This window comes from Antedon mediterranea, chromosome 3, assembly GCF_964355755.1.
Source record: "Antedon mediterranea chromosome 3, ecAntMedi1.1, whole genome shotgun sequence".
NCBI lineage: Eukaryota > Metazoa > Echinodermata > Crinoidea > Comatulida > Antedonidae > Antedon > Antedon mediterranea.
In genome coordinates this window covers 3,820,051-4,038,042 of record NC_092672.1, presented here as the reverse complement: position 1 = coordinate 4,038,042, position 217,992 = coordinate 3,820,051, and the positions used below count along the sequence as shown (strand labels likewise).

General features: G+C 33.2%; 28 protein-coding genes, 1 long non-coding RNA gene and 1 pseudogene across 32 annotated transcripts; 14 read left to right on the top strand and 16 right to left on the bottom strand.

Moving 5' to 3' along the window:
* Positions 1–5,593: 5,593 nt before the first annotated feature.
* LOC140043585 (ribosomal protein S6 kinase-related protein-like) lies at positions 5,594–9,349 on the top strand. Its single transcript, XM_072088108.1, has 6 exons — positions 5,594–5,740; positions 6,284–6,314; positions 7,778–7,864; positions 8,236–8,435; positions 8,749–8,931; positions 9,296–9,349. The coding sequence occupies exons 1-6, from the start codon at positions 5,594–5,596 to the stop codon at positions 9,347–9,349; spliced, it is 702 nt and encodes a 233-aa protein (XP_071944209.1).
* A 6,694-nt stretch (positions 9,350–16,043) lies between these two features.
* LOC140043256 (complement C1q tumor necrosis factor-related protein 2-like) lies at positions 16,044–31,069 on the bottom strand. Its single transcript, XM_072087759.1, has 2 exons — positions 30,450–31,069; positions 16,044–16,097 (listed from the first exon to the last, which is right to left on the bottom strand). The coding sequence occupies exon 1, from the start codon at positions 31,067–31,069 to the stop codon at positions 30,485–30,487; it is 585 nt and encodes a 194-aa protein (XP_071943860.1). The 3' UTR covers positions 16,044–16,097; positions 30,450–30,484.
* LOC140044582 (complement C1q tumor necrosis factor-related protein 2-like) lies at positions 16,085–32,217 on the bottom strand (annotated as a pseudogene).
* Positions 20,021–20,847, bottom strand: LOC140043259 (uncharacterized). The gene has a single exon (XM_072087761.1). The coding sequence runs from the start codon at positions 20,804–20,806 to the stop codon at positions 20,021–20,023; it is 786 nt and encodes a 261-aa protein (XP_071943862.1). The 5' UTR covers positions 20,807–20,847.
* LOC140043257 (ribosomal protein S6 kinase-related protein-like) lies at positions 27,613–29,613 on the top strand. The gene is made up of 4 exons (XM_072087760.1): positions 27,613–27,663; positions 27,922–28,039; positions 28,840–29,039; positions 29,380–29,613. The coding sequence occupies exons 1-4, from the start codon at positions 27,613–27,615 to the stop codon at positions 29,611–29,613; spliced, it is 603 nt and encodes a 200-aa protein (XP_071943861.1).
* Positions 32,218–33,477: 1,260 nt separating the features above from the next.
* LOC140044581 (complement C1q tumor necrosis factor-related protein 2-like) lies at positions 33,478–43,980 on the bottom strand. 2 transcript variants are annotated; one of them, XM_072089152.1, is made up of 2 exons: positions 43,556–43,980; positions 33,478–34,315 (listed from the first exon to the last, which is right to left on the bottom strand). In XM_072089152.1, the coding sequence occupies exons 1-2, from the start codon at positions 43,965–43,967 to the stop codon at positions 33,876–33,878; spliced, it is 852 nt and encodes a 283-aa protein (XP_071945253.1). In that variant the 5' UTR covers positions 43,968–43,980; the 3' UTR covers positions 33,478–33,875. The 2 variants fall into 2 exon arrangements, with proteins under 2 accessions (XP_071945253.1, XP_071945254.1); XM_072089153.1 differs by lacking the exon at positions 43,556–43,980 and adding an exon at positions 35,464–35,518 and having other exon boundaries at positions 33,484–34,617.
* Positions 40,357–42,057, top strand: LOC140043255 (ribosomal protein S6 kinase-related protein-like). The gene is made up of 4 exons (XM_072087758.1): positions 40,357–40,512; positions 40,766–40,880; positions 41,254–41,453; positions 41,824–42,057. The coding sequence occupies exons 1-4, from the start codon at positions 40,366–40,368 to the stop codon at positions 42,055–42,057; spliced, it is 696 nt and encodes a 231-aa protein (XP_071943859.1). The 5' UTR covers positions 40,357–40,365.
* Positions 41,438–46,087, top strand: LOC140044583 (uncharacterized). The gene is made up of 3 exons (XR_011844471.1): positions 41,438–41,453; positions 41,824–42,039; positions 46,056–46,087. It is a non-coding gene; the product is annotated as an uncharacterized lncRNA (long non-coding RNA).
* Positions 46,088–50,297: 4,210 nt separating this feature from the next.
* Positions 50,298–54,406, top strand: LOC140043584 (ribosomal protein S6 kinase-related protein-like). Its single transcript, XM_072088107.1, has 4 exons — positions 50,298–50,348; positions 50,607–50,724; positions 53,657–53,856; positions 54,230–54,406. The coding sequence occupies exons 1-4, from the start codon at positions 50,298–50,300 to the stop codon at positions 54,404–54,406; spliced, it is 546 nt and encodes a 181-aa protein (XP_071944208.1).
* Positions 54,407–55,135: 729 nt separating this feature from the next.
* Positions 55,136–57,579, bottom strand: LOC140043392 (complement C1q tumor necrosis factor-related protein 2-like). Its single transcript, XM_072087893.1, has 2 exons — positions 57,515–57,579; positions 55,136–55,963 (listed from the first exon to the last, which is right to left on the bottom strand). Exons 1-2 carry the CDS (start codon positions 57,523–57,525, stop codon positions 55,282–55,284), a joined length of 693 nt encoding a protein of 230 aa, XP_071943994.1. The 5' UTR covers positions 57,526–57,579; the 3' UTR covers positions 55,136–55,281.
* A 2,957-nt stretch (positions 57,580–60,536) lies between these two features.
* LOC140043390 (uncharacterized) lies at positions 60,537–62,997 on the bottom strand. The gene is made up of 2 exons (XM_072087892.1): positions 62,783–62,997; positions 60,537–61,861 (listed from the first exon to the last, which is right to left on the bottom strand). Exons 1-2 carry the CDS (start codon positions 62,791–62,793, stop codon positions 61,018–61,020), a joined length of 855 nt encoding a protein of 284 aa, XP_071943993.1. The 5' UTR covers positions 62,794–62,997; the 3' UTR covers positions 60,537–61,017.
* A 1,086-nt stretch (positions 62,998–64,083) lies between these two features.
* Positions 64,084–69,962, bottom strand: LOC140043582 (uncharacterized). Its single transcript, XM_072088105.1, has 5 exons — positions 69,531–69,962; positions 67,877–68,687; positions 67,583–67,586; positions 66,192–66,315; positions 64,084–65,381 (listed from the first exon to the last, which is right to left on the bottom strand). Exons 1-5 carry the CDS (start codon positions 69,539–69,541, stop codon positions 64,592–64,594), a joined length of 1,740 nt encoding a protein of 579 aa, XP_071944206.1. The 5' UTR covers positions 69,542–69,962; the 3' UTR covers positions 64,084–64,591.
* Positions 69,963–77,187: 7,225 nt separating this feature from the next.
* LOC140043580 (ribosomal protein S6 kinase-related protein-like) lies at positions 77,188–79,022 on the top strand. The gene is made up of 4 exons (XM_072088102.1): positions 77,188–77,334; positions 77,827–77,944; positions 78,317–78,516; positions 78,972–79,022. The coding sequence occupies exons 1-4, from the start codon at positions 77,188–77,190 to the stop codon at positions 79,020–79,022; spliced, it is 516 nt and encodes a 171-aa protein (XP_071944203.1).
* A 669-nt stretch (positions 79,023–79,691) lies between these two features.
* Positions 79,692–80,460, bottom strand: LOC140043389 (uncharacterized). Its single transcript, XM_072087891.1, has one exon. The coding sequence runs from the start codon at positions 80,427–80,429 to the stop codon at positions 79,833–79,835; it is 597 nt and encodes a 198-aa protein (XP_071943992.1). The 5' UTR covers positions 80,430–80,460; the 3' UTR covers positions 79,692–79,832.
* Positions 80,461–82,588: 2,128 nt separating this feature from the next.
* LOC140043388 (uncharacterized) lies at positions 82,589–88,690 on the bottom strand. The gene is made up of 3 exons (XM_072087890.1): positions 88,583–88,690; positions 86,443–87,016; positions 82,589–82,994 (listed from the first exon to the last, which is right to left on the bottom strand). Exons 1-3 carry the CDS (start codon positions 88,591–88,593, stop codon positions 82,752–82,754), a joined length of 828 nt encoding a protein of 275 aa, XP_071943991.1. The 5' UTR covers positions 88,594–88,690; the 3' UTR covers positions 82,589–82,751.
* A 7,848-nt stretch (positions 88,691–96,538) lies between these two features.
* On the bottom strand, positions 96,539–101,884 carry LOC140043574 (uncharacterized). The gene is made up of 4 exons (XM_072088095.1): positions 101,547–101,884; positions 99,988–100,718; positions 98,266–98,335; positions 96,539–97,346 (listed from the first exon to the last, which is right to left on the bottom strand). The coding sequence occupies exons 1-4, from the start codon at positions 101,555–101,557 to the stop codon at positions 96,539–96,541; spliced, it is 1,620 nt and encodes a 539-aa protein (XP_071944196.1). The 5' UTR covers positions 101,558–101,884.
* Positions 101,885–107,488: 5,604 nt separating this feature from the next.
* Positions 107,489–108,877, bottom strand: LOC140043387 (cytochrome c oxidase subunit 6A2, mitochondrial-like). Its single transcript, XM_072087889.1, has 3 exons — positions 108,640–108,877; positions 108,177–108,331; positions 107,489–107,833 (listed from the first exon to the last, which is right to left on the bottom strand). The coding sequence occupies exons 1-3, from the start codon at positions 108,737–108,739 to the stop codon at positions 107,747–107,749; spliced, it is 342 nt and encodes a 113-aa protein (XP_071943990.1). The 5' UTR covers positions 108,740–108,877; the 3' UTR covers positions 107,489–107,746.
* Positions 108,878–109,615: 738 nt separating this feature from the next.
* Positions 109,616–128,416, top strand: LOC140044580 (centrosomal P4.1-associated protein-like). 2 transcript variants are annotated; one of them, XM_072089151.1, is made up of 17 exons: positions 109,616–109,641; positions 110,845–110,949; positions 116,877–117,080; positions 117,367–118,187; positions 118,960–119,220; positions 119,879–120,554; positions 120,693–120,877; positions 121,144–121,305; positions 121,473–121,576; positions 121,787–121,880; positions 123,061–123,231; positions 123,464–123,642; positions 124,827–125,067; positions 125,565–125,705; positions 126,268–126,341; positions 127,138–127,333; positions 127,729–128,416. In XM_072089151.1, exons 2-17 carry the CDS (start codon positions 110,859–110,861, stop codon positions 127,855–127,857), a joined length of 3,729 nt encoding a protein of 1,242 aa, XP_071945252.1. In that variant the 5' UTR covers positions 109,616–109,641; positions 110,845–110,858; the 3' UTR covers positions 127,858–128,416. The 2 variants fall into 2 exon arrangements, with proteins under 2 accessions (XP_071945252.1, XP_071945251.1); XM_072089150.1 differs by lacking the exon at positions 109,616–109,641 and adding an exon at positions 110,163–110,591.
* A 331-nt stretch (positions 128,417–128,747) lies between these two features.
* On the bottom strand, positions 128,748–133,020 carry LOC140043386 (uncharacterized). Its single transcript, XM_072087888.1, has 5 exons — positions 133,008–133,020; positions 130,472–132,619; positions 129,709–129,898; positions 129,404–129,497; positions 128,748–129,149 (listed from the first exon to the last, which is right to left on the bottom strand). The coding sequence occupies exons 2-5, from the start codon at positions 132,595–132,597 to the stop codon at positions 129,058–129,060; spliced, it is 2,502 nt and encodes an 833-aa protein (XP_071943989.1). The 5' UTR covers positions 132,598–132,619; positions 133,008–133,020; the 3' UTR covers positions 128,748–129,057.
* A 2,007-nt stretch (positions 133,021–135,027) lies between these two features.
* Positions 135,028–139,659, bottom strand: LOC140043385 (peroxisome assembly protein 12-like). Its single transcript, XM_072087887.1, has 10 exons — positions 139,572–139,659; positions 139,218–139,383; positions 138,585–138,693; positions 138,331–138,449; positions 136,745–136,900; positions 136,559–136,634; positions 136,163–136,244; positions 135,887–136,070; positions 135,481–135,569; positions 135,028–135,311 (listed from the first exon to the last, which is right to left on the bottom strand). The coding sequence occupies exons 2-10, from the start codon at positions 139,338–139,340 to the stop codon at positions 135,197–135,199; spliced, it is 1,053 nt and encodes a 350-aa protein (XP_071943988.1). The 5' UTR covers positions 139,341–139,383; positions 139,572–139,659; the 3' UTR covers positions 135,028–135,196.
* A 181-nt stretch (positions 139,660–139,840) lies between these two features.
* On the top strand, positions 139,841–152,543 carry LOC140044577 (integrator complex subunit 2-like). Its single transcript, XM_072089148.1, has 21 exons — positions 139,841–140,196; positions 140,501–140,633; positions 140,775–140,874; positions 141,092–141,205; positions 141,328–141,458; positions 142,009–142,182; positions 142,501–142,676; positions 143,114–143,239; positions 143,367–143,435; positions 143,741–143,855; positions 144,349–144,417; positions 144,519–144,653; positions 145,291–145,711; positions 146,062–146,325; positions 146,778–146,979; positions 147,486–147,602; positions 147,871–148,120; positions 148,433–148,543; positions 148,733–148,840; positions 150,437–150,542; positions 151,061–152,543. Exons 1-21 carry the CDS (start codon positions 139,919–139,921, stop codon positions 151,360–151,362), a joined length of 3,501 nt encoding a protein of 1,166 aa, XP_071945249.1. The 5' UTR covers positions 139,841–139,918; the 3' UTR covers positions 151,363–152,543.
* A 1,194-nt stretch (positions 152,544–153,737) lies between these two features.
* Positions 153,738–189,033, bottom strand: LOC140044578 (uncharacterized). Its single transcript, XM_072089149.1, has 17 exons — positions 188,836–189,033; positions 187,978–188,221; positions 187,146–187,268; positions 186,456–186,582; positions 163,450–163,623; positions 162,462–162,545; positions 161,302–161,427; positions 160,122–160,234; positions 159,781–159,957; positions 158,768–158,859; positions 158,176–158,392; positions 157,581–157,711; positions 157,245–157,351; positions 156,575–156,677; positions 155,567–155,712; positions 154,669–154,846; positions 153,738–154,396 (listed from the first exon to the last, which is right to left on the bottom strand). Exons 1-17 carry the CDS (start codon positions 189,016–189,018, stop codon positions 154,271–154,273), a joined length of 2,451 nt encoding a protein of 816 aa, XP_071945250.1. The 5' UTR covers positions 189,019–189,033; the 3' UTR covers positions 153,738–154,270.
* On the top strand, positions 164,534–166,915 carry LOC140043383 (complement C1q-like protein 2). Its single transcript, XM_072087884.1, has 2 exons — positions 164,534–164,657; positions 165,300–166,915. The coding sequence occupies exons 1-2, from the start codon at positions 164,647–164,649 to the stop codon at positions 166,042–166,044; spliced, it is 756 nt and encodes a 251-aa protein (XP_071943985.1). The 5' UTR covers positions 164,534–164,646; the 3' UTR covers positions 166,045–166,915.
* LOC140043254 (uncharacterized) lies at positions 167,867–171,460 on the top strand. Its single transcript, XM_072087757.1, has 2 exons — positions 167,867–168,624; positions 170,621–171,460. The coding sequence occupies exons 1-2, from the start codon at positions 167,867–167,869 to the stop codon at positions 171,369–171,371; spliced, it is 1,509 nt and encodes a 502-aa protein (XP_071943858.1). The 3' UTR covers positions 171,372–171,460.
* LOC140043382 (uncharacterized) lies at positions 172,816–174,819 on the top strand. The gene is made up of 2 exons (XM_072087883.1): positions 172,816–173,001; positions 173,422–174,819. Exons 1-2 carry the CDS (start codon positions 172,991–172,993, stop codon positions 174,281–174,283), a joined length of 873 nt encoding a protein of 290 aa, XP_071943984.1. The 5' UTR covers positions 172,816–172,990; the 3' UTR covers positions 174,284–174,819.
* LOC140043381 (uncharacterized) lies at positions 175,512–177,368 on the top strand. Its single transcript, XM_072087882.1, has 2 exons — positions 175,512–175,591; positions 176,227–177,368. Exons 1-2 carry the CDS (start codon positions 175,581–175,583, stop codon positions 177,059–177,061), a joined length of 846 nt encoding a protein of 281 aa, XP_071943983.1. The 5' UTR covers positions 175,512–175,580; the 3' UTR covers positions 177,062–177,368.
* Positions 179,714–180,488, top strand: LOC140043253 (complement C1q-like protein 2). Its single transcript, XM_072087756.1, has one exon. The coding sequence runs from the start codon at positions 179,714–179,716 to the stop codon at positions 180,449–180,451; it is 738 nt and encodes a 245-aa protein (XP_071943857.1). The 3' UTR covers positions 180,452–180,488.
* Positions 189,034–189,295: 262 nt separating the features above from the next.
* LOC140044576 (zinc finger HIT domain-containing protein 3-like) lies at positions 189,296–191,739 on the top strand. Its single transcript, XM_072089147.1, has 5 exons — positions 189,296–189,481; positions 189,642–189,673; positions 190,624–190,707; positions 191,107–191,181; positions 191,522–191,739. The coding sequence occupies exons 1-5, from the start codon at positions 189,399–189,401 to the stop codon at positions 191,737–191,739; spliced, it is 492 nt and encodes a 163-aa protein (XP_071945248.1). The 5' UTR covers positions 189,296–189,398.
* An 833-nt stretch (positions 191,740–192,572) lies between these two features.
* On the bottom strand, positions 192,573–195,355 carry LOC140044575 (uncharacterized). Of its 2 annotated transcripts, XR_011844470.1 has the most exons (5): positions 195,209–195,355; positions 194,014–194,199; positions 193,768–193,899; positions 192,797–193,128; positions 192,573–192,604 (listed from the first exon to the last, which is right to left on the bottom strand). XR_011844470.1 is itself a non-coding variant. In XM_072089146.1 (4 exons), exons 2-4 carry the CDS (start codon positions 194,184–194,186, stop codon positions 192,888–192,890), a joined length of 546 nt encoding a protein of 181 aa, XP_071945247.1. In that variant the 5' UTR covers positions 194,187–194,199; positions 195,209–195,355; the 3' UTR covers positions 192,603–192,887. The 2 variants fall into 2 exon arrangements, 1 of the variants encoding a protein (XP_071945247.1); XM_072089146.1 differs by having other exon boundaries at positions 192,603–193,128.
* A 141-nt stretch (positions 195,356–195,496) lies between these two features.
* LOC140044574 (endothelin receptor type B-like) lies at positions 195,497–202,209 on the bottom strand. The gene is made up of 3 exons (XM_072089145.1): positions 201,879–202,209; positions 200,812–201,100; positions 195,497–198,665 (listed from the first exon to the last, which is right to left on the bottom strand). The coding sequence occupies exons 2-3, from the start codon at positions 201,057–201,059 to the stop codon at positions 197,795–197,797; spliced, it is 1,119 nt and encodes a 372-aa protein (XP_071945246.1). The 5' UTR covers positions 201,060–201,100; positions 201,879–202,209; the 3' UTR covers positions 195,497–197,794.
* Between the last annotated feature and the right edge of the window lie 15,783 nt (positions 202,210–217,992).

Genomic DNA, 217,992 nt, shown 5'->3' with positions numbered 1-217,992 from the left:
TAGCACCGCTGTCTATAGTAATATGTACGGTATTATAGCCGTGAAAGGCTTCGAGATATGGCGACTGACGTACCTGTATTCGAAGAGCTGAGGATGAACCAGATGGTGGGTCGTTGGGATCCTCGACATGGGTGGAATCCTGTTCATAGCAGTAACTGTCGTCATCGTCGAAGATGTTTGCGGCCCGGGCACGTGCCATGTAGCGGCGGTCGCGTTCCGGAAGGAACTTGCACTCACTGAGAAAGTGGCGGTCTGGTCGTCCACCTTGTTTACAAAATGGGCAGCATTTATTTGGTTTGTTATTGTATGTCTGAGTATTGAATGTCTTAGGTGGGTAGCGGGAACGCGGTGGTTGAGAAGGAAGAGAAGCTGGTCTTTGAAACGGTAAAATCGCTGAACGCATGACTCTTGTGTCATCGGAAGTTTTGATTTCTTCTAATAGGGAAGTCATAGCTTGTGAAATTTCAGGCTTGATGGACGCCAGTGTACGTGAGCGAAGCTCTGTGCCATACCTCTGTTTGACGAGTTGGGGAAGTGAAGGGTGAACTAAGCGTAGCCATGTCAGTGTGAGTAGGTTTTCAAGTGAAGGGGTGAGTTCTTCGTCTTCCGTAATAGGTTGATTGTGGTGAGTTATAACACTGTCTGCTTGAAGAAGATTGTCATCAATGAAAGCTAGCAAACGTTGGTATAGATCCTCTGGGCGTTCATCTGGGCCCAGACTAATGTTAGCAAACTCTAAGAAATGAGCCCCACTAGATTGGAACCCGTAATGTAATCGTATGCATTGCCAGATGCAAGGTAGTGATGTGGATGATTTTACGATAGTGTTTCTTGAGATTACAGGGCAATAGTTAGCAATTTGACCTAACATTAGTTCCAACATGGTTACTTTCTGTTGTGCAGATAAAGCATTAGCTACGTTGTCTTCAAAACCATTGTCATCAGTGAACCCTCGGAGTGGGGAAGCTCTGGTTTTCTTGCCCCACGAGAAACCTTCCACCAGGAAATTGGCGAATTTAGTGTCTAATGTTAACGTGTACATGAGGTTTTGACGCCAATTCTCAAATGTGTTTATTGTTTCGTTTTTACCTAAGCACCATTGCTTGGGGGCACGATTGGATGCAGCCATTGTTGTGGTGTTTATACAAAGTGTACTGAATGAAACGTTATTCCTCTATTGACGAACGGAGAATTACAGCGACTGCAGTATGCGCCGGTCAGTTGCTCGCCTGTGGATGTGCGATAACGGCAGTATAAGTACTATAGTTATAGGGCTAGGCCTAGGTCTGCCTCCTGTGTAGACGGTAAGTCGATATTCTTGTGGGCAGTAAAATGTGTTGCGTAGGATTTTCGTCTCCCGACGCTGCCACCACGCCAACTTGGTAATAATATAGACAATACTCACACAGATAATACAACTGAATAACCGATACTTGAGGTATAACAATAATGTAACTTTATTAACAAAGCAAACAGTAAACATTCGTATGTAAAACAACAACAACGAGGGGGCTCATATGGAGCGCCGTACGTGACATAACAGCCAAACTGGCGCTATGTGAACATTTGGACTGACTCCAGAGAGACCAAAGGCAGGAGACTATTGAGCATGTTGGATTGACTAGTGCCCTTAGCCCTCCAAAAAGAGTGGGAGTCTGTTTAGTCCTCTACTAAACACCACACAACACTATTTGTAAATGATAATCTACAAAAAATGAATTTTTATGAGTTTAATGGTACAAATAATGGCATGAGGTGAACAACGAGGCGAAGTCCAGTTGATATATAACCTTTCATCATTCACCAAATATTCATTTACGAATATAAAGCATTCATTATTTGTTTTATATAACATCTAAATAGAATCCTGTCATTGGAATCAAATAAAAGGTAGGCTTAGGCTTACATTTGATTCACATTGACAGTACCATTTGGTGTTTTATAATATTATATTAAATGTTATATTTATATGGATTTTATAAACACACCTACTTTAGTGTTAATTATGTCAACAAACGACCAAACAAACTAGACGTTTTAACCTTGCTAGTACTAACAGGCCTACTAGCTAGGCTGAAAGGCAAAACTTCAACAGGCAACTGGAACTCATCTAGGCTAATTATGTTTTTTTCAACGATTTCACATCTTTTAGAGATGTTCCCATTAATTAATCAAAATCCTACAAACGATCTAAAGCTAATTTTAAATGGCTTTTTGATCTAAATTAGTACGTATATCTCTCCAGAAATTTACTTCCATCGCGAAAAACCAGTCATAACATTCAAATCGCCGCGAAAGTACAAAATAGGTGGCGCTGTTGTATTTCAAAAGCAATAGTATATTATATATTATATTATATTTTGTTTTAAAAACAAAATATTTTCCAAACGCAAACAAAATTTTTTCCGTAAACGATCGTTTAATAGTGCTTACTATTGCACGCCATGTGACCCACATTCGTCCAATCAAATGACAGGAATTTATTTAGGTGTTATATAACATGCATTATTGTCTAAGGTTAGGCACAAGTGATACTATTACAGTGCTGTATGGCGTGTGCTGTTTAATAGGACCCAGCCCCAGAGACTAAAAGCCTGGCGCCAATTGGAACCCTCCAAAGTGACTGAAGGCATGGAGCCAATTCAGTTGGTTTTTGCTTCAAAACTTACCTTGACCTTTAGACTATAAACCTGTTAAGGTTTGTGAGTCCCTCTTTGAACATCTTGGTTATATGGTTCAAACTTTAGGTTGTGGGTTTTCCAGTGTGTTTCAAGATGGGTTTTACAATTATTGATAGAGGATGCATTTACTATATGATATGGCAAACTATTCCAATCCAAACAGAAGTTTCAAACATTTTGTTAAATAAAAAAAAATGTCTCTGGTAAGATTTGAACCTATAAGGCAACATTTATACCATTAGATAACCAACCATACTGTATATAGATTTTCAATCCACACAGACCTTTAATACAAGCTACAAAAAAGATATGCAGAAAAACCCTTCCTTTTGGACATACCTATTAAAGATGTATTGTCCCCCTTAAAATTCTCAACAAGATTTTTGTTGAATATGCCATTTTAATGTCACATAATAGTTCCACTTTGACCAGAAATTGGATCGAAAAAAATGTATTTACCTGTAATTTAAAAGAAAAAGGAGAGCTTGAAATGGCTGCCAGCCAATGGGTTTTTGGTTGATTTTAACCATTTATTTTGTCAATTTATAAGTGAAAACATTTGGTGTTTTTACCGGTTTTTCTCTACGGAATTATTAAATCACATTCAAAGTCTGATTTAATTAATCTTCATTTTTCATGTTTTGGGGGACAATACATCTTTAACTTTATTAAAACTACAAAATAACATATTCAAAGTCTGATTTAATTAATCTTTATTTTTCATGTTTTGGAGGACAATACATCTTTAAGGGAACATTTGTTGGGGTCCTAAAGGTGTAGTAGGTGTACTGTAGTTGGCTTCAAACAACATAGTGAATTGGTGTTAGATTTATTGTACTATTAGTCAACATTATTTAATTGTAAAACTTTCCAAGTTTTGCTACGTGCAATCTGTTTTAATATTTATTTTTATCCAAAACAACATTCCTTTAATTTATATTTCAATTTCCATGTATAGTAAATATGTCAATGTATAAATGTACAATACCATAAAAGCTTTGTTTTCATAAATGTTTTTTTTATATATATATTATTATATTTATATTATTTATACGTTTCTTTTGTGCAAATCAGGTGCAAGAATTTACAGTAAATGTTCAAATAAAGTGCATTGGTTGATAAAACATTGCATACTATCATACTACAGGTATTAATACTTTGGAGAGAAATTCCCACAAGTCTCCGTCGTTAATTACCCTCCCTCGGACATTTCCTGGGGTCACCACTGGTTATAATAAAACCCTGTAAACTTATATTAAATAGACATTTTTAATTTGAGTAGATTTTTCAAATATTATTAAAATTATACCTAGAAACATATTGAGTACTGCTATAAAAAAAAAGGCGTGTACACAAACATATATTCCACATATGCTGACAGTTTACCTCATTTTCAACATTAATTTGTGCAATTGTACCATTTTTTCTAAAAAATATGCTCATCCAAATATGTCAACATCACAATTACCAACATTGTCAGAATTGTTTATACATTTTATATAAGTTGTTTTTTTATATGTAAATATTTTTGTTTTATATAACGGTTATACCTCCGCCATGAGGTTATATTTTTTGTTTTTTTCATGTATCTATTTAAAATTATTTGCTAAAAAGTATGTCCTATTTCAGTTTAGATTTGTCTAAATTTTTATTTGGTAAATGTTCATTAAGAAATATACAGTGTTAAAAAATTGATTAAAATGTCGAACATGAATGAATTTAGGTAAATGGTAGGCCTATATTGATTAGCAGGGGTGGATCCAGCGTTATAGATTAGGGTGGAGGGGGGCGCTAAATATTTCATAAATGATAAAACGATCCGTCAGGTTGCAGAATAATTTTATTTTTAAAAAAGATATGGCTGTTAAATTTTAGGGGAAGTGGGGATAAAGCCTGTTTAGCCCTGCCTAAATCTTCCCCTGATTGGTATATGTAAAATAATAGTTACTTAAGCAACAGATATTATTTTAACTTCTGTTCATACTTGTCAACCATAGACTGCTTGGTGGAGTAAAGACTTGTCTATACTATCAAACTTTTGACAAAGACATGTGATGTGCCCATATGGACATGATGATGTCATATCACTACCATATTTGAGCACATCACATATTTTTGTCACATAATGTTTGATAATGTAGACAGAGCTTTAAACAGTAATTGGTGAATGTAATATCAAATTGTTGTTTACTGTTTTTTTTTCTAATTTAACAGGAATGTGCTGACGTTCCTGTTCCACAATTCAATTAAGGCACCCTCATCTAAATAGTCTCTTTTTGTATCATGTTTTTTTAAACTGTAGATCCACAAAGCTACAAATAAAATAAATATTAAATATACTTTAGTTTTTTCTTATTTCTATATCTATATCATACATTCATATTAACATTTAGCTCTTGTTGGACAATTTGCCTTTTTGTAATGGAAACTTAATGGTTAATTCTTAATCAGTTACATACATTTCTCCAATGTTGATGCTGTTATGTGAGTTGCATACCTAGACAAACTGTTGTTGAATTCAGATATGTATTGATATCGATATCTATATATAATTTGGAAGCTGTGTGATGACAGATTAAGATATCAGGATTTAAGATGATGATGTATATATTTATGTTTAACATGTGTTTTATTTACACAAATAAAGATATAGTTATATATATGTGAGAGTTCCATCAGCTGAGTGATCAAGCGGTTTAAGGCAGAGGCGCTGCCAACCATAGCCATAAAATCGGCACATGTTCAAGGCACTCCACAGCCATAATCCTAGTGGTCTTCTCGGATAAGGACATACTACGGTAATAAATATTTTTTTTTTCAATAAATGCAAAAAAAATATTAGGGAAATCAATTTGAAAATACAAAAATATTCCAAATAATATAATTTATTTTGTTTGTTCTGATTTAAAGTAATGGATTATGCCACTCATGGAGATCTTCATAGTCTATGGTTGTTAGAGGGCGCTTTCAGTGAGATTGCGACGCGATTGTACATCGCAGAGATAGCGATGGCTTTGGCATTTTTACATAGGGCAGGAATTATATATAGAGATTTAAAGGTATGTATTCAAAAAAATGTAAAATGTAAAATATTATATATAATAATAGTTTTTATTATGAATATATATACATAATATGTTAAGAGTCAAATCGAGTTTGAACAATGTATTTTTACACTTTTTCAATCAATTTAGTGAGTATAGTTAGTATCAATACCATGAAAGCCCCAGTGGTCTAATGGTTAGGACAGCTGCATATCAAGCAGAAGGTCCGGGTTCGAGTCTCGGTTGGGGCGACTTTTTCTCATTCTCACAGATTTCCTCGTCTTATCGTTTCAAATTAATTGATTTAATTTCAGTATACCACCGGGCGGTTTAGAATTAATGTTCTTTGCCTGTTGTGTGTATATATGCATATTAATATATTATTATAAAAGAACTAATTATTAAACATCTTCTGCTATGATTATTTCTATTTTCGTAGCAGATGCAGATTGTTGAAAGTGATCATATTCAAATTCTGGATTCTGGAAGCAAATTACAGGCAGGGAGTTTAAATTGGCTTGGCTGAAAGATTTAAAAACACTCATTTTTTCTTTTCAGATGGAGAATATTTTACTTTATGAGGGCGGTCATATACTTACGAAAGCCCATTAATGCCATTTTAAGTATATGTTTTTCGAACGTAATCCGTTATAACGAATTAGTAATTCGTTTGAACGGATTAATAATCTGTTCAAACGAATTAGTAATCCGTTCAAACGAATTGCAACATATACAACAAGTGCCATTCAAAGTATATGTTGTAATTCGTTTGAACGGATTACTAATCCGTTCAAACAAATTACTAATTTGTTTAAACGGATTACTAATTTGTTCAAACGGATTACTAATCCGTTCAAACGAATTACTAATTTGTTTAAACGGATTACTAATTCGTTCAAATGAATTACTAATTTGTTTAAACGGATTAGTAATCCGTTCAAACGAATTACTAATTCGTTCAAACGAATTAGTAATCCGTTTAAACGAATTAGTAATTTGTTTAAACAAATTAATAATTTGTTTAAACGGATTATTAATCTGTTTGAACAAATTAGTAATTCGTTTGAACGAATTAGTAATCCGTTTAAACAAATTATTAATTTGTTTAAACAAATTAATAATTTGTTCAAACGGATTACTAATTCGTTAGAACGAATTAGTAATTCGTTTGAACAAATTAGTAATCCGTTTAAACAAATTACTAATCCGTTTGAACGGATTCCTAATTCGTTTTAACAGATTATTAATCTGTTTAAACAAATTAGTAATTCGTTTGAACAGATTAGTAATCCGTTCAAACGAATTACAACATATTCTTTAAATGGCACTTGTTGTATATGTTGCAATTGGTTTGAACGGATTACTAATTCGTTTGAACAGATTACTAATCCGTTCAAACGAATTACTAATTTGTTTAAACAGATTAATAATCTGTTCAAACGAATTAGGAATCCGTCCAAACGGATTAGTAATTTGTTTAAACGGATTACTAATCTGTTTAAACGAATTACTAATTCGTTTAAACGAATTAGTAATCCGTTTAAACAAATTATTAATTTGTTTAAACAAATTACTAATTTGTTTAAACAGATTATTAATTCGTTCAAACGAATTACTAATTCGTTCAAACAGATTAGTAATCCGTTTAAACAAATTATTAATTTGTTTAAACAAATTATTAATTTGTTTAAACGGATTACTAATTCGTTTGAACGAATTAGTAATCCGTTTAAACAAATTATTAATTCGTTTAAACAAATTAGTAATCCGTTTAAACAAATTAGTAATTCGTTTGAACGAATTAATAATTCGTTTGAACAAATTAGTAATCCGTTTAAACAAATTAGTAATTCGTTTGAACGGATTAGTAATCCGTTTAAACGAATTACAACATATACTTTAAATGGCACTTGTTGTATATGTTGCAATTCGTTTGAACGGATTACTAATTCGTTTGAACAGATTATTAATCCGTTCAAACGAATTACTAATTCGTTAGAACGGATTACGTTCGAAAAACATATACTTAAAATGGCATTAATGGGCTTTCGTATATACTTCTGTCCGATTTTGGACTTTCAAAATGGCTGAAGCAAGGTGGCAGAACGTCCAGTGTCTGTGGGACACTTATGTATATGGGTGGGTAATTGTATATCTATTATTATCTCTAATAAGGGTAAGTGAATCATTTTGCTATCTTTAAATAATATCATCCAAAATTGTTTATTGTTCAACAGGTAGACAGTTTTTTAGATTGATTAATAAAATGCTGAATTCGTAGTTAATACAGTATGTAGTTAATAGTTAATGTAAGCTAGAATAGGAGAGATGCACAGAACTTCCTTTTGTTGATTTCCGGCCCTACCGTCTTTTTAAAATCCTATATCGACCACCGCAATTAAACATGGTCACAAATCTAAATTCTGCTCTGTAATAGTCTCCAAATTTATACCATAGTTTTAATATTTTTTTTTAACAGGACAACTGAACATCTACCTTAATTTTTTCAGCGCCTGAAGTACTAAATATGGGTGACTATGATCATCGTGTTGACTGGTGGTCACTCGGCATTATAATGTTTTGCTTGATGACGGGTAAATATCCGTTAAGTGGTTCCACCAATCACATTGAGATGTATAATAAGGTTATAAATAAGGAATTCAAGTTACCTCCATTTGTTAGTTATCCAGCTCAGGACGTCATTCTTCAGGTAACAGTTGATTGATTTCTAAGTAATTAAATTTTTTAATTCTCATCTCATAATTAATGAACTAGGAATTACTGTAGTTATGCCATCTTTATTCAGTGCAACATTCTCTTTGAACATTCATTTTTGGACACTATTTTGGCAACACAACTAGATTGTCGCAGATTGATAGTTCCTTAATAATACCACGTTTTTATCTTTGTAATCAAACTATACGTTCTTTATTGCAGTATAAAACAGCCTGAACTTGGATAACCCAATAGTCTCTGGTAGTTTATCAGTTTTTCTTTATGATCACTTTTTTTTTTTCCTGTAGTTACTCTGTAAAGATCCATGTGCAAGACTAAGCTGCCTAGCAACATTAAAAAGAATGGAGTTTTTTGTCGGTATGTCTTTTGAAAAGGTTCTCTCTAAACAGACACCGCCAACTGTTTATTTGAAGAGGAAATTGCCAAAAACGTGTCAGGAGCTAATAGTCCAGATCCCTATGTCAAAAAAAGTGCCTTCGTGTGCAGATCATGGGGAAAGTGTAAACATTGTGTTTTATGAATAATTGAATCATGCTGGTTATAAAAACCCATGTTGTCAAATTTCTAAAATTCATCTTTGACCTCTGACCTCAATTTGAATGTTTTGACCCATTGAAAACAAAATGGTCATATCTTTGCAACGCTTATTTTAAATGAAATAATTAATGAAATATTAATATTCGTTCTAATGGAAAAGTTTGTCCAAAAATGGCCGGAAGTATGATTTTTGGCATTTTTTACCTTTGACCTACATATCATATAACTCCGTAACTAATAGTTGGACAAACTTTAAATAGGGCTCAAATTAATCTGAAGGTATATGTTTCTATTCAGTCTAATAAGAACTTTTACAAGAAAATGACCCAAAATCTTCTTATTGACCTTTGACCTGTACAGGTAGTACACATTCCTACAGTCTTAAAACTATTGGCCGTAAAAGGTTTTTTTTGGTGAAATTGTTCGAAAAATTTACATTCATATGTTGTATAATAACAACATTTTATAGAAATGTAAAATAATTTTATTTATGATCACCAACTTTGTAAGCATTTGTTATAATATTAAATTTGCTGATTTTAAGCACTTCACATGAATTTATCAGAATTATGTGTATTTAAATATAAAGTTTTATTTTTTTGACATAAAGAAAATTTAATTATCTATCAAATAAGACCATTTTCAAATTAATATGGCTAAAACTTAATTAGATACAGGCAAAAAGGTGTATTTTTTTACTTGTGTAAACAGCGCCCTCAATCTTCATTTTCCGCTCAAAATACCACATTTTTATGTGGTTTCATAAACTTAACAGGTTATAACTTTGTTTTACTGATTATTTACAGTAACCTACGAAAGCCCATTAATGCCATTTTAAGTATATGTTTTTCGAACGTAATCCGTTATAACGAATTAGTAATTCGTTTGAACGGATTAATAATTCGTTTGAACGGATTAATAATCTGTTAATTACTAATTTGTTTAAACGGATTACTAATTTGTTCAAACGGATTACTAATCCGTTCAAACGAATTACTAATTTGTTTAAACGGATTACTAATTCGTTCAAACGAATTACTAATTTGTTTAAACGGATTACTAATTCGTTCAAACGAATTACTAATTTGTTTAAACGGATTAGTAATCCGTTCAAACGAATTACTAATTCATTCAAACGAATTAGTAATCCGTTTAAACGAATTAATAATTTGTTTAAACAAATTAATAATTTGTTTAAACGGATTATTAATCTGTTTGAACAAATTAGTAATTCGTTTGAACGAATTAGTAATCCGTTTAAACAAATTATTAATTTGTTTAAACAAATTAATAATTTGTTCAAACGGATTACTAATTCGTTAGAACGAATTAGTAATTCGTTTGAACAAATTAGTAATCCGTTTAAACAAATTACTAATCCGTTTGAACGGATTCCTAATTCGTTTTAACAGATTATTAATCTGTTTAAACAAATTAGTAATTCGTTTGAACAGATTAGTAATCCGTTCAAACGAATTACAACATATTCTTTAAATGGCACTTGTTGTATATGTTGCAATTGGTTTGAACGGATTACTAATTCGTTTGAACAGATTACTAATCCGTTCAAACGAATTACTAATTCGTTCAAACAGATTAGTAATCCGTTTAAACAAATTATTAATTTGTTTAAACAAATTATTAATTTGTTTAAACGGATTACTAATTCGTTTGAACGAATTAGTAATCCGTTTAAACAAATTATTAATTCGTTTAAACAAATTAGTAATCCGTTTAAACAAATTAGTAATTCGTTTGAACGAATTAGTAATTCGTTTGAACAAATTAGTAATCCGTTTAAACAAATTAGTAATTCGTTTGAACGGATTAGTAATCCGTTTAAACGAATTACAACATATACTTTAAATGGCACTTGTTGTATATGTTGCAATTCGTTTGAACGGATTACTAATTCGTTTGAACAGATTATTAATCCGTTCAAACGAATTACTAATTCGTTATAACGGATTACGTTCGAAAAACATATACTTAAAATGGCATTAATGGGCTTTCGTAGTAACCTGTAATTTACATACCACTTTTATAACGTACTAGGTCAGTTTATGAAAAAAAATGAGAAAAATATTTCGATAGCTTGACATTTTTCCTGAGGTTATTACATGGTGCATGCTAAAAAAGATTTTGATTTTGTGCTAAAAATCCATCTTTTTGGTCCAGTACAAACAATCTTGTACAGCCATTCTTACACAAACAGCATATTTTATTGGAAAGATAATCATAATATCTATCCAATAAAATATGAATTGTGTGTATTAATATCTGCTAGATAGCTTTTATTAAACCAAAAAGATGAACTTTTAGCTCAAAATTATACGAAAGCCCATTAATGCCATTTTAAGTATATGTTTATCGAACGTAATCCGTTCTAACGAATTAGTACGAAAGCCCATTAATGCCATTTTAAGTATATGTTTTTCGAACGTAATCCGTTATAACGAATTAGTAATTCGTTTGAACGGATTAATAATCTGTTCAAACGAATTAGTAATCCGTTCAAACGAATTGCAACATATACAACAAGTGCCATTTAAAGTATATGTTGTAATTCGTTTGAACGGATTACTAATCCGTTCAAACAAATTACTAATTTGTTTAAACGGATTACTAATTTGTTCAAACGGATTACTAATCCGTTCAAACGAATTACTAATTTGTTTAAACGGATTACTAATTCGTTCAAACGAATTACTAATTTGTTTAAACGGATTAGTAATCCGTTCAAACGAATTACTAATTCGTTCAAACGAATTAGTAATCCGTTTAAACGAATTAATAATTTGTTTAATAATTTGTTTAAACGGATTATTAATCTGTTTGAACAAATTAGTAATTCGTTTGAACGAATTAGTAATCCGTTTAAACAAATTATTAATTTGTTTAAACAAATTAATAATTTGTTCAAACGGATTACTAATTCGTTAGAACGAATTAGTAATTCGTTTGAACAAATTAGTAATCCGTTTAAACAAATTACTAATCCGTTTGAACAGATTATTAATCTGTTTAAACAAATTAGTAATTCGTTTGAACAGATTAGTAATCCGTTCAAACGAATTACAACATAATTACGAAAGCCCATTAATGCCATTTTAAGTATATGTTTTTCGAACGTAATCCGTTCTAACGAATTAGTAATTCGTTTGAACGGATTAATAATCTGTTCAAACGAATTAGTAATCCGTTCAAACGAATTGCAACATATACAACAAGTGCCATTTAAAGTATATGTTGTAATTCGTTTAAACGGATTACTAATCCGTTCAAACGAATTACTAATTTGTTCAAACGGATTACTAATTTGTTCAAACGAATTACTAATTCGTTCAAACGAATTACTAATTTGTTTAAACGGATTACTAATTTGTTTAAACGAATTAATAATTTGTTTAAACGGATTACTAATTCGTTCAAACGAATTAGTAATCCGTTTAAACAAATTAATAATTTGTTTAAACAAATTAATAATTTGTTTAAACGGATTACTAATCTGTTTGAACGAATTAGTAATTCGTTTGAACGAATTAGTAATCTGTTTAAACAAATTAGTAATTTGTTTAAACAAATTATTAATTTGTTTAAACAAATTAATAATTTGTTTAAACGGATTACTAATTCGTTTAAACGAATTAGTAATTCGTTTAAACAGATTAGTAATCCGTTTAAACAAATTAGTAATCCGTTTGGACGGATTCCTAATTCGTTTGAACAGATTATTAATCTGTTTAAACAAATTAGTAATTCGTTTGAACGGATTAGTAATCTGTTCAAACGAATTAGTAATCTGTTCAAACCAATTGCAACATATACAACAAGTGCCATTTAAAGAATATGTTGTAATTCGTTTGAACGGATTACTAATCCGTTCAAACGAATTACTAATTTGTTTAAACAGATTAATAATCTGTTAAAACGAATTAGGAATCCGTTCAAACGGATTAGTAATTTGTTTAAACGGATTACTAATTTGTTCAAACGAATTACTAATTCGTTCTAACGAATTAGTAATCCGTTTGAACAAATTATTAATTTGTTTAAACAAATTAATAATTTGTTTAAACGGATTACTAGTTCGTTCAAACGAATTACTAATTTGTTCAAACAGATTAGTAATCCGTTTAAACAAATTATTAATTTGTTTAAACAAATTATTAATTCGTTTAAACGGATTACTAATTCGTTTGAACGAATTAGTAATTCGTTTGAACGGATTACTAATCCGTTTAAACAAATTAGTAATTCGTTTGAACGAATTAGTAATCCGTTTAAACAAATTAGTAATTTGTTTGAACGGATTAGTAATCCGTTTGAACAAATTAGTAATCCATTTAAACAAATTAGTAATTTGTTTGAACGGATTAGTAATCCGTTCAAACGAATTACAACATATACTTTAAATGGCACTTGTTGTATATGTTGCAATTCGTTTGAATGGATTACTAATTCGTTTGAACAGATTATTAATCCGTTCAAACGAATTACTAATTCGTTAGAACGGATTACGTTCGAAAAACATATACTTAAAATGGCATTAATGGGCTTTCGTACATATTCTTTAAATGGCACTTGTTGTATATGTTGCAATTGGTTTGAACGGATTACTAATTCGTTTGAACAGATTACTAATCCGTTCAAACGAATTACTAATTTGTTTAAACAGATTAAATCTGTTCAAACGAATTAGGAATCCGTCCAAACGGATTAGTAATTTGTTTAAACGGCTTACTAATCTGTTTAAACGAATTACTAATTCGTTTAAACGAATTAGTAATCCGTTTAAACAAATTATTAATTTGTTTAAACAAATTACTAATTCGTTGAAACGAATTACTAATTCGTTCAAACAGATTAGTAATCCGTTTAAACAACTTATATTAATTTGTTTAAACAAATTATTAATTTGTTTAAACGGATTACTAATTCCTTTTGAACGAATTAGTAATCCGTTTAAACAAATTATTAATTTGTTTAAACAAATTAGTAATCCGTTTAAACAAATTAGTAATTCGTTTGAACGAATTTAGTAATTCGTTTGAACAAATTAGTAATCCGTTTAAACAAATTAGTAATTCGTTTGAACGGATTAGTAATCCGTTTAAACGAATTACAACATGTACTTTAAATGGCACTTGTTGTATATGTTGCAATTCGTTTGAACGGATTACTAATTCGTTTGAACAGATTATTAATCCGTTCAAACGAATTACTAATTCGTTAGAACGGATTACGTTCGAAAAACATATACTTCAAATGGCATTAATGGGCTTTCGTATATTTTTGGGGAAAAAATGAAGATTGAGGACGCTGTTCACACAAGTAAAAATACACTTTTTTGCCTGTATCTAATTAAGTTTTAGCCATAATAATTTGAAAATAGTCTTATTTGATAGACAATTAAATTTTCTTTATATATAAAAAAAAAACAAACTTTATATTAAATACACATAATTCTGATAAATTCATGGGAAGTGCTTAAAATCAGCAAATATAACACATTTTAATATTATAACAAATGCTAGTGATGTTAATAAATTATAAAGTTAGTGATCATGAATAGAATTCTTTTACATTTCTATAAAATGTTGTTATTATACAACATATAAATGTAAATTGTTCAAACAATTTCACAAAAACAACCATTTTACGGCCCATAGTTTTTGAGATTATAGAAATATGTACTACCTGTACAGGTCAAAGGTCAATAACAAGATTTTGGGTCATTTTCTTGTAAAAGTTCTTATTAGACTGAATAGAAACATATACCTTCAGATTAATTTGAGCCCTATTTTAAGTTTGTCCAACTATTAGTTACGGAGTTATATGATATGTAGGTCAAAGGTCAAATATGCCAAAAATCATACTTCAGCCATTTTTGGACAAACTTTTCCATTAGAACGAATATTAATATGCATCTCCCAAATAATTTGACACTAAAATTATTTCATTTAATCCACGCGTTGCAAAGATATGATCATTTTGTTTTCAATGGGTCAAAACATTCAAATTGAGGTCAGAGGTCAAAGATAAATTTTAGAAATTTGACAACATGGGTTTTTATAACCAGCATGATTCAAATATTCATAAAACACAATGTTTACACTTTCCCCATGATCTGCACACGAAAATACATAGGGATCTGGACTATAACGCTGAATGGCGTCGGTAACGATGTCTGGAAACCACGCCCAATTTCTAGGGAATTGTCAGTAAGTATTCTAAAGTAGTGTAGTCTATTCCGAATGTACTATATTCCTATAATTGGTCATGGGATAATTTTTCTATCATTGTTTCATCTAAAACTCTGTCTACATTATCAAAGTTTGTGACAAAAAAAATTGATTTGCCCATATATGGATACGATGACCATATTTTGGCATATTACTACCATATTTTGTTAAAATAATGTGATAGTGTAGACAGAGTTTAAAAGTATGTTCAGTTCTGTATTTTATTCAAAAGTTATATATCAAGTTGTAACAAACTGGTTTTGGTGTCGTCATGAGCAATATTGCGATTCATATGAATTTTATAAGTAAAGTGTGCCAAGGAAAGAATTCAAAACTCAACCAAAAAAAAAAAAGAAGAGGCTTTGATTGAGTTACCCATACTGATATATTTCTAAGTATAATCTTTGTGCAGTACTACTACCAGCCATGGGTTAATAAATGTGTAAAACCTGTTTTTGCAGGTCAAATGTCAAACTACTGAGTGTTGACAGTCTTTCATTAATTAATTTAGAATTGTAGTGGATGAATTTGCTAAAACCTTCCTGATTTAGGACTGATTTGAGTGTGAATAGGCCAAAAGAAATTGAACCGCCTGCATAGTTCAACATAACATAGATTTACTCAAAATACTGAATATTAATATTTTATTTCTAACAATGTATTTAAACAATTTAGTTCCTCAAATGAAATAAATGTTATATCTATAATTTTTTAACTGGTAAAATTGACATCATTCATCTAAACTGTTGCATCTCAAGCAGAAATAATCAATAATTGCAAAAATAATATAATATTAAATTTAGCTTGTGTCATTTATATAGTTTGACTTCTAGATGCCTATTTGCAAATTAATTTAATAAACAAGTATTTGTTTATGTTTACTTTATGCTGCATAAATTAAGAAACCAGAGAATGAGCAGTATCTTCCAATGTCACTGTGGTAATAGTTAGAGGTTGAACCAGCTGGCTGAGTCCATACTTCATCACCTGATACTAGATCAAGAACCACCATTGTGCTTACAGAATTATACCCTGAAGCACTCATCCATGCAGACATTTGAATATTGCCATTTTTCATGATTCTTGTTACAATTTTACCACTACCACTTGATTTCATTGATGTCACCTGGAAAACATAAACACCTGGAATTGCACAGACAAACTTGCCTGTTTCTTTGTTGTAGTGATTTCCTACATCTGTAATTATTGTGTTATACTTCATTTGCTAGTGGCATGACGACCTGGGTCTGATGTAAAAACTACTGAAAAGGCAGATTTCTGCTGACTAGCTTGTTCACCCTTTTCTCCTTTTACACCATTTGCACCTGGTAGTCCAATGAGGCCTTGAGGTCCTTTTGGTCCTAATTTACCGGGAATCCCATCTAAGCCATTTCTTCCATTATCTCCATTCATTCCTTGTTCTCCTTTCATTCCTTGTTCTCCATTAATTCCTTCTTCTCCATTTATTCCTTGTTCTCCTTTCAGTCCTTGTGGCCCTGATACACCTGGATTACCATGATTTCCTGGAATGCCAGGAACCCCAGCTGTACAACAGCTATTACAAGCTTCAGAATTGGTTTGAGCTGCTGATTTTATGACATAGATTATACTAATCTGTATCACAATTGTTAACATCATATTTACTCTGAAATTCAATATAAAAACTGTATGTTAGCTTTTTTTACCTTCTAACTCATTTTATTAATTGCAATCTTATCTATACTATATTTATAAAAATGCTCTTTTTATAACATTTTTAAAATTAAATCAATTAATCATTGTCAAGCAGGGTTTCGTCAAAGTTTATTTTGCTGATCGTGATATCGTCATCGAGCCAGCATTAATAATATTCGTTTTTATATAGCGCCAAGTCAAGTCAAGTATCATTTATTGTCATTTGTTTTGAGAAAAAAACATAGAAATTCTGTTTGCTCTGTGTGCGGAGCACAATATCCAACGGACACAACACAAACTCAAAACAAAAACATTACAAAAACTGTCTACATGATGTTTAAGGCTCTAATAGCTCCTGGAAAGAAACTATTTGTAAATCGTGCCTTATTGGCCTTAATAGAATGAAGTCGCCGACCGCTGCGCATCAACTGGAACATACCGGATGAAATTCATCATCTTTGATAGCCACTGCCTTTTTCAGAAGACGATCCGAAAATATGTTCTCCAAAGGCAATTGTGCAGATCCATTTATACGTCTTGACTATTCTATTTAGGTCACGCTTTTCATTTTCAGTAGCGCTACCGAACCATACCGTTAAAGAATATGTTATGACACTCTATAACTGAGCTATAGAAGGACGACATTATTGCAGAGTTTATACCAAATGACGTAAGTCTATACCCATTTATACACCTGTGTGGAGAGAGGCAAATGTAAATAAAGTATCTTGCCTAAGGATCTAGCAATGTGGTGAGAGTTGGATCTCACGATCAGTAATCCAATGTCCAACACACTGCGCCACACGTCCTTTAAGCATTCTGTAAACCTTTTATTTCACAGCCTACATACGATTCTCCCAGGACCAAGAAGCGGCCTGGCTGTCCCAACCAGTCTGGTCCCAACAAGAAGTTTTGAATATGATATTATATAATAATTTGTTAACCAAAGAAGTTTGGTAGCTGAGTGGTTAGACACTTCACTATCATACAGAAAGACCCAAGTTAATTTCCCGATAAGAACAACTCAGCTGTAAATGAGTACCTGATTGAAAATGCTACGAAGGATAAGGCGACATGGAAAGGACCTGGCCAGCCTACCACGTAATGCTAAGGCTTATTACGTTGAGCTCCTAACAGCTCATTCCACTTTTTTTAGAATGGACTTCAGTTTGCCTTACAATAATTTCACATCGGTGACAAAATGTTAATGTATATAATAAAATAATCTCAAATAGGCTAATAGAACACAATGGTAAAAGAACATTTAAACAGAAATTGACTTGTATTAAATGATCTTCAGTTGTATTGCATTCCTAACTGGAGTACACCCATATTGTACCTTCTGTGTGTTTTAATATTGTTTTTCCTTCTCATTGCCAACATGTTCAAAGAAGGTTACAGAATTCTAACAAATCAGTACTACAGTAAAAGACAGTAATGTCAAAGTACAGAGTAGCAGTGAGAAAGTACAGTAGCACCAAATATCATCCTAAATATTATTAAAAGCTTAAATAACAATTTACTTACCAGAGATACATTGTTGTATTCTGGATGTCTTTTCTGTTGATCTGTAAACTGGATGTTTCCCTGTAATTTGCTGTTGTATGAATAAATCCAGTTTCAATTTTCACTCGACTTTTATAGATGAAATCTGTTCCTCACGTGTAAACAATATGTTGTCATTTTGCAATCGAAAACTCCCTAATTTGTCCATTTGCTGATATTATACAGGACATATCATGCGATTCCCACGACTTTTGAACTTGTTAAATGTTTTTTTTTAAACAAACAAGTACCTTTATTAGACCGGCTCTTTGTGTTACAATAACATTAGGAAAGGGAACTATTTAAACCGGATTACTAATCGAAACTTCAATATCCGATGACTTCCGCAGTTTTTGTGAAGTTCAATAAACTACCTCCCTCTCACATGTGAACATAGATAATCAATAATTCTTCCCATTAGGTAAAATAATAGGAAGATGCTGATTGGTCTATTTCTGAACGTCAATCAACTGGGTGCTTCATGTTTCTTAAAAAGTGTGTATGCGCATTCATGTCACAAGTTCTTACACGAAGAGCATATGTTGTAGTTATTTACTCCAGCCAAATATAAATATAATTTGTCCCATTACAGTACTATGTAAAACAAAATATGTAAATGTAGTCAAATATTTGTATAATTTGTCCAACATACAGTATAAATATGTAAAACAACATATGTAAATGTTATGTTTACATATTTGGTTTCTTACTGTAGTCAATATTATTATGATTTATCCTGTTTTTAAGCCTCTTCATATTTCATTGGTATATAATTCGTCTAAATATTTTGGAGGTGTTTTTATTTCTCTATTTCATTTCAAAATCCTCCCAAGTATTTTTACCATTTTGTCATGTTTTCTTTATGTTTAGTGCAATTTTGTAGTATTTCAAATATTTAATTGTTTTTATCAGAATTTATTGTTTCCTCTAACATTCAGTTCTGTTTTGTATTTTATGCAAAGTTATATGTCAAGTTGTAACAAACTGGTTTCCAGTGTCGTCATGAGCAATATTGTGATTCATATGAATTTTATAAAATAAAGTGTGCCAAGCAAAGAATTCAAAACTTTAAAAGAAGAAGAGGCTTTGATTTTTATCCAACTTTCTCACCTCACATAAACAATTATACCATATATAGTTCATAGTTCAACAAAATGATCCACTCAAAATACTGAATATTAATATTTTTGTTTCTAATATATATACTTGACATAAAAAATCACTAAACATTCTAAAAAAAAATGTAAACATTCACATAAAAAATGGTATTTATTTGACCAAAAGTTGTGAATAGGTAAATTGGCTGCTACCCAATGGGTTTTTGGTTGAATTTAACTATACTGTATATTTAGTAAAAGCATTATTTTTAAAATTTGTTCTTCTATTAAAACTGCAAAATAGCCTACAGCATTCAAAGTTTGTTATCTTCATTTTTCATGTTTTGGGGACAATACATTTTAATTAATAGTAATGTAGCTTGTGACATTTAGTTTGACTTCTAGATGCCTATTTGCAAATTAATTGTTTAAAACAATACAATTATTTGTATATTTTTACTTTATGCTGGATAAAGAAAGAAACCAGAGAATGAGCAGTATCTTGCACCGCTACTGCAGTAATAGTTATCGATTGAACTAACTGGCTGAATCCATACTTCATCACCTGATACTAGATTAAGAACCACCATTGTGCTTATAGAATTCAACCCATCAGCACTCATCCTTGTGGACATTTGAATATTCCTATTTTTCATGATTCTTGTTACAATTTGACGACCACCTTGTGATTTTGTTGATGTCACCTGGAATACATAAACACCTGGAATGGCACAGACAAACTTGCCTGTTTCTTTGTTGTAGTGATTTCCTACATCTGTAATTATTGTGTCATATTTTAATGGACCAATAGGACGACCTGGGTCTGATGTATAAACTGCTGTAAAGGCAGATTTCTGCTGACTAGCTTGTTCACCCTTTTCTCCTTTTACACCATTTGCACCTGGTAGTCCAATGAGGCCTTGAGGTCCAGTTGGTCCTAACTTTCCAGGAGTCCCATCTAAGCCATTGCTTCCATTATCTCCTTTCATTCCTTGTTCTCCATTCAATCCTTGTTCTCCTTTTATTCCTTGTTCTCCATTAATTCCTTGTTCTCCATTAATTCCTTGTTCTCCTTTCATTCCTTGTATTCCATTCATTCCTTGTGGCCCTATTGCACCTGGATTACCATGATTTCCTGGAATGCCAGGAACCCCAGCTGTACAACAGCTATTACAAGCTTCAGAATTGGTTTGAGCTGCTGATTTGATGACATAGATTATACTAATCTGTATCACAATTGTTAACATCAAATTAAATCTGAAATTCAATATAAAAACTGTAAGTTAACTTTTTCCCCTCTAAAAATTTTTAGTAATAATTGCACTCTTCCAATCTACCATATTTATAAAAATACCCCTTTCATTTAAAAAAAAGGTTGCAATCCATTAGTCAGAGTTTCGTCAAAGTATGTTTTGCACACTGATCATGATGTCATCATCAGCCAGCATTCTGCAACCCTTTTATTTCACAGCCTACATACGATTCTCAGGACCAAGAAGCGGTCTGGCTGTCCAGTTGTACAAGGAAAAAACAAAACTAAGCCAAACAAGATGTTTGAATATGATATAAGACCCAAGTTAATTTCCCAATAACAACAGGTCAGCTGTAAATGAGTACCTGATTGAAAATGTTAGGAAGCATAATACGGCATGGAAAGGAATTGGCCAGCCTATCACATAATGTCTTATTACATTGAGATCCTAACAGCTCATTTCACTGTGTTTAGAATGGACTCCAGTTTACCTTACAATAATCGGTGACAAAATGTTAATGTATAAAAAAAAATGATTTCAGATATGCTAAATAGAACATTAATGGTAAAAGAATATTTAAACAGAAATTGACTTGTATTAAATGATCTTCAGTTGTATTGCATTCCTAACTAGAGTATACCCATACTGTACCTTCTGTGTGTTTTAATATTGTTTTTTCCTTCCCACCGGCAACATATACAAGGAAGGTTACAGAATTCTAACAAATCAGTACTACAGTAAAAGACAGTAATGTCAAAGTACAGAGGAGCAGTGCTAAAGTACAGTAGCACCAAATATCATCCTAAATATTATTAAAAGCTTAAATAACAATTTACTTACCGGAGATACATTGTTGTATTCTGGATGTCTTTTCTGTTGATCTGTAAACTGGATGTTTCCCTGTCATCTGCTGTTGTATGAATAAATCCAGTTTCAATTTTCGCTCGACTTTTATAGATGAAATCTGTTCCTCACGTGTAATCAATATGTTGTGATTTTGCAATCGAACATTCCCTGATTGGTCCATTTGCTAATATTATACCACAATGTAAAGGACATATCATTCAATTCCCACGACTTTCGAACTTGTTAAATGTTTTTTTCCAAACAAACAAGTACATGTACATGTGGTTATCATTTATTAGACCGGCTCTTTGTGTTACAATAACATATATAGGAAGGGAACTATTCAAACCGGATTACTAATCGGAACTGCAATATCCGATGACTTCTGCAGTTTTTGTGAAGTACCTCCCTCTCACATGTGAACATAGATAATTAAGAATTCTTCCCATTAGGTAAAATAATAGGAAGATGCTGATTGGTCTATTTCTGAACGTCCATCAACTTGATGCTTCATGTTTCTTAAAAAGTGTGTATGCGCACACATGTCAGTTCTTACACTGAAGAGCATATGTTGTAGTATTTACTCCAGCCAAATATAAATATAATTTGTCCCATTACAGTAGTATGTAAAACAAAATATGATGTTATGTTTACATATTTCTTACTGTATTCAAATATTAATATAATTCGTCCCATTAATGTAAAACAAAATATGATGTGATGGTTACATATTTTGTTCCTTACTGTAGTCAAATATGAATATAATGTATCCTTTGTTTAAGGGTCTTCATGTAGATTATGTTGTAATAGTCAATATTAAGTTTTTATTTTTGATTTAGACATTTTAATTATTACATAATAATAATAATAATAATATTTTCTATTTTACAGTTTGATAACTTTGATTGGATTAGAGAAACTGACTTATAACAACAACACAGATTCGCCATGAAGTAAATCATCATTATCAGAATTCATTTGAAGATTGTTCTTCATGCTATGTGAACACTTGGACTGACTCCAGAGAGACCAAAGGCAGGAGCCTATTGAGCATGTTGGATTGACTAGTGCCCTTAGCCCTCCAAAAAGAGTGGCAGTCTGTTTAGTCCTCTACTAAACACCACACAACACTATTTGTAAATGATACAAAATATGAATTTTTATGAGTGTAATGGTACAAATAAAGGCATGAGGTGAATGATGAAAGCCTGGTTATATTTCAACAAGGCGAAGTCGAGTTGATATATAACCTTTCATCATTCACCAAATATTCATCACGAATATAAAGGATTCATTATTTGTTTTATATAACATCTAAATAGAATCCTGTCATTGGAATCAAATAAAAGGTAGGCTTAGGCTTACATTTGATTCACATTGACAGTAACATTTGGTGTTTTATAATATTATATTAAATGTTATATTTATATGGATTTTATAAACACACCTACTTTAGTGTTAATTATGTCAACAAACGACCAAACAACTAGATGTTTTAACCTTGCTAGTACTAACAGGCCTACTAGCTAGGCTGAAAGGCAAAACTTTGACAGGCAACTAGAACTCATCTAGGCTAATTATGTTTTTTCAACGATTTCATATCTTTTAGAGATATTCCCATTAGTTAATCAAAATCCTATAAACGATCTGAAGCTAATTTAAATGCCTTTTTGATCTAAATTAGTACATATATCTCTCCAGAAATGTACTTCCATCGCGAAAAACCAGTCATAACATTAAAATCGCCGCGAAAGTACAACATGGGTGGCGCTGTTGTATTTCAAACGCAATAGTATAAAACAAAATTTTTTTTTTTTCGTACACAAAAAAAGTACTGTTAAACGATCGTTTAATAGTGCGTACTATTGCACGCCATGTGATCCACAATCAAATGACAGGAATTTATTTAGATGTTATATGACTCTAGGATAGACTCCACTAACACACTACCTATAGAAGGGAATATTGAGAAGGTTAGGTTAAGTTATATTAGTAGCGACGTTGATTATTTAAGGGTCAATACTAACATGCATTATTGTCTAATGTTAGTGGTACTATTACAGTGCTGTGTGGTGTTTAATAGGACCAAGCCCCAGAGACTAAAAGCCTGGTGCCAATTGGATTGACTGGTGAACCCTCCAAAGTGACTGAAGGCTGGAGCCAATTCAGCTGGTTTTTGCTTAAAAAAGGACCTATTAAACGTGACTAAAAGCCTGAATAAATGTCATATAATTGTGGTATCTTTTCTACAAAGGCCTTGAAAATAACATTTAGTCAAATAATTGTACAGTAGAGAATGGCATGTATAGTAGGCCAATAAATACAGTGTAATAGGCCTATATAATCATTACTAGAAACCAAACTGCTCATTTTGGAATGAACTGTATATCAAACATAGCTCATATATCAACACAAGTTCCAAACATTTTGTTAAAAGCCAGGTGCGGGCAAAAAATTTCTATTGATCATACATTCCATTAATTATCGATCTATAGTTTCCCCTATGTTTCATAATTTTTGGGATTTTATTTGTGTTACACGAGTTTGTTGAAAATAAGCACTTTCTTATCAGTGGGGGATAGTTCAAATTACACAGTAAAATCTCTATTCGTTTGTACACACATTTTGTAAATAGAGAGGCATTTTAAAAAGCTATGAAAAATAAACGGTGGTAAAAAATGTTATCAGATGACTAAATATAGGTAATATAACTTGAATATTACATTTCTGATATTTTTATTCAACTTCAGATTTTTATTTTCATGCTATAGCAAAAAATTATCCACCGTATATCCACCATCTTTTTTCACCGTCTAGGGAGTCACCAGACATGTTATTACATTAGGTTAACTACCTAACTACTGAAAAAAAGTCTTCCTGGTTTTTATGGAAGAATTTTGCCAAATTTTGTATTTGACCATATTAAGTGAAATTCATGTTTTTTCGTCTCGATTTCTGTTACAAATATTTGATTTATGTACAATTAACCAAATATTAAATTTAAAATTCATGCCTGTACCTGAGCTTTAAATTAAAAAAATGTCTCTGGTAAGATTTGAACCTGCGACATTCATACCATTACATAACCAACTAAACTGTATAGATTTTCAATACACACAGACCTTTAATACAAGCTTGAATACGGCTTTACCACGTTAAAACACCGGTTCTCGTCAGAAGTTCTAAGTTAAGCCTTTAATACAAGCTAAAAAAAGATATACAGTACAGAAGAACCCCTCCTTTAGGACATCCCTATTAAAGATGTATTGTCCCCCTGAAAAAAATAATTCTCAAGATTTTTGTTGAATATGCCATTTTAATGTCACATAATAGTTCCACTTTGACCAAAAATTGGATCGAAAAAAAATTGATTTACCTGTAATTTAAAACGGCCAGCCAATTGGTTTTTGGTTGAATTTAACCATTTATTTTGTCATTTTATAAGTAAAACATTATTTTTTTCGTTTTTTTTTTCTACAGAAGTGATTTTTAACTTTATTAAAACTAAAAAATACCATATTCAAAGTCTAATTCAATTAATCTTCATTTTTCATGTTTTTGGGGACAATACATCTTTAACTTTATTAAAACTACAAAATAACATATTCAAAGTCTGATTTAATTAATCTTTATTTTTCATATTTTGGGGACAATACTTCTTTAAGGGAACATTTTTTGGGGTCCTGAAGGTGTAGTAGGTGTACTGTAGTTGGCTTCAAACAACATAGTAAATTGGTGTTAGATTTATGGTACTATTAGTCTACATTATTTAATTGTAAAACTTTCCAAGTTTTGCTACGTGCAATCTGTTTTAATATTTATTTTTAATCCAAAACATTCCTTTAATTTATATTTCAATTTCCATGTATAGTAAATATGTCAATGTATAAATGTACATACCATCAAATCTTTTGTTTTCATAAATGTTTTTTTTTATATATATTATTATATTTATATTATTTATATGTTTGTTTTGTGCAAATCAGGTGCAAGAATTTACAGTAAATGTTCAAATAAAGTGCATGTTGGTTGATAAAACATTTCATACTACTATCATACTACAAGTATTAATAATTTGGAGAGAAATTCCCACAAGTCTCCGACGTTAATTACCCTCCCTCGAACATTTCCTGGGGTCACCACTGGTTATAATAAAACCCTGTAAACATATATTAAATAGACATTTTTAATTTGAGTAGATTTTTCAAATATTATTAAAATTATACCTAGAAACATATTGAGTACTGCTATAAAAAAAAAGGCTTGTACACAAACATACCTGCATTCCACATATGCTGACAGTTTACCTCATTTTCAACATTAATTTGTGCAATTGTACCATTTTTGTCTAAACAAATATGCTCATCCAAATATGTCAGCATCACCAACATTGTCAGTTTATACGTTTTATATAAGTTGTTTTTTTATATGCAAATATTTGTGTTTTATGTAACAGTTATTACTTCCGCCAAGGAGTTTATATAATTTATTTTTTCATGTATCTATTATTAAATTATTTGCTAAAAAGCATGTCCTATTTCAGTTTAAAATAATTTAGATTTGTCTAAATTTTTATTTAGTAAATTTTCATTAAGAAATCCAATATTAAAAGAATTGATTGAAATGTCAAACATGAACGAATTTAGGTAAATGGTAGGCCTATATTGACTAGCAGGGGCGGATCAAGCATTATAGATTGGGGGGGGGGGGCGCTAAATATTTCATAAATAATAAAACGATCCGTCAAGTTGCAGAATAATAGTCATTATTTTATTTTTTAAAAAGATATGGCTGTTAAATTTTAGGGGGAGGGGGGGCTAAAGCCTGTTTAGCCCCACCTAAATCTTCCCCGCCTAAATCTTCCCTGATTAGTATACGTAAAATAATAGTTACTTAAGCAACAGATATTATTTTAACTTCTGTTCATGCTTGTCAACCCATAGAGATATTATAATATCTCTATGGTCAACCATAGAATGCTTGGTGGAGTAAAGCCTTATCTATACTATTACTATCAAACTTGTGACAAAGACATGTGATGTGCCCATATATGGACATGATGATGTCATATCACTACCCTATATTTGTGCAAATCACACATTTTTGTCAACTAATGTTTGATAGTGTAGACAACTTTAAACAGTAATTGGTGAATGCACTATCAAATGGTTGTTTATTGTTTTTTTTTTCTAATTTAACCAGGAATGTGCTGACGTTCCTGTTCCACAATTCAATTAATGCACCCTCATCTAATTAGTCTCTTTTTGTATCATGTTTTTTTTAAACTGTAAATCCACAAAGCTACAAATAAAATAAATATTAAATATACTTTAGTTTTTTCTTATTTCCATATCTATGTCATACATTCATATTAACATTTAGCTCTTGTTGGACAATTTGCCTTTTTGTAATGGAAACTTAATGGTTAATTCTTAATCAGTTACATACATTTCTCCAATGTTGATGCTGTATGTGAGCTGCATACCTAGATAAACTGTTGTTGAATTCAGATATGTATTGATATCGATATCTATATATAATTTGTAAGCTGTGTGATGACAGATTAAGATATCAGGATTTAAGATGATGATGTATATATTTATGTTTAACATGTGTTTTATTTACACAAATAAAGATATAGTTATATATATGTGAGAGTTCCATCAGCTGAGTGATCAAGCGATTTAAGGCAGAGGTGCTGCCAACCATAGCCATAAAATCGGCACATGTTCAAGGCACTCCACAGCCATAATCCTAGTGGTCTTCTCGGATAAGGACATACTAATCAATATTTTTTTTTTCAATAAATGCAAAAAAAATATTAGGGAAATCAATTTGAAAATACAAAAATATTTCAAATAATATAATTTATTTTGTTTGTTCTGATTTAAAGTAATGTATTATGCCACTCATGGAGATCGTATTCGTAAAGTTCTATTCGTATTCGTATAGCGATGGCTTTGGCATTTTTACATAGGGCAGGAATTATATATAGAGATTTAAAGGTATGTATTCGAAAAAAAGTAAAATATTATATAATAAGAATTTTTATTATTTATATATATATATATGCATATTAATATATAATAATAAAAGAACTTCTGCTATAATTATTTCTATTTTCATAGCAGATGCAGATTGTTCTGCTAGTTGAAAGTGGTCATATTCCAATTCTGGATTTTGGAAGTAAATTACAGTCAGAGAGTTTAAATTGGCTTGGCTGAAAGATTTAAAAGGCATTAAACATTAATTTTTCTTTTCAGATGGAGAATATTTTACTTGATGAGGGCGGTCATATATTTCTGTCCGATTTTGGACTTTCAAAATGGCTGAAGAAAGGTGGTAGAACGTCCAGTGTCTGTGGGACACTTATGTATATGGGTGGGTAATTGTATATCTATTATTATCTCTAATACGCGAGTCATTTTGCTATCTTTAAATAATATCATCCAAAATAGTTAATTTATTTCAATTTCAAACAAAGACAAGGAGAGGTAAATAAGAGAAAGGAATGCCATCATTGGGGTCATGATTAGAAGTAAAAAACTTGTCTCACCATTTCCCTAAGAGAGACAAAAAAAACATATATAAAAGGCTACCTTAATTAATGTTATATAAAATTATTGTTGGTACAGTGATAAATATTTATTTTTTAATTTACTTTTATAAGCTGGTAAAGAAACAGAATTTTTAATTGAAACATCAAGATTATTCCATATGAAGGGAACTGGAACAGAAGGATTTCTAAAATTATGTGAATGAGTTTTCTTAGTAGTATCTAACAATTTTAACATAGGCATAAGAAGCGTTTTCATAAAATACTGAAACATAAATATTGATAATTGAACTTTATTAATATCAAATAAATTAAAAATATTTAATCGTTTAAATAAAGTTTCAGATGGAAATCGGTAATTGTTCAACAGGTAGACAGTTTTTTTAAATTGATTAATAAAATGCTGAATTTGTAGTATGTAGTTTATAGTTATTGTAAGCTAGAATAGGAGATGCACAGAACTGCTTCCTTTTGTTGATTTTCGGCCCTACTACCTTTTTTAAAATCCTATATCAACCACCAATAACTAAACATGGTCACAAATCTAAATTCTGCTCTGTAATAGTCTCCAAATTTATACCATAGTTTTAACAGGACAACTAAACATCTACCTTAATTTTTTCAGCGCCTGAAGTACTAAATATGGGAGACTATGATCATTGTGTCGACTGGTGGTCACTCGGCATTATAATGTTTTGCTTGATGACGGGTAAATATCCGTTAAGCGGTTCCACCAATCACATTGAGATGTATAATAAGGTTATAAATAAGGAATTCAAGTTACCTCCATTTGTTAGTTATCCTGCTCAGGACGTCATTCTTCAGGTAACAGTTGATTCATTTTTAGTTAACTACTTTTTAATTAAATTTTTAAAATTCTCATCTCATAATCAATGAACTCGGAGCTACTATAATTTTATGCCGAAGCTACTATAGTTTTATGCCATATTATTGTGTGCACACAGATCCATTTCAACATTCTTTTTGAACATTCATTTTTTTGGCAACACAACTAATTTCTAGATCGTCGCAGATTGATAGCTCCCTAATAACACCACGTTTATATCTTTCTTTTTTGCAGTATACAACAGCCTGACCTTCGATGACCTCATAGTCTCTAGTAGTTTATGCATTTTTCTTTATGATCACTTTTTTTTTCCTGTAGTTACTCTGTAAAGATCCATGTGCAAGACTAAGCTGCTTAGCAACGTTAAAAAGAATGGAGTTTTTTGTTGGTATGTCTTTTGAAAAGGTTCTCTCTAAACAGACACCGCCAACTGTTTATTTGAAGAGGAAATTGCCAAAAACGTGTCAGGAGTTGACGCTGAATGGTGTCGGTAACGATGTCTGGAAACCACGCCCAATTTCTAGGGAATTGTCCGTAAGTATTCTAAAGTAGTGTAGTCTATTCCGAATGTACTATTCCTATAATTGGGCACGGAAAAATTTTTGTATCATTGTTTCATCTAAAACTCTGTCTACACTATCAAAGTTTATGTGACAACAAAATTTGATTTCTCAATATATGGATATGATGACCATCTTTTGGCATATTACTACCATATTTTGTTAAAATAGCTTCATAGTGTAGACAGAGTTTAAAAGTATGCTCAGTTCTTTTTTATATTTTATGTAAAGTTATATGTCAAGTTGTAACAAACTGGTTTCCAGTGTCATCATGAGCAATATTGCGATTCATATGAATTTTATAAAATAACGTGCCAAGGAAAGAATTCAAAACTTTAAAAAAAGAAGAGGCTTTGATTTTTAAACAAGGAACTTGCAGAGTTACCCATGCTGATAAATTTCTCTTAGCATAATCTTTGTAAGGTGTAGTACTACTACCAGCCATGGGTTAATAAATGTATAAAATCTGTTAAAAGTTGCCGGTCAAATGTCAAACAACTGAATGTTGACAGTCTTTCATTAATTAATTCAGAATTGTAGTGGATAAATTTACTAAAACCTTCCTAGTTCAGGACTTATTTGAGTGTGAATAAGCCGTAATAAAGTGTGTAAAGAAATGTAATTCTTTTGAACCGCCTGCATAGTTTAAACATAACATAAATTTACTCAAAATACTGAATATTAATATTTTTATTTCTAACATTTATTTAAACAATTTAGTTGCACAAATGAAATAAATGTTATATCTATAATATTTTAACTGGTAAAATTGATCTTAAAAAATTACTAACAAAAGCTTCTTTTGAATTAGCATCATTCATCTAAAGTGTTTAAAACAATACAATTATTTGTATATGTTTACTTTATGCTGCATAAAGTAAGAAACCAGAGAATGAGCAGTATCTGTTGATGTCACTGTAGTAATAGTTGTAGGCTGAACTATGTGGCTGAGTCCATACTTCATCACCTGATATCAGATCAAGAACCACCATTGTGCTTGCAGAATTATACCCAGCAGGATCCATCCTTGTGGACACTTGAAAACTCCCATTTTTCATGATTCTTGTTAGAATTTTACCACTACCACTTGATTTCATTGATGTCACCTGGAATACATAAACACCTGGAATTGCACAGACAAACTTTCCTGTTTCTTTGTTGTAGTCATTTCCAACATCTGTAATTATTGTGTCATACTTCATTGGGCTAAGGGCATGGCGACCTGGATTTGATGTAAAAACTACTGAAAAGGCAGATTTCTGCTGACTAGATTGTTCACCCTTTTCTCCCTTTACACCATTTGCACCTGGTAATCCAACAATACCTTGAGGTCCAGTTGGTCCTAACTTTCCAGGAGACCCATCTAAGCCATTCCTTCCATTATCTCCATTCATTCCTTGTCCTCCTTTCATTCCTTGTTCTCCTTTCATTCCTTGTTCTCCATTCATTCCTTGTTCTCCTTTTATTCCTTGTTCTCCATTCATTCCTTGTGGCCCTGCTGCACCTGGATTACCATGGTGTCCTGGAATTCCAGGAACCCCAGCTGTACAACAGCTGTTACAAGCTTCAGAATTGGTTTGAGCTGCTGATTTGATGACATAGATTATACTAATCTGTATCACAATTGTTAACATCATATTAAATCTGAAATTCAATATAAACACTGTATGTTATTATTAATTATACCCCTTTAATAACACATTTAGTAATAATCACACTCTTATCAACCAAACTTGTTTATATCAAAATGAAGCAAAAAATACCCCGTATTAAAATTTTGTAAAAAAAATGTTTAGAATCAATCATTGTCAAGCAGGGTTTTTTCAAAGTATGTTCATCAGCCAGCATTCTGTAATCCTTTTATTTCACAGCCTACATACGATTCTCCCTGGAGCAATAAGCTGTCCAGTTGTACAAGGAAACAACATAACTAGCCCAACAAGAAGTTTTAAATATGATATTTATAATAATTTGTTAGCCGAAGAAGTTTGGTAGCTGAGTGGTTGGACACTTGACTATCATACAGAAAGAACCAATTTAATTTCCCGATAAGAACAACTCATCTGTAAATGAGTACCTGATTGAAAATTCTAGGAAGTATGAGGTAGCGTGGAAAGGAACTGGCCATCCTACCACATAATGCTAAGGTTTATTACATTGAGCTCCTAATAGCTCATTTCACTTTGTTCAGAATGAACACAGGACTCCAGTTTACCTTACAATAATTTCACATCAAATGTTAATGTATATAATAAAATAATCTCAGATAAGCTTATAGAACACAATGGTAAAAGAATAACAGAAATTGATTTGTATTAAATGATCTTCAGTTGTATTTCATTCCTAACTGGAGTACACACGACCCATATTGTACCTTCTGTGTGTTTTAATATTGTTTTTCCTTCTCACTGCCAACATGTTCAAGGAAGGTTACAGAATTCTAACAAATCAGTACTACAGTAAAAGACAGTAATGTCAAAGTACAGAGTAGCAGTGCTAAAGTACAGTAGCACCAAATACCATCCTAAATATTAAAAGCTAAAATAAAAATGTACTTACCGGAGATACATTGTTGTTTTCTGAATGTCTTTTCTGTTGATCTGTAAACTGGATGTTTCCCTGTCATCTGCTGTTGTATGAATAAATTTAGTTTCAATTTTCACTCGACTTTTATAGATGAAATCTGTTCCTCACGTGTAAACAACATGTTGTGATTTTGCAATCGAAAACTCCCTAATTTGTCCATTTGCTGATATTATACTATAATGTAAAGGACATATCATGCGATTCCCACGACTTTTGAACTTGTTATATGTTTTTTTCTAAACAAACAAGTACCTGTGGTTACCATTTATTAGACTAATCGAAACTTAAATATCCGATGACTTCCGCAGTTTTTGTGAAATTCAATAAACTACCTCCATCTCACATGTGAACATAGATAATTACTAATTCTTCCCATTAGGTAAAATAATAGGAAGATGCTGATTGGTCTATTTCTGAACGTCAATCAACTTGATGCTTCATGTTTCTTAAAAAGTGTGTATGCGCACACATGTCAGTTCTTACACTGAAGAGCATACATTGTAATACTTACTCCAGCCAAATAAATATAATTTGTCCCATTACAGTATTAAAACAAAATATGTAAATGTAGTAAAATATTTATATAATTTTTCCCACATACAGTATTAATTATGTAAAACAGAATATGTAAATGTTATGTTTACATATTTCTTACTGTATTCTAATATTAATATAATTCATCCTATTACCGGTACATACAGAATGTAAAAAAAAATATGTAAATTTGACATTTACATATTTTGTTTCTTACTGTAGTCAATATTAATATGATTGATCCTGTTTTTAAGCCTCTTCATATTTCATTGGTATATAAGTTCGTCTAAATATTTTGGAGGTGTTTTATTTCTCTAGTTTTCATAGTTTTCAAAATCCTCTTCAGTATTTTTTACCATTTTGTCATGTTTTCTTTTATGTTTAGTGCATTTTTTGTAGTATGTCAAATATTTCATTCTTTTTATCAGAATTTATTGTTTCCCCTAACGTTCAGTTCCGTTTTGTATTTTATGCAAAAGTTATATATGTCGAGTTGTAACAAACTGGTTTCCAGTGTCGTTATGAGCAATATTGTGATTCATATGAATTTTATAAAATAAAGTGTGCCAAGCAAAGAATTCAAAACTTTAAAAAAAATGAAGAGGCTTTGATTTTTATCCAACTTTCTCACCTCACATAAACAATTATACCATATATAGGTCATAGTTCAACATAATGATCCACTCAAAATACGGAATATTAATATTTTTATTTGTAATATATATACTTACAAAAATTTAGTTTTGAATGAAATAAATGTTATATCTATAATTTTTTAACTGGTAAGTAAAATTGACATAAAAAATCACCAACCTTTCTAAAAGAAAATGTTAATGTAATAGTTATTTACTTTTTACCAAAAATGGGTGGGAATGGGTGGGGTGGGGTGGGGGAGGGGGGGTGTTGGGGTGGAAATAGGTGAATTTCCTGCCAGCCAATGGGTTTGTGGTTAAATTTAACTGTATATTTGGGTTTTTTTTATAAGTAAAAGCATTATTTTTAACATTTGTTCTTCTATGGAAGGGATTAACTGGAAAATAGCCTACAGTATTCAAAGTCTGATTTTTTACCCTTTTTTTTATGCCTATTTGCAAATTAATTGATTAAAGCCATACATGTATTTGTATGTTTACTTTATGCTGCATAAAGTAAGAAACCAGAAAATGAGCAGTATCTGTTGCTGTCACTTTGGTAATAGTTAGTGCCTGAATTATATGGCTCAGTCCAAACTTCATCACCTGATACCAGATCAAGAACCACCATTGTACTTGCAGAATTATACCCAGCAGCATCCATCCTTGTGGTCATTTGAATATTCCCATTTTTCTTGATTGCTGTTAGAATTTTTCCACCAGTTGATTTCATTGATGTCACCTGGAATACATAAACACCTGGAATTGTACAGACAAACTTTCCTGTTTCTTTGTTGTAGGGATTTCCTACATTTGAAATTATTGTGTTATACTTCATTGGGCTAGTGTCATGACGACCTGGGTTTGATGTAAAAACTACTGAAAAAGCAGATTTCTGCTGACTAGCTTGTTCACCCTTTTCTCCTTTTACACCATTTGCACCTGGTAATCCAATGAGGCCTTGAGGTCCAGTTGGTCCTAATTTACCAGGAATCCCATCTAAGCCATTGCTTCCATTATCTCCTTTCATTCCTTGTTCTCCATTCAATCCTTGTTCTCCTTTCATTCCTTGTATTCCATTCATTCCTTGTGGCCCTATTGCACCTGGATTACCATGATTTCCTGGAATTCCAGGAACCCCAGCTGTACAACAGCTATTACAAGCTTCAGAATTGGTTTGAGCTGCTGATTTGATGACATAGATTATACTAATCTGTATCACAATTGTTAACATCATATTAAATCTGAAATTCAATATAAAAACTGTAAGTAAACTTTTTCCCCTCTAAAAAATTTTAGTAATAATTGCACTCTTCCAATCTACCATATTTATAAAAATACCCCTTTCATTTAAAAAACAGGTTGCAATCCATTAGTCATTGTCTAGCAGAGTTTCGTCAAAGTATGTTTTGCACACTGATCATGATGTCATCATTAGCCAGCATTCTGCAACCCTTTTATTTCACAGCCTACATACGATTCTCAGGACCAAGAAGCAGCCTGGCTGTCCAGTTGTACAAGGAAAAAACAAAACTAAGCCAAACAAGATGTTTGAATATGATATAAGACCCAAGTTAATTTCCCAATAAGAACAGCTCAGCTGTAAATGAGTACCTGATTGAAAATGTTAGGAAGCATAATACGGCATGGAAAGGAATTGGCCAGCCTATCACATAATGTCTTATTACATTGAGATCCTAACAGCTCATTTCACTGTGTTTAGAATGGACTCCAGTTTACCTTACAATAATCGGTGACAAAATGTTAATGTATAAAAAAAAATGATTTCAGATATGCTAAATAGAACATTAATGGTAAAAGAATATTTAAACAGAAATTGACTTGTATTAAATGATCTTAAGTTGTATTGCATTCCTAACTAGAGTACACCCATATTGTACCTTCTGTGTGTTTTAATATTGTTTTTTCCTTCTCATTGCCAACATGTTCAAGGAAGGTTACAGAATTCTAACAAATCAGTACTACAGTAAAAGACAGTAATGTCAAAGTACAGAGTAGCAGTGCCAAAGTACAGTAGCACCAAATATCATCCTAAATATTATTAAAAGCTTAAATAACAATTTACTTACCGGAGATACATTGTTGTATTCTGGATGTCTTTTCTGTTGATCTGTAAACTGGATGTTTCCCTGTCATCTGCTGTTGTATGAATAAATCCAGTTTCAATTTTCACTCGACTTTTATAGATGAAATCTGTTCCTCACGTGTAATCAATATGTTGTGATTTTGCAATCGAAAATTCCCTAATTTTTCCATTTGCTGATATTTCCACCATAATAAAAATGACATATCATGCGATTCCCACGACTTTTGAACTTGTTAAATGTTTTTTTTCTAAACAAACAAGTACATGTGGTTATCATTTATTAGACCGGCTCTTTGTGTTACAATAACATTAGGAAAGGGAACTATTCAAACCGGATTACTAATCAAAACTTCAATATCCGATGACTTCCGCAGTTTTTGTGAAGTTACCTCCCTCTCACATGTGAACATAGATAATTACTAATTCTTCCCATCAGGTAAAATAATAGAAAGATGCTGATTGGTCTATTTCTGAACGTCAATCAACTTGATGCTTCATGTTTCTTAAAAAGTGTGTATGCGCACACATGTAAGTTCTTACACTGAAGAGCATACATTGTAATACTTACTCCAGCCAAATAAATATAATTTGTCCCATTACAGTAGTATTAAAACAAAATATGATGTTATGTTTACATATTTTGTTCCTTACTGTACTCAATATGAATATAATTTATCCTTTGTTTAAGGCTCTTATGTAGATTATATTGTAATAGTCAATATTAAGTTTTTATTTTTGATTTAGACATTTTAATTATTACATAATAATAATAATATTTTCTATTTTACAGTTTGATAACTTTGATTGGATTAGAGAAACTGACTTATAACAACAACACAGATTCGCCATGAAGTAAATCATCATTATCATTTGAAGATTGTTCTTCATGCTATGTGAACATTTGGACTGACTCCAGAGAGACCAAAGGCAGGAGCCTCATTGAGCATGTTGGATTGACTAGTGCCCTTAGCCCTCCAAAAAGAGTGGGAGTTTGTTTGGTCCTCTACTAAACACCACACAACACTATATGTAAATGATAATATACAAAAATGAATTTTTATGAGTTTAATGGTACAAATAATGGCATGAGGTGAACAACGAGGCGAAGTCCAGTTGATATATAACCTTTCATCATTCACCAAATATTATTCACGAATATAAAGCATTCATTATTTGTTTTATATAACATCTAAATAGAATCCTGTCATTGGAATCAAATAAAAGGTAGGCTTAGGCTTACATTTGATTCACATTGACAGTAACATTTGGTGTTTTATAATATTATATTAAATGTTATATTTATATGGATTTTATAAACACACCTACTGTAGTGTTAATTATGTCAACAAACGACCAAACAAACTAGACGTTTTAACCTTGCTAGTACTAACAGGCCTACTAGCTAGGCTGAAAGGCAAAACTTTGACAGGCAACTAGAACTCATCTAGGATAATTATGTTTTTTCAACGATTTCATATCTTTTAGAGATGTTCCCATTAGTTAATCAAAATCTTATAAACGATCTTAAGCTAATTTAAATGCCTATTTGATCTAAATTAGTACATATATCTCTCCAGAAATGTACTTCCATCGCGAAAAACCAGTCATAACATTCAAATCGCCGCGAAAGTACAACATAGGTGGCGCTGTTGTATTTCAAACGCAATAGTATAAAACAAATTTTTTTTTTCTCGTACACAAAAAAAGTACTGTTAAACGATCGTTTAATAGTGCGTACTATTGCACGCCATGTGATCCACAATCAAATGACAGGAATTTATTTAGGGGTTATATGACTCTAAGATAGACCCCACTAAGACACTACCTATAGAAGGGAATATTGACAAGGTTAGGTTAAGTTATATTTAGTAGCGACGTTGATTATTTAAGGGTCAATACTAACATGCATTATTGTCTAAAGTTAGTGGTACTATTACAGTGCTGTGTGGTGTTTAATAGGACCAAGCCCCAGAGACTAAAAGCCTGGTGCCAATTGGATTGACTGGTGAACCCTCCAAAGTGACTGAATGCCTGGAGCCAATTCAGCTGATTTTTGCTTCAAAAAGGACGTATTAAACGTGACTAAAAGCCTGAATAAATGTCATATAATTGTGGTATCTTTTCTACAAAGGCCTTGAAAATAACATTTAGTCATATAATTGTACAGTAGAGAATGGCATGTATAGTAGGCCAATAAATACAGTGTAATAGGCCTATATAATCATTACTAGAAACCAAACTGCTCATTTTGGAACATACTGTATATCAAACATAGCTCATATATCAACACAAGTTCCAAACATTTTGTTAAATAAAAAAAATGTCTCTGGTAAGATTTGAACCTATAAGGCAACATTTATACCATTAGATAACCAACCATACTGTATATAGATTTTCAATCCTCACAGACCTTTAATACAAGCTACAAAAAAGATATACAGAAAAACCCTCCCTTTTGGACATCCCTATTAAAGATGTATTGTCCCCCTTAAAATTCTCAACAAGATTTTTGTTGAATCTGCCATTTTAATGTCACATAATAGTTCCACTTTGACCAGAAATTGGATCGAAAAAAATGTATTTACCTGTAATTTAAAAGAAAAAGTGGTCAAAATGGCTGCCAGCCAATGGGTTTTTGATTGATTTTAACCATTTATTTTGTCAAGTGAAAACATTGGGTTTTTTTTCGGGTTTTTTCTACGGAATTATTAAATCACATATTCAAAGTCTGATTTAATTAATCTTTATTTTTCATGTTTTTGGGGACAATACTTCTTTAAGGGAACATTTTTTGGGGTCCTGAAGGTGTAGTAGGTGTACTGTAGTTGGCTTCAAACAACATAGTGAATTGGTGTTAGATTTATGGTACTATTAAGTCTACATTATTTAATTGTAAAACTTTCCAAGTTTTGCTACGTGCAATCTGTTTTAATATTTATTTTTAATCCAAAACATTCCTTTAATTTATATTTCAATTTCCATGTTTGGTAAATATGTCAATGTATAAATGTACAATACCATAAAACCTTTGTTTTCATAAATGTTTTTTTTATATATATTATTATATTTAAATAATTTATACGTTTCTTTTGTGCAAATCAGGTGCAAGAATTTACAGTAAATGTTCAAATAAAGTGCATTGGTTGATAACACATTGCATACTATCATACTACAGGTATTAATAATTTGGAGAGAAATTCCTACAAGTCTCCGTCGTTAATTACCCTCCCTCGAACATTTCCTGGGGTCACCACTGGTTATAATAAAACCCTGTAAACTTATATTAAATAGACATTTTTAATTTGAGTAGATTTTTCCAATATTATTAAAAGCACTGCTATAAAAAAAAAGGTGTGTACACAAACATATCTGCATTCCACATATGCTGACAGTTTACCTCATTTTCAACATTAATTTGTGCAATTGTACCATTTTTTCTAAAAAATATGCTCATCCAAATGTGTCAACATCACAATTACCAACATTGTCAGAATTGTTTATACATTTTATATAAGTTGTTTTTTTATATGTAAATATTTTTGTTTTATATAACGGTTATACCTCTGCCATGAGGTTATATTTTTTGTTTTTTTCATGTATCTATTTAAAATTATTTGCTAAAAAGTATGTCCTATTTCAGTTTAGATTTGTCTAAATTTTTATTTGGTAAATGTTCATTAAGAAATATAGTGTTAAAAAATTGATTAAAATGTCGAACATGAATGAATTTAGGTAAATGGTAGGCCTATATTGATTAGCAGGGGTGGATCCAGCGTTATAGATTAGGGTGGAGGGGGGCGCTAAATATTTCATAAATGATAAAACGATCCGTCAGGTTGCAGAATAATTTTATTTTTAAAAAAGATATGGCTGTTAAATTTTAGGGGAAGTGGGGATAAAGCCTGTTTAGCCCTGCCTAAATCTTCCCCTGATTAGTATATGTAAAATAATAGTTACTTAAGCAACAGATATTATTTTAACTTCTGTTCATACTTGTCAACCATAGAATGCTTGGTGGAGTAAAGCCTTATCTATACTATCAAACTTGTGACAAAGACATGTGATGTGCCCATATATGGACATGATGATGTCATATCACTACCATATTTGAGCACATCACACATTTTTGTCACAATAATGTTTGATAATGTAGACAGAGCTTTAAACAGTAATTGGTGAATGTAATATCAAATTGTTGTTTACTGTTTTTTTTTTCTAATTTAACAGGAATGTGCTGACGTTCCTGTTCAACAATTCAATTAAGGCACCCTCATCTAAATAGTCTCTTTTTGTATCATGTTTTTTTAAACTGTAGATCCACAAAGCTACAAATAAAATAAATATTAAATATACTTTAGTTTTTTCTTATTTCTATATCTATGTCATACATTCATATTAACATTTAGCTCTTGTTGGACAATTTGCCTTTTTGTAATGGAAACTTAATGGTTAATTCTTAATCAGTTACATACATTTCTCAAATGTTGATGCTGTTATGTGAGCTGCATACCTAGATAAACTGTTGTTGAATTCAGATATGTATTGATATCGATATCTATATATAATTTGTCAGCTGTGTGATGACAGATTAAGATATCAGGATTTAAGATGATGATGTATATATTTATTTTATTTTAACATGTGTTTTATTTACACAATGAAATAAAGATATAGTTATATATATGTGAGAGTTACATCAGCTGAGTTATCAAGCGGTTTAAGGCAGAGGCGCCACCAACCATAGCCATAAAATCGGCACTTGTTCAAGGCACTCCACAGCCATAATCCTTCTCGGATAAGGACATACTAATCAATATTTTTTTTTTCAATAAATGCAAAAAAATTCCAAATAATAAATTTATTTTGTTTGTTCTGATTTAAAGTAATGGATTATGCCACTCATGGAGATCTTCATAGTCTATGGTTGTTAGAGGGCGCTTTCAGTGTGATTGCGACACGATTTTACATTGCAGAGATAGCGATGGCTTTGGCATTTTTACATAGGGCAGGAATTATATATAGAGATTTAAAGGTATGTATTCGAAAAAATGTAAAATATTATATAATTAGAATTGTTATTATTTATATATATATATGCATATTAATATATAATAATAGAACATCTGCTATAATTATTTCTATTTTCATAGCAGATGCAGATTGTTCTGCTAGTTGAAAGTGGTCATATTCCAATTCTGGATTTTGGAAGTAAATTACAGGCAGGGAGTTTAAATTGGCTTGGCTGAAAGATTTAAAAAGCATTAAACACTAATTTTTCTTTTCAGATGGAGAATATTCTTGATGAGGGCGGTCATATACTTCTGTCCGATTTTGGATTTTCAAAATGGCTGAAGCAAGGTGGCAGAACGTCCAGTGTCTGTGGGACACTTATGTATATGGGTGGGTAATTGTATATCTATTATTATCTCTAATAAGGCTAAGTGAATCATTTTGCTATCTTTAAATAATATCATCCAAAATTGTTTGTTGTTCAACAGGTAGACAGTTTTTTAAATTGATTGATAAAATGCTGAATTCGTAGTTAATACAGTATGTAGTTAATAGTTAATGTAAGCTAGAATAGGAGAGAGGCACAGAACTTCCTTTTGTTGATTTCCGGCCCTACCACCTTTTTTAAAATCCTATATCGACCACCGCTAATTAAACATAGTCACAAATCTAAATTCTGCTCTGTAATAGTCTCCAAATTTATACCATCGTTTTAATGTTTTTTTTAAACAGGACAACTAAACATCTACCTTAATTTTTTCAGCGCCTGAAGTACTAAATATGGGTGACTATGATCATTGTGTTGACTGGTGGTCACTCGGCATTATAATGTTTTGCTTGATGACGGGTAAATATCCGTTAAGCGGTTCCACCAATCACATTGAGATGTATAATAAGGTTATAAATAAGGAATTCAAGTTACCTCCATTTGTTAGTTATCCTGCTCAGGACGTCATTCTTCAGGTAACAGTTGATTCATTTTTAGTTAACTACTTTTTAATTAAATTTTTTAAATTCTCATCTGACAATCAATGAACTCGGAGCTACTATACTTTTATGCCGAAGCCACTATAGTTTTATGCCATATTATTGTGTGCACACAGATCCATTTCAACATTCTTTTTGAACACTCATTTTTGGACACCGTTTTGGCAACACGTCAACTATTTTGTAGATCGTCGTAGATTGATAGTTCCCTAATAATGCCACGTTTTTATCTTTATAATCAAACTATACGTTCTTTTTTGCAGTATACAACAGCCTGACCTTGGATAACCCGATAGTCTCTGGTAGTTTATGCATTTTTCTTTATGATCACTTTTTTTTCCTGTAGTTACTCTGTAAAGATCCATGTGCAAGACTAAGCTGCCTAGCAACGTTAAAAAGAATGGAGTTTTTTGTCGGTATGTCTTTTGAAAAGGTTCTCTCTAAACAGACACCGCCAACTGTTTATTTGAAGAGGAAATTGCCAAAAACGTGTCAGGAGTTAACATTGAATGGTGTCGGTAACGATGTCTGGAAACCACGCCCAATTTCTAGGGAATTGTCCGTAAGTATTCTAAAATAGTGTAGTCTATTCCACATACTATTCCTATAATTGGGCACGGAATAATTTTTGTATCATTGTTTCATCTAAAACTCTGTCTACACTATCAAAGTTTATGTGACAACAAAATTTGATTTCTCAATATATGGATATGATGACCATATTTTGGCATATTACTACCATATTTTGGCATATTACTACCATCTTTTGGCATATTACTACCATATTTTGGCATATTACTACCATATTTTGGCATATTACTACCATATTTTGGCATATTACTACCATATTTTGGCATATTACTACCATATTTTGGCATATTACTACCATATTTTGGCATATTACTACCATATTTTGGCATATTACTACCATATTTTGTTAAAATAGCTTCATAGTGTAGACAGAGTTTAAAAGTATGCTCAGTTCTGTTTTATATTTTATGCAACGTTATTTGTCAAGTTGTAACAAACTGGTTTCGGTGTCGTCATGAGCAATATTGCGATTCATATGAATTTTATAAAATAAAGTGTGCCAAGGAAAGAATTCAAAACTTAACAAAAAAAAAGAAGAGGCTTTGATTTTTAAACAAGGAACTTGCAGAGTTACCCATGCTGATATATTTCTCTTAGCATAATCTTTGCAAAGTGCAGTACTACTACCAGCCATGGGTTAAATAAATAAATGTGTAAAATCTGTTTTAAAAGGTCAAATGTCGAAGAACTGAATGTTGACAGTCTTTAATTAATTAATTCAGAATTGTAGTGGATGAATTTACTAAAACCTTCCTGATTTGAGTGTGAATAGGCTGTAATAAAGTGTGTAAAAAAATGTAATCCTTTTGAACCGCCTGCATAGTTCAACATAACATAGATTTACTCAAAATACTGAATATTAATATTTTTATTTCTAACATGTATTTAAACAATTTAGTTCCTCTAATAAAATAAATGTTATATCTATAATTTTTTAACTGGTAAAATTAACCTTTAAAAATTACTAACAAAAGCTTCTTTTGAATTAGCATGATTCATCTAAAGTGTTTAAAACAATACAAGTATTTATTGTATATGTTTACTTTATGCTGCATAAAGTAAGAAACCAGAGAATGAGCAGTGTCTTAGGCTGCTACTGTGGTAATAGTTGTAGCTTGAACTACCTGGCTGAGTCCATACTTCATCACCTGATACCAAATCAAGAACCACCATTGTGCTTGCAGAATTATACCCATCAGCATCCATCTGTGCAGACACTTGAACACTCCTATTTTTCATGATTCTTGTTCTAATTTTACCACTACCACTTGATTTCATTGATGTCACCTGGAATACATAAACACCTGGAATTGCACAGACAAACTTTCCTGTTTCTTTGTTGTAGTCATTTCCAACATCTGTAATTATTGTGTCATACTTCATTGGGCTAAGGGCATGGCGACCTGGATTTGATGTAAAAACTACTGAAAAGGCAGATTTCTGCTGACTAGATTGTTCACCCTTTTCCCCCTTTACACCATTTGCACCTGGTAATCCAACAATACCTTGAGGTCCAGTTGGTCCTAACTTTCCAGGAGACCCATCTAAGCCATTCCTTCCATCATCTCCTTTTATTCCTTGTTCTCCATTCATTCCTTGTTCTCCATTCATTCCATTATCTCCTTTCAATCCTTGTTCTCCATTCATTCCTTGTTCTCCTTTCACTCCATTCATTCCTTGTTCTCCTTTCACTCCATTCATTCCTTGTTCTCCTTTTATTCCTTGTTCTCCATTCATTCCTTGTTCTCCTTTTATTCCTTGTTCTCCATTCATTCCTTGTTCTCCTTTCACTCCATTCATTCCTTGTTCTCCTTTTATTCCTTGTTCTCCATTCATTCCTTGTTCTCCTTTCAATCCTTGTTCTCCATTCATTCCTTGTTCTCCTTTCACTCCATTCATTCCTTGTTCTCCTTTTATTCCTTGTTCTCCATTCATTCCTTGTTCTCCATTCATTCCTTGTTCTCCATTCATTCCTTGTGGCCCTATTGCACCTGGATTACCATGGTGTCCTGGAATACCAGGAACCCCAGCTGTACAACAGCTGTTACAAGCTTCAGAATTGGTTTGAGCTGCTGATTTGATGACATAGATTATACTAATCTGTATCACAATTGTTAACATCATATTAAATCTAAAATTCAATATAAAAACTGTATGTTAACTTTTTCTCCTCTAACACATTTTAGTAATAATTGCATCATATCTACCATACTTATAAAAATACCCTTTTTATTAAATTTTTAAAAAAGGTTGCAATCAATTAGTCATTGTCAAGCAGGGTTTTGTCAAAGTATATTTTGCACACTGTCGTCGTCATCAGCCAGCATTCTGCAACCCATTTCACAGTCTACATACGATTCTCAGGACCAAGAAGTTTTAAATATGATATATAATAATTTGTTAGCCGAAGAAGTTTGGTAGCCGAGTGGTTGGACACTTGACTATCATACAGAAAGACCCAAGTTAATTTCCAGATAAAAACGGCTATCAGTCAACTCAGCTGTAAATGAGTACCTGATTGAAAATCCTAGGGAGGATAAGGCAGCGTGGAGAGGAATTGGCCAGCCTACCCCAAAATTCTGAGCCTTATTACATTGAACTCCTAACAGCTCATTCCACTTTGTTTAGAATGGACTCCAGTTTACCTTGCAATAATTTCACATCATTATCTGTGACAAAATGTTAATGTATATAATAAAATGATCTCAGATATAAAAGAATATTTAAACAGAAATTGACTTGTATTAAATGATCAAATTAATAGTTGTATTGCATTCCTAACTGGAGTACACACGACCTATACAGCTCATTCCACTTTGTTCAGAATGAACACAAGACTACAGTTTACCTAATACAATAATTTCACATCAAATCGACGTATTAAAATGATCTTCAGTTGTATTGCATTCCTAACTGGAGTACACCCATACTGTACCTTCTGTGTGTTTTAATATTGTTGTTTCCTTCCCACAGCCAACATGTTCAAGGAAGGTTACAGAATTCTAACAAATCTGTACTACAGTAAAAGACAGTAATGTCAAAGTACAGAGTAGCAGTGCTGAAGTACAGTAGCACCAAATATCATCCTAAATATTATTAAAAGCTTAAATAACAATTTACTTACCGGAGATACATTGTTGTTTTCTGAATGTCTTTTCTGTTGATCTGTAAACTGGATGTTTCCCTGTCATCTGCTGTTGTATGAATAAATCCAGTTTCAATTTTCACTTGACTTTTATAGATGAAATCTGTCCCTCACGTGTAACCAATATGTTGTCATTTTGCAATCGAAAATTCCATAATTTGTCCATTTGCTGATATTATACAGGACATATCATGCGATTCCCACGACGTTTAAACTTGTTAAATCTTTTTTTCTAAACAAACAAGTACCTTTATTAGACCGGCTCTTTGTGTTAAAATAACATTAGGAAAGGGAACTATTCAAACCGGATTACTAATCAAAACTTAAATATCCGATGACTTCCGCAGTTTTTGTTCAAGTTCAATAAACTACCTCCCTCTCACATGTGAACATAGATAATTAATAATTCTTCCCATTAGGTAAAATAATAGGAAGATTCCGATTGGTCTATTTCTGAACGTCAATCAACTTGATGCTTCTTGTTTCTTAAAAAGTGTGTATGCGCACACATATCAGTTATTACACTGAAGAGCATATATTGTAATACTTACTCCAGCCAAATATAAATATAATTTGTCCCATTACAGTCATGGAGGTATAAATACCTCCATGATTACAGTAGTATGTATGTTATGTTTACATATTTCTTACTGTATTCAAATATTAATATAATTCGTCCGATTAATGTAAAACAAAATATGATGTGATGGTTACATATTTTGTTCCTTTGTTTAAGGCTCTTCGTGTAGATTATGTTGTAATAGTCAATATTAAGTTTTTATTTTTGATTTAGACATTTCAATTATTACATAATAATAATAATCCTTTTTTCTATTTTACAGTTTGATAACTTTGATTGGATTAGAGAAACCGACTTATAACAACAACAAAGATTCGCCATGAAGTAAATCATTATTATCAGAATTCATTTGAAGATTGTTCTTCATGCTATGTGAACATTTGGACTGACTCCAGAGAGACCAAAGGCAGGGGCCTCATTGAGCATGTTGGATTGACTAGTGCCCTTAGCCCTCCAAAAAGAGTGGGAGTTTGTTTGGTCCTCTACTAAACACCACACAACACTATTTGTAAATGATAATATACAAAAATGAATTTTTATGAGTGTAATGGTACAAATAATGGCATGAGGTGAATGATGAAAGCCTGGTTATATTTCAACGAGGCGAAGTCGAGTTGATATATAACCTTTCATCATTCACCAAATATTCATTCACGAATATAAAGCATTCATTATTTGTTTTATATAACATCTAAATAGAATCCTGTCATTGGAATCAAATAAAAGGTAGGCTTAGGCTTACATTTGATTCACATTGACAGTAACATTTGGTGTTTTATAATATTATATTAAATGTTATATTTATATGGATTTTATAAACACACCTACTTTAGTGTTAATTATGTCAACAAACGACCAAACAAACTAGACGTTTTAACCTTGCTAGGCCTAATACTAACAGGCCTACTAGCTAGGCTGAAAGGCAAAACTTTGACAGGCAACTAGAACTCATCTAGGCTAATTATGTTTTTTCAACGATTTCATATCTTTTAGAGATGTTCCCATTAGTTAATCAAAATCCTATAAACGATCTGAAGCTATAAATTTAAATGCCTTTTTGATCTAAATTAGTACATATATCTCTCCAGAAATGTACTTCCATCGCGAAAAACCAGTCATAACATTAAAATCGCCGCGAAAGTACAACATAGGTGGCGCTGTTGTATTTCAAACGCAATAGTATAAAACAAAATTATTTTTTTTCGTACACAAAAAAAGTACTGTTAAACGATCGTTTAATAGTGCGTACTATTGCACGCCATTTGATCCACAATCAAATGACAGGAATTTATTTAGATGTTATATGACTCTAGGATAGACTCCACTAACACACTACCTATAGAAGGGAATATTGAGAAGGTTAGGTTAAGTTATATTTAGTAGCGACGTTGATTATTTAAGGGTCAGTACTAACATGCATTATTGTCTAATGTTAGTGGTACTATTACAGTGCTGTGTGGTGTTTAATAGGACCAAGCCCCAGAGACTAAAAGCCTGGTGCCGATTGGATTGACTGGTGAACTCTCCAAAGTGACTGAAGGCCTGGAGCCAATTCAGCTTGTTTTTGCTTAAAAAAGGACGTATTAAACGTGACTAAAAGCCTGAATAAATGTCATATAATTGTGGTATCTTTTCTACAAAGGCCTTGAAAATAACATTTAGTCATATAATTGTACAGTAGAGAATGGCATGTATAGTAGGCCAATAAATACAGTGTAATAGGCCTATATAATCATTACTAGAAACCAAACTGCTCATTTTGGAACATACTGTATATCAAACATAGCTCATATATCAACAGAAGTTTCAAACATTTTGTTAAATAAAAAAAAATGTCTCTGGTAAGATTTGAACCTGCGACCTATAAGGCAACATTTATACCATTAGATAACCAACCATACTGTATATAGATTTTCAATCCACACAGACCTTTAATACAAACTACAAAAAAGATATACAGAAAAACCCTTCCTTTTGGACATCCCTATTAAAGATGTATTGTCCCCCTGAAAATTCTCAACAAGATTTTTGTTGAATATTCCATTTTAATGTCACATAATAGTTCCACTTTGACCAGAAATTGGATCGAAAAAAATGTATTTACCTGTAATTTAAAATAAAAAGTGGTCAAAATAGCTGGCCGCCAATGGGTTTTTGATTGATTTTGACCATTTATTTTGTCAATTTATAAGTGAAAACATTGGGTTTTTTTTCGGGTTTTTTCTACGGAATTATTAAATCACATATTCAAAGTCTGATTTAATTAATCTTTATTTTTCATGTTTTGGGGGACAATACATCTTTAAGGGAACATTTTTTGGGGTCCTAAAGGTGTAGTAGGTGTATTGTAGTTGCTTCAAAACAACATAGTGAATTGGTGTTAGATTTATAGTACTGTTAGTCTACATTATTTAATTGTAAAACTTTCCAAGTTTTGCTACGTGCAATCTGTTTTAATATTTATTTTTATCCAAAACAACAATTTCCATGTATAGTAATATGTCAATGTATAAATGTACAATACCATAAAACCTTTGTTTTCATAAATGTTTTTTTTATATATATATTATTATATTTATATTATTTATACATTTCTTTTGTGCAAATCAGGTGCAAGAATTTACAGTAAATGTTAAAATAAAGTGCATTGGTTGATAACACATTGCATACTATCATACTACAGGTATTAATACTTTGGAGAGAAATTCCCACAAGTCTTCATAGTTAATTACCTTCCCTCGGACATTTCCTGGGGTCACCACTGCTTATAATAAAACCCTGTAAACTTATATTAAATAGACATTTTTAATTTGAGCATGATTTTTCAAATATTATTGAAATTATACCTAGAAACATAATAATAAGCTCTGCTATAAAAAAAAAAAGGCTTGTACTGTCAAACATATATATTCCTCTTATGCTGACAATTTACCTCATTTTCAACATTAATTTGTGCAATTGTACCATTTTTTTCTAAAAGATATGCTCATCCAAATATGTCAACATCACAATTACCAACATTGTCAGAATTGTTTATACATTTTATATAAGTTGTTTTTTTATATGTAAATATTTTTGTTTTATATAACGGTTATACCTCCGCCATGAGGTTATATTTTTTGTTTTTTTCATGTATCTATTTAAAATTATTTGCTAAAAAGTATGTCCTATTTCAGTTTAGATTTGTCTAAATTTTTATTTGGTAAATGTTCATTAAGAAATATACAGTGTTAAAAAATTGATTAAAATGTCGAACATGAATGAATTTAGGTAAATGGTAGGCCTATATTGATTGCTATTGGGCGCTAAATATTTCATAAATGATAAAATGATCCGTCAGGTTGCAGAATAATTTTATTTAAAAAAAAGATATGGCTGTTAAATTTTAGGGGAAGGGGGGCCTAAAGCCTGTTTAGCCCACCTAAATCTTCCCCGCCTAAATCTTCCCTGATTAGTATACGTAAAATAATAGTTACTTAAGCAACAGATATTATTTTAACTTCTGTTCATGCTTGTCAACCATAGAATGCTTGGTGGAGTAAAGCCTTGTCTATACTATCAAACTTGTGACAAAGACATGTGATGTGCCCATATATGGACATGATTATGTCATATCACTACCCTATATTTGTGCAAATCACACATTTTTGTCAAATAATGTTTGATAGTGTAGACAGAACTTGAAACAGTAATTGGTGAATGTACTATCAAATGGTTGTTTATTGTTTTTTTTTTCTAATTTAACCAGGAATGTGCTGACGTTCCTGTTCCACAATTCAATTAATGCACCCTCATCTAAATAGTCTCTTTTTGTATCATGTTTTTTTAAACTGTAAATCCACAAAGCTACAAATAAAATAAATATTAAATATACTTTAGTTTTTTCTTATTTCCATATCTATGTCATACATTCATATTAACATTTAGCTCTTGTTGGACAATTTGCCTTTTTGTAATGGAAACTTAATGGTTAATTCTTAATCAGTTACATACATTTCTCCAATGTTGATGCTGTTATGTGAGCTGCATACCTAGATAAACTGTTGTTGAATTCAGATATGTATTGATATCGATAGCTATATATAATTTGTAAGTTGTGTGATGACAGATTAAGATATCAGGATTTAAGATGATGATGTACATATTTATGGTTAACATGTGTTTTATTTACACAATGAAATAAAGATATAGTTATATATATGTGAGAGTTACATCAGCTGAGTATCAAGCGGTTTAAGGCAGAGGCGCTGCCAACCATAGCCATAAAATCAGCACATGTTCAAGGCACTCCACAGCCATAATCCTAGTGGTCTTCTCGGATAAGGACATACTAATCAATATTTTTTTTTTTTAATAAATGCAAAAAAAATATTAGGGAAATCAATTTGAAAATACAAAAATATTCCAAATAATATAATTTATTTTGTTTGTTCTGATTTAAAGTAATGGATTATGCCACTCATGGAGATCGTATTCGTAAAGTTCTATTCGTATTCGTATAGCGATGGCTTTGGCATTTTTACATAGGGCAGGAATTATATATAGAGATTTAAAGGTATGTATTCGAAAAAATGTAAAATATTATATAATAAGAATTTTTATTATTTATATATATATATATGCATATTAATATATAATAATAAAAGAACTTCTGCTATAATTATTTCTATTTTCATAGCAGATGCAGATTGTTCTGCTAGTTGAAAGTGGTCATATTCCAATTCTGGATTTTGGAAGTAAATTACAGGCAGGGAGTTTAAATTGGGTTGGCTGAAAGATTTAAAAAGCATTAAACACTAATTTTTCTTTTCAGATGGAGAATATTTTACTTGATGAGGGCGGTCATATACTTCTGTCCGATTTTGGATTTTCAAAATGGCTGAAGCAAGGAGGCAGGACGTCCAGTGTCTGTGGGACACTTATGTATATGGGTGGGTAATTGTATATCTATTATCTATATATAAATTTACGTAAGGGCAAAATTCGGTAAATCGCGCCTTACTTCTAGAATTTTCACTCGATGGTATGTAAAGTTGGTTCGTACTTTCGGTACTGATTTTAACCGCCTGATGTAACCCTGTTTACTAATTAAATTGAGTTAAATAATTAGTTATTGACGATTAAAACGAATTTAGGTTAAACGATTTGCCCCAAATAGGGGTGTTTTCCGATCGTGGTATACACTGTCTAATGGATGTCCATCTTGAAAAATACCCGCCAAAAAAATGCGAGGAGGCTTCGCATTTTTCTATCTCCTCCTACGATAATTGTTTTTAATAGCTGAAAACCGGTTGAACAGCTAGAGTACACCATCATAATGTTGAAGACAGGCCGATTTTCTTTAAAAAATACTATTTTGATAGATTTAATATACGATTATACAAATGTATTGATTTGCGATGAATGGAACATCCCAATCTCTCAGTCTGCCAGAGTTTGGTTTAACACAAGTACTGTAGGTAAATTTATGAGCCCTTGAACACATACGGTAGGTAAATATATGGGCCCTTTGAGAATAAACTTGCAATACTTTGACAATACTGTAAATACCTATTAACTATTTTTCATTTGAATCGAACATTTCTTACTGTGAATGTTCGTACTGTTAGATGTAATATAAAAATATATACAAATAAACTTTATTACTGAGACTGTGGATAGGCTCTACTGTTAGATATACAAATAAACTTTATACTGACAGTTCCTTCTCAACGTTTGTATTAATTAATAATTACCAAAAATATAAACGTCGTAGTGGTGTATCGTGACATGTACTTTAATATTTCAATCGATTATGACAGTGACAGTTTTAACAAAGTATTAAATCGCAAATGTTTTAGGCCTACTGTATTTAGAGGTATATTATTTATAGGCCTATAAAACATGAACAAAATATTTCGTTACTCAGTGGATAAAGAATATATTTAAAAATTGTTCCTCTTTGTACCTATCCGCTTTCCCATCCCTCAACCCTAATGTTACATAGCGAGGAGGCTTCGCATTTTCCTATCTCCTCCTACGATAATTGTTTTTAATAGCTGAAAACCGGTTGAACAGCTAGAGTACACCATCATAATGTTGAAGACAGGCCGATTTTCTTTAAAAAATACTATTTTGATAGATTGCTAGAGTACACCATCATAATGTTGAAGACAGGCCGATTTTCTTTAAAAAATACTATTTTGATAGATTTAATATACGATTATACAAATGTATTGATTTGCGATGAATGGAACATCCCAATCTCTCAGTCTGCCAGAGTTTGGTTTAACACAAGTACTGTAGGTAAATTTATGAGCCCTTGGTTTAACACATACGGTAGGTAAATATATGGGCCCTTTGAGAATAAACTTGCAATAGGTTCGGAAAATGTTAAAAACCAATTTCTATTATTTGAATCGGTAAACAGTTTCCATTTATTATACATTGATAATGAAACATGAAATATTCCTATTTATGTCCCTCGAGGTTCATTAAAATTTATATTTAGTAGTCCCACGGACTTCATCTTAGCCACTCCCCCGAGTGCTAAGGCCAAATTTATGATACCCTACTTTCTATGTAAGTTTAGTTACAGTTAGTTCTTGACGATAATACAACGAATTTAGGTTACACCCTTCGGCCGCGAAAACGTTTCTGTACAAATATGATACCGATTGGCTTTATTTCATTCAACAGCGACCATAATCTCGCCAATTACAGGATAGATAAACTATTTTATTATTGATGTGCTTATAAATTAAGACTCATGTAAACAGCTTGATTACATCATTTTACAGACAAACGAAACTTTTTTAAACCTACTGTTTCAATAACTGAGTATAATACTGTATACGTTTTCATAAGTAAGTGCATATACATTTTCGTGTTTTCATTGACGAGATTGTAATAGTAACTTCAGTAACTATTACAGTACTTATTTATTATACGACACAAGACAATTGTATCTGACAGGTACGTACATTATTCTAAAAAATAAGTCTAGATAGATCCCTTAGGCGTCATAAATCACAGGCCAACAAATCAGTACTCATGACAGAAATTCGACCCAGTTTGGTTCACACAAATGTTTACAGGAATTTCAACACCACAACCGATGATTTGCCCTAAATATTTAGGTAGACTACAGTTTAATTTTTCACTGAATAGGAGCTTGCATTTCCGATTTTCATTTCGCAGAATGTCTAGGTCTATTTATTTAGTTTGGTTCTTATAATATATAAATACAATCAACTTTATTACTGCGGTTCCATCACCACCACCACGTGTCGCCCAATTCCCGTACATACATTTCCATTTCTCCCTAATTTCTTTAATCCACATAAATTAATTGTCCTTTATGGAATCCAGTATTGGTTTTGTTGTCTCTATTTCTGAATACCCCAATTAGGGGGACACTTCCGTTTTTGTTTAGTGTCCCAAAAAAGTCCCCGTCCGTGGATTCTACTGTATTCGAGAACCATCTGTGAGCACCCCTAGATGGTACGCGAGCGAAGCGAGCGTGCCATCTAGTTATCTCTAATAAGGCTAAGTGAATCATTTTGCTATCTTTAAATAATATCATCCAAAATTGTTTGTTGTTCAACAGGTAGACAGTTTTTTAAATTGATTAATAAAATGCTGAATTCGTAGTTAATACAGTATGTAGTTAATAGTTAATGTAAGCTAGAATAGGAGATGCACAGAACTGCTTCCTTTTGTTGATTTCCAGCCCTACCATCTTTTTTAAAATCCTATATCGACCACCGCTAATTAAACATGGTCACAAATCTAAATTCTGCTCTGTAATAGTCTCCAAATTTATACCATAGTTTTAATGTTTTTTTTAACAGGACAACTAAACATCTACCTTAATTTTTTCAGCGCCTGAAGTACTAAATATGGGTGACTATGATCATCGTGTTGACTGGTGGTCACTCGGCATTATAATGTTTTGCTTGATGACGGGTAAATATCCGTTAAGCGGTTCCACCAATCACATTGAGATTTATAATAAGGTTAGAAATAAGGAATTCAAGTTACCTCCATTTGTTAGTTATCCAGCTCAGGACGTCATTCTTCAGGTAACAGTTGATTCATTTTTAGTTAACTACTTTTTAATTAAATTTGTAAAATTCTCATCTGACAATCAATGAACTCGGAGCTACTATAATTTTATGCCGAATTAGCTACTATAGTTTTATGCCATATTATTGTGTGCACACAGATCCATTTCAACATTCTTTTTGAACACTCATTTTTGGACACCGTTTTGGCAACACGTCAACTAATTTCTAGATCGTCGCAGATTGATAGTTCCCTAATAATACCACGTTTTTATCTTGATAATCAAACTATACGTTCTTTTTTGCAGTATACAACAGCCTGACCTTGAATAACCCGATAGTCTCTGGTAGTTTATGCATTTTTCTTTATGATCACTTTTTTTTCCTGTAGTTACTCTGTAAAGATCCATGTGCAAGACTAAGCTGCTTAGCAACGTTAAAAAGAATGGAGTTTTTTGTCGGTATGTCTTTTGAAAAGGTTCTCTCTAAACAGACACCGCCAACTGTTTATTTAAAGAGGAAATTGCCAAAAACGTGTCAGGAGTTTAACATTGAATGGTGTCAGTAACGATGTCTGGAAACCACGCCCAATTTCTAGGGAATTGTCCGTAAGTATTCTAAAGTAGTGTAGTCTATTCCACATACTATTCCTATAATTGGGCACGGAATAATTTTTGTATCATTGTTTCATCTAAAACTCTGTCTACACTATCAAAAGTTTATGTGACAACAACAATATATGGATATGATGACCATATTCTGGCATATTACTACCATATTACTATTACTATATTTGTTAAAATAGTTTGATAGTGTAGACCGAGTTTAAAAGTATGCTCAGTTTTTTTTTATATTTTATGTAAAGTTATATGTCAAGTTGTAACAAACTGGTTTCAGTGTCGTCATGAGCAATATTGCGATTCATATGAATTTTATAAAATAAAGTGTGCCAAGGAAAGAATTCAAAACTTTAAAAAAAGAAGAGGCTTTGATTTTTAAACAAGGAACTTGCAGAGTTACCCATGCTGATATATTTCTCTTAGCATAATCTTTGCAAAGTGCAGTACTACTACTACCAGCCATGGGTTAAATAAATAAATGTGTAAAATCTGTTTTAAAAGGTCAAATGTCAAAGAACTGAATGTTGACAGTCTTTAATTAATTAATTCAGAATTGTAGTGGATGAATTTACTAAAACCTTCCTGATTTGAGTGTGAATAGGCTGTAATAAAGTGTGTAAAAAAATGTAATCCTTTTGAACCGCCTGCATAGATTTACTCAAACTACTGAATATTAATATTTTTATTTCTAACATGTATTTAAACAATTTAGTTCCTCAAATGAAATAAATGTTATATCTATAATTTTTTAACTGGCTTCTTTTGAATTAGCATCATTCATCTAAAGTGTTTAAAACAATACAAGTATTTGTATATGCTTACTTTATGCTGCATAAAGTAAGAAACCAGAGAATGAGCAGTATCTTAGGCTGCTACTGTGGTAATAGTTATAGCTTGGACTACCTGGCTGAGTCCATACTTCATCACCTGATACTAAATCAAGAACCACCATTGTGCTTGCAGAATTATACCCATCAGCATCCATCTGTGCAGACATTTGAACATTCCCATTTTTCATGATTCTTGTTTTAAGTTTACCACTACCACTTGATTTCATTGATGTCACCTGGAATACATAAACACCTGGAATTGTACAGACAAACTTGCCTGTTTCTTTGTTGTAATGATTTCCAACATCTGTAATTATTGTGTCATACTTCATTGGGCTAGTGTCATGACGACCTGGGTTTGATGTAAAAAATACTGAAAAAGCAGATTTCTTCTGACTAGATTGTTCACCTTTTTCTCCTTTTACACCATTTGTACCTGGTAGTCCAATGAGGCCTTGTGGTCCTAATTTACCAGGAATCCCATCTAAGCCATTCCTTCCCTTCTCTCCATTCATTCCTTGTGGCCCTGACACACCTGGATTACCATGGTTTCCTGGAATACCAGGAACCACAACTGTACAACAGCTATTACAAGCTTCAGAATTGATTTGAGCTGCTGATTTTATGACATAGATTATACTAATCTGTATCACAATTGTTAACATCATATTTACTCTGAAATTCAATATAAAAACTGTATGTTAGCTTTTTTTACCTTCTAACTCATTTTAGTAATTGCAATCTTATCTATACTATATTTATAAAAATGCTCTTTTTATAACATTTTTAAAATTAAATCAATTAATCATTGTCAAGCAGGGTTTCGTCAAAGTTTATTTTGCTGATCGTGATATCGTCATCGAGCCAGCATTAATAATATTCGTTTTTATATAGCGCCAAGTCAAGTCAAGTATCATTTATTGTCATTTGTTTTGAGAAAAAAACATAGAAATTCTGTTTGCTCTGTGTGCGGAGCACAATATCCAACGGACACAACACAAACTCAAAACAAAAACATTACAAAAACTGTCTACATGATGTTTAAGGCTCTAATAGCTCCTGGAAAGAAACTATTTGTAAATCGTGCCTTATTGGCCTTAATAGAATGAAGTCGCCGACCGCTGCGCATCAACTGGAACATACCGGATGAAATTCATCATCTTTGATAGCCACTGCCTTTTTCAGAAGACGATCCGAAAATATGTTCTCCAAAGGCAATTGTGCAGATCCATTTATACGTCTTGACTATTCTATTTAGGTCACGCTTTTCATTTTCAGTAGCGCTACCGAACCATACCGTTAAAGAATATGTTATGACACTCTATAACTGAGCTATAGAAGGACGACATTATTGCAGAGTTTATACCAAATGACGTAAGTCTATACCCATTTATACACCTGTGTGGAGAGAGGCAAATGTAAATAAAGTATCTTGCCTAAGGATCTAGCAATGTGGTGAGAGTTGGATCTCACGATCAGTAATCCAATGTCCAACACACTGCGCCACACGTCCTTTAAGCATTCTGTAAACCTTTTATTTCACAGCCTACATACGATTCTCCCAGGACCAAGAAGCGGCCTGGCTGTCCCAACCAGTCTGGTCCCAACAAGAAGTTTTGAATATGATATTATATAATAATTTGTTAACCAAAGAAGTTTGGTAGCTGAGTGGTTAGACACTTCACTATCATACAGAAAGATCCAAGTTAATTTCCCGATAAGAACAACTCAGCTGTAAATGAGTACCTGATTGAAAATGCTACGAAGGATAAGGCGACATGGAAAGGACCTGGCCAGCCTACCACGTAATGCTAAGGCTTATTACGTTGAGCTCCTAACAGCTCATTCCACTTTTTTTAGAATGGACTTCAGTTTGCCTTACAATAATTTCACATCGGTGACAAAATGTTAATGTATATAATAAAATAATCTCAAATAGGCTAATAGAACACAATGGTAAAAGAATATTTAAACAGAAATTGACTTGTATTAAATGATCTTCAGTTGTATTGCATTCCTAACTGGAGTACACACATATTGTACCTTTTGTGTGTTTTAATATTGTTTTTTCCTTCTCATTGCCAACATGTACAAGGAAGGTTACAGAATTCTAACAAATCAGTACTAAAGACAGTAATGTCAAAGTACAGAGTAGCAGTGTGAAAGTACAGTAGCACCAAATATCATCCTAAATATTATTAAAAGCTTAAATAACAATTTACTTACCGGAGATACATTGTTGTTTTCTGAATGTCTTTTCTGTTGATCTGTAAACTGGATGTTTCCCTGTCATCTGCTGTTGTATGAATAAATCCAGTTTCAATTTTCACTCGACTTTAATAGATGAAATCTGTTCCTCACCTGTAAACAGTATGTACAAATTCCCTAATTTTTCCATTTGCTGAAATTTCCACCATAATGTAAAGGACAAATGCGATTCCCACGACTTTCAAACTTGTTAAATGTTTTTTTCTAAACAAACAAGTACCTGTGGTTATCATTTATTAGACCGGCTCTTTGTGTTACAATAACATTAGGAAAGGGAACTATTCAAACCGGATTACTAATCGAAACTTCAATATCCGATGACTTCCGCAGTTTTTGTGAAGTTACCTCCCTCTCACATGTGAACATAGATAATTACTAATTCTTCCCATCAGGTAAAATAATAGGAAGATGCTGATTGGTCTATTTCTGAACGTCAATCAACTTGCTGCTTCGTGTTTCTTAAAAAATGTGTATGCGCATGCATGTCAGTTATTACACTGAAGAGCATATATTGTAATACTTACTCCAGCCAAAAATAAATATAATTCGTCCCATTACAGTAGTATGCAAAACAAAATATGTAAATGTAGTCAAATATTTATATAATTTGTCCCACATACAGAGTATGTAAAACAGAATATTTAATGTTATATTAACATATTTCTTACTGTACTCAAATATTTATATTATTCATCCCATTACAGTATGTAAAACAACATATGTAAATGTTATGTTTATATATTTTGTTTCTTACTGTAGTCAATATGAATATGATTTATCCTGTTTTTAAGCTTCTTCATATTTCATTGGTATATAATTCGTCTAAATATTTTGGAGGTATTTTTATTTCTCTAGTTTTCATAGTTTTCAAAATCCTCTTCAGTATTTTTTACCATTTTGTCAAGTTTTCTTTATGTTTAGTGCATTTTTTGTGGTTTTTCAAATATTTAATTATTTATATCAGAATTTATTGTTTCCTTTAAACGTTCAGCTCTGTTTTGTATTTTATGAAAAAGTTATTTGTCAAGTTGTAACAAACTGGTTTCCAGTGTCATCATGAGCAATATTGTGATTCATCTGAATTTTATAAAATAAAGTGTGCCAAGCAAAGAATTCAAAACTTAAAAGAAGAAGATCCTTTGATTTTTATCCAACTTTCTCACATCACATAAACAATTATACCATATCAGGCCCGTATCCAGGGGGGGTGCGTTGGGTGCAGACGCACCCCCCCAAGTCCCAAAAGGTCCACTATTTCCTCGGTTGGTATTTTTTCTTGTCAATAAATATATATATACAAAATTTACATTATCAATGGTATACAAACAAAAATATGCTAATATAAAATGAAAAAATACCGGTAATTAAATTACGGAATCTGAACGGACTACAAACTCGATGTAAAACATGCGCAGTCGATCATGTGACGACAAGCAATAGCTTAGCGCTTCATGTACGCGGTACGCGGTAAAGTGTTTGCTGGAGAAATACAGACAACTTAACGTCAGGGAACACGTGTACTTTTTGTCGGGGAATATAATATACAGTAAAAAGCGTTCGCGTTCACTTCGTAGCTAGCTTCAGCGCCTAGAAAACCGCGACGTTTCATTGACCGTGAGAGTACGTCAGAGTGATATTATGCACTTTATATGCATTCATTATTGCCAGCGATCTAACTTACTACTAAACAATAGCTAGGTACGCACTTGTCTGGCGGTATCCCTTTGTACGAATCGTTCAACGTTGGGTCGAGACGCGTGATATCAAGTTTCATCCAGGGACCAAAATGTGTAATGTGTTATTTTCCAGGCGAAGTTTACCGACGGTTACGTCGTGTACTGCGTCGACGTACGCTACACTACAGCAAAAACGAATTATGGTAATTGTTCGTTTGTTCACCAATTTTTTAATTTACAAGTAACCTTCTGTACCGTGGGGCACCTAAAATAAATTTGTCATCCATTACTAAACAAAAAAACATGCCATTTTCGCTTAGCCAACATTATAGCTATAGTTATTACATTTTCAATATCCTGTATGTCATGAATTTCTCACCACTCGGAAGTCCAGATGGTACGCATGCATACACCTGGGAGGAATAAACTTTTTTCCCCGACTGAAAAAGGTCTACGCTTGCGTTTTTTAAGCCTCTAGGCCTGATGTTTCCAAAGTATAAAATGCAATTTTTTGAAGACCTGCAGCTCTAGTTTTAAACATTTTCTTAGCTCAGCCCCAACAATAAAGCTGGTCATATTTCGAAGAACAAGAAGTACATTTTCCGGGACCTAACATCTCTATTTTTCAAACATTTCTTAGCTCAGTCACAACCCATGATAGGGACTTATATATTTTTTTTCATGTTTTGAAGTATAATAAGTCCAATTTCCGGGACCTCCAACTCTATTTTTCAAAATTTTCTTTGAACTTTTATTTTTTAAATTGAAAAATATGGATTGAAACCGTCATCGCGCATCGTTTTTTTGCACGCAGTATTTTTTTTATGCATTATAAAAAATGGCTACCCTAAATCTGATTAAAAAGACCTCAAATGACGCTAGAACGCGTTGCTTCCGGGGGCTTCGCCCCCTGGACCCCCACCGGGGGCCCTTGGCGGCCCCTGGCCCTCAGCCTAGTGATGCTCGCTTTGCTCGCATAGCCCCCTCGTCGGGGAATGTAGCCCCCGCGTCGGGAAGATCCTGGCGCCACCCCTGCTGAGTTGGCCTCATCATGAAAGCGTTAAGTTCTGGTGTCCATCGTTCAACTAGCCCAAGCCACAACAGAGAGTCTTACATCAGTCTTTAGAACGTCAAATAACGCAAATTTTTCGAGGGCCTTCGGCCCCTGGACCCTGACCGGGGGCCCTTGGCGGCCCCCTGGCCCCCAGCCATTGTTGCTCGCTTCGCTCTCACCCCCCCATTATAAATGCTGCATACGGGCCTGCATATATCGTTCATAGTTCAAACAAATGATCCACTCAAAATGCTGAATATTAATATTTTTATTTGTAATATATACTTACAAAAATTTAGTTCTAAATAAGTTTAAATAAATGTTACATTTATAATTTTTCAACTGGTAAGTAAAATTACCTAAAAAATCACTAACCTTTCTAAAAAATGTTAATGTCACATAAAAAGTAGTTATTTATTTTGACCAACAATTGTGGGAGATAGGTGGGGAATAGAAAATAGAAAATTGGCTGCCACCCAATGGGTTTTTGGTTGAATTTAACTATATATTTAGTAAAAGCATTTAAAAAAATTTGTTCTTCTATGGAAGCGATTAACTTTATTAAAACTGCAATATAGCCTTCAGTATTCAAAGTTTGTTATCTTCATGTTTTTGGGGACAAACATTTAATTAATAGTAATGTAGCTTGTGACATTTATATAGTTTGACTTCTAGATGCCTATTTGCAAATTAATTGTTTAAAACAATACAATTATTTGTATATGTTTGCTTTATGCTGCATAAAGTAAGAAACCAGAGAATGAGCAGTATCTGTCACTGTCACTGTAGTAATAGTTATGGCTTGAACTATGTGGCTGAGTCCATACTTGATCACCTGATACCAGATCAAGAACCACCATTGTACTTACAGAATTATGCCCTGAAGCACTCATCCATGCAGACATTTGATTATTGCCATTTTTCATGATTCTTGTTAAAATTTTACCACTACCATTTGATTTCATTGATGTCACCTGGAATACATAAACACCTGGAATTTCACAGACAAACTTTCCTGTTTCTTTGTTGTAGTGATTTCCTACATCTGTAATTACTGTGTTATACTTCATTGGGCTAACGGCATGACGACCTGGGTTTGATGTAAAAAATACTGAAAAGGCAGATTTCTGCTGACTAGCTTGTTCACCCTTTTCTCCTTTTACACCATTTGTACCTGGTAGTCCAATGAGGCCTTGAGGTCCAGTTGGTCCTAACTTTCCAGGAGACCCATCTAAGCCATTCCTTCCATCATCTCCTGTTATTCCTTGTTCTCCTTTCATTCCCGGGTCTCCTGTCATTCCTTGTTCTCCATTCATTCCTTGTTCTCCATTCCTTCCATTATCTCCTTTCAATCCTTGTTCTCCATTCATTCCTTGTTCTCCTTTCACTCCATTCATTCCTTTTTCTCCATTCATTCCTTGTGGCCCTGATGTACCTGGATTTCCATGATTTCCTGGAATGCCAGGAACCCCAGCTGTACAACAGCTATTACAAGCTTCAGAATTGGTTTGAGCTGCTGATTTGATGACATAGATTATACTAATCTGTATCACCATTGTTAATATCATATTAAATCTGAAATTCAATATAAACACTGTATGTTATTATTAATTATACCCCTTAACACATTCAGTAATAATTACACTCTTATCAACCAAACTTGTTTATATCAAAATGAAGCAAAAAATACCCCGTATTAAAATTTTGTAAAAAAAAATGTTTGGAATCAATCATTGTCAAGCAGGGTTTTTTCAAAGTATGTTCATCAGCCAGCATTCTGTAATCCTTTTATTTCACAGCCTACATACGATTCTCCCTGGAGCAATAAGCTGTCCAGTTGTACAAGGAAACAACATAACTAAGCCCAACAAGAAGTTTTAAATATGATATTTATAATAATTTGTTAGCCGAAGAAGTTTGGTAGCTGAGTGGTTGGACACTTGACTATCATACAGAAAGACCCAAGCTAATTTCCAGATAAAAACAACTCAGCTGTAAATGAGTATCTGATTGAAAATGCTACGAAGGATAAGGCGACATGGAAAGGACCTGGCCAGCCTACCACGTAATGCTAAGGCTTATTACGTTGAGCTCCTAACAGCTTATTCCACTTTTTTTAGAATGGACTTCAGTTTGCCTTACAATAATTTCACATCGGTGACAAAATGTTAAGGTATATAATAAAATAATCTCAAATAGGCTAATAGAACACAATGGTAAAAGAATATTTAAACAGAAATTGACTTGTATTAAATGATCTTCAGTTGTATTGCATTCCTAACTGGAGTACACACGACCCATATTGTACCTTTTGTGTGTTTTAATATTGTTTTTCCTTCTCACTGCCAACATGTTCAAGGAAGGTTACAGAATTCTAACAAATCAGTACTACAGTAAAAGACAGTAATGTCAAAGTACAGAGTAGCAGTGCTAAAGTACAGTAGCACCAAATATCATCCTAAATATTATTAAAAGCTTAAAGAACAATTTACTTACCGGAGATACATTGTTGTATTCTGGATGTCTTTTCTGTTGATCTGTAAACTGGATGTTTCCCTGTCATCTGCTGTTGTATGAATAAATCCAGTTTCAATTTTCACTCGACTTTTATAGATGAAATCTGTTCCTCACGTGTAAACAATATGTTGTCATTTTGCAATCGAAAACTCCCTAATTTGTCCATTTGCTGATATTATACAGGACATATCATGCGATTCCCACGACTTTTGAACTTGTTAAATGTTTTTTTTTAAAGAAACAAGTACCTTTATTAGACCGGCTCTTTGTGTTACAATAACATTAGGAAAGGGAACTATTTAAACCGGATTACTAATCGAAACTTCAATATCCGATGACTTCCGCAGTTTTTGTGAAGTACCTCCCTCTCACATGTGAACATAGATAATCAATAATTCTTTCCATTAGGTAAAATAATAGGAAGATGCTGATTGGTCTATTTCTGAACGTCAATCAACTTGGTGCTTCATGTTTCTTAAAAAGTGTGTATGCGCATTCATGTCACAAGTTCTTACACTGAAGAGCATATGTTGTAGTTATTTACTCCAGCCAAATATAAATATAATTTGTCCCATTACAGTAGTATGTAAAACAAAATATGTAAATGTAGTCAAATATTTATATAATTTGTCCCACATACCGTATAAATATGTAAAACAAAATGTGTAAATTTAGTCAAATATTTATATAATTTGTCCCACATACCGTATAAATATGTAAAACAAAATGTGTAAATTTAGTCAAATATTTATATAATTTGTCCCACATACAGTATAAATATGTAAAACAAAATGTGTAAATTTAGTCAAATATTTATATAACTTGTCTCACATACAGTATAAATATGTAAAACAGAATATGTAAATGTTATGTTTACATATTTTGTTTCTTACTGTACTCAATATGAATATGATTTATCCTGTTTTTAAGCTTCTTCATATTTCATTGGTATATAATTCATCTAAATATTTTGGTGTTTGTATTTCTCTAGTTCTCATAGTTTTCAAAATCCTCTTCAGTATTTTTCATCATTTTGTCATGTTTTCGTTTATGTTTAGTGCATTTTTGTAGTATGTCAAATATTCTTTTATCAGAATTTATTGTTTCCTCTAACGTTCAGTTCTGTTTTGTATTTTATGCAAAGTTATATGTCAAGTTGTAACAAACTGGTTTCCAGTGTCGTCATGAGCAATATTGTGATTCATATGAATTTTATAAAATAAAGTGTGCCATGCAAAGAATTGAAAACTTTAAAAAAAGAAGAGGCTTTGATTTTTATCCAATTTTCTCACCTCACATAAACAATTATACCATATATAGTTCATAGTTCAACATAATGATTTACTCAATATACTGAATATTAATATTTTTATTTGTAATATATACTTCCAACATTTAGTTTGAATGAAATAAACTAACCTTTCTAAAAAAATGTTAATGTCAAATAAAAGATGGTTATTTACTTATTTCGAGGGAGGGTGAATCAGCAAATTGGCTGTTGAATTGGTTGAATTTAACTGTATAATTTTGGGTTTTTTTATAAAATGAAAGCATTATTTTTAAATTTATTTTTCTATGGAAATGATTAACTTTATTAAAACTCCAAAATATAATAATATTAATATTTGTCCTCAGTATACAGTATTAAAAGTCTGATTTTTGTATCTTAATTTTTCATGTTTTTGAGGGAAAATACATTTTTAATTTTTGACATTTATAGTTTGACTTCTAGATGCCTATTTGCAAATTAATTGTTTAAAAAAATAAAAGTATTTGTTTATGTTTACTTTATGCTGCATAAAGTAAGAAACCAGAGAATGAGCAGAATCTGTTGCCGTCACTGAGGTAATAGTTAGTGTTTGAACTACCTGGCTGAGTCCATACTTGATCACCTGATATCAGATCAAGAACCACCATTGTGCTTACAGAATTATACCCTGAAGCACTCATCCATGCAGACATTTGAATATGGCCATTTTTCATGATTCTTGTTAAAATTTGACCACCACCACTTGATTTCATTGGTGTCACCTGGAATACATAAACACCTGGAATTGTACAGACAAACTTGCCTGTTTCTTTGTTGTAGTGATTTCCTACATCTGTAATTATTGTGTTATACTTCATTGGGCTAATGGCATGACGACCTGGGTCTGTAGTAAAAACTACTGAAAAAGCAGATTTCTTCTGACTAGATTGTTCACCCTTTTCTCCCTTTACACCATTTGCACCTGGTAATCCAACAATACCTTGGGGTCCAGTTGGTCCTAACTTTCCAGGAGTCCCATCTAAGCCATTGCTTCCATTATCTCCATTCATTCCTTGTTCTCCTTTCATTCCTTGTTCTCCATTCAATCCTTGTTCTCCTTTCATTCCTTGTTCTCCATTCATTCCTTGTTCTCCTTTCACTCCACTCATTCCTTGTGGCCCTGCTGCACCTGGATTTCCATGATTTCCTGGAATACCAGGAACCCCAGCTGTACAACAGCTATTACAAGCTTCAGAATTGGTTTGAGCTGCGGATTTGATGACATAGATTATACTAATCTGTATCACAATTGTTAACATCATATTAAATCTGAAATTCAATATAAAAACTGTATGTTAACTTTTTCTCCTAACACATTTTAGTAATAATTGCATCATATCTACCATACTTATAAAAATACCCTTTTTATTAAATTTTTAAAAAAGGCAATCCATTAGTCATTGTCTAGCAGAGTTTCGTCAAAGTAGGTTTTGCACACTGATCATGATGTCATCATTAGCCAGCATTCTGCAACCCTTTTATTTCACAGCCTACATAAGATTCCCAAGATCAAGAAGCAGCCTGGCTGTCCAGTTGTACAAGGAAAAAACATAACTAAGCCTACCAAAAAGTTTGAATATGATATTATACAGTATAAGACCCAAGTTAATTTCCCAATAAGAACAGCTCAGCTGTAAATGAGTACATGTTAGGAAGGATAATACAGCGTGGAAACACATAATGCTAAGTCTTAACAGCTCATTAAACTGTGTTTAGAATGGACTCCAGTTTACCTTACAATAATCGGTGACAAAATGTTAATGTATAAAAAAAAATGATTTCAGATATGCTAAATAGAACACAATGGTAAAAGAATATTTAAACAGAAATTGACTTGTATTAAATGATCTTCAGTTGTATTGCATTCCTAACTGGAGTACACCCATATTGTACCTTCTGTGTGTTTTAATATTGTTTTTTCCTTCCCACCGGCAACATATACAAGGAAGGTTACAGAATTCTAACAAATCAGTACTACGGTAAAAGACAGTAATGTCAAAGTACAGAGTAGCAGTGCCAAAGTACAGTAGCACCAAATATCCTAAATATTATTAAAAGCTAAAATAACAATTTACTTACCGGAGATACATTGTTGTATTCTGGATGTCTTTTCTGTTGATCTGTAAACTGGATGTTTCCCTGTCATCTGCTGTTGTATGAATAAATCCAGTTTCAATTTTCACTCGACTTTTATAGATGAAATCTGTTCCTCACGTGTAAACAATATGTTGTCATTTTGCAATCGAAAACTCCCTAATTTGTCCATTTGCTGATATTATACAGGACATATCATGCGATTCCCACGACTTTTGAACTTGTTAAATGTTTTTTTTTAAACAAACAAGTACCTTTATTAGACCGGCTCTTTGTGTTAAAATAACATTAGGAAAGGGAACATATTCAAACCGGATTACTAATCAAAACTTCAATATCCGATGACTTCCGCAGTTTTTGTGAAGTTACCTCCCTCTCACATGTGAACATAGATAATTACTAATTCTTCCCATCAGGTAAAATAATAGGAAGATACTGATTGGTCTATTTCTGAACGTCAATCAACTTGATGCTTCGTGTTTCTTAAAAAGTGTGTATGCGCATTCATGTCAGTTCTTACACTGAAGAGCATTGTTACTTACTCCAGCCAAACATAAATATAATTTGTCCATTACAGTAGTATGCAAAACAAAATATGTAAATGTAGTCAAATATTTATATAATTTGTCCCACATACAGAGTATGTAAAACAGAATATTTAATGTTATATTAACATATTTCTTACTGTACTCAAATATTTATATTATTCATCCCATTACAGTATGTAAAACAACATATGTAAATGTTATGTTTCCATATTTTGTTTTTTACTGTAGTCAATATTAATATGATTGATCCTGTTTTTAAGCCTCTTCATATTTCTTTGGTATATAATTCGTCTAAATATTTTGGAGGTGTTTTTATTTCTCTAGTTTTCATAGTTTTCAAAATCTTCTTCAGTATTTTTTACCATTTTGTTATGTTTTCTTTTATGTTTAGTGCATTTTTTGTAGTATGTCAAATATTTAATTCTTTTTATCAGAGTTTATTGTTTCCTCTAACGGTATGTTTCCTCTAACGTTCAGTTCTGTTTTATATTTTATGCAAAGTTATATGTCGAGTTGTAACAAACTGGTTTCCAGTGTCGTCATGAGCAATATTATGATTCATATGAATTTTATAAAATAAAGTGTGCCAAGCAAAGAATTAAAAACTTTAAAAAAAAGAAGAGGCTTTGATTTTTATCCAACTTTCTCACCTCACATAAACAATTATACCATATATAGTTCATAGTTCAACATAATGATCCACTCAAAATACGGAATATTAATATTTTTATTTCTAAAATATACTTACAACATTTAGTTTGAATGAAATAAATGTTAAATCTATAATTTTTTAACTGGTAAGTAAAATTCACATAAAAAATCACTAACCTTTCTAAAAGAAAATGTTAATGTAATAGTTATTTACTTTGACCAAAAATGGGTGGGGTGGAAATAGGTGAATTTCCTGCCAGCCAATGGGTTTGTGGTTAAATTTAACTGTATATTTGGGGGGTTTTTTTATAAGTAAAAGCATTATTTTTAACATTTGTTCTTCTATGGAAGTGATTAATTAAAACTGCAAAATAGCCTACAGTATTCAAAGTCTGATTTTTTACCCTTTTTTTTATGCCTATTTGCAAATTAATTGATTAAAGCAATACATGTATTTGTATGTTTACTTTATGCTGCATAAAGTAAGAAACCAGAAAATGAGCAGTATCTGTTGCTGTCACTTTGGTAATAGTTAGTGCCTGAATTATATGGCTCAGTCCAAACTTCATCACCTGATACCAGATCAAGAACCACCATTGTACTTGCAGAATTATACCCAGCAGCATCCATCCTTGTGGTCATTTGAATATTCCCATTTTTCTTGATTGCTGTTAGAATTTTTCCACCAGTTGATTTCATTGATGTCACCTGGAATACATAAACACCTGGAATTGTACAGACAAACTTTCCTGTTTCTTTGTTGTAGGGATTTCCTACATTTGAAATTATTGTGTCGTACTTCATTGGGCTAATGGCGTGACGACCTGGGTTTGATGTAAAAACTACTGAAAAAGCAGATTTCTGCTGACTAGCTTGTTCACCCTTTTCTCCTTTTACACCATTTGCACCTGGTAGTCCAATGAGGCCTTGAGGTCCTTTTGGTCCTAATTTACCAGGAATCCCATCTAAGCCATTGCTTCCATTATCTCCTTTCATTCCCTGTTCTCCATTCAATCCTTGTTCTCCTTTTATTCCTTGTTCTCCATTAATTCCTTGTTCTCCATTAATTCCTTGTTCTCCATTAATTCCTTGTTCTCCTTTCATTCCTTGTATTCCATTCATTCCTTGTGGCCCTATTGCACCTGGATTACCATGATTTCCTGGAATGCCAGGAACCCCAGCTGTACAACAGCTATTACAAGCTTCAGAATTGGTTTGAGCTGCTGATTTGATGACATAGATTATACTAATCTGTATCACAATTGTTAACATCATATTAAATCTGAAATTCAATATAAAAACTGTAAGTTAACTTTTTCCCCTCGAAAAAATTTTAGTAATAATTGCACTCTTCCAATCTACCATATTTATAAAAATACCCCTTTCATTTAAAAAAAAGGTTGCAATCCATTAGTCATTGTCTAGCAGAGTTTCGTCAAAGTATGTTTTGCACACTGATCATGATGTCATCATTAGCCAGCATTCTGCAACCCTTTTATTTCACAGCATACATACGATTCTCAGGACCAAGAAGCAGCCTGGCTGTCCAGTTGTACAAGGAAAAAACATAACTAAGCCAAACAAGATGTTTGAATATGATATAAGACCCAAGTTAATTTCCCAATAAGAACAGCTCAGCTGTAAATGAGTACCTGATTGAAAATGTTAGGAAGCATAATACGGCATGGAAAGGAATTGGCCAGCCTATCACATAATGTCTTATAACATTGAGCTCCTAACAGCTCATTTCACTGTGTTTAGAATGGACTCCAGTTTACAATAATCGGTGACAAAATGTTAATGTATAAAAAAAATGATTTCAGATATGCTAAATAGAACATTAATGGTAAAAGAATAACAGAAATTGACTTGTATTAAATGATCTTCAGTTGTATTTCATTCCTAACTGGAGTACACATGACCCATATTGTACCTTTTGTGTGTTTTAATATTGTTTTTCCTTCCCACAGCCAACATATACTATACAAGGAAGGTTACAGAATTCTAACAAATTAGTACTACAGTAAAAGACAGTATGTCAAAGTACAGAGTAGCAGTGCTAAAGTACAGTAGCACCATATATCATCCTAAATATTATTAAAACCTAAAATAACAATTTACTTACCTGAGATACATTGTTGTTTTCTGAATGTCTTTTCTGTTGATCTGTAAACTGGATGTTTCCCTGTCATCTGCTGTTGTATGTATAAATCCAGTTTCAATATTCACTTGACTTTTATAGATGAAATCTGTTCCTCACGTGTAAACAATATGTTGTGATTTTGCAATCGAAAATTCCCTAATTTGTCCATTTTCTGATATTATACCACAATGTAAAGGACATATCATGCGATTCCCACGACTTTTGAACTTGTTAAGTACCTTTATTAGACCGGCTCTTTGTGTTACAATAACATTAGGAAAGGGAACTATTCAAACCGGATTACTAATCGGAACTGCAATATCCGATGACTTCTGCAGTTTTTGTTCAAGTTCAATAAACTACCTCCCTCTCACATGTGAACATAGATAATTAAGAATTCTTCCCATTAGGTAAAATAATAGGAAGATGCTGATTGGTCTATTTCTGAACGTCAATCAACTTGGTGCTTCATATTTCTTAAAAAGTGTGTATGCGCACACATGTCAGTTCTTACACTGAAGAGCATACATTGTAATACTTAATCCAGCCAAATCTATATATAAATTTACGTAAGGGCAAAATTCGGTAAATCGCGCCTTATTTCTAGAATGTTTACTCGATGGTATATAAAGTTGGTTAGAATCTCGGTACTGATTTTAACCACCTGATGTAACCCTGTTTTTCTAATTAAATTGAGTTAGATAATTAGTTATTGACGATTAAAACGAATTTAGGTTCAACGATTTGCCCCAAATAGGGGTGTTTTTCGATCGTGGTATACACTGTCTAATGGATGTCCGTCTTGAAAAATACCCGCAGACAATAATGCGAGGATGCTTCCCATTTTCCTATCTCCTCCTACGATAATTGTTTTTAATGGCTGAAAACCGGTTGAACAGCTCGAGTACAGCATCATAATGTTGAAGACAGGCCGCTTTTCTTTAAAAAATACTATTTTGATAGATTTAATATACGTTTATACAAATGTATTGATTTGCGATGAATGGAACATTCCAATCTCTGTTCCACAAGTGTCTATTCCCTCAGGCGTCGTAAAGGCAAGTACTGTATACTCATAACAGAAATTTGATCCATTTTTTTTTCAATCTGTGCTGCAGAGGTTGGATATAATTTTTGTTAAACGGATAATGAGCTAGCGTTTTCAGTCGCAGTATATTATGTAAAAAATCTTTATTATTGCATTTAAACCACCCACATCATCACCCCCTTCCCTCACTGGCATGAGTAGCGTTGTAAAGCCAGTACAGGATAGGCCTACGGTGCATCACATCCCCTAAACGCAGAACAACTTTGGTGGGTAGGGTAAGAACGGAGGTAAGAACCAACTTAAGTATGAATTGGCTCTAAGAAACAATTGAAAACCATTAAGCCTACTAATTAAGTTGAGTTAGATAATTTAATATTTATTGACGATTAAATCAAATTTATGATTTTCCTCGAGTAAAGGTGGTTTTCACAAATTGTTTTACATTATATAAACATACACGTCGTAGTGATGTATTGTACTGTAGGCTACTATTTCAATCGACTAGGACGGTGATAGTTTCAACAAAGTATTACATAGCAATGTTTTACTGTGTTTAGTGGTATATTATTTGTAAAACATGAAAACAATTAATATTTCGTTACTAAATGGAAAAGAATATATTTAATATATTTAAAAATTTACCTTTACCTTTTTGCACCCATCCTCTTCCCCATCCCTCACCCCTAATGTTACATACAAAACACAAATTAAGTTTGTTTAAATTTGACTTAAACAATTGGTCTCATTTTGTGACAAGTTTCTCTTTCGGGAGTAATTCTCAGGGTGCTAATTTTAGTTGAGTACATAAATCATTGTCTATTTATTCGTTCCTGTAAACGACATGTACTATTGTACGTACATTTGAAATCGCCAGTTTTTTAACGCTGAAATTATTATGTATTCGAGAACCATCTGTGGGCACGACAGTTTTTGTGAAGTTACCTCCCTCTCACATGTGAACATAGATAATTACTAATTCTTCCCATTAGGTAAAATAATAGGAAGATGCTGATTGGTCTATTTCTTAACGTCAATCAACTTGATGCTTCATATTTCTTAAAAAGTGTGTATGCGCACACATGTCAGTTATTACACTGAAGAGCATACATTGTAATACTTAATCCAGCCAAATAAATATAATTTGTCCTATTACAGTAGTATGTAAAACAAAATATGATGTTATGTTTACATATTCCTTACTGTATTCAAATATTAATATAATTCGTCCGATTAATGTAAAACAAAATATGATGTTATGTTTACATATTCCTTACTGTATTCAAATATTAATATAATTCGTCCGATTAATGTAAAACAAAATATGATGTTATGTTTACATATTCCTTACTGTATTCAAATATTAATATAATTCGTCCGATTAATGTAAAACAAAATATGATGTGATGGTTACATATTTTGTTCCTTACTGTAAGTCAAATATGAATATAATTTATCCTTTGTTTAAGGCTCTTCATGTAGATTATGTTGTAATAGTCAATATTAAGTTTTTATTTTTGATTTAGACATTTTAATTATTACATAATAATAATAATATTTTCTATTTTACAGTTTGATAACTTTGATTGGATTAGAGAAACTGACTTATAACAACAACACAGATTCGCCATGAAGTAAATCATCATTATCATTTGAAGATTGTTCTTCATGCTATGTGAACATTTGGACTGACTCCAGAGAGACCAAAGGCAGGAGCCTATTGAGCATGTTGGATTGACTAGTGCCCTTAGCCCTCCAAAAAGAGTGGGAGTCTGTTTAGTCCTCTACTAAACACCACACAACACTATTTGTAAATGATACAAATAATGAATTTTTATGAGTGTAATGGTAAAAATAATGGCATGAGGTGAATGATGAAAGGTTATATTTCAACGAGGCGAAGCCAAGTTGATATATAACCTTTCATCATTCACCAACTATTCATTCACGAATATGAAGCATTCATTATTTGTTTTATATTCCATCTAAATAGAATCCTGTCATTTGAATCAAATAAAAGGTATAGGCTTAGGCTTACATTTGATTCACATTGACAGTAACATTTGGTGTTTTATAATATTATATTACATAGCCTATGTAAATACGCGAACGTGATTGGTTGAAACTGCATCACATGACTACAGCTGCGAGGATCGTAAATCGTATATATCCTCGAGAACGATGATATTGACTGTGTAATTTTCGTGTAATAATCGTGTCCCCTGTCATTAATCATATAAATTCTCGAGTACGATGATATTGACTGTGTAATTTTCGTGTGCAACACTCGCGTTTGCCGATAAATAAACAAAAGTCATCTACTGATCTTGAACTTGCGATGCAATTGTCACTCCATCACAAGACAACGTTTCAACCGCTGCGCCACGAAACTTGCTTGAAGTAATTAATCTTCTAAACTATTTAAGCTATGCATACATAGCGCCCTCATTTGTTATTAGTCCACCCTAAATGTGATGAAACACAGTTTGTGATTGGTCAATACTCACGGTAGTAACCTAGTAACTAGTACGCGCTGAACATCCGGTGATTCGGCTCCTCGAAGATCGAGAAGAAGACGAATTGTTTATTCGGCCTACCTGATTATAATATTATTATTAATAGGCTTATTGATGGAAATTCTCCTGTAGCCTAGCTTCACCCAACCCAGCAGACTTGTTCTTGGCTATTATAATATAACAGATATTGCCTTTTATATCGGTTAAATATAAGATTTGACATCCCCTCGGGAATGATATTAAGTTCTCGGGGAATATATATTTCCCTCAGCTGGCGCTTCGGGAAATATATATTCCCTCGAACTTAATATCATTCCCTCGGGGATGTCAAATCTTATATTTAACCTCTAAGCAGTCAATATCTGTATAATATTAAATGTTATATTTATATGGATTTTATAAACACACCTACTTTAGTGTTAATTATGTCAACAAACGACCAAACAAACTAGACGTTTTAACCTTGCTAGGCCTAGTACTAACAGGCCTACTAGCTAGGCTGAAAGGCAAAACTTTGACAGGCAACTAGAACTCATCTAGGCTAATTATGTTTTTTCAACGATTTCATATCTTTTAGAGATGTTCCCATTAGTTAATCAAAATCCTATAAACGATCTGAAGCTAATTTAAATGCCTTTTTGATCTAAATTAGTACATATATCTACAGAAATGTACTTCCATCGCGAAAAACCAGTCATAACATTCAAATCGCCGCAAAAGTACAACATAGGTGGCGCTGTTGTATTTCAAACGCAATAGTATAAAACAAAATTTTTTTTTTTCGTACACAAAAAAAGTACTGTTAAACGATCGTTTAATAGTGCGTACTATTGCACGCCATATGATCCACAATCAAATGACAGGAATTTATTTAGGTGTTATATGACTCTAGGATAGACTCCACTAACACACTACCTATAGAAGGGAATATTGAGAAGGTTAGGTTAAGTTATATTTAGTAGCGACGTTGATTATTTAAGGGTCAGTACTAACATGCATTATTGTCTAATGTTAGTGGTACTATTACAGTGCTGTGTGGTGTTTAATAGGACCAAGCCCCAGAGACTAAAAGCCTGGTGCCGATTGGATTGACTGGTGAACCCTCCAAAGTGACTGAAGGCCTCGAGCCAATTCAGCTGGTTTTTGCTTCAAAAAGGACGTATTAAACGTGACTAAAAGCCTGAATAAATGTCATATAATTGTGGTATCTTTCTACAAAGGCCTTGAAAATAAAATGTAGCCATATAATTTGACAGTCGAGAATGGCATGTATAGTAGGCCAATAAATACAGTGTAATAGGCCTATATAATCATTACTAGAAACCAAACTGCTCATTTTGGAACATACTGTATATATCAAACATAGCTCATATATCAACAGAAGTTTCAAACATTTTGTTAAATAAAATAAATGTCTCTGGTAAGATTTGAACCTGCGACCTATAAGGCAACATTTATACCATTAGATAACCAACCATACTGTATATAGATTTTCAATCCACACAGACCTTTAATACAAGCTACAAAAAAGATATACAGAAAACCCTTCCTTTTGGACATCCCTATTAAAGATGTATTGTCCCCCTGAAAATTCTCAACAAAATTGTTGTTGAATATTCCATTTTAATGTCACATAATAGTTCCACTTTGACCAGAAATTGGATCGAAAAAAATGTATTTACCTGTAATTTAAAAGAAAAAGGAGTCAAATTGGCTGCAAGCCAGTGGGTTTTTGGTTGATTTTAACCATTTATTTTGTCCATTTATAAGTGAAAACATTGAGGGTTTTTTTCGGGTTTTTTTCTACGGAATTATTAAATCTACAAATAACATATTCAAAGTCTGATTTAATTAATCTTTATTTTTCATGTTTTGGGGGACAATACTTCTTTAAGGGAACATTTTTTGGGGTCCTGAAGGTGTAGTAGGTATACTGTAGTTGGCTTCAAAACAACATAGTGAATTGGTGTTAGATTTATAGTACTATTAGTCAACATTATTTAATTGTAAAACTTTCCAAGTTTTGCTACGTGCAATCTGTTTTAATATTTAATTTCCAAGACATCATTCCTTTAATTTATATTTCAATTTCCATGTATAGTAAATATGTCAATGTATAAATGTACATACCATCAAATCTTTTGTTTTCATAAATGTTTTTTTTTATATATATTATTATATTTATATTATTTATATGTTTGTTTTGTGCAAATCAGGTACAAGAATTTACAGTAAATGTTCAAATAAAGTGCATGTTGGTTGATAAAACATTTCATACTACTATCATACTACAAGTATTAATAATTTGGAGAGAAATTCCCACAAGTCTCCGTCGTTAATTACCCTCCCTCGGACATTTCCTGGGGTCACCACTGGTTATAATAAAACCCTGTAAACTTATATTAAATAGACATTTTTACTTTGAGTAGATTTTTCAAATATTATTGAAATTATACCTAGAAACATATTGAGCACTGCTATAAAAAAAAAGGTGTGTACACAAACATACCTGCATTCCACATATGCTGACAGTTTACCTCATTTTCAACATTAATTTGTGCAATTGTACCATTTTTTTCTAAAAAATATCCTCATCCAATTACCAACATTGTCAGTTTATACGTTTTATATAAGTTGTTTTTTTATATGCAAATATTTGTGTTTTATGTAACAGTTATTACTTCCGCCAAGGAGGTTATATATTTATTTTTTCATGTATCTATTGTTAAATTATTTGCTAAAAATCATGTCCTATTTCAGTTAAAAATAATTTAGATTTGTCTAAATTTTTATTTGGTAAATTTTCATTAAGAAATACAATATTAAAAGAATAGATTGAAATGTCAAACATGAACGAATTTAGGTAAATGGTAGGCCTATATTGATTAGCAGGGGCGGATCCAGCATTATAGATTGGGTGGGGGGGGGGGGGGGGGCGCTAAATATTTCATAAATGATAAAACGATCCATCAGGTTGCAGAATAATAGTCATTATTTTATTTTTTAAAAAGATATGGCTGTTAAATGTTAGGGGGGGGGGGGGGGCTAAAGCCTGTTTAGCCCACCTAAATCTTCCCCGCCTAAATCTTCCCTGATTAGTATACGTAAAATAATAGTTACTTAAGCAACAGATATTATTTTAACTTCTGTTCATGCTTGTCAACCATAGAATGCTTGGTGGAGTAAAGCCTTGTCTATACTATCAAACTTTTGACAAAGACATGTGATGTGCCCATATATGGACATGATGATGTCATATTATCACTACCCTATATTTGTGCAAATCACACATTTTTGTCAAATAATGTTTGATAGTGAAGACAGAACTTTAAACAATAATTGGTGAATGCAATATCAAATTGTTGTTTACTGTTTTTTTTTTCTAATTTAACCAGGAATGTGCTGTTCCTGTTCCACAATTCAATTAATGCACCCTCATCTAAATAGTCTCTTTTTGTATCATGTTTTTTTAAACTGTAAATCCACAAAGCTACAAATAAAATAAATATTAAATATACTTTAGTTTTTTCTTATTTCCATATCTATGTCATACATTCATATTAACATTTAGCTCTTGTTGGACAATTTGCCTTTTTGTAATGGAAACTTAATGGTTAATTCTTAATCAGTTACATACATTTCTCCAATGTTGATGCTGTTATGTGAGCTGCATACCTAGATAAACTGTTGTTGAATTCAGATATGTATTGATATCGATATCTATATATAATTTGTCAGCTGTGTGATGACAGATTAAGATATCAGGATTTAAGATGATGATGTATATATTTATGTTTAACATGTGTTTTATTTACACAAATAAAGATATAGTTATGTGAGAGTTCAATCAGCTGACCTGAGTGACCAAGTGGTTTAAGGTAGTGTCGCCACCAACTATAGCCATAAAATTGGCACAGGCTCAAGGCATGCCACAGCCGTAATCCTGGTGGTCTTCTTGGATAAGGACTTAAAATCAATTTTTTTTTCAACAAATACAAAATATTAGTAAAGCCAATTTGAAAAAACTAAATTATTCCACAAATAATATAATTTATTTTGTTTGTTCTGATTTAAAGTAATGGATTATGCAACTCATGGAGATCTTCATAGTCTATGGTTGTTAGAGGGCACTTTCAGTGAGATTGCGACGCGATTGTACATCGCAGAGATAGCGATGGCTTTGGCATTTTTACATAGGGCAGGAATTATATATAGAGATTTAAAGGTATGTATTCGAAAAAATGTAAAATATTATAAATAATAAGAGTTTTTATTATGTATATATATATACATAATATGTTAAGAGTCGCTATCAAATCGAGTTTGAACAATACCATGAAAGCCCCAGTGGTCTAATGGTTAGGACAGCTGCATATCAAGCAGAAGGTCCGGGTACGGGTCTCGGTTGGGGCGACTTTTTCTCATTCTCAAAGATTTCCTCATCTTATCGTTTCAAATTAATTGATTTAATTTCAGTATACCACCGAGCGGTTTAGAATTAATGTTCTTTGCCTGTTGTGTGTATATTATGCATATTAATATATTATAATAAAAGAACTTATTAAACATCTTCTGCTATGATTATTTCTATTTTCGTAGCAGATGCAGATTGTTGAAAGTGATCATATTCAAATTCTGGATTCTGGAAGCAAATTACAGGCAGGGAGTTTAAATTGGCTTGGCTGAAAGATTTAAAAACACTCATTTTTCTTTTCAGATGGAGAATATTTTACTTGATGAGGGCGGTCATATACTTCTGTCCGATTTTGGACTTTCAAAATGGCTGAAGCAAGGTGGCAGAACGTCCAGTGTCTGTGGGACACTTATTTATATGGGTGGGTAGTTGTATATCTATTATTATCTCTAATAAGGGTAAGTGAATCATTTTCCTATCTTTAAATAATATCATCCAAGATTGTTTATTGTTCAACAGGTAGACAGTTTTTTTAATTGATTAATAAAATGCTGAATTCGTAGTTAATACAGTATGTAGTTAATAGTTAATGTAAGCTAGAATAGGAGAGATGCACAGAACTTCCTTTTGTTGATTTCCGGCCCTACCATCTTTTTTAAAATCCTATATCGACCACCGCAATTAAACATGGTCACAAATCTAAATTCTGCTCTGTAATAGTCTCCAAATTTATACCATAGTTTTAATGTTTTTTTTTAACAGGACAACTAAACATCTACCTTAATTTTTTCAGCGCCTGAAGTACTAAATATGGGTGACTATGATCATCGTGTTGACTGGTGGTCACTTGGCATTATAATGTTTTGCTTGATGACGGGTAAATATCCGTTAAGTGGTTCCACCAATCACATTGAGATGTATAATAAGGTTATAAATAAGGAATTCAAGTTACCTCCGTTTGTTAGTTATCCTGCTCAGGACGTCATTCTTCAGGTAACAGTTGATTCATTTTTAGTAAACTACTTTTTAATTAAATTTTTAAAATTCTCATCTCATAATCAATGAACTCGGAGCTACTATAATTTTATGCCGAAGCTACTATAGTTTTATGCCATATTATTGTGTGCACACAGATCCATTTCAACATTCTTTTTGAACACTCATTTTTGGACACCGTTTTGGCAACACATCAACTAATTTCTAGATCGTCTACTATATTTGTTTATGTGACAACAAAATTTGATTTCTCAATATATGGATATGATGACCATATTTTGGCATATTACTACCATATTTTGTTAAAATAGTTTGATAGTGTAGACAGAGTTTAAAAGTATGCTCAGTTCTTTTTGATATTTTATGCAAAGTTATATGTCAAGTTGTAACAAACTGGTTTCCAGTGTCGTCATGAGCAATATTGTGATTCATATGAATTTTATAAAATAAAGTGTGCCAAGGAAAGAATTCAAAACTTAACAAAAAAAAAGAAGAGGCTTTGATTTTTAAACAAGGAACTTGCAGAGTTACCCATGCTGATATATTTCTCTTAGCATAATCTTTGCAAAGTGCAGTACTACTACCAGCCATGGGTTAAATAAATAAATGTGTAAAATCTGTTTTAAAAGGTCAAATGTTGGCAGTCTTTAATTAATTAATTCAGAATTGTAGTGGGTGAATTTACTAAAACCTTCCTCATTTGAGTGTGAATAGGCTGTAATAAAGTATGTAAAAAAATGTAATTCTTTTGAACCGCCTGCATAGTTCAACATAACATAGATTTACTCAAAATACTGAATATTAATATTTTTATTTCTAACATGTATTTAAACAATTTAGTTCCTCAAATAAAATAAATGTTATATCTATAATTTTTTGACTGGTAAAATTGACCTTAAAAAATGACTAACAAAAGCTTCTTTTGAATTAGCATCATTCATCTAAAGTGTTTAAAACAATACAAATATTTGTATATGTTTACTTTATGCTGCATAAAGTAAGAAACCAGAGAATGAGCAGTATCTGTTGATGTCACTGAGGTAATAGTTAGTGTTTGAACTACCTGGCTGAGACCATACTTGATCACCTGATATCAGATCAAGAACCACCATTGTGCTTGCAGAATTATACCCAGCAGGATCCATCCTTGTGGACACTTGAAAACTCCCATTTTTCATGATTCTTGTTAGAATTTTACCACTACCACTTGATTTCATTGATGTCACCTGGAATACATAAACACCTGGAATTGCACAGACAAACTTGCCTGTTTCTTTGTTGTAATGATTTCCTACATCTGTAATTATTGTGTCTTACTTCATTGGACTAACGGCATGACGACCTGGGTTAGATGTAAAAACTACTGAAAAGGCAGATTTCTGCTGACTAGATTGTTCACCCTTTTCTCCCTTTACACCATTTGCACCTGGTAATCCAACAATACCTTGAGGTCCAGTTGGTCCTAACTTTCCAGGAGACCCATCTAAGCCATTCCTTCCATCATCTCCTGTTATTCCTTGTTCTCCTTTCATTCCCGGGTCTCCTGTCATTCCTTGTTCTCCTTTCAATCCTTGTTCTCCTTTCAATCCTTGTTCTCCATTCAATCCTTGTTCTCCTTTCAGTCCTTGTTCTCCATTCAATCCTTGTTCTCCATTCAATCCTTGTTCTCCTTTCAATCCTTGTTCTCCATTCATTCCTTGTTCTCCTTTCACTCCATTCATTCCTTGTTCTCCTTTTATTCCTTGTTCTCCATTCATTTCTTGTGGCCCAGAGGCACCTGGATTACCATGATGTCCTGGAATTCCAGGAACCCCAGCTGTACAACAGCTATTACAAGCTTCAGAATTGGTTTGAGCTGCTGATTTGATGACATAGATTATACTAATCTGTATCACCATTGTTAATATCATATTAAATCTGAAATTCAATATAAACACTGTATGTTATTATTAATTATACCCCTTAACACATTCAGTAATAATTACACTCTTATCAACCAAACTTGTTTATATCAAAATGAAGCAAAAAATACCCCGTATTAAAGTTTTGTAAAAAAAATGTTTGGAATCAATCATTGTCAAGCAGGGTTTTTTCAAAGTATGTTCATCAGCCAGCATTCTGTAATCCTTTTATTTCACAGCCTACATACGATTCTCCCTGAAGCAATAAGCTGTCCAGTTGTACAAGGAAACAACATAACTAAGCCCAACAAGAAGTTTTAAATATGATATTTATAATAATTTGTTAGCCGAAGAAGTTTGGTAGCTGAGTGGTTGGACACTTGACTATCATACAGAAAGAACCAATTTAATTTCCCGATAAGAACAACTCATCTGTAAATGAGTACCTGATTGAAAATTCTAGGAAGGATGAGGTAGCGTGGAAAGGAACTGGCCATCCTACCACATAATGCTAAGGTTTATTACATTGAGCTCCTAATAGCTCATTTCACTTTGTTCAGAATGAACACAGGACTCCAGTTTACCTTACAATAATTTCACATCAAATGTTAATGTATATAATAAAATAATCTCAGATAGGCTTATAGAACACAATGGTAAAAGAATAACAGAAATTGACATGTATTAAATGATCTTCAGTTGTATTGCATTCCTAACTGGAGTACACGCATATTGTACCTTCTGTGTGTTTTAATATTGTTTTTTCCTTCCCACAGCCAACATGTTCAAGGAAGGTTACAAAATTCTAACAAATCAGTACTACAGTAAAAGACAGTAATGTCAAAGTACAGAGTAGCAGTGATAAAGTACAGTAGCACCAAATATCATCCTAAATATTATTAAAAGCTAAAATAACAATTTACTTACCGGAGATACATTGTTGTTTTCTGAATGTCTTTTCTGTTGATCTGTAAACTGGATGTTTCCCTGTCATCTGCTGTTCTATGAATAAATCCAGTTTCAATTTTCACTCGACTTTTATAGATGAAATCTGTTCCTCACGTGTAAACAATATGTTGTCATTTTGCAATCGAAAACTCCCTAATTTGTCCATTTGCTGATATTATACAGGACATATCATGCGATTCCCATGACTTTTGAACTTGTTAAATGTTTTTTTTTAAACAAACAAGTACCTTTATTAGACCGGCTCTTTGTGTTACAATAACATTAGGAAAGGGATCTATTTAAACCGGATTACTAATCGAAACTTCAATATCCGATGACTTCCGCAGTTTTTGTGAAGTTCAATAAACTACCTCCCTCTCACATGTGAACATAGATAATCAATAATTCTTCCCATTAGGTAAAATAATAGGAAGATGCTGATTGGTCTATTTCTGAACGTCAATCAACTGGGTGCTTCATGTTTCTTAAAAAGTGTGTATGCGCATTCATGTCACAAGTCCTTACACGGAAGAGCATATGTTGTAGTTATTTACTCCAGCCAAATATAAATATAATTTGTCCCATTACAGTAGTATTAAAACAAAATGTGTAAATTTAGTCAAATATTTATAAAATTTGTCCCACATACAGTATAAATATGTAAAACAGAATATGTAAATGTTATGTTTACATATTATTATTTTGTTTCTTACTGTAGTCAATATGAATATGATTTATCCTGTTTTTAAGCCTCTTCATGTTTCATTGGTATATAATTCGTCTAAATATTTTGGAGGTGTTTTTATTTCTGTAGTTCTCATAGTTTTCAAAATCCTCTTCAGTACTTTTTACCATTTTGTCATGTTTTCGTTTATGTTTAGTGCATTTTTTGTAGTATTTTAAATATTTAATTTGTTTTATCATAATTTATTGTTTCCTCTAAGGGTGGTATGTTCAGTTCTTTTTGATATTTTATGCAAAGTTATATGTCAAGTTGTAACAAACTGGTTTCCAGTGTCGTCATGAGCAATATTGTGATTCATATGAATTTTATAAAAGGAAAGAATTCAAAACTTTAAAAAATAGAAGGCTTTGATTTTTTTCCAAACTTTCTCACCTCACATAAACAATTATACCATAGGTCATAGTTCAACATAATGATCCACTCAAAATACTGAATATTAATATTTTTATTTCTGAAATATACTTATAAGATTTAGTTTTGAAATAAATGTTATATCTATATTTTTAACTGGAATTTTCATGTTTTGGGGGACAATACATTTTAATTAATAGTAATTTAGCTTGTGACATTTGTATAGTTTGACTTGCCATTTGCAAATTAATTGTTTAAAACAATACAAGTATTTGTATATGTTTACTTTATGCTGCATAAAGTAAGAAACCAGAAAATGAGCAGAATCTGTCACTGTTACTGTAGTAATAGTTATAGCTTGAACCTTTGGGTTGAGTCCATACTTGATCACCTGATATCAGATCAAGAACCACCATTGTGCTTACAGAATTAAACCCTGAAGCACTCATCCATGCAGACATTTGATTATTGCCATTTTTCATGATTCTTGTTAAAATTTTACCACTACCACTTGATTTCATTGATGTCACCTGGAATACATATACACACCTGGAATTGTACAGACAAACTTGCCTGTTTCTTTGTTGTAGTGATTTCCTACATCTGTAATTATTGTGTCGTACTTCATTGGGCTAATGGCATGATGACCTGGGTCTGTAGTAAAAACTACTGAAAAAGCAGATTTCTTCTGACTAGATTGTTCACCCTTTTCTCCCTTTACACCATTTGCACCTGGTAATCCAATGAGGCCTTGAGGTCCAGTTGGTCCTAACTTTCCAGGAGACCCATCTAAGCCATTCCTTCCATCATCTCCTGTTATTCCTTGTTCTCCTTTCATTCCCGGGTCTCCTTTCATTCCTTGTTCTCCTTTCATTCCTTGTTCTCCATTCATTCCTTGTTCTCCATTCAATCCTTGTTCTCCATTCAATCCTTGTTCTCCATTCATTCCTTGTTCTCCATTCAATCCTTGTTCTCCTTTCAATCCTTGTTCTCCATTCAATCCTTGTTCTCCATTCATTCCTTGTTCTCCTTTCACTCCATTCATTCCTTGTTCTCCTTTCATTCCTTGTTCTCCCTTCATTCCTTGTGGCCCTGACACACCCGGATTACCATGATTTCCTGGAATACCAGGAACCCCAGGTGTACAACAGCTATTACAAGCTTCAGAATTGGTTTAAGCTGCTGATTTGATGACATAGATTATACTAATCTGTATCACAATTGTTAACATCATATTAAATCTGAAATTCAATATAAAAACTGTATGTTAACTTTTTTAACACATTTTAGTAATAATTGCATCATACAGTATCTACCATACTTATAAAAATACCCTTTTTATTAAATTTTTAAAAAAGGTTGCAATCCATTAGTCATTGTCTAGCAGAGTTTCGTCAAAGTTAGCTTTGCACACTGATCATGATGTCATCATTAGCCAGCATTCTGCAACCCTTTTATTTCACAGCCTACATAAGATTCCCAAGATCAAGAAGCGGCCTGGCTGTCCTGTTGTACAAAGAAAAAACATAACTAAGCCTAACAAAAAGTTTGAATATGATATTATACAGTATAAGACCCAAGTTAATTTCCCAATAAGAACAGCTCAGCTGTAAATGAGTACATGTTAGGAAGGATAATACAGCGTGGAAACACATAATGCTAAGTCTTAACAGCTCATTAAACTGTGTTTAGAATGGACTCCAGTTTACCTTACAATAATCGGTGACAAAATGTTAATGTATAAAAAAAAATGATTTCAGATATGCTAAATAGAACATTAATGGTAAAAGAATATTTAAACAGAAATTGACTTGTATTAAATGATCTTCAGTTGTATTGCATTCCTAACTGGAGTACACCCATATTGTACCTTCTGTGTGTTTTAATATTGTTTTTTCCTTCCCACCGGCAACATATACAAGGAAGGTTACAGAATTCTAACAAATCAGTACTACAGTAAAAGACAGTAATGTCAAAGTACAGAGTAGCAGTGCCAAAGTACAGTAGCACCAAATATCCTAAATATTATTAAAAGCTAAAATAACAATTTACTTACCGGAGATACATTGTTGTATTCTGGATGTCTTTTCTGTTGATCTGTAAACTGGATGTTTCCCTGTCATCTGCTGTTGTATGAATAAATCCAGTTTCAATTTTCACTCGACTTTTATAGATGAAATCTGTTCCTCACGTGTAAACAATATGTTGTCATTTTTCAATCGAAAACTCCCTAATTTGTCCATTTGCTGATATTATACAGGACATATCATGCGATTCCCACGACTTTTGAACTTGTTAAATGTTTTTTTTTAAACAAACAAGTACCTTTATTAGACCGGCTCTTTGTGTTAAAATAACATTAGGAAAGGGAACATATTCAAACCGGATTACTAATCAAAACTTCAATATCCGATGACTTCCGCAGTTTTTGTGAAGTTACCTCCCTCTCACATGTGAACATAGATAATTACTAATTCTTCCCATCAGGTAAAATAATAGGAAGATACTGATTGGTCTATTTCTGAACGTCAATCAACTTGATGCTTCGTGTTTCTTAAAAAGTGTGTATGCGCATTCATGTCAGTTCTTACACTGAAGAGCATTGTTACTTACTCCAGCCAAACATAAATATAATTTGTCCATTACAGTAGTATGCAAAACAAAATATGTAAATGTAGTCAAATATTTATATAATTTGTCCCACATACAGAGTATGTAAAACAGAATATTTAATGTTATATTAACATATTTCTTACTGTACTCAAATATTAATATTATTCATCCCATTACAGTATGTAAAACAACATATGTAAATGTTATGTTTACATATTTTGTTTCTTACTGTAGTCAATATTAATATGATTTATCCTGTTTTTAAGCCTCTTCATATTTCTTTGGTATATAATTCGTCTAAATATTTTGGAGGTGTTTTTATTTCTCTAGTTTTCATAGTTTTCAAAATCTTCTTCAGTATTTTTTACCATTTTGTTATGTTTTCTTTTATGTTTAGTGCATTTTTTGTAGTATGTCAAATATTTAATTCTTTTTATCAGAGTTTATTGTTTCCTCTAACGGTATGTTTCCTCTAACGTTCAGTTCTGTTTTATATTTTATGCAAAGTTATATGTCGAGTTGTAACAAACTGGTTTCCAGTGTCGTCATGAGCAATATTATGATTCATATGAATTTTATAAAATAAAGTGTGCCAAGCAAAGAATTAAAAACTTTAAAAAAAAGAAGAGGCTTTGATTTTTATCCAACTTTCTCCCCTCACATAAACAATTATACCATATATAGTTCATAGTTCAACATAATGATCCACTCAAAATACGGAATATTAATATTTTTATTTCTAAAATATACTTACAACATTTAGTTTGAATGAAATAAATGTTAAATCTATAATTTTTTAACTGGTAAGTAAAATTCACATAAAAAATCACTAACCTTTCTAAAAGAAAATGTTAATGTAATAGTTATTTACTTTGACCAAAAATGGGTGGGGTGGAAATAGGTGAATTTCCTGCCAGCCAATGGGTTTGTGGTTAAATTTAACTGTATATTTGGGGGGTTTTTTTATAAGTAAAAGCATTATTTTTAACATTTGTTCTTCTATGGAAGTGATTAATTAAAACTGCAAAATAGCCTACAGTATTCAAAGTCTGATTTTTTACCCTTTTTTTTATGCCTATTTGCAAATTAATTGATTAAAGCAATACATGTATTTGTATGTTTACTTTATGCTGCATAAAGTAAGAAACCAGAAAATGAGCAGTATCTGTTGCTGTCACTTTGATAATAGTTAGTGCCTGAATTATATGGCTCAGTCCATACTTGATCACCTGATATCAGATCAAGAACCACCATTGTACTTGCAGAATTATACCCAGCAGCATCCATCCTTGTGGTCATTTGAATATTCCCATTTTTCTTGATTGCTGTTAGAATTTTTCCACCAGTTGATTTCATTGATGTCACCTGGAATACATAAACACCTGGAATTGTACAGACAAACTTTCCTGTTTCTTTGTTGTAGGGATTTCCTACATTTGAAATTATTGTGTCGTACTTCATTGGGCTAATGGCGTGACGACCTGGGTTTGATGTAAAAACTACTGAAAAAGCAGATTTCTGCTGACTAGCTTGTTCACCCTTTTCTCCTTTTACACCATTTGCACCTGGTAGTCCAATGAGGCCTTGAGGTCCTTTTGGTCCTAATTTACCAGGAATCCCATCTAAGCCATTGCTTCCATTATCTCCTTTCATTCCTTGTTCTCCATTCAATCCTTGTTCTCCTTTTATTCCTTGTTCTCCATTAATTCCTTGTTCTCCATTAATTCCTTGTTCTCCATTAATTCCTTGTTCTCCTTTCATTCCTTGTATTCCATTCATTCCTTGTGGCCCTATTGCACCTGGATTACCATGATTTCCTGGAATGCCAGGAACCCCAGCTGTACAACAGCTATTACAAGCTTCAGAATTGGTTTGAGCTGCTGATTTGATGACATAGATTATACTAATCTGTATCACAATTGTTAACATCATATTAAATCTGAAATTCAATATAAAAACTGTAAGTTAACTTTTTCCCCTCGAAAAAATTTTAGTAATAATTGCACTCTTCCAATCTACCATATTTATAAAAATACCCCTTTCATTTAAAAAAAAGGTTGCAATCCATTAGTCATTGTCTAGCAGAGTTTCGTCAAAGTATGTTTTGCACACTGATCATGATGTCATCATTAGCCAGCATTCTGCAACCCTTTTATTTCACAGCCTACATACGATTCTCAGGACCAAGAAGCAGCCTGGCTGTCCTGTTGTACAAAGAAAAAACATAACTAAGCCTAACAAGATGTTTGAATATGATATAAGACCCAAGTTAATTTCCCAATAAGAACAGCTCAGCTGTAAATGAGTACCTGATTGAAAATGTTAGGAAGCATAATACGGCATGGAAAGGAATTGGCCAGCCTATCACATAATGTCTTATTACATTGAGATCCTAACAGCTCATTAAACTGTGTTTAGAATGGACTCCAGTTTACCTTACAATAATCGGTGACAAAATATTAATGTATAAAAAAAAATTATTTCAGATATGCTAAATAGAACATTAATGGTAAAAGAATATTTAAACAGAAATTGACTTGTATTAAATGATCTTCAGTTGTATTGCATTCCTAACTAGAGTATACCCATATTGTACCTTCTGTGTGTTTTAATATTGTTTTTTCCTTCCCACAGCCAACATGTTCAAGGAAGGTTACAGAATTCTAACAAATCAGTACTACAGTAAAAGACAGTAATGTCAAAGTACAGAGTAGCAGTGCTAAAGTACAGTAGCACCAAATATCATCCTAAATATTTGGCGAGGCGGACAGAAGTAAAGTACAATATCACAACCGATCTTAATGTATGAGTGTTTATTTAACACCATTCAATTCTGTAAAGATTGAATAAAAAACAAAGGTTACAGTAAAAGTCAACCTGACTAAAAATCTCATGTAAATATAAAGATGAAACATACATAAAACATTATTTCAATATTAGATTAATGCATCCATAATCATCAACCCTTTCAATAATGACTTGTCATTAGATAGTTAACATTATTCTTTTAATGAAATAATGTTTTATGTATGTTTCATCTTTATATTTACATGAGCTTTTTAGTCAGGTTGACTTTTACTGTAACCTTTGTTTTTTATTCAATCTTTACAGAATTGAATGGTGTTAAATAAACACTCATACATTAAGATCGGTTGTGATATTGTACTTTACTTCTGTCCGCCTCGCCACAATTCAATTTACTTTGACCGGATGTAATTAACATTTAAACAAGTCTCTGATTAACTTCAGTTCAGTATCTTAAGCAGATTAACAGTTGGTAGATCCCTAAACATCACAGTATAAATATCTAAATGATATTTACTAAAAACTGGTAAATTAACAGAATTAAAATACTTATAAAAACATCGATGCGAGTCAGCTGCTCGCCATGCTGGATCTACGCTTGTTTATTAGAGACAAGAAAGGACGCCCTCAATGTTAACTAAATAAATATCTGTTTCACACGAAACAATATTATTAAAAGCTTAAATAACAATTTACTTACCGGAGATACATTGTTGTATTCTGGATGTCTTTTCTGTTGATCTGTAAACTGGATGTTTCCCTGTCATCTGCTGTTGTATGAATAAATCCAGTTTCAATTTTCGCTCGACTTTTATAGATGAAATCTGTTCCTCACGTGTAAACAATATGTTGTGATTTTGCAATCGAACATTCCCTGATTGGTCCATTTGCTAATATTATACCACAATGTAAAGGACATATCATTCAATTCCCACGACTTTCGAACTTGTTAAATGTTTTTTTCCAAACAAACAAGTACATGTACATGTGGTTATCATTTATTAGACCGGCTCTTTGTGTTACAATAACATATATAGGAAGGGAACTATTCAAACCGGATTACTAATCGGAACTGCAATATCCGATGACTTCTGCAGTTTTTGTGAAGTACCTCCCTCTCACATGTGAACATAGATAATTAAGAATTCTTCCCATTAGGTAAAATAATAGGAAGATGCTTATTGGTCTATTTCTGAACGTCCATCAACTTGATGCTTCATGTTTCTTAAAAAGTGTGTATGCGCACACATGTCAGTTCTTACACTGAAGAGCATATGTTGTAGTATTTACTCCAGCCAAATATAAATATAATTTGTCCCATTACAGTAGTATGTAAAACAAAATATGATGTTATGTTTACATATTTCTTACTGTATTCAAATATTAATATAATTCGTCCCATTAATGTAAAACAAAATATGATGTGATGGTTACATATTTTGTTCCTTACTGTAGTCAAATATGAATATAATGTATCCTTTGTTTAAGGGTCTTCATGTAGATTATGTTGTAATAGTCAATATTAAGTTTTTATTTTTGATTTAGACATTTTAATTATTACATAATAATAATAATAATAATATTTTCTATTTTACAGTTTGATAACTTTGATTGGATTAGAGAAACCGACTTATAACAACAACACAGATTCGCCATGAAGTAAATCATCATTATCAGAATTCATTTGAAGATTGTTCTTCATGCTATGTGAACATTTGGACTGACTCCAGAGAGACCAAAGGCAGGAGCCTATTGAGCATGTTGGATTGACTAGTGCCCTTAGCCCTCCAAAAAGAGTGGCAGTCTGTTTAGTCCTCTACTAAACACCACACAACACTATTTGTAAATGATACAAAAGTGAATTTTTATGATTGTAATGGTACAAATAATGGCATGAGGTGAATGATGAAAGCCTGGTTATATTTCAACGAGGCGAAGTCAAGTTGATATATAACCTTTCATCATTCACCAAATATTCATTTACGAATATAAAGCATTCATTATTTGTTTTATATAACATCTAAATAGAATCCTGTCATTGGAATCAAATAAAAGGTAGGCTTAGGCTTACATTTGATTCACATTGACAGTACCATTTGGTGTTTTATAATATTAAATTAAATGTTATATTTATATGGATTTTATAAACACACCTACTTTAGTGTTAATTATGTCAACAAACGACCAAACAACTAGATGTTTTAACCTTGCTAGTACTAACAGGCCTACTAGCTAGGCTGAAAGGCAAAACTTTGACAGGCAACTAGAACTCATCTAGGCTAATTATGTTTTTTCAACGATTTCATATCTTTTAGAGATATTCCCATTAGTTAATCAAAATCCTATAAACGATCTGAAGCTAATTTAAATGCCTTTTTATCTAAATTAGTACATATATCTCTCCAGAAATGTACTTCCATCGCGAAAAACCAGTCATAACATTAAAATCGCCGCGAAAGTACAACATAGGTGGCGCTGTTGTATTTCAAACGCAATAGTATAAAACAAAATTTTTTTTTTTTCGTACACAAAAAAAGTACTGTTAAACGATCGTTTAATAGTGCGTACTATTGCACGCCACGTGATCCACAATCAAATGACAGGAATTTATTTAGATGTTATATGACTCTAGGATAGACTCCACTAACACACTACCTATAGAAGGGAATATTGAGAAGGTTAGGTTAAGTTATATTTAGTAGCGACGTTGATTATTTAAGGGTCAGTACTAACATGCATTATTGTCTAATGTTAGTGGTACTATTACAGTGCTGTGTGGTGTTTAATAGGACCAAGCCCCAGAGACTAAAAGCCTGGTGCCGATTGGATTGACTGGTGAACTCTCCAAAGTGACTGAATGCCTGGAGCCAATTCAGCTGATTTTTGCTTCAAAAAGGACGTATTAAACGTGACTAAAAGCCTGAATAAATGTCATATAATTGTGGTATCTTTCTACAAAGGCCTTGAAATAAAAATTTAGTCATATAATTGTACAGTAGAGAATGGCATGTATAGTAGGCCAATAAATACATTGTAATAGGCCTATATAATCATTACTAGAAACCACACTGTTCATTTTGGAACATACTGTATATCAAACATAGCTCATATATCAACAGAAGTTTCAAACATTTTGTTAAATAAAAAAAATGTCTCTGGTAAGATTTGAACCTATAAGGCAACATTTATACCATTAGATAACCAACCATACTGTATATAGATTTTCAATCCACACAGACCTTTAATACAAGCTACAAAAAAGATATACAGAAAAACCCTTCCTTTTGGACATCCCTATTAAAGATGTATTGTCCCCCTGAAAATTCTCAACAAAATTTTTGTTGAATATTCCATTTTAATGTCACATAATAGTTCCACTTTGACCAGAAATTGGATCGAAAAAAATGTATTTACCTGTAATTTAAAAGAAAAAGTGGTCAAAATGGCTGCCAGCCAATGGGTTTTTGGTTGATTTTAACCATTTATTTTGTCAATTTATAAGTGAAAACATTGAGGGTTTTTTTCGGGTTTTTTTCTACGGAATTATTAAATCTACAAATAACATATTCAAAGTCTGATTTAATTAATCTTTATTTTTCATGTTTTGGGGGACAATACTTCTTTAAGGGAACATTTTTTGGGGTCCTGAAGGTGTAGTAGGTGTATTGTAGTTGCTTCAAAACAACATAGTAAATTGGTGTTAGATTTATTGTACTATTAGTCTACATTATTTAATTGTAAAACTTTCCAAGTTTTGCTACGTGCAATCTGTTTTAATATTTATTTTTAATCCAAAACAACATTCCTTTAATTTATATTTCAATTTCCATGTATAGTAAATATGTCAATGTATAAATGTACAATACCATCAAACCTTTGTTTTCATAAATGTTTTTTTTATATATATATTATTATATTTATATTATTTATACGTTTCTTTTGTGCAAATCAGGTGCAAGAATTTACAGTAAATGTTCAAATAAAGTGCATTGGTTGATAAAACATATCATACTATCATACTATAGGTATTAATACTTTGGAGAGAAATTCCCACAAGTCTCCGTCGTTAATTACCCTCCCTCGGACATTTCCTGGGGTCACCACTGGTTATAATAAAACCCTGTAAACATATATTAAATAGACATTTTTAATTTGAGTAGATTTTTCAAATATTATTAAAATTATACCTAGAAACATAATGAGCACTGCTATAAAAAAAAAAGGCTTGTACACAAACATACCTGCATTCCACATATGCTGACAGTTTACCTCATTTTCAACATTAATTTGTGCAATTGTACCATTTTTTCTAAAAAAATATGCTCATCCAAATGTGTCAACATCACAATTACCAACATTGTCAGAATTGTTTATACATTTTATATAAGTTGTTTTTTTATATGTAAATATTTTTGTTTTATATAACGGTTATACCTCTGCCATGAGGTTATATTTTTTGTTTTTTTCATGTATCTATTTAAAATTATTTGCTAAAAAGTATGTCCTATTTCAGTTTAGATTTGTCTAAATTTTTATTTGGTAAATGTTCATTAAGAAATATACAGTGTTAAAAAATTGATTAAAATGTCGAACATGAATGAATTTAGGTAAATGGTAGGCCTATATTGATTAGCAGGGGTGGATCCAGCGGTGGAGGGGGGCGCTAAATATTTCATAAATGATAAAACGATCCGTCAGGTTGCAGAATAATTTTATTTTTAAAAAAGATATGGCTGTTAAATTTTAGGGGAAGGGGGGATAAAGCCTGTTTAGCCCTGCCTAAATCTTCCCCTGATTGGTATATGTAAAATAATAGTTACTTAAGCAACAGATATTATTTTAACTTCTGCTCATACTTGTCAACCATAGACTACTTGGTGGAGTAAAGACTTGTCTATACTATCAAACTTTTGACCAAGACATGTGATGTGCCCATATGGACATGATTATGTCATATTATCACTACCATATTTGAGCACATCACATATTTTTGTCAAATAATGTTTGATAATGTAGACAGAGCTTTAAACAGTAATTGGTGAAACAACGTAATATCAAATTGTTGTTTACTGTTTTTATTCAAATTTAACAGGAATGTGCTGACGTTCCTGTTCTACAATTCAATTAATGTACCCTCATCTAAATAGTCTCTTTTTGTATCATGTTTTTTTAAACTGTAAATCCACAAAGCTAAAAATAAAATAAATATTAAATATACTTTAGTTTTTTCTTATTTCTATATCTATATGATACATTCATATTAACATTTAGCTCTTGTTGGACAATTTGCCTTTTTGTAATGGAAACTTAATGGTTAATTCTTAATCAGTTACATACATTTCTCCAATGTTGATGCTGTTATGTGAGCTGCATACCTAGATAAACTGTTGTTGAATTCAGATATGTATTGATATCGATAGCTATATATAATTTGTAAGTTGTGTGATGACAGATTAAGATATCAGGATTTAAGATGATGATGTATATATTTATGTTTAACATGTGTTTTATTTACACAAATAAAGATATAGTTATATATATGTGAGAGTTCAATCAGCTGACCTGAGTGACCAAGTGGTTTAAGGTAGGGTCGCCACCAACTATGCCATAAAATCGGCACAGGTTCAAGTCATGCCACAGCCGTAATCCTGGTGGTCTTCTTGGATAAGGACTTAAAATCAATTTTACAAATACAAAATATTAGTAAAGCCAATTTGAAAAAACAATTATTCCACAAATAATATAATTTATTTTGTTTGTTCTGTTTTAAAGTAATGGATTATGCAACTCATGGAGATCATCATAGTCTATGGCTTTGGCATTTTTACATAGGGCAGGAATTATATATAGAGATTTAAAGGTATGTATTCGAAAAAATGTAAAATGTAAAGTATTATATATAATAAGAGTTTTTATTATGAATATATATACATAATATGTTAAGAGTCGCTATCAAATCGAGTTGGAACAATGTATTTTTACACTTTTTCAATCAATTTAGTGAGTATAGTTAGTATCAATACCATGAAAGCCCCAGTGGTCTAATGGTTAGGACAGCTGCATATCAAGCAGAAGGTCCGGGTTCGGGTCTCGGTTGGGGCGACTTTTTCTCATTCTCACAGATTTCCTCATCTTATTGTTTCAAATTAATTGATTTAATTTCAGTATATCACCGGGCGGTTTAGAATTAAAGCCCCATTCCCTACGTTTTTTAGATCTAATTTAAGATCACAAACTATATTTAATGTAAAAATAATACTATATGATCCTATTGCGATAACTTTTTTCGTCTTTAAACGGTTAAAAATGTAAAAAATAAGTCGATTCTAATAATTATAGCGGCCCGCTATAAATCCCAAAATGCATTGCGCGCGGATTGATATTTTTGTTTTTCACCTGTAATTCGCCCACTTTTCGATCGATCGTGAGGCCAAAACAAATGGAAGACTCCTAACTTTTCAGCGAAAATACCGGGTTTTCCCCAATTTGTATCAACGGAGTCTGGCAAAAATAGAAAGACAATTAATGCAGCAACTATACAACGTCAGGCTAGGTATATAGGTAGCGTACGATGCTCGTACGTTACCGATGTTTACCAGCTAGGCCTACAAAACTAAGCTTAGCTAGGCTAGGCCTAAGACCGTCCACGAGAGGTCGATCGCCGCGAGCTACTTAGGTAGTGCATTGTTTCTCACTTTTTATCATACTTTACCATAAAACGTACATTTAAGACAAGGAATGACATGGTTTAATGTTTTTAAAGTGATATATATGTATTATTTTCCAAAAAACGTCCAAAATTGCAGGGAAGGGGTCTTTAATGTTCTTTGCCTGTTGTGTGTATATTATGCATATTAATATATTATAATAAAAGAACTTATTAAACATCTTCTGCTATGATTATTTCTATTTTCGTAGCAGATGCAGATTGTTGAAAGTGATCATATTCAAATTCTGGATTCTCGAAGCAAATTACAGGCAGGGAGTTTAAATTGGCTTGGCTGAAAGATTTAAAAACACTCATTTTTCTTTTCAGATGGAGAATATTTTACTTTATGAGGGCGGTCATATACTTCTGTCCGATTTTGGACTTTCAAAATGGCTGAAGCAAGGTGGCAGAACGTCCAGTGTCTGTGGGACACTTATGTATATGGGTGGGTAGTTGTATATCTATTATTATTTCTAATAAGGCTAAGTGAATCATTTTGCTATCTTTAAATAATATCATCCTAAATTGTTTATTGTTCAACAGGTAGACAGTTTTTTAAATTGATTAATAAAATGCTGAATTCGTAGTTAATACAGTATGTAGTTAATAGTTAATGTAAGCTAGAATAGGAGAGATGCACAGAACTTCCTTTTGTTGATTTCCGGCCCTAAACCATCTTTTTTTAAATCCTATATCGACCACCGCTAATTAAACATGGTCACATATCTAAATTTTGCTCTGTAATAGTCTCCAAATTTATACCATAGTTTTAATGTTTTTTTTAACAGGACAACTAAACATCTACCTTAATTTTTTCAGCGCCTGAAGAACTAAATATGGGTGACTATGATCATCGTGTTGACTGGTGGTCACTCGGCATTATAATGTTTTGCTTGATGACGGGTAAATATCCGTTAAGTGGTTCCACCAATCACATTGAGATGTATAATAAGGTTATAAATAAAATTGTCCGTAAGTATTCTAAAGTAGTGTAGTCTATTTCCAAATGTACTATTCTTATAATTGGTTATGGGATAATTTTTTCATCCAAAGCTCGGTCTACACTATCAAAGTTTGTGACAAAAATGTTGATTTGCCCATATATGGATATGATGACCATCTTTTGGCATATTACTACCATATTTTGTTAAAATAGCTTGATAGTGTAGACAGAGTTTAGAAGTATGTTCAGTTCTGTTTTGTATTTTATGCAACGTTATTTGTCAAGTTGTAACAAACTGGTTTCCAGTGTCGTCATGAGCAATATTGCGATTCATATGAATTTTATAAAATAACGTGTGCCAAGGAAAGAATTCAAAACTTTAAAAAAAGAAGAGGCTTTGATTTTTAAACAAGGAACTTGCAAAGTTACCCATGCTGATAAATTTCTCTTAGCATAATCTTTGTAAGGTGTAGTACTACTACCAGCCATGGGTTAATAAATGTATAAAATCTGTTTTAAAAGTTGCAGGTCAAATGTCTCACAACTGAATGTTGACAGTCATTCATTAATTAATTCAGAATTGTAGTGGATGAATTTACTAAAACCTTCCTAATTTAGGACTGATTTGAGTGTGAATAAGCCGTAATAAAGTGTGTAAAGAAATGTAATTCTTTTGAACCGCCTGCATAGTTTAAACATAACATAAATTTACTCAAAATACTGAATATTAATATTTTTATTTCTAACATTTATTTAAACAATTTAGTTGCACAAATGAAATAAATGTCATATCTATATTTTTTTACTGGTAAAATTGATCTTAAAAAATTACTAACAAAAGCTTCTTTTGAATTAGCATCATTCATCTGCATCTCAAGCAGATATAATCTATCTTTGCAAAAATAATATATAATGTAGCTTGTGACATTTATATAGTTTGACTTCTAGATGCCTATTTGCAAATTAATTGTTTAAAACAATACAATTATTTGTATATGTTTGCTTTATGCTGCATAAAGTAAGAAACCAGAGAATGAGCAGTATCTTAGGATGTCACTGTAGTAATAGTTATAGATTGAACTATGTGGCTGAGTCCATACTTCATCACCTGATACTAGATCAAGTACCACCATTGTGCTTACAGAATTATACCCAGCAGCACTCATCCATGCAGACATTTGATTATTGCCATTTTTCATGATTCTTGTTAAAATTTTACCACTACCACTTAATTTCATTGATGTCACCTGGAATACATAAACACCTGGAATTGTACAGACAAACTTGCCTGTTTCTTTGTTGTAATGATTTCCAACATCTGTAATTATTGTGTCGTACTTCATTGGGCTAGTGGCATGACGACCTGGGTTTGATGTAAAAACTACTGAAAAGGCAGATTTCTGCTGACTAGCTTGTTCACCCTTTTCTCCCTTTACACCATTTGCACCTGGTAATCCAACAATACCTTGAGGTCCAGTTGGTCCTAACTTTCCAGGAGACCCATCTAAGCCATTCCTTCCATTATCTCCTTTCATTCCTTGTTCTCCATTCATTCCTTGTTCTCCTTTCATTCCTTGTTCTCCATTCATTCCTTGTTCTCCTTTCACTCCATTCATTCCTTGTTCTCCTTTTATTCCTTGTTCTCCATTCATTCCTTGTGGCCCTGATGCACCTGGATTACCATGATGTCCTGGAATTCCAGGAACCCCAGCTGTACAACAGCTATTACAAGCTTCAGAATTGGTTTGAGCTGCTGATTTGATGACATAGATTATACTAATCTGTATCACCATTGTTAATATCATATTAAATCTGAAATTCAATATAAACACTGTATGTTATTATTAATTATACCCCTTAAAACATTTAGTAATAATTACACTCTTATCAACCAAACTTGTTTATATCAAAATGAAGCAAAAAATACCCCGTATTAAAATTTTGTAAAAAAAAATGTTTGGAATCAATCATTGTCAAGCAGGGTTTTTTCAAAGTATGTTCATCAGCCAGCATTCTGTAATCCTTTTATTTCACAGCCTACATACGATTCTCCCTGGAGCAATAAGCTGTCCAGTTGTACTGTACAAGGAAACAACATAACTAAGCCCAACAAGAAGTTTTAAATATGATATTTATAATAATTTGTTAGCCGAAGAAGTTTGGTAGCTGAGTGGTTGGACACTTGACTATCATACAGAAAGAACCAATTTAATTTCCCGATAAGAACAACTCATCTGTAAATGAGTACCTGATTGAAAATTCTAGGAAGGATGAGGTAGCGTGGAAAGGAACTGGCCATCCTACCACATAATGCTAAGGTTTATTACATTGAGCTCCTAATAGCTCATTTCACTTTGTTCAGAATGAACACAGGACTCCAGTTTACCTTACAATAATTTCATATCAAATGTTAATGTATATAATAAAATAATCTCAGATAGGCTTATAGAACACAATGGTAAAAGAATAACAGAAATTGACATGTATTAAATGATCTTCAGTTGTATTGCATTCCTAACTGGAGTACACACGACCCATATTGTACCTTCTGTGTGTTTTAATATTGTTTTTTTCTTCTCACTGCCAACATATACAAGAAAGGTTACAGAATTCTAACAAATCAGTACTACAGTAAAAGACAGTAATGTCAAAGTACAGAGTAGCAGTGCTAAAGTACAGTAGCACCAAATACCATCCTAAATATTAAAAGCTAAAATAAAAATGTACTTACCGGAGATACATTGTTGTTTTCTGAATGTCTTTTCTGTTGATCTGTAAACTGGATGTTTCCCTGTCATCTGCTGTTGTATGAATAAATTTAGTTTCAATTTTCACTCGACTTTTATAGATGAAATCTGTTCCTCACGTGTAAACAACATGTTGTGATTTTGCAATCGAAAACTCCCTAATTTGTCCATTTGCTGATATTATACCATAATGTAAAGGACATATCATGCGATTCCCACGACTTTTGAACTTGTTATATGTTTTTTTCTAAACAAACAAGTACCTGTGGTTACCATTTATTAGACTAATCGAAACTTAAATATCCGATGACTTCCGCAGTTTTTGTGAAATTCAATAAACTACCTCCATCTCACATGTGAACATAGATAATTACTAATTCTTCCCATTAGGTAAAGTAATAGGAAGATGCTGATTGGTCTATTTCTGAACGTCAATCAACTTGGTGCTTCATATTTCTTTAAAAGTGTGTATGCGCACACATTATTACACTGAAGAGCATATATTGTAATACTTACTCCAGCCAAATATAAATATAATTTGTCCCATTACAGTATTAAAACAAAATATGTAAATGTAGTAAAATATTTATATAATTTTTCCCACATACAGTATTAATTATGTAAAACAGAATATGTAAATGTTGTTTACATATTTCTTACTGTATTCTAATATTAATATAATTCATCCTATTACCGGTACATACAGAATGTAAAAAAAAATATGTAAATTTGACATTTACATATTTTGTTTCTTACTGTAGTCAATATTAATATGATTGATCCTGTTTTTAAGCCTCTTCATATTTCATTGGTATATAAGTTCGTCTAAATATTTTGGAGGTGTTTTATTTCTCTAGTTTTCATAGTTTTCAGAATCCTCTTCAGTATTTTTTACCATTTTGTCATGTTTTCTTTTATGTTTAGTGCATTTTTTGTAGTATGTCAAATATTTCATTCTTTTTATCAGAATTTATTGTTTCCCCTAACGTTCAGTTCCGTTTTGTATTTTATGCAAAAGTTATATATGTCGAGTTGTAACAAACTGGTTTCGGTGTCGTTATGAGCAATATTGCGATTCATATGAATTTTATAAGTAAAGTGTGCCAAGGAAAGAATTCAAAACTCAACCAAAAAAAAAAGAAGAGGCTTTGATTGAGTTACCCATACTGATATATTTCTAAGTATAATCTTTGTGCAGTCTACCAGCCATGGGTTAATAAATGTGTAAAACCTGTTTTAAAAGTTGCAGGTCAAATGTCACACTACTGAGTGTTGACAGTCTTTCATTAATTAACTTAGAATTGTAGTGGATGAATTTACTAAAACCTTCCTGATTTAGGACTGATTTGAGTGTGAATACAGTAGGCCAAAAGAAATTGAACCGCCTGCATAGTTCAACATAACATAGATTTACTTAAAATACTGAATATTAATATTTTTATTTCTAACAATGTATTTAAACAATTTAGTTCTTCAAATGAAATAAATGTTATATCTATAATTTTTTAACTGGTAAAATTGACATCATTCATCTAAACTGTTGCATCTGAAGCAGAAATAATCAATAATTGAAAAAATAATATAATATTAAATTTAGCTTGTGTCATTTATATAGTTTGACTTCTAGATGCCTATTTGCAAATTAATTGTTTAAAACATTACAAGTATTTGTATATGTTTGCTTTATGCTGCATAAAGTAAGAAACCAGAGAATGAGCAGTATCTTCCACTGTCACTGTAGTAATAGTTGTAGGCTGAATTATATGGCTGAGTCCATACTTGATCACCTGATACCAGATCAAGAACCACCATTGTGCTTACAGAATTATACCCAGAGGCACTCATCCATGCAGACATTTGAATATTGCCATTTTTCATGATTCTTGTTAAAATTTTACCACTACCACTTGATTTCATTGATGTCACCTGGAAAACATAAATACCTGGAATTGCACAGACAAACTTTCCTGTTTCTTTGTTGTAGTGATTTCCTACATCTGTAATTATTGTGTCATACTTCATTGGGCTAGTGTCATGACGACCTGGGGATGATGTAAAAACTACTGAAAAGGAAGATTTTTGCTGAATAGATTGTTCACCCTTTTCTCCTTTTACACCATTTGTACCTGGTAGTCCAACAATACCTTGAGGTCCAGTTGGTCCTAACTTTCCAGGAGTCCCATCTAAGCCATTCCTTCCATTATCTCCTTTCATTCCTTGTTCTCCTTTCATTCCTTGTTCTCCATTCATTCCTTGTTCTCCTTTCACTCCACTCATTCCTTGTGGCCCTGCTGCACCTGGATTTCCGTGATTTCCTGGAATGCCAGGAACCCCAGCTGTACAACAGCTATTACAAGCTTCAGAATTGGTTTGAGCTGCTGATTTGATGACATAGATTATACTAATCTGTATCACAATTGTTAACATCATATTAAGTCTGAAATTCAATATAACAACAGTGTGTTAACCGTTTCCCTCTTTAATTGCACTCTTTATCTACCATACTTAAGTTAAGCTATAAACATATAAAAGTACCCTTTTTTTTTAATTTTTAAAAAGATTGCAATCAATTAATCATTATCAAGCAGGGTTTTGTCAAAGTATATTTTGCACACTGATCATTATCGAGCCAGCATTCTGCAACCCTTTTATTTCACAGGCTCCTTCTTGTTCCTGGCCAGGAACAAGAAGGATCCTGACTGTACAAGGAAACAACATGACTCAGCCCAAGTTTTGAATGTGGTATTACTGTATTATATAATAATTTGTTGAAGTTTAGTAGCCAAGTGGTTGAACTATCATACAGAAAGACCCAAATTAATTTCCAGATAAAAACAACTACCAGTCAACTCAGCTGTAAATGAGTACCTGAAAATGCTAGGAAGGATAAGGCAGCATGGAAAGGAATTGTGCTAAGGCTTATTACCTTGAGCTCCTAACAGCTCATCCCACTTTGTTCAGAATGAACACAAGACTCCACTTTACCTTACAATAATTTCACATCAAATTGATTTGTATTAAATGATCTTCAGTTGTATTGCATTCCTAACTGGAGTACACACGACTCATATTGTACCTTCTGTGTGTTTTAATATTGTTTTTTCCTTCCCACTGCCAACATGTTCAAGGAAGGTTACAGAATTCTAACAAATCAGTACTACAGTAAAAGACAGTAATGTCAAAGTACAGAGTAGCAGTGCTAAAGTACAGTAGCACCAAATATCATCCTAAATATTATTAAAAGCTTAAAGAACAATTTACTTACCGGAGATACATTGTTGTTTTCTGAATGTCTTTTCTGTTGATCTGTAAACTGGGTGTTTCCTTGTCATCTGCTGTTGTATGAATAAATCCAGTTTCAATTTTCACTTGACTTTTATAGATGAAATCTGTTCCTCACGTGTAAACAATATGTTGTGATTTTGCAATCGAAAATTCCCTAATTTGTCCATTTTCTGATATTATACCATAATGTAAAGGACATATCATGCGATTCCCACGACTTTCGAACTTGTTAAGTACCTTTATTAGACCGGCTCTTTGTGTTACAATAACATTAGGAAAGGGAACTATTTAAACCGGATTACTAATCGGAACTTCAATATCCGATGACTTCCGCAGTTTTTGTGAAGTTAAATAAACTACCTCCCTCTCATATGTGAACATAGATAATTAATAATTCTTCCCATTAGGTAAAATAATAGGAAGATGCTGATTGGTCTATTTCTGAACGTCAATCAACTTGATGCTTCTTGTTTCTTAAAAAGTGTGTATGCGCACACATGTCAGTCATTACACTGAAGAGCATATATTGTAATACTTACTCCAGCCAAATATAAATATAATTTGTCCCATTACAGTAGTATGTAAAACAAAATATGATGTTATGTTTACATATTTCTTACTGTATTCAAATATTAATATAATTCGTCCCATTAATGTAAAACAAAATATGATGTGATGGTTACATATTTTGTTCCTTACTGTAGTCAAATATGAATATAATGTATCCTTTGTTTAAGGGTCTTCATGTAGATTATGTTGTAATAGTCAATATTAAGTTTTTATTTTTGATTTAGACATTTTAATTATTACATAATAATAATAATAATATTTTCTATTTTACAGTTTGATAACTTTGATTGGATTAGAGAAACTGACTTATAACAACAACACAGATTAGCCATGAAGTAAATCATCATTATCAGAATTCATTTGAAGATTGTTCTTCATGCTATGTGAACATTTGGACAGACTCCAGAGAGACCAAAGGCAGGAGACTATTGAGCATGTTGGATTGACTAGTGCCCTTAGCCCTCCAAAAAGAGTGGGAGTCTGTTTAGTCCTCTACTAAACACCACACAACACTATTTGTAAATGATAATCTACAAAAAATGAATTTTTATGAGTGTAATGGTACAAATAATGGCATGAGGTGAATGATGAAAGCCTGGTTATATTTCAACGAGGCGAAGTCGAGTTGATATATAACCTTTCATCATTCACCAAATATTCATTCACGAATATAAAGCATTCATTATTTGTTTTATATAACATCTAAATAGAATCCTGTCATTTGAATCAAATAAAAGGTAGGCTTAGGCTTACATTTGATTCACATTGACAGTAACATTTGGTGTTTTATAATATTATATTACATAGCCTACGTAAATACGCGAACGTGATTGGTTGAAACTGCATCACATGACTACCACTGCGAGGATCGTAAATCGTATATATCCTCGAGAACGATGATATTGACTGTGTAATTTTCGTGTAATAATCGTGTCCCCTGTCATTAATCATATAAATTCTCGAGTACGATGATATTGACTGTGTAATTTTCGTGTGCAACACTCGCGTTTGCCGATAAATAAACAAAAGTCATCTACTTATCTTGAACTTGCGATGCAATTGTCACTCCATCACAAGACAACGTTTCAACCGCTGCGCCACGAAACTTGCTTGAAGTAATTAATCTTCTAAACTATTTAAGCTATGCATACATAGCGCCCTCATTTGTTATTAGTCCGCCCTAAATGTGATGAAACACAGTTTGTGATTGGTCAATACTCACGGTAGTAACCTAGTAACTAGTACGCGCTGAACATCCGGTGATTCGGCTCCTCGAAGATCGAGAAGAAGACGAATTGTTTATTCGGCCTACCTGATTATAATATTATTATTAATAGGCTTATGGAAATTCTCCTGTAGCCTAGCTTCACCCAACCCAGCAGACTTGTTCTTGGCTATTATAATATAACAGATATTGCCTTTTATATCGGCGCTTCGGGAAATATATATTCCCTCGAACTTAATATCATTCCCTCGGGGATGTCAAATCTTATATTTAACCTCTAAGCAGTCAATATCTGTATAATATTAAATGTTATATTTATATGGATTTTATAAACACACCTACTTTAGTGTTAATTATGTCAACAAACGACCAAACAAACTAGACGTTTTAATCTTGCTAGGCCTAGTACTAACAGGCCTACTAGCTAGGCTGAAAGGCAAAACTTTGACAGGCAACTAGAACTCATCTAGGCTAATTATGTTTTTTCAACGATTTCATATCTTTTAGAGATGTTCCCATTAGTTAATCAAAATCCTATAAACGATCTGAAGCTAATTGAAATGCCTTTTTGATCTAAATTAGTACATATATCTCCAGAAATGTACTTCCATCGCGAAAAACCAGTTATAACATTCAAATCGCCGCGAAAGTACAAAATAGGTGGCGCTGTTGTATTTCAAACGCAATAGTATAAAACAAAATATTTTTTTTTTCGTACACAAAAAAAGTACTGTTAAACGATCGTTTAATAGTGCGTACTATTGCACGCCATGTGATCCACAATCAAATGACAGGAATTTATTTAGGTGTTATATGACTCTAGGATAGACTCCACTAACACACTACCTATAGAAGGGAATATTGAGAAGGTTAGGTTAAGTTATATTTAGTAGCGACGTTGATTATTTAAGGGTCAGTACTAACATGCATTATTGTCTAATGTTAGTGGTACTATTACAGTGCTGTGTGGTGTTTAATAGGACCAAGCCCCAGAGACTAAAAGCCTGGTGCCAATTGGATTGACTGGTGAACCCTCCAAAGTGACTGAATGCCTGGAGCCAATTCAGCTGATTTTTGCTTCAAAAAGGACGTATTAAACGTGACTAAAAGCCTGAATAAATGTCATATAATTGTGGTATCTTTCTACAAAGGCCTTGAAATAAAAATTTAGTCATATAATTGTACAGAGTAGAGAATGGCATGTATAGTAGGCCAATAAATACAGTGTAATAGGCCTATATAATCATTACTAGAAACCACACTGCTCATTTTGGAACATACTGTATATCAAACATAGCTCATATATCAACACAAGTTCCAAACATTTTGTTAAATAAAAAAAATGTCTCTGGTAAGATTTGAACCTGCGACCTATAAGGCAACATTTATACCATTAGATAACCAACCATACTGTATATAGATTTTCAATCCACACAGACCTTTAATACAAGCTACAAAAAAGATATACAGAAAAACCCTCCCTTTTGGACATCCCTATTAAAGATGTATTGTCCCCTATTAAAGATGTATTGTCCCCCTTAAAATTCTCAACAAGATTTTTGTTGAATCTGCCATTTTAATGTCACATAATAGTTCCACTTTGACCAGAAATTGGATCGAAAAAAATGTATTTACCTGTAATTTAAAATAAAAAGTGGTAAAAATGGCTGCCAGCCAATGGGTTTTTGATTGATTATTTTGTCAAGTGAAAACATTGGGTTTTTTTTCGGGTTTTTTCTACGGAATTATTAAATCACATATTCAAAGTCTGATTTAATTAATCTTTATTTTTCATGTTTTTGGGGACAATACTTCTTTAAGGGAACATTTTTTGGGGTCCTGAAGGTGTAGTAGGTGTACTGTAGTTGGCTTCAAACAACATAGTGAATTGGTGTTAGATTTATGGTACTATTAAGTCTACATTATTTAATTGTAAAACTTTCCAAGTTTTGCTACGTGCAATCTGTTTTAATATTTATTTTTAATCCAAAACATTCCTTTAATTTATATTTTAATTTCCATGTATAGTAAATATGTCAATGTATAAATGTACATAACATCAAATCTTTTGTTTTTATAAATGTTTTTTTTTATATATATTATTATATTTATATTATTTATATGTTTGTTTTGTGCAAATCAGGTGCAAGAATTTACAGTAAATGTTCAAATAAAGTGCATGTTGGTTGATAAAACATTTCATACTACTATCATACTACAAGTATTAATAATTTGGAGAGAAATTCCCACAAGTCTCCGAAGTTAATTACCCTCCCTCGAACATTTCCTGGGGTCACCACTGGTTATAATAAAACCCTGTAAACTTATATTAGATAGACATTTTTAATTTGAGCATGATTTTTCAAATATTATTGAAATTATACCTAGAAACATAATAAGCACTGCTATAAAAAAAAAAGGTGTGTACACAAACATACCTGCATTCCACATATGCTGACAGTTTACCTCATTTTCAACATTAATTTGTGCAATTGTACCATTTTCTTCTAAAAAATATGCTCATCCAAATATGTCAACATCACAATTGTTTTTTTAAATGCAAATATTTTTGTTTTATATAACGGTAATTGCCTCCGCCAAGGAGGTTATATTTTTTATTTTTTCATGTATCTATTTAAATTTATTTGCTAAAATAATTTAATAAAAAATAGATTTTTATTTGGTAAATGTTCATTAAGAAATACAATATTAAAAGAATTGATTAAAATGTCAAACATGAATGAATTTAGGTAAATTGATTAGCAGGAGCAGATATGGCTCTTAAATTTTAGTGTGGGGGAGGGAAGGCTAAAGCCTGTTTAGCCCTCGCCTAAATCCGCCCCTGATTACATAAAATAATATTACTTAAGCAACAGATATTATTTGAAAGAAACTCCTGTTCATGCTTGTCAACCATAGACTGCTTGGTGGAGTAAAGCTTTGTCTATACTATCAAACTTGTGACAAAAACATGTGATGTGCCCATATGGACATGATGATGTCATATCACTACCATATTTGGGAATATCACTACCCTATTTGGGCAAATCACATATTTTTGTCACAAGGTTTGATAATGTAGACAGAGCTTTAAACAGTAATTGGTGAAACAACGTAATATCAAATTGTTGTTTACTGTTTTTTTTTCAAATTTAACAGGAATGTGCTGACGTTCCTGTTCTACAATTCAATTAATGCACCCTCATCTAAATAGTCTCTTTTTGTATCATGTTTTTTTAAACTGTAAATCCACAAAGCTACAAATAAAATAAATATTAAATATACTTTAGTTTTTTCTTATTTTCATATCTATCTTCATTCTCACATAGATTTATTTAAATATGCATTCATTTTAACATTTAACTCTTGGACAATTTGCCTTTTCCTAAAGGAAACTTAATGGCTTATTTTTAATCAGTTATATGCAAGGAGAGAAAGGGCCAAACAAATCTAGTGCCTGTACTACGTGCATAATGTGTGATAACAGATGTTTGTCTTACCTCTCCACTATGTACCAAGCAAGGCATTGTAAACCTATTTTAATCACATGAAAGAGCTTCCTAGTAAGGGTTAAATAACAACCCTTTTTTCTGAACACATTGACAACTTATTTGAACCCATGTGCTCTGTTAACTCGGTTTACAGTATCAAATTAGTTTGACCAAAAAAAGTGTGATGTGTCCAAATATGGTAGTGATATGACATCATCATGTCCATATATGGGCACATCACATTTTTTTGTCAAATAAAGTTTGATAGTGTAGACAGAGCTTCATTATAAGTGTCTCTTCACAAACACCCAGGCGCTTATTCACCTCAGTTAGTCAGCGTTGCGATTTACGAGCTCATGTGTTAGTTGAGCTGTAGCTTGGTGGTTAACATGCTTGCCTTCCAATCCCAAGGTCCAGGTTCAATCCTGACCTAGTGCCAGGGTTGTAACTCAAGACTTTATACAGTCAATTATAAAATAGTTTATCCGTTCTGTAATTGGCGAGTTACTCGCTGTTGGAAGATGCGTATAACAAATTTAAAATTATACGTATGAAATACCATATGTGCCGGAATAGTTATCTTTTTATTATTTTCGGTGTAGTCACCTCAACAAATGATGCAGCATAAATACGCTGTAAATTTGAAACAACTTTTATTTTCTAATTTGAAATTACAACACAACCAAGCAGTATTATTTGCACTAAACCATTTGAAACCAAGCTAATGTTTATTTTTAATTTATGTGTAATTTAAGGTTGACACAAGATGCTTTTCAATATCACCGTTCTAAATTCAAATCCATTTCTCTATTACTTATTATTTAACTATACTTGAGAGAAGTCTTGATTGCAGATTGCAAAATCATAAACACAATTTATAAATCCCAGTGCTAGTTATTCTTCATCTTCATATCCTTCTGGTAATGGGTTTTGATGAGAATTGTGAAACAAGCTGTGATTTCCATCTCCCCACGGAAAAGCCTTTAAAAAAGAAATATGTCACATGAAAAGCAAACTAAATATATATATTTTATAGTTTTTTTTTTAAATTGGTGAACTGTGAAAGCTATTGCAAAGGCTACTGCTACTGTTGATTTAGTAAAGGGTCTTTCACACCTGTTCCAGCACGGTTCTGGTCCAGCGAATCGCATGTCAATGTTTGTTTTCATGAAGCCCTACACGGCTATGTGATGTGAAAACTGTGCCAGAACAGGTGTGAAAGACCCATAAATGAAGTTATTTTGACATGTCCCTTAAAATCATCAAGTTAATTTAATGCAATAATAATAATATATTATGTGGAGTGTGGGTATACAGCACTTACTTTGTTCCTAATTCGGAGATGGGGATAGGCAACAAACTCTGGTCTATGTGCATGCGCTTTGTGTTCCATCTCTCCTTTGTAGGCATTCACCATGCATAATGCTACTCCTGGAAATGCCACGAAAAACGAAAGATATTTCCAAGTATTTGCAGATTCTGAAAGAATTAAAATAACAAATACTGTGGTCAAGAAATAAAGTTTTGATTTTTTTAGCTACATTGATTGGTGTGAGGAAAATAAAACATGCAACATGCAGCAGGTACACATTAATTATTAAAGTTTATTATTAATATTTGTACTTTAGTGTAGGCCTATTCCCTTTGTAAAAAGTCAATACAGTATAGGTCTACTAGACTAGCCTCTAGAGGCAAGTAAGTGTTGGTTTGGGGTACGAGATGACCAGCAACAAATAAAACCAGCCTAGCCTAGCTAGAGGAGGTCTAGCGCTAGCTCACAAACTTACGTCCGTGTTCACCAACGGTAGCTGACTGAGAACTGCGAAAAGCAGATGTTGAAAGATATCTACGAGATGTATTAGTAAAAATAAATCTTAAAGCGGACATTTTCAGATATCTTAATATTATTAGAGATAAGTAACACGATCAGCAAAGCAACAATAATCTGAGAAACGGGAGGCCAAAGATCGTATTTATATCATTTGATAATCGCTCCTATCCTCCTCTTTGAAAAAAATCACCTTCCAAAGTGAACTGCATTATGGGCAGTAAAAAGGAGGGCGCCGCAGTACGACGGTGTGTAGCTTGAACACTTGTTTGCTTAAAAGGCAGATAAAAACATAAAAAAGAAACATTTTTTAGTGAATCCAAATGTTAAAAGTAAATTGAATATCACAAAGTTTTTGAAAATTCGCTAAATGGTAAATTTAAACACTGCCGTATGAGGACCGAGGCTATGTGGTATACCGTACTTCCGTAACAATTTTTCCAATGCGAAAATGCTGAAAAGATATCAGCTCCTGAGGTAGCCCAAACAGCCACAACTAATTCTTACAAAATATTTTGAGAGAATGTTTTTGCTACAGTATTAATAAAATATTTCTAAGTATTTAAAAAAAATACAAATTTAAGGTTTTAATGAAATGTATTTTTAAAGTGTTTCATCTTTATAAAAGATTTTTAAAACATTATAAACAAATAAAGTGAAGTTTAGAAATAAGTGTGGTGCGCCAAATATGCATCACATTTTATCAAATCCTTGTAATCTAAAATTCATTTTTGTTTTCTTTTGTTTTTTAAAATGTATAGTCAATTAGATTATATTTCAAGGAATTACAATTATGTTAATTTTAAATTCAGATGGAATTTTAAAATATGTGTTTATCATCGAGACAAATTTCCTGACGCTTATTACGCTCCATACTGTAAGCTATTTTGAGGGCGCTATTTTGTCATTCAAAATTATTATTTTCAGAATCGCGGCGCTGAAAAAAAAGTTTGAATAAAAAGTACTTTATTAGGTCTAACTATGCCTAGCCTAGCAAGTTTTTATATACAAAATAACGCACGTCTGATCCATACATATATAATATAGGCCTACGTATCAGATAATTAATTATTATATTAATACCTGCCCGTAGTAGGTACGAAAGTAGCTAGGCCTAGCCTACTACTAGCTAGGCCAGAGCCATATTTAGCTCTGCTCTGGCCTAGTAGGCCTAGACTAGGTGAGGTAGGCAAAAGCTAGTAAATAGGCCGGCCCTAGGCCTAGAGCCTAGGCTAGTATAGTGAGTAGGCAACAGGAAGAGGGAGGCTCTCTCTACTAGCCTAGCTAGGGCCTACTACGCTAGGTTCTAGTAGTAGGCGGTGGTAAACTACATGCATATTATGCACTTGTCAATTGTATGACGCACTATACGACCCCCGGGAGTGGTGCGTCATGGGTGCGTCATTTACAAATAATTAATGACACAGGGGTGCGTCAAAGAACCCAAATGGTGCGTCGCCTCAATGTTCAATGGTGCGTCAATGTCCGTCACTTTACCACCGACCCGCGCCACCCAAAAAGCCTGAAAACAAGGCCTTGACGATCGCGGAGGGGCGGCCAGGTTGTACATTGTCACGCTTGAGAGCGTCATCACTCGCGCCCTCTATCGGCCAAACTGGAAAATGACATAATATTTGTATTATAAATAGCCGTTCCAATCTTTGTGTGATCGCGCGCGCGAGAACGTTCCTAGCCGGCCTGATTAACATCGATCGACGACCCTGGCGCGCCTCCATATAGCACCAGACACGCGTATTAGTTTGAGATTTTTGATATAACACTGCATGCACTGCAGTAGTCGGGGTCAACAATCGTCAGTGAAGGTACGTCAAAAAGACAGTCATGGTGCGTCATAATTCACTAAAAGGTCCGTCAATAATTTAAAAATAGGTGCGTCATTGTCTAGTAAAGGTAAGTCACTTTTTTGACGCAGGGGTGCGTCATGGTATACAAAGGTATGACTCACATCGGACAAATGACGCACCTCTCCCGGGGGTCGTATAGTGCGTCATACAATTGACAAGTGCATTACACCCTCTCTTCTTGACTAAATTCCCTCTAAAAAAACGTTCCTTGGCGTTTATTTGAATAACTACGGTAATAATAGGCTATATTATCTACCTAGCTAGGAATGTCACTGATGAATTATTATTATATTTTCTAGTGAAGTTTTAAAAAATGGATGCACAAAATCGTCAACCTCAGCACTTTTCAATCAAGTCGTCACAAGCTGGAGTAATAGCTGATTACATGCCGATGTTAAACCAAGGTTTGCCTTTTAAACTTTAACCTATGGATGCTATTGTAACAGTCATCTGTTTAATTTTATATTATTTTTACTATAGTCTCATTGTATGCACAACACTATCATCAGGGCTCGCAGAATCCTAAAATATTTGGTTGCCCTTCGGGCAAGTAGGTTTTAGATTTTGGTTGCCCTCATCATTTTTTTACTTGCCCACTATTTTAACTTAATTTTAACGTTTTATACCGCGACTGCACCGCGAAAAAACGTCGGTGAAAAACGCCTATGCTTAATACACTGTGGTGTTTTTTTCGATGGATTTTAAAGTAGTGAAAACAATTTTTCAAATTTTTTCAATTACACAGTGATGTAGGCCAATCTTTTAAGAACATTTTAGAGTAATTTATTTTCTCATACGATCCTCCGTACAAGAGTTGCGATTGTTTAATTAACATGGTGTCCTGAAATCCCTTGAAAACGCTATGTTATTTCTGTTGGTTACGCTTCGTTGCACGGCATTGTTTGTCATTGATCGAAGATGTGTTCCGTTTCGTGAATGAAAAAGGCGTATTCACGTGGGTTTACTTTGGGAGCAAAAACGTTTTGCTTCTATTGTGCAATGAAATTCCGAAATCAAGCTATTTTGCGATATTTAAAATGTAGTAGCCTAGACATGGCACTAATTATCTTACAATTATTTAATAGATATATCTAAAATATTGCCTATAGAAATGTAGGCCTCCTAGGCCTAAAAGTAGATTTCAGAAACTTTGGTTTTCTTAGGCTCTTTCAATTTACTCCGAAATGATTTAATGTTATTTTTATTAGGCCTGAGTGCTTTAATTTAGTAGTTTTTTTTGACAGTATATAAAAGGATGACGATGACAAAAGTGTATTTCGACCGTGCCAACCCGATGTTGCCGTCATGAAGGCCCTAAAAAGATTTTTCCCACGTGAAATTGAAATGAATGCATGAAACGTACGCGAAACGTAAATAAACATTGAGAGAGGCCAATTCCTCCATGGAAATAAAATTAATTAATGTATTACTCCATCCATGGCGAGAGAAAGTAAAAATACTTCTTCCAAAAAACCCTTCACAAGTTCTCCGCTTTTTGGGTTTAGCCGCTCTTATGCGGGAAATTGTAAGCCTCCTCTATCTGTTGTGCAAGGAGCTAGTAGTTGTCTCAGGCAGCGCGCTCTCAGGCAGCGAGCCATTGAAATGTACGATTCCTACAACACGTAAATTGCTAGCCTAGAGAGCAGTGCGAGTCGCAACCGCTCTGAGAGTGCGAGGAGGAATTACCTACTGAGGCGAACTGCATGCGTGAGTGATTTGAACAACTCACGTGACATCAACATCCAATCAGAAAACAGTATTCTGGCTAGCTGGCAGTTTCGTTGAGCGAAAAAAAAAATATCGCCGTCCGTCTCGCGATTTTTTTTTCCGTACGAGAGTTCCTCCATCGGTTCGTTTCGGACTCAATCGACTCTCTTCGGTATTCGGTAAAGTCAGCTCACTGATGCGTGACAATATAATACAATTTACATTTACAAACCGCGAGCTAATACTTTCACACAGGCTCTCTAATAGTAAAATGAATCTACACTAATACGAGTTTTGATGACATTAATTAATAATACTAGGCCTACTTAGTAATTACATTAAGAACCCAATAGCATATTGAAGATATTTAGGTCTACGACCCAATAGTAGGTCGTATCAGATATTATTTTTTGAAGTTGAACGACCTTTTGTCACGAACGAGAGGCTCTTTTCTTATCGTTTATGGTATTGTAGCTAGCCCATGGCTAGCCTAGCCAAGCTTGTGTAAGCCTATGCAAGGTATTACTTTTGAATTTAAAATGATTATGTACAGTAGGAATTCCTATGCACAGTGTATGTTTTTTATACCTTTTAAAATAATATTATTAAATTAATATTTATATTGTAAGGTAATGGAAATTTTACGTTAAAGGTGTACGTATTAATTATCCCCAATCTTGAAAAATAAAGATTTCAGACTTTTAATGTAGGCAATTTTGGAGTTTTAATTAAGTTATAGGCCTACAACTAATATTATTGTTTATTATGTGTATATGTAATTTGGAAAATCATAAAAAATACATGCAAAGTAAAAAACATTCAATTACGGTACTGACACGACTGCAATAGTACAAATACATTTAATAATACTGCAACACATTTTCCAGGAAGCTTTAATAATTATATGTGATACTATCATCTTGTCATGAAGATCGGTTTCTGTATTCCATATTCTTGATTTTATTTTTTTTATTATGGTTTCTGAAATAAATTTAAAAAAAAAATTGTTCATTTTAATTCAAAATTTCCACCGGCCAAGATATCAATAATTATAAATTAACACAATATTAAACGCTTTATAAGCAAGCATGTGTTTCTATACATTACAACTTACAAGAATACAATTACTACTAGGCCTATATGTATACAATTTTTCAAATGTTACACTTAAAAACCTGAAGAAAATTGTAATTTTCTTGATAAAAACATCTGTTATGTTACTTCTGTAAATATAATTTCTAACCTACTACTTCATTTTATTAAAATAAAAAATAGTACTGTAGATGGAAATGTACTACATTGAAGCACACGCACGTAGGGCTAGTTAGGCTAGCTAGGCCTTGCTTGTGACGACCAACAAAGTGCTGCTGCTGTGTGTGTGTTACTGTTTGTGAATCTGATGGTACATACATTGGTTTGTGGCTGCCTATACAGTATTATATTATTAAAATTCTAGGCCTATTATTATTATTACAATGACGTTCAGTACTACTACTAATATTTATTATTATATTTACAGTGAGTATAGTATTAGGCCTAAATTATGTATAAATCTGTCACTCGTGCAAAAAAACTGCTCACGTTTTGTCTTGTCACGCATCAGTGAGCATCGGTGACTTACCGAAGAGTCGATTGAGTCCGAAACGAACCGATGGAGGAACTCTCGTACGGAAAAAAAAATCGCGTCCGTCTCTACGTGACGTGAAACAATACGCATGCGTATAGCAAAAAAACTCACAGCAGCTGCAGCCGTACGCGATTTTTTTTTCCGTACGAGAGTTCCTCCATCGGTTCGTTTCGGACTCAATCGACTCTTCGGTAAGCCACCGATGCTCACTGATGCGTGACAGCAACCACAAGACAAAACGTGAGCAGCTTTTTTGCACGAGTGACAGATTTATACATACTAGACTAGAGGCCTAATACTATACTCACTGTAAATATAATAATAAATATTAATAGTAGTACTGAACGTCATTGTAATAATAATAATAGGCCTAGAATTTTAATAATATAATACTGTATAGGCAGCCACAAACCAATGTATGTACCATCAGATTCACAAACAGTAACACACAGCAGCAGCACTTTGTTTGTTGGTCGTCACAAGCAAGGCCTAGCTAGCCTAGCCCTACGTACGTGCATGGAGTTACTCCATGGTACGTGTGCTTCAATGTAGTACATTTCCATCTACAGTACTATTTTTTATTTTAATAAAATGATCAAGTAGTAGGTTAGAAATTATATTTACAGAAGTAACACTAACAGATGTTTTTATCAAGAAAATTACAATTTTCTTCAGGTTTTTAAAGGTAACAATTGAAAAATTGTATACATATAGCCTATAGGCCTAGTAACATGTAAGTTGTATGTATAGAAACATGCTTGCTTATAAAGCGTTTAATATTGTGTTAATTTAATCATTATTGATATCTTGGCCGGTGGAAATTTTGAATTAAAATGAACAATTTTTTTTTTTATTTATTTCAGAAACCATAATAAAAAAAATAAAATCAAGAATATGGAATACAGAAAACCGATCTTCATGACAAGATGATAGTATCACATATAATTATAAGCTTCCTGGAAAATGTGTTATTATTAAATGTATTTGTACTATTGCAGTCGTGTCAGTACCGTAATTGAATGTTTTTTACTTTGCATGTATTTTTTATGATTTTCCAAATTACATATACACATAATAAACAATAATATTAGTTATAGGCCTATAACTTAATTAAAACTCCAAAATTGCCTATATTAAAAGTCTGAAATCTTTATTTTTCAAGATTGGGGATAATTAATACGTACACCTTTAACGTAAAATTTCCATTACCTTACAATATAAATATTAATTTAATAATATTATTTTAAAAGGTATAAAAAACATACACTGTGCATAGGAATTCCTACTGTACATAATCATTTTAAATTCAAAAGTAATACCTTGCATAGGCTTACACAAGCTTGGCTAGGCTAGCCATGGGCTAGCTACAATACCATAAACGATAAGAAAAGAGCCTTTCGTTTGTGACAAAAGGTCGTTCAACTTCAACAAATAATATCTGATACGACCTACTATTGGGTCGTAGACCTAAATATCTTCAATATGCTATTGGGTTCTTAATGTAATTACTAAGTAGGCCTAGTATTATTAATTAATGTCATCAAAACTCGTATTAGTGTAGATTCATTTTACTATTATGAGAGCCTGTGAAAGTATTAGCTCGCGGTTTGTAAATGTAAATTGTATTATGTTGTCACGCATCAGTGAGCTGACTTTACCGAATACCGAAGAGAGTCGATTGAGTCCGAAACGAACCGATGGAGGAACTCTCGTACGGAAAAAAAAATCGCCAGCCGTACGTAGTAGGAGCACATGGGTACGGTGTGTGGTGGAGAGTGCGGGCTTGTGGAAGTTTACTTGTTGTTTCAGTAGAAGCTCGCACAGGTTGGATAAAAACAACCATCTGCTCGCACAAGTTTGTGATTGAAAACAACACAAGGGAACTGTGCCGAATTGTGGTGAAAACCACGTGCTCCGCCAAGTTGAAGTTTTTGAAAGTTCAACTCTCGGCGATACCCGAAGAAGTGTATTATTTTCAATGTTGATAATAAAAAATATACTGTAACTATTTAAGTATTCAATGTATTTATTAAATAAATTATTAGGCCTATTAAATTTATATTCTGTAATATTTATAAAAAAAATGGTAGGCCTACTTGCCTGTGTTAAAAACATCGGCCGGTGCCTATTTGGTACACACAGACAATTAAAATTACGTATCTATTATAATTTAATAATATACTGTATTTTCAATACAACTGTACATTTGAACAATAATTACAGTAATTCAGCAAATTATTTATTACACACAAAATACATAACATGAATGTAATTAAACATAGGCCTAATCTACTATCAGGCTGTAGGCCACATAATTAATACTAAGTAGTAGATTCAGATTTTATTACCACCGTAAAATGATGTCGATAATTGAGAAAAACAAAAACATACTAGCCCCTATTTTATTTGGTTTATAGTATAACTAGGGAGTTGTTAATTAGAAACTCCCTGGTATAATAACTTTAAATAAAGTTAAAAGCTGAGAGTTCAACGCTTCCTATTTCGCGATCAATGGATGCCGCAAGAGACCGCGTGCTATATGACAGACCTGGAAACTCTATACGCAACGACTTGATACGCCCGACTGCATAGAAACACATGTTTTGGCTCCTGGAGATAACGTTCCATACCACCGAATTCCGTTCCATACATTTACTTAACAAACACTACACTGGTCTCGACGTCAAGAGAATTCGTTCGTGCGCGACTATTATTTTCATTGTTACAGTTTTTCACAACCCCTGTAAAACATCGTGGACATTTTCGGTGATTTTAAGAGGTTGCCCGTCGGGACATGACATGTTAAATTTTAGTTGCCCGACGTATTTATTTGGTTGCCGCGGGACGTCGGGCAAGCGATTCTGCGAGCCCTGATCATACACCAGTCTGTTGAAAAATGTGCACATAGCTAAATAGCAAGTACTGTAGTTATATTCATGTGTTCTGTTCTGACTTTTTTTTTTTTTTCTGTTCTGACTTTTAACTGTTATTTTGTAGATATAAGTCTTAACGTACTAGATCAACAGCAAAGCAAAGAGCAGGCAAAGCTCCTGCAAAGATTTAAACAATTAAAAGAATGGCAAAAAGAACAACAGGACAAGCTGATAAGGCAGCAACAGGAACAATTGCATGTGTTAAGAAATGAACAACAGAGAGTACAAAGCATACTGTCAGCTCAACGCCATAAGCAATGGGGAGGAGGTAAGTAAAGCTCTGTCCACACTATCAAACTTTATATGACAACAAAAGTGATGTGCCCATATATGATTATGTCATATCACTACTATATTTGGGAATATCACTACCATATTTGTACTGTAGTAATAAGTTAGTTACTGCAGTAGTATGGTTTGTATTATTATTATTACATACTTTCCGTGCCATTGTATCATCTGACACGTAGTATGTATCAAACAATACATTAATAATGATAATTAATTATTGATAATGTGGTTTTTAGATAATTTTCAAATAATTCTTTATGCAGGTGTAAGTGTATTGTCACCAGGTAAACAAAAATCAGGTGTTTTTAAAATCAACTCATCAACAGTTACTTCCACAAGCAGTCTGTCAACTGACCTCATGGCACCGAGCACCAACCAGGGCTTATCTACTGACATTCCATTAGGCCACGCCATGCCACCACATGTGATACAGACCCTGCTTCAGACAGTTCCACCTACAAGAGACAATCCTCAAATTGATTTGGACTCTACTGGAGAGGCACCTCATTCTGATACTGAGGATGGCTTTTACCCTCTTCCGGAGACATCGTCAGAAATTAGCCATCAAGATGCAGAGGAGTTGCAGATGCTTGGTGAAAGAAGGATTGATAAGGAAGATAGTGTTGAAGATAATGTAGAGGAGATTATTGATAATCATTTTGATAACAACATTCAGAACAACAATAAATCCCATTGTAAGGAAAATAATGATAAAGAAGACGATAATAATAATATATCAAATGTTTCTAATGATTTTGATAATCAACCGGTGTCTGGTAAAGGAAAGAGATTCGAAGAACTTTTGGAACAACAACTGAGCCTAGAAACGCAACAAGAAATACAAAAACCACCGACTATTGAAACAAAACCTAAGAGGAATTTTTTGAAAAGAGGACAAGGTATTTCAAGGTTTGGCATGAAAACTTTTAAACTGAAGAAAAAAGAAATTAATGGTAAAGTAGATGAAAAAAGGACAAAAGAAATGAATGGTAAAGTGAATGAATCTTCAAAACTACAAACTAGAAATGAAGGTAAATTGAAGAAAACAAATAAAAGTAAACCAAATGAAAAGCAAACAACTCAGGTATGTCATCATTTTCTGTTTAAAATTTCTTATGAAAATTGCTATAGAACAGTCACTTTCTCCTAGTCTGAATGCACTTATTGTTTATATCACAGAATTTCTAATGGTGTGTTACTTACAGTGTATCTCCGACAAATTCATATCCTTCAAAGAGATCACAAATTAGCACTATTCCTTTAATAGGCGTTAAACTATATGGTAATGTTAAGTGCAAAAAAAATTCTTTGAATATCGTACTTTGTAAAATCTTGACGATAACACATTTTTTCAGGGCGTTTATTGTTAAGCAGGAGGGTTTTTAGGGGGGGGCGTTTATTCGAAGGAGGTGTTTATTTTTTTGGGTGTAATATGTTAACATGTATAATCAAATAAATACCTCCTAGATATGAAAAAAAAAACAACACACTTAATATCGAGAAGTGATAAAATACTGTAAAAATTGTATCAAAATGCTTGGTAATCAATTAAATCTAAGTCTATAAATAGAAATGTGTTTTATGTAATAAAATAATTGTGTATACTGTATGCATGTGGCGGAGTGTATTCGAGGGTGGGGTTGGCGTTTATTCAAAATTATGTTCTATGAGGAGTGGGGAGGGGTTTACTCAAAATTATGTTCTAGGGGATGGGGGAATTTATTCAAAATTATGTTCTATTATGGAGGGGAGCATGTGGCGTTTATTCGAATAAATTCGGTAATTTAAATGTTCTTAAAATTAAAAATTTTTAAAAGTTAAATAAATTAAAAAGGACCTATATCTTTCCATTCTAGATTTCAAGAAAAGTTGCAGTAAAACCATTGACTCCCACCAACAGGTTGGTTTTAAAACCTGAACCAAAACCTGCAAGCAAAAGTGCAATTACCAAATCAACCATTGTAACATCACCAGTAGGTGTAATGAGCAAGCCAATTCAGTCACATGTCAAAGAGCAAGAGTTTGCTGGACAAGGCAGTCTAAGTAAATCTGACCTGGACGATACAATAGAGGTGTCATTCCAGAATAAAGTTCTTGATTGGCAAGTTAGGGTGGAGGTAATTGTACAGTTCTATTTATTCAACTTCAAAAGCCATAAAACCACATTTGTTTTTGGATAATATTAATAACTCAAATATTTAAAAAAAGTGGTTTTATCTAATACATTGGTACAATTACTGTATCTAAAAATGTAATATTATTTAATGTTGATATTGTTAAATCTAAAATGTTGATATTGTTATCTAAAATGTTGATATTGTTATTAAAATGTTGATATCATTATCTAAAATGTTGATATTGTTATCTAAAATGTTGATATTGTTATCTAAAATGTTGATATCGTTATCTAAAATGTTGATATCATTATCTATAATGTTGATATCATTATATAAAATGTTGATATTGTTATCTAAAATGATGTTATTGTTATCTAAAATGTTGATATCGTTATCTAAAATGTGGATATCGTTATCTACAATGTTGATATCATTATCTAATGTTGATATCATTATGTTGATATAATATTAAATGTTGATATTGTATCTAAAATGTTGATATTGTTATTTAAAATGTTGATATTGTTATCTAAAATGTTGATATTGTTATCTAAAATGTTGATATTATTATCTAAAATGTTGATATTTTTATCTAAAATGTTGATATTGTTATCTAAAATGTTGATATTGTTATCTAAAATGTTGATATTATTTGTAGGAAGAGAAGGATGATCTGGATGAATTTGAATTGTTAGAACAAGCAGCAGATGACAATGCATCTTTCTCCAGTAATGCATCATTGGTGTTAAAAGTGATGCAGAGGGCAGCGATGAAGAATCAAATAAAAGACCCGAAGGATGTAAGAGATGGCAGTGATCCAAGTTCTGCCATTGATGGTCTATCCAATAAGATTGCACAACATTCCAACCAGAATGGGAAGAAATTCTCTGAAGAACACAAAGTGATTGAGAGGAAAAGACAGTCAATGGCGGAAGATTTTGAAATGATGGAACAAGGATTGAGAGATGAAGATGAGAATAACGAAAGAAGGAAAGGAGGAAGTCCAACTGAAGAAGATGAAAGTGATACCTTGGAAGAGGATGAAATTGATGACAATTCAGACGCAAGTGACTACTCTCCAAAGATGAAACGAATATCAACATTGCATAGCAGACAAGTGATGGCTGTTAAAAGGAACGAGGAAGAAGATGAAGTAGAGCTTGATGGTAACGATGACACTCCACAGAAGATGACATCATCACATCAGCTTGATATTGATTTTGATGATGATGAGAGCTGGGGAGAGTTTGCAGCAGATGATTCAAGTAGTGGTGATGAGAATATAACCGCTGGAGATCCAGTTATTGGAACGAATATTGCTGCAAATGAAAATGGTAAAGTTACAAATATTCATCCCATAATATCTTTTGTCAAGACGCTTATTTTAATAATTTAAAAATCAGTTTCAGTAGCTATATTCGAACATTTGTTATTTATAATTTATTTAAAATTGTTTGTTATATAATTGTTAGATGATAGATGTTTTATCCAACATCAACAACCAATCATACATGTTGAAACCAATGGGCAGATAGCATCCTCTACAGTTCCACAGCGTCAAATGAGCGATTTCAGTACTGAAGAAAGTGCGCCCCCTATGGCTGAACTAGCATCTAAACTATTTCCAACATTGAAGAAACAACCAACAGAAGAACAGGTAATAAATGTGTAAAATTCAATTACATAATATTAATACTTTGTTTGAAATGATGGTGGGGTTAAGTTTATGATTAACATAATATGACAGGTGTCTATCATCAGATACTTTGCATAAATAAGCTTTATCACACCAATGATTTCAACCATGTTGTTCTCACTGATTCATCATGATGGATTATACATACAAGTAGTAAAAAACATCTTCGCCTAATAATATAGTTATCTTCAATACTCTACAATAAAAGTTAACTAAACTTTTTTCAGGTTCACCATCAAGCACAGCTTCGTCAAGCTCACGCCATTCCACTCGGGCAAGGAGTACAATCAAAACTCTTACGCGATAAACTCTGTGAACTTGAGAAAGAAATAGAACGATTCCGCACGGAGAATAGCGCTCTTGCTAAACTTAGGGCTGAAAGAGAAAAGGTTAGATGAGTAGTGTTTCTTGTATTGAGTGTTGATCTTAATTATAATTTAAACCTGTATTTGTTCGTCTTGCATCCAAGTTTCTTTTGTAGTTTTAAATTTAGGAAAACACCTCATTTTCTATAAATAAACATAATGTAATCAATATTTTTTTTATTTTTAAACAGGACCTTGAACTTTTAAAAAATGAAATTGCAACGTTTGAAAAACAGAAAAATGAAGAATTAAAAAGATTAGAGGAATTTAAGGCAGAGGAAACTAAAAAATTAAAGTAAGTATGTTATTAATATCATACCATAATGCACTGTATATTGTACTGGAATGCAATATTGTGCCCTAAAGGCGTTTAAATCTTGACTTAGGATGGATTGGATAGGAAACTTGAAATTAATTGCAATGTAAAAACCTAGCTAGCTGATCGAGATGTCAAAAAGGCAAGCTTTTAATATTTACATTCAGCGGTCATAATTTCTATTTTTAGAAAAGAAAGACGTAATTTTGAAAAGTATCAGCAGGCTATGAAGAGTATGCCAGACAAGAAAGGAAGAGAAGAGATAGAACGTTTGAAGGATGAGGTAATAAAGAAGAAGAATTTGAAATTTTTTTATTAGAAAAAGTGAAAAATGGATTCAATTATATTGAATTGTTTACTGAAATACTTAATCTTAAAGGCCAGGTGCGGGCAAAACATTTCTATTGATCATACATTCCAATAATTATCGATCTATAGTTTCCCCTATGTTTCATAATTTTTGGGATTTTATTTGTGTTACACGAGCTTGTTGAAAATAAGCACTTTCTAATCAGTGGGGGGAAATTACACAGTAAAATCTCTATTCTTTTGTACACAAATTTTGTAAATAGAGAGGTGTTTTAAAAAGCTATGAAAAATAAACGGTGTGGTAAAAAATGTTATCAGATGACTAAATATAGGTAATATAACTTAAATATTACATTTCGGATATTTTTATTTAACTTCAGATTTTTATTTTCATGCTATAGCAAAAATTATCCACTGTATATCCACCATCTTTTTTCACCATCTAGGGAGTCACCAGACATGTTATTACATTAGGTTAACTACCTAACTACTGAAAAAAATTATACTGGTTTTTATGGAAGAATTTTGCCAAATTTTGTATTTGTCCATATTACGGGAAATTGATGTTTTTTCGTCTTGATTTCTGTTACAAATATTTGATTTATGTACAATTAACCAAATATTATATTTAAAATTCATGCCTGTACCTGAGCTTTAAATGCAAATTTAAATATATATGCCTGTACACTGACCGATAAGTAATATCATTTTTTCATTAAGGTTTAAGCTTGGTTCCCACTAGAACGTAACGCAAGGACGTAAACGCAACGCAAGCGTTTTAACCAATGACAAGCGAAGTTATAGACAGTAATTACAAGCGAATAAGCCATCGCTTGTGATTGGTCAATTCACTTGCGTTGCGTTACGTACTTGTGTTGCGTCGCTAGTGGGAACCACGCTTTAGGAAGAAACTTACATACTTGATCACATTCATTTATATTTTATTTTTATTTATTTATTTCATTTCCCAACCAACAGTGAACTCATGGTTCATCACTTACAGTGAGGGAACACAGACACGTACACATACAATAAAAAATACTAAACTACTAACAATGTTACAAAACTTGCAGAGATTATTACTAAAGATATCTAACTCCGGGAATTATTGTTCCTTACACAATTTATTTGTGTATTATCTAATTTTATTGTAGATAAGTGAATTGCAAGAGGAACTGAACAACAAAGAACGACGTTGGACGGCCAGTTCAAGTAGGCTGCACAAGAGAATTGAGGTTTTAAATGATGAGAATAACAAACTTCGCGATGATATAAAACAATTTGAAGAAAAACGATTAGAAAATCTACAAAAAGATAGTTCAAAGGTCAGTTATAGTTAAAAGTTCAGTCATAGTTTAAAGGTCAGTCATAGTTTAAAGGTCAGTCATAGTTGAAAGGTTGGTAGTAGTTTAAAGGTCAGTAATATAATGTCAATTGAAATAAATGACATTTTATTGTATTCAACAATAAGTAATATGCAAAAGAAAATCGAAATAACTTTGGTGTGTTAAAGGTCAGGGGTCAAGTCATTAAATTAGTTTTTACAATTTGTTACAGAAAAAAGTAAAGAAAAAGAAAAGCAGCTCTCAGTTATCATATCAAGCGCTACCAGAGGTGTATGTACCGTCCACTCAAGCGCTACCAGAGATGTATGTACCGTCCACACAGGCGCATCCCAGGCAAGAGGAAGGTGATTTTGACATTGATTCACAGGATAAAAACCAACATGATATCAAGTGAGTGTTAGGATAGGAAATGCGAACAAAATAACAAATAGAATACACCCTATAATTGTTGGCCTAAATTTAATTTAGGTTCTTTACTAAATGACTAAACATGTGTTTGATATGTTTCAATGACAATGAAGAGTTTTAATGTATAATTAAATCTGATACTATTTTACTTTACTTGGTGCAGCCAACTGGAATTGGTATGTTGATTATATTAAATAAATTCAGCACATATTTTTTGCATCTGCCTGCAATGCATATTTCAACTTTCTTGTACTCTTGTATAAAGGCTGCATGTAACATGTATACTATTCTACTGTACAACAGTTGGACTACTTTAGACGGATTATTTCGTGTCGTTTTATGTCTTCTTCATCTTAAGCTCTGTCCACACTATCATATAGTTTGACAAAAGAAATTATGATGTGCCCAAATATGGCAGTGATATGCTTAAATATTGTAGTGATATGACATCATCATGTCCATATATGGGCACCTCACATTTTTTTTGTCACATAAAGTTTGATAGTGTAGGCAGAGCTTTATATCGTATTGTACTATTTGGTTTGACAATTTGTGTGTCACTGTTATTCTGATTGTTAATGGGGTGTTCACATGTGAGTAGCAACAGTGTCATTCGCTAATCTATAGCATTACAGCCCAACATGTCATATGTTGCTTTAATTAAGTTACTCCCTATTTCTTTGTCTGCATTTAATATCTTATACCAATATGTAAAGCTCCGTCTGCACTATTAAACGTCACATGACCAAAAAAATGCCTGTATTTGGACACCTCACACTGTTTTTGTCAAACTAGTTTTGATAGTGTAGACAGGGCTTAAGCCACTGTATATATACTGTACAAATAATATCCTTGAATTATGTTAGCATGAGAACTAAATTTCTTTTAAGCTCTGTCTACACTATCATTAAACTTTACCTGACAAATATGATAGTGATATGATCATCATGGTCATCATGTCCATATATGGGCACATCACACTTTAGAACTTTAAAATGTATTATGTCCAAATATGTAAATGTTGAACTAAACTTAAACTGGCATTTTTAAACTTTTTTATTTTTGCATTGCCCTGATTTATGCTATTCTCTTGTACATGTTTTGATTGAATGGTAAAACTACAGCATCTGGTAAAGTGTATAACCACAACTTATTACTTTTTAAAGATCATTAAAGATAAACACACCCGTTTATGATAAGTCTCCTAAGAAGCAGAAAGATAAAGAGAAATCTCCTGAAAAGAGTCCAGAAACAGACCACCAGCCTAGGCCAAGTGCATGGGGCTGGCCCCACAGCCAAGAGAATGATGCAATGAAAGGTAACAGCAATGAAGAGATATCTAAAGAAAGTGGAAAGTTATCTGAAGAAGATGGAACAGATAATAGTATTCAACATCCAGATGGCAAGGTTAGTGTACAAAAAAACGTATACCGTACAGATTATTTGTGGTCAACATGCTCTACACACACACACAAACAGGTTTCAAATCCTGTCAGATGTCAGATTTTTTTTATCACATTACAAATTACTCCACTCCCAAGGATTTGCTTAAGGCTGTGTTTATTATAGAGCGTCTTGTTATTTCAGTCAATATACCAAAATATATAAAACCATGGAGAAATATTAAGTTAGATTTATTTCTCCATAATAAAACAAAATGAACGAACTAATCATATGTTAACAGTCACAAAAGTAGGTTAGCTAGCCTGATTTTGTTTGTAGACATTGGCTGAATCAAGACTCATCCACATTATCAAAGTTTATGTGACAAAAAAATGTGATGTGCCCATATATGGACATGATGATGTCATATCATTACCATAATTGGGCACACTTCTCTGTCACATCAAGTTTGATAGTGTAGACAGAGCTTTACATAAGGTTTTCATATTTTGTTTGTACAGGTTGAGCATGTCAACAAAGATGGTTCTAGAGTGATACTATTTAAGAATGGAACTAGGAAGGACATAAGCTCTAATGGTGAAACTATTACAGTAACATTCTTCAATGGAGACATCAAGCAGATTTTACCAGACCAGCGTGTTGTAAGTACAATTTGGGTACAACTAGGTATAATTTTCACAATCTATAACTGCAGTATACACTTGTACTTCAACAAAGTTGGATTGCAGCTCAGCCAATTTCTCAACTGTTCGCTGGGCATGGGGGATGACAGTTTTGGCTCTCTACTAAAGCTCTGTCTACACTATCAAACTTTATGTGACAAAAAATGTGATGTGCCCATATATGGACATGATGATGACTACCATATTTGGGCAAATCACACTTTTTCTGTAAAATTAATTTAATAGTGTAGACAGAGCTTAACAACTGTTCAAAACTGATATGCGAACCTCATCTTTTCAGCATGTGTTCTGTATATTATCCTAAAGCTTTGTCTACACTATCAAACTAGTGTGATGTGCCCAAATCATCATGTCCATATATGAGCATATCACATTTTTTTGTCACATAAAGTTTGATAGTGTAGAAAAGGCTCAACAAACTAATTCACTCCAGCATTTAAACCAAGTGGGTGATTACTGGAGTATTATTGTTATTGATATAACATGTGGTTATTTAACTTGCTACCTTTATTACTTGTAGGTGTATTACTATCAAGAAACACAAACCACTCACACCACCTATCAAGATGGTCTAGAGATCCTACAGTTTGCCAAGTAAATTCCGTTCTTTTTTCTTTAGGCATATTTCCAATGATTATTAATAGCCAGTTGAACGTAGTTCCAATCCAGACCTTTTTATTTGAATTTCCCCGTGTGGGATGATTACAGAATTTTGAATTGAATTGAATTGAAAATTGAATTGAATAGTTCATTCTGGATAGGTATATTGATTACCATTTAGTGAGTTGAGTCTAGGATAGTGTGGTTGTTTTCAACATCACATTATATTGTCCCCCTGAAAAATGTTTGTTTTTAATATATTTTTTTAATATGCCATTTTAATGTCACATAATAGTTATTCATTTTGACCAAAAATTGGATCGGGAAAAAAAATTATTTACCCAAAAAACTGTAATTAAAAGCAAAAAATTAGTTTGAAAGTCAATATGTTTTTAGTTGAATTTAACTGTTTATTTTGTAATTTTATAATTAATTGAAAACATTATTTTTTGGGGTTTTTTCCTATGAAAGTGATTACCTTTGTAAAAACTACAAATGGCCTATATATTGATTAAAACAAAAATTTAATACAGTATATAAAAACAATAGCACACAGCTAAAAATGTTTTACAATAAAAAAAGAAAATTAAATTCTGTACAAATACAACTAACAATACAACAACAACTTTGAAAATACAATCACAATGTTAATTGTCATTTTTCATCTTTGGGTGATGGTTTCATTTCGCCTATTGGTGAATACTTATCTTATTTACTACTAGGCCAGCATCAAATATAAAAGTGCTGTACAAATATCCAAGTTTTTTAATATTATTCTATGGTATAATAGTAATCAGATGGAGAAACATTATCCTGATGGAACGAAAGAAATCACTTTCCCGGATCAAACCATTAAGTACCTCTTTCCCAACGGAAGAGAGGAAAGTATCTTTGGAGATGGTACCGTTCTTCGCATGGAGCAAAATGGTGATAAAGTAATGGAGTTTGCCAACGGACAGAGAGAGGTTCATACGGCTCAATACAAAGTAAGTAACTATCACACATTTGTACAAACTTGCTTTTAGTTGGCAGTGGAGTTGTGACTTATGATGCTTGGCTGCCAATCCAAAAGTCCTGGGTTCAAGTCCTATGTCAGGATTTTTTCTAATGACTAATTACAACTCCACTCCCAAAGACTTGTAATAAAGACTTTGTTTATGTAGAGCATCTTGTGTATATGTTTGTCTTGTAAACGAGATTGCCACCTTTAAGAAGGATAGTGAATGAATTCGCTTATGGTTAGTTATCCTTGGCAATTTACCTAAATATATAAAAAAAAATTGTTCAAAAAAACCAACATAATTTCATGCTCCTCTTTAAGCGCTATTCCTGCGGTCTCTTTGGAATATTTTATTATTTAAAAAAAATGAAATTATTACAGAAACGGGAGTACCCAGATGGTACGGTGAAAACTGTTTATCCTGATGGGCGTCAAGAAACGCGCTACTCAACTGGCCGAATACGAGTTAAAGATAAAGATGGTACAGTGATAGTTGATCAAAAAACGTAAGGGGTTTTTGGTTAAACTTTAATCAAAACATAGCAATTGAATTGGAGATAATAGATGTTGTCAAATGACAACAGTTAACAGTTGATTTCAAAGAAGATATGTTGAGGGGAAACGAATACTCCTCTAAAACGATGTGCCCAAATATAGTAGTGGTACGGTTTCATCATGTCCATATATGGGCACATCACATTTTCTTGCCACATAAAATGTGATAGTTTAGACAGAGCTTAGAGTTTTTACTGCCTGGTAAATTATGTCAACATGGGTAAGCTATGTAAGTTCTTGTTGAAGAAACGACTAAATAAAACAACGCTATAGACTATTATCGACCAGTGTACACGATGAAAGAGTTGCCAGTTGATTTTTATAGAATTACCCAATAAATATGACGCATACGAGTCAAAATAAGCCTAACCAGTGATGATGGTGAGGTTCAATAGAGTGTGATTACCAATCAATTTTTTAAAAAGATAAATTAAAATCGCATTTTACTTTTTTTGCTGTATCATGTATAATAAATTTGTATATTTATTGATTTAAGAGTTTTATAGAGTTTTTAAGACGATCTAAAATACGTTTGTTTATAAAAATAAATAGTTGTTTTGTATTATAAACATTTTATACTTTAAATAATTTAAATGATATCAAAATATTTATACTTGTATATAGTTGTATATTTCGTATTACTGAATAAAATTTGCTTATTTTAAAACTTTAAACGATATTATACTTTATTTTAATTTAATGCAAAGGTACTCATTTGTCCTCCTGAGTGCGAAATTTAACTTGCGTGTTAAAACTAACGGTACGTATGTATACACAATCTAAATACGTGTTTAAACAAACAAACATTTAACAGACTAATAAAATAAACAACAATTTATTGTAATAAATTACCAATTTATTTACATCATTCATATTGTTAACATATTTACAAAGTCTTATTTACAAAGAGCTGGTTCCTCAGGACAAAATTAGGGTGTAGGTTTGATGACGGTGGACCATTTAGTCTGCTACGTTGCGTCTAAAACTGTGTGTAACCATTATTAAATTACTGTACTTTAACCCCGTCACCCTCATCCCTGGAAATCCTTAACGTCAATTTAAATTACGTCTGTTCCGACTTGTCCTGACTCCAATCAAGTAATGGGAAATTCTGTCTTAAATCCTTAACGTCAATTTAAACTTTAAAAGCATGAATCACGTCTGTTCCGGTTCGTCTTGACTCCAATCAAGTAACGGGAAATTCTGTCTTAATATCAGCACAGCACCTAGAACCTGACTGTACGTGCCTATAGTAAAAAGATACATATATTATTTTATAATGATTATAATTCAAAACACACTTTCCACATTGCTTTGCGGTTCCCTTGAACTTCCAATGTGAATGCATTGTGTGTTACAAAAGAAAATCCAGCGGGGTTATATCGTAAATCCCCCCTATACTAGTATATCAATATTTAATATTGTTCCTCTATGAAATGATGTAACCGGAAAAAGATGATAGTCAATTCGGTATGCATATAATTTTAAAAATGTGGTATACCTTCGATCGTGCACGTACACCCATCAAAGCCACGAGGATAGTTGACCGATATCGTTGCACCAGTTCTCAGTCGTAATCGACGAATTACTCGGGCCTACGAAATGTAATCATGCAATTAATAGTGCGTAGATTAACTGATAATAAACTACACTGTTATATATCCGTATTCTTTACTCGAACGACAAGGTGAGGACAAACTGAATCCGTTTAAGCCACATAAACACAAAACGATTATTCACACTTAAAAAACATAACATACGTTGTTATCAATTAATATTGTTTGAATATTCCATGCACACACGTACCTGTTTGCCAATGACGGTACGTACATACGCACGCGGGACGGCGAATTGGTACATAAATCGTCCCGGTGGATGCGGCGGCGGTAGCGGCGCCGTTTCTTTACGACGACATTCTTTTGTTGTAGTTTGACTCCCGACAGTGTTGTTGTTTATTGTGCTGATGTTTGCTTCATTGGACGGCCTAAGTTTATACCTGTGTAATAATTAGTAATTATGCAGTTATTAAAATACTGTAATATTATTATTTTAATAAATACTTTGCAGTTTTGTCCTAATAGGCTGTATTAGTTATACAATTATTAAGATAATACTGTAATTATTTTGCAGGGTTGTGCGGCCTTAACGTTTGTCCTTACTATCAATTTATTATTTTTTGGTTGACCTTACAAAAACCGATGGATGTTGTGTTGTGATGAATAAAAGACCATGAAACTATTAAATTGGGTAGTAAACGTATGTTGGGAACTATTCAATTTGTTTGTTTGAAACATGTTTCTGATACAGTAACACCCCTCGAGACATGTTCGAGACTCAAATAAGTGTCCACATAATAAATAGAGATGTGTCTCTCCTGAATAATAATAATAAAAATACATATTTCCTTTTGTTTGTTTCACGAGAGAGTTCCTGAATAGGGGTGTCCCTGAATAGGGGGGTGTCCAAAAAAGGTTTTCTAAATTCTCTTTAAATTAGAGCATATAATCGTGCCTACCATGTAGGTAATTATATTTATATATATATAAACCTCATACCATACTAGACTTACTCTGCTTCAGTCGATCTATACTCCGGCCAGCTCTGACGTCTACGGTCCGTGCTATCCTTTCCATCTGGTGACGTTGGAGTTAGTGGAGTAGGAGAATCCACAAACGAGATCTCCAACGACATCTTCCTCATGCATCGTTTTCCTGTTGGTGAAGTCGGCTCGATTACTGGACATTCGACAGTGTATTGACGTGTCGGCGACTTTGGCGTTTCTGGTAGATCGACTTGTGTTGAGGAATCTGTTATTACCTTCATAATATCTGAGCTGTCGGATTCAGTAGTAGTACGCTGGTTTTCTTCGAGACTTTGTTGGAACGTTTCACTGGAGACTTGAACTCGGCCTACAGTTTCAGATGTGTTTGAAGAAGTAGCAATACTTACTGTTCCGTTTTCGTTACAATATTCAGCAAGCTGTGGTCGCCTTTCGATTGTTTTTATTGGTCGTAGATTTGATTCAAAACTATCAAAATCAAGAGTCGGTGACACAGTTTCATGTATTGGTTTCCACGCTGACAACCGAGTATTATTTGACTTGGCCGGTTTGGCTGCAAGTTTCACTAGTCTGTTTTTACCGCCGGAACTGTGTATAATAAGTGAATTTCCTTTGAGCTGTGCTTGTTTTACACATAACTGTCCATTTTGAAGTTTAGAAGCTGACTGGATATTCTCATTGCCGTTGTTCCGGGTACAGCCTTGACCATGTGAGCTCTTATGTCGCCATTGGCCAAGCCTGTGCGTTTTTAATGAATTACCTGAAATGACCTTATTTCGAGGACATTCGTTATTATTATTATGCAAACAATATAAGCTATCGGATGTCTGTGTGTAAGCTTCTATTGAATTTATCGGTGTTAAATCGCTAGCTTGTGGTGTTTTATTAATGAAATCGGTTTTGTTTTCTGGGCATACTTCTTTGTCATTGCTTTCCCCGGGTTCGTAATTGGTTGCACGTGGGTTACCATGTGTAGATACACTTGTTTCACGTGGATCCCCGTGCCTAGCTATGCTTGATGATGAACCATCGGTGAGTGTTGCTGCTTCCGATTTCATTCCAGCATAGTGACTTGTGCAATTAATTATCGAAAAGAATATATCCGACGATGTTGGGTGTTTGTCCGACGCGTCGTTCGCTGAATCTACGTCACTTTCCGACTCGTATAAAACGTCATGAGGGCTTGCTATTGTCCTTTCTTCCACCAAAGAAACGGATTCCGCGCCGATTAGTTTTTCAGACGACAAAACGCCTGTATTGTCGTTTGGCGCCAAATCTAAAATTCTGACAGAATCATTTTGTTCAATTCTTTTATTGAAATAGTTCAACAGTTTATTCTCACTTTCATAAGAACACGATGTGTCAATGTTTTTAATCAGAAACTTAGCGCACTCATTTTCATGTTCATCATTTGATGTCATATTCTCATAATGTGATGTCATCTGTGACGAGTCGTGAACGTTGTCGCAAATGCTGTCAACAGGAATGTCTTCGTCGTCGAAGCTGCCACTATCAAGTTTGCCTGTATAATCTATGACAGATTCATCTATGGCTGTGTGTAGCTCATCGATGGTAGTGTTGCTGCTGGCCGTTACCTGCAGAGTGTCGACGACGGTACTTGCACTTGCACAGGCCCTCAGCTCATCGACGTTCGCTCCGCTACGTGTGGGTTTGAATGTATTAGCCATCAGCTCATTGGCGGCCGTTCCACCGGTTATAGAGACGTTACTTCCACCACCAGTCGTCGGCTCACGGGTCGGCTCATCGACGGTAAAACTACCGACATCGACTGACGTATTTCCACAAGTTGTTAATGCGGTGAGGACTGGTTCGCGGGCAACCGTCAATAAACCGGCGGCTGTTCCGCTCGCCGTACCGTTGAGGATTGTTCCATTTATAGTCGGCGTCGTCGCGGCGGAAAACACAATTATAGAGCTATGTGCATCAACATCATTCCCATCACCGGTCAAATCAACAGATGTTCCGCTGTTTTTTAAATCCACGACAGTTCCACTGGTTGACGGATCTTCTGGTTTCTCAAGATAGCGACTGCTACTATCCAAGTAGTCTTTGACAACGCGGACACCAAATGCAGCCACTGGCAACCCAAAGACTGCTAAGCCAAATTCATCCATGGTTCCCTGTTTCGTCTTCTTACTGTAAATAACAACATGTTGACATTAAATTATATATCAAGAGATGTCTACATATTATATATGTATATGTTATATAACGGACTTATTATTTGAAATAATTAATTTACTTACGTTCGGTCTTTCATACCACCCCCCCCCCCCCCCCGCCCACTTTTTGTTGTTGTACCCAAGAATACTTCGGTTCGGGGCGGGAATCATCTTGTTGATGCCTTTATTTTACCGAGATAATTAACACTGACGGATTTAATATAAGAAATAAAAAGTGATCCTAGCTTAGGCTCTGAGGTTTCAAGTGTCAACTCTCTCACTCATCATAACTGTCGTCATCCCTACTTTCTCTCGTCTCCTCCCCCTCATCGTATAAAAGCTTTCCCCCGTAGATTACCTACACCGTGTGCTGTCGTTGATTGTCCTACCATCTGGCTAGGCCTAGATGAGGCTCGATCTCCGCCGACGACGGACTCAGATTTTGATCCTCCATGTGAAAAAAAAAAATTATATTTAGGAAAGACGATGTATTCCAAATCTGAGGACAACAACACACAAATATCGAGAATCCCGCTTCGAAATTTTAACAACAATCTTGCTTTGTTTAACACTCAATTGTACTGCTAGCTAGGCCACATTGTTCGTGTTTATTGAGGCGCTACGTTCAAAATAAGGCACGCGTTAGCAACGCTGTGTTGGCAATGGCCCAAATTTTTCTCATCGGATCATCTCCATATCCCGATTCCTACACTCTCGAGAAATTCATCTTTTCACTTTTCATTTATACAGTAATATGTTTGTTTGTTTTTATTTCGATTCCATATCATTATATTTTATAAAAGAGGTCGATACATAAATAACAGTCAAAATGATAAAACATCAGGGAAAAAAAACAAAACAAAGGAGAAACCCATTTAATTAATCCTAAAAAGAGAAATATTTTCCATTGGGCTCCGATTTTGATAAACGTTTGTGATAAACGTACGTTGTTCATTGTTTTTACTGTATGCTGTTCATTGTGTTACTTGTCAGCCGTTTGTGTGAACGTTTATAACGGTATTGTATTGTACATTTCGGATACAACGTAACGTATTTGTTTTGTCCGTTTGTGAACGTTTCAACGTACGTTGTTTGGTGAGAGAACGTACTGTACCTTTTGTGACCGTTTCAACGGTACGTTGTTCGTTTGGTGAGGAGAACATGTTATTCGTTTAACGTACGTTGTTTGTCATTGTGTAGGCCTACATCACGTTGTCCGTTTGTGAACATTTAACGTACGTTGTTTTGTCACTGTGTAAATCACGTTGTCCGTTTGTGAACGTTAACGTACGTTGTTTGTCACTTGTCCGTTTGTGAACGTTTAACGTAGGCCTACGTTGTTTGTCACTTGTCGGTTTGTGAACGTTTAACGTACGTTGTATGTCACTGTGTATATCACGTTGTCCGCCATTTGTGAACGTTAACGTACGTTGTTTGTCACTTGTCCGTTTGTGAACGTTTAACGTACGTTGTATGTCATTGTGTATATCACGTTGTCCGCCATTTCTGAACGTTTAACGTACGTTGTTTGTCACTGTGCATATCACGTTGTCCGTTTGTGAACGTTTAACGTACGTTGTATGTCACTGTGTATATCACGTTGTCCGCCATTTGTGAACGTTTAACGTACGTTGTTTGTCACTGTGTATATCACGTTGTCCGTTTGTGAACGTTTAACGTACGTTGTATGTCACTGTGTATATCACGTTGTCCGCCATTTGTGAACGTTTAACGTACGTTGTTTGTCACTGTGTATATCACGTTGTCCGTTTGTGAACGTTTAACGTACGTTGTATGTCACTGTGTATATCACGTTGTCCGTTTGTGAACGTTTAACGTACGTTGTTTGTCACTGTGTATATCACGTTGTCCGTTTGTGAACGTTTAACGTACGTTGTTTGTCACTGTGTATATCACGTTGTCCGTTTGTGAACGTTTAACGTACGTTGTTTGTCACTGTGTATATCACGTTGTCCGTTTGTGAACGTTTAACGTACGTTGTTTGTCACTGTGTATATCACGTTGTCCGTTTGTGAACGTTAACGTACGTTGTTTGTCACTGTGTATATCACGTTGTCCGTTTGTGAACGTTAACGTACGTTGTTTGTCACTGTATATATCACGTTGTCCGTTTGTGAACGTACGTTTTGTTCGTTTGTGAACGTACGTTGTTGATGATCGTTTGTGTGTGAAATTAATTACGTTGTTCCTATGTGGTACGTTGTTAATTTGTGATGCCTTGTCCGTTTCAACATACGTTATGCGTTTGTGAAATTACTTTGCTTGAGAACGTACATACTGTAGGCCTAATGCAAAACATTATGTGTTATTTGATTGCTGTTATTTTTATATAAACTATTTTAATTCTTCGTATTGGTCACAACATTTTTATTTATTAATTTTTTTCTATATTTTAATATCCAGTTTAACAAACTTGAACACATGATTGATAAATAATATTAATAAGATATACCATAATCACAATTTTTTTATAAATTTCAGTCAAAATAGTTGAGCAGGTTCATTGTTTCTCACTTCTTTTTGTTTTTCGTCAGTCAGGTAGGTACAACTTTATAAGGTGTTGATGAAGTGTTGGATATTTGGTCACTGGGCAACATTGGTGCTTCTTGACGTAACCATAGATACAAGGATAACAGAATACATATCTATAAAAAAAAATGGAAAAAATATATTTTGTACTGTATATATTATTATTCATCATTCACCATAATATAGAAATATAGACATGATTAAATGTGTTTTTCATTTATACATCTAATTCAAATTCGTCATTTGGGTTTGTTTTGACAAACAATTGTACTCAATATTATTTACCCTGAAGTTGAGATAGCAGTGTCATTTGTTAAAGGCCTGTTGCAGATTGGGCAAATATTGCTTTTAAATTTCCCATTGTCATGTTCAACCTGTAAGATAGATAAGCAAGAATTTTCCCCTTCTAAAAGACAAACAAAAATATACACTTGGTCCCTACCATCTCCTAGGCCCCTACTATCAACTAGGTCCCTACCATCTCCTAGGTTCCTACCAATCCCATAAGCGCCTACCATCTCCTAGGCCCCTACCATCTCCTAGCCCCCTACCAACTCCTAGGTCCCTACCATCTCCTAGGTCCCTCCTAGGTCCCTACCATCTCCTAGGTCCCTCCTAGGTCCCTACCATCTCCTAGGTCCCTCCTAGGTCCCTACCATCTCCTAGGCCCCTATAGAATGACGTCACTTACACTGAGTGATGGTGGTGGTGGCGTAGGTAAAGATGTTACAGCAATTCTAGATTCTTGATTTTCACTAGCATACCACCATTCCAGGAATTGTAGAAAGAACACAGCCACGGAAAGTCCCTGGGATATTCCGTGTGCTGATACTGCAAGGAATTTCTTACTGTACTCTAGCAACCAATTCATCCCACTAAAGTCGTAAAAAAATGTTAGTACTGTACTGTATTAACAATTAAATAGTCTGCATTTAAAAAATAAAAAATAAGACTTGTATATATGAACCTGGTTGTTTCTTGTGTCTCTGTTTCATTTTTCGTCATCAAGTTCAGCATATCAGCTCTTGTTAAGTTGCTGAGTTTAACTCCTTTAATTTAAATAAAAATAAATCTTGAATGAAAGATTTCACTCCACGGCTGGAGCTGTAGCTTTCATTCCCAAGGTCCAGGGTTCAATCCTAGTACCATGGTTATAACTAAGTTTTTAAAAATGACATAGCTTGCAGTTGTTAAAAAGTGTAAAGGTTGAAACCTGTAAAGCTCTGTCCACACTTTCAAACTTTATGAGACAATAAATGTGATATGCCCATATATGACGACATCATATCACTACCATATTTGAGCACATCAAACATTTTTTGTCAAGCTAGTGAAGACAGAGCTTAAAACCTATTGTACTTACCTGAAAGATGAACAAATGGTGAATGACAATCAGATTTTTTGAATAGGTAGGCCATTTGATAGGCTAATGCAGAACCCTGTCAAAACATAGATAAACCATCAATTTCTGTGAAACATTTAAATAAGATTTGTCCACCTGCCTTACACCTGTAACTCACAAACAATTAACTACAAAATATCTGTTTACCTCCCAGCTCATGTGGACAAGTGGATACACAAACAGAAAGGTCTTCTTCAATCTAGTCAAAGGGTCAGAGGTCGATGTCAAATACCCATCAATATCTTCCTCTTTGAATGTATGGAATAGTTTCTCCATTTTTATTTTTATGTACGGCATCACCACCTGCAAGAAAGATTCCTATTGGTTAGTAGTTCTAAAATTACTACCAACAATGAATACTGCAGAAAGAATGTTTAAAATTAATAATACTAGAGGGTGAGCTCGCTTCGCTCGCTCCCCCTCTAGGAAGTGTAGACGATGGTTCTCGAAATGATAATGTTCTCCTTATACATTTTCTGTCGGTTACCATTATTGAAAATGCTTGACATTCGTAAAACTAAACTACTTTGTTTCACAGTGTTTTAGATGATTAATAACATTTTAAAGTATAGTTTTTATTGTTTGGTAGGGCCCTTTGGGGAGGCGGAGGTCATTTGAGGGAGGTGCTTATTCGAGGGATATATGTTAAATTTTTTAGTTCTAATAATATGGTAACATTTATAATCAAATGAAATCCTCTCATAGATATGAAAAGTGGTAAAAAAGAATAACAAATGCTTGGTAAATTGCAGATAACAGTGCGGTGAATTCTACTACAAATAGTATAATTGTGTTATTATAAATATGTGGATGGACGTTTATTAGATAGTTGGGTTGTGGGGGGGGGGGGTTATTATTCAAAGTGATGTTTTATTGGAGAGGCGTTTATTCAAATGAATACCATCCTAATAATTATTAATACATTATTTAATTTAATCATCTTTTGAAACTAACTGCCGTGACAGAGTGGGCCCAAGAAAGAAGACATTACGGCTTGCAACATGGGCAGACATCTCGGTCCTAACGGGACACAGGAAGATAGCCTACAGTTATTCCTGCAAGCTTACTCAATAAAACTCAGCTATCGGGATTTCACTCGAAAAATGTCTTATCAAATCTCCCTATGTAATTTTATAATACTATTCCCCACAATATATTCTGATTCTTTATGGCGTATATTTAATTTGATCTTTATTAATTTGCAGTATAATTCCTATTATTTAACTACTGTACCTTCACACACGTGTGGTATGTTTTAAAATAAACAAAAAACTGAAATGGCTATGATTAATGGCCAATTTTTTTTTCGTCTTCCAAAGGGACACTTTATTGATTGATGGAAAGTGCCTGTTTCCAGTCACCAGTCACCTTTAGGGTCAAATCTATTATTCTAACTGCTCCCTTGTGTATAAAAGAGAGAAAATATTTGAAACTAAGGTGAACTTATCTTAAACCCGGAAATTACTTTGACCGGGAAGAATTGAAATTGAGAGGAAAATCCAATGTTGAAATCATAAATGTTGTTAAAAAACTCTTTATAATATCTTCCTAAGATATAAATATGGAACAATAGCGTCGGCGTGCACACTAATGTTATCAAATCTACGTTTCGCGGTACATCTCGGATAGATAAGGTAGGTATCCAAGGCGGAGATTTGTAGAGAAGTTTTTGCATTGTGCTCGCCTATGTCAGAATTAACCATAATTTATATATAGATACATTCTCTACTTACTAAGCAAAACATTGAAAGCAGATGTTGTTTCCATGGTAATGATAATGTCTTGTCTTCTCGTCCTTTCCCATCAATCACAACCCTTTTTAAGCCATAGAAGTTTTCAGAAAACGATGCAGCTAAAAAATATATAGTTTATAAACTTTTTTTTAATCAGTTGAAGCAAAACAATAGGATGGAATAATAATATAATGGTACATCATACTTTGGTGATCTTCCCCTAAATGCATCACCACAAACAGAATGATAACTACCTGTTGTTAATAGAAAATGATGTTGTAGTAAGCTATCTAGTATTGTATAAAGTTCATCAGCATAACGAAACAACCAACCAAGATGTTCTGGATTTCTCTCTGCTAAAATCTGTAAAATAAATTGTCTCGTGTGTCAAAATAGTAGTAGGGTGTGAAATAAGATCCAGGGTGTGCAATATGATCCAGGGTGAGCAATACAATCCATGGTGTGCAATACATGATCCAGGTTGGGCAATACTCGATCCAGGGGTGTGCAATAGTATTTAGGGTATGCAATAAAATCAAGGGTATGCAATGCAATCCAGGGATGTGCAATAAGATCTAGGTTATGCAATAAGAACCAGGGTGTGCAATATGCGATCTAGGGTAATACAATCCAGGGATGTGCAATTTTTTTTCCAGGGTATGCAATATGATCCAGGGGTGTGCAATAGGATCCAGGGGTGTGCAATAGGATCCAGGGGTGTGCAATAGGATCCAGGGGTGTGCAATAGGATCCAGGGGTGTGCAATAGGATCCAGGGAATGCAATAAAATCGAGGGTATGCAATACGATCCAGGGTATGCAATGAATCCATCCTTTAGGTTTAAATTAAATGAAATGGCCTGAATGATTGAGGTATTGTTTACACACCTTACATGTGTATTGCATAGCAGGTCGCAATGCAATCATCAACCCTTCCTGTGCTATCACCTCAAAATATGTCGGCCGAGCTGTTTGTACACTCCCCGTTAAATGAGCACCAAATTCTGCCATCTTTTATTGTAATATATTTATTTATTCATGGTTAAGGTTTGTTCTGAAATAAGAAATAATATTAACATTATTTATTAAATACTAAATTAATAGGCCTAATAACTAGAGGCCTAACCTAGGCCTATTTATATAATATTAAAAATCAATTCCTCCAAGCCTGGAAACTGTTATGTCCGATATTTATTTAAATTGTTATGTTGCATTTATCGCAATCGAAACTTTGATAATTACCTTTTATAAAAATTTGTTATATATATATTGAGGCCCTTAGCCTAGGCCTAAGCTAGCGCGCCCTAGCTAGAGTTTGTAACTGGTAAAGGACTGTCCGATATTAGAGTACTGTAATCCAAATTCAATCAAGCATGATGTTTTGAGAATCCCCCTTTGTTTTTGTTTACATGTTGTAACTAGTAGACTTTATATCCAACCGCAAATCAAAACATTGGTGACTGGATGTTACGTCTAATTTATTTTTTGTTTGCGCGAGCCGAAAACATAGATAGATGATGTTGGTACTGCAACAATTTTACCATTTTTCTTGTTATTCCTACTACTATTTCGCAAACTAAACTTACATTATGGATAAAAAGGTATCAATGAAATCATTTGAAGCGATTCAGAGTGTTGATGTTGACAAGTTAGTATCATTATCAGAGGCAGAACTTAGGCCTATTCTGCCTGCCCTTGTTCGTATGTCACTCTGCGCTCCTCTAGACGTTAGTAAGCGGTGGATCGAGGGACGAAAGCAGTTACTGCGTATTCTGTCCGGCCTAGAAGTAGTAAACTCAATAGTTGCTTTATTATCAGTGGATTTCAGTGCATTAGAGCAGGATGCAAGAAAAGAGTTGCAAATGAGGTAAGACTACATTTATAATAAAAAGTTTTTAGAAAGGAAAATAATTTATTAAACTAAAATTAACGTGAAAATAAAATTTTAAAACACAACACAACCTGCCTATAATACTAATGCCAAATGGTCTCTATCTATTAAGTATTATTTATGGATGACTTATTTAGGCTCGTTAGAGTACAGTAATACTGACCTATTATAATAATGTGAAAAGGAATTGACGCTCTCTGTAATAATAATATATTATAGAATTAAATTCTAAACAAATATTTTCTAATTTCACCATTCTTACAATTGTTTCTTATTATAGGCAAAAACTTGGATCAAACGAGAACTTGTTAACCTCTGCAATCCAGCATGGCCTTGCTTTAGAATTTGAGCGAAGTGATGCAGCTCGGAGGCTAAGACTTGTCATCAGTGAAGTACTTTTTATAATCAGCCATGTACGTATTTTTTGATAATAATCACCTTCTCACATATTTCAATTTCATTTTATAATTTTATAAGCCTACAAAAATTTGTTACTGTATAGTTTTCTTTGTAATGATTCGTTTAATATTGTTATGATATTTATTATGTTTAAGATTCGTGATCCTACTGATTTTGTCCAACGCCCTTGTGAATTATTTGAAACGGCAGTTTATCTTGAAGAAGTCTCGGATGTTCTTTGTATTGCACAAGCAGGTATGGCAACTATCAGTTTGTTATTACAAGTGTGACTTATGACAACACGGTTCTTTAATTCACCGAGCGTAACATAGTTTGCATAATTAGCAAATAGCAAAACAATTATAAGTAGTATATTAACAGAACATTATGTGACATTTATAATTATCAAAATAATTTTATAATAATTAAAATTTATTTTACTAATTTTATTTATTTTTTCAATTTTGTATAGAGCTTCCAAATTTGTTGCCAATTGAAAAAGTTGCTGAGGCATTATTAAGGGTCAAATATGGTTCATTTCTACTTTGTCAACTAGTTGTTAATGTACCAGACTGTTATTATGAAGGTAAGTTACTATGAATGAATGGAGACAAACACTAACCAAGGACTGGACGTGGCAGACGACACTGCATGTGCATGTCCAGTCTTTTTTAAAGTAGATTTTCTTTTCAAACACTTTCTTTACAGTTTGTAGGTATTTAATTGTGAATGGAGAAAAGCAAGATGAAGAAACGTTGGGTGGCAGACGACGTGGTCATGCACTTCGAATGCTAGCTAGCATGAACCCTAAGCAAGCACTCACCATACGAGCATTAACAGTAAGTACTAGATTTGGAACTTGGTGCTCAAAGTAATGTGTGCTAAATGTAGCCACTGTTTACATCGCAAACAGCTCTCATTTTTTAGATGCAGAATGTATCAAGTGTTCTACCCACCAGTCATAGACAATTATTATGTATAAATGTGAATGGGTGAATAACATGCGAGTTGCAGCCTACTGGGCTGAATTGGGCACAGGTGTGGATGACACATACCACAACTTTTTACTTCCCTAAGGGTCCTATCGTGTCGAGTTCTGCCACCAAACGGCATCTGTTCGTCAACAGAGGCTGTAAGGACCAGTACACCGGGGTAACCCTACTTTTCCAAAAGATATACCGGTTTCTTTAAAGTGCACACGATCTCCAGTTTTAAGTCCTTATCCGAGAAGACTTGTTCTATCACCAGACCAATGGTGCCTTTAACCTGTGCCGATTATATAGCTTTGGTTTAGCAGAAAAAGCACTAAACAATGTAGCTTTATCGACAGATAGTCAATTCTTTTTTGCACTGAAGTCATTTCAGTAATCATGTCTTCAATTCTCGTAGGTAGAGGAGTGCCGGATGTCAGGCCTAGCAGTTGCATTATCATTGGACCACGGCAAACAGGTTACAACATGTAATGGTGTTAATGATGTGATAAGTTTTATAAGTGGACTGTTGCTAAGCAACAATGCATCAGTGAGAAACTGGTTTTCAATATATGTAAGAAATGCACAAAAAGTAAGTAGAATTATTGTTGCTATTTTAGACTTTAAAATTCCTGATATTTTCTTAGTACCTGTTCACATTAATACAATAGTGCCTAAATCTTTATTACAAGGTGTATTCCTACTTACATAATTGTTTTAGTCCTTTACAAATTTAAAGCTCTGTCCACACTATAAATTAGTTTTGACAAAAAATAGTGTGGTAGCCCAAATATGGTAGTGATATGACATCATCATGTCCATACAGTATATGGGTACATCACATTTTTTTGTCACACAAAGTTTGATAGTGTAGACAGAGCTTAACATAATAATTGTTTTTATTTTCTAGAAGAAATCAAATACAAGCAGTTCGATGCTTTACTCTCTAAAGCAATATTTACTTGAGGAATTAGCAGTCATTATTCCATCACAAGGATTCCACGGTAAACTGTCTGACGAGCATGTTGTCAAGGCTAGCGCCCTCATTAGGTTGTACTGTGCACTTAAAGGAATTGCAGGCATGAAGTATGTTCAGCTCTTTTTAATTTTGAATCTACTGTTATTCTGCATTTTTATGCTCTGTCTACACTATCAAACTTTGACAAAAAAGGTGTGATGTGCCCAAATATGGTAGTGATGTGCCCAAATATGGTACTGATGTGACATCATCGCACCCATATATAGGCACATCACATTTTTTTGTCGCATAAATTTTGATATTGTAGACAGAGCTTTACTATAGTATTAAGGGGACACCTTAGAGATCAACAAAGCATTATAGGAATGTCCCCTGATTAGTGGGTTGGCAGTAGTGTTCATTTCATTTGTTTCACTGGTAAGATATACTTCTTAATAGTAGTGTCCACTGAATAGGTTGCCCACAACAGGGGCTATACTATTGTTACTCTGTTTTTGTTCTTGTTCTGAGTATTTATTTATTCATTTTTGTTCTTTTTTTATAGATTTAGCACAGAGGAAAATACCCAGCTGTTGTATCTTGTAACCTGCCACCCCCTGCCATCTGCAGCTGGTGTTAGATTTGTATCGCTGGCTTTGTGTATGTTGTTAGCTTGTCAATTCCTACAAAAGTAAGCGCTTTGTTTTATTAATCAATAGTTGTGTTAATATATCAATGTCATTTTTCTTTCCATTGCAATTATCATATCATGTGGTTAAATTGATATTTTAAGTGTTTTGTATTTTTGGTCATTGTAGTCCAGAAGAGACGCAGGCAGTATCAGAGTGGATTCAATGGCTTGTAAAGGAGGGGGCAGACTTTGAAAGGTATAAAGATAAAGTTATCTGACTACAATACAAGCAATATTAATAAATTTAATATACAGAACCACTTAAAGGAAACCATACACATTAAGTTCTGTCTACAATATCAAACTAGTTTGACAAAAAAAATGTGATGACCCCAAATATAGTAGTGATATGACAACATCATGTCCATATATGGACACATCAAATTTTTTTGTAGACAGAGCTTTAGGCAAGCCCAAATGTGTCTGGTATTTGAAAAGTGCACTATTTAAAATAATACAAATACAAAATTAGTTATTATTACATGTTTTGTTTTGTTCCAGTACTAGCGGTGTCCGTGCATCATTCAGTGAAATGTTGTTACTGATGGCCATTCACTTCCATGCGAATCAGTTGCAAGCTGTTGTAGACTTGGTTTGTTCTACACTAGCAATGAAGGTAAGGTTTCTCAATCTAGCCAGCAGAACTAGTAGCATTAGTAGCCATTTTGGTAGGTAGGGTAAATATTATCAAATTACACAATTATAAGCTCTGATACACTATCACTTTATGTGACAAAAAATGTGATGTCATACCATATTTGGGCATATCACTGCAGTACCATATCTGGGCACATCACACTTTTTTTGTCAAACTAGTTTGATAGTGTAGACAGAGCCTTAGACTCCGATTAGTGGGTTAACAGATGTTGTGTTGGTTAGATGTTTGGCACTACTCTGTAATTATGTTGTTAAATTAGATTGGTGTTGCGAAATTGATGGGTAATTTGGTTTTTGCTAGGCATTGTATGCTGGCCTTGTCCCGTTTAGGAGTTGTAAATAGTGAGATGGTACAAAGATATATTTAAAATACCTTATTTAATTAGGGTAGATCATCTTCTATTCTCTCTCTTGTTTAGTCAAATAATTTGTTGTACTTTAAATTTGTATAGATTCCAGTCAGACCAAACTCTTTATCCAGAATGAGAATTATGTTCACACAAGAGATTTTTACAGAAGAGGTAAGAGTTAACAAAATACCATAAACATGTGTTCACACTTGTTCATACTGCAATTTACGACAATTTGTTTTATTCACGCAATGGAATTATTCAATTTGTAGGTTGTTACAGCCCATGCCGTGACAGTTGCTGTAACCTCTGACCTTTCAGCGGACATTACAGGATTTTTACCGGTTCACTGTGTTTATCAACTATTAAAAAGTAGAGCATTTGCTAAATACCAAGTTCAAATTAAGGTACTGTACAATTTATATTTGTAGCTATAATAATACAAATGTGACATCATACGAATTCTGTGGTAGTAAACTGTAGGCCTAGAAGTAAATAAAGTTTCAAATATAAGTATAAATTATATCTGTAGCTATATTAATACAAATGTGACATCATCATCATGTGAGTGAGTGGCCGAGCGGTTAAGACAGTGGAACCGTAATTACGTAGCCATAACATCGGCAGGGGTTCGAGGCTCACTCCATGGTTCTGGTGGTAGAACGAGTCTTCTCGGATAAGGACTATAAACCGTAGGTCCAGTGTACACATCTAGCTCGTGTGCACTTTAAAGAACCTAGTACATCTTTCGAGACGAGTAGGGGGTTACCCCGGTGTATTAGTACATCACAGCCACTGATCACTAACTGGGCCCTCTGGGAGACCAGTCTTTGACTGAAGAGGTTACCCAGTATAAATATATATTTCAATTTCAATCATATGAATTCTGTGGTAGTAAACTGTAGACCTAGAAGTAATTAAAGTTTCAAAAAAAGCGTTATATCTCACTCCTGAGGAAGATCAAAGTATATTGATCGAAACGTAGAGAAACTCAACAGTTCTTTTCAGAACTAATATATGTGATGTACCGCATATTTTTTGTAGGAGTGGATTTACAAACAGATATGTGCAAGTGTAGCTCCTATCCACTCTCTACTACCAGGCCTGGTGGAAGTGTTCGTCAACACCATCATCTACCCAACTCGCTCCGGGGGGAAATCTTTGTCCAACCAGCCTTTCACTAAAGCTGAAATCCTTGCAGTGTTCAAGTCATCAAGTGTCTACCTATCCTCAAAGAGCAGAGATAAAGAACTAACTAAAGATCTAAGCCTAAGGGGGAAACCTAAGCTAAAGGATAACACAGGCTCAATCGATGAACCTATGGAGACAGATGATAGTGAAAGCCCTGTGCTTGATGCTGTACAGAAGAGTAGTAATGAAGACCTAGGCCTAACCCCTCAACTTTTAACACTTTATTACATTTTACTTTATGAAGATTGCTTATTGTCACATAAAAAAGCCGCAGGTAATGTTAGACTTTTATCGTATTCCTCCCATTGCAGACAATGTCAACTCAATCAAATCCAATACTAATATGAGTGCTTTATGACCTTTCAGTCACATTTTTGCAGAAACTTTGAGAGCTATCAGGACAATCAAGTTGTTTGATATATTTGTGCTAATTACCACTTTTTCCAACATAGTATGATTAATAATTTAATAATGCTCTAAGATCTGTCTACACTATCAAACTTTATGTGACAAAAAAATGTGATGTGCCCATATTTGGACATGATGATGTCATATCACTACCATATTTGGGTATATCATAACCATATTTGTGTTTTTCTTATTTAAAGTATTCTATTTTCACAGGGAATGTAAATAAATATAGTTCCTACTCAACTGACCTCATGACCCAAGTACCCATCAAGTATTTACTTCACTCAGCTCAGCAAAATCAGAAGGCCTACTCAGGCTTGTATCCGTCAATCCTAAGGCTACTAGCTACCCACTACCCACACTTGTGCCTGGTAGAGAACTGGTTATCTGAGGAGCTAATAGATAGCCCAGCAGTGGTGCATCGTCTTGTGTACCCACACAGTCTGCCAATATGCTCACCACAGAGGCTACACAAAGGTTGGTTGTAATTTTAAATGTGCTGCTTAGTACAGCCTCCTCTTATACATATTATAATATTAATAAATTACTAATAAATAATTAACATGCCTTATAAAAAGGACATGCTTGCTAGTTTTTGATGTTTTGTATTGTTCCTAGTAGTTTGTACTGTAGGTTACATTAACAGAACAATTGTATTGTCTTCTCATTCAATAGACACCCTTCTCTACATCCTTGGCATCCTTGTTTTATTTTGGTATTTTTATATTTGCCAATTTTAATTGTATGTCTGTGATATTTTATGTACTGATGCCGAAATAAATCAAATCAAATCAAAATCAAATACATAAAACATAATGCACCACACCCCTATCATAATAATGGTATAGTCCATATAAGTCGAGGTGGCCGAAAACGGCACCTGATCCTTTGATATTTTAACCACTGACCTAATAACCTTTGACCTACAGCTTTACTTGCTTGCAGAGAAGATTCTTCTACAGTCCTACAGTTACTGGCTCGCCTAAGTCATCTGCCAGCTCATCGTCTTATGACTTATGCTGAAGTCATAGTAGATAGTCTTCAGTTTCTTCTTGAACCTGATGTGCCTCGTAAGGTTATTACCATGGTGATGACCCTTTGGCGTCATCTTAGTACTGTAATGCCAAGAAGGTGAGAAAACAATTTATAATAATATATTCATTCAGTTATTTAGATTAGATGCTCATAAACAAGGCGTCCATAAAAACCATACAAATTAAAATAACACAAATTTTCCTATTGGATAAGTAAGCTCAGGAACATTAAAAATAATAAATAGTTTAATAAAAATGTTATACAGTGGTATTAACAGATAGATTTCTACTCTAAATGTGTACATCCATACTATGTCATGAATTGATACAGTTTAAAGAAATGAATAATGATTATGATTGAATTGGTCTAACCAGGGAAGAGTTTAAAGGCCAATTTACACAGACGAGCAATAACGGTAATAAAAATTACACACAATGTGGAGAAAACGGACGGTTTCCGCTCAGCATATTTACATATTATATGGGGGACATGACAAGCTACGCGGTTTTCTGCCTACCGTTACCACTGAGCATCTGTGTAAATTGGCTTTTACACTCATTTTAAATTTGAACTTTTTAACTTAACCTTTTTGTTTCATGCAGGTTACGGGTAATGACAGTTAATATACTGGAAGGCAAAAGCCAACTGTCGCCATACAGTGAAGAAGACATCATTTTGGATCCATTAATAGTCCTCAGGTGTAACACAAGAGTTTACAGGTACGATACAACATAATACAAGCTTACTCTCTCAAAATTGGATGCCATTTTTTTAAACCAGCCACTATTACCCAAAAAAAAGATTCTCCCCTGAAATGTTTTCCGTCATTCAGACATTACGCTTTCCACAATTGTTTCCATATTTTTCTGTTTTGGGCAGGATAGTTTGTTATTGTGCTAAAGTCATATTCATTTTTTCCTTTTAAATATTTTTCTATTTGGTGTATCCAGTTTTCTTTTGGTCTTAAGATAACTAATCTTTTTTTAGATGTTGTCCGATTCTGGAGGTCGTAATTCAAATGTTGACAGCCTTCCTAGCAGCATCAAGGGCATTTCTCTCTACTCATCTTTTAGCAAATTCTTCTACAAGTTCAAGCAAAAAGCAAGATCTATTCAACATCACACCAATGTGTACTGACCAAGAGAAAGAGGAGTTAAAGATCGCATTGTTGGCAGCGCAAGAGAGCACTGCTGTCCAGATTCTTTTGGAGATTTGTCTGCCATTTGAAGGCGAACAGGTATAGTATTAGTTAGTGGTTTTTGCTTACCTTACCTATCCTATTAGCTAAGGTAAGGCTACAAGATGCTCTCTCCAGTCGATTCTGTTTCCAGCTTTAACTTTAGCTTCATTCCATGATCTCCAGCCTGATCTATCTCTTTCCTTCTCCACTGTGTGCCTCCAGGTTGTTTTGGATCGACCCATTTGTAATTTTTTCTACTAAATATATATTATCTAATACAAGACTGGTTTTTGTTAAAAATCGTGACTAATTTAGCTCTTTATTTTTAGTTGAAGTTAGTCAGATAATCAAGCTATTTTTTTTTTCAAGAGGGATGGAGGTATGTTAAATGCTATAAGGGAAGTACAGTGTCTTGTATGTTCACAACTTCACCAAATCTTTATATCTGACCCAGCATTGGTCAAACTTGTTCACTTCCAGGTAAAATAATTTGTTGCTGTTTTAATATCAATCTATATTATATCTGTTTTGGATGCCTCTTTGTAATTTACTACTATATATACTTGTTTCTTTAGGGTTATCCTAGTGAACTACTGCCAGTGACTGTAGTTGGCATTCCATCAATACATATATGTCTAGATTTTATACTATATATACTTGTTTCTTTAGGGTTATCCTAGTGAACTACTACCAGTGACTGTAGCTGGCATTCCATCAATACATATATGTCTAGATTTTATTCCAGAGCTTCTTAGCCAGCCACAGATAGAAAAACAGGTATGTGAATGAGGTTAATGCAGATAATGATAATGGTGATAATGATACATATGATATGATATGCAGATAATGATGATGATGATGATGATGATACATATGATATGCAGATAATGATGCGGATGATGATGATAGATATGATATGCAGATGTGGATGTGGATGATGATGATAGATATGATATGCAGATAATGATGCTGATGATGATGATAGATATGATATGCAGATAATGATGTGGATGATGATGATAGATATGATATGCAGATAATGATGCGGATGATGATGATAGATATGATATGCAGATAATGATGTGGATGATGATGATAGATATGATATGCAGATAATGATGATGATACATATGATATGCGGATGATGATGGTATATATGATATGCAGATATTGATGTGGATTTTGATGATAGATATGATATCCAGATAATGATGCGGATGATGATGATAGATATGATATCCAGATATTGATGTGGATGATGATGATAGATATGATATGCAGATAATGATAGATATGATATGCAGATAATGATGTGGATGATGATGATAGATATGATATGCAGATATTGATGTGGATGATGATGATAGATATGATATGCAGATATTGATGTGGATGATGATGATAGATATGATATGCAGATAATGATGATGATACATATGATATGCGGAGGATGATGGTATATATGATATGCAGATATTGATGTGGATGATGATGATAGATATGATATGCAGATATTGATGTGGATGATGATGATAGATATGATATGCAGATATTGATGTGGATGATGATAGATATGATATGCAGATATTGATGTGGATGATGATGATAGATATGATATGCAGATATTGATGTGGATGATGATGATAGATATGATATGCAGATATTGATGTGGATGATGATGATAGATATGATATGCAGATATTGATGTGGATGATGATGATAGATATGATATGCAGATAATGATGCGGATGATGATGATAGATATGATATGCAGATAATGATGTGGATGATGATGATAGATATGATATGCAGATAATGATGCGGATGATGGTGATAGATATGATATGCAGATAATGATGATGATACATATGATATGCGGATGATGATGGTATATATGATATTCAGATATTGATGTGGATGATGAGGATAGATATGATATGCAGATAATGATGTGGATGATGATGATAGATATGATATGCAGATAATGATGCGGATGATGATAGATATGATGTGTAGATAATGATGTGGATAATGTAATGATACATATGATATGCTGATAATGATGCGGATGATGTAATGATACATATGATATGCAGATAGTGATGCGGATGATGTAATGATACATATGATATGCAGATAATGATGCGGATGATGATGATATGCAGATAATGATGATGATACATATGATATGCAGATAATGATGTGATGGTGATGATGATGTTGCAGGTAAATGGGAAATGAAAATCGGCGCTAGGAAAGAAGAACAAACCGATTTTAGTCCTGATTTTAGTTAATGTTGATATTGGTGATGCTCATGTTGAATAGTTTAAATTATGATTAATATTATTTTAAATGTTTTTTGTAATTGTTCAGGCTTTTGCTGTGGAACTTGTGTCACATATATGTCAACATTATGCTTTGCCAAAATCACTAAGTGTAGCAAGATTGGCAATCAATATTCTACTTACACATTTAACAGGTTTGTATCAATTTGTTATTGTTGTTATTGGTATGTGGTAGTTTGGTGCTTAACAATTTTGGGTTCAAATCCTGGCTGTTGCAATACTGCTGACATCATAATCAGACTATAGATAGACAATAGACATAAATATATCATTTAACTAATAGAAAGTCCTCAAAATGGCCATGTATATTTTTATCATAAAGCTCTGTCTACACTAATAAACTTTATATGACAAAAAAATGTGATGTACCCATATACTGTATGGACATGATGATGTCATATCACTATCACTACCACTTTTTTTGTCAAACTAGTTTGATAGTGTAGACAGAGCTTAATAATAATTTGATATATAAAAAGCATAGCCTAAAGAAGACATAATTTTGAATAACATAACACAACTAGTTTCTTCTTAAAAGTCATCAATTGAGAATAAATAATAAATTTAGAAGGAGTGACTTCAAATTATTATTATCAAATCCATGGTAACGAGCTGTGATTATTATTATTATTATTATTTTGTTTTTTTTTAGTATTACCTGGAGATGAAAGAGGTAAATTCTTTGCTCCTCTGCTGCCCTCTCTTGTACGTATTGCCAGAGCATTTCCACCACTGTACGATGACATCACATCCTTCCTGGTTCAGCTAGGTCAGGTATGTCAGGCATCGTTAGCAACCAATCAAAAAAGCGATGGATCCACAATACTTTCACCAAAGTTTAGAAAGACATCAACTCGAAGTGAACTTGACGATGATAGAGAATTAACAAGATTAACTGAACTTACTTTTGTTGAAATTCTTCATCAGGCAGTCCTTAATAAAGACATTTTTTAATTTAATGCCGTAAAACATCATGAGCGACACTCAAAAGTAGTGGTAATTTTGCAACATTTCAAGTAACACACCGAAGAGACCTGCTAATTCTATTTTTGTTTATATAGTTTTTTTTTATTAAATTGGTAATAAATTTATCAAACAACAATGTATTGTTCCTTGTTGTCCGACAGAAAGCCTGTACAGCTATTAATGAGAAAAAGTTTTGTATAATGACTAAGCACGTTCTGATCCACTGAGCAATACTGTTAGTTACCAATTAAATTGTAAAAGTCCCATTCCCTACGTTTTTTTAATTTTTTACATTTTACATTTTTTCTACATTTCAATGTAAAAATAAATACTATATAGTCCTATTGAGATAACTTTGTCTTTAAACGGTTAAAAATGTGGAAATAAGTTGATTCTAATAATTTAAGCGGCCCGCTATAATTCCCAACATGCATTGCGCGGATTGAAATTTTTGTTTTTCACCTGTAATTCGCCCACTTTTCGATCGATCGTGAGGCCAAGAAAAATGGAAGACTCCTAACTTTTCAGGAAAATCTCCCAATAGCAAAAACAGAAAGACAATGCAGCAACTATACAACGTTAGGCTAGGCCTATAGCTAGCGTACGATGTTCGTACATTACCAATCCTAGCTAGGCTAGGCCTAAAGACCGTCCACGAGACGTTTACCGCGAGCTACCATAAACATACGTTTAAGACAAGGAATGACCTGGTTTAATGTTTTTAAAGTAATATATATGCAATGCGCATATATAGCAATACTATTGCATAATAATAGTATTTGAAAAAGTGCGTATTTTGGCCACTTTTTGAAAAAAATCCTGTACTATACTGCCCTGTCATGAAAGAATGACTCAACTGACACATTTTTCAAAAATCACTTTTTTAGCTTTTTGGGATATTTAGGGAATGATACACCTTGTGGAATATTCAGATATTCAAAATTTTAACTATAAATATGAAATTTAAAAATCAAAATACCACTCAATTACAAGTGTGTGTTACTATTGTCACCAAAGACAAATGCCATGAAAGACTCACTCAATTGACATATTAACACCTATTATGTCATAGGAAACCCATTCAAGTGCACAACAATGGTGTTAATTGCACAGCAATTGTATTGTTATTGTATATTGTTGTTTTAAACATAAAATAATTTGGTACTGCCCTACGAATAATTGTCAATAATTATTTTATTCAATACTCACTTAAACTTGTTTAGCTATTATTAGAGTATTAATTTTATTTCTGGAATATTTAGAATTAAATACCCCGGAGAGACTATGTGAACTCCGTATATTGAATATTCTCCCTCTTAAATTAATACTTAAAACTTAAGTAAAAATACAAGAAACATGAAAAACCATTTATGTCAAAACTGGTTACTATAGCACAATTGCCATGCGCAGAACCCATTATTCGTCTCTGAACATGTTTATTATGCAATAGTAACCATTTATGTCAAAAAATAAAAGGTTCGAAAATCGGCCATTTTTCGAAAATTTCCCTGTACTATAGTACAGGGATTTTTTCAAAAAAATTGCCAATTTTCGAACCTTTTATTTTTCGATAAAACTGGTTACTATAGCACAATTAACATGCGCAGAACCCATTAGTCGCCTCTGCGCATGTTTATTATACTATAGTAACCATTTATGTCAAAACTGGTTACTAGCACAATTGACATGCGCAGAACCCTTTATTCGTCTCTGCGCATGTTTATTATGCAATAGTAACCATTTATGTCAAAAAATAAAAGGGTCGAAAATCGGCCATTTTTCGAAAATATTTCTGTACTATAGTACAGGGATTTTTTCAAAAATAGCCAAATTTAGACCTTTTTATTTTTTGACATAAATGGTTACTATACGTCTATAAGATGATTATAATGCAATATATGCACATATATAGCAATATTATTGTTTAATAGTATTTTAAAAAGTGCGTATTTTACTATAGTACATAAAATTTTTCGAAAACTTGCCAAATTTCGACCCATTTGTTTACGTAACTGGTTATTATATCATAATTTGACATGCACATAGTACAGGGATTTTTAAGGAAAATTTCGACCATTTATTTACTGTACATAATCAATATATATTCTAAAATAATATTGCTATATATGGCGTATATAGTATCATCTATACACTCAGTAACCAGTAACTGTACATAGATTTACGAAGAAATGATCAAAATATCAAGTTTCCAATATTCAATTATTATACAATATACATGTCTTGTTTTTTACCCTCCTTATATAGTAACCATTTTAGATGTAGATAAATAAAAGGGTAGAAATTTGGCCATTTTTTTAAAGATGATCATTATCAATTAAACTGCAACAGAAAAGCAAAAAATACATAGTACAATAGGAGTGTTTTAATTTATACCTTTTCCACATCGCCTTCAGTAGCTAAACTCCAAAGTTTACACATACGTTATGGCACACCTTAACCACAGGTGAGAAATATGTGTTTCAGACACATTTTGTTGTCTCCCTACGAAACTAGACAGCTTACACTAAAAAACACTATTTGTTAAAATAATTTGTTGCTGCACTTAAAAAAAATAATGAAAATATATATTAATATCTGTACAAAACAATGAACCCAAAATCTGTATTCACCTTGGTACTATTGCCGACATTAAACCTGTATTGTGCTTTAATCAGAATCAAAGAGCTCTGTCCACACTATCAAACTAGTTTGACAAGAAATGTGTGATGTGCCCAAATATGGTAGAGATATGCTTAAATATGGTAGTGATATGACATCATCAAGTCCATATATGGGCACATTACATTTTTTTGTCACAGTCATAATGTTTGATAGTGTGGACAAGGCTTTAAACATAATCCTAAGCTCCATCAAACTCCTTCAAATTGTTTTTTTTTTATGATGTGTCCAGACGTATTGTTCTCAATTTCTTTCGATCAGCCAATATGCATGCAGCCTCGTTGCAACCGCCGCAATAATGGGAGGATGAAAATACTGTAAGTAATTTACCTTTCAACTGTACCTGACAAAAAAATAAAATATTGCTTATTGTATAAAAATTGGTAGAATCGATATTAATCAAACAATAATTAATAGAACAAGGAATTAATTTTAGCTTAAAACTTTGGTTTGTTGTACAGTAGTAAATAGATAGATATGTAGATGCAATATAAGTGAGTTGACCAATAACAAGCAACTGTTTGAATAATCCATCGCTTGTGATTGGTCAAATCACTTGCATTGCGTTACGTCCTTGCACTGCGTCTCTAGTGGGAACCAAGATCATGAACTTACTTTGAACCCTACTTGTTGCACCTCATGTGCCCGGACAACGTGCGAAAGGTTATTGACCTCAAGGAAGCTTTCTAAGGCACAAGAGCTAAAGAAATTAGCAGTTCCACGTCTGCTGTTAAAAGCAAAGCCATTGTTTTCTTCTAACTCATTTGTGAGTTCGTCAGTCATTGATTCTAACCTAGAAAATAAAATGTCATTTGTTGTTGTATCATGATGTTGTTTTTGGTTCAAATATTTGATATATATAATAATAGTGAAAACATTTTCCTCTGACAAAGTCTAGCTGACAGCTTGACAAAACTGTCTTGACACATAAGTTAAGTTAATACTGGTTTACAATCAATGAACTCTATCTCAAGAAATCATAATCTTATTCCTTTTATTTACATTGAACAAGCCAAAATAAATATAATTTTAACTTTCTGGCTAATATAAATTTGAAAGTATAATAGAATCTCCAAGCAATGAAATACATACATCATGATAAGATAAAATAATACGTTATGTTTATTATCCCCTTAACTTGTTATTTTTGTTGTTTCTGTCATTTTTTTATCAGGAAGCTTAGGACCGACGCATATTAAGTTGTACGTCATCTTCTCAACCTGGAAACCACCAAAAGTGTGTGTGAAGTGAAGTGAGGAAGCACATCCAAATATTCTCACAAACACGAACCAATAACTACAGTTAGGTCATGTCTAATCGCTTCAAAATCATTATTCTTAAGCCCTGTCTACACTATAAAACCAGTTTGACAAAAAAAAGTGTAATGTTTCCAAATATGGTGGTGATATCCCCAAATATGGTAGTGATATGACATCATCATGTCCATATTTGGGCACATCACATTTTTTTGTCACATAAAGTTTGATGTGTAGACAGAGGTTTATAGTACTACCTGACAGGGTCGCTCCACATAATGTCCCACGCCAAAGGACTTTCAATCTCTGGGTCTTTGAGGGGAACAGGAATGCTGTTAATATCTTCCAACTTAACACTTGATTCTGTCTTGCTGCGTGGTATACCTCCATGAACACAAAAAATCTAGACAAAAAAAAGTGACATTATGTCCTGAATGCAATTTAAGTGTCTTCTTAAAGCTCAGGTACAGGCATGAATTTTAAATATAATATCTGGTTAATTGTACATAAATCAAATATTTGTAACAGAAATCAAGACGAAAAAACATGAATTTCCCTTAATATAGTCAAATACAAAATTTGGCAAAATTCTTCCATAAAAACCAGGAAGACTTTTTTTCAGTAGTTAGGTAGTTAACCTAATGTAATAACATGTCTGGTGACTCCCTAGACGGTGAAAAAAGATGGTGGATATACGGTGGATAATTTTTGCTATAGCATGAAAATAAAAATCTGAAGTTGAATAAAAATATCAGAAATGTAATATTCAAGTTATATTACCTATATTTAGTCATCTGATAACATTTTTTTACCACACCGTTTATTTTTCATAGCTTTTTAAAATGCCTCTCTATTTACAAAATTTGTGTACAAAAGAATAGAGATTTTACTGTGTAATTTGAACTATCTGATAAGAAAGTGCTTATTTTCAACAAGCTGGTGTAACACAAATAAAATCCCCAAAATTATGAAACATAGGGGAAATTATAGATCGATAATTATTGGAATGTATGATCAATAGAAATTTTTTGCCCACACCTGACCTTTAAAACTCACTTGTTAAAATAAATTTTGGTTGCTATGAGACAGCTTTATAAATGCTCAGTTTTATCATTATACTATAAACACTAAAGGCCCTGTAGGCAACATAGTTATGAAACACTTCTAACACACCATGGTTGGAGCTGATGTAAGAAATAACATAAATTTAGCTCTAAGTATATTTTGTACAATTTTATTTTAGCCAATTTTAAATTTGATTTTACCTTATCGTCCACGACAGCTGCAAGTGGCATGGCATCAAAACATACGTTTATCTCCTCCCAAACTTGCTTACCAATTGTTTTACCAAATTTGGAAAAACATTCCCTAATACAAAGAAAACAAGGACGATTATAACTTACTGAATTTGCATATTTATTCTAAAAATTCAATTTTAAAGCTGATTATGAAGAACATTGTAATAACTACAGTGTATAGCAAATACAGCATCTATACAATACATTATAATTATGCTGTATTTAGATGGGTATACGGTTCTTGTCAGCTCACCAAAGTTAAGCAATGTTGAGCCTGTTTTGGGCATGGATGGGAGACCATCTGGGAATATTGGGTGCTATATGGAGCTAGAGAGCCCATTAGGCATTTGAAAACAGCACTGCTGACTCTTATGGCAGCCCCTGCATCTAGTATCTGCCTCAGACAAATTGGCCCATGCCTTTCCTCTGGTCAAGGTGGGCACTGGACGAGAGAAACCCTTGATCAATGTTAGGACCAATCAAGGTGCTTAAACAGTCCTGGCTTAATTTCACCCATCATTCAGATGAATGTAAAACTAATTGACATTGTCGTTCCATAAACAAACAAATTTAGATGTCAATTCTACTAAGGTCCTGTCATTTTCCCTTTCTTTATATTACGATTTGAAATACATACCTCTGAAATGAGAAATTTGTCTGAACTGCCCTCAACTCATGGTTTCCACGAATTAAAAAGAATTTGCTTGGAGCCAGAAGTTTCTGTGCTAAAAGGTATGCTACAACCTATTAGGAAAGGATTACAAAAGAAGAGATATAATATATATATACATTGAGCCAACAGGCAGGCCACTCATCAGCAAAGACAACTTGCATATATCAGTACTGATAGCTTAATTTTGGATCTTTTTCCTACAAAGTGATTCACATCAGTAGAACCATTACAACTCACTAACAAATGTTTTATATATTGAAGACTAATAATAAATATTTATATAATATTTCTTAATACTACCTCCACTCCATGTTCTCCTCTGTCTACATAATCACCAAGAAATAGAAAAGAACTCGGCGTCAGCATTGGTCCCATCCTCCACAGTGCTTTCTCAAAGCAAATTAAATCACGAAAGTTACCGTGAATGTCTCCTAAAATGACATGACAAAAATTAATAATTAATGGTAGTTACTGGTGGTTAAGGTAGTACAATCAGCGGCATTTAACATTTAATAATTTCAGTTCAAGTATAGGTATGACACGGCAAGTGTGTCAAATGTATTTTTTTTTTTTTATCTAACGTCAAAACAAAAAATTAAAACAATATATTTTTTTCTTTTTGTTTATGGGTCTTGTGTGACAAGAAATCTCTTCTTGCAAGATCCTCTATTAATGTTATTTTTGTATTGTCTCCTTATAAATTACCACTCTTTTTATTGTATTGCTTTAGCATTGATAGAAACTAATACTAATGTTGAATTATCTTATTATCTATCTTAAAAGAATCAGCATTTACCTAAAATTAAATCTTTAAAATTAAAATATTTAAAATTAAAATTAAAGCAAAGCTTGTGTCAGGGACGCCCAAATCTATCTTAAAAGAATCAGCATTTACCTAAAATGTATGTTGGTGCACTGACTCTAAGCAGCCTAGGCTCTTCTGCCAGCAGTTGCTTAGCCTCCCTGCAGATGGCCAATAAACATTTAGCAAGTGAGGCTGTGTCCACATTTCCCCAATCAAATGGAGGTTTTAATTGTTGAGTTTGACTCGACTGTTTCACAGCTCGTTCAAAGTATCGTAAACCGGTTAACATTTCGTTTGGATGTGATTTCTGAAATAAGATGGTAATTTAAATGAAAATATATACTTGGTTAATACGATGCGATTTATAAAATAGGATAGTGCTTTAGGTATGAATTTAAGTATACTTAATATAAAAATGATATAACATTGTATAATGAATGCTATTCTTAACTTATCTACTACAGGGAAATGAACAACATGACATGATCATAAAAAGCATCTGAGCATGCTCAGAAACATTACTGACAATCCAGAATTGCTTCTGTAACTTCCTCATTTTCTAAGTTCCTAATATACATATTATGAGTTTCTATATGATATGATAACATAATAATGATTCTGCTTCAGACAGTAATGTTCAGCATGCTCAGATGTCTATACACATCACTGATTCTATAAAAACCTGATTAAATGAGTCCATTGATGAAAGTCTATTAAATCTTGTTTTATCTGTTTCAAATTCTTTCATAACTGTCTGTGATAAAGCACTTGATCCTATAAATAAAAACAAACATATATACAAATGTTTGTTAAATGGATCATAGATATACACATTATAACATAGACATACACATTATAACATAGACATACACATTATAACATAGATATACACATTATAACATAGATATACACATTATAACATAGATATACACATTATAACATAGATATACACATTATAACATAGATATATACATTATAACATAGATATACACATTATAACATAGATATACACATTATAACATAGATATACACATTATAACATAGATATACACATTATAACATAGATATACACATTATAACATAGATATACACATTATAACATAGATATATACATTATAACATAGATATACACATTATAACATAGATATACACATTATAACATAGGATATACACATTATAACATAGATATACACATTATAACATAGATATATACATTATAACATAGATATACACATTATAACATAGATATACACATTATAACATAGATATATACATTATAACATAGATATACACATTATAACATAGATATACACATTATAACATAGATATACACATTATAACATAGATATATACATTATAACATAGATATACACATTATAACATAGATATACACATTATAACATACTGTATCCGAGTATTGACTGTCTATTTCCAAAGTACCAGAGGAATATTTGGTAATACAACATCACATGTGTTTTACATGTATCCAGAGTAACCTAACCCTTAACCTAGCCTTACATGATACAGGCAATGTGATGCTGTATTACCAAATGTTCCTATGATACTTTGGAAATAGATAGTATGTGGAGATACAGCACTGGGAATCGGGTGCAAACATGAACCACACTACACGTTAATAACATTCATAGAAGAACTTTTTATCATTATCCACAATTGAAACATATATATTCTTACCAGCTGGTATTTCCCATAACTTTCGTATGTCTGTTAGCATGCCACTTCTACGAACTTTAACAGAGTGTACAGCTAGTTCATAATCATCAACGTCCTCGTCAATATCAGCTGACGAGGAACGCACTTCTGGAGACTTGAAGATGTTTGCTGCCTCCAAATCACCTAATTCATAAGTTTCTAGTCAAATAATAACAAAAGTTTAGTACTTTGTATCACTATATCAATTTCTTAAATAGTTTGCAAATCTCTTATTTCTAACATTAGGTTTGGGGAGGAGGGGACCCTAACAAGGGCCTATTACTAGGAAGAAGAACAAGAAATAAAGAATGAAGAATGTTTACCTTCACTGGATTGGTCGACACTATTCACGGACTGGGAATCGTTTGAGTTGGAATCTGTTTTCTTTCGTTTTAATTTTTGTTTACAGTTTAGAGCATCAGCATTACCATTTGTGCTGAAAAGAAATGTTTTTTTTTGTTACAGCATAGTTGGTATTATTATTTATTCTTTATACTGGGTAGCCTCTTCAGTCTTCAGTGGCTGTGCGTGAATGCACATGAGACAGATGTGTACACTGGACCTACGGTTTATAGTAGTAAAGGTGGTTTAAATTAAGCAGGGGAATTTGAGTGAAAAAAAGGTTTTCATAAACCACTCTATCCGACAATCCAATTTACAGTAAATCTACACACCTCCTTATAAAAATAAGCCAATTAAATTACAACAAAACAATTCATCCTCAACTGAGAAAGCCAATCAAATTACAGCAAAACTATACATCTTCAACCAACAAGCAAGCCAATCAAATGACAGCAAAACTATACATCCTCAACCTAGCAAGCCAATCAAATTACAGCAAAACTATACATCCTCAACCTAGCAAGCCAATCAAATTACAGCAAAACTATACATCCTCAACCAAGCAAGCCAATCAAATTACAGAAAAAAATAGACATCCTCAACCAAGCAAGCCAATCAAATTACAGCAAATTTATACTTCCTCATTAATGCAAGCCAAACAAATTATAACAACAACAAAAAAATGCCAAGTAATAATGCATTCCTCAACCTCACAATAGCAACAAAAACCATGATATTTCCCCTAAAACATGGAAAATAAATTCAGAGGAATAAAATCAAACACTAAATAGACCATTTTTTATGGATTTCATCATAAAATGTTATTATATTCAACAACAAAAACCTAAAAAAGGTCATGATTTAATCAGAAACCCAATGTCTGCAAGACAATGTGCTTCTGGTTGACGAAGTTCTTCTTAAATTTACGTCTGTATCAGTGTAAATAATTGGACAACTGATGAAAGTGAATAATTATTATGTAACATTCAAATGGTCTATTCAATAATTTTGGTTACATTTCCCTAGGGGAAGATATTTTTTTTATTTATTTTTTTTTTCCTAGGGGAAGATATATCTTTAATGCAATTTTACATATATATTTTATTAGGTAAAATCAAGTAAAATACATTTCTGCCAAAAAAAATAAAAACAATTTAATACTTTGAATAAACTGCTGATCGCCGTGGAAGTCGAAACAAAAGTGAAGTTCCTCGAAATTTTAGTTGTCCAACAGCATTTAGAAAATCTACCATCGATAAACGTTCCTTTTTGTGTGAACAGAATACCCTGAAAAGAATACAAAGAAATCAATTTTTACATTAAAAAAAATGTATTATTGCTAAAAAGGTCCTCGTGTAAGAAATTGCACCTTTAACGGGAGTTGACTTGAAATTATTGGGAGATTCGGAGCTCTGCCATGAATCATTGTGAGGTTTCAAAATGCATGCAAAAATATAATAATAATAATGTTCAATTTATATAGCGCAAAATGTAGGGCGCCTGTAAATGTAAAAAGCACTAGTTGATTGATTAATGTTGAAAAATGCAAATTAAAAAGGTGTGATTTGAGGAGTTGTTTGAATGTGGCAAGTAAATCGGCATTCCTGAATGGTTTGCTCTGGATTAGGTAAGCACATTTAACCTTAATATGATGGTATAGTTTTAGATCATATATAAATCAAAGTTCACAAAATGAATCAATCAATCAGAAGGAAGCTATAAAGGCACGCCTTAAATTGTAAAAGTAAATCTACACGGATTTGATAATACTGATAAGCATATTAAAATGAGTTAATGAACTTTGTTCAACCTCGAACACATAAATATTCTTTTTTTTTAACATGGTAAATGTTGCACAAGGTATATTCTATTTAATATTCTGGTGATAAACATGATTTATTTACTAATTCTTTAGAAAAATATCAATTTGGTTATAGACCGGACCAAATGTACCCACATGCTCTTATTAGATAGTTTTATTATGTAATTATGCATAATAGTTAAAGAGCTTTGTATCTGTAATGTTGTATATGTACATTTGAATACGAAATAAAGAATAAATAAAAAAAAATTTAACTTACTAAAGATATAATATATATAGATATCTGTACTATACAAAGCTAATTATTCTGTTACTATATGTTCAGAAAATGTTTTAACAACAAGTATTTGAAAAATATTTTATTTATGGCATCCCACAGCGACAAACAGCAATTAAAGGATAAATTAACTATTATTTATTGTGCTTATAAGCTAAGTATCATTTAGGCTAAGAGAGTGGAGTAGAAAGTGTTGTTCCATTTTTATGTACAGTGTCTTACTTTGCATTTTCTTCAACTTCTTTTTCCACTAACTCAGGAGAAACCGGTAACCCTTTCAACATCCTTATATCTACTACCATTGACCTGAAATATACAAAAGTACCGAAAGTAAAAATTACATGATGATGTTGTTGTTGTTTGTACACAGACAAAGCTCTTAAGATTAAATATAAAAGTGAAAATTACATGATGATGAATGCGCTGCTTGCACCGCATCATATATATAAAATATTTAATACTTATTGTTTGTACACAGACAAAGCTCTTAAGATTAAATATAAAAAACATCAGAAAAACACAAAAGATACATAAGCATACATGATTGGTTCTCTAAGGTCACAGTGCATTTCGGCCGCCAATCATTTCGGCCGCCGGTTATGGAACGACCTAATTCATGAAACTCCAAAAAGGACAAAATATGGCATGATCATTTCGGCCGCCAGGTATGGCGCGCCAAATTGAAATAGCCAGAAATAACTGTACAGAATTACAGTGAAAAAAAATAACTTTATCAAGTCTATGGAACGCCACAGAGAATTATGGTCATTTAAACTAGAGATCAGTTGTGCAATGGGCTAAAAACTTCAGCATCAACTCCTTCTTATTAAAAAAATATCATTAATATTCACTGTAGTGATGGCAATGTGCACGCTATAAATATCGCTTGCTGTTTCTGGAATTGAAGACCACCGATTCGGCTTAATAATACACTATTTAGTAAAATATTAACATTTTAATACTCATGGCGTGTCATACATATTCAAGAATAATTACAATTCTGGCGGCCGAAATTAACAATACATATTTTGTCCTTTTTGGCGTTTCATGAATTTGGCAATTCCATAACCGGCGGCCGAAATGACTGGCGGCCGAAATGATCAGACACCTTCTCTAACACTTTTGTTTTCTAAATGCTTTCAAAATGTGTCAAGAATGGAAAAAATGTGTAAACTGTTTAAATTTGAGATATTGGTTCTTTCTTTCTTACTCAAATTCTATATACTCCAGATAACCGTCTTGGTTGACATCGTAAAATCTGAATATATATCGGCATCGAATCTCAGCAGGAATACCGCCATGAGCTGTGTCTGGCTGCATTGCTGCAATTCCAAGTAAGAACTCACGAGGACTTAGGTAGCCTAGCTTCTTTACACTGAATGCACTGAAATAAATCATATTAAATCAATCTATTACATTCTAAAATGATAACAATTTAGTAACAAAAAATTAGTGTTTACATTCCCAACATCATTAACAATTGAAATACAATTAACTATTGTAATAATTGCATAATAATTACAAAACTTAAAGGACAACTTGACCGAAGACCATATTTTTACAACATATTAGGGATGTACATATGATTTCAGAACAATCGCGAGATTAAGGATATCGGCGCACGCGCTCTCCGTACAGTCGTCGCCATAAATTGCTGTGACGTCACAGGTGCATTGCAAAATCTATTTAATTAGTCCAGATAAGCAAAAAAACCAATAACAAAAATCAACATTTATATTTCTCATGATTTATTTACAAAGTGTGTTTACTAGAAATTTTCGTGGTTTGCCAGACTTTGCCAGAAAACTCATCATAATGTAAATTTTGCGATGCACCTGTGACGTCACAGCAATTTATGGCGACGGTTGTACGGTGAGCGGCGATATCCTTATTTTCGCGATGGTTCTGAAATCATAATGTACATCTCTACGTTGTTAAAATATGGTCCTCGGTCAAGTTGTTCTTTGAACTGCAAATCTAGTGTACAAGTATCGTTATAGTTTAAGAACTACTTTAAAGTAGCTTTGCATCAGGGAGCTAAGTTAATTTGTCAGATTAGATGTTTGCACACTCTGAACAAAGTTCAGTAGAATGAATTAATCAAACAAAGTATAAAAAGTACAATATAAAGGAGTGGAAAAAGTGGAAATCATAACCCGGACAAATGTATCGTGGCCGGATAAAAAGATTAATAATAAAGAGTGATTATCTATTATCTCTGAAAAACAGAAATCTTATCATGGCCACATTATGTTGTTTACACGTCAAAAAACTTAAAATAGGTGAATGCAAACAGTACAAGTATCTGTGAAACACAAAATTGTGTTTACTCATGCAGCAGCAGACAAAAGAGAAACATCTAGTTTACTGGTATCAACTGAAGAGATAAGACATTCAGATAACAATTATGTATCTTGGGTAAGTACATTTGCATACTAATGTATAATAAATATTTAGAGATGCCATAATAATCGATGTTTGCCTTGATGCAAGGCATGAACAAAGTGCTTGATGCAAAAGCAGAGGAAAATTGGATAGCTACTATTTAACATTCTCAGTGTGGTATGGCGGAACAGCACTAGTCTTAGTCATTTATTCACAAAGCAAGATCAAAGAGATACTTTAATTAATTTGAATCTTGACACAAATAGTCTATAGTCTAAATAGTCAATCTAGACATTACCCGTACCGTTACCTGCACCGTTACCCGTACCAATACTTGTACCATTACATGTACTGTTACCCGTACCGTTACACGTACGGTTATACGTTGCGTTACCTGGACCGTTAAATGTAACGTTACCTGAACCGTTACACATATTGTTACACATATTGTTACCCGTACCGTTACCCGTACCGTTACATGTACCGTTACCCGTACCAATACTTGTACCATTACATGTACTGTTACCCGTACCGTTACACGTACGGTTATAAGTTGCGTTACCTGGACCGTTAAATGTAACGTTACCTGAACCGTTACACATATTGTTACCCGTACCATTACCCGTACTGTACCCATACTGTTAGGTGTACTGTACTGTCTATATTTTATTTCAGGTTTAACATGTTTTTCACAATTTTCATACAACTTGTTGTCATCCAAATAATTAATTCAGCTACTACTGATTCTGAAGCTTGCAATAACTGTTGTACAGATGGGGTTCCTGGCATTCCAGGACTGCATGGTTATCCAGGCATTGAAGGACCACAGGGACTTCCTGGATTAAAAGGAGAACAAGGAAAAAAAGGAGAACAAGGAGTGAAAGGAGACATTGGAGAAAAAGGCTCAGATGGGATTCCTGGTAATTTAGGACCAAAAGGGCCTCAAGGTTCCATTGGGCTACCAGGTGCAAATGGTTTAAAAGGGGAAAAGGGTGAGCAGGGTAGTCAGAAAAAATCTGCTTTCACAGCAGCTTTTATATCATCTCCAGGTCGTCCTTCAGGTCCATTGAAGTACGACACAGTAATTACAAATGTAGGGAATCACTACAACAGAGGTACAGGCAAGTTTGTCTGTGCAATTTCAGGTGTTTATGTATTCCAAGCCTCATCAATGAAATATAGTGGGACTGGTCAAATTGCAACAAGAATCGTGAAAAATGGGAGTACTCAAGTATCCTTATGGGTGACTGCGTCACCTGGGTATAATTCTGCAAGCACAATGGTGGTTCTTGATCTGGTATCAGGTGATGAAGTATGGACTGAGCCACATCCACCAGTTTCGAACAGCAAGTATAACTACTACCATAGTAATAGCCAGAAATATTGCTCATTCTCAGGTTTCTTGCTGTATGCAGCATAAAATAAATTGCGTAAAGAAAGAAATCGAAAACAGAGTAACAAACTAGAGAAACTATGTTTAATAGAACATAAGTCAGCAAATATTATTATTATTGATTTGATGATAGATATAGAAATCCCATTTCTGTTTGAATTATTGTTAAGTAAAATATTTGTTTGTGAGTCGATACATTTGAAACTGGAAGGGCACTCAGAGAGTGCAAACCTCTGCATAGGCATATGTAATTAAATGACGTGTTCCATACAGCTATGAAACCATACTTTATGAAAATAGGGTAATCACTTTTGAGTAATCCTGCTAACTAACAAATTTTGAAAATAGAGAAACAAACACACACACACAGCCACACATGAAAACAGGTAACCACATAATAAACGCCCCGCCCCAAATAAACGCCCCCCCCCCCCTCTGAGATTTTTCCATATTGTAATGAGTGCTCAATATAATTACATTTGTATCCAGTCCTTGATAGCCTTAAATTGGTATTAAAGGGAAAGTATTTATTTCAAAATGATGCTACCCACTAGCGATGGACTTATCTGTTCAAATAACTAGCAAACAGGATATGGCCTAGATAGCTTGCACATCAACTTGTTTCTAACAAATAAAAAACTTTTTAACCGTTTTAAAGCAGCCTGTCTAGGTAATTTTGGGTGTTAAAATTTATCTCCAATAAACACCCCCTTTTGAAAAAAATGCAATTTCCCCGGGGCGTTTATTAGAGAAAATATGATAAATACCATACTAATAACATTTTTAAATCATACATCAGTTTTGAACAATTATGTATTTTATATAAAAAGTTTGGATTCTTTACATCATGCTTGTTATTATGTTTCCTATTATAAAATAAAATTGAACGTTGATCATAGTTTCGTATCTATCTATTCTTGATTAAAATGTTCCAGGTACTATTGAAAGTTTTCCAATGAAAGAGGTTTTCTTTTACAAAAGCTGGTCTTTACCAGAAAGCGTAACAAGAAAAGTCCCTTAAATGGTAAAATGCCTTATAACAAAAGCTAATGAGACAAATCTAAGTACTCTGTAGTGGTCAGGTTTAATGTTCAATAGTTACAATGTTTGTTTTTTGTGTGTTGATTTTGACTCTTTTCCTGTCAATTGTAAAATTCAAATGACCAGAACTATGTACTAAATCGTTGAATCTTGTTGACGTCGTGTTACTCAGCACAACTTGTCACAACTCAACATCAACAGGAACACCGGCTTAAGGGAGTGGGAAGTGTGGAAATCATCAAATATTGAAGTTGAGATGTAATACCATGGATTAGTACATGTAGATTTTATGGAATTAAAAGATTAATATTTTTCTTTTTGCCATATTATAGTAACCGGATAAAGATATAGCTTACAACAGTATTAACTGTAAGATATGCTTGTCAGTTATCTATTAATAATTATCACTAAAATTCGGAAATCTAATCATGGCCATAAAATTTAAACAATGCTGGTTACGTGTCTGAAAAAGGTGGAGAAAAAATGTATGTGAACCATATATAAGTATCAGTGAAACGAAAAAATGTCTTAATTAACACAACAGCAGATGAAAGAGCAACTTCTAGTTTACTGATATCAACTGAAAATACAAGGCATTCAGAATCTTGGGTAAGTAAATACAATAAATAATATAATAAATATACTGTATAATTTAGCAGTTATACATATTAATATATTATATATTTTTTGGTAACTTAGTTTTGGACATTTTATCTGTTTGGTTCTTTTGGGATTCCTGGCATTCCATTTTAAAGTCATTTTAGCTAAGCTGTTTTGGTTCTTAATGTAATGAAATGTCATTCCCAAAATGAAAAGACTGAACAATTTATTGAATTATTTTAGGTGGTGTTTCACCATTTTCATACAACTTGCTGTCATCCATGTGATAAATTCTGTTCAAACTGATAGTGAGGCTTGTAATAGCTGTTGTACACCTGGGGTTCCTGGCATCCCAGGAAATCATGGTAATCCAGGTGTGTCAGGGCCACAAGGACTGAAAAGAGAAAAGGGAGTGAAAGGAGAACAAGGAATAGATGGAGAGCATGGCATGAAAGGAGATAATGGAAGGAATGGCTCAGATGGGATTCCTGGTAAATTAGGACCAAAAGGACCTCAAGGCCTCATTGGACTACCAGGTGCAAATGGTGTAAAAGGGAAAAAGGGTGCGCAGGCTAGTCAGAAGAAATCTGCTTTCACAGCAGCTTTTGTATCATCTCCAGGTCGTGCTACAGGTCCATTGAAGTTTGACACAATAATTACAAATGTAGGAAATCACTACAACAGAGGTACAGGCAAATTTGTCTGTGCAATTCCAGGTGTTTATGTATTCCAGGTGACCTCAATGAAATCAAGTGGTGGTGGTCAAATTGCAACTAGAATCATGAAAAATGGGAGCCCTCAAGTATCCACATGGGTGACTGCTGATGGGCATAATTCTGCAAGCACAATGGTGGTTCTTGATTTGATATCAGGTGATCAAGTATGGACTGAGCCACATCCTGGTTCTGTCTTTAACTATTACCATAGTAATAGCAATAAATATTGCTCATTCTCTGGTTTCTTGCTGTATGCAGCATAAAATAAATTCTGTAAAGACAGAACGACTAAAACTGAATATTACACTACTACTACTACTAACAATAACATTAACAATAACAATAACAATAATAATAAAATCTTTATTTTACAACGGAGGCTCGTTCACAACAAAATGTGTTCTTCCATGAGGCCATATGAAAGTATTGTTTACAGTCACAACTATAAATTAGGAACAAACCAATTATACATAGAAAGGAGAAAAAAAAAGTAGATAAATTTATATAAATGGATTTAATAGATTTAAAGTTAATAGAAATAAATAAAACAGAAATGCTAAAAATTATGAAACTCACTAGAGACACTATGTTTAACATGAACCCAGTCAACCATTATCATTATGATTTGATGACTAAAATAGAAATCCAATCTGTTTGAATTGTTTAGAATTTAAAATGAATAGTTAAGTGAAATATTTGTTTGTGACTTGATACTGAAAGAATTTCTTTTGGCAAATAAAAACATTTGAAGTAACTACACAATAAGTGAATATAGATACAATACTAATTACATTTTTAAATCATACATCTAAGAATTTTCCATATTGTAATGTGTGCTCAATAGAATTTCATGTGTATCCAGTCCATATAGGAACCTTAAATTGGTATTATTTCACAGTGGTACCCACTAGTAATTATTTACTTATTGCTGTTCAAATAACTAGCAAACGGAATATGGCCTAGATATAGCTTGCACATTAACTTGTTTTTAACAAATAACAAACTTTTTAACCGTTTTAAACCAGCCTGTTTAGGTAATTTTGGGTGTTCAAATTTATCTCTAATAAACACCCCCCCTTTGAAAAAAATGCAATTCCCCCGGGGCGTTTATTAGAGAAAATATGGTAGACACAATACTAATCAAATTGTTAAATCATACAGTTTTGAACAATTATGTATTTTATATAAAAAGTTTGGATTCTTTACATCATGCTTGTTATTATGTTTCCTATTATAAAATAAAATTGAACGTTGATCATAGTTTCGTATCTATCTATTCTTGATTAAAATGTTCCAGGTACTATTCAAAGTTTTCCAATGAAAGAGGTTTTCTTTTACAAAAGCTGATCTTTACCAGAAAGCGTAACAAGAAAAGTCCCTTAAATGGTAAAATGCCTTATAACAAAAGCTAATGAGAAAAATCTAAGTACTCTGTAGTGGTCAGATTTAATGTTCAATAGTTACAATATTTGGTTTTTTTTGGTGTTGATTTTGACTCTTTTCCTGTCAATTGTAAAATTCAAATGAGCAGAACTATGTAATAAATCGTTGAATCTTCGGCTTAAGGGAGTGGGAAGTGTGGAAATCATCAAATAGTGAAGTTGAGATGTAATATCATGGATTAGTACATGTAGATTTTATGGAATTAAAAGATTAATATTTTTCTTTTTGCCATATTATAGTAGCCGGATAAAGATATAGCTTACAGTATTAACTGTAAGATATGCTTGTCAGTTATCTATTAATAATTATCACTAAAATTCAGAAATCTAATCATGGCCATCAAATTTAAACAATGCTGGTTACGTGTCTAAAAAAGGTGGGGAAAAAATGTATGTGAACCATATATAAGTATCAGCAGATGAAAGTGCAACTTCTAGTTTACTGATCAACTGAAAATACAAGCCATTCAGAATCTTGGGTAAGTAAATACAATAAATAATATAATAAATATACTGTATAATTTAGCAGTTATACATATTAATATATTATTAGAAGTAGTCACTTTATTGCAAATATTTTAAGTTTGGTATCTGTTATTAGTTAGAATTCCTAAACCTGCATTTGTTGTTGGTAGAAATAAAATGGGACACAGTTAGGCACACTTTACTCCTCCTGTCTAGAACTAAAATAATATCCATAACATTTTATACCGAATTAACTAGGAATTGCTTTGCACAAAAAAGATATTAAACTTTTGGCAAGGATGTTATGTGATTTATTTCGTTCATATTCTCGCCCAACAGGTTTAACATGTTTTTTATAACTCATGTCATTCAATTTGCTGCCATCCTAATAATCAGTTCAGTTGCTACCTGTACTGATTCAGAAGCTTGTAATAACTGTTGTACAGCTGGGGTTCCTGGCATTCATGGACAGCCTGGTAATCCAGGTATTCCAGGATCACAAGGACTTCGCGGAATACGAGGAGAGCAAGGAATGAAAGGAGAAACAGGATTGAAAGGAGAACAAGGAATAAAAGGAGATAATGGAATCGATGGAATTCCTGGTAATACAGGATTAATAGGAGCCCGAGGCCCTATGGGGCCACCAGGTGCAACTGGAATAAGAGGAGAAAAAGGCGAACAAGCTAGTCAGAAGAAATCCGCCTTTACAGCAGTTTTTAGATCAAACCCAGGTCGTTATGACACTAGCCCAATGAAGTACGACACAATAATCACCAATGTAGGAAATCACTACAATCTGGAAACAGGCAAGTTTGTCTGTGTAATTCCAGGTGTTTATGTATTCCAGGTGACATCCATGAAAGATATTGGGAGTGGAAAAATTGTAACAAGAATTAAGAAAAACGGGACAAATCAAGTAGCCATGGAGATGGATGCTTCAGGGTTTAATTCTGCAAGCACAATGGTGGTTCTTGATCTGATATCAGGTGATGAAGTTTGGACTGAGCCACATAGTACAACCTACAACTATTACCATAGTAATACCAATGGTTATTGCTCATTCTCAGGTTTCTTGCTTTATGCAGCATAAAGTAAAACCTAAAATGATTATTGAATTAATTATCAAAATTGTTTCTAAAATCAAAACTTTGTTGTGAATACTAATATACTGAACTAACTGGCAAATTTAACTTTTAGGAGTGTGTTTGTTCCTTTCTATATTTGTTAGCAGGATTACTCAAAAAGTTATTGCCCGAATTTCATAAGATTTTAAAGGATGGTTTCATAGCTATATGGAAACAAGTGATTCAATTTTCTTTGCGCTCTCTGAATGCCCTTTTTTCAAACTATGCAAGTCTACAGTACCTTAGTTAAACTAAATACATATATACAGTGAATTGAATTGAAAAAGATACATTGAAGCAAAATATTTGGGCTTGTTTCTATCATTCTGTTTTTCCTTGTTTACTTTAAACTAACTATATTAATATGAATTGGAAAATAAATTATAAACTGTGTTTGATTGTTTTCTTTGGAGATATAAAATGCTTTAAATTTGTATTGATCGATTATTGTATTGATTATTGTATTGATTATTGTATTGATTATTGTATTGATTATTGTATTGATTATTGTATTGATTATTGTATTGATTATTGTATTGATTATTGTATTGATTATTGTATTGATTATTGTATTGATTATTGTATTGATTATTGTATTGATTATTGTATTGATTATTGTATTGATTATTGTATTGATATTTATCCATAAGAACAGATGAAGATCCAATTAAAGAGGTTTGATGAAAAAAGAAAACTTAAATGACCACCTAGGAAAATTGGAAGGAACTTTTTCCTGTTTTTAAGTGTACCTTTTACCGTAAAACACAGAAACAAGTGCCTTCAAATGTTCCTACAGTAGTTAAATTGTTAAATCTTGTTGCGTAGCTCAACACAACTCGTCGCAACTCAACATTGACAGGGGTTTAAGGGTGTGGAAATCATCAGATATTGAAGTGTTCCAATAAAAAGTATTTTTAAATTTGTCATAAAGAGGGTTCAATAAATACATAAAATAAATAATTTTGTTTAAAAAAGAAGATGGTGCTGTGGTATACGATTCTTTTAAAGGTAACTTGTTCCGATAAAACAGAGAAAAAAATGTCCTTCCTCTGTGTTAATTCCAAGAGGATAACATAACTGATTGTGTATATTGAAATCCTTGACCTGATCAAAGCTTCAAAATTTTGTAACATAAATAAAAAATAAATAGCACATGAAAACACAAAGGAGCGGAAACAACGGAAATCATCAGATATTAAAGAGCAGATGTTACACTAATAAGTAAACTGATTATTAAAAAGTAACTTCATTGTTTTTTATTGTTATTGTATCACAAAAAACTAGTCCCCTTGCTGGTAGAGTGATTTATCGTACAATAACAGTAATCAATTGTGGGTTAAAAACTTTAACCGCAACGTCAACAACCTACTAATAAAGAGTGATTATATATTATCTCTGAAATACAGAAAACTAATCATGACATGAAATTTAGCACGGCTGTTTAAATGAGAAAAACAGTTTACAAAACGGACGAGGACCACATAAATATGAGTGAAAAACAAAATTGTGTTTACTCATGTAGCAGCAGACAAAAGTGAAACATCTAGTTTACTGATATCAACTGAAAATACACAAGAAAATAATTATGTATCTTGGGTAAGTACATTTTCATACTATACAATAAATATTTAGGAATGATATGTTTGTATACAAACTAGTGCTAGTGTCAATTTTGTAAGCCTTGGTTTCTTTTCATTTTGTGTTTCTGTTAGAATTTCTTTGTTTTTGATTGTCGGTAAAAATAAATAAGACACAATTGGAGATAATTGGACCATGGATTTATGATTAAATCTACCAGGGTGAATTTTACAAGACCTCTAGTTTGTGTACTGGCGAGGATGTTCTCCATAACCAGGCTTTTACTTTTTTTTGGTAACTTAGTTTCGGACATTTTAGATGTTTTGTTCTTTTGGGGTTCCTGGCATTCCATTTTAAAGTTATTTTGGTTGTTAATGTAGTGAAATGTCATTCCCAAAATGAAAAGACTGAACAATTTATTGAATTATTTTATTTCAGATTTAACAGGTGTTTCACCATTTTCATACAACTTGCTGTCATCCATGTGATAAATTCGGTTCAAACTAATTCTGAGGCTTGTAATAGCTGTTGTACACCTGGGGTTCCTGGCATTCCAGGAAATCATGGTAATCCAGGTTTGTCAGGGGCACAAGGAGTAAATGGAGAACAAGGAATAAAAGGAGAACAAGGAATAAAAGGAGAACAAGGAATAAACGGAGAGCATGGCATGAAAGGAGATAATGGAAGGAATGGCTTTGATGGAATTCCTGGTAAATTAGGACCAAAAGGACCTCAAGGCCTCATTGGACTACCAGGTGCAAAAGGTGTAAAAGGAGAAAAAGGAATAAAAGGAGATAATGGAAGGAATGGCTTAGATGGGAATCACGGTAAATTTGGACAAAAGGGAACTCGTGGAAAACCAGGTGTAAAAGGAGAAAAAGGTGAACAAGCTAATGCTACTAGTCAGGAGAAATCTGCCTTTACAGCAGTTTTTAAATCACACCCAGGTCGTCCTATTGGTCCATTAAAATATGACACAATATTTACAAATGTTGGAAATCATTACAATAAAAACACAGGCAAGTTTGTCTGTGCAATTCCAGGTGTTTATGTATTCCAAGTCACGTCAAGGAAAACCAATAACGGTCAATTTGTAACAAGAATCATGAAAAATGGGCATATTCAAGTGTCCATACAGATGGATGCTGAAGGAAATAATTCTGCAAGCACAATGATTGTTCTTAATCTAGTATCAGGTGATCAAGTATGGACGCAGCCATATAGTTCATATTATAACGAATACTACAGTGACAGCACAGGATTGTGTTCATTCTCAGGTTTCTTGCTTTATGCAGCATAAATCCTGTAAAGTAAAGCAGGCTCAAATGATGACTAAAAGTTTAGAAAATGATAATTAATTATAATTAGCAGTATCAAGAGCTAAAAGGCAAATTTTCTTTTGGATAATATTAATTTGCAACATTTACATAGCGCTATTTCGTAGAGATCAGAGCACTTTTAAGCGTTGAATTGTTAAATATTATCTAGACTCTGTACAAGAAATAGGCTAACCAAATAAAACAACAAAGAGGACTTAAAAACCACACACCATTCCCTGCAATTTAAGTCGCAAGGCCCATCTGGACAGTATTCACAGGTACCATAGTGGTGTTTGGCATCTATGCCTACCTACAAATGAAAAATATGCAAAATAGTTCATAGTTTAAATAATACATATCAAGTAGAAAATGAAACAATAATGTAAAATAGTTTGGCTTATTTAATGCCATATTTGCTACAGTATGTGTTCCTACTTTACATGATTTAGTTTCTAAAATAGTATCATGGTATATTCCTATATAAATTGGAAAAGTAAATTGTGCTTGCTTTGTTTTTTTTTATATCTGATTGAAAATGAATAAATTAAACTTTGAACATTTGTATTGATCGATTATTGTATTGATGTTTATCCATAAGAACAGATGAAGATCCAATTAAAGAGGGTTTTATTTTAACACGATGATACTTTGAAAAAAAGAGAAACTTTAATGACCACCTAGGAAAATTTGAAGGAAATTTTCCCTGTTTTTAAGTATACCTTTTAACGTAAAACACAGAAACAAGTGCCTTCAACTGTTCATACAGTAGGTGGTCATTTAAGAGAATTATTCATAATGGAAGAAATTTTTGAAAAGTACTTGCTTGAGGCAAAAACAGCGGAAATCATGAGATATTAAATATCAGATGTTATAGCGACGATTAGTAGACTTGATGTCATTAAAAGTCCCTGTTTTTCAATTGTTATCGTAACATAAGAAGCTATCTCGCTGCTGATAAAGCGCTTTTATCGCATAATAAAGCGTTATCAACAGTTAAGTACTTGTTTATTAGCAAGATGCTGTAAGAAAAAAAAGTTAATGAGAAAGAAAATTATGAGGAACTTTAAGATGTTTGTTTGGTCAGATGTCAACAACCTAATAAAGAGTGATTATCTATTATCTCTAAAATACAGAAACCTAAACAATCCTGCTTAAATACTAAGAAAACTTAGAACACATATAAGTATCAGTAATACCAAAATTGTCTTTACTTATGTAAAAGCAGACGAATGTGAAACATCTAGTTTACTGACATTAAAACAGAAGAGACATTCAGAAATGTATCTTGGGTAAGTAAATCTTCATACTATAAAGGCCTGTATATTATTCATACTAGTTCTGGTAACTGTAAATTTAAAGATTTTATGTCTTTACAATTTGCTAGAAATTGTTAGAATTTCTCAGCTACTTTCTTCTTGTGAATTTCGTTTGTACATGAGGTAGGAATAGAAACAAGGAAATGGAAAAAATGGGGGAAATGATTCCACATTCTGAACATCAAACAGGATATAAATACTGATTAATTTAGAGGAAAAAACAGCAGATAACTGAAGATTTAAAGCGAGAAAAATCTCAAGAAAAACATTTCTATTTAAAATTAAATTCTATTTAATAAAGGAAAAATGTAATTTCACTTTGAAACAAAACCTACCTAATGATTTTTCTGCAACTGAATCTACTTCAAAAATGTTATCTGCGTTATTTCTGCATTTTTTATAGGATTACTTTTACAAGTATTTTAAACCGTCTTTAAATATTGACAATCAAAGGTTTTACTATTATATATTTTGATTGTTTGCTCGTTCTTCACACAAATACTCCACAAATACATGGAGTTAGTAAAAGGATGGGAGTCATTTTCTTTTAGCTGTTTTGGCACGTAATGTAAATGTCATTCTCAATGAGAAAATTTATTGTATTTCAGATTTAATAAGTATTTCAACATTTTCATACAACTTGTTGTCATCCATGTGATACATTCTGTTCAAACTGATACTGAAGCTTGTAATAGCTGTTGTACACCTGGGGTTCCTGGCATTCCAGGAAATCATGGTAATCCAGGTGTGTCAGGGCCACAAGGAATGAATGGAGTGAAAGGACTGAAAGGAGAACAAGGAATTAAAGGAGATGATGGAAGGAATAGCTTAGATGGGATTCCCGGTAAATTAGGACCAAAAGGACCTCAAGGTATTATTGGGTTACCAGGTACAAATGGTGTGAAAGGAGAACAAGGAATGAAAGGAAATAATGGAAGTAATGGCTTAGATGGGCTTAAGGGACAGAAGGGAACTCATGGCCTTCCTGGGCGAGCAGGTGAAAATGGTGTAAAAGGAGACAAGGGTGAACAAGCTAGTCAGAAGAAATCTGCCTTTACAGCAATTTTTACATCAAACCCAGTTCGTCACACCGCTAGTCCAATGAAGTATAACACAATAATTACTGATGTAGGAAATCATTACAACAAAGAAACAGGCAAGTTTGTCTGCAAATTTCCAGGTGTGTATGTATTCCAGGTGACATCAAGGAAGGATAATGATAGTGGTGCAAAGGTTCGAACAAGAATCATGAAAAATGGGGCTGCTCTAATAGCTACAATTACAGAGGCTGATGGGTATAATTCTGCAAGCACAATGGTGGTTCTTGATCTAGTATCAGGTGATGAAGTATGGACTCAGCCATATAATACAGACTCTAATTATTACTGGAGTTCTAATTGGGGACATTGCTCATTCTCAGGCTTCTTGCTTTATGCAGCATAAATTAATTTATGTTAAAATAAAAGCTAAAATGATGACTAAAATAGAATTGCCATGTCTGTTAGAATTGTTTGTTTAGAAATTAAAATAAATTTATCAATTTAATTAAACTATTTTGTGATGTACTGAAATTTGTTTAATTTGAAAATATTTGAAATAACTACATAGTTTAAATACATAATAATACAAATAATACATAAGTAGTTTGATTCAATACGAATCACATTTTGAAGTCATGTGAACCGTGAAACAACTTCTTTCCATTTTGTTTGTTATTGTGTTTTCTATTTTTAAATAAAGTGAATAAATAAAAGTCAATCTTATTTTTGTATTCTTTAATAAAATATTCGTAGCACTATAGAAGTTTTCAAATAAAAGATGATTTACAAAAGCTGGTAATGATTGAAAATGTTCATCTGGTTTGAAGATACGTTATTATAAAATTCTATTTTGACAAGCCAAAATTAATAACTGACCTGACTGACAGTTTCAGTGCTCATTTCATGAGCACTTTCTTCAGAGTGACGACTATATTGTCAAGAAAATCGCTCACCGTTAGGTGGCGCTCGCCTAATAAGTGTCGTATATGTGACTCAGGAAATGACATTCTTAAAATAGAATTTTAATAAACAAAAGCTGGTAACTTAAGAGAGTTCCCGAAAAGAGGTTTTTAGCAGACAATGCAAAAGAGGTGGAAGTGTGGAAACATCAGTTCATCAGATATCCAAGTTCAAGATATTCTACTGTATAGCAGTGATTAGTAGACTTGATGGAAAACAAAATCATAAATTCCTTTAATTCCATTGCTATCGTACCTCGAAACAGATTTATCATAATAAAAAGAGTTATGAAAAGTTAGAGTAGATGCTTTATTGCCAAAACCTCAACAGGATACAATAATAAAAAACTTTCAACGAGTAACAAATTAAAGCTCTGTCTACACTATCAAACTAGTTGGACAAAAAAGTGTGATATGCCCAAATATAGTAGTGATATGACATCATCTTGTCCATATATGGGCACATCATATAAAGTTTGATAGTGTAGACAGAGCTTTAAGGAACCATGATATGTTTTTTGTTGTTCTATGTCAGCAACAACCTAATGTAATTTGTACTTTATACAAATATTGAGAACAATTCTCAATTAAGAGTAATTCTTGGTTATCTATTATTTCTAAAATGCAGACATCTAATCATGACACAACATAAACATGTAAACAAAATAAATAAAATAATATTAAATTTCATGATTTATTTAAAAATCACAGTATTCTTTAATGAATGTAGTAATAAATAAATAGTGTTCATATTTGCAAGTTCATCAACAATTTTGAAATTTTTTTTTTATAAACTGTAAAACTTATCTTCAAAGAATGAATGAAAAAAAGAAATAATAATTATCCCAATCATAGTACCGGTATTCTAAAGATGCTGGAAAAAAAAACACTTGCTTATTTAAAATAATAGACATTATACAGGTCTAACAAACTTATTCTAAATTAACATGTTTAAAATAAAATGCAAATTTGACTTTGAATTTTTACACAATACCTGGTAAGGATTCCTACCAACCAAAGTTGTCCCATTTAAAAGGGTTTTTTTTATAACAGAATGGTCACTTAACGAGTGATAAATTAAGTGCATACAGAATTATACTTTTTAATGTTTTTAGCACCATCATAATGTTGATAAAATGGATGTGGCAGATTAAGTGTTGGAAAGAGTAGAAATCATTTGGACTATCGTAGACAGATGCGGTTGATAAATCGCTGTATCTGTCTACGATAGTTGTTTGTTTCGTTGTGTACGTCAACAACCTAATGAAGAGTAATTCCCTGTTATCTATAAAATACAGAAATGTAATCATGGTCATAGCAATGCAGTTTACACGTCAACAAGTTGAAATAAACGGATGCAAACCATATAAATACGAGTGAGACACAAAATTGTCCTTACTACTGCAATATCAGACGAAAGCGCAACTTATAGTTTACTGAAAACTATTACATATCTTGGGTAAGTAAATTTCAAGTCTATAACAAATATTTAGAAGTGATATTTAGATAGATAGCATATTTCTAGTAAATGATACGAACTTTACTGTGTAATAATTGTAAGCTTTGGTGTATTTTTAATATTTTTTTAAATACACAATAAAAATGTCTTGCTTTCTTAAACACAATAATAATATAGAAAATGTTTAGGATGTTGGATTACTGATCGTAAGGTCATGAGTGTGAATCAAAAACTCGTATGTAACTTCACCAATGTTTGCCTTTGTACAAAACTTTGAACTGATTACTAGATACATTATGAGAATATTTTTTAATACAAGTTTGATCCAAAAAAATGCCAGGGGTAATAATGTTAAGCATTGTGCAATAAACACTATATAATAAAAAATATTATCATTATAAAATGTATAGCTATTATAGTCAAAACATAACTATTAAACTTAAGGTTAAGATCTCAAGTTTTTGCACTATAAAAGATTTATATCTCAATAACTTGATTTCTTTCACCCTTTTTCTGATCTATCTAAGTTTTTTTGATACTTTAGGCAATGAAAAGGTTGGTCAAATTATATAAGATATGGAACATACTGCTAGAAATGTAAAATTGAATGAAAACAATTATTTATTTAAGGTTGAACATGTTTTTTAAAATTGCTGTACATCTTGTTGTCATTCACGTCGCCAAATCAGCAGCACAAAATGATTTTGAAGCTTGTAATAGCTGTTGTACTGCTGGGGTTCCTGGCATTCCAGGAAATCATGGTAATCCAGGTGTATCAGGGCCACAAGGAATGAATGGAATACAAGGAATGAAAGGAGAACAAGGAATGAAAGGAGAACATGGAATAAAAGGAGATAATGGAAGAAATGGCTTAGATGGAATTCCTGGTAAATTAGGATCAACTGGACCTCAAGGCCTCATTGGGTTACCAGGTGCAAATGGTGTAAAGGGGGAAAAGGGTGAACAAGCTAGTCAGAAGAAATCTGCCTTTTCAGCAGTTTATACATCAAACCCAGGTCCTCACACTGCTAGCCCAATGAAGTATGACACAATAATTACAGATGTAGGAAATCACTACAACAAAGAAACAGGCAAGTTTGTCTGTACAATTCCAGGTGTTTATGTATTCCAGGTGACATCAATGAAATCAAGCGGTAGTGGTCAAATTGTAACAAGAATCATGAAAAATGGGAATACTCAAACGTCTGCATGGGCGAGTGAAGTTGGGTATAATTCTGCAAGCACAATGGTGGTTCTTGATCTAGTATCAGGTGATCAAGTATGGACTGAGCCAATTGGACCAAACCATAATACTTACTACAGTGATAACAACAGATACTGCTCATTCTCTGGTTTTTTACTTTATGAAGCATAATTATAATAAAGGCAAAAATGATTACTAAAAAAGAATATTAAAATAGCTTGCAATATAATATATCGTACTTACAGTATTTAAAAGTGAGTTAACATAAAACAATATAAATATAGTTTGTCTTCTTTAAGATCATTTTTTATGTATGTTTTCCTAACTTAAAAACATCCCATGATTTTATTATTTACATAGTTCTAATAGTTTCTAACTTAACTTTGAAATTTGATTGTATTGTATTAAGATTTCCATAAGAAAGGTATTTTGAACAGAAGACGGTTTAACACGAGGTATTTTTTTAAACAGAACACCTAAAGGAGTCCTTAAAAAGTAATTTAAAGATGGTTAGAAATAATTCAATCATCTAAGCAAGCCATTGTGACCATTTTCCTCATTAATCGTTAGCATTTCAGTGATTCAACTACAATTACCCCTTGATCGTTAAATCTTGTTGTGTAGCTCAACACAACTCGTCGCAACTCAACATTGACATGAACGCCAGCTTAAGGGAGTGGAAAGTGTGGAAATTATCAGATATTAAAGTGTTCCAATAAAAGTATTTTTTAATTTGTCATAAAGAGAGTTCAATAAACACATAAAATAAATAATTTTATTTTTTAAAAAAGCTGGTGCCTTGGCAAACGATTCTTGTAAAAGGTATCTTAATTTGTTCCGATAAAACAGAGAAAAAATGTCCTTTGAATTTTCTTCGGTGGGAATTCCAAGAGGATATAATAACTAATTGTCTATGTATTGAAATCTGATCAAAGCTTTTCATAATTTTGTAACATAGATAAAAAAAATATCACAAATGAATGGAGGAAATGGAATAAAAGGAGAACATGGATTAAAAGGAGATAATGGAAGAAATGGCTTTAGATGGGACTCCTGGTAAATTAGGACCAAAAGGACCTCAAGGTATTATTGGGTTACCAGGTGCAAATGGTGTAAAGGGAGAAAAGGGTGAACAATCTAGTCAGCAGAAATCTGCCTTTTCAGCCGTATTTAGATCAGACCCAGGGCTGCTAGCTCAATGAAGTATGACACAATAATTACAGATGTAGGAAATCACTACAACAAAGAAACAGGAAAGTTTGTCTGTACAATTCCAGGTGTTTATGTATTCCAGGTGACATCAATGAAAGCATATGGTGGTGGTGACATTTTAACAAGAATCATGAAAAATGAGAATACTCAAGTGTCCATAAGGATGGAAGATGTTGGATATAGTTCAGCAAGCACAATGGTCGTACTTGATCTAGTATCAGGTGATGAAGTATGGACTCAGCCACTTGATACACGCTTTAACTATTACTTTAGTAGCACCAATGGATATTGCTCATTCTCTGGCTTCCTGCTGTATGCAACATAAAGTAACTCATCCAAAAAATAGAAAAATAATTTTTAGAAATTATAATAAAACAAAAAAATTAATATCATATATTTTTCTGTGAACAACAAAATTACTAAGCTATTAGTAAACGTTTAAAATAAGTACAGTACGAATAAAACATAGTAAATAGTTGATATAAACATGAAACAATAATAAATTGTTTTGCTGTTGGTACTTTAATATCATTTTTTTTTAATGTATCGCACGCACATAGTGCCTTTAATAGAATAATGAGTATTAAACATTGTTTCGCATAATATTATGTACTAACATAAATAATAACACATTTCTATGCTTAATAAAATCATATTTAATATATTATCAAAGGCTCTCATAACCTTTGTTTTCGGTCGATGTGATGTTTTTCTAAAAAAAATTTATAAAACGATCAAATTAAGATTGTTCATTGTTCTCCTATTAAAGGCACTAAGGGCGTGCCATAAATACGCTCGTTTGGATTAAGTTTTTGTTGCTAAATTCATCGTTTATAACATAAATTCGGATGATTTTTGCTATAAAATTTGGGTTTTCATAATTAATTAACCATTATCTACTATCGTTTGGTAGGTATTTGCAACATTTTGAGTCCCTTTTGTTTCCGTTTTGGTGTTAATATAGGACACTCCATACCCTTCGCGAGCGTGTACTATTTCTAACGCCTCAAATTGCTTAGCTTGGGTAGTCCCCGGAACTCCACCCCAAATTCCTCTTTTACTTTCGCAAAAATGCTCTTATTTATTATCTGTGATTCTTTTCTATTGCCTGCCATCCTTCCCCGTACTTTCTCTCCCTCCACAACTGAATAACATATCTTGTGATTTCATTCATCCACATACATGTTCACTTCTTCGTTCGACTGTCAAAACCACGAGGAAAACACACACCGTATGCGACGGTATCTGACCCGGGGTCACAACTGTCAATCAAATAACCGTTATTTCGTGTTGCAGCTAAGAATTGCTCAGCGATAACCGGTTAAACGGCGTTCTAACACCGATTTAAATTGGTGTTTTTAACCGGTTATTTTGCGCTGCCTTTTAACCGGTTACCACAAATTTGTCCTGTTTCTGCTGCCAAGAAAATGGAGTTAATTTATTCACACCGATTTTAATTTATTCACACCGATTTTAACCGGTTATTTTTATGCAGCAGAAACAGGCCCTATGTGTTTTACTTTAAATGTTTCAAAATATTATTAAGCTCTGTCTACACTATCAAACTTTATGTGACAACAAAGTGCGATGTGCCCAAATATGGTACTGACAAATCATTGCTATCTGCTTCAAGTTACTGTAGTAATACTTATTTACAGTGGATGCACTTTATCTTTTATTGAATCCTCTCTTTGGACATTTTTTGTCAAACTTTCAACTACTTTAATTTAAAAACTTGTTTATTTAGGAAATAGGATACATTTGATTTGACGCCTTTGATAATTTTGTTAATATAAATTTTATTTGTCTCATACAACATTTTTATGCTCTATAAGGTATGCAAATAACTTGTTTTTGTCGTATTTTTTGAATGCAATTTAAATGCATTTATACAGTAAAATAAACTACTTGGTATTCTTGGGTTTGTGTCAATAAGGTATTATTTGTAGGGGTAATGAATACTTCATACCGATATAAATGAGGGGGTCCCTTAATAGGTGGTCAGTTAACAGGATGCAATAATGAATACTTCATACTGATATAAATGAGGGGGTTCCTTAATAGGTGGTCAGTTAATAGGATGCAATAATGAATACTTCATACTGATATAAATGAGGGGGTTCCTTAATAGGTGGTCAGTTAATAGGATGCAATAATGAATACTTCATACTGATATAAATGAGGAGGTCCCTTAATAGGTGGTCAGTTAAGAGGATACAATAATGAATACTTCATACTGATATAAATGAGGGGGTCCCTTAATAGGTGGTCAGTTAACAGGATGCAATAATGAATACTTCATACTGATATAAATGAGGGGGTCCCTTAATAGGTGGTCAGTTAACAGGATGCAATAATGAATACTTCATACTGATATAAATGAGGAGGTCCCTTAATAGGTGGTCAGTTAACAGGATGCAATAATGAATACTTCACACTGATATAAATGAGGGGGTCCCTTAATAGGTGGTCAGTTAACAGGATGCAATAATGAATACTTCATACTGATATAAATGAGGGGGTCCCTTAATAGGTGATCAGTTAACAGGATGCAATAATGAATACTTCACACTGATATAAATGAGGGGGTCCCTTAATAGGTGATCAGTTAACAGGATGCAATAATGAATACTTCATACCGATATAAATGAGGGGGTCCCTTAATAGGTGGTCAATTAACAGGATGCAATAATGAATACTTCACACTGATATAAATGAGGGGGTTCCTTAATAAGTGGTCAGTTAACAGGATGCAATAATGAATACTTCATACTGATATAAATGAGGAGGTCCCTTAATAGGTGGTCAGTTAACAGGATGCAATAATGAATACTTCATACCGATATAAATGAGGGGGTCCCTTAATAGGTGGTCAGTTAACAGGATGCAATAATGAATACTTCATACTGATATAAATGAGGGGGTCCCTTAATAGGTGGTCAGTTAACAGGATGCAATAATGAATACTTCATACTGATATAAATGAGGAGGTCCCTTAATAGGTGGTCAGTTAACAGGATGCAATAATGAATACTTCATACTGATATAAATGAGGGGGTCCCTTAATAGGTGGTCAGTTAACAGGATGCAATAATGAATACTTCATACCGATATAAATGAGGGGGTCCCTTAATAGGTGGTCAGTTAACAGGATGCAATAATGAATACTTCATACTGATATAAATGAGGGGGTTCCTTAATAGGTGGTCAGTTAACAGGATGCAATAATGAATACTTCATACTGATATAAATGAGGAGGTCCCTTAATAGGTGGTCAGTTAAGAGGATACAATAATGAATACTTCATACTGATATAAATGAGGGGGTCCCTTAATAGGTGGTCAGTTAACAGGATGCAATAATGAATACTTCATACTGATATAAATGAGGGGGTCCCTTAATAAGTGGTCAGTTAACAGGATGCAATAATGAATACTTCATACTGATATAAATGAGGAGGTCCCTTAATAGGTGGTCAGTTAACAGGATGCAATAATGAATACTTCATACTGATATAAATGAGGAGGTCCCTTAATAGGTGGTCAGTTAACAGGATGCAATAATGAATACTTCATACTGATATAAATGAGGGGGTCCCTTAATAAGTGGTCAGTTAACAGGATGCAATGAACACTTCATACTGATATAAATGAGGGGGTCCCTTAATAAGTGGTCAGTTAACAGGATGCAATAATGAATACTTTATACTGATATAAATGAGGGGGTCCCTTAATAGGTGGTCAGTTAACAGGATGCAATAATGAATACTTCACACTGATATAAATGAGGGGGTCCCTTAATAGGTGGTCAGTTAACAGGATGCAATAATGAATACTTCATACTGATATAAATGAGGGGATCCCTTAATAGGTGGTCAGTTAACAGGATACAATAATGAATACTTCATACTGATATAAATGAGGGGGTCCCTTAATAGGTGATCAGTTAACAGGATGCAATAATGAATACTTCATACTGATATAAATGAGGGGGTCCCTTAATAGGTGGTCAGTTAACAGGATGCAATAATGAATACTTCATACTGATATAAATGAGGAGGTCCCTTAATAGGTGGTCAGTTAACAGGATGCAATAATGAATACTTCACACTGATATAAATGAGGGGGTCCCTTAATAGGTGGTCAGTTAACAGGATGCAATAATGAATACTTCATACTGATATAAATGAGGGGGTCCCTTAATAGGTGATCAGTTAACAGGATGCAATAATGAATACTTCACACTGATATAAATGAGGGGGTCCCTTAATAGGTGATCAGTTAACAGGATGCAATAATGAATACTTCATACCGATATAAATGAGGGGGTCCCTTAATAGGTGGTCAATTAACAGGATGCAATAATGAATACTTCACACTGATATAAATGAGGGGGTTCCTTAATAAGTGGTCAGTTAACAGGATGCAATAATGAATACTTCATACTGATATAAATGAGGAGGTCCCTTAATAGGTGGTCAGTTAACAGGATGCAATAATGAATACTTCATACCGATATAAATGAGGGGGTCCCTTAATAGGTGGTCAGTTAACAGGATGCAATAATGAATACTTCATACTGATATAAATGAGGGGGTCCCTTAATAGGTGGTCAGTTAACAGGATGCAATAATGAATACTTCATACTGATATAAATGAGGAGGTCCCTTAATAGGTGGTCAGTTAACAGGATGCAATAATGAATACTTCATACTGATATAAATGAGGGGGTCCCTTAATAGGTGGTCAGTTAACAGGATGCAATAATGAATACTTCATACCGATATAAATGAGGGGGTCCCTTAATAGGTGGTCAGTTAACAGGATGCAATAATGAATACTTCATACTGATATAAATGAGGGGGTCCCTTAATAGGTGGTCAGTTAACAGGATGCAATAATGAATACTTCATACTGATATAAATGAGGGGGTCCCTTAATAGGTTAAGAAGATTAATTCATACCGGAATAGATCATTGTACTGATCTTTAGAGAATCCTAGCTCGTTCATAATTTTTGTGAAGACTGCTAAACTCATTGTGATGTCTGGATAACAGAAGTCTAGAAACATCTTTAACAGTTTGAGTTGTTCTAAAACAAAGGAAAAAAAATGATGACAATGATGATGATAATGATTAATTACGCTACAAAATAGTAAATAGACCTCTCAGATAATTTCCAGATATTTCAAGTGATATCCCATCTCCTCCTAAAGGTGCACAATTTCTCTATATACCACAATGCACATTGGCATATGTGACGTTTGAAAAGTGCCGACATACCCATTGTTCACTATATATCAAAGAACTTATATAACACAAGAATCTCCTGTTCGCCCAAAGCGTGTAACAATTTCGAAAGGCATTGTAGGATAGAATAAAGCTAATGGGTGCCACCATTGTGAGCCATGGAGTAGCGCACCCTCATCAAATTAGAAAGTCAAAATCTGTAGAGGGGATATCTGCTTTACTATAAGGGGGAGGGGATAGAGTAATTGACTGAGCCCTCTATAGGTATTAACAGTTTTGACTTCCTAGTTTGGAGAGGGCGCTGCTCCATGCTGTGAAATGGCGTCACCCAGTTTGACCTTTTAACCCTGTACTTCCGATACTTTCCAAGTTGTGACCTTTGAGCAGAGTCTCTAATACACTTACCTGTATCTGAGAACTTGGCAGCTTGTAGCAGTACCTTATCACCTGTGTTAGGTGAATCCCCTCCATTTATATCAATAACTTCCAGCATCATCTCATCTAAGATACTCAAAGGATACATTTGCCCTGTAAAGATATAAACACAAACATTTTCACATTTATTATTGATTAAAGCCAGTCATAAAACCAAATAAAATCTGGTCACCCTTTAGCACAATTCAATAATTCGCAAGTGCAAAATTATTTACTTTGTGATTGAGGCCCGGTTCTGTACAGACATGTTTTTTACATTGCATGCATGCAAATCTCCCATTTTCAACTGATTATGACTTTTTAAATCTGGCGAAAAACTACTTTTTACGAAAAATTGCATCTTTAACTTTGAAAAAAAGAGTTTTGTTTTAATGTTGGGCCCCATCGATTCTTAATTCTCATTCTCAATTTAATACCTAATAAAATTTTAACATAGAGGGCGTATTTCTCTATTATTTTAAGTTATTAAAACATAGAGGGCACTATAAACATTTTTAATTTAATGTTTCAAGCATTGGCCACTGAAAAAGTTGCCTGCAATATTGATTGTATCCTTATATTCAAGATGCTTTGCAATGTACTGTAAACTGTTGGTCCTGTATAGTCCACCTTAAGGAAAAACTTGGTACACGCTATTCGAAGAGAACGGGCGATTGTCTCTCGGTATGCTGATCTGAGTAGGCGCTGCCTGCTGTGGGTCAATAGATTATAATCCAAATTTCCAGTTAAGTTTGAGGAAATAATAAATACCTTACCTTTTGCTTCTCTCTTTATTTACTGTTTGTTTTTTTAAATAACTCACCATCAATTACTCTGCGACCAAGATCAAAAACTTCAGGGGAAATGGTACCTTCTGACAACATTTTCCTCATCTCATCATGTGTTACCCAGGTTACCGGTGATACATTAGGCCCAGTAGAATCGTCTTCTACGATATAATCAACTTTAGCAAGAAAACTAATCTTGAGTTTTGAAGGATGTTGAGCTGGAAACAGTACATGACGTAAGTGAACTACAGCTTCAAGACTTCCTCCTACAGCCATTGACTGCAATTGAACAATTATGTATTTAATTTTATAATAAAAATGGGTGACAATGACATTGAAATTGATAAAAACAAAGAGTTAGGATTGTTAGGATTTCCTATTCTAAATGTTATTAAAAAGTATTTTCTTGCGCAATTTGATTCAAAATACTTAATAAACAAATTGCGCAGAAAATTTCAAATTGCAAAAGTATTTTCAGTATTAAGTAACAGAAACAGAATTGTGCATGGGATCGCCTTTCTTTTGTGGCTTGTTATGCATGATATACATATATATATATAAATGAATAACTATCTGAATCACTATCAAATATTTAAAATTTTTGTTGTGTAGGACCTAGGCTAGCCCATTTAGTTGACTAGCTAGGCCGGCCCTCTATCGCTTTCTAGTGTGACTGAGAGAGGTCCTGAACTGCCTAGTAGCTGGCTAGGCCTAGCCCTATATAGCCAGTCTAGCTAGAGCCGGAACCCCCTCTTGTCTGCTTAGGCCTACTACTAGCCTAGGCCTAGTCCTAGCTAGCTAAATGCCTATTTATTCTATAGGCCTACTAGCTATAGGATAGGGGCTAGCCTCTAGCTAGGCTACTACTAGGCTAGGGGCCTAACTAGGCCTACCTCCAAAACACGTTTTCCAGCGGCTTTTATTTCGTTTCTATAGTGATCAATTCCTTCGTTAGGAAACGTCCAAGATTCTGTTTTTTGACATTTTGTTAGTAAGAATTTTGAAGCACGACTTTGATAAATAAGAACAGAAACAATGCTGTTAACTTCTTTCGAAACTTCGGAAGTCGACGCCATTTTGAAAAAAAAACAACAAACAAACAAATGGGAAATCCCTTGTCTGGTTTTGGACTGAACCATTTCCCCAATCATTTAGAGCTAGCTAAGTAGGCCTAAACAACATCAAATTTAACATAAAAAGGTCTTTTTTATTTTTTGAATACTTTTCAGAATTTAGTACAGAATTATACAGGCTTAGTTATGGATTTGTGTATAATTATATATTGTAAAATTGTAAATAAAATGGTTGAACCCTGGGTTTGCTGCCACACAAATTGTGTTGTGTCAACAAAATGTTACGTGTTAACACTGCACGTGGTTATTAATCAGAAGGGTTTTTAGCGGATTATTTCTTCTATATTTTTCAGGAAAAAGACCTACCAATGCTATAAAAAAACATGTCTAGCAAACAGAGTAACGAATGTATTCAATGTGGAGTTCCTAAATCAAAATATAAGTGTCCAAAATGCTACTCTAAATAGTAAGTACTGAACAATATTTAGCCACAAGGAGTAGTGAGTGCAGGAGGATGTATTATTATTAACCGGTAATGCATTGAGACAACAGGTTTAAAAATAATAACAGGAAGTGATCTTAGGCCTAGCTGGTTTATGTTTAATATTTGGTATTATATTTTTCAGTTGTTCAGTTACATGTTGCAAGAAACACAAAGGTGAGTGATCAATTATCAATATAGACTTTTTCTAGCTCCCTCAGTCTTGTCTGGGTACTTTTTTTACTTTTTTATTTAAAGACCCCTTCCCTGCAATTTTGGACGTTTTTTGGAAAATTATACATATATATCACTTTAAAAACATTAAACCATGTCATTTCTTGTTTTAAATGTACGTTTTATGGTAAATTATGATAAAAAATGAGAAACAATGCACTACCTAAGTAGCTCGCGGCGATCGACCTCTCATGGACGGTCTTAGGCCTAGCTAGGCTTAGTTTTGTAGGCCTAGCTGGTAAACATCGGTAACGTACGAACATCGTACGCGAGCTATATACCTAGCCTGACGTTGTATAGTTGCTGCATTAATTGTCTTTCTATTTTTGCCAGACTCCGTTGATACAAATTGGGGAAAACCCGGTATTTTCGCTGAAAAGTTAGGAGTCTTCCATTTGTTTTGGCCTCACGATCGATCGAAAAGTGGGCGAATTACAGGTGAAAAACAAAAATATCAATCCGCGCGCAATGCATTTTGGGATTTATAGCGGGCCGCTATAATTATTAAAATCGACTTATTTTTCACATTTTTAACCGTTTAAAGACGAAAAAAGTTATCGCAATAGGACCATATAGTATTATTTTTACATTAAATATAGTTTGTGATCTTAAATTAGATCTAAAAAACGTAGGGAATGGGGCTTTAAAGATGTGAACAGATCATGGGATCATTTTCAAAACTAAAAACTAGGAGAAGAGGAAGCCAAAACGAGTAATACTATTTGCCTCTTTATTTCACTTGAAGAAAATGCAATCCAGTCAAAATAATAAATAAATAAATAAACAATCGTATGATTTATGAGATCATTAAAATTGATTAAAAGCAGCTTGAAGCAGCTGAAAATTTAAATTCATGTTTAGATTTACTGTAATTATTGTAATTTTTTTTTTAGAGTTTTGCAGCAGCCATGTTTCAATCGTCGGTTCAAAATCAACACTTATTACTGCCCCTATAGAAGCTCATGCTGATAATAAAGGTAAATCACTAGTTTCAGCTCTTGGATATCTATGCTAAATTCAGACCTTCCAAATCTCCTGACCATTGCTGGAGGTTCTCAATATTTCTCAATTTTAATCATTCACAATTACTATTTAATTTGTAATTTCAGTAAAATCTGGAATACTCTAAAAAAAACTGGAAGATTCATCTCTAGAACAAATCCTACTTGCAGGGAATGGGATGCAAATATCAGGAAGCTTTTCGATTTGCAAAAACCCATATGTTAAATTTATTGTGCGCATTCGATGGTTTCTCCGTCCAGATGACGCATCAATTGACATGTCTTAGTCCAGTGGATATATAATAACATTAAATTGGCATACACGTCACATTTATTTGTAATTATTAAAATTCAAAATATATTATTGTTTTTCAGAGAAGAGGATAGCAGAAAATAAAACTGAAGATGATATAGAAGACAAAGTTCCAGCAGAAAAATTAGCATTATTAGGTATGGGGAAAAATTAGCATTTTTAGGTATTGGGGGGGGGGGAGGGGGTATTTTAATAAGCATCATACATACATGGAGTTTGTTCCACATTTTTTCTTATAAATGATAGGGGATAAAGTGTTTAAAATCATTAGATCCAGCTTTGCCCATTACAATTGGACATTTTCATTTATTATTGTAGTTTCATAAACATTTATTGTATTTCCTACTTTTCTCCACAATACTTTATAAAAACACTACAAGGTAGAAATATCTCTTTAAAATAAATTAATAACATTTAATTTGTTTTCATTGTTATCAATGATATAGCAAGTCTGCTTTTATTCTTGTGTATTTGTAGAGCAATCGGACCTACTAAGAAAACATCTGGAAAATCCTCATCTTCGGCAAATGCTGCAAAAGTTGGATTCGACAAACGACAAAACTGCTGGAATAAGTCAGGCTATGCAGGAGCCAATATTCACAGAGTTTGCCGATACATGTCTGCAGATTGTTGATACGGAACCAGACTCAAGAGCAAATATTATAAAACAAGATTTTAAAGACTTGAATTTATAAACAATGCTATATATGTATATGGCTGGACATATCTATTCACATGACTGTTCATTGTCATTGAAAACAACATCACGATGTACTACTGTTTGTCAACAAGTATGTTTAACTGTAAAGCCAGTGGTAATAATCATCACTGTGTATTGGATAACCTAGGCTTGACTTGTGGCTAACCTAGGCTTGACTTGTGCATAACCTAGGCGTGACTTGTGGATAACCGTTTCAACAAATGTTGTTCTATGGTACAGTAGTCTAGCCTTGCAAATAACTGTAGGCCTAAAGGCCAATTCACACAGATGAGCGGTAACGGTAATACAAATATAGAATCCATGTTATTTCTTATGACATAATTGCTTATATAGTACTTTTCCACGATGACCATTTACACACAACGCGGAGTGGACGTGCGGTCTCTGTTCAGGATAGTTACAGCTTCTATGTATATAGATTTCCCATATACCGTTTGTCTGCGTAAACTGGCCTTTAGATGGATGGTGGTTCTGTACATCTATCTTGTGACATTATCATGTATGTTGTAACTCCCAAACATATCCTATATGGCTGATGTCACTGTAAAGTCTTAATAGTCAACTGAAGAATTAAAGTATAGACTTTACAGTCTGAGTCTACTAAATATATTGTATATAATTAATAATCCACTCCTTTACTTTCATATAATGTTTTTTGTAAATCAATCTAATCACACTTTGTAAATTATATATTAATCAATCAACAAGGAGAGAAAAATATGATAACAAGTTATAAAGTATCCTCTAATTCCAACCTTGTATTTGTTCCTACAATATTTTGTTTTTGTCTTTTATGGGTTTTTCCCACTTTTATTCTTCAAACAATATGTATTGTAAAGCTCTGTCTACACTATCTAGTTTGACAAAAACAGTCCATCATGTCCATATATGGGCACATCACATTTTTTTGTGTAGACAGAGCTTCACGATAGTGTACAAAGTATTGCACTACATGTTCATGTGAAATTTCAGACTTATGATTTACTATTATTTTTTACACTACAGTATATAATCTTTTACACTATGATTACTTTTGTCATAATTTTTATTCATTAAAAAATAAATTTTGTACTCAATACATAAAATATAATATATTTATATCTATATTAAACAAAAGGTAAACTACATGTTCGCTCCAGCTTCTATCCTTTCCTTGACGGACGATAAAATTTCGTAATGTTCTTTTGCGGCAACTGCTTGCGTAAAGTGACTAAAAATCCATGGGCACGTTGCCGTGAAATGTTCAATGAGCCGTGAAGTCAGCTGACCACTATCATTTGTTACATCATGTAATGTCCACACTGTTTTTCCATGCGTGAAACCCGATTCAACGTTGAATGTGCTTGATATTGTATAATTTTCTCTAAAGAATAATTACAATGTGAACCAAAATGAATTATAATGTGAACCATAACAACTTAAGTTTACCGTATAAAAGAAAGAAAAACAAATTTCAGGGTTAATTTTGGGTTTAAAATTTAAGTACCGTACTGACGCGGGTATAAGCCCGGTGTATGGACGTCGCCAAATACAAAATAATGTATTACGACACACACTGTAGATCTTCGAATTAATGGGTGGGCTTATACCCGAGTGCCTCATTTTTCATGAAAATTAGTCAAAAGTTGGGGGTGGGCTTATACCCGAGTATGGGCTTATACCCGCGTCAGTACGGTATATACATTCATGCCAAGATAATCCAAAATACCAACATCATTCATGCTCCCATTTTTTTACATTTTCTTTCTCCCAGATTAGAAATAAAACTGAATTTGTAATTGTATGTATAATGGTGTTCAGCTTTAAAAAATATCACCTCCCATTTTAATAAATTCAGATGTTGGCATATACAGTATATGTATTAGCGAATATAAGACTTTATATTATAAATTTATACTGTTTTAGCATCAGGAAAAGGCATTTTACTTTTTTATTCAAGATTCCAAAAGTAAAATATCTAGGGTCTTGAAAAGCTCATTTCAAATTTAAATTAATTACTTACTGAAATTTACTTAGAAAAGTGTCATAGTTAATTTGATATGAAAATAATCCAAAAATAGGTATAGCGTCAATCATCTTGTAGTGGTCAATTGTTATACTATCTTCCATCATTGACTCACCGAGATCAACTTTCCTGAAAAAACAATCCAGGATTTTTGTTTTATAAAATAAAACTAAAGACCAGGCCTGATTCTAAAACTAATAACTTTGCATTCATTCTAATATCAACACAGCGACTCTATATTACCTTTCTTTTTGTAATTCTAAAACTCTGGTTAAATTGCTCAAAAACACAAAGATCTCTGTTTGGCTACCGGTGATAATCACCTCTGTGACAACTTGAACAGTGGTAGGCATCATAGACTGGTAAATGAATACAGCAACAACAACACAGACAATGCCATGCCAAACAGAAGGCATATTGTTCAAATACCTTTAGTAGAAAGAAAATGGTAGTAGGCCTACATTGTTAATTTTTACCACAAATGAAGAGGTGAGATATAATAGGCTAAGTGTGTACTAGTAACACTGATTTTCATCGTAATTCAAAGCTGATTGGCCTACTTTATCAAGATAATTAACGAAAATTAAAAAATCAAAACACCAATCTGAGAACAAGATAATCAAACTCTCCACCTTAGTTTTTATTTTGCTTTTATATTATTTATTGTTATTATTATTTTATCAACTAATAACAAAACATGCAATTTTGTCTAGTAATAAAGAGTATAACGGTGTGTGTAATACTCAACACTAAGGCATAATAAATAAAATAAAAAGACAAAGATTACGAAACGGAAATCAAAATGACACACAAAAGTAGAAAAGCAGTTCAAAACACAACAGCATTGACGTATAAGTTTAAAAGAGCACAACGTTTCTTCCATAAAGATTTAGCCAATGATTTACAGAATTTGTCGATTAAAGACTTAATAATATTATCAAATAAATCATGGTCATTGCCTAGAATAAGAAGGGTTTTGTTGAATAAATCTAAATTCTGAAAATAGTCAAAGAGATAAAAAAGATTACATTCCAAAAGTTCTTGTTGGAATTTAGCAATTTGGTTTTTTCTCTCTTCTTCGAGAGTGATACATGTTATTAGGAGAATTTATGCTGATGCCCAAGATTGATTTAATACTGCCCTCTATTATTGGATGTATGCTTTTCATATAAAATTTCACTTTTCCAGGGATATTAGGTTGTGCACGTGGCGCTATAGTATCTTTGCCTATAGTAGGAGGCCTAGCATGAGTATATCCTTCAAGCCTATAGACTTATTCCCACGCCAACAGGTCTAGCCCACTCCTAGCCTAGCTAGCTAGGGCCTGTAGGCCTAGCCTCTATATTGCCTAGCTAGGCCTCGTAGGCTATACTGATTGATACCAATTTTATTAATATTGTTACATTCATTTCACACAAAGAAGTGGAACTTCGCCTACCTCACAAACTAGCCACCCACACAATACACGCTCTGGTAGACCTAGTATTGCTGAAACAGGCTATCCAAGAAGAACATTGTCAGTCTAGGCCTAGGCCTAGTCAAAGATAGTGTAGTAGGAAGATGTTACATTTCCTACTACACTATCTTTGGTCCAGTCCAGGTGGCTCTTTAGCTTGTAAGACTTGAGGGCGCTAATCCTTCTTTCTAAAAATCCGCTAATAATACAAAATCACACACAGAATAAACATGTCGCTAAAAAGGTCTTTTATTTTTCATCGGACCAAATGCGTGTATGTTAATAATACTATATCTCTTTTATACATATATACATAAATAAATACCCGGAAATGTGCATGCATTCATGCATTCCCCCGAATTCTTATAAAGGTGTTTTTTTTACCACACCTCACCCGTCCCCACTAAAATTATAACAAACAATTAAATATAGGCCTATAGTCTATTTCTTTATTATCCCTCTTTTGTCAATCCTTCCTACCTCATCTTTTTGCATTCAAACAATATCCTCCCAGTCTATATTAATAAGATCACTTATGATAGACCTACTCGATTTAGAGTATCGTAAGTGATCTATATTAACAAAGAGATGTTTTTTACTATAGGCCTACATGGATTTAAAAGGCCTTTTCACACCATTGCAGTGATCTGTTGGAGGAGGCCGTTACTGTGTCATTGACTCATCTTTTTGCGCATGCTCTGACCAGGAAAATATGTTCCCCTTTCCCTGTCTAATTTTGGATATTAGCATTTCAGTTGTGAAGTATGTAGGTAGTCCGACCCACAATCGTTCTCCATCCATTTAATAGGCAACACAATTATTTACAAATTTCAAAACATGAGAATGAAAGTTCATACTGGTATAAAACATAAAGTTGGGTGGGTGAGTGGCCGAGCAGTTAAGACAGTGGAACCGTAATCACGTAGCCATAACATCGGCAGGGGTTCGAGGCTAACTCCATGGTTCTGGTGGTAGAACGAGTCTTCTCGGATAAGGACTATAAACCGTAGGTCCAGTGTACACAACTTGCTCGTGTGCACTTTAAAGAACCTAGTACATCTTTCGAGACGAGTAGGGGGTTACCCCGGTGTATTAGTACATCACAGCCACTGATCACCAACTGGGCCCTCTGGAAGACCAGTCTTTGACTGAAGAGGTCACCCAGTATAAAGATAAAACAAACAAACAAACAAACAAACACAAACTTACAGCACAAATTAAGGGCAAATTCAACATACGGTATACCTAACAACACTCGGGATTCCTCTGATGTTGAAGACACGTAAAACGCGTCGAAAATGTTGTGCTGTACGTAAGCAGTGGCGTAACACAGAGGCTACTGGTAAAAACCTAAGTGGCCCTTCAAGTTCTAACGTTGGAGGTCTCGGACGTTTTTAGCATTTTCGGCATATTTTAATTACTGTTTTTTCCTCTGGGCACTGTTCATAGGCCCCATAAACTTGGGTTTAGCCAGTGATCACTCACAGCCGTTACGCCATTCTGACGGTAAAATTTGTTTAAAAACTCTTTATATTTGTATGAGTAAGTTGATAACAATTATTACAGTATGAATAGTTATACTAGATATGGTAAATTTGTTACGTTACACAATACCGTTACGAAATTACGTTAGGACATACCCATATACGTACTTATTAATAAAGCTCAACCAATTACGTTTTACAATGTTTCAATAGACCTACATCATCAGTGTTTAGCATGCATTTTAAACCTCTGTCTACACTATCAAACTAGTTTGACAACAAAATGTGATGTGCACAAATATGGTAGTGATGTGCCCAAATATGGTAGTGAGGTGACATCATATGTCCATATATGGGCACATTTGTTGTCACATAAAGTTTGATAGTGTAGACAGAGATTAAGATTTGTTTGTAGGTATTTCGCACATTATAATGCCAATTTATTAGCATTGACTAACGATTTAAGTCTTACAGGCCTAAGAAATACTTCAGTGCGAAACGTGTAAAAAGCTCCAATCGAACGAATAAACCAGTCAATCATACGAAATCACAAATTAAGACAGATATAATTCAATAAAGCGTGGTTCCCACTAGAACGCAACGCATCGACGCAAATGGCTTTATATTGCGTAATCACAAGTGGAACCGACGGCGCAATAGTGCTGCAAACATCGTAGGTTTTATTTCACACAGGCGGGGGCAAACACAATTATTAGAAGGGCATTTTCTTATGTTGCGTAGGTTGCGTTATGTTGTGTCGCTAGTGGGAACCAAGCTTAAAGCTTGGTTCCCACTAGAACGCAACGCAAGGACGTAAACGCAACGCAAGCGTTTTAACCAATGACAAGCGAAGTTATAGACAGTTAGCAATCACAAGCGAATAAGCCATCGCTTGTGATTGGTCAATTCACTTGTGTTGCGTTACGTCCTTGTGTTGCGTCGCTAATGGGAACCACGCTTAAGGCTACAAAACTATAACTAATAAGCATATTGTCTATATTATTGTTATAATATACACACCGTCAGCTCCAATCCATTCTTCTCTGACTGAAATATTATTCGTCACGGTTGAATAAATTGTTTTCTAGAGCTGTGACGATTGTTCACAAGTTACATTTGTATTCCTTGTTGCGCGGTGGTCATTGTTCGATTGTAGCGTGTACTTAGGTTCGTTTCTAACGTATACATCTGCCTTGCTTTTCCGGCAGCCACACCGACACTTTGTAACACAGTTGTAGACAAAACGAAGATACAGCAGCATGCTTTGACGAAAAGATTGGCTTAAAAAACAAAGCGTCAACACATTGACGCAACCTTGGAATTCAATAAGAATTTCACTAATAATAATAAAGTACAAGATTTGTATCATACCTATACCTAACGAGAATTCTTCAACATACCATATTAATTGAAGAAATACATACGGGAACCATAAAATACAGAATGCTAAAGAAATTACGAAAACGGTTACTGAAACTCTACGACGCGTCGCGATCATTCGTTTTACCTGGCTTGGTTGCAATGACGTCCCATTAGAGGTATATCTCAAAGAACAAATAACGCATCCATACGCAACACTCATAACTATCAATGGTATTAAATAAAAAAACACCTGAAACAAATACGTGTAAATGTCATATCCTGGCTCTCTATCTGGGTAACAGAAACCCGTGGTGACGGGCTCTCCGTCGCAACTTGGACGATATCGCATTGTAATATCGGAGACGATGAACATACGTAAGCTGGCAGCGAGAGTTATGACCCAGATAAATGCTACACCTATGGCAAGCTGACGCTGGGGAATGTTAGAAGAACGCGATAACGATTTGGTTGCTCGGCGTCTTTCTAAACTTATCGTACAAATCGTTAATGCAGTGGCGGCCTGCGACCAATGCATACCTCCCCTCCACAGCTTACAACTTAATGATGTCATTCCAATATCACTTGCAATCAATCTAAAAAAAAATGTTTAAAAAGAAATGTAAACTATTTTCATAACATCAATTAACTTATAATTTCATTTTTCAGTGAGGTCTATACAAAAGTAAATATGTGAGTAGATTTACCACATTCCATCTGTGAGCGTTTAAACGTACCGCGCATACATTCGATTGCGATAAAAAAAAAAGGCATTATCAACGGTGATACGATATCGGGTTACTACTAACACAAAATTACTCTCTTTTTTGACTCAAAACTGCAAACAGAGTGAAACAAATAGATATTTGGTTTGATGGTCTACTAATAACTTTCACAAACATTCAATGTGTCAATCAATCAATCTGACACAAATTGTTGAAAATGTGCCGTAAACCACCATGTTTAGGACGTAGGTTACTGTATTTCTCGATTGCACTACGCATGCGTAAAATGTTCAATATAAGCAAATATAAACAAACGTTGTGATTTCACGATAGCAAGTCATAACAATAAACAATTAGTATTTTGTGTTAATTAAGAATCTTTGAGAAACATTAGTAAACATAACCACGCCGAACTTATGACGTAATCAAAATAAAACATAATGGTAGGCCATTCATATTTGCAATTATATATTTTTAATTTCGCAATTACCTTTTTAAAGTATCATTGCTATTGGTTACGAAATTGGTACTGCCTTAATTACGTATTCGCTAATTTGAGTGGTATAAGCTCCTTTGCTCATTACCTATTAGGCCCAAATGCGGAAAATTGATTGAAAGAAAATGTATACATAATAGTAGGCCTATATATATATATATATATATATATATATATATATATGTATGTAAATAAAATAACAGCAGAAAACTTGGTTACTTCATTGTTTTAATCACTACAAATTTGTTTCGTACGACCAGCATGTAGCTGGCCGCACTCTTCAGGTGAAATATGTATGTATGTAGAAAACGCATCATTAATACTGTTCAACTAGAAATGAAAAATTTGGTGATACGCGTGTCAACCACGTATAATTCTCGTGGGACACGGGTGTGATGCTCGTGTGACACTCATGTAATGCTAGTGTGACAAGCGTGTAATGTTCTTGCGACACACGCACGTAATGTAAGTTGACATAGTTACATTTCGAGCAAATAAATCCACTCATCAAATAACCTATCCTGACCATTCTTTATTTAACTGAGGTTTAGGAGAATTCGTTCAAATCATTATTATTCTTATTTTTTACTAATTTAAACTTTTTTATTTTATGTCTCTAGGCAATGTGGCCAAGGATTACCAATAGTGAATTAATCACTGTCCTATCAGATAGGTGGTAATCCCCCTGATTCAGGGGCTATTTTGTGAACCAGTTCACCGGGGTAACCCCCTACTTTTTCGAATAATGAACTGGGTTATAACTGTGTACACTGGATCTACGGTTTATAGTCCTTATCCGAGAATACTTTCCACCACCAGAACTAAGAGGAGCGAGTCGGCCTCAACCCTTGCCGATGTTGTTGGCTCTTTAGGTACCGTACAGTAAACGGCGCCCCTGCCTTAACCGCTCGGCCATTTGACTCATGTCATGTGAAAACTTTGAACTGTATTACTTTATATAGCAAATAACTTGCTATTAATGATTTCTCAATGATAGAACCAAAACAATTCATTTAAACAATGTGATAATTAAATATGGATAATTATAAGATGATTATGCAGATCTCTATGTAATCTTGAGTGACTTATTCGGATAAGTATTTCAACACGTCACACGCAATTTACAAAATGGATGTAATTAGTAAAGACACAATTTGTGATTTCTCGTTAGTAATGTGTTAGTTATCTTCCCGTCGTAGTTATTACATGCCTTAAAGCCTACGAGTGTATTAAAACACCGACTGGATGGATACAGAGTGCTTAGTTACATATCTTGTCCAATCAGAACATGCCATGGTTCACTGCGTTAGATTATATTATCGATAGTTTTAAAAGACGGATTAGAATCGAATGGAAAGGGTTATTTACACAGAAATGAATATCGGTTGAAAGTCTTTCGACTTCCACTCGGTTTAAAATAGTATGGTGCGCGCACACGCCTAATTCATACACACGCATCATAATGCTTTTTAAATCAGTTGATTAAATTTACAATAATACTAAAAACAAAATGTAACCTACGGTAATGAATGCAGCCGGACTACTAATAACAGTATCTGTGATACGGCCAAGTTCACAATCAGAAGGTTGGCTGTTGTGTGCGCCTTGCGATCACCAAGAACAATAATAATCACCAAAATGTTTGAAATTAACGAGAAGATGCAGACTATCTTTTGCACCATGTGTAGTGTGACAGCAAATGGCTCCACACCTGGATACTCAATACAGGTCCAGTTATCAGTTGATGGCGGGGTAGTATTCAAGTCCATGGTTGAAGAAGCACGGTACCTGGTTTGAAGAAGCACGGTACCTGGAAATTATAAATTGTGAAAATACTCGTATTATATTAGTAAATACAAATGTACAGTTCTAAAATTATCCACATTACAATTTATACATTGTCACGGCGACAAATTTGGTCCGATTTTAACGTCCCGATAGCCTACAGTCAAGATATCGATGTTATTGCATTATTGTTACCAATCATTACCAAACTGAATTACGAGAACAAGAGCAAAGTTCTCCCGCGGTGGAATTGCTGTGATATAGACGAGGAAAGGCTAAACTAAATCCGATCGATTTGATGGGAAAGTGCAGATAATGAAATCTGCGCTGGTTCCGTAGTCATTTGCGAGCGGACATATCCTAATAAGAAAGAAGAAAACATCCACCTGTGAAATCACGTATACGGTGGACGACAGCAAACTCTTGAAATCTAAGAGGAGCAAAAACGGCAAAAGTGCGATAATTTCTGTGGCGTTCCCCACCAACAAAAAAAACTTTGGTAGGCCTACTGAGCTACGTTATACGTCTACTGCGCGGTAAATCTATGAACAATTTGGAATAATCATCTCTTCACCGCATCATCAACACGAGACATTGTATCTGGCGGTAAGGATTTGCGCATGGACTGAATAAAATAACCCTTTTGATCTTTTTATCACCACCGCTGAAAATTCAATGATCTCTCCAAGGCAAACCGACTACTGTAATACGCGAAATCAAAATATGTTTATGATATCTAATACCAAACTGTTGCTACTTATCTGTTTCACGCAATAAAAAATAAATTACAAAAAAATACTTACTTAGGGTTTACAGGAGGCCGTGTGTCTGGAGCAGTGCAATTATCTCCCTTAAAAGCATCCAGTAGAATGTTTAGACTTTTATTAAAATGTCAATATTCGATGTATAACACAGTTAAACATTAAACACCGTTGTTTCAATAACTAGAAGCTTGGTAGAGTGGTTGTGCATCAGCTTACACAGAATGCCTAATGTATCTCCTTGTAATATTCTACCAGCTTTTATTGAAACAATCGTAAGTGCGACATGAGAGGGAGCTGTTTGTTGCGGTAGAAAATGAAATCATGAATATTCAATAGAACTTTGAAACGTCACATTGTTGTTGGAATACATCTAATTTATTCATGTTATTTAAATAATAATTGACTGTGAATGCGGATACTGTTGTTTACATGTGATGATAATTATTTACTAAGGTCATCAGACCTGGGTGTTCCTAGTACTTGAAGCAAACAAATGGTTTTCTCATAACAAAAACAACAACATTAAAATCACATTAAGGAATTATAGCGTTTCGTATTAAATCCTAAATTCATATAAAAGATGGGTAATAATAATGTGTTGGGCTAAAAATAAGCATACAATATTGATTTGTTGTGGTCTGAATGACCACATGTGACTGAGCGCGCATAGAAGGATTCAACCACCCGATTCTGTATCTGTCACCAGATACTATCTAACTGACTATTGCAAGTCAGTTAGATACAAGTATAGGCTCTTGGCGGATGACACGGTACAATGATCATCGTATCAAGCAGGTGGCGTTTAGTTATTCAAACCTTAGTAACAGTAAAACAAATGCATTAATATGGAGTGTGCTCTGACACATTATTATTTTTAGGCCCATAGAAAGTTTTAATTGATGCCTGAATGGTCGGTCGGTGCCACAATCCCGAAAGAATTCGCTATGAATGTAGGAATATTTATGTTCATGATATTGGTTAGTTAGACAAGAATTCAAATACGCACAGTAGGGAAGAGTGATGTGTGGGTATTGTGTGTGCTGAATTCGGTCCGAAATTCCTGTGACAAATTGTGTGCGTGCATAACAACTTTTGCACGCATTACATCATGAAGCACGTATCATTGGAAAATGAGCCGGGCTTATCGTATTCCATAATTCATTTAATATGCCTAAAAGAAAAATATTTTGGCATACATGGCTTTTCATAAATCAACAATATTATAATAATCACTGATCATTAATATAGGCATTTACACGTGGTTGCAATAAATGTGTTTTTATAATAAACGTGGAGTCGTCCTTTAAGCACATTATTTACCTTATCCCTCTAAACGTAATATCCAAAGACGGCTTTAAGCTTTCATATTCACACTCGTTTATTAAACTGCACATTTTTCATTTACAGAATGTGTAGATTTATTTTGTAATTACAGGCGATAGCGATAGGGCATAGAAAAGATTTACTAAGTGAAATTTATAAATGTTTCTACACAAAAATCAAATGATACATCATCAAGCAAATTAATCCGAACGCATGTCGCAATAATAAATCACAAGTGAGAGTTCGTCTCGACACGAGTACGAAGAAACATTCAACTGACTATGGCGAGACAAACTCGCCAAACTGGCATTTAATCATTCATTTCATAAATAAACGCTTATAAAAAAAGGGCTATAGAATTGTATAGTGTCAATAGACGCTGAATAAAGTTTGCAGTCGTCTGATCCTCATAGCAGACACGATACTCAACTGCCTGCTTATTGTCACTAGACATACCGACCGTGTATCGGGTGAAACATTTTGACGCGCACGTAAGTAAAAAAAAGGATACTATTAAATAATTTACTTTCTTATTATTCATGATTAAGTTTTAAGGCATGCGAAAAACATGCACAACCAATTAGAGCTAAAAAATGTTTAATTTGCGCGAAAAGCGATTCTTGCTAATTAATAATAATAATAATTTATGATCTGAAAACAAATGAAACGAAGTTGACGCACATCGGCCATCGTCGGCGTCACGCGTATCGTCACTTTGCAGCAACACCGTCAAATCTTTCGAAGAAACCAATGTTTGAAAAGATATTTTATATAGATACGAGTATTAGACACATTCTTGAACGTTAGTGCGTGTTTCTGACAATTTAATGCTTATCTGATGTGTATAAATCGATATTATATTATAGCATGTTGGCAATCCGCTTAATATGAAATGTAGGTCTATACTATTAATTACACCCTAGGCCTATCTAACTTGATAACGAATAGCAACTGAGTGTGCGCATGTGAACATTTAAAATAGAAGCCTTGTTAGTTTATCTCGCCATTGGCTAATCATATGCGATGGATTTATTCGAACTGCCGCTTGTGATTGGTCAACTAACTTACGTTGCGTTAGGTCCTTGTATTGCGTCTCTAGTAGGAACTAAGCATTAGTGGCCCACCAATCTTTGGGCTAGGCCTAGGGTTTACTATTCAGCAGGACAATTTCTCTGGTTTAGCGGCGATGTTGGCGGTGTAGAATGTTTTTCTCTGTCCAATTATAGCATATACCGAGCTACGACAACATTACTGTTATAAATCATAGCCCTAATAAACTCCGATAACAACATTACGCGTAACATACATTATGAAGTCATGTACTCATTTACGTACATCGACAAAGATAGCTGAAGGGAAGATGAAGAAAGATCCGAAACGACCTCTTTTTTATCAGACAGTAATTGCATTATTATAAAAAGCCTATAGATTTAACACAATTTAAATAGGGTAATGTAATTTGTTTATCATGTTAATGAAGCTTGGTTCCCACTAGAACGTAACGCAAGGACGTAAAACGCAACGCAGGCGTTTTAACCAATGACAAGCGAAGTTATAGACAGTTAGCAATCACAAGCAAATAAGCCATCGCGTGTGATTGGTCAATTCACTTGCGTTGCGTTACGTCGTTGTGTTGCGTCGCTAGTGGGAACCACGCTTAAAGCTTGGTTCCCACTAGAATGTAACGCAAGGACGTAAACGCAACGTAAGCGTTTTAACCAATGACAAGCGAAGTTATAGACAGTTAGAAATCACAAGCGAATAAGCCATCGCTTGTGATTGGTCAATTCACTTGCGTTGCGTTACGTCCTTGTGCTGCGTCGCTAGTGGGAACCACGCTTTAGCGTATAAAAGCCTATAGATTTAACACAATTTAAATAGGGTAATTTGTTTATCATGTTAATAACGAGATATACGGCATTGCGCACGGCATGTGTTGTATGACCAATAGTAGGCCTACTATTACTGACCACCTATTAAGAGACCCTCCTCATTTATATCAGTATAAATTATTCATTATTGTATCCTGTTAACAGTTATAGGCATGAAACACACGAATTTGTCATCTCAGGAAAACACTTTATGTAGAGTAAAGCTCTGTCTACACTAGTACAAAAAAAAGTGTGGTATGCCTAAATATGGTGGTGATTATACCCAAATATGGTAGTGATATGAGATCATCATGTCCATATATGGGCACATCACGTTTTTTTTGTTACATAAGATTTGATAGTGTAGACAGAACCTTATGTGTGTACGTATACCTAGTACACTAAATTGCACTAAAAGTCTCAGGAATCACCAAACTTCTCCAAACAATGGTTAACCTGGAGTGTACAAACGAAAGTTAGACTGGGCTAAGCCTAGCCTAGCCTAGCCTAGGTGTACAAACGAAAGTTAGACTGGGCTAAGCCTTTGTTTAATGCAAGCTCGAGCAAACTCCGAGTTTTTCAAGTTTCCTAGTTAGCCTGATTACCAGTAGGCCTACATCCATTAAACATAAGTTTGCAAAATTCAAAGTATCTAAATTTGCAAACAAGGTTTAGTAAATTTTGTCTTTCATGTGAATACTACATTAGAATACTAGCTCCGAGTTTGGCAACAACAGTTTTCCAATGCAGTGTAAACAGATTGTGAAAATAGTTTTTTTCTTTATTTTTCATGATTTTGGATGACAATACATTTTTAAAGGAAGAAAATAAAACTTTATTTGAATCAATGAGTGAAAGTGTTCCTATTAATTTTTAAACATGTTTGAAGAATAAGATGAAGAGGATAAATAACGTAATAATAATCACGCACGCAGATGAAACCCGCATAAACTTTGAATTTAAATTGACACTCATCACATTCGGTTTATTCACTTGAGCAATTAGATAGAAAACAAATAAATTGATGATTCTTGTGCATTTCTAACAGTAAATAGTAGTCATAAAATAGAATTAGCGGGATATTCTAAGATGCAATTCTATTGAATTCAACACCATAGTTACTAAGTGATCGATTAAATGTCATCGTTACGACAGAGAACTGCGGTACATAAAACAATATATCTCAAAATGCCAAGATAATCAAATTGAGCGTCAATTTGGAATCAAATCAAATTATAGCTTTATTATTTATCTTTTTAATATTTCATTTTTCTTTTTCCAAACGCGGAGCAGAATAAATAAGATATTACACAATGTCACTGCGTACGATAGTGTCACGTGGTACTATGAGATTGAATAACAGAATGCACGGACGTCGTAAGCGAAATGCAAGCTTAAAAATACCAGATCAAAGGTAGTCCGGACTATCGTAGTCCGGACTATCATAGTCCTGAATAACTAAAGATAGTCCTCTTTCAAGAATACGAGTCTTTGTTCCCAACGTAACACACGCGCGCAAATAATTCGACCAATCACGAAGCGATGGACAATTAACAGGGAGCTTTCGACGACAGGACTTAATGTAAGGCATATACTGTATGCATAAATTCAACAACCGTGACATATTTCGTTCGGCAATGTTGAATGTAAAAATCAATAAAACCACACATTAAATGACGTGTCTGTACTATTTATCCATGGTTTGACTAAAATATAGAGCATTTTGTCATCTAGTTCGTGATTTGATTAAACATTTTCAGATTCAGAAGAATCTTCTCACGGACTACCGCCATTTATTTAATGACCTCTTTATGAAATCATCCAGTCTAAATGGGTCAATACTAGTCCAGGCGTATTGCAGACGTTCTAGTTATATAAATGCACGTAAAATAAAAGTATTATGTCACGAAAGAAATATTAATGCATATTTCAAAGTGCTTTCCATTATCAAAATATAAGACTATGCAGCTATATAAACATGTATTACTTGTTAATGGTTTTTATGTTCCCAATAGTTCTTATATTAGTCAAATATTTAAAGCTTTTTATTACACAGCTTGGAAAATTTTCTTTCAATCTATTCAGCAAATTGGAAAAAAAATGTTAATCACATATCGGTATTATACTTTCGAACGAAATAAGTAATTTTAATTAACTAGTTTCACATTTATTTTTAGAATTTATACTTTATATTTTTATTTAGATTATAGGGACATGAATTAATGGAAATAATATCGTAAACTTTTCGGAAAATCTATTTTAAAATGTCTAGCCTATTTCCATCAATGTCAATATCTTTGGATGACTTTATATGTGTTTTAAACAATTTTCCATAATAAATTGACGTAACTGGTTAATAATTAGGCATTATACATTCACATGTTTAAAGTGGATTTAAAATATAGTAACCTAATCCTTAGCCTAACATTGTTTTACATGTATAAGTAGTAACATGACCCTTAACATAACCTTACACGATACAGGCACCACATGTGATATAAATGAGATGCTGTACAGTCAACTCTCCCAATACCGGACACCCTTGGGCGGGCATATATTTTCCGGTTTTTCGAAAGTCCGGTTTCCTGAAAACATATTTTTAAAGTCATCACGTTGTCACCGAATGCTGCCCGGTACGGTCTCCTAGCGTAGGGAAGGCCTAGGCTAGGCTATGATTGTGTCAATCTAGTTTTAAATAAATAAATACTGATAGGCCTAGGCCTACTTTATTAATATTAAGCTACAGTAATTCAATTTACCTTTTTTAAAAGTTACATTATTTACTATACCAATAAAACATGTTACAATAGTAAATTATTGTTTCTCAATGTGTTTTTAACGGCAAAAAGGCCTACGTACGTACGTACGGTGAACATAATTTCGGTCTGTTTATTTTTCGTGAGCTAGCTAGCAGCAGCAGCATGGGTGAAGGGCTTTGATTGATGCGCATGTGCAGAGGTGTCATAATCAAATAAAAACGCCCACACCTAGACCACATGTTTTTTAAGCTCCTTTATTTTGACGTAATTTGATAGCAATGATGAAAATTGATTAGGTAAACGAGCCAAGCAATAATGACACAATAATTAATTGGTAACATTTCAAAGTTTATTAACACTAGTTAAGTCAAGTTCATTCCGTTTACGTTTTGCCATAATGATTTCCAAATTTATAATGATGCACATTTTTAGTCCCGTTTTTAGTGAAACATTCCTTTTTAAAGTCCTATTGCAATTGTGAATTTAACAATAATTTAAACAAAACAAAGACACAGGAATGTAAATTTAACTTTATTAAAAAACAATTCATATGCTAAAAAAAAACAGGGAGTTGTTAACAACTCCCTGCTAAAAACAATAGACATTAAGACATAGCGCTTCGATGTGAAAAAGCCCACCGCAGTTCGATACGCAACAAAGCAATTGCCGCCTCGTGGGTTAACAATGAACTGACCTGTCAATCACAGTGTAGCGCTCCATGGCAACATTATTTGATCGTACCGCGAAACGTCGCGCACTTCATGCATGGTGAGGGTATGGTTAAAAGCTTTTGTACATTGTGAATGTAGTGAATCCGAGTCAGCGACGACGATGTTACGTTGTTTTCGTAAATATTTGGAGTTTTTTAACCGTCAGTCCGGTTTTCAGACGCTAATTTTCGTGTTTTGTACTTCATAATTTGTCCGGATTCCGGAATTGGGTATTCCGGTTTTCATAATAAATTACAGTACATTTAGAATAGGGACAAATTGGGCCCTCCAAAAAAGTCCGGTTTTTCGTGAATTCCGGTTTTGGGAGGGTCCGGTATTGGGAGAGTTGACTGTATTACCAAATATTGCTTTGATACCGTACTTCGGAGATAGATAAAGTATGTGGAGATACAGCATTGAGATCGGGTGAAATAACAATAAATGTATAGTTTACATATAGGCCTACTGCGTTCAGTTTTTCTATTTATTTGCAACAAAATCGAAGAAGTAGTGAATACAGAGAACCCCTATAAAGCGTGGTTCCCACTAGCGACGTAACGTAACGCAATTTACGCAACTTAAGCAAATGCCCTTCTAATAATTGTGTTTTCCCCCGGATGCGTGAAATCAAACCTGCGATGTTTGCAGCACTATTGCGTTGTCGGTTCCCACTTGTGATTACGCCATACAGCACTTTGCGTCAATACGTCGCTGCGTTAAGCTTGGTTCCCACTAGCAATGCAACGTAACGCAACCTACGCACCGTATGGAAATGCCCTTCTAATAATTGTGTTTGCCCCCGCCTGCGTGAAATCAAACCTGCGATGTTTGCAGCATTGTTCCGTCGTCGGTTCCCACTTGTGATTACGCAATTAGCACTTTGCGTCAATACGTCGTAGCGTTGCGTTACGTTGCGTCGCTAGGCTAGTGGGAATCACGCTTTACGTTCTAGTGGGAACCACGCTTCAAAGGGACACCTTTAATGGGGTTTTAATAGAGGGCCTTAGTATGGGAAACTGATTACTGACTTGACATACTTTACACAGTAGACAATAACCTTCTACACAAACCATCTTTTCTTTTTCGTTCAAATTTGTTTAGGTAACAAACAGTTATTCTTAATTGGAAATGTAATTAAGACATTTAATCTATTTTCTGAACGATATTTGATTAGTCTAACAGAATCGATTTTCAAACAGCACGATTCCATTACACATATTGCTTAAAGAGTTAACAAACGTCAGAAAGAAAAATACATGTTAACAGAGACGTACGAGACCTAATTCTTAAAATGTATTAATAACGACAACAAACTTTTAACATTTGTGTCACATGTGGTGCCTGTATCATGTAAGGTTAGATTAAAGGGTTAAGTTATGGTATATGGTACTTGGGAGATAATGTACATGTGAAACACATGTGTTGTTGTATTACCGAATAGTCCTACGATACTGGAGAAACTACACAGTATGCCGACAATCGAGCTTTCGTTTCAGGACGGATAGACGAAGGTTTAACATACCGTGACGAGTGCAACGTCTCCTTACTAAGCTCGGTTCCCACTAGAACGTAACGCAAGGACGTAAACGCAACGCAAACGTTTTAACCAATGACAAGCGAAGTTATAGAAGTTAGCAATCACACGCGAATAAGCCATCGCTTGTGATTGGTCAATTCACTTGCGTTGCGTTACGTCCTTGTGTTGCGTCGCTAGTGGGAACCACGCTTAAAGCTTGGTTCCCACTAGCTACGTAACGTAACGCAATCTACACGCAACGTAAGATGCCCTTCTAATAATTGTGTTTGCCCCCGCCTGCGTGAAATCAAACCTGCGATGTTTGTATCAATGTTGCATTGTCGTTTCCCACTTGTGATTACGCAATGCATAACTTTGCGTCGATACGTCGCTGCGTTACGTTGCGTTGCGTTCTAGTGGGAAGCAAGCATTAAAGCTCGAATTGTCTCAAATGGATCTAAAAGGATCGAACAACATAATCTATATCGGTACACAAGTATCCTAAACTATCTGAACTGTCTGACCTAACGATATTTGCGACATTATCGGTACACAAATATCCTAAACTATCTGAACTATCTGATCTAACGATATGTTCGACATAAGCTAAGTAAATTCAATCAAATCCAACATAATTCCATTATGGTTTTCGCAGTTTACGTAGTTATTAGCCTAATACAACAGATAAAATTCAATGTTGACTGGTTTTTATGAATGATTGTTACGATAAAAATACACTTATAATCGTCTTGTCACTAGAATACCAACACTAACCCCCCCTCTGCGTCATAATTGAGCACAGGAAATCCTAAATCAGTCCTTCTTTAAACCAACTTAATCAACTCCTGCTAAAAGTTTTATCATAGCTTGCATTTTATAATCTTACATTATTCTCCCATTCCCCCAACGAACGTCATTCATGTTGATCCACCATGATACCATCTTTCAAAATATAATTTTAGTCAACTTACTGGAAGGGGGATATATTGAAGAATAATCAACTCAATATCCCTTTCACATCTCCTAGTAAAACTCCGGAGTTTACGCTTGGTTCCCTGCACTAGAGACGCAACGCAAGGACGTTGACGAACGCAACGCAAGTAATTTGACCAATCCCAGGCGATTGAGTATTCACCTGTCATTGGTCAACCCGCTTACGTTCTTGCGTTGCGTCCCAGTGGGAACTAAGCTGAGTTGAACAATCAGAAGCGAAGTTCGGATGATCCATCGCTTGTGATTGGTCAAATTACTCCTCCCTCGTGCTGTAACACTGGTTCTCGGATCTCCGAAACACTCGTGGGGTACAATTAGGATAGAAACTATATTAAGAATTACCGGAGAGGAAGACGACGCGATAACTGGACACAAACACTACATGCTAAACATACTTACGTGTTATTCATAGTTGAGATTGAAAAGAGTTGGTATATAATGTGGATTTTAAATAAGTTCGTTCGTTTCATATTGTTGAGTGTTGTTTCTGATGTTGAATAAATACATTGTAGAATAAATCAATGAAAGATGCAATGAGCTGAAAATATGAATAAGTACGTCATCTGCGTTTAATGTCCCTTTTCCCACTTGGATTGTTTTTTTTTTGGGGGGGGGGGGGGCAAAATCAATTTTAAAATATTGCTCATTTTTCTAAAACTTCGTCAATTACAACAACTGGACACTTCATCAGTGGATGAAAAGACTTTCATAATTAAGTTGCTCTTCATAACATAGTAATACACATTTCATTAAAAAACTGATTATTTAATGAAGTAATGTATTTCTTATGACATTATAATTTTGCTAACATAATGAAATTACACAAATATAAATTTCCGACGTATGAAGCGCCGAGGGTGAAATAATTACCGATGCCGAAAATAACCAATTTAGGAAGGACATATACCTGCAATGTAATTTCTCATCATTGTAATAACATATACAACATTTAATGAAGAAATGTATTGCTTACAATATTATAATTTTGCTAACATAATGAAAATACGCAAATATGAATTATTAGTATGAAGCGCCGAGGGTAAAATAATTACCGATGCCGAAAATAACCAGACGGACAAATCACTGCAATGTAATTTCTCATTGTAATAACATATAGATGGTTACAAGAGTGCAACACGATGGAATATTAGTTCTTGCATATCAAACGCATCGGCGCTTGATATGATACTTACATGTACTACAGGACAGGTAATGAATAATCATACAGTAGTTGAGAATTCAAATTATGTAGTGCCCACGCTCGCCTCCTTTAGCCTCAGGGTATACCTTGTCTTCAAACTAATGATTAATTTCTACCCGACTCCAGCAGTGAAAGAAGAAGAAACATTGATGAATATGTAAAAGAAATGCAGTAACTGGTTGTTGTTTGTGTTATGTCATATTGTATAACGAAATGACTCTGTTTATGTTTTCTTGAATACATTATGTATACTGTGTAACGGTATCTCAGCTAATTACCAACAAACATTTAATTTCATTTCATTTTTTATTCTAAATTGTTTGTGCTTTATTTTATCTTTTTATAAATAATATTTATTTCAATTTTTTTTAAATTTTTTATTTTATTCATTTAATTTTTGATTCTAAAATGTTTGTGCTTTATATATTTTATCTTTATAAATTATATTTATTTATTTTAATTTAATTTAATTGCTATTGTTAAATGTCGCGTCATGATGTATTTCTGTGAGGGTCCCCAATGATCAGCTTCAGCTGAATGGACCACACCCTCGTAAAATATTGTTGTAATAAATAAATAAAGAGGCCTATAAAATCATACAATTTTATATTAGGAACGTCAACAGAAACATTATGTTGCATACAGAAATAGTATTTTTATTTCGGCTAAACAAATGCTCCGACCCAGTCTTAATGAATAAAATAATTTTGTGATGCATTTTTATTATTAATTCGTTAACCGCGTCGATTCAAAGTAGTGCACATCACGGATTTTAGGAGGAGTATATTATTTTTATTTCGATAGTTTTTTTTAATGGTAATATATGCGATTTACGACGGCTTAGTATAACTTATGTTACGTTGTTAATTCACCGTGCGCAGTATTTAATGTGGCACTCCCCGCGTTCCATAGTTTCCTCAATTTATTATAATCGGCACCGTTTTTAGAGAATTTAAGTCTAGGCGGCGACTACTAACGAAATAATCTGAACACGACTGTGGCGCGGAACTATTTGCTAAAAGAAGTTTTAATGAAGATTTTCTTTTCAAAATTAAGGATTTATTTGCGTTTTGTATCTTGTATAATAAATGTAAATATACATCAGACCCTACTATCAAACAACGTATATAAAGAGAAAACAGAATATGTACATATCAAATCATACAGTCGTATTGGTCATACATAATATAGCTTGGTTCCCACTAAGACACAACGCGCAAGTGTACGCGCAAGGTACTGTGACCAATCACAAGCGATGGATTATCTGTATGTTACTTGTGTCGTCTCAGTGGGAACCAAGTGCAAACACTTGAAATAATATCACTCTAACCATGTTTATGTTTATATACTAAATAACAATATCAGAAAACATTAATAAGAATGTTAATAATAATAATAATATAAATAATGGTATAAAACATAATAATAATAATAAATGTTTATACTTGGTATTAATATAACATGGTGCTAAAGATGTTTTAACAAAGAACATATTAAATATAAAATAGAACGTATGTGGAATTTCTATTTAAGGTTGGTTCCCACTAGGACGTAACGCAAGGACGTAAACGCAACGCAAGCAAGTTGACCAATGACAACCGACAGTTTAAATAATTCATCGCCTGTGATTGGTCAAATCACTTACGTTGCGTTACGTCCTTGCGTTGCGTCCCTAGTGGGAACTAAGCATTAGGAACCAAAAACCTCAACCTGTTATAATGTACACATTTACTTGACGTCCACACAGCTGCAAATAGCTCATATAACAACTTTGAATCAATTCAAATAAATGTATTTGTTGCCTCAGATATACGAAAACGTAACTAGTTTGCCCTCTGACCTCTTTAACTCAATTATTGACTGCTAGAGCAACATTACGGACAGCTTTAAAATTACTTTAAAGATACTTGCTTAAAAACTTTAAAGAGAAATGATATAAGACTAACAGTATAATAGTAAGTGAAAATACAAGATTTAATAAATAATGAGGGTTGTACAGATTTGGATCAGTGATCAAGCGGAGGATAGGCAGCCTGTTAAGATGACAGATACTAACTTTTTGTTATCAGTATATTTGGCAAAGTTAAGCTCAGGTATAGTTATGACACGCTATGTTGGCCAAAATGTTTTTTATTGGTACATAATGTACACAGTCCGGGAAAACGACCAAAAGTTTCCTACTTTCTAGGAGTTTTATCAGTTAATCTATATTGTTTTTGACAACACTTGTAAAATGACCACACTGCTGATTTTGCCATTTCGCCGCTGACTGTATATCAACTACTGTAGGCATGCGCAGCCCAAAAAATAATGTATTAAAATGGTTTTGTATCATTTTCTTATTATAATAATCATAGTGAGAAAAATTGTTTATTTTAGTATTAAAGTAGGATGGTAAAAGCATGATTCTTAAGTTCAACATGCATCACAAGGTCATGAATTCTTATTTTTTTGTATTTTAAGCACTATTTTTGGCACAATATTTACAGAAATTGTTTCAAAAGACTGTAACTTTACCTAATTTTCCAAACTGCAATAATCTTACATAATCTAAACATGAATTGCATGTCTCACTCACTTTGAGAATATCTTCAGGCAAAAGGAAATTGCTAGATAAACATGATCAATAAGATTTCACTATTCAATATTCTAGCATCAGTTTAATTGAACATCAATAGTATTTGACGTTTTACCATCTCTTGCGATGTAAGGTTGGCTAAATACAATATATTGATTTTGTAAAATGTTTTCTTATATTAATTTGGTCATTGAAACAAAGATTGTTAAAAAGATAGAACTGAGAAAAGTTAAAGAAAGTTTGGAAACATTTTTTAATATTGGTAAAGTAAAATTTAAGACTAAAGATTCAATGCTTTATCTACAAGCAGTTGTTATTAATAATAAATATTTATATTTATTAAATTTTGAGACAAAATCTAGTTTGAGAATTACTCGACACCACAACAGTGCATCTACATACATGTCAAGTTTGAGGTATGCTGCTAGATGTACTGACACCCAAAAATAGCTGGACTCTAAACCCCTGCCTAGCCGCCAAAATGTAGGCCCAAAGATCTCTGCTACATGTCACAGGCTATTCAGACAATTTTATTAATCGTAAATATATATATTAGTAACTTGCACTTTATCTTTACATATTCTGTGTAATATTTTGGTTTTATTCATAAAATACTCGATTCTGTACTGTATCCTATGACTTAATTTGTTAGCAGTATCATAGGCAAAATATTTGATACATTGACACATATGTACCACATGTGATGCCTGTATTATGTTAAGTATAAAGTTAGGCTTATGGTGTATGGTACATACATTTTCTTGATATGGATATGAATTGAATATAGCAGCCATTCATTATATCAAATTATTTCAACCATCATCAAAAAAGTAGTGTTATCAGGGAAAAGTGAAATTACAATAATTTTACTCTTCCCTGGTATTGTAATAAGTATTATGTTAAATCAAAATTTTTAAATTATGATGTTTTGTAATTCCTAAAGCTTAATGAATTTTCTCGTAGTATCAAATGTACACCAATTAATGTCTACTTGTAGCCGGCTACGATGGGTTAATATACTCATGTTAAGTTATTCTTAATATACTTGAGGGAAATTTTGTGTCTGTTTGTTATTGTGCAAAATATTATCTTACTGAATTCCTAAAAAATTAAGGCGTTGTTCACATGTTATGTAAAATGTGAAGGTACTAATATATTTTAGCAGAGGGTCGGAAGAGAAAGAAAACAAGCATGTACACTGCATAGAGTTATTATATTACAACTAGAGAGTCAACTACAACACAATCACAGCTCTCAAAAAGTGAACCCACGAACAATCGAATAGGCCTGCTTCACATTGACCAATCAGATCGACAGAAAGAAGCCGCATTCACTGTTACGCAACACAAAATTAACACAAGCATGTTCAATAAACGGTCATTTGTATGGCAAAAGGTATGCAAAAAAAATATTAATTTCATTAATTTTCAAATTTTAGTTGATACTCTAGTAGTAATATAACTCTATGGTGAACTGAATTTGAATCAAGACGTTTGAAAGCCTTTAGGGCACAAATTATTTTGATAACTGAGCATTATAGTATCTTTTCTGTTGCCTAGTTGATTCTCTAGTAGTAATATAACTCTACGGTAAATTGAATTTGAATCAAGATGTTTGAAAGCCTTTAGGGCACAAAGTATTTCAATAACTGAGCATTATAGTATCTTTTCTGTTGCCTAGTTTATTCTCTAGTAGTAATATAATTCTATGGTAAATTGAATTTCAAACAAGACTTTAGGGCACAAAGTATTTTCGATAACTGAGCATTATAGTATAATTATCCTGTATGTTATAATACCAAATATATACATATATTATTATTATTAGGAATACTATAAGTATTTAATCATTAGAAAATGTTGATCTATTTACTTTGGTAAAATGAGTTTGGTAAACAATCATACAAAACGGATTATAAATTAAAAATATAAATCTTAAAAGTCTAAATCACAATATAACGAAATATAATATTATTTATCCTGAGAAAATATGTTCCTATTAAAGAAAATAAAGTATAATGTCTAATTGGTTATTGTGTTTAATATTAAAAATATACAGAATATGGATTCAATTCTCACATACATATTTAAAATTATAAAAGTGTACAGATTCTATTTATGCTGGGTGACCAAGGATGTTCTCTTAGAGGGCTCAGTACAGGACCATGGTCAACACACTGGGAGATGATTCTTTTTGAATATGTACCAATTTCTTTATCATGCACATATGTTATGTATGTACATTGCACCAACAGCTTTATATCCTATCTGAAGGATGAGGCATTGAGAGTAAAGCAGCTTTCCCAGGATACAAGCAGTCCCAAAGCTATACTACTCTCTCAGTCATTTCTGAAGATTACAAATTATTTTTCTAGATTACATTTACAGCCATTAATTTTGCAATCTATTCATGATTTTTTAATAAAAATTACGATAAATAATTAATATAGATTAAATTCTATGCAAATATAGTTTGTTTTGAAGCAAAATGCGATGTTGCTCGTTTAAAATTGATGGATGTTTGGGATTTACAGTTGCTCATTATGAAATATTACCAGAAAAAATTACTATCTATATTAAATATTCTCATTATACCATCAGACAAACTACAGGCTCATTATTACAGGAATTACAGTCTGTAGACACAAAAGGCAAACTAAAGCTGGATGGGGAACCTCCACTTAATTAAAGGGACAGCCCAACTAAAGGGACAGCCTAATTGAAGGGACAGCCTAATTGAAGGGACAGCCTAATTAAAGGGACAGCCTAATTGAAGGTACAGCCCACTTAAAGGGACACCTCAATTAAAGGGACAGCCCACTAAAAGGGACAGCCCACTTAAAATGACACACCCCTAGGGGACGCCACAATTAAAGAGACACCCCAATTAAAGGGACACTCCTAGGGGCCACCACAATTAAAGGGATACTCCTAGGGGACACCCCATTAAAGGGACACTTGAAATGATCTAGGCTAATATACAGTAGAATCCCTATTCAGTGGACACCACCTTTAAGAGGATAGTTTTCTGTGAAATGAATGATAGGAAATCTGTCTTAAAAATAGGGCCAAATACGGCCAACTATATCCAGGGGACACCTCTATTCAACTATATCCAGGGGACACCTCTATTCAACTATATCCAGGGGACACCTCTATTCAACTATATCCAGGGGACACCTCTATTCAACTATATCCAGGGG

What these genes read in the sequence shown, in the direction of transcription:
- LOC140043385 (XM_072087887.1), bottom strand. Translation starts at nt 139,340, where the DNA reads ATGGCAGAATTTGGTGCTCATTTAACGGGGAGTGTACAAACAGCTCGG. An exon ending in TGCTTTCAATGTTTTGCTTA is followed by an intron (nt 136,901 to 138,330) that starts GTAAGTAGAGAA and finishes TCTTTCTTGCAG; the next exon opens with GTGGTGATGCCGTACATAAA. An exon ending in GAGACACAAGAAACAACCAG is followed by an intron (nt 136,071 to 136,162) that starts GTTCATATATAC and finishes TTACGACTTTAG; the next exon opens with TGGGATGAATTGGTTGCTAG.
- LOC140043259 (XM_072087761.1), bottom strand. Translation starts at nt 20,806, where the DNA reads ATGTTAACAATTGTGATACAGATTAGTATAATCTATGTCATCAAATCA.
- LOC140043257 (XM_072087760.1), top strand. Translation starts at nt 27,613, where the DNA reads ATGGCTTTGGCATTTTTACATAGGGCAGGAATTATATATAGAGATTTA. An exon ending in TGGGACACTTATGTATATGG is followed by an intron (nt 28,040 to 28,839) that starts GTGGGTAATTGT and finishes TAATTTTTTCAG; the next exon opens with CGCCTGAAGTACTAAATATG. An exon ending in CTCAGGACGTCATTCTTCAG is followed by an intron (nt 29,040 to 29,379) that starts GTAACAGTTGAT and finishes TTTTTCCTGTAG; the next exon opens with TTACTCTGTAAAGATCCATG.
- LOC140043254 (XM_072087757.1), top strand. Translation starts at nt 167,867, where the DNA reads ATGAAAAGACTGAACAATTTATTGAATTATTTTAGGTGGTGTTTCACC. An exon ending in TCATTCTCTGGTTTCTTGCT is followed by an intron (nt 168,625 to 170,620) that starts GTATGCAGCATA and finishes CTCGCCCAACAG; the next exon opens with GTTTAACATGTTTTTTATAA.
- LOC140043388 (XM_072087890.1), bottom strand. An exon ending in CAGGTGTTTATGTATTCCAG is followed by an intron (nt 82,995 to 86,442) that starts GTGACATCAATG and finishes TATGTATTCCAG; the next exon opens with GTGACATCAATGAAATCAAG.
- LOC140043256 (XM_072087759.1), bottom strand. Translation starts at nt 31,069, where the DNA reads ATGAATGGAGAACAAGGAATGAAAGGAGAACAAGGAATGAAAGGAGGA.
- LOC140043387 (XM_072087889.1), bottom strand. Translation starts at nt 108,739, where the DNA reads ATGTCCGCTTTAAGATTTATTTTTACTAATACATCTCGTAGATATCTT. An exon ending in TACCGTTGGTGAACACGGAC is followed by an intron (nt 108,332 to 108,639) that starts GTAAGTTTGTGA and finishes TAATTCTTTCAG; the next exon opens with AATCTGCAAATACTTGGAAA. An exon ending in ATCTCCGAATTAGGAACAAA is followed by an intron (nt 107,834 to 108,176) that starts GTAAGTGCTGTA and finishes TCTTTTTTAAAG; the next exon opens with GCTTTTCCGTGGGGAGATGG.
- LOC140044581 (XM_072089152.1), bottom strand. Translation starts at nt 43,967, where the DNA reads ATGAATGGAGTGAAAGGAGAACAAGGAATGAATGGAGAACAAGGATTG. An exon ending in AGGTATTGTTGGATTACCAG is followed by an intron (nt 34,316 to 43,555) that starts GTGCAAATGGTG and finishes TTGGATTACCAG; the next exon opens with GTGCAAATGGTGTAAAAGGA.
- LOC140043386 (XM_072087888.1), bottom strand. Translation starts at nt 132,597, where the DNA reads ATGGATGAATTTGGCTTAGCAGTCTTTGGGTTGCCAGTGGCTGCATTT. An exon ending in TATAGATCGACTGAAGCAGA is followed by an intron (nt 129,899 to 130,471) that starts GTAAGTCTAGTA and finishes ATTATTACACAG; the next exon opens with GTATAAACTTAGGCCGTCCA. An exon ending in GTACCGTCATTGGCAAACAG is followed by an intron (nt 129,498 to 129,708) that starts GTACGTGTGTGC and finishes TACATTTCGTAG; the next exon opens with GCCCGAGTAATTCGTCGATT.
- LOC140043585 (XM_072088108.1), top strand. Translation starts at nt 5,594, where the DNA reads ATGGATTATGCCACTCATGGAGATCTTCATAGTCTATGGTTGTTAGAG. An exon ending in TGGGACACTTATGTATATGG is followed by an intron (nt 7,865 to 8,235) that starts GTGGGTAATTGT and finishes TAATTTTTTCAG; the next exon opens with CGCCTGAAGTACTAAATATG. An exon ending in AGATCCCTATGTCAAAAAAA is followed by an intron (nt 8,932 to 9,295) that starts GTGCCTTCGTGT and finishes GTTTCTATTCAG; the next exon opens with TCTAATAAGAACTTTTACAA.
- LOC140044578 (XM_072089149.1), bottom strand. Translation starts at nt 189,018, where the DNA reads ATGGCGTCGACTTCCGAAGTTTCGAAAGAAGTTAACAGCATTGTTTCT. An exon ending in CGATCAGCAGTTTATTCAAA is followed by an intron (nt 160,235 to 161,301) that starts GTATTAAATTGT and finishes ATTTCTTTTCAG; the next exon opens with CACAAATGGTAATGCTGATG. An exon ending in TGCACCAACATACATTTTAG is followed by an intron (nt 157,712 to 158,175) that starts GTAAATGCTGAT and finishes ATGTCATTTTAG; the next exon opens with GAGACATTCACGGTAACTTT.
- LOC140044575 (XM_072089146.1), bottom strand. Translation starts at nt 194,186, where the DNA reads ATGCCTTCTGTTTGGCATGGCATTGTCTGTGTTGTTGTTGCTGTATTC. An exon ending in TTAGAATTACAAAAAGAAAG is followed by an intron (nt 193,900 to 194,013) that starts GTAATATAGAGT and finishes TTGTTTTTTCAG; the next exon opens with GAAAGTTGATCTCGGTGAGT. An exon ending in ACTTTTCTAAGTAAATTTCA is followed by an intron (nt 193,129 to 193,767) that starts GTAAGTAATTAA and finishes ATTATTCTTTAG; the next exon opens with AGAAAATTATACAATATCAA.
- LOC140044577 (XM_072089148.1), top strand. Translation starts at nt 139,919, where the DNA reads ATGGATAAAAAGGTATCAATGAAATCATTTGAAGCGATTCAGAGTGTT. An exon ending in ACCACAGAGGCTACACAAAG is followed by an intron (nt 146,326 to 146,777) that starts GTTGGTTGTAAT and finishes TTTGACCTACAG; the next exon opens with CTTTACTTGCTTGCAGAGAA. An exon ending in TCAAACTTGTTCACTTCCAG is followed by an intron (nt 148,544 to 148,732) that starts GTAAAATAATTT and finishes TTGTTTCTTTAG; the next exon opens with GGTTATCCTAGTGAACTACT.
- LOC140043253 (XM_072087756.1), top strand. Translation starts at nt 179,714, where the DNA reads ATGTTTTTTAAAATTGCTGTACATCTTGTTGTCATTCACGTCGCCAAA.
- LOC140043389 (XM_072087891.1), bottom strand. Translation starts at nt 80,429, where the DNA reads ATGATATTAACAATGGTGATACAGATTAGTATAATCTATGTCATCAAA.
- LOC140044576 (XM_072089147.1), top strand. Translation starts at nt 189,399, where the DNA reads ATGTCTAGCAAACAGAGTAACGAATGTATTCAATGTGGAGTTCCTAAA. An exon ending in AGCTCATGCTGATAATAAAG is followed by an intron (nt 190,708 to 191,106) that starts GTAAATCACTAG and finishes ATTGTTTTTCAG; the next exon opens with AGAAGAGGATAGCAGAAAAT. An exon ending in AGAAAAATTAGCATTATTAG is followed by an intron (nt 191,182 to 191,521) that starts GTATGGGGAAAA and finishes GTGTATTTGTAG; the next exon opens with AGCAATCGGACCTACTAAGA.
- LOC140043574 (XM_072088095.1), bottom strand. An exon ending in AAGATACTGCTCATTCTCTG is followed by an intron (nt 98,336 to 99,987) that starts GTTTCTTACTTT and finishes TTCATACAACAG; the next exon opens with CAGATGACAGGGAAACATCC. An exon ending in AAAACAACAATGTATCTCCG is followed by an intron (nt 97,347 to 98,265) that starts GTAAGTACATTT and finishes ATTGAATTTCAG; the next exon opens with ATTTAATATGATATTAACAA.
- LOC140043584 (XM_072088107.1), top strand. Translation starts at nt 50,298, where the DNA reads ATGGCTTTGGCATTTTTACATAGGGCAGGAATTATATATAGAGATTTA. An exon ending in TTATATATAGAGATTTAAAG is followed by an intron (nt 50,349 to 50,606) that starts GTATGTATTCGA and finishes TTTTCTTTTCAG; the next exon opens with ATGGAGAATATTTTACTTGA. An exon ending in TGGGACACTTATGTATATGG is followed by an intron (nt 50,725 to 53,656) that starts GTGGGTAATTGT and finishes TAATTTTTTCAG; the next exon opens with CGCCTGAAGTACTAAATATG.
- LOC140044580 (XM_072089151.1), top strand. Translation starts at nt 110,859, where the DNA reads ATGGATGCACAAAATCGTCAACCTCAGCACTTTTCAATCAAGTCGTCA. An exon ending in TAGAACGTTTGAAGGATGAG is followed by an intron (nt 121,881 to 123,060) that starts GTAATAAAGAAG and finishes ATTTTATTGTAG; the next exon opens with ATAAGTGAATTGCAAGAGGA. An exon ending in GAGATCCTACAGTTTGCCAA is followed by an intron (nt 126,342 to 127,137) that starts GTAAATTCCGTT and finishes ATGGTATAATAG; the next exon opens with TAATCAGATGGAGAAACATT.
- LOC140043582 (XM_072088105.1), bottom strand. An exon ending in AATACAACAATGTATCTCCG is followed by an intron (nt 65,382 to 66,191) that starts GTAAGTAAATTG and finishes ATTGAATTTCAG; the next exon opens with ATTTAATATGATGTTAACAA.
- LOC140043255 (XM_072087758.1), top strand. Translation starts at nt 40,366, where the DNA reads ATGGATTATGCCACTCATGGAGATCTTCATAGTCTATGGTTGTTAGAG. An exon ending in TTATATATAGAGATTTAAAG is followed by an intron (nt 40,513 to 40,765) that starts GTATGTATTCGA and finishes TTTTCTTTTCAG; the next exon opens with ATGGAGAATATTCTTGATGA. An exon ending in TGGGACACTTATGTATATGG is followed by an intron (nt 40,881 to 41,253) that starts GTGGGTAATTGT and finishes TAATTTTTTCAG; the next exon opens with CGCCTGAAGTACTAAATATG.
- LOC140043580 (XM_072088102.1), top strand. Translation starts at nt 77,188, where the DNA reads ATGGATTATGCAACTCATGGAGATCTTCATAGTCTATGGTTGTTAGAG. An exon ending in TTATATATAGAGATTTAAAG is followed by an intron (nt 77,335 to 77,826) that starts GTATGTATTCGA and finishes TTTTCTTTTCAG; the next exon opens with ATGGAGAATATTTTACTTGA. An exon ending in CTCAGGACGTCATTCTTCAG is followed by an intron (nt 78,517 to 78,971) that starts GTAACAGTTGAT and finishes TATAAAATAAAG; the next exon opens with TGTGCCAAGGAAAGAATTCA.
- LOC140044574 (XM_072089145.1), bottom strand. Translation starts at nt 201,059, where the DNA reads ATGGACTTGAATACTACCCCGCCATCAACTGATAACTGGACCTGTATT. An exon ending in GTCCGGCTGCATTCATTACC is followed by an intron (nt 198,666 to 200,811) that starts GTAGGTTACATT and finishes ATTTTTTTTTAG; the next exon opens with ATTGATTGCAAGTGATATTG.